The sequence below is a fragment of the Myotis myotis genome, unplaced genomic scaffold (assembly GCF_014108235.1).
Source record: "Myotis myotis isolate mMyoMyo1 unplaced genomic scaffold, mMyoMyo1.p scaffold_m19_p_7, whole genome shotgun sequence".
Classification (NCBI taxonomy): domain Eukaryota; kingdom Metazoa; phylum Chordata; class Mammalia; order Chiroptera; family Vespertilionidae; genus Myotis; species Myotis myotis.
Window position 1 is genome coordinate 22,240,817 of NW_023416379.1, and position 288,358 is coordinate 22,529,174.

General features: G+C 37.1%; 1 protein-coding gene, 1 long non-coding RNA gene and 1 pseudogene across 4 annotated transcripts; 2 read left to right on the forward strand and 1 right to left on the reverse strand.

The window, feature by feature from the left end:
* The first annotated feature begins 13,349 nt into the window (after positions 1-13,349).
* EYA4 (EYA transcriptional coactivator and phosphatase 4) lies at positions 13,350-240,414 on the forward strand. Of its 3 annotated transcripts, none has more exons than XM_036318349.1 (19): positions 13,350-13,710; positions 44,582-44,679; positions 142,273-142,322; positions 183,332-183,456; positions 191,822-191,914; positions 196,310-196,376; positions 197,582-197,724; positions 197,862-198,005; positions 199,697-199,776; positions 202,446-202,629; positions 209,523-209,659; positions 211,897-211,980; positions 222,598-222,687; positions 228,421-228,479; positions 228,587-228,747; positions 231,088-231,202; positions 234,213-234,334; positions 236,306-236,406; positions 239,781-240,414. In XM_036318349.1, exons 2-19 carry the CDS (start codon positions 44,647-44,649, stop codon positions 239,859-239,861), a joined length of 1,869 nt encoding a protein of 622 aa, XP_036174242.1. In that variant the 5' UTR covers positions 13,350-13,710; positions 44,582-44,646; the 3' UTR covers positions 239,862-240,414. The 3 variants fall into 3 exon arrangements, with proteins under 3 accessions (XP_036174242.1, XP_036174244.1, XP_036174243.1); XM_036318351.1 differs by having other exon boundaries at positions 239,966-240,414; XM_036318350.1 differs by having other exon boundaries at positions 202,446-202,611.
* On the reverse strand, positions 226,284-226,596 carry LOC118660680 (annotated as a pseudogene).
* Positions 240,415-252,352: 11,938 nt separating the features above from the next.
* Positions 252,353-268,214, forward strand: LOC118660268. The gene is made up of 2 exons (XR_004968856.1): positions 252,353-252,589; positions 266,722-268,214. It is a non-coding gene; the product is annotated as an uncharacterized LOC118660268 (long non-coding RNA).
* Positions 268,215-288,358: the final 20,144 nt, after the last annotated feature.

Genomic DNA, 288,358 nt, shown 5'->3' on the forward strand with positions numbered 1-288,358 from the left:
ACACATATGTAATATCTTAATCAATAAAAAATATATTTTAAAAAAATGAATTTATTTTATTATTTCACAGACATTTTCATTGACCTTATGAGGGTATTGTTCAAGCAAAGACTGAGCTGAACTTAAAGGGTAAAGAAACAGAACAATTTTCTTGTTCTGTGATGTAGAAGTCTCAAAATTCATGCAGGCATTAGGACTGCCCCATATCTCAGGAAAGGTAGTTTTAGGGAAGTATCATTAATATTAAATCTACTATGTGCCAGGTTCTGAGATGGTGCTAAAAGACCATGGGTTATGAATGATATCAAAGGAATTCTTGCTGAGAGGGGGAAATGGACATCCTTAGCTATGACTGCAACTAGGATCAACATGTAACTAACCTTGCCTCTTTCCCCTTCTACTTCTTACCAGTTAGGCAGCCTCTTCTCCAACTCCTTCTTCCCTTGATGTTCACCCATCACCCCAAACTACCAAGACCACATATAATTGATTAGAGACATTTAAAGAAATTTAATAATGAAATTGTCTAATTATTGAGAACAATTCACGATCTATCAATTTAAACAATTAAAACACTGGATATCTCTGGTTGATTTTCAATAAGATACTCAATTTTTCAAGTTTCCAGAGAGGATGGTCTAATCTGTAATAAACTAATGAATCTCAATTATATAAGCAAAATAACATGTAATTAACATACAAAATTACTGGTAAGATTAATAAATGTTGAAATACAAACTATTTTTACTTGTTTTAGGAATTAAATTTTTTTCTGATAAAAGATTATATCTTAAATAATAGGTTTTGTTTTGGCATAGATAATGGCTGACTTTCAGCAGTAAAATAGAATAGAATAAATGGCACTTTTAAGTTATATCAAAATGGGTACTAAATAGAGACTAGACATATAATATTTATGAAGGTGATCTAGAGGGAGAAATGTTCAGTTAAATATCTAGTCTTTTAGGTGATATTAAGCCATTTCAGTTTGTAAAATGTCAAGTAAATATTCAGAAGGATGTTTTAAGGCTGTGTGTATGAACAGCTTTCTGGAGGTGAATTTCAGGATAAGGATTGCAAGGCAATTGACTTAGCAAAAGTCACACAAACAATACTTTGGGATGATAACTTCTAAATTATAAATAAATTAAAATCCTAAAGAGATGATTATTATAATTAGATTAGTGGCCTGGTGCATAAAATTCATGCATGGGAGTGGGGTGGGGGGGGGGTCCCTCAGCCCAGCCTGCACCCTCTCACAATCTGGGACCCCTGGCTCCTAACTGCTCACCTGCCTGCCTGCCTGATCACCCTTAACTGCCTCTGCCTGCCTGCCTGATTGCCCCTAACCCCTCTGCCTGCCTGCCTGCCTGATCACCCCTAACCTCTCTGCCTGCCTGCCTGATCACCCCTAACTGCCCTCCCCTGCCACCCTGAACTCACCCCTAACTGCTCTCCCTTGCCAGCCTGATCACCCCTAACTGCCTTTGCCTGCCTAATCATCCCTAATTTCCTTCCACTGCTGGCCTGATCTTGCCCCCAACTGCCCTCCCCTGCCGGCCTCGTTGCCCCCAACTGCCCTCCCCTGCAAGCCTGATCTCACCCCCAATGGTCCTCCCCTGCCGGCCTGATCGCCCCTAACTGCCTCTGCCTTGGCCCCCACCACCATGGCTTTATCTGGAAGGAAGTCAACCCGGTCTAATTAGCTATTACCCTTTTATTAGTATAGATTATTTTCTGAAGAAATTGGCCTAATCACTGGTGAGATTATCATAATGTATTTTGTTTCATTCTTGCTATTGTTTAGAAATATATTAGAAACATAAGAGAAATAGTTGTTCTACCTTTGCCCAGAATTATGGTTCATCTGCACCTGGATTGTAGTTTTGGTGACTATATTCCATTCATGAAAATAACAGAGTTTCTGTTCAATGATTTCAGGGATCTAAGTGAAATTCAGATTGAAAGAAATGAAGAGACAAAACATTGCCTCTTATGTTTGATCAAGAATGACACCCAGGTGCAATTTCTAGACTCTATAATAAGCAATAAAGTTAAACTTGGAGTCACTGTAGATAGTTACTCATGACATACAGACCAGTGAGGCCCATACAAAGCTGTTTCATATAAGCACACACTTCAAAGGTACAATAAAATACAAAGGAACTAAAGCAAGGTTGTTTTGTTGTTGTTTTGAAATACAACCCCCCAGGAGGTATTGTTTGCATATTGAAGTAAATGCATAAACAATGCCATTGTGGGTTTAGTTTGTGAAATGAGCGTAAGCCTTGATGAGCTGTGATGTTTGCTCTTTGGAAATAGAAAACTACTTTTAATTTGACTTATTCATCTGAGGATTGCCACAAACATAAAATATGTAGACTCCCCAAATTAACTTAAAGCTTGAAATTTTTCTCAGCAAGAATTTAAATGATGGCATGAAAGTGGTTGTTTTAAAAGTTATGTCATAGGTTATGAAGTTTTATGATAAAATACCCAATAAAAATATTTTAAAATGCTATGATAGTACAAGTGCAAATGAAATACTCACAGTTGTTGGCAATGGTTACTTAAACCCATACACAATTGTGTCCTCAGCCTGAGCGGCCAGTCCTTGTGTGTTGTGTGTGTATCACCCGTTGTTTTTAGTTTGACAGTCTTTTTAAGTATTAAAGTGATGTGCTCAAAATGTACTAGCATTATTTAAAGAAAAGTAACCTAATATTAATATTGATAAAGCACTTAACTTATCAACACAAATATATTTAAATTATGTTTTGATTCTAAAATAAACCTAAATACAGTTGTGGCTGTACTCTAGAAATAGTTCACATACATTTTAAATTAAATAATGCCTACACACACATAATACTTCTGGCTTATTCTTATTTGTCAGTTATAACTTGCCTCTGAATTGATATCCAACTTCTAGATGTAATATTAGTAAAGGGGGTAGGTAACATTCTCCTGATTCCTGAAATTTGATAACCATGGTAAATGGATTTAATTCATTCCATCTTTGTAATAATATTCTGAATTATAAACAACAGGAAACCTACACTAAAGAATTGTTTTATGAGTTTCCGATTTTAACCAGAAAATACAAGGTGCTGCAAAGAATAAACCTGAAAAACAGAAAAAAACGGGGAACATAAAATAAGAGTGAGTTTTGCCAATTATTTTACTGCTCAATTAGTTGCATATTTTTATAAAAATATTATATTTAAGAGAGTAACTGTTAAAAATTTGTCATCCACAGTAACAATATATGCTCAGTAACTTCAACCAGCATGGGAAGAGTTGAGAGAACTGTATTCTACTTCCATTTCTCCAACAACTAATAAACAAATCACTAAAATTCTCTGCAACTAGAGTTTTGTAGCTACAGAATGAGAGTTTCATGCCGAATTAGAACCCAACCATTTTTTCCTATATAATAAAAGGGTAATATGCAAATTGACCCTAATGGTGGAACTACCAGTCGCTATGAAGTGCACTAACCACCAGGGTGCAGACGCTCAATGCAGGAGCTGCCCCCTGGTGGTCAGTGTGCTCCCACAGGGGGAGCTCCACTCAGCCACAAGCCAGGCGGATGGCTGCAAGTGAAGTGGTGGTGGCGGGAGCCTCTCCTGCCTCCTCAAAAGCTCTAAGGATGTGCAACTGCCTGCTTAGGCCTGATCCCCTGGGGAGCAACCTAAGTGGGCAGGTGGACATCCCTCAAGGGGTCCTGGACTGTGAGAGGGTTCAGGCTGGGCTGAGGGACCCCCCTGAGTGGGGGCCTCTAGTAGATTTATAAAATCAGTTATTTTATGACAATTATTATCTTGTTATTAAAAAAGGCAAAAAAGAAATTATCTGAAAGTTATTCGTGAATTGCTGACAAGGGTGGAATAAACAAGTTAGAGAAACTGTGGAAGGAATCACTTCATAAAAACAAATGATATATTTTTTAAAATGCAAGATTCCTAAATTTCTAGCCCTGGATATACTTAGATGGCCTTTGCCCTATTTTTTGTTACATAATCATTCAAAACAGTGTGAACACTTTTAAAAGCTATTTATTTATAGATGGCTTATATGGATAAAATACGATTAGAAAACAAATTAAAAGCATATGAGAAAGAAGCAAGCTAGGATGGAACCTTAAGTGGTATAGGGTTAAGGCTAATACAAGAAGACAAACCACAGCAGCCTTGCTGTGGTTGAGTCTATAATGTGGTTCTAAACTTTTGAGCAGCAAGTCAAAAAAAGAAACTTTATTAGTTACACAATTGTCAGTGCCATCAAGATATAAGCAACCTATTCTGATGACATTAAACTTCTTTGTTATACCATGAATTAATTCTCAACAACAGCCTATGAAGTAGATGCAATAACTCTTTCTACTGACTTATTATCAGTATTAGGATTTGCCGTGTCTTTTTAAAAAAAATTATAGTTACATCAATTAATACAAAGGTATATTTCAATGAGGCAAGGCAAGGCTCAAATAGTATGTATGTAGAGTAATTGGTTTATTCAACACATTTGTATAGAGAGCCTACCACATGAAAGATTCTACATTAAACACTATAGAGGATTAAAAGATGAATAAAATGCAGCACCCACAATGTGCTATCAGTGATCATCATACTCAGTAGATTTTTATCCACACCTAAGACACATACAACTGTAGAGGACATTTGTAAGAAAAACCAAAGATCATTTGGGTGCCTGCCAGTGAAGGAGATAGGATGGAACCATAGATAGGAGGCTCTGCAAGGTTCCTTGCAACTGCTCTGCCCCCCAAATAAAGAAGTGACATGAACAGAGCTGTGTTATAAAGTGAATAATCTAATGGGAGAAGTGGAGAAAGGCATTAGAAATAGGAAAACCAATTATGCAGCCACTTACATAGTCTGTGTGAGAGTAAATGAGACCCAGATTAAATTATCACAAACACACACACACACCACCACCACCACCCCAAAAATACAAAGGAGGGAGAAAGCAAAGCTTATAGCAAAGTGAGAACTATAGGACTCCACAATTTATTGGACGAACAGGACTAAGGAATGGAAGGACTCATTTCCACCTCCTGGGAGGGCATCGGTGCCATCCATAGGTAAGGGAATACAGAGAGAGGAGTATATATAAGGAAGGAGGCTGAAAGGAAGAGACCACGGCTCCTGTTTTGGTTGTCTTCAATTATACCTATTCTTAGGTATAATGCTCCAAGGCCAGGTCCAAATGCTAACTCCTTCATTCTCTTAGCTGGGCGCAAACTCTCTCTGCTCTGATTTAAAATAGCCTGTTTGTCAATGTTTCTTTTAAGGAGCTTGACACTTTCTCTCTCATGTGATAACTATTTTTAAATGCCCTATTTTCTACTCTAGACTGAAATTTTCCGGAGGAAGGGACTGTGCCTAGTTCATCTCTGTACCTCCTTATATTGAATAAGCATGTTTGAATGAGCAGAGCATATGCTAGGAACACCTGCATTTCAGTGGCTGGAAGGGATTCAAGGAAACGATAATGGAGGAGCCTTTATGGAGGTTGAGGTGACAGAGGCTGCATAGACCCACAGAAGCCAAGGGAGAAGAAAGTTCCAGTAAGGAGTTTGTCTGTAGGGCCATTCACCAAAGAACAGGTCTACAAAGCAAAGGACTAGGCAAGGATTTGACACTGAGAGAAGAGGGTTTTAGGAATTTGATGTGAAACCCAGGATGAAAACGAGGCAATGCCACCAGGTCCTTGAGTCGCTCTGGATTGATGTCCTAGGTGGCATCCGTCCTGGCAGTTAACAGTTTTTGGCAACAGGGCCAATTTGGGGGAAAATGAAGTGTTTATAGGTTTCTATTTTTTTCATTCAAATTAAAATAGCTTCTTTATTGGCTCCCTGAGGACAAAGGGTCATTTCTTATAACTGAGGCTGCCTTTGATTTGAAGGGTAATGAAAAGAATGCTGCAGTGTGTTTTAACCACTCAAATATTCAAATGAGGCAGAACTGGGGAGCAAAGGCCTTCCTAAGGTGTCTCACAGGTACACTAACTCATTTCATCTTGAAATAAAGGTTTGTGGGCTCATCCCTTTGCTTCACATAGGGTGTCTATGGCTCACTTTAAGTTAAAATTAAGTGAGTAGGGGAGCAACTAGATCAGTTCATTTAGCTCAGTGCAATAACAGTGCTTATTATATCCCAGCACTACGCGAGGCAGTGCCAATAGAGAGGAGACTAAGAGGCAGCCATCCCAGTCCTTCCCCTCATGCATTTTTCTAACCCAGCCCTTTCTCTCTTGTGGATGTAGTTTCCTGTCTCAACGGGTTGCCCTCAGCCTTCCCTCCTGAGCCACATGCCTCATTCTCTCTGTTTGTTCGTGTGTGTTTTTAAACTCATAGACCACTTTGGAAATTGTTGTGAAGCTGGAATAGTTCAGCATAGGTCCCAATCTGGTAGAATTCGAAGGATGGAAGCTGTTTTGGACTTAGAAGGTAAATCAAATTGTCCAAAAGCGATCCTCTGTGAGTTGGCATGCCCGACTTTAAGCAAATTAAAAACACACGAGGAGGGTCCCCATTAGACTACTGGAGTATTTGTTCATCCTTCATTTGAGCTCCTCTACCTTTTGTAAATGTTTATTAAGTGTTGGATACAAAGTACTGTGCGTGGGAGGGAAAGGAAGATGCCAGGTTCTGGTTTGTCACATCTGCTCTGGGCAGTTATCACTGCTGGGTTAAGGAATTTATACTTGATTAAATAGACATTTGGAACCTATCAGAGATTTTTAACTGAGAGAAGAATGGTACTTTAGAGAAAAAAGACTCTGTCTAATATCTCTGTCTAATGGACTGGCAGAAAAGAGCCTAGGGGAGGGGATGCCAGTTAAGATGTGGAACTGAGTCCTGGGAGGCAGCAATGATTAAAAAAAAAGAAAGACAGATGAGGTGATACTGCCAATGCAAAACAAACTTGTCCTGTTGACTTATCTAAGTCAGGAAGAGGAGCTGGTGGGAGGGCTGAGAGAATGGATGATGCAGTCAGCTTTGAGTATGTTTAGATGCCAACAGGACTAGCCGTTGAGGTTGCCCAGCTAGGAGTTTTATGTCCTTAAATTACCCATTTAGAGGTAACAGAAGAGATTATGGAAATGAATTAAACTGTAAAAGGAGAGCATATAGTGAAGAAAGAGAAGAGAGCCTATGTCTAATTCTCTGTTTGAGGGTAATTAAGAGAAAAAAGGAAGCTCTGTAGGAACTAGAGAAGCCCCAAGGCCGAATCATGGAAATCCAAAGCAGAGTTAGCAGAAGGCTGCTGTCAGTAACACCAAATGCTTCCTGGAAGTCAAGAATGAAGAAGACTAAGAAAGGAGACCATTGATGATCGTAACGAGAGCAGTCTCAGCAAAAGAATGAGAGCAGAAGTTAGATTTCTAGGATTTAGTAGAGTCTGGGAACAGATGCATTGAACACTGATCACTATTCGAGGGGGTTAGTAGTAGAATAAATAAATCAGCTGAACAGGAAAGCCATTGTAATGCATTCTAAAGGGGGTGCTGAGAATACATCTATATACACAAAAGCTTAAGCAACCATTACAACTGGACAACTGGACAGTAGCTATGACGCACACTGACCACCAAGGGGCAGACGCTCAACGCAGGAGCTGCTGAGTGACAGCAACTTTGCAGCGTGCCCTCTCACATTCTGGGACCCCTCAGGGGGATGTTGGACTGCTGGTTTTGACCCAATCCCCGCAGGCCAGGCTGAAGGACCCCACCTGCCGGAGGGAAGGACCCCCGGGTCACTCCGCAGACGCCCTTAGAGCCCTGGCACCACCCCAGGTGCACCCGGCTGGGATGGGCAGGCCAGGGAGGGACTGCAGGAGGTTGGCTTCAGGGTGTGTCCAGCCCATCTCACCCAGCCCCACCCTGCTGGCCACCTTCTAATTAATTTTCTTTCAATGTGCACGAATCTGTGCACCCAGCCTTTAGTACTTTATAATTGAAAAACATTGTATAAAGAAATTGTTTCTAAATGTGCTCTAAAATACAATGGAAGAAATTGCCAAAACAAAGCTTTTGTTCCAGTTTTACATATTATAATATATTCTCTCAAAAATATTCAATCCAAATGGATTGTTGAAATTTAGCAATCTTCATAACTTCGCAATTTTATAAAAATAAATGGATACCGGAATAAATCATGTCATATACACTGCTTTAAAGTTGTCAGATCAATTTACTTTCTGTCCATAAAGTAAAATTCCTCCTTCTACTAATTATGGAATTGTGTATTTGGGGACTTTTGAATTATAATCAGCAGACATTTTTCATAAGCAGATAAACATCACAAGGATATACAATAAAGAGTTGTATAAAAAAGAGATTAATTGGATATTTCCTATGTTGAAATGATTTCTTTGGTAGGCTAAAGAAATCAAAAGAACAACAAAGTGACATTGTGCATATTTTGACTACAATTATCATTTGAAACTGTGCATTTGAAGTACTTGAGAAATCAGGATTGTTGTAGTATGCCAGAAGAAACACTACATGAACTGAAAATAGAGAAAAAAATTACATGTGCGTTTGTTAAAATATGAAAGTAATGTGAGCTAGTGGGAATTTGCAGTGAAGCCAAAACCTAATGCCACAGAAGGAAAAAAGGGACTCATTCTAGCATGCTAATGAGACCACACCTGGAACAATGCATTCAATGTGGGATACCTCTAAACAAAAATGAACATCTAGGAAACTGGAAATAGTTCCGAGACAAGCAATAAGAATGATTAAGGGCTTGGAGAGACTGATCTGAAACAAGATTAAAAGGCCTTACATTTGTTTAACGTGGCTAACAGATGACTAAAAGTGGGCATGATATCTGTTTATAAACATCTGAATGTTGGGTGTAAACATGAAAGCTAGAGTAGAATTGCATAATATGGTAGGAAAAGGATTTAACTTGGGGGGGCGGGGGCGGAATTGAAGAGAGAGAATTTGAAAGTAAATACAATGAAGTTATCTCCCAGAGAGTGTGCATTTCCTTTTCTTTAGAGACTCTGCCAAGAATGAGGAAGTGGAGCAGAGAGCCCAGCAGATGAGAATGACCCAGCAGGTCTCCTGCAGGTGGTCTGATTCCTTCACTTTCAGTAGAAACATTTTTAAGCTTGATCTGTTTGCACAAAATTACTCAGAAAGTGTGTCTATAGGTTTTAGAAAGCCAGAAGCACAGCATTTTAGATTCCTGGGCAATCACATACCCTCATTGTTCTGTCATTGGCAGAATAGGCCAGTAAAACAGTCTTAAATCTAGTTCATGTTAATGCTGACCTCTAAACGTCCATTATCCCGAAGCCCAAGGGTTTGGCTTAGAATTTACTAAGAAACGATTGATTGATTTTATTTTTTAAGAATTGTGTATACTTTCAGCTGGAGGTCAAAGGTACAGCAACTGGGAGCAACTCAAGAGATCTATTTTTGGATAATTTCTACAAGCATTCAGTCCTCTATTTTCTTTTTTTTGGTGAATGTAGTGTCTTATTCCCTTTTCTTAAGCCTAAAGTTTTTTTCTTATTAAAGTGATGGAATCGTTTTCCATTAAGGTTACTTTAAAATGAAATTAATATAAAAATTACGTTTTGGCTTATGAGCTCCTTAGAGGGCTTTGTTTAATTTGACTTATATAAAGCTCAATGCCAAACGGTGCCATGCACACTTGGAAAAAAAAAAAAAGTAGATGATAACTGCAGGAGCATCTGCCCTCGAGAGGTTGGTTAAGGGAATTGCTAATAATGGAATCTTATATTTCTACTGATTTTCACTATAAAATTATATTTTCTCTCTTCCCAGAACAAATGTCTTTTCTCAGATGAAGTTGGACATGTACAGATATTCCGATGGGCTGATTCATGTCATGTAGGACCTGCTAATGTTCCTAAATCACTTGCAGATTTCAGACTTTGGAATTTCCCTACATGTCTTCTCCCATTGATCTCTTTTTGCCTCTCCTCTTAATTGCCTTGTAGAACTTCGTTGCAGTACCAGACTGGGCCAATAGATGCTGCCACTTCATGATGTTAACAGTTGGATCGTTTCTTTTTCAGTGGTTAAGGCCTAGGATAAAGTGTGTGTTGAGGGGAAAGTAGAGGGAGAGGAAAGGTGATGGGTAGCTGATAGAGTCTCTCAGGAGAGTAATTTGGTTTTTAATTATGTGCTTATGAATTATTTGAATTTTGCTACAGGTAAGATAGTAAGCAAAACCATAAAATATAATTAATTTAAAAAGGACACTTCAATGTCACGTGCAGGAAAATTTTAGGCAGGAAAATCAATAATTGAATAATAGAACTTAAAAAGTAGTACCTAAAAGTATCTTAGATTCAACATTTCCCTACAGTAATGGAAAGGGAAAGCTTAAAAATATGATTGGAGAGTGTAAGGGACATAAGAGATGTAATTCTTTAAACTAGTGTTTCTCAAACTGGTGTATAAGATCATTTTAAGTGGCACAGGATAAATGATATTTATTTCCATAATACAGATTCATTTGCAAGGTCATCATGTACTCATGGCTAGTTACATTGGTTTTCCATGTATGGTGATGATAAAAAGTTTCCTTTATCAGACAAATATATTTAATAGCTTATTTAAAGAAAAATATTATTTCAAGTCAATAACATTACAGGTGATATGGCAATAATTATGAAACTGGCATTCAATATAAATATTGTAAATAATGCATTATTTAAATAAGCAATAACCTTATAATTCTTTGTTTACTACATTCAACTTATTTCAATGTGGACTGAAAATGTGACATTTTATATCACTTCTAGTGGTATCCATTTAATATATATATATATATATATATGTATATATATATGAAGACTAGATAGATTAAAAGGTAGTAACAAGAAGTTGAATGACTAATATTGTGCTATAATTCTGTGGTTTCTTTTGGATAACTTCTGTAAACATATTCTTATGTAGATATAGACAAAAATTATGTGGGAGCAAAGTAACTTGAAAATAAAGTCAATATTGCTGAGAATTTGATTGTAGTAGGGAGTAAAGAAACATGCTAAACAACTGTATTTATGTGAACAATATGCTGTACCAAAGTTTGAATTTTTATTTTATCCAAATTATGCATCTCCGCACCTTTATTTAGAGGCCAAATTAACATTTAACATTCTATAACAAAATGAAATTCAAAATTTTGTGGCCTTATGAGAATATTAAATTCAGCATTGTACTTAATTTTCACAGGATATTTGCTATAGCTACAGAGAATTTCTAGACACTGAATGAGTCACAAAACATTTAAATGGAATATTTTGACTGTAGCATATATGCTGTTCTGAAAATAATTACCAATTTTCTGACTACTATTACATCACAGTGGCTAAGGGTGGTCTTTGGGGTTATACACAGATTGGTCTGGATCTTAGGTCTGTCATTTACTAGAAAGTTGCAAAACATTATGAGGCCTTAGTTTTCTCTCCTGTAAAATGGGGGGGGGGAATAATCTGCAAAGTTATTTAAATCTGCCCATCGATATTGCTGTGTTAAGTGTATATTAACTGGCATCTTGTTTAGGCCAGAATGTTCTCTAGTCTAGACCATGCTCCAAATCCTCTTTGCACCAAATCTACCATCAGACCCTTTCTTCCTTGAGAACCAGGAAAGGGAACATTATACTTGGCAAGTGACTAACCCCACCTCCTCGCTCCCCAATTAATCTGCAGGGAAGGACCCCCAGTAAGTCGTGAGATAAGCAATAAATACCTTTATCAGTTTAAATTTACAACCTTACCTTTGGCATCGCCTGTTAATAATTTTAGATAACGCCCCACTAATTAAAAAATAAATTGTAACTACAAAGTACAAATATTGTTTTTGCTTTTGAGTTTGACAGTATCCGTATTAGTTGCATAAAACCAAGCTGAAGTGGAGGGGAAATCTTTTCCTGAACTTTTTACAGAATATAACTTAGTTGACAACGTATTACAACTAAATATTTTTTGAATGGGAGTAATGCATACCAATTAACTTGTAATTTTTCAAGCCACATCTAAGGCAGTGTGTGTGTGTGTGTGTGTGTGTGTGTGTGTGTGTGTGTGTGTGTGTGGTGGGGGAGGCTGCTTGTTGAATTATAGGCTGTGTGGTTAGAGACCACTGGGTTTGTCCTTGGGAAAGTTATTTAGGTTTCTTTGGGCCTCAGTTTACTTAGCTCTTACACCGGTTTAAATAATCATTGTAGAGTTGTGAAATTAAATGAACTCACAGTACAAGTGGCCAGTATAAAGACTGATGGCCACTCAGTAAGTTCTCAATACACAAAAACACATAATTGATGTGACAAAGAAGATGCTCCAGAAATAGACAATAGGTTTTAGGAGGAGGTGATTACATGGACGCAAAAGGTATGTATTGTTTATTGTCCACTTTGCTGCAGGCCCTGGCTGCGATAAACACATGTGCAATCCTATGTGGGTGCATAATACATGCGCAGAGAAGGCTTAGGCATGAAATGTCACTTCAGCAATGTGCCTGGGGCAGCTCTGACGCTGCCTTGGAAGTCAGTCGTCGCTGCCTGACCTTTGGGCGTCTGGGAGGGATGCCTATACCTGCGCCCAGCGCTGGAAAGGGCCCAGGCCCTTCCCAGCACAGCCTATCCCCAGACTGCTCACTGGTTCCTAGCACACATCTTCACGAAAAAGGGTATTTCTCCCCTTCAGTGAAAGCTCCCCAGTCAGGCGTGGGTTCATTTTTATTTCACGTTGTTGCAGGTAGGCGAAGCCCCTCTGTCTCCACCCTTGGGTAAGTGGAAAGGAGTCCATCAGGACGTCCGCAGTGGCCTACACCAGGGACAGGGCATTGGCAGAATTAGAGGCGATTCGGGGACGGCCCCGCAGAAGCAGGTGGGGACAGACAGCAGTTCCCTGGTCCGGGCAGGGGAGTGCGGTGGCGGGTCCCTTCCCTCCACCTGGAGGTCGCAGAGGCCGGTGCCTGGACAGTTGGGGGCGGGGTAGGGACGGCGCTGAGAGCGTGGGGATTACCGCGGCGCCACCGGGGACGCCCAGGGTCCCGAGCGGTTCCCACGCAGGACCGCAAACGATGACAACAGGCAATCGTCACCCGAGATCGAATAAAAAAGAGGCAGTTCTCCTCGCACCGCTGGCCCGCGCAGCCTGCCTCCGGGCCTCCTGCAGCCTCCAGTGGCCGCGGGCGCGGGCGGCGGAGTCCCCCGCCCCCCACCCCGCGCGCAAGTGCGAGGCCGCCAGCGGCACGGCGCACGCTCCGCCGCGCTCGGCTTCCGCGCAAAACTTCGAGTCTGTCCACGTGAAGTCGTCGCTCCCCTTTCAGAGGGGGACAGAGCTTTGGGAAACGCTGGGGAGCGACGGCTGCGGTGGCTGGGCGCGCCTGGTCTCTTTCTTTTCTTCTACTTTTTCCCCTCCTTGTCGTCAGTCCAGAGTTTTGGCTCCTCTCCTTCCCCCCTCCCCCTCAGAGCCGGCTGGTCCCCCGCCCCGTCTCTCCCCCACTTGTGTACGCTATTTGTTGGAGGGGGGTGACCGAAGGGGATGTCCTGTTTTCAGCAGAGGCACAGCGCGAAGGGGAAACTTCGACATTGGAAAGAACGACAATAAATACCTAAATACGGACCGACGGACCCGCCGCTGGGACAGACACTTGAACTTCAGGATCCCGAGGCGATCAGGGCGGCAGGAGGTGAGTGCCCCTTCTTTCGACCCCCGTCCTGGGGCTCGCCCGCTGGGCTTCAGGTTGAAGGGGCCCGTAAACTCTACCGGGGAAAGTGCGCGGGGCGCTGGGGACAGAGAGCGCGGAGCGGGACCGCGCGGGCGCCAGGGTCCCCGCAGGCATCAGGGTCCCTGCGGGCGCTCCGAGGCTGAGTGCCGCACCCCGGAGGGCCCTGGCCGCTCGGGCTTCGGAGTTCCATTCGTGCTGCAGTCAGCCCCGCGCCCCGCAAGGCCAGGCTGAGCCTTCCTGCCGCTGGCGGGCGCGTTGGAGCCCGTGCAGAGCCCAGCGCGCCGCTCCCTACCTGCACCCCGCCCTGCCTCGCAGAGACGCGCTCTGGGTCTCCCCTCCATCCTGGCTGAGACTTTTATTACTTCGCCCTGACCCCCTAGATAAGCGTGGCGCGAGGATGCTGACCCAGGTCCCGGGCAGGCCCCGGGCGCCGGGGGTTTTCTCGATGCTGGGCGCCGGTGTACGCGCCGTGCTTGCGCTCTAATGGCCAGGCGCGAACCGGGCTGGGAAACCGCGGCCATCCCTCCCGAACCGTGTTTGTGCGGCGCGGCCGCCACAGCTCCCGCAGTTCGCCAGGGTCCGTGAAATGAGAGGCGCCCGTCAGAGGAGTCGCGTTCATTGGCTCGGGACGCGGATGCCGTGGAGGGGTTCTACCTTCTCCAAGCGAAGGGACCTGGCTGGGGGAGCAGGTTTTCCTCTCGTTTCCGAGCCTGGTGGTTGGGGGTGACGGTGGGACTGGAACCGGCTCCCCGTTTCGGCATCGTTGAGCGGGATTTGGAAGCGGACCATGTGCGTGATGGTTTTCTTCGGTGCCACGCAGCAGCCAGAACTTTCGTTTAGTAGCGCTTTAAGGATGTTTCTTTCTTTGTACACGTTATTCGTAACAGCTTGGAGCTATTAGGGAATTTTCCGACCCAGTCCCCGGGCAGAGAGAGTGGCGGCGAAATTTTTGTCTCTTCCCTAGTTGGGGTAGCGGCATCTGCCCTCACCACCACCCCTCTGCCCCCTTCCCTCGAAGACTGGGGGGGCTTGTGCTTTGGGTGAGTGTGTGTGTGTGGGGAGGGGGTGCTGTTTGAAGACGGTCTTTCCTCCCCTCTCCCCTGCACTACGGAGCCGCAGTCCTTGCTGAACCCTAACGGGAGGCAGCGGGGGAAGGTGCGGGTCCGCAGGCCCTCTCTGCCCAGGTGCGGAGGAGGAAGGGGCGTGTGTTAGGGTTTCGGAGCGGTTCCACGTGGAGCACCTCCGTGTGCGTGTGTGTTGTGTACTTGATCTGCGAGGAGGTAATAGGAGTCTCGTGTTCAAACCCAGTGGGCTGTTGGCCATTAATTTGCTTTCCTGGCTGTCATTACAGACACTTCCAAAATCTGATACCTAGGAGAACCAACAGGTTGGGTTTCACATTAAGAGCTCATACTTAACAGTTTTCTTTCTCCCTTACCCCTTTTGGCTTGGCACCCTGGGATCAACGTAACTGGCGGAGCGAAACGTATCTTCTCGAACATGGCATTTTGTTCCTCTTCCCATCAGCAGCCACTTCTTGCACCCTCGGGCGCTTGTCGGTTTCAGGGCGGGCTCCTGCGGGATTGAGGTGGGGAGTCTCGGGAGCGTTTTAACAGCCGCGGGCTCCCCGTCAGCAGCTTCTGAAGTTTCCTGTAGGCGTAGGTGACTGACAGTATTGCAAGTTGACGACGGTGTTTTTCTTTGTTGGGTCGTCTTTGTTGGGTTTTTAAAACCGCCTCAGGACCAGGATTGGACCCCTTTCCTTCCGGGTGGAGCTTCCTAAGCAGAAACATTGTTTTGTTTTATTTTATTTTAAAATATTTCGGGACAGTTTCTAATAAGTCCAACAACCAAAAAGTAGGAAGGGGCGTGGAGGGGAAGAATACTTAAACAAAATACTTGATACGTGGTATGGTGCGTTTTAGGACTGCATTCAGAGGCAGTTGTGTATTTTAAAAAAGAACTCTCTCAAGAAATAGGTAGCGGTAGTAACAAGAGACAAATTGTTCTGTGTGGGGCTAGACTGCCAGAGTCTAATTTTTATGGCAACAATACCAAACTCAGATATAACTGCATCCAATTTTATTGTTATTATAAACCATAAAAATAGTTTGTTCCACCTGATTAAAAAGTTGTAAGTCATTCAGAGTTAAACCAACCTTTAGAAATGACTGCACAAGATAGTAAAAATCTTTGACAGTGACAGCTTTCAAAGTAACATAATTAGATTATCTGGAAACTGTTCCCTTTTTATTATTATGAAGGGCTGTAGCCTTGTCTTTCATTACAAGTGAGGGTCTAAAATTAATGTGGTTTTCAAAAAGCCTGTTTTCCTTTATCAAATTCCTGAAAGTAATATGCTTCAGCGTTTTAAGGCCATCATAATTAGAAGTTTTATAAACAAAATAAAAAAACCTTGATTATTTTTATTAGTATTTTATTGCATATTAGAAACTTAATTTCTCCTGTACAAAATGAAAAGTTTTATGTATATATTAATAGTTAATATGTATTTTTAAAAATATGTTCAATTTTAAAAATTAAAAATACGCAAGGTTTGTATAAAAATTGGTTCAAGAACAATTATTATTCTTATTAAAAATACAGATACTGAATTCTAGAGGATTTGTAGAAGGTAGTTGAAAAATTTGTGTGCATAAAAGTTTCTTTTTGAGGGGAGACTGCAAGATGAGTTTTTCATTTTGCTATAATTTTTTTCTTTTAAAAAACCTCTTTGAGTTAAAATAAAAAGAAAAACGAGTTCTCCATATCTAAGAGTTTCCTTTTTTTATTTATATTGTGATTTGGGGTGTAAATAAATTTTACATAGCTACGAGAAGTAGAGTGTCCAGTTTCATGTTTTCAATCTCTGTTGCAAGCTCTAAATGGCTGATGCCATATCTAAAAATATATTTGTGTGGCTTGGTATTTCATTTTTTAAAAATTTATGCATTGGAATTGAATTATTCAAAAGTTTTAGAAAGTTAGGATGGTTAAAAACAAACAAACCCACATAACTATTGTTATGAAAAGTTAGGAGGTTGGAAAGTTCACTAACCCTCAAGTAATAAAATTAAACTTATGTCACCCAATAGAACTTTTTATGCAGAATTCAAGAAGAGGGGAGATAATCCTTTTCAAGACTTAGTGAAGTGCTAAGTAATTCAAGAGTGCAAGTAGTTATTATGTTTTTTCATTATCATTCCCCCCCCCCCCCTTCTCGGAGGTAAATGCAGGAACACTGAACATTCAGTAAAAACAGGCCCCCTTTATAAGGAGTTTATTCACCATAGTTCTGTATTGCAGCTGCTGATCATATTTCATGGAGCTGTTAAAGCACTTAAAACCTAAAATTAGGTACTGTCTGGTTGTAAATATTTCAGATCACTCATTTAAGAAACAAACAGAAAAGCGTGCTATCAAAAGTAGAAGACGTTTCGAATCCTCTCATTGAAGAGCTAAACAAACTACCAAATGCCTTGTTATTTTTTTCACTGAGAATATAATCATGACAGTTTCTTTTACAAATGGATATTATTTTTACATATTCTAAACTCATATAATGTGTCTCCCTGCAGAGTATCTTAAACTAACTGTATTCAGAAATACAGTTGGGGATTTAATTACAATGGTTACTAGGTGAATGAAATCAACACCAAGGAGGAATGGGATGAAGTTGCAGTGTACCTGCTTCTCTTGTGAATTTTCCCCAGTGAACTAAGAAATGACATGCTCTTTCAGGCATTTGTTCTAGAAATGGGTGAGATGCAATGTGTATTTAATTACAGTAATATGTAATACTGCATTTTGCAGTTAGATGTGTTTTAATGTGGAGGGCACTGAATATTCATTAAATTGTACATGGAGCCAAACTTGGTGTCATTGAGCTTGAACTCAAGTGGAAGAATCACATATTCAAAAGCAGAACAAGCAAGTTCGATTGCTTTTGAGTTTGAAGACTTTGTAAACATTACTGTCACCTAGCATTACATGTGGCCCTGCACATTAATGTAATAAGTGTTCCTGATACACCATTTTGCTCTTGAAAGTTTGGTGGTTCTTATCATGACCCCATCCATGTTTTTACTAGGAGAGAGGTACTGAAAATGAATAGCACTTTTCTTATTTCCTCAACTCTTTTCCCTCTTTCAGAAAAAGAGATGAAACAGATTAATTTAAAAATAGAAACCATTTTAAGTTATCAAAACCACATTTATATGGTGTTTAAAACAGTTTTAGAGAGCGAACCTCTGAGTCTCATGGTAACCTTTTCTGTCATTGAAAGGTGCTAATTGATCTTAGGGCACTGACATAATAGTACAGTTTGATATTTGAAACCTTTCAGCATTGGTCTGGCCCTTTCCTCACCCTGAGATTTCAGTGCATGGCTGATGAAGAATAAACACCGTATTAAAATGCCAGAAATTCTAAATTTCCCCCATATGAAACATTTTAATACAAAATAGTCACATTTTAAAGCTTTTATTTATGTGCAGTGGTGAATATATTTTAAGGTATGAGCAAAGGATGTATTATCATGTTAGGATTTTTTAATATTATTTCATCACAGGCACATTTTTTTAGATTGAAATTTTTAGGTAAACTTGAAATTGCTATGATCACTTTGGAATACTTTTAAAGTGAAGTTTTATTAAACCAATATAAAATAGCCATTTTGAAATTTCATATCTGAAGTATATTTTCTTACACATATTTATATCTTAAAGTATATTTTAAAATAAAAATTGCCAGTTTGGTTTTTATATAGTTGCAATTTTTCTGCTTAATCATCATTATCATCACTCATCCTCATCATCAAATCATAGCTGACTTTTACTTAGGATTTACTTCATGCAAAATACTTCTAAGTGTTTATGTGGGTTAGCTAATCTAGTCTACTTAACTATGTCATAAATTAGGTACTTTAATTATTCCTATTTTACAGATGAGAAAACTGAGACCAAGGCATGCAGTGGAATGGAGCCAGGATCCCAATTCTGTAGTCTGACCCCAGATCCCTTATCCGGAAGCAGTGTGCTAGGCAGTTGCTCCTACCAATCATATATGAGTTCATTTTAGGTGGTACTCAAACAAACATTTTATTTTTATATTATTAGTTATGTATTTATGTCTAAGCACATTAGAAAAATGTGTTAAATTTCATTTTAAGTGTATACTTTCATGAAAAATATTAAGACAAGGCCAAAAAAGTATTGAAGTAGAAATAATTTTAAAAAGCACCTATTTAAAGAAACATATTAAATAACAGTGAACAAGTGCTTGGCTGAAATAGCCAAAATCATGAAGATTGGTGGCAAATGACTTTAATTTGGGGAAACTTACTCTGGAATGCTTCCCAAACATCAAGAACTTCTTACTAGATTTTTTAATGTTTAACTCACATGTAGACTTTCCCTTTGCTTTTCAAGCCTTATCCATTGGTTAGAAGTAATCAGTCTTACAGGGTAGTTTTTTTTGTTTGCTTGTTTTAAGACTGAATGCCGGTTATGATTCTCAAATCTACACATTTATGTTGAACCAGTTAATAAGGACTGCATCATGAGTTACTAGAGGCAAGTTTAAATTATATAGGATCATTCATATTTTGGAAATATTTTCAGCTTACACAGATATCAGACTTTGCAGTTTTAAGGTTTTCTTTAGGTAAACACTTTTGTATTGTCATTATTAATCTTGTTTTAAAATGTTAATGTCTTTTTTTTTTCACCGAAGCAGTGGTTTTGATTTTTTTACTTATTTATTCAGCCACAGACCCTTTTATTCAAGTGAAAACTGACTCGCTGCCCACTAGAGAAATATCCACTGTTCTGGATATATTCACTAGAAATATCCACTGCTCAGGATGTGGTGGCCTTCAGATCACTTACCAACTCTGCCTTCTGATCATCGCAGTCTCCCAAAGTCTCTGTGAGGGTTTTTCGGTGTGTGAAATATCACTGGAAAAGTGAACAAGTCTTCTGACGCAAGTGGCCAGATCAGAGTACTTGCTCTAGTATGTTAGTGTGCCATCACTAAAACAAAACAAAACTAAAACAAAACAAAAACAAATAAAACAGAACAAAAGACATCTCTCAAATACCACAAAATATCTTCAGTATAATGACATAGGCAAAAGGTATGGCTGTCCATGCTAGTATAACTTGGATATTCTTATTAACCGGTCTGTAACTTTATTTCAGTTTGGTACTGAGAAAATGAAAATAGTTAAAAGGTTTCCCACATAGAGTAATAGGTCTGACGGAGGCACATAGAATTTGTACACGCAAAGATTTGTGTTATTAGAGCATCTTTTCCTCCTTTAAAGAGTTTATGAAGAAACATCAGCAGTGGCATAAATTGAACTGACCTTAAATTTTAATGTGAATTGTTGCTCCTTTTTCTGTTTTTCTTTCCTCCTTTCTTTTTAAACTGAAAGTGATGTTTCTTGTGAGAGACCACAATGAAATCATAAAAATTTACATTTGTATGCCACAAAATCAATAGCATTGAATTTGAAATTCTATCCCTAATCAAGTAGGTGTACCACATACTGGGAGAGCTTATTCTCTGCAAGGTCATATACACAATTTACGGAACTCTGCATATACCCAGAGGGACTATCTATTCATTACATTTCACCTCTGATTCTGAACTCCCCAGTGTTAAAGGATTTGAAAACACCTGAATGTTCTAAGAGACTGAATGTTTCTACCTCAGTGTGTCCAGTATGTTGAAAGTGATGATGACTTGGGGAGTCAACAGATCTCTGAATTAGCTAATTCTTTTTATTTAAAAATTTTATATTTTAAGGCAAATGCATATTCATGATTATGACTCTAGTGATTCTAGCCAAATTTAATGCAAATGAGTGATTATGACTAGTAATTCTAGCTAAATTTAATTACAAGATTGGTGAGCCATGTTCAAATGTCCTTTTGGAGGTTTTCAGTAATCTCACTCTTACACAGATATCAGACTTTGCTTTGAGTAGGTCACTTAAGAATGCAAATCTCAATAAGTCTGTGAAGAACAGCAGTACTTCCAAAATGTTTCACATGAACTTCCAGGTGTTAAGATGATCCTGTTTTATTTTGCTTAGTTGACCCAAGAAGGTTTTAAAATTTAGGTCTGTTTTGTTTCCTGAATTGTTGACTTTAGTTTTTGGGCTTCACTCAGGAAAATACCTAACAAAGTTCTGGGTACACATAAATGATTTTTAAATGCCTTTTCATTATCAGTGTTGCTGAAAACATGCAACAATTAAAGTGAGATGAATAGTTCCCCCCACCCCCCTGCATAATTTTGAAGACGTTGGGACTTTTAGTTTCTTATTATAATAAGGTTTAGTTTTTCTTGGCATATACCATTTGCAAGGAATGGATAACATAGTGAATTTCTAAGACTCCTCTTCCTATCCCCAGGATGTTCAACCACATTTGTTCACAATTTTTACCTTGGTTTAAAATTCTTTTAAAACTTTCCTCTTGTCTATAGGACAAATTCCAAAATTATTGTCAAAGAAAGTAAAGGGACCTTTAGTGCTCAGGTGGCCATTCTCATCTCTCACCACCCATTCACAAGAAATCTATTCTCTAGCTGTACAGAATATGCATTTCTCAAATACATCCTGGCCACGTCCATTTCTTTCTTTGTGCATGTGATTCTTTCTGTCTGGAAGACAGCTCTTCTCTGCCCCTGAAACTTTCTTTCCTAATTCTTTTTCATGACTCAAGATGCAAAATGTTACCTTCTCTGGTAAGTTCTGAACTCCAGAGGCGGAATTGGATGTTTCTGTTCTCTTTACTGCAAAGCTCGCTATTTCTACCTTTAGCATAGTACTTGCCACATTGAAATGTAACAGGTTACATGAGTTCAAATCTTACTCTAGACTGAGAATTTACTGAAGTGATTACCAATATTGTCATTTCAATATCTCCAGTAAGCAGGGGTAAGTAAATTCCTGTTGAGTGGAAGCCGTTGACCCTGGGAAAAAAGATACCTACAAAAAGGACTCCTGTGGCTAACTGGGATCAAATTTAAGTGCAGAGCCTAGAAGCCCTTTCTAAATAGGGGCCTCTCACATAAGTAGCTCTTCAGGGAGAAGCCTGCACTGGGCTGCCTGACTCTTGCACTGAACTGCCTGCCTGCACTGTGTTCTTGCCTTCCCGAACCCCACAACCCTTACAAAGGTGTTAGTTCTAAGAATTGTATTTCAAGCAACACAACAGAGACTTTCCCTGTCCAACCAGAACTGTACAATTATATCTTCATTAGCTTCTTTACCAACCAATCACAGTGTCTCATTCTAACCAATCAGGACAGTGTTTTTTTTTTTTTTTTTTTTTTTTTTTTTTTTTTTTTTTTTTTTTTTTTTTTTTGACAAATCAGTGAGGATTTGGAGTCCTCATTTGTATGAGGATAGGCCTGTCAGGGACCAGGGGCAGGGACTTCTATATACCTCAGTTCTGCTCTGGCTCTGAGAGCACACTTTCCCTTTCCACCAAAGACTGAAGACTGACTCCCTATCTTCCACCCACTTCCCAGAAACTGAAGATGTCTCACTGGAGTAGAGGGAAGCTGTATGCTTTGGAGAGGGGCCTTGCCCCAGAGCTACCTCTCAGCAATGTGTTCCACAGCCATGCAGTTTTATAACTGAGTTTTAGCACAACAGTTGAACTACTCCACAGCTGTACTATAGCACAATTGAGCCATTTGCACTGAACAAAGTTTCCTTCTTCACTACACCCCAAATTGGGGATTCCTGTTGGCATTGAATTGGCACCAATGACCTTGTTTAACGATGCCTAAAGTAAATGGGGATGAGAGCAGAGATGGTGGCACTGGACATTCTCTGCCATGAGATTGGGAATAGTGGGAATAATTGTGACCATTGGAAGGCAAGCAACCTTAAGAACAACCTCAGGAATTTCTGGCATTAACTCAGTAGAATTGCAGCTCTGAATCCAGGCCCAACTTATACATATGTGTGCATTGATGTAGAAATCCATTTATATCCCACATGAACATTGGGAAGTCACTGATCTAGTAGATAAGCCAAGGATCCTGAAAATCTCCCATATGGAGATATGGGTATTTTATAGCACTTGAAATCTGAATATCCCATTTATTTTTATAGCATAATGGTTAAGGACTAAGAATATGGAGCCATACTGCTTGGTTGGAGCTCCATATCTGACACAACTCTGTAATGATAAGCATGTTACTTAAACTGGTTTTGCTTCAGTTTCTCATGAAAATACACATTGGGTTCTTAGGAGAATTCAAAATGTAAATGTATGTATTTAGAATTGTGTCTGATACAGGTTTTAGCCATTATGATTGTATATCCTCAACTAGATTTACCAAAATATTCTAGAGATTTTTAGAGCTGAAAGTCCTTTTGGAGACTTAGACTGGGGACCATAATTTTAGTCCCCAGTGTTCCAAATACAAATTTGGTATTCAGGGGTGATCCTGGCAAATCTGAAGCTGTATTTGGAGCCCTAAGAGAAGACATTAGACGTATGTAAGACTTAGCTTTGGCCACTTATGTTGCACAATATTTCTTATAACAAATACTTCTGCATATTGTAATCTAGACTTTTTAGGATTTTGATCTATGTGGTTACTTAACTATCTAAACAATTATAAGAACATTCTATAATGGTGCTGTTATTTTATAACCAATATTTGTTTTCTCAATTGCTTTATTTTTAGCCTGAAGTTACCAGTTATAGGAATTTGTATAATTTTCAGTTGACCTGGGATTGATGCACTCAGTATAAACTTTTCAAAAGATAACTTTAAATATTGCTATGATTTTTATGTTTCTAGAGACACTAAGAAGTTATTAGCACCTCTGTTTCTAGAACTTGTCACTGGTCCTTGGATTCAGATGTAATGACTATACAGTAGTGTGGGGCTGAGGGAGAAGGGAAAGTTAAAATGTCAATTATCAAGGTCCCATTTTTTACTCCTTACCTGGAATTGCTGCCAGCTGCATCTGTGAAAAAAATAGGATAATAATATTGATGTTGTGCCTGGATCCTCAATATATTCTGACCAGGATTTCTCAAACTCTGATGATTAACATTTTGAGCTGGATAAATCTTCCTTGGGTGTATATGACTGTCCTGTACATTGTAGGATGTTTAGTAGCATCCCTAATCTCTGCCCACTAGATGCCAGTAGCACCCTCCCCCGAGAAATGACCGTGTCTCCAGACATTGCCAGATGTTCTGTGGAAACAAAATTGCCCACAGTTCAGAACCCATAACCAAAGTAGAGCTTAACATCACTTGATATTGTCAAAAGATTCCCAGAGATCTACATGAGAGGATTGTTCTATTTTCAGTCAAGTGTAGATAATCATATCTTCATCCCAGGGTCAAACAACTCTCATTGGTCTATGTTGATAGATTAACTTTATGCAGAGGGAATTTACAGATAAACTTTACACAGATGGTGATCTTCAGCATATTTTTCTTTTCAGGAAATAATATATAAATGGGGAGAGCAAAGTACCTGGAAGTGTATATAGGAAGTAGATATTTATTGAATCAATTATATGTCTAGTCTTTCTGTTATTTTTACTGTTACTTGTTAATATATACTTTTGGATCATTTTTAATAATGATAATTACTTGGCCTTTTCAGTAGATAAATATTCAATTGTAAGAAACTTGTACTTTATTCAGTCTGTAGTGTCAGAAGGAGTAAAGTTACCTATAATCACAACTGCCTAAGAGTAAAATACTTATGAATGAAGTCATTTGTTCATTTAATATAACAATGAATTTTCAAACAGAGTATTGTTTAGCTTTCAGTTAGTACCATAATTTCAGGATCTTGAGTTTAATAACATTGGTACAATCTGGAGAAAGTAAAAATGAAAATATTGCATGTAAAAGCTTCTTTAGTGAATTACCAAATCCATATGTATGTTCGAAATCTATAGGTTTAATCTTGATATATACATTTATCTATGAGTTGATGTGCAGTTGACTGTAAGTAAATGTGACTCAAGTCTGAGTACTAGCTCTGATATCTGCCTGGTTTACGTGTAAATGAAAGATGTTTCAAAATTACTGAAAGGAGCAAATTGGGAACATATAATGTTAACATAAAATGAGAGGATAACTTTTCCTACAAGAATTTTGGGTTGAATGTGAAAATTACTTTGAAATATGAAACAATATTATAAATATATGATTAGACTAATATCCATACGAGTTCTAAACAGTAGAACATTTTTTTTAAATCCCACTGGTAACTGAAAGATACTTGAAATTCCACACATATGTATTGTGTAATTTAGTGGTTTTACTTTAATTGTATTAAGCAGGTAATCATGTTACTGTGAAGCAGTCAGATTAACTTGGGGATTTCATATCATTTACTAATTGATGCAGGGAAGAGGTACCTCATAACAAACTCTCTCTCTCTCTCACCTCACCTTTGATTTATGCTTTAATTTTTGAAGTGTACTTTTAAGGGGGCAAAGTGGCTGCAAATATAGCACACTGTATGTGACCAAAATGTCTTTCTGTTTTCTAAGAAGAGAAGGACCTGACACAGCTACTTGTTAGCAGAAAGATGAAGTGGGTGCTGGGCAACCCAATGACAGATAGGGGCCATTCCAGGGGACTTGGGAGGGGGTTGTAAGTCAGGAGCTTAAATCATGAGTTTTCAGACAATGGAGGAGAGTTCTGCTCTGTGCACTGACAGGAAGTACAAGAAGGGCTAGCAAACCTCAAGTCCATCCAGGCACTTTATGCCTGACATTGATCGGGAAGCCTGGTAGCCCCATAGTCACTGGAGAATAGGCAGCAAACCAGAGGTTTTGTTTTTCCAAATGAACACTTCTTGGTTTCATAAATCAGAGACCTCCTTTGGCCCCCAGAGAATTCAAGTCACATATCTGCTTTCTCAGGTTGATTCTTTCTACAGTGGACCTAATGTAAGACTTAACTATTTTTTATGAATGCTCTGTGGCATAAAGCACAATTAGATACTTCCTTTCCTCTCCCTGGGAGAGTCTCATGAAGTTCTACACTGCCCCTGCCTTAACCTACTTGCCTTGTATTCGTTCGCTATCTACCTGGATAAAAAAAATCTACTCATCTTTCAAGCCTTAGTTCAAATGTCACCTCTTCTGGGAAGCCTTCCTGAAGGCTCAGGCAGAATTTATTCTTCCCTCTCTGTAATACCATAGCACCTTCTTCGGGCTGTTAATATAACAGCACATTGTTCTTGGGTTAATTATATGTGAGTCTGACTTCTAGAGAGAGTATGAACTCACTGAGGGGAGAGCTCATGTCTTCCCTCGCTAGCCCCAATGCCTGCAGATATTGATGGAAATTCAGTAACTGCAGTAAAATTCAGTAATCCGTGCATGTCTTCAAAGGACATGCATCCACAGACGGATAACTACAAAAAAGGAATCCTGTTTACATTTGGAAACTGAGTCTGTTTGCTAATGTTCATGGAAGCAGATTTATTAGTTCCTATTCCAACTTACTTAAGGCTTCATTTGGATCAATGTTACTGATTTTCTAACAGAAGTAAAGATGTATGGGCATTTTGAATACACTGAAATTAAGACATTCTAATTGAGGTTCCTGCTTCCAGTTTTCTCCAGAAACAGATTTTGACCCCTTCAGTCGCTTTCTGCTGAGATAAAGTTCATGTTATTTTGAAGAATTTTTAACCCTCAGAATGAAAGACGTCATCTGAGAGGAAGCATGTTCTGTATTTTTTTTTTTATCAGTGTTTCAAAATATGGGCACCCAAAATCCCAGATGTGTATGGTAAAATTATATGTGGCTTTTTGGTGAGAGAAATTAGGTCTTTTTTCAGGCACAACTGAGGAAGGAAAAAGTTTAGTTTCTAGTGGTTTGTTTTTAGGCATTTTCCACAAAAAAAGATGAGCAAGACCCTTCAAAACCACAAACTTGCTTATTTAAGGGGAAAGAAATCCCTCCCATGTCCAAAAATAACATTAAATTAAAATTATTGTTTCCAATAGTTTCAAAAATTGTGGTTTTATTTCCTTGTATGAGTCATTTCTGAATGCAGTACATGATTTCATACACCATGATGAAGCATATTTGCTCTGTAGTATAGTAGGTCACATTATTTATCAGAGATTCAGACCAAAAGAGGAACTGAGCCTAACTCTCCCTTTTGCAGGCAGATACTGATGTAGAAACATTAAGTCGAAAGGAAGCCAGAAAGAGAACTGCTGCTGGAGGCACCCTAAGCTCTCTCTCAACTTTACATCTTGCCCTTATTTTCCTTTGTTCATGCCTGGCAAGTAGTTGCAAATACTGGAATCAGACTACCTTTGTGGGTATCCAGGCCCTGCCACCACTCATCACATCAGAGTGCAACCTTGGGGGAAGTTATTTACTGACCTGCTGAAAGCCATGGTTCCAGAGTGAAGTAATGGTAGTACCTGCCTTGCGGAGTTGTTATAAGGAATCCCTGCCTTCCCACAGGAAAGACATTGAAAATGCTCGGTGTATATTTTGAATTGATTTCTTTGAATGAACTACTTAGTGTATTTGATATTCAAAAGAGGGATGTTTATGCTGCTGAAGCAAAGTTTTTTAAAAATCATTTTTCCAAACAAAAGTAATCCAGAAAGTTCATAAAATTCTAAAAAAGGTGTGATAGGGATTACCAGGGGTAGAGATGGGACCAGGAAGAAAGAGGCTTCTGGAATGCTGATAATGCCCTTAATATTGATCTGATTGTGGTGACATATAGGGGTTCATTTAATATAAATTCATCAGATGTCTACTTGTGATTTGCATATTTTACTGTGTGCATGTTATACTTTACTAAAAAAAGTAAAAAAAAAAAAAAAGCAAATATGTGAAGTAAAAAGTGGATGTCCCCACTTTATTCATCTCTTCCACATTCCACAAATCAGGATAAATTGTTGTTTTTCAGTACGTTTCCTCTCAGACATTTTTTTTTTTTGCTACTCAGGTGTAAATGTAAGCACTATAAGAGGGTGTAATTTATCTTTATTTTACATTTTTAACTCCAAATGTTTCATCAGCTGTCTTGAACTTTGCTTTTAGTTTGCTGTATTTTGAACACTTTTTTTCTGTATTAGTACATACAGCTTTGGGTATTTCTATTTAATATGCTTATGTTTTATAATTTAACTGTTCTCACCTTGTTATTTATTGAGGTTGCTTCCAGGTTTTTCTATTACAAAGAGTGGTGCAGAAATGATTTTTATATATCTCTCTGTACATCTGCACAATATTTCTGTAGATAAAACGATGGGGGTAGAATCAATAGGGGAAATAGTACATGCATATTGCAAAGATGGTACCAAAATACTTTCATAAAGGTTATAACACCTTACATCTCTATGATGATATGTGCATCTTTCTTATAAAAGCTAAGGGCAACATTTTCTGCTTAATTGAGCATTGTGAGTATTTGTGCTCTGGTTCATAAGACGGTGCTATAGTGGTAAATTCCTTGAGATGCATACACTAATTAGACTAGTTCACTGATAAGCACTAATAATTCTGTTAACCACATTGATAACAAATCTGTTACATATAGTTAATATCTTACTTAAGAATTATTACTACTCAGTTATATGAGTGATTATATTATATATATTTATACTTTTTAAACTAATTAGTAGGTAGAAAAATCAGTGTGTATCATATTTAAGATGTTTTCACCTAGCCCCACGAAATATTTATAAGAATTATTACGAGACATGCCTCTAACTCTGATGTTGCAGATCAAAATTTATAAGGATTGTTTATTATTATTCTATTAAGAGCTAAATGTGAGCCTGGCACAGTTCTAGCTAAGTACCTTACATATATTACCATCAGTTTTTAACATATAGATGAAAGGTAAAAACTTTATATTATAAATGAGATTATTCCATTCTGAATGTGTTGATAAGCATTACTATATATCAAAATATCACATTGGCTTATGAATGTAATAATTTGTAAATCTGTTAAGTGTTATAGCCTGTTTAATGTGAAAATTAAAGTTGATATATCAAAATCCAGAAAATTACTACTCAAGTCCTGGCTAAGATAACATGATGCATAAAGTTTAAAATGAAGTATATTAATCAGTTGGCTTTATTGTTAGAGTCTTATATGTAGAAAATTCTGTCTTCTGAATATTCAGTTTTTAAAGCTTTTGGTTAATTGAGATTCTGGTTAACTTTAATGGTTATCTAGTGCCTTAAAAGAGTAATCCAACTCAAAATAGCTAACTTATTTCTTCAACATTGGATAAATATGGCTATCAATTTTTGTGGGCTTTTTTTCCCCTGCAGAATTTCCTGTTATTCTAAGGGATTCAATAGGACTTATGCACATAAAACTGAAAATTATATTACTATGGGGAAACGGCTCTGTGCCTTTGAGAAGGAACTCTCTTGCTAACTTAAGTACTGTATGTGTGTAGAATAGCTAACATATTCCTCCCAAGAAATTTCATGTATGCAGTTAAAACACTCTTAAATTGATTAAGGATTTGTTATATATTTCCAGAAGCACTCAAGAGTACTTTTATGGTTATAAGACTAGAGTGCATTAGAATGCCAGAAACCAACGAATACGCTAGAGGCCCTCAAAACCATGGCCAGCATTCCTGACCTCACCATATAAACATGGGGGGCAGCCTGGAAAAACAAAACAAGTCTCCTCCCCCAAACGTAGGTAAGCCTCTGATGATAACACTTCAGCTGGCATGAATATTAATTTACTACTTTTTCTGTTACAAGTAATTTTTATTACTTAGCGAATGGAATGGAGAAGTAATAAATGTGACTGGTATTTATTTTCTCAAGTAAGGTATTATTTTACATCAGATTTGAACAGTTACCTTTATCCTTTTTGGAAAGTGTATTATTCTACAACTACCACAATATTTTGCCTATTAATCGGGGAAGCTAAAAAGCGTTTTATAAATGTTGAATCAAAACTCTTATTGCTGTGAGGGAATTAAGTTTCAAGCCATATACTCCTTTTATAGAGTGAGAAACTGAAGTATGGAGAAATTACAAGGTTTTCCCAAAGCCATACATTAAGCCGTGGCAGACATGGAAACCTACAGTTCTGTTTGCCTGATTCAGTCTGAAAGTTCATGAAAGTAAAGTTATCTATTTCCTGACATGTGTCTTAGTAGTGTTTTCTTATTTACTTATTCCTTCCTTCATTCATTTATTTATGCATGTAAAGGAATCAATGTTTTCATAAGATACAGTCTTCTTGTAGGGACTGGGAATAAATTTTGAATGTATATGTGTGAGATATTTTCCTTAAAGAAGCTCATTGTATTTTTTTTTTTTATGACCATGAAAAAGAAATTAAAGCATTATAAAAGCAAGTTGGATTGGCCAGGTGTGGGGCAAGGCACAGTCTATGAGAAGGATCTGAAGCTTCTTTGGGAGCTGATGAAGTTTGTTCATCTTGAACAAGAACTTGGCTGAAGCCATTGATAGGCCTGGAGGAGAGACTGGTGACCAGGAGAAAACACAGCACTTACCAAGAGTATGGACAGGACTGGTGTCCACATCTCTACAACTAGGTGTCTTTGTATTTGGTTTAATCAAAAAAGAACACATTATTCCATTTCTCTGACACCTCCCTGAGTTTCAATTCTCATATTTTTAACTCCTATTCACTGTGGTCTTTTTGGTACTAGTGTAACCTTTCTTTACCTTCTTTGCCTTTTCCTCCAAGATTTAAGAGTCATATTTAAAGCAAATAGTATTTTTCGAGGTCAGACCTCACTTCTTGAGTGAACAGCTGGTGCCACAAGAACTTCAAATGAGGAAAATACCTATTGCCTTCCCCCAGCACAGCACCCTATAATGGAGAATCCAAAGACTATAGGGATGCCATCTGCCCTCAACGTCTTTGGAGAATTTAGCAAGTAATTATTGTTTGTTTATTTTGTTCTTTTCTTGCAGCCCTGAGACTTAGGACTCAGACTTAGCTCCAGCTCAACTCCCCACCAGCTCTTCCTTTGGAAGGGCTCTTCCCCAGGAAACTCCTCAGGCCCAAGAGCCCTGGGAGCCGTAGGAGCCCAACCCTTAGGTCCTATAAACAAGCCCAGACGCGCCCATGGCCTAGCCAAACCAAACCTTCCTGTAGCTTACATGCTAGCCTTTTCTTCTTCTTAAAGAATTTCTTAAAGAATAATTCAGTCTTCAACAAACCAGGAAACAAACTAAACCCTAGGGTCTTTCTCAAAGGAGTCTTCTTACTCAAAGGAGCATGCTTTGGAAATTTATTGTCATTACTTTCCATTTCAGCTAATTGGATTTCCTTTCTATTTTTTTTTTTTTTTGGTGTGTGTGTGTGGGAGTTTGGGTAGGAATGTGACATTTGCTATATATTAATTCTGAACTATTATAATTTAATGCCTACTTATAATTGAGTGGTTTAAAAATAATGATGCACTATGACCTAGTTCATATCTACCTTCCATTTAATGCTTTTCCTAGCAATTATGCTTTTGTGGCTGACTGTATTTTTCCATAATCATTGTTGGGAAACAAAGACTTTTTTTTTTTATTAAAGATGTGGTATTATTAATCAGGGTTATTTAACTGAAGAAAAAAAAGATTTAGGGGTGACATGAATGATAGCACTCTTTTAATATCTAAAAGCCTGCCTTATATACAAAAACAGGGTTCAGTTTATGTTTTGTGGCTCTTGGGGGGGCAGATCAGAGTGGAAGTTCTGAAAGGTAAATGTTAAAACTAATATGTAAGGAAGAATTGAAAGAAGGAAAAGAGAGGGAGGTGGTTCTAGTCACTGGAGCTAAGAAGCTTCAAGTATTATATTTACAGACTCTTATGATCGGTCTGTAAATAAACCGCACTTATTCCTGTATGCCTCATGATCCCAAGACAAAGAAATAAGACTCTGTGGATCCCATTCATACTCTTTCTGTCTCTTTCTGTTTCTCTCTCTCTCAAGTTTGTCCTTAAAGTGAAAACATACAGCATGAAAGCACAATATGGAATTGAACCACACCACCAAATTTATTTGAGACATTTTCTGAATTCTTACAACTTTAGCACTTAGAAAGTTCTTTGGATTTTAGAAGTTATAATGGTAGTTTTTTGTTTTGTTTTTTTTGTAAATGTGATATTATTTTGAATGTAGTTACAAAATCAGTGGATTCTTTATACTCTAATGCTATAGGGAAATTTTTAGGGAGGAAAAAATGTATTCAAACTTTCCTGCATGCCTCAATTAAAATCTGGACAAATAAAATTCTCATGTTCCCAAATTTTAGGAAGACAAATAGCATTCATATTTAATTATATTTCAGTGCATATATTTAAAAAAATATTTTTATGGTTCTTTTCCAAATGTGTATCTATTTTTCATGGTGTGTTTCCTTCAATTTTGTTTTTATTTCTTTTGTCTCTTTAATTGTTTTAAGCTACTTATTATTTAATATTTTTCAGACTGTCCTGTAATCTCACATTTTTGGATTCCAGTTGTGTTGTTGAAGCTGCTGTCTCTACAGTGTTTTATTTCCTTGTGTAGCTCATTATTGTTGATGAATTTCTCTCGGAATCCTTTGGATCCTATGGAACAATTTTGCATTTGTTTCCCCTTGAGTCTAGGGATTTCAAGCTGAATCAGTCTTGCTTTTAATTTTTCACTGGAGGTTTTTTATTGCCACAGATACAGTAATAATTTAGAATTTACATTTGTGCAAGGCTGAGACTTTGATTTATCTCAAGTAATTATTATTTTTTAAAAAAATGCTTTTCTCCAAAGGCTCCATCAAATGACCAGCTGCTTGTTGAGTCAGATGGTGGGCTGAGCTTTTCTAGCCTTCCTTTGGTTAATGGGATAGATTTTTTAGATTCCCTTCTTTATGCTTTACCTCTTCTCTTTTTTTTCCTGCCCATATTCATAAATAAAGATAATGACAGCAAAAACAATAACACAAACAAATATTTTCCTCTCAACTTTTTTATATCATCAGTTTCTCAAGAATGAAGGTGTGACACCTGCTAATCATATTTACCTTAGCAGTTATATTCATTTATTTTATGTCCTATTGATTTTTCTTTTACATTATCATGCTTACCCACCTATTTTCCATGTTGTTTTTAGCCACCACATCAGCCCAGGTTCTCTTGACTTCTTACCTAGATCATCACAACAGCTTTTAAGTTGCTTCTTAGCTCCAGTTACTATTCATCTTTAAATAAAAAATCTGTAGTATGTGTGTTATTGCAGTTACATCAGATGTGCCATTTTTATTTGCACTTTAAGGCTATCAAAATATTAGTAATAACCAATTCAGAACGCCTCACTTTTTGATTGAACAGCTGGTGCCACAAGTAACTTCAAACGAGGAAAAGTATTTAGCGCTTTCCCCCAGCACGGCATCCTATAAAGCGAATCCAAAGACTATAGGGATGCCATCTGTCCTCAACCTCTTCTCTGGAGAGTTTAGCAAGTAATTGTTGTCCCATGAACTCTGAATACTCATCCTCTCTCATGTTTTATTTTTTCAAAACATGTCCCTTCTCTTTCACATGCCTATCTATAATTGTGTTATTGGCAGCATCAATCTCACAACATTGAGAAACCAATCACAACTTTGATATTATGTAGAATAGCAAACTAAAAAGGGTAAATGCTAATGACTTAAGATTTTGTTCATTGTTACAAACTTATGTGAATTCAGAGAATTGGTAAAAAACTGATGAATTTTGGCTACTATTTAAATATAGTCAGTCAGTGTAGCTCCTGGAAATCACAGGTGAGTGTAATATTCTTAGGTGAGCAGAGTTAAAAATCACTATAGTTTCACAAGAAATTGCATAGGTACTGCTTTACTATACAGTGAAAAATGTTTTAATTCAGATATGAAGAGCCAAATATAAAAGCAGAGAGTTTCTACCTGCTTAAGCAAAAACAAACAAAAAACAAACAAACAAAATTCATAGATTAGACACTGACAACAGTATGTTGATTACCAAATGGTAAAGGGAGTGGGGGATAAATGGTGATGGAAGGAGACTTGACTTGAGGTGGTGAACACACAATATAATATACTAGTACAGACAATGTATTATAGAATTGTACACGCGAAACCTGTATCATTTTATTAACCAATGTCACCCCAATAAATTCAACAAAAATTTTTAAATAAGTGTAGCACAGTGCTGATATACAACTTGAATACTCGAACAAAGATTTGGATACAAAGATGACACCATAATGAAATATAATTAAAATACTGTATTCAAAAGACATGTATTGTCATAACAAAATGTATAATGTTTCGTATAAAGGGAGGGCACATGACTTTATATAGGATCCTTTTTTGGTGAGGGAAAAATACAAAAGGTAATAATGAAAATTTTAAGATTATAAAAAGAAAAAATTCTCAGTATGCATTGTGAAATATAATTGTGAAATAGGCTGGAAGGAGTGATAGGGGCAGCAGATGTGAAGGGAAGTTGGTCTGCAGGGTAGGCCTGAGTACTTGGAGGAATAAGAAAAGTTGCTCAAGCTCGGTATTGTCTCAGAATGTTTCTGAGGGATCTTCTGGTTATAACTGTGTTTATGTTTTCTAGGATAACTAGCCAACCATCAACAATTAGCAAACACGAACACAATAGAAAACATTGGCTTGCCCTTTTTGACAAAAACCAAGAAACATAACTTTTAACTCCAGGAAATTTGTTGCCATCAAATGAAACTATCATTAATGACCAAAATGATTATCACGAAATTGAGCTTGTTATAATTGTTTAGCATGAGAAATTAACCCCATTACTACTAAACATTTTGAACTAAATGTACCATTTTGCAAAAGAACATGCTCTGTCTTTATAAACAGATCAAAAATAGTTCAGCATCTAGTTTGTAGCTTGGCTTCATTTAAGGGAATTGAAGTAAAGCAAAATGCTCATTACTGCTCACCCAGATCTGTTTCTTGGACACCTTTGCTATTTTCCTTTTGTACAAGCAGGGAAGAGAGTCACATGTGTGGTCAAAGAATGCCCATGTCCACCTTTCTGAACAGTTGGCCACAGAATTGGAGCTAGGTGTTCTTTGTGCTTTTGGCTCCCCTCTCTGGCATGCTGCCTGAGCTGTTGGAAGCAGCCAGTGCCTGACCCAGCTTCTCAGACTCATTAATGAAATTTGGAGGGTGGTGTAGATAAGTTGGTGCACCGGACATGAAAGCAATGCCCTTCTTGACAGCTGATCCCAGATATAAAAAGTTCTCAATAATGTAAGGAGAATATAAGTTGTTAGACTTCCTATACAGTTACAGTTTTATGTTAGGCAATATGTTCAATGAAGGAGAGAATTAATTGAAGACTATGAGGATAGTGCATTGAATCCAAGGAGGAATGAAACAACCAACAGCAGGAAGAGCATAGAAACAGTAGAGACTTCAGAAGTAACAAGATCCAGGTCCGTAAATTCTGCCAGAAGTTTGTTGCCATCCTTGCTTTTGCTCTACTTTCTGGGTCAGCTCCCTTCTGTCATCTCTCCCTAGTACACCAGCTATTTCCACATGGCTGTAAAGAGCTCCCAAGTTTTATATCTAGGCATCTTGCCACTGAAGGAGAACTAGCCTGATACTTTCCCGGGCCCATATCTTAAGCAATAAAAAGGGATTGTGATGAGTCATTTGATATAATTAATTTGGTATAATTGGAAAAGATCTGGGGAATCTCATGGGTTGCACACTGGATATGGATCAATGTAATAGATGTCTATTATATGTGTATAATCTACTTCCATGTGAGCAGACCTTAATTTTGTACACAGTATGTTTCTGAAAATTTACTTGGCAGTTTTTAAACCTGAAAGTCAAACAATAGATTAATTATTCTTAATTATAGAGTCCAGGAAACTTTGCATGTGTTTGTAGATTGCTGAAAGCCCTCACCTAAGTTAAAAGGGGGCTGTGCCAGAGGTTAAGTTAGGGTGATCCATTCAGGGTCTGTAGAGGGGCTGGAACAGAAGTTTGGGCAGCCTGCAATCTTTACATCATTTCCTAGGTGGACACTAGACATTTGGAACATGGGTGGGGGAGTGTATTCTCCCCCCTTTTTTCTTTGCACTGCAGCAAGAAGCAAGCATATCCTCTACTATGTGTGCATCTCACAGGAGACTCCTGTGCAGTTCCCAGGCTTTGGCTACAAGGCTCTCGGATGGTGATGATGGGTGGGGAATGGCAAGGACAGTGGAACAGGGACAGGGGGAGGAGGAAGGTGGAGCTCTCTTTCAGAACTCCCACTGCAGACAGCGGCTCCAGGGAGCAAAACACCCCACTGCTGGCTGCCCTTGACAGGACATTTTGCCAGAGGGGGATAGACACTGCCTCAATTGCAAGTCAGATTGATTAAAAATTACTGGTTCAGCCTACCGGTGCGGTTCAGTGATTGAGCATTGTCCAGGAGGTCATGATTCGATTCCCAGTCAGGGCACATGCCTGGGCTCGATCCCCAGTGTGGAGTGTGCAGGAGGCAACCAATCAATAATTCTCTCTCATCATTGATGTTTCTATCTCTCTCTCCCTCTCCTTTCCTCTCTGAATCAATAAAAATATATTTAAAAAAATTACTAGTTTATCTTAAGGATGGGCTAAAGCTCTGAACTGTTTTGAGAGAATACAGTCAATCTTTATTTTTAAACTATCACTCTGGCCTCACTTTGAAAAATGAGGTCCAGGACAGATACATGCAAAAAGTGAAACTAAACCATCAACTTACACCATGCACAAAAATAAACTCAAATGGATAAAGGACTTAAACATAAGATGGGAAACCATAAAAATCTTAGAAGAATCCATAGGCAGCAATATATCAGATATATCTCATAACAATATGTTTACCGACACATCTCCTAAGACAATGGAAACTAAGGAGAAAATAAACAAATGGGAATACATCAAAACAAAAAGCTTCTGCACAGCATAAGAAAACAACAAAATAATAAGAGAGCCAGTGCATGGGAGAACATGTTGGCCAATCTGATGTCTGATAAGGGTTGAATCTCCAAAATTTATAGGGAACTCATACAACAAAAGGAAGATAAACATTCTAGTAAAAAATGAGCAAAGTACCTAAAATAGACATCTCTCAAAAGTGAACATACAGAAGGCCAAGAGGCATATGAAAAAATGCTCAAAGTCACTAATCACCCAAGAGATGCAAATAAAAATGACAATGAGGTACCACCTCACACAAGTTAGAATGGCTATCATCAACAAATCAACTAAGGACAAGTGCTGGCAAGGATGCAGAGAAAAAGGAATCCTTGTACACTGCTGGTGGGAATGCAGACTGGTGCAGCCACTGTGGAAAACAGTATGAGTTTCCTCAGAAAATTAAAAGTGGAACTCCCGTTTAACCCAGTGATCCCATTTCTAGGAATATTTCCCAAGATATCAGAAACACCAATCAGAAAGAACATATGCACCCCTATGTTCATAGCAGCACAATTTATAATAGCTAAGATTTGGAAACAGCCTAAGTGCCCATCAGCAGATGAGTGGATTAAAAACTGGTACATCTACACAATGGAATTACTACACTGTTGTAAAAAAGAAATAATTTACCATTTACAACAGCATGGATGGAACTGGAGAGCATTATGCTAAGCGAATAAGCCAGTCAGAGAAAGATAAATATCACATGATCTTACTCATTTGTGGAATATAATGAACATTATAAACTGATCCAGAGACAGAATCATCTAACAGACCATCAAACCTTAGAGGGAAGGCCTGGGGATGTGGGGTAGTTGTGGGTAAGAGATCAACCAAAAAGAACTTGTATGCATATAAACATAACCAATGGACACAGGCAATGGTTGGGGGGAGGGGAGGGCAGTGAATCCTGGGGGTGCAGGGATAGGCTGGGAGAGGACAATGTGGGGGAAAGGGTATATATATAATACTTTCAACAATAAAGAATTTAAGGAAAAAAGAAAAATCAGGTCCAGGGAACAGGACTGAAGGAAAGGTGACCCTTAGGAGGCTGTCACTCCAGTCCAGTCAGGGGTGATGATGGCTTGAACTACTGCAGTAGCAGTGAGGAGGGGAACATGGAATGATCTGAGGGATCTCTACGAGGTATTGATACAACTTGGTAATTCATCGAATGTGGAGAGGAGTGGGCAAGGAGTCAGTGACAAAGCCCAGATGTCTGGCTTTAATGACCAGCAGAAGGCTGTGCTGTTTGTCTACATAATCCAGAGACAGGTGTAGTGTTCCACGTGTAGCTTCTGTCCTTGTCCCTCACCAGCTCTGGCACAGAGAACTCGCCCTTCACATTCACGTTTCTTCAGCAGAGGAACGCACCCTGGGCAATCTTTTCATGGAAGGTTTGATTAGAAACACAGAGGATCGGGCTACATCACACAAACTCTACAAACGTCCCTTTCTTCAAGGCACAGGGTCCCTTGCTGTCTCCACTACCTGGACCAAGCCCAAGTGCTGCATTCCATTTCTGAGAATTCTTTTTGAATTTTGATGTATAAATCTCATTATATATTTGAATTAGAACAATTCTAATTCCCTAAGGGAGGAGTTTACAGTTCACCTTAAAGTAGGGTTAAAAGAAAGGATTCAGCCAGTTTTTTGTATATTGAAAACCTAACTGTGGAAGAAATAATCAAACATGGAATGGGTGAGAGTGCTATTATTCCTGCTTTAAATTCACCTTTTCCGAAGGAATGGTCTTGAAATAGAGCTGGGAACTAGATTATTGGCCTATAAAACAGCATGAGGTTACTATTATTCCTTAATTTTATATCTTTATTATTAAGTAATACTTCTCTTACTTGATTCTGGGAGTGGTCTTGTCTTTTTCTCATATTTTTGTGAAAACTTAACGTTAAAGGATTTAGCATAACAACCATTGCTAAATTATGATGTAAAATAATACCGTGTCTGCAATTAGCCTAGGTAGTTTTACTTGGTTCAATCATATAAAATCACTGGGCTCATAATATTTTAGTACCTTAGTGTGTTTGGCAAAGAAAGAAATTCATGTTACCATAAAAATGTTAAACTAAGTAACAATTAATCTCAATTTTAAGGAAATATAAAACAAAGTATTATGTTGTAACATGGAACATTGATGCAAATAGCTCCCCAACTAGAACATTAAATAGATTCTCAACTGGTGGTTGACCTAACGAGGCTTATGCTCTTATGCTCCAATATCTTTCCTGAAGACTTAATTTCACTTGAGTGATTACCAGTGTCCTGGTGGCCTTGTAAGAAAATGATGACTTCTTCCCTGCTCAGTATTCTTATTGTAATTCTTGTTCATCCTTTCTGGTAATATTACATTGAAATCTTGATCCCATCCTAAAATGATTTCAGTATGATAACTGCATGTGTTGTGGGTTGAATTGTGTTCCCTAAACAATATGCTCCAGTTTTAACCCTCTCATCTGTGAATGTGACCTTATTTTGAAATAAGGTCTTTGCGGTTATAACCAAGTTGAGATGAGCTGTTACTGGATTAGGTTGGGCCTAAACCAATGGCTGGTTACTTGCAAGGAGAGGGAATTTTGGACACTGAGACACCCACCCATAGAAGAAGGCCCTGTGAAGAGGTGGTCAGGGAGAATACCGTGCAACAATAGAGGCAGAGATTGGAGTGATGCACCCACAAGCCAAGGGATGCATGGATTGTCAGCCAACATCAGATACTAGGAAGAAACGAAGAAGCATTCTTTTCTAGAGCCTCTGTTGTAGGCAGCGGGAATGGCACCAGGTGTCTGACTGGTGGGGTCAGACTAAACCTGGGTTCAGCAACCTGGTACTTGGGTTCTGGCTAAGAAAGAATTCAGAGCCAAGACCCAAAGTTAAGAGAACATTTATTTGGTAAATTACAGAGGTAGAAGAAGTAATTACTAGAAGAAATGGGCTTAGAAAACGAGTCATGGAGGTGACGTAAGGACCCTTGGAGCTTGGGAGTGAGGAAGCTAATGGTAATGTGTCTGGGGCAGGGAGGGCAAGGAGGGGGAGGAGGAAAGGAAGGACAGGCTTGGGAGGAAGAGCACACTGGGTCCTCCATCCTAGGGGTTTTAAGGGTGGAGATTTTAGGGGAGATCCCAGAAGATCTTAATAGAATATTCAGCAGCTTTCCAGGTGTGTCCTTTCAGGATTATGGTCTCCACTGATTTATTGGCCTGCAGGGCAAGGAGTCATTCAATGCAGCTGGTCCTGACATCAGCTATGGCTGGTTTTATTGCTTATCTGTGCCTGGAGCTGAAATACAAAGGCATAAATGTTGTCTCTAGGATGGAAAGGTCAGGGGGTCCAAATTGCTTGACCAGTGATATCCTAGGGGAGGAAAAGTCACCCTGGAGGTGAGGCCCCACCCTACAATTGATTGTCCATTGCTAGGCACCTGGCGCTTTCCACCCTGGTGACCTTCTGTACCTGACACATTGTCCTTGATCTACTTGTGTCTATCTAACTGCCTACAGCACCTCCAGAGGAAGCAAGGACCTGCCAACACTTTAATGTAGGACTTGTTTTCAGAACTGAGAGAATACCTTCTATTGTGCTAAGCCACCCAATTTATTTCTTTTACAGCAGCCCTAGGAAACTAAATCAGCTTGCTATGTTGTTAACAATTGGTTAGAATGGTTTCATTAATAATTTTATTATAAGTATTTTATTATTAGGTCATTTGAGTAGGAAAATATCTGGTGGACTAATTCTCAATATTGAATTTTCTGAAAGTGTAAAGTATTCTCATTTAGCAAATAAAATGTCCCCCAATTTTTTATTCTTACTGCTTTTATACAAAGTGAAAAGTAAAATAAAGTCAGTTATGTACTTGAACAATGTAGGACAAAACAGAATTTTTTAAAAAATAAGTACATATTTAAGACAGAATTTTCAAAAGTTAAATTACCTGGCTGTTAACTTTTTCCTTCACATCATCAGATACATTATGCATGATTTTATCCACCATTAATTGTGTAATTCATTCAATTGCTATTTATTTATTAAACTCCTACTGCTTGCTAGGCACTGAGCTAGGCACTACAGATAACACTAGTAAACATAATCAAGAGTGCCCTTGGGGGGTGGGTGGGTGATGGGAAGGGATTAATCATAGAACTTATATGCATATATGCATAACCCTTGGACATAAGACAATAATTTGGTCAAGGCTTAGGGCAGGGGCAGGCTGGAGGGGGTTATTGGGGAGAATAAGGGGACATCAGTAGTATTTTCAACAATAAAGATTAAAAAAAAAAAAAAAGAGTTCCCACCCTTAAGGAAAGTACTCTAGCTTTGAGATTTAATCCACATAGAACAGTGGTTCTCAACCTATGGGTCGTGACCCCTTTGGGGGTCGAACGACCCTTTCACAGGGGTCGCCTAAGACTATCGGAAAACACATATATAATTGCAATTGTTTTTGTGATTAATCACTGTGCTTTAATTATGTTCAATTTGTAACAATGAAATTGGGGGTCACCACAACATGAGGAACTGTATTAAAGGGTCGCGGCATTAGGAAGGTTGAGAACCACTGACCTAGAAGAAGCCACAGAGACCATTTGGAGGTTCATCTACCTAGAAAATTCATCTTCACTATAATATTTATATTTTTAACTGATCTTGTTAAACCATGTTAGCATTATTTGATTTTACTTACTATATGCTTGCTGTATTTTAGTGAGAAAAATTGTATTTATTGCATAGACAACATAAAGTCAACAATAATCAAAGTACATCAAACCAAATGTAGTATTCTTGGTCATTTTATTTAAAAAAATTGCCTTGCCCTAACTGGTTTGGCTCAGTGGATATAGCGCCAGCCTGCGGACTGAACGGTCCCAGGTTCGATTCCGGTCAAGGGCATGTACCTTGGTTGTAGGCACATTCCCAATCGGGGGTGTACAGAAGGCAGCTGATCGATATTTCTCTCTCATTGATGTTTCTAACTCTCTATCCCTCTCCCTTTCTCTCTGTAAAAAGTAAATAAAAAATATATTTTTAAAAAATTGCCTTTTAAGCAATATTCAAATTCATGTACATTAGTGTTAGCATAGCTAACATTTTGTTCTTAGTTTTCACTTAACACACAATAATTTTCACCCTTCCATTTTTAATAATCATTCTTTTGAGTTATTAAATAACATTATATTAAAATGGTTGACCATAATTTGTTTAATCAATCCAATGTAAAGATGAGGCTGTTTTCAGTTTTTATTATGAATAAAACTAGTGAATACCTGGTGACTTTTTGTAGGGGAATTTTACTTCTTAGGACAGTTAATTTTGGATAAAAGAGTTTAAACATATTTATAGTATTTAAAATGCAGTGACAGATTGCTTTCTAAAAGTGTTAGACAACTTGATATTATTGAAACGTGGGATTCGAGGTGCAGACTTCTCTTCTCATGGGTTCTTGTCCAGTGAAAATGAAGATTAAATTTGTGGACTAACAGATATCTTTTTTTGCTTTCCCCCCCCCCAATAACAGATATCTTTAATAAAAATGTGGAAGTTTATTGGAAGCATATACAAACTCCATCTGGGCAGGGGTGTCCCAAAAGGGGTCCCCTGGAGAGGGGCCCTCAAATGGGAAAAGCCTACTTTCTCTCTCTCTCTAATGGGGCAAAAATCTAAATAATCTGAATCTGTAAAATCTGAAATCCGCCAAGTCTCTTTGTCTCTGGGTTTATAAAGGCTGCAGCTCTTTGTCTGAATATGACCTTTTCTAATTGGACTCTTTCTAAATTTAGGACCCCCTTGCTTTCCTCATTGTTCACTCCGCAAGGCCAAAGCCTACGTGGTGCCCCCCTCTTTCTTTCCCCTTATTTTGCAACATTCCTTTATCCTCTGAAAATATATTTCCTATTTCCCTAACCTGAATCATAATCACCAGCAATTGAATGAGGACACCATTTTTTGCACTGTATCCTTTCTGACAATGGGTACTAATGTTTAAATGCTTTGGTATTGATATGTATACAGTAATCCAAAATGCACATCTGTTGCTTAAGTTTACATATTTTTTGAATTGTGAGAGTGAAGACTTTTCCATATGTTTGTTTACTGTTTCTATTTTCTTATAATGATTTGTGTTTTCATATTCTTGCTTAATTATTTAATAGGCCCTTAAACTTTTTCTTACTGATTTCTTTGTTTCCAGCATCACGTTTATAATATATATTGAAGCTATTTTCTGTTATGTATTGTGTCCTTTTACTTTTTGGGCTGTTTTTATGTATTCAGAAATGCAAAGTTTTTGTGTTGTTTTTATGTAGCTGAATCTATTGTCCCTTCCCTTTGTGTTTTACTATCCATCTTACCCATTTATCTGTTAGAATAAAAAGAAACATCGGAGTCTCCACTTCAGGAGAGTACTTAGCTAATTTGCTGCCCAGGTAGTGGGGAGAAAATGATTTTAAAGATGATTAGCCACAGTTCCACCTGGGAGAACAGAGGGAGGGCATGAGAGTCAGGCCAGTGTGGAGTCTTAGCAGGTCAGCATCAGTTAGACTGGTGACTTACATCACTACCATGTGCTCCATGTCCAAGGTGAGCCTGAGCTGGAGTGGTCCTGGTCACCAGGGATATTTTCATGTACCTTAATTTTGATTATTATTTGTGTATGTGTATTCAAGGACATACTAGTAGTTGTTTTTATTTTTGTGTGTGTTATATTCATTGCTTCTATTTTAAAATCCTCCTCCTCTATCTGAGAATTAAAAAAAATAGATATGCCTATTTTCTAGAGTTTTTTTAAACTTTATGTTACTGGTAAAAATTTCAATGTATAGTATAGAGCAAAGATGAACTTTTTTTGAATAGTAAACTGATTGTATTACCATAGTTAATTGACCAGTGGTCCTTCTCATATACAGGGTGGGACAAATGTAGGTTTATAGTTGTGAGTACATGAAACAGAGTTTTTCTTGTATTATTATTTATTAATTATTGTATTATTTTCCATATGAAAAACTATAAACCAACTTTTGCCAAACCTGTATATTTATGATATTGTCTTTATCATAATAATCTTATTTTATTCTCTTTTTAAAATTGAGAATGTATTTTGTAACATTATATTATTTAGAACGGAATAATGATCATCTGTTAATTCAGATACATTTTCCTCAATTAGAAATCTGTCATATTAAAATATACACTTATTTTCTCAATTTTATATACTTTACAAAATGAATGGCTAATGCAGACTTAATTTTTAATCCATCAGTTGTTCAATGAAAGACTTCTCAGCAAACTAGTGGACTTAGTGTTTATTCATACTGTGTCTCCAAAGTTGTCCTCAGATATTTTTGATTATGTGTAGGAGTCCTGAGTAGCTGTTTACATATCTCAAATTAACCATGATGTGATTTCCAAGATCATTATTTCTTTCAAAACGAGGACAATATTAAAATTTTGTTAAAAATAATTCTACAGATTACCAGCTATCATGTAAATAAATCATAGGTGTTTTTTTAATAATTTCGCAAACAGCCGAAACCGGTTTGGCTCAGTGGATGGAGCGTCGGCCTGCGGACTGAAAGGTCCCAGGTTCGATTCCGGTCAAGGGCATGTACCTGGGTTGCGGCCATATCCCCAGTGGGAGATGTGCAGGAGGCAGCTGATCGATGTTTCTCTCTCATCGATGTTTCTAGCTCTCTATCTCTCTCCCTTCCTCTCTGTAAAAAATCAATAAAAAATATATTTAAAAAAAAAATAATAATTTCGCAAACAAATGGAAAAGGTAACTATTTCATTTTTCTCTTTTGTTTCCATCTTGTTGCTTTAGATAGTCCATTTTTAATCGAAGGAGGCTGCTTCTACTTGGGGTGGCAGGAGACGTGAGAAAACCCCATGGAAGACTCCCAGGACTTAAATGAACAATCAGTAAGTCTTAATTCAATCTCAAGTTTGCTGAAGAAAGTTGAGGTACGACTACTCAAAATCATACTGAAAGGAATATATTGTAAAAAGCAAGTTTTTAAAACATATTTCTAGTTGATTTTTGAATCCTCTTTTAAGATCGTAAAACACACCTTTGGGAATGTATTGTGTTCGTGCTTACGATTGTGGTCTCCCTTGACTGTCTACTTACTTGTTAAGCCACTGCCAGAAAGACCAGGAAATTGAAATCATGCTAAATATTTTAGACAGTATAAAGAATTTCATACATTTCTGTTATTAGTTTTATTCCAAATGTGCTCAGATAGTGCATCTGTTGTTGAATGTTAGACGTATAAAAAGAGAAAGTATTTTACTAGCATGCCTATTGTTCATTTCAAGGGTGGCAACCACAGTCCTCAAGGGTTTCCTATTTTGCTAAGCTCTTTGCAGAGTGAAGAGTGTGCAAGATTGCTGGCAATCATTCTAAGATTATGATTTTTTTTAGAAAAGATATATATGGTATTTTCTCCTAATTCATTAGTAGTGTCTCCATGAGACTAGTTCTTTACTGTGTGGAACTGGAGTCAATGGGAGGTCTTTCCACATACTCCCACACTACTGCCAACTGTGGTCCATGCTGTTCTGTTCACAGACAACTAGTGATGTCACAAGTAAGGAGACAGGTGTACCTACCACGTGTGTGTTACGCTGATTGATGCCTTTTTTTATTGCTTATGTGATCATGATTTGATCTGAGAGTCTAATGTTTCTATCAGGCAACAGAGGGCAGTGTGTTTGTGTGTAATAATGTGGTTTTAGAAAAGATTTCTTTGATGGGTTCAGTTTTAAAATACAGAGGTATATGTGTTCTGAAGTATACATGCCATTCCAAGATAATTTAATTTTTCCATTATTTTATTTAAAAGAAATGATAATTGAGTCCTCACATACACACAGGAGCATTGTTTAATTTCATCATAAATTATTATTAAATTTCACTTAGAATCAAAATGTAAGAAAAATTATAAAACCATAAAACTATAAACAATCTGTCAAGTGGTAGAGATATTATTCTTCCAAATTGCCTGACCTTTTACAAATGGCAATTGGGAGACTGGGGTTTCAAAGTAGTTATTTTTTTTTTTAAATTCTGGTTATTCATCGCATGGATGATAGCAGGATGATATGTCACCCATGCTATTGCATGTTTATGGATCCTATGGTGTCAGAGTCTATGTCACCATGTATGTACCTGAGTGAATAATGATGTCCTCTTAATGGTGATGCTTCATGAGAGGGCTGCTGTTGATTTGTACTTTGTTCTGACAAACTGAGGGTTACCTTAAAGTGTGTGTGTGTGGGGGGGAGGGCTGGTGGTGGTGTTAGATTGACCAATTGTCCCAGGTTTCCAGAGACCCAGGGGTTTCCCAGGTCATGGAACTTTCAGAGCTAAAGCAGGTAGAGTCTGGGATGGTTGATCCAGCTAATCACCCTAGGGTGTGTGTGCACTCAAGAACGAATTTTTGTTTTTAATACAGTGGAGGTTAAAGATAATAAGTTTTATGTTTAACATTGGAGTGAGGTTATTACCCAAAGTGCTTCATACAACCTTTTGCAAAATGAATCCCAGTACTTTAGACCAAATACTGGTTTCCTCTTAGTGATATTTTAGAGTCCTGAGCTCAGTATTTTAAAAAAAATTAAATGCCCGGCCAGTGGTTGAGCATCAGCCTATGAACCAGGAGGTCACGGTCCATTCCCGGTTGGGCCTATGCCCAGGTTGTGGCTTGATCCCTTCTGTGGGACATTCAGGAAGTTGATGATTATTCTCTCACATCATTGATGTTTCTATCTCTCTCTCCCTCTCCCTTTCTCTCTGAAGTTAGTAAAAATATATTTTTTTAAAAAAAATTAAGTTTCTGCTGTTGTTCATGTGCAGCCAGGTTTGAGAACCAGAAATCTAGGGTGACCTTATGGTCTCTCTGCTTGAACCCAGCTGCTGAATTTGTGGTGAGAATGGAAGAGATATTAAAAGAAAAATGATCCTCACTGTCTGTTTCTCTTCCCCTTTCTGACAATGAACTCTTCACTTGAGGGTTATTGAAGCTGCTGATCTGTGCAGTGGTTTGTTAGGCCATCAAGCATCAGTGCTTCTGGTTTAAACCACAGGGAGCTTAACGTTTGTGTCAAGTGTTAATGGATTAATGATTCTAATTTATAAACATCGAAAATCCTTCCTCCTTCAACATCATTAGACATAGAAGACCAAAGGCCAATCTTTTGATCTTACACATGTGCGAAGGGATGCTTGGGACTGTTAAGTGACTTCCCCATGTTGGCATGGCTGGTGAGCATCAGAGTTGGGACTTCACGCAGGTCTTCTGACTCCAAGTCCAAAGCTCTCTTCATAATGTCAACATGACTTATCACTTTTGAGTTTTCTTATCTTGACATTCATCACTATCGAAATGTCAAAGAAGTCAGAATTAATCTCCTTTACATTGAAATGATTTCTATTTGAATGAAATATTTAAATTACTTTAAATCTTGCATTGTATATTACTGTCTCAAGACTTTTTGAAAAAAGATAGTTAGTATTTATTAAGATGTAAAACAAATAGGGTAGAATTAAAAGAAAGTGCATAATAAGATGAAAGGGAATTCACTTAGATTATAGTTATTTTACTTAAAGAAGAATTCTTTCTCTAGGCATTGGCCTAATAATTGGTGTCATTTATTGTGCAAATACACTCCATCCAGCATTTTCCATATATTCTCTCCAGTCCTTACTATGTCTTTGCAATGTAATTGCTATAGTCACCATTTTACAGTAAAAGAAACTGTGCATAGAGAGCAGCCTGGTCAAACAATAGTTAGCTGGCAGAGATTAGAATTGAACCCACTTTTATCTGGTCCTAAAATCTATAATAGATTTTTTATGATACAACATAGTATAGTGGTTTAGGGATTGAACTCTGAAATCAAACATCCCTGAAACTTGGCAATCTTTGGGGAATTAATTAAACTTTTCTTCATCTGTGGAGTGGGGAGGTTAACAGAAAGAAATTATATGGAAAATTTAGCACATGCTTCACTTAGAATAACAACTCAATAAATGTTAGCTATTGTTACAGTTAACCTGACGAATTCAGGCAGTCTTTAATAAGTATGCATTCATTCTTACATATGCAGCTACCTTCTGGCACATCCCTGCCTGCAAGTACGTAAATCTATAAGCTCAGTAGATAAAAACTGAACTCACTAGCTCTCTTCTCTTTCAATTTTTCTCCATTTCTCCTCTGTTTTATTACTTCTGTGGGTGGCATCATCAGCCACTGACTAAGTTAAGTCAGAAAACAAGTAGTCATCCTTTTCTCCTTCATCCCCATCTCAAAGTCCAGCCCATTTTTAATTTTTAATCTTTCAGAGCTATTGTTTTTGCTTCAGCTCCTTATTTTGGATCTTTATTTTACCTCTTGAATATCTTTAAATTAGTTCTAGAGTGGTCTTTCTAAAATACATACCTGATCATATCACTGTTCTACTTAATATTCTGCCCAGGCCCTTTCTCGCCCTCAAGAGAAGGTCCCAAGTGTAGTAAAGCACATAGACTTAATTGCTTACCTGAAACTCACCAGTGTTATTTCTGGCTTCTTTTGGTTCCCTGAATCTCTCAGGGTCTCTGAGGTTTTTATGCCTTTGCTAATGCCTCTTTCCAGATGGGCCCCTTCCCCACCAGGGTAATTTGTAAATCTTGAAGACTCAATATGGGTTTCACTCCCTCTGAGCAAGCCACTCCGACAGCCTCCTTCTTTCCCATGCTCTTAGCCTCTGCAATATACTTCCATATCTTTGGGCATTTACCTCTATCCCAGGACGTACCCACAGAACTAAAGTCTTACCTGTTTATTTGCTTCTGTACTAAATTATAAACTAATTAAGAGTAATAGCAGGTCTTGTTCACCTTGTATACTTATTCAATAAATCTTTTCTTCAAAAGCTTTTATATACTGTTAGTAAGGCATGCTAATGAATAGCCTGACAAATTTTATATAGCCAAAATGTTATTGAGTTATGAATTCACATTTCACTTACATTTTTAAAAATTGCATAAAATATGTAATATTAGTTTAACAGTATGTGATCAAAACAAAGTTGGGTCCTTAAACATTGTATTCTGCATTTTATATGTATCTTATTTTGTAGCCTGGATTAGAGATTCTAGGGAATTTTAAGAGGTGAGCAATTAACTAAGATTTAACTTTTATGTTTGCCTGAAATTTTGTATTGGGACTTCATAATTACTTAGAAGCAGTTTAAGTTATATCTGATTATAGCTTACTACAGTTTTTAACTACAAGTTGCTCATTAATTGAAATAAATATGAATCAAATTATACATAGCAGTATCTATATTAATAACCAGAAGATCCTTTGATACTGTGAAATATTTATTAAAATAAGGACTAAGTAATATTTGTTGTTTTTATAGCTTTTATAAGAATTCTTACACATCAAGATATTTTAAAGTTCTATTTTGGTGGTGTTGAATATGCCCCCAAATTTTTTCAGGTCTGATTCATTCATATCTAAGTGAAAGAGGGAGTCTGGCCTCAAATTATCATCAAGGAGGAAGGTTTGGAAAAAAAAGTATCTTTTGTTAATTTTAGGAACTATGTATTATGCCATAAAACATTTGTTGCTACCAAGTAAAACAAGGTAAAATGAATAAGTTGCAGTTTACAGTAAGTACTTTCCCTAATATTAAATACTAAGAGCCTGATTATTCCTACATAGGTCAATATTGGTACTGATCAGTTAACTTAAATTATTGATGACATGTTTTAGTTAGTGAGGTCTAAATTCATTCACATCTATTGGATCCATGTTATATTTTTTCAGAAATACATTTAGAAATTCATATGTATTTATAGATATTAATAGTATTTATGTTCTTGCATAAAACCTAATAGCAATAATGCATATTAAAATTCTCAAGTTAGTTTAATAAATTAATCTTTCTGCCTCTGTATTTCTCCCTTAGAATTCCAAATGGCTTCAAATTATTACTCTATACCATATATAATACTATATATAGAGAGATTCTATAGTATCATCTTTGACTATAGCCATGAACCCATTTTTAAAATCTATGCTGCTGTCTGAGCCATTTAGGCAGGTTTCTAGCTATTGTATGAATCAAATACATCATCCAACTTATCATTGAGATGTAGAGCTTCAGAATCATCAGTTTCTCTCAGTGTTTCAACACTATGCTAGAAAACATTTTGATTAGTTTGTTTAAATCATTTTTTTCATTTTTGATCAAAATCATGAAATGCTATTCTTCCATTGCTTTTTTCTTAGGTACTCTAAATCAATTTGAGCAGCATGCATACTTTTATTTTTATTTTTTTGTTGTTAAAATATAATCAAAATCAGATATTTTTTTTTGAGGCTTAAAATCTGTTGGAAGAATCTGTCCTTTAAACTAGCCAAAATAATCATGTTTACAACATGTATTTTTTACACCATGCAAATGGACAACATACTTGAGAGTGCAATCGGATTCTGCTTAAAGCTAACATTATTTTCATAACTGTAACTCAATGGCCAATTACAGTTTTACTTTACAGTTGTATAATGGAATACCTACACTGTGAAATTACAAAGTAGATACCTTAAATATATTTTAATTTTTATTAGTCATTAAGATTTATTCTTTCATTTTAAATATTTTTTAATTCTGAATTTTTATATTTTTCATGATTTTGTAAGGATTCATAAGAAAATTCCATTAATTATTATCTCCAATGATTTTCTCAAATTACAATTTAATTTATTACAATGTTTTCAAAAAATTTGGAACACATATATATAGAGAGGGAGAACCCCAGATTGTACAGAATATGGCTTGTTATCACGTACGATTTTCTAGAATGTAAATATTGGCCTTTTCTTCTGTCAGCTCTAATCAGTTGGTAGCAGCTGCCTATGTTGAGAAGGGACCTAAAGCCACCTTGTGGCTCACTGAAAAAGTAACATATCTATTTAGTGCCATGGACTTGGTAAGGAGGAGGGTAGCACCGGAGCCCCATACCTGCTGACCCTGGGCTTTGGCAGCAGCTTGGAGCACTCTGTTTGAATAGTATAGATGTAAATAAGAGCTGTGAAATCTTTGGGTGCCAAAAGTCTTTCATCTAAATTTACAACTTACATGTGGTATATTAATTGTCCAGTAACTCTCCCTTATCCATTAAAATGAAAACAACTGTTTATGATAGAAATGTCATTTGTTTATTTCATGTTTTTATAATCTTTCTTGAATTATAATTCACTTTTTATTTCTTAATTTTTTATTTTCCAATTACAGTTTCCATTCAATATTATTATTATTTTAATTAAATTTTATTGGGGTGACATTAATCAACATGATCATATAGGTTTCATGTATGGATTACTAACACAGAAAATCTGTATATAGGACCATGTACCCACCACCCAAAGTCAAATCTCCTCCTGCCCCTCATATTAGGTGGGGGGGAAAGGGGTCAATATTATTTTGTATTAGTTTCAGGTGCACAGCATATGGTTAGGCATATACTTTACAGTGTTCTCCCTGATATTTCCAGTACTCATCTGGCATCATACATAGTTATTACAATATTGTTGACTAAATTCCCTATGTTGTATTTAACATTCCCGTGACTACTTTGTAACTACCAATCTGTATTTCTCAGTCCCTTCACATTCTTCACCCAGTCTCTCAACCCACCTTATAATCTTTGAGAAATGGGAAAAAATGAAAGTAATATAACTTTGGTATAAGCAGTGATGGGAAATGCCCGGCCTGCGGATCATATAAGGCTCATGAAATCATTTTGTTTGGCCCTGCCAAGGCATTAAGGGTGAGTTAATTAAATGTTTGACCAAATATAGCAGGCTAATTCTTAAGTTGATTATTCTGTATGGCCCGCAAATGATGTTATAAATATCTGAATGGCCCTTCGCAGAAAAAAGGTTCCCCACCACTGCTAAAAGGTATAGAGCAAGTAGAAATGTTCACTGATATAAAGAGTAACATTCATTTGAACTCATTTTACTTATTAGCCACCACCGTTTTATTATATAACGTATACTACTTAAAGTTGCATTCATGGATAGGCACCAGTCACCACCAACTGCTGCTTTATGGGATTCATCTCATGGACCTTTACAGCAGCCCTGTGTGGCAGGCTCTGTCATAAGCCCAGTCCAAAGAGAGCATGCTGAAGCTGAGCTTAGAGATCTTATTCAAGGTTGTGATAGCTAGAAAGCTGGGCTGATGGAATGCAAGCTCACATCGTCTTATTCCAGAATCCATGCTGCTGAACACAGCATTTTACCTGCTTTGATCTACTTATATGGTTTTCAGACCCTTCGGTACATTTGGTGTTTTAAAAGAATCTATTAAAACTCCCCTTGATCTCAACTTATTTAAACAAAGAGCAAAGGTTTTAAATATCATGGGTAAGAAACGTAAGTTATTCCCCCATGAATACAAACCAACTGTACAATCATCATTAGTAAATATTTTGAACAGGCAGTTATAAGATAGCAGAATATGTAAAAGTTGAGTGAAAATTCAACAAATTAATTAAATATTTAAAGCTTCCTCACTCTCTGTCAGGAACTCTGCTAAACTAACAATTAAAATATAAAGTACAATTCCTGTCCTCCCCAAAATTTCAGTTTAGCATAAGATTGTAAAATGTTATGTCAAGTTCTAAAGTTATTTTTAAATGAGATTTGGACAGTGGATATTCAGTGAATAATGGTGGAGAACAGCTATATTTGAAGCATGGTTTTAGGTGTTGGAAATGCTTGATGGACAAAATGGAGACATTGTTATTCTAATGGAGCTTATATGTAGTGGAGAGAACAGTAATAAATACAGTATGCTGGATAGTACTAAGTGCAAGGAGAAAAATGAAACAAGCAGGGAGGAGGATAAGAAGTTCTGGGGTCAAGCTGAGTGGGTGGGGAAAGCTACAGTTTTTGGAGAGTAATCAGGGGGATCTTACTGAGAAGGTGCCATTTGTGCAAAGATTTGAAGATGAAGGAACAAGTCCGTGAATATGGGGGTGGGGGAAATTTGCTTTAGAATGAATAGCAAAAACTGAGGTGGCGGCAAGCCAGTGGCATCTATGTTCAAGGAACAGAAAAGAGGCCAGCGTTGGTGGCGGCAGTGGAGAAAACGAGGCAAGGATAGGAAGTTACCAGGATGTAGAGATGGAGGAGTATGGACTGTGTAGGGTGTTCTAGGCGTTATAAAAGCTTGAGCTTTTCTCTGAGTGGCATGTGAAGCAATGGAAGAGCTTAGGGATGGCATGATGTAACTTAAGTTTTTAAAAGAGCACCCATCTGCAATGAAAATAGTTGGTGTGATGACAGGAGTAGAAACCAGGCTATTGTCAGTATCCAGGTGTGCAAAGGACAAGATAGCAGTGGACATGCTGAGGATTGGATGTGAATTGTGAAACAGGGGAGTCAAAGATGACTTCAAGGTTTGTATCTTGAGCAATGGGAAGAAGGTGATTGACTTTGACTGAGATGGGATGACTTAGAAGGAACAGATTGAGGGTGGAGATAAGGAGTTCAGTTTTAGACACGGTGGCAGAGACGTTCCGCGTTTTCACCAATTCCATCTCATACAACTTTTTTTCTGCTGCACTAAGGAGTACACTCCCTAGCCTCCTTCTTTTAATCAGGACCATTAACTAGTTCTGGCACATAAAATGCAAGGGAGAGGTTGTGCACACCAGTTCCAGGCTGAGGCAGTGGGAAGAAGCCTCTCCATGATCCTTTGGGCTCTGTGTTCTCCTAGTGTGAAGAACGAGGAGGAAGCCTCAGGCTAAGATGGCAGAGAGACTGAAGAAGGCTGGATTTCTGAGGCACTGCATGGAGGATAGAGTCCCAAGAGAGTATTAAGCTACTGAGTTAACAGAGACATATTAAATTTTACCTGATATGAGGCAAATGTGTGGAAACGTTGGGCAGTCAGTTAGATGTAACCATTTGGAACTCAGGAGAGAAGGTTGGACTTGAAATATAAATTTGGGAAACTTCAGGGTATCCATGGTACTTAAAGGAATATTATCGGTTGAGATCACAAAGAGAGGAAGTCTAGAATAGAGATCATAGTCTATGACTTCCCCTTTGATGTGCCTTCTCCCAAATTTTCCAACAATCACATTGTATATGGATTACTGGTTACTGGGCTCACCTCTCTCAGGGCAGCAGGAGCCAGCATACAGCTAATTAAGTACTGAGATGCCATTGATTTCTTTGCCTTTTTCATCAAAAGTAACAAGCCATGGATATTTTGAAGAAAATAGTCAACAAGTATTTATTATTTTCTCATTGTTGTGTTTGTAGATATGATGTTCCTAGCATTCCAACTTAAGAATTGACCTACATCAGGGTTTCTCAGCTTCAGCATTATTGACTTTCAGGACCTGATAATTCTTTATAGTGGGGGGCTGGCCTGTGCATTTTAAGACATTTTAGAAGCATTTCTGGTATCTATCCACTAGATGTCAGTAGCACCTACTTACCTCCCCCACTCTCTTGTTACAATCAAAAATGTCTTCTGGGGGGAGGTGAGAATCACTCATCTATATTATATCTGCTTTCAACACGTTTTTTATTTATATATTTATTCTCAGCAAAATATCTGAGGAGGTTTACCTGAACATTTAATTAAATTATTGAGAAAATTTGGATGAATAGACAAACACATGGTAATACAGAATTTAAGCAAGAAAGCAACATAACATTGCCAGGTTAACCATACAGAATAATAAGCACTATGCTATCAGCCGGGGAAGTCTGTTCAAGAAAGTCAAGAAAGGAATTACTAGATAGGCTAGGTCATTCCTTAACTAGGTCTTGAAAGAGGGGGTGACATTGTATGGACCTGACAGGACCCAACCTGGCCCGGTGAATAGCAGGAATGGAGACTCATAAGTACAAAATATAATGCAGGAAAGCCCACCCAGGAACAGTGGATGGATCAGAAAACTGAATCAGAAGCTCTGAGGGGATGAAGATAGAGCGGTAGGAAATCTCGTTGAAAAGTTCTGAGACCAGACTGGAAAGAGCTTCGAAGTAGAAGGAGGAAGATGGATCAGGAGAGACAGAGAAGAGAGAGTAAGGGAAGCAAAGAGAATATCAGGATAATAATGTTCAGAGCCAATGGCCAAGATAACTTCCAGGAGGCATTAGTCATCACTGTCTGACTTCTCAAGAGGACAAACAGAATGGGAACTGAGCGAAAGGCTGTTTCATTTGTTGATTAGAAGAAGGTCATCAGTGGCACTTCGGTCTACAGCCCCATTGGAGTTGTGGCATGAAGAGGCATCTCAGGGGCTCACTGTAGAAAAGATGATGAGGAAGTGAGAGGCAGCTGGTGCGATTGAAGAAGATAAACAGAACAGTAACTGAAAGGAGCACCTTTTCAAACTAGAGGAGGCTTGAGTGTGGTGGATGACAGCGGAGAAGATTCAGGTGGAGAATAGAGTCAGGTTGTTGCAGAAGGGATGTTGGGGTCCAGTGGAGGTAGGTCCGCATAAAGAAGATAACCCTCTGACACTGAAAATGTTAGAGAATGCATGCATCCTTGCATAGTCCAGGGTGCCCTCCCCTGATGGCATTTGTTTTCTTGGTAACATGGGAAGGAAGGACATTTGTTCACGCAAGGTCAGGAAGCAGGTTGGCACATGGTAGGATTAAGGATCTAAGTAGGATAAAGATTAACAATGGCCATTATTTTTTCAAATGGCAGGTGAGCTCCTAGAACTCAATATAGATTATTAAGAGACATTTTCAGTTTTTCTTTAGCAAAGTGGGTTGCATTGACTAGGACTTAAGTCTCTCTGTTAGCATTGAAAGTTTATTTTATTTTATTTTATTTTATTTTGCATAGAAACCATTAAGAAGAGACAAGAGAAAAATAAACACTTTGTGGTTAATGAAAATGCCTCTCATCTTTGGAAGAAACTGCTTGCTCTGTTTTCTTTGGATATCATTATATCCAACAAAAAGAAGAGCCTTATTTATTTAGACGTGATTGGGTCAAATTTAACAACAGTGTCAGACTGAAAAAGCACTCTCGAAGTATGTGGAATTCTATCATTTCATATCTTCTTGGATTAAGAATGGATTTCTCTGCTCAGATTCCTTTAGGATGCGAATACCCTTGTAAGGGTTAATATGTTAAGGAATTCATGTTAACGCTCTTGGCAGGAATCAGGATGGCAGGGTGAAGAAAGTTTGCAAAAAAGCAAATGAAAGTTTAAAAAGAAAGGCAAACATTGACTGCTTACTTTGCTTAGCTTTCATTATTTTGCCCAAATTGCTGTGGATGACACATGTAAACAGGGAATTATAACTAGATTGTGAGCTCCATCTGCTCACAACTGACACATACCAGTAGTCCTCACTTGGGCTTTCTAAGTGCTTTATGTATGTAACTCATTTAATTCTCACACAGTTTGATGAGGTGGGCACTATTTATTATCCCTTAATTTATCGGCGAGGGGTCACTCAGCTAGTGGTGGTCAAGCAGGATTTATATATGTATATATTGATTTTTAGAGAGAGGAAAGGAGAAGGAGAGAGTGAGAGAAACATCTATGTGAGAGCAAAACATCAATTGGCTGCCTCCTGCATGCTTCCTAACTAGGATGGAGCCTCCAACCTGTGCTTAGGCCCTGACCCATAATCGAACTGGCAACCTTTCGGTGATTGGGACAATGCCCACCCAGCTGAGCCACACAAACCAGGGCAGTGGGTGAGCAGGATTTTAATCCAGGTACTCTGGCTCCTGAGCTGACAATATTAATTGCCAGGGGAATCTGCTGGGAAAATACCCTATTTATTTTTTCATTCCTGACTCATGCCTGCAAACAAAAAATCTTGAAATGTTTTGAATTTTCATATATATGAAGAAAACAAATTGCATCTGTGTCTATTTTTTTCTATGATCATTTTCTTTAATTTGCAGATATATCACATCAGAATGGTGTGAAAGGGGTGGACTGAGGGCTATAAAATAGATGGTTTTCAATTACTGATTGAAAAGGGGGCTTAGGTAGAAATAGGAGCTTGAGCTGGTTTTTCCACCCCAGGATTTTTAGGAAGAGAAGGGCACACTTACATTTCTTTTACCGTAAATGTCTTGCCCACTTTACGCCCTTTTCATGTTGTCATGCTTGATATAAAGGCCTGGAGAACTTTTTTATAGGTGATTGGGACTTTTAGAGATGACCTTATTCAAATTCTTTATTTTAGAGATGCAAAAAATCAAGGCTGAGACAGCTTATGTTCCTTCTCAGGCTAAGTCTAGCACAACACAGGGTGTTTTGAAATGAGACTTTTTGGTTTGTTTCAACCTGCACATTAAAACTTGAATTTTTTTCTATACAGGGTTTTAACATCTGAAAATTAAAATCAGCCCCTGGAAACTTGTGTTAAGTTATTGCTTCGTTTGGGGATTGATGAGACAATTTTATTTGAGCTTCCACTAAAGTTGTTGGTAGATCGGGGTCATTTAAGAAAAGCTAAAACAAAGGTGTGAAACACTTTATTTTACATGTTTGTTTTTCTCTCAGTTATTATTTACTGCTCAATCAGCATTAACAGAAGAAAAATAATTTGGCTGCTAAGTTACTCTGGTATAGGATTTCAAAGGGCCTTATTAGAGAGGGATGTAATTTCATCCTCTGGGCCTTTTATATAACAGAGTGCATATTTGGGTTACCTTATTTTGACCCGGAATTAAACAATAGATTAGAGATGTGCACAGGAAGTTAAAGTATGCAACAAAGATTAAAAAGTATATTATGGTTGTTTTTTCAAACTGCTCAGGCAGTCTTTATACTTAATAACTTTATTTTTGCTAACTCTTATCTGAATAGCCCCTGCCTCGAAGTTTTCTGTTTATTTCACAAATTTTATAAAATCTAGATATTTGATAACTACTATGTGTAATTAGTGGTTTTTAAATGCATAACTTTGACAAATTGATACACATTAATGGTATTGTATACTGTTTAACGATATAATTTAGTTATGAGGTTCAGTAATAAAAAACAGTAGATGTCACAGATCATAACAATACTTCACATATTAAATATTAAGGGAAGTAAGCTTGAAAGTCTGTGAGTTCAAAGTAAAAAGCTTTTATGACTTCAGTTTTGAGAGCATTTTCATAAGGTGAAAGAGACACATAATGTCAGGGTGCTGCTAACTCTAGCTTCTAGCAGTGCGTTGTATCCTTCATGAGACTCTTAAAGGGAGTCACCTCTGCTCCTTCACCCCAGGACTGACTGCTCCCCCTTCTTCAGTACCCTGTGATTTGCATGATCATATCCTCACTGATTCACATTTGGGGTGATTGTTTCCATCCTCACTCTGAGACTGTGGAATTCTTATTTTGTTTCCATGAAGTAAAGTTTGCATTGGCTGGGGTCCCGGTTAGACTGATGCTTTTTCCTCATTTTGTTTGTTTGTTTAATATCTTAGATTTTGAAAGTCATTCAAAATTAAAGGACTTGCATATTATCCTGGGAAGATAATTTGTGATGGAAACCCTTTGTGAATAATCACAAGAGGCATTTAAATGTTTGTTAAGTAACTTGTTATCGACGGTTGGATAAGAGGTTGTTCCGAGTGCTCTTCTGCCGAGCATTTATATGGCGCTTACTGTAATGGTATCTGCTTACTTTTTGGATGATTCAGACACATTCCATTGTGCACTAGTTTCTCCACAGCAGTAAATCAGGAATCATCAATGATAATTTTAGCTTATGCATAATTATATTTTAGAATGCTGAATGAATGTGCTAATGTACAAGTGAATAAATTTTACATTGAATGTTTCTGATTGAATAGTTTTAAGATTTTAATGGTAAACTAATTTCCCCTCTTAGTTTGTCACTATTTCTTATACTAGGAATTGTATGTATAGTATTTTAATATTTGAGCCCTTAATGCCAAGCTTGAGATTTAAGGAAATTAATTGAAGGCCTTCAGGATATTGGTGTTTGTTGCATGAATTGACTGTTGATGTTGAGATCTTAAGGCTCAAAGTTACTTTGTGTTTGATTCTATTCGGTTAAGTACACAAGGAATTGGCAGGGGTGAGGGGATGTGCTCCTAGTGCCTGGCTTTCTCTGTCTTTGGGACAAATAACAGATTTGGGAATTGATAGAAAAGGACAAATTTTGTTTTATTATAATTTTTATCAGACTTTATTAAACAATATCTTTTGACATTTGGATGTATAGGAAAAAGCTCCCAGAAATTTATGTATGTTTATTTACATGGTTTTGCTATTTTTCTAAATGTCCTTTTGGCAAAGTCTTTGCATGTTTAAGCTTGGAGGCTGCAGATACCAGTCAGTCCATCTCTTATCATTTCATAGATGTAATCAGAGTGAACTAAGGACCAGGGAGATTAAAGAGGCTGTTCAGGTGGGCAGTAGAGTCAGGATTCAAGCTTGGATTTTTAAGACTCAAATTGTATCCTTTACAATCTCAGCATGCTTGGTTTTCTGCATGTCCCAGTGCTTTCAACAATTCCATTTGTTGAAGTTTTGAGTCCAGGGGACCTGTCATTGTTGGATTTTTTGAAATCACACAGGGTATAAACCATTACTGAAAATTTCAGAGAGATTTGAATCCCCGCCATATCCAATTGCCAGTATTCCACAGCACAGTGAAAACTCTTAGCCAAGATTTCTCATCCTTGATGAAATAACCCGAAGCTTCATACACTGAACCCAACCTTAGTGCCCTGGGGCACAGAAAGAGTGTCAATTAATTTTAATTGATTGTGAGGAAAATGTCATTAGTAAAAATGATCTAAAGAAATTATATAAGCATTGCAAAGAAAGTTCCTATTTCATATTCTGTATTGTCCACATCAAGAGCTGTTTTATTAGTCATGTTTTCCTTTCCGTTTTTGTATCTTTGAGACTTGGAAGTCATCATGAGCTCAGTGGCAGCCGTGGCTTTCACACCCTGGATTCTGGTACACTTCACAAATGCCCACACCTATGCCATACCCTCTCTCTCTCTCTCCTTTAATGTGACTTAGACTATTTATCCCTTATTTTAAAGCAGATTGTATTATAAGCTACCAGAAATTCTTTTTTTTTCTTTTCTTTTAAAAATGAGGGAGTCTCTATGAAAATTTAATATTAATATTCTGCTTCTTTTCTACAATATGGAAGATTGGAGATTGAGTCCATATAAAACACTGTTCAGGGTTTCTATTTAAATTACTAGCCAACAATTGTAGAAGACATTTTCAGTTGCCTGGTAGTCATCTACCTCTTTTCTTTTTTGTTAATAGAATCCTGATTTTGTTGAGGGCCACCCAACTGTCCTAGATGTTGAATTGGTTGAAGCCAGATTTGTGGTAATTTCAGTATTTTTTGGAAGTGATTGGTCTAGTGTAAGCAAGTGACCCAAGGGGCTTCTGGAAAAGATCTTATTTCATCTAAATATAGTGCTGCAGGAAGGAGGCCTCCTTTCTCTCATCCCTTCATTGCTTGCTGCTGAGAAGGCTATTGCAGGAGCATGTGCTGCGTTAGCCATTCTCTGACAATGAGGTGATAAGCCTAAGAATGAAAAGCCAACATGCGAAGGATGGCCAAGCAGAAGGACAGAGAGAAGAACTTGCATCGTTGATGAAATTATTGAGATGCCAAGCCTGGCACATCTTCCTTTCAGACTTCTTCCTTGTGAGATAATTATGTTTCTGAATTGAGATATTCTGTTACATTTGTTAAGATTTTTGTGTGTGTTTTCACTTCTTGATGGAAATGAAAGAAAACAGAAGTTATTTTTCCTGTTCTTAGGATCACAAAACTGACTTTTAAAAATGAGATTATAATTCTTCTAAAAGTAGGGATTGCCTTATTTAATATGTTTTAATTTTTTAAATTTTTATTGTTGTATTACTTATATACAACGAACTGTAAGTGTGCTTATGTGTGTGCATTCTTGGATACAAATCCTTTATCAAATATATATATTTTGTAGAATGTTTCTCACATACTGTCTTTCTTTTTCATGCTCTTAGTAGTGTGTTAATTACAACAAAAGAAAACAAAAGAAAAAAGTAAAGAAAAACAAACCTACTGGGACGGTGATTGACATGCATTGAATCTGTAGATTAAATGGGGAGAATTGACTTCTTAACAATGAACATTTATTGTCTTCTGGCTCATGTCTTCTTTAATTGCTCTCAGCAATGTTTTGTAATTTTAAGCATACAGATCTTGCACAGCTTGTCAGATTCTTAGTCTTTCATATTTTTTATGCTATTGCAAGTTTTTGTTCTTAATTGTTCTTTGTATATGGAAATAAGTTGATATTGGTATAATGATCTTTAATTATGCAACCTTGCCAAATAATCATTAGCTCTTACTATATTAGGTTTTCTATATAGACAATCATATTGTCTGTAAATAAAGACAGTTTTAGTTTTACATTCCTCCATCTACTTACCTTTTATTTCTCCTTATTGCTCTATCACAATGGCTAGAAATCCCAATTCAATGTTAAATACCAGTTGAGAAAACATCCTCTATACCTCTTGACATCAAGTTTAGGGTAAAATCTGTAGAAGTGCACAGAAAGTCTCAAATGAAACTTCTTTACATTATTTTTTTAGTTTATTTTCCCATCACCATTTACTCCCTCTATGCCCTCTCCCACCTCCACCCACCTCCCACCAGCCGCCCTCCCCTGCAATCACCACACTCTTGAAAAATCATGTAAAGAAAAAAAAATAAGTACAAATTGTAGTTACAGAATAGTCATGGGGATGTAAAATACAGCACAGTGCCGGGGTCCAACCCCAGCAGGTCCAGGGGTCCCCAAAGGTGTGGACGGAGTCGGTGAAGAAGGAAGGACACGGAGACAGTCTTCAGTTGATCAGCAGCCTAGCCAGGATCTCCAGCCAGGATCTCCAGCCAAGTTCTGGTCTGGATCTCCAGAGAGGTTCTGCCTAGGATCTCCTGCCAGGGTCTGTCCAGGTTCTCCAGCCAGGTTCAGTAGCCATGTTCCCTCGCTAGGTTCTCCAGCCAGGTTCTGTCCAAGTTCTCCAGCCAGGTTCAGTCACCAGGTTCTAGTCAGGTTCTCTTGCCCATTTCTGTAGTCAGGTTCAGTCCAGGATCTTTTGCCATGTTCTCTCCAGCGAAGTTCTTCTGTCTCTAGTTCTGTGTAGGTTCTGTGCCTAGGTTCTGTCTCTCTTGGTTCTGTCTTCTTACATCTGTATTTATACCAGTTGATTCCAATCCTATCAATCTCTATTTCAAAGGTTAGGGCGTTTCTTATCTCCATTCCAGGGAGTAAAGATTATGTAGCTTAAGCATGATTTTTCGTAGTTAAAGTGATTAATTACCCACCTGGCACTTAGTTAAGAGGTTTTATTCCCTCCCTAACTTCAGGGGAAAATCCCTACCTGGGGAAACAACCTTTCTCAGAGACCTTGGTTAAAACACATAGTGCCAAGAAGGTGAGCAAACATATTAAGAACAGTATGCCATATATGCCAGGTCCCTTGAAACAGCAAGGATGGATCGGCTCCCGGCAGCACAGGGAATATAGTCAGTAATATTCTAATAACTACATATGGTGTTAGATGTTTACAAAATTTATTGGGTGCTGGGGCTGACCAGCAGCCCCTGAACGACGGATGAACAGATTACTCTGACACAGTTTGACTGTGGGGGAGAGGACTAAGGGACGGCCTGACGACTGCAGGCAGGCAGTCTGGATTGCCTGCCTTGTTAGCCTTTTATTGGAATTTTTATCTTTAGATACAATCAATAGGGTGAGTAATCTTGGGAGGACACATGTGTTTACATTGTCCTCTAGGCAAGGGCATCCAGGGATTAAGCATTAGGATTCCAGTAAACACCCGGAGTCTGCATATGCACAGGCTTGTTTGGAAAGGTCAAGGAATAATTAGGGGCGCCCCCTTTGATACTCCCCTAAGTTTCCCCTAACTCAGAATTCCAATAAACAGGGCAGGCAGCCTACCACACACTTCCCTTTTACCAGAACATCCACCTTACAGACATTCCAACCAAGTGTCTTGTGCTCCCCAACAATTGGCGTGATCACTTAGTAAGCTATATAATGTCTAATCACTGGGGTGTGTACTCCTGAAACTAGTGTAATATTGTATGTCGACTGTAGTGAAAAATAAAAACAATTTAAAAAAAAGACTTCTTAGATGGCTCATTATTGATCTTGAAAACATTCACATTATTCATTCTCCTCTATATCTTTATGTGTTGAAATATAAAATAAAATTTTAAAACTTAATAGTTAAATTACCTTACTCAAACCCCAAACATTGATGGAAGTGATGGTTCAGGAAGATGTGTTATATTTAATCCTGTGTTTTTTATAGCATGTTTCTTAAAATCTAATTTGAGAAGTAAGTTAAATAATAAAATATGGGTCACACAAAATATATCTAAAGAATACAGAGCAATGTAAAAAAAAAAAGTGGATCTTGTAGAACACCACACTGAGTTATGTTGTAGGTCATATTATTAATTTATCTCAGGCCTCTACAACCAGATTCTAAGTGGTATATTTGCTATAATTGTTGAACATATTAACATATCATCCTATATAATAAAAGGCTAATATGCAAATTGACTAAACGTCTGAACGACCAGTTATTATGACGTGCACTGACCACCAGGGGCCAGATGCTCAACACAGGAGCTGCTCCCTGGTGGTCAGTGTGCTCCCACAGGGGGAGTGCTGCTCAGCCAGAATCCCTGAGGCCCTCCCCCCCCACCCCCCCAGTGCACGAATCTCATGTACTGGGCCTCTAGTAGTTACAGAAAGTCCATAGTTTTGGGTCATTACAATTCACCCTTACTGTTGGACATTCTATGAGTTTGGGAAAATGTGTAATGGCATGTATCCATCATTATAATATCAAACAGAGTATTTTTACTGCCCTGGAAATTCTCTGTGCTCCACCAATTTGTCCATTTCCTTCCCTAACCCCTGGTAATCACTGATCTTTCTATTTATTTTTATTTTTTAAGAATATTTTATTGATTTTTAAAGAGAAAGGAAGGGAGAGGGAGAGAGATAGAGAGAAACATCAATATGAGAGCCATGCATTGATTAGCTGGCCCCTGCTCGCTTCCTACCCACAATGGAGCCTGTGCAACCCAAGCATGTGCCCGGGAATTGAACTGGAAACCTCCTGGTTCATGGAAACAATGCCCAACCAATTCAGCCACACTGGCCAGGGCAACCACTGATCTTTTTACTGTTGCCATAGTTTTGCATTTTCCAGAAAGTTATGTAGTTGGAATCATACAGTTTGTAGCCTTTTCAAATTGGCTTATTTCACTGAGTAATATATTTTGAAGGTTCCTCCATATGTTTTCATGGCTTGAAAAAAATTTTTTTTTTTGGCACTGACTAATATTTCATTGTCTGGAGATACATACTTTCATTCACCTACTGATGGACATTGTAGTTGCTTCCAAAATTTGACTGTAAACATCCGTGTGCAGGTTTTTGTGTGGACATAATTTTCAAATCCTTTGGGTAAATGCCAGTGGGTGTGATTGCTGGAATGTATGGTAAGAGTTTAGTTTTTTAAGAAGCTGACAAATGATTTTCCACAGTGGCTGTATCAGTGTGCATTCTTACCAACAATGAATGAAAGAGTTCCTGTTGCTCCACACCCTCCTCAGCATTTGGTGGTGTCAGTGTTTCTGATTTGGGCCATTCGAATAGACATGCAGTGGTATCTCGTTGTTCGAATTACAGTTTCCCGGATGACATATGCGTATCATCTTTGCACCTGTATATCATTTGCCATCTGTGTATCATATGGGATTGAGCTTGATCATTATAGAGACACAGAAGGAAGGCTTCTCCAAAAATAAAAAATAAAAACACCTGTTACTTATCAAACTTGGGCTTGGGTAGTAACTGTAGAAGTGATGAGATGTGAGATGTATTTCAAAGGCAGAGCCAACAGGATAAGTTAATGTATTTGATGTGGGGTGGGAGGAAAAGAGAGGGTCGATAATGACTAAGTTTTTGACCCTAAGTACTACAATGAGAAAATCTTTAGGAGGGAAGATTGGCAAGGAAATCAAGGGTTCAGTGTTTATATAACGTAGGGTAGGCTTTTCCTCCCCTAAAAGGCTTATCATTTCCAGCACCTTTGTTGGTCTTTCTTCTTTTTACTTTACCACTTATTGTTCATTTACCAGATATCCATTTATGTCCATTATGGTATACATAATTATGTTTTTCAAAGCTTCAATTTTACCATTTTTTATTACTTAACCTAGCAAATTTTTGGAGGGACAGGGATCACTGAATCTGTTAATTACCAACATAGGTGTGTTAAAATCTTTCATTGTGATGGTGGATTTATAATTTTATCTTACAATGCTATTTTGGCTTTGTACATATTAAAGTTGTGTTACTGGGTTTATACACATTTAGAATTGTTAATTCTTCCTGGTGAATTAACTTTTATTATGTGTTAATATCTTTGTCAAATGCCCTTTGCCTTCAGATCTATGTGGTTACAACCATTGTTCTTTTGGCTAGTTTTGGGGTTCCTGTTTTTGAGCTTATGTTGTTTTGAACTTTAGCTGTGGGAATCCTTTGGGGTCTGGATTTAAAATATGTTCCTCCACAGAGAACTTGAATTTGCTCCTGCCAGATGCCTGGAAGCCCTATCATCTGGGGTTCATTTAAACTCAAGTTTGATTTAGGTTTTGTTGGCAACCCATGTAGCATGAATGTTGAATACCAAATTGAGTGATTGTGGGCTTGTGGTTAGGAATCCTCAGGAAAGTGTTTTCTGATTTTTTTTTAAATCCAAGCCAAGGTCAGGACAGGCATGTGGCCCCCTCACCATCCTCTGAAAGATGGGGCTTTTTCTACTTTATCATTGAAGGTAAAGCCATTCAGTGATCCCACCTTGATGTGAATGTCCCAGATCTAATATCCATTCTCTCAAAGGAGTTTGGACTCCTGACTTTGCCTCAGTAAAACCCAACTTTGCGTCCACTGGGGATTGACACCAGGCAAAACGCAGTCTGTGCTCACTAACCCTGCAGAATTTTCCAGTCTTCTCATTTCCTCTGAGGAATTTCCTTACTTTCCAACCATCTCAGATATGCTTTCAAAGATATTTAATTTTTATACAGCACGTTTACATCTGCCTGACCAGTTAGGATCTCTCTGAACATCTAGTCCATAATAGTTCCTAGGGACATGAAAGGTTGTAAATACATGAAGAGTTTGAAGCCAAGTCCAGCATTGTGGTTTTTGTCCACCAGTTTTGTGGGTAAATACCTTCTGGCCACATGAAGATCTTCATCTCCAATAACCTTTCACTGAGTGGTTTTAGCATCTATTAACAATTATTGACTGTTTCGCTGAGGGCTGTGAAATGGTGACTTTCAATATCTATTATTTCAAGATGTATTATTTGCCATTTTTCTATAAAGAAGAGCATTCTTTTCTGACCTCTTGACGTGTTTCTCTTATTGTGGTCTCATGGATTATTCTTAATTAAATATGACTAATCCTTTCTGTCATTATTTTTGGTACCTAAACTGTGCTGAATTTAAGTGGGAGGCCCTCAAACCAACTCCTGTGTTCTTTTCACTGCCCCACTTAAAACTTTGAGGTCATCTTTGGTTTTTGGAGCAAGAAGGTATTGTAGGCTTCTTTTGTACTGTCCCTTCACTAGATCTGGAATTAGCCATTTTCCCCAAGGAGCCCTGCTTCTGCTGGTGGAAAAGGACATTTATAAGCCAAGCTCAGAGTTCTAGATGTGCTCATTGCTATTGGAGTGTTATTGCATTTAGGTCCTTTTAGTGGAAATAAATAGAAATCTAATTTTGAAATCATATGTTTAGACTAATATTAGACTTATAGTGTTTATTTGCTCTAAAACAAAATCAGTGTTAGAAATGATTACACAGTGGCTAGTGGTTTGTACTGTTTGTTTGACCTTGGACAGTTTTCTTGACTGCACTGCATCTTTCTTAGCTTCCACATGTACAAAATCAGAATAAGAATGTTACCTACATTAGCAGGTTGTTGTGAGAAGTGAGGATGTTGATATATGTAATTGGTTAGAACTATCTCTGGCTCAGAGTATGCACTTTATAATCATTTGCTAAAAATGTTAGGTTAGAACTTACATAACTACTACTGTTTGACCATTTTGACATACAGAAATGAGAACTTCATGTGGTTCAATCTAATTTATGTGTGAACTTCTTCCTTCACTGAGTGCCTGTTAGGGGCTGGTACCATGCTTTGCAGCAGACACTTCAAGGTAAGTACAGAAGTTCATGACCTGAAGGAATTGAGAGATAAGTGATAGGTCTGTTAGTAAAGTTTCCCAATAGTGCTCTCAATGTAGGGAGAGAGTAAGGTGCGACTCTTCTTAGGCTATCATGAGTCACTTGGGGGAAAGAAACAAAGTCTGGAAGTCTAGAGAATGAGAACGGTGGGATTATAGATTGGAGTTCCCTGACTTAAGGTGGGAACTCCTATGGGATGTCCCTAGGGAGCAAATTAAATAAACAGACCACGTGTGCGCAGTACTGTGTATAATTTTACCAAAGAAGTTCTAATAATCATCAATCTATTTCTATAATGTGCCAAAAATTAACCTATGCATATTAGAATCCTACTTATTCCTTTGTTGACTCTTCTAAATTTATTTCTTTGCATCTTTCATGTGTGTCATAAACTCAATCCCATAGTTGTATTTTTGCCATTGAAATGTTGCCATTAAAATGAAGCTAACAAATGAAGCTATCCTTCCCAGTTGATCAGCAAATAGAAATTATGTGATGAATGTTAATAGTTTATTCTGGGATTCTCTCATCATATTGTATTAAATGTTAGTGAACAAGAATAACACAGGATTAGCACAAATATTTGGCTGAAGATAGCTGATTTTTCTTTAAATCTAGTGTTTTTTATTACCAAATGTTTAGTGAATCTCAATATTAATCACAAATATTTGTACAAAATGTACTGTAACTTTGGTTTCTTTTAAGAGTGATGCGTGCTTATACTGGCTCCTGTTATTTTTAGAGGAGCTTGACTTGCTGGAAGTGTCAGAATGGAGAAGTATTATGAACACCTTCTCACAAAGTTGCCTTTTAAAACTTCTCATAAGCACAATAGCTAGATCGTTACCACATTGCTCTACTGGCCTTCTAAGTGTTCTGTATGTCTGATTATTTTTATAGGGCTTATAAAATTAAAAGCAAAGTTTTTACAAAATTCTAGGAAACTTCATTTTGCTGAAGGCCAACTCTAGCTGGGACTTGAATTTTCATACCATATGTTTTATATTTTCTACACTTTTGACTATAATGAGACTGGCATATCCATGTGAGTCATGCTGGTGAATAGGGTGTGTGTGTGTGTGTGTGTGTGTGTGTGTGTGTGTGTGTGTGTGTTTATGCTCTGTAGCAAGGTCCTAGAACATGTGTAATTATTATAATTATAAAAATCTATTAAATGGCCTCGATAAGAAACCTTAAATATGCAAGATATTCATTAAAAACCCTTTAGAAATAAATTCCTTAAAGAAAACATGATGACTAAATGTTTATCTTTTAAACATTATACTATTGGATTCAAAACACATGATGAAAATGCTAACTAACCACCGTTGTCTTTGGCTGGTGAGTTTTTCCTTTATGCACATTTTGAATTTCCACATTTTCCCTTGGTACACAATAATATCAAGATGTTAATGGATTCCTGGATGCATTTTGGAGTTCTTTTTTTGTGGAAAAAAAAGGCAGTATCCTAATACAGAGTGAATGAAAATAGTTGTGCATACTAGGAACTTTGCTAAATTCTATGTGCATTATTTTATTTAATCTTTATACAGCCATGTAAATCTTTATACAACCTATTTTTATCTCTGTGTTATAAATGAGAAAAACTGAAACTTGGAGATGTTTATTAACTTGTATCATATAAAAGCCAGTAAGTGATGGAGATGGGATTTGGTCCTGCCTGCAAGACTGAAGTTCCTGTCTAGTACGTTATACTCAATTTGTTGTGTGGTTATCATTGGTCCATCCATTCATGCATTGTCACTCTGCACTTTGGATGAGGAAATGTGCTGGACTTCAGGAGCAGAAAGATGATTAGGTTAGGACCGTGGTCAGCAAACTGCGGCTCGCGAGCCACATGCGGCTCTCTGGCCCCTGAGTGTGGCTCTTCCTAAGCCTTAGGAGTACCCTAATTAAGTTAATAACAATGTATCTACCTATATAGTTTAAGTTTAAAAACTTTGGCTCTCAAAAGAAATTTCAATCGTTGTACTGTTGATATTTGGCTCTGTTGACTAATGAGTTTGCCGACCACTGGGTTAGGACATGTGCATTACACGGAAGGAGCGCACATCTGCTGCGTCCCACAGTCATTGAGCTATGAGTACAAGGAACTGTGGAAGTACAGAGGAGCATGACTTAATCAGCCTGAGATGAAGACAGGAAAGAATCAGGTTAAATTCTTGGAGGAGTTAGGTTTAGGCTTAAGTGGAATAGAAGGAGAGGAAGGGACTCAAGGGAGGAAGGACAATGAAATGATGGTTTTGCAGGTGATTGTGACTGGGCTCTCCTTCCTTCCCTTTCTGCCTTTTCCCACTCCGATGTTCAGTTGTAGAGACTTTGAATACTTTACAGCATGCAGTAAAATTTTTGCTTAGAAACACTAAATTATTTGAGTTCATATGATTGGATGGAAATGAAGCTAATTTACTTCATTCCATCTTTTAAGATTAGATTCTTTCCCAATGTAAAATATGAATGTCACAGTGCAACCAGTTCCTTTTGTTTAAACAAAATTTCACTTCCATAATATTATATTTTATTATCAGCCACCATCCTGGAAGTGATATCTCATGCATCACAGACTGACAGTACTTTGTTCATACCGCTCATGTGAAATTTATGTGGCACTAAATTTAATATGAGGTTGTTCCCTCCTAGTCAGAGGTGAGGGTGGAGTGGGTGTAGGGCTCAGGGGGGGAGTGACTTATCTCCTTCATCTTCATAGTGTTCATGGAGTCTAACACAGTAGGGTCATCCCTCGGTATCCACAGGGGATTGGTTCCAGGATCTACTCATATGCCAAAATTCACAGATGCTCTAGTCCCTTATATAAAATAGCATGGCATTTGCATATAACTTATGCACATCCTCCCTATACTTTAAATTATATAACATAAGTAGTCACATAAGATTGCTCCTAATACCCAATACAGTGAAAGTGCTATGTAAATAGTTTTTATGCTATATTGTTTAGGGTATGATGACAAGAAAAGAAAAGTCTGCACATGTTCAGTATAGATGCAACCATGCAGCCATCATAGCCCTCACTACAATATAACATGTTTAACAGAAGGTTCAAATAAATGTGTTGGATGAATGAATGAAGGTACAAGAATTGTTTATATGATACAGTTTGTAACAGTCATTTCCATTCACACCCTAAACACATAAACTTTCTAGTGGGTTTCTGTAGCCATCATTCATTTTAAACTTCATTTGAGCATTAATCCTGTGCTACATCTTATTTTAGATTCTGGGATGCCCATAATGTATTAGCTTATTCAGTGAATTATCTAGTGGAGAAGACAAGCATTGATATATTACTTTAATAAAATGTGAGATGTGCATCTCAGGGAGCATGTGCAGGATTCTCTGATAGTCCAGAGGAGGGCACCCCATTCAAATCTCCTTCTAGAAGAGGGTGGTTCTTTCCTTTCTCTTACATTCCCAGCCAGACCCTGAAATGTGAGTACAGAAAAACTAGGGAATAACAGGAGGAAGAAAAAGAACACTTGGACTGAAGGACTAGCTCAATGAAGGTGGAGGTGGGTGAGGCACTGTGGCATGCCCTGGGAGCCACAAGCAGCTCTGTATTGTTGGAGTGCTGGGAGACGGGTCTGGAGAAATAAGCCAGGCCAGATGACGGAGGGCTTTGTGCATCAAGGTCGGGGTCCATGAACTTTATCTTGGGAAGTGGAGTGGCACACTGATCAAGTATGCATTCTAGATGCATTTAATTCTGCCTCTGCATCTTACTGTAAGATCAGAGACCCTCTCTATTTTTCTTATCTGTAAAGTGGGGTTACAAATGGTATATCTTCTAGGGTTTGTTTATTAATTCAAGAGTTGATGTATGAATACTTATTGTATTCTAGGACTTTCTAGGTACTTGGGAATATATCACTAAGAAAATTAAAACAAACAAACAAACAAACAAAAAACCAGAGCAACCCTATCCCGAGGAACTTATATTCTGGATGTAGTAGGATGGGGAGACGTACAATGCATAATATAAGTAAAATGTATAATGTGCTCAATGGTGGAAGGAGGATAGGGAATCCTGGGAACAGGTTAGGAGTGGGGTAAGGGGCAGGTTACATAAAGTTGTTGGGGAAGCCCTCTCTGAGAAGAACGCATTTGAGTAAAGACCTGAAGGAGGTAGTGGTCCATTCAAAGAATGGATCTGGGGGAAGAGCATTTCTGTCAGGGAACAGCATATGCAATTTGCCTGACATGATTTCAGAACAGAAGGAGTCACTATGGCTGGAGCAGGGCGAGCGAGCCATAGGAGAAGTCAAAGTGGTAAGGGGGCAGAGTTTGCAGGTCTTTCTTTGTTGGTCATTGTTAGGAAGCATTGCAGGGTTTGGGGCAAGCAGTAACATGATCTGACTGTTTTAGCAAGAACACTTTGGCTGCTATTTTGAGAATAGACTAGGTAGGACAAGGTTGGTAAGGAAGACAGTTTAAGAGGCCAGTGTGATAGGAAAGGAGTTGTGAGAAGTGGTCTTTGTAAGGAATAAACAACTTGTAAATCACTCCCAATAGTGCCTGGCACATGGTAAGCAAACCATACATGTTAGCTATGAGTTGCTTGTTAAAATTTCTAATGACATTCAGCAAAGAGGGTTCAACACAGATTCTATTTGAAGTTTTGATTGTGAGTTGATGAGCATAATGAACATGTGTTGTTTTGAGGTTGAGTGAGAAAATGTATAGTCCATTACTCGCTAAGACATGCAACCTTACCTGCAAACAGCTGCTGTGAGGAGTTAAGTATAGGGATCTGGACAACCAAGACGATCATTCCAACCATTCAGTGAGCACTCACAGTGAGCCAGGGTTGTGTGCACAAAGACTCCATAACCGGCTGGGTAATCCAACATGGTAGCTATTGTTGGACCAATATCTGGGCTTCAGATGAGTCCCCTGAGGAAATTGAGCATCCTGTTCACAATCATAGAATTGGTCAATGGCAGACTTGTGTTTGAAAACCACATCTGTCTTTCTCAAGTAGGTTAGGTTGCCTTATGTCTATTCAGAATTTCAAGTAGAGTACACGTAAGAATAAAATATGCAAATAAATAAATATATGGAAGTCCTATCTATGCTATATTTCTGCCATTGTTCATAACACCTGAGTATAGTGATGACATATGTGCTTAACAAACGTTCTTTTGTGTGTGTGTATTTATTCAGATGGCATGTCCAATATAATCACAGTAAAACATTGGGTCAAATATAGCCTCTTCCCTAGAAGTTTCAATGATGTTGCGGAATTCTATGATGCTTCTAGGTCCTTTTCGTGGCCTGGTAGACAGTGCATTTATATTGCACGATTACTATGAATTACAAAAGCGGGAAGACCAGGGCAAGGAGAGGTTCAAAGCTGTGGTGAAGATCCTTGCCTAGGAAAGTGAAAGAATTTAGATTATATCTGAACAGATTGACTCCTGACCCTGTATTTTTATGGAATAGATACCAGAAGGTAGTCATAGGCATATGGTGTGAGAAAGGACCTGATAAGCAGACGTTATTTTGCACTTAAAGAACGTGGGTTCTGGTAGTGGAATGACTTGCTGCAGCCAGTAGCTGGTAGAGCCAGTGCTGGAATCTGTGTCTCTCACTGCCATTACCCTGCACAGCTTGCATTGGATCAGCTGTTTTTTCAGGCGAAAAGTATATTCTCCAATGGGAAAAACAAATACTTCTTTTATTCTTTCAACATTCCTGAACAACTTAGTTTTATTGTGGAGCTGTATTAAAAATGGGATCTGTAATTTGAAAACCAGACTGGTATCCTTCAGTTTTGTTGCATATTAAATAATATTGAAAAATTATTATATCCAGAATCTCTCTTGTCTGTTGAATATTAGTTTATAATACTTAACATTTTAAAAATACTGATACTATAGCCCTGTTTCTAAGTAGTTATTTCTATAAATCATAAAATATGTATCATACATCCTTAGAATCAATACAATACAATATACAAATAGTGATAGTTGCTAAGCTGTTACTATGTACCAAACATAATTCTAAGGATATATAAGGATATCAAATATAAGTATAAAAAATAAGAATCACCGACATAAATTTAAATTGTAAAAGAGCTGAGCTATTCAGAGATCCTCAAGTAGGAACTTTAAAAAAAAAAATCACGTACTTAATCCACATCTCCAGTCACTGCAACAAAGCAGAGAATGATTTATGTACAAGAAAAACATTTTTTATTATTTTTGTAGTGGGGCATTTATTGCACACACAGTAAGTGTTATAACCAAAACAGATATACAATTGGGACATTGTGTTTAAATTATCTTCTGTCATGTACGATATAAACCAACAATAGTTTGAAATGTATTTAAACTACCATCTGGGACAAAGCAAAAGCAGTTCCAGGATCCAGCACGTGATGAATGGGAGCCGAGTTTCATCAGGAGCCTCCCTAGCACGTCTCCGCATCCTGGGTCATTTGTTCCAGGGTTTGAAAGAATTCCAACATCCGTCTTAGCTCCCAGAGTTTTTGAGTGTTTTTAATAGATCATGACATTTTTTTCTGGCTTCGTAAAGAACTAAATCAATGAAGTTAAATGTTATTTGTCTAGATTTCCTTTCAGTCTTGAGAGATAAAGTTCAGGTTTGTGTCTTTTAAAAGCTTCAGCAGAAAGTCCCATCTGATGAGACAAATTCTTTCTGGGATTTGACAGTTTGAAAGGAACAGTCTTCAGTTCAGTTAACTCACCTGAATTGAGGGCCTGCTGACATAATAACAGGCAGGTATTTAATCAAATACCCATTAAGTGCTATGCACTGGAGGCATTTCAGGCCTTAATAATAATCTGGCATTCTAATCCAGCTCCGAGTGCTCTAAAGCTTGTCTGAGTGGTTTCCTTTTGGGAAACTGTGTCAGTTTCATCTTCCCTATGTAATGGCAACAATACAAGTAGTGATAGTTCCCAGGCCCTTACTTCTTACCAAGTATGATTCTAAGCACTTTATACAAAATACCTCATTTATTCATAACAACAATTTTATGAGGTAGATACATTTATAATCACCATTATTTTACCTATTAGGAAACTGAAGATCTGCAAAACTGTGTAACTTGCCCAAGGTTACATGGCCTTAAGTGTTAGTCTTCTAGTTCAGCCCTCATTATCTCAGTTTTTATAGGAGATAAAACTTGGATCAGAGAAGTAGAGTAAATCTCCTAAATCATCCTATCTAATAAAGATGGAATATGCAAATTGACTGTCATACCACCACAAGATGGCGGTGCCCAGTCCCCTCAGCCTTGCTGGAGTCCCCCATCCTTTCAGCCCCACCGGGAGGGTGGCAGGTGCATGGTGTGGCTGGACTCGCCCTCATCCCCCCAGCTGCTCAGGGCCGGCCCGAGGCGCAGGCAAGCCTCGGATGTTGGCTGCCCAGCCTCCCCCACAAAAGTAACTGTAAAAGAAGATTTAAAAAAGATAAGTACCACTGATAGAAGAGAGAAAAGATACTAAATAAATTTTAAGAACAGAAGTGACTTGCGTGACGAAAGCAAATTCATAGAGCCTTTAAATAATAATAAAAATATAAACCATGTCAACACAAACAGAAAGCTTGTAGTATTGAATTATGGTGAGTAATGATCAGCAAATATATTGATTCTTATATTAATTCATTTTAAAAGCATTTTTCAACTGCTAAGATTTGTATTATTGAAAAGATGTTTTGCATCTTCTAATAAAAATTCATATTGGAATATAGTGGCAGCCATAGTGTGATAATTTCTGAAAAGGGGGAGATGCAAAATCAACCAAAACAGAGTATTTGAAGTGTCAGCGGAAAGATCTGGCTAATGAGCAAGCCCTGAGACTGTGCAACACACACTGTAGAAAGCTCTTCTGAGCTCCCATAGGGCATCTGCAAGCCATGCTGGCTCCAGGAGGGCCTTTCCCTGGTCACTGTGCAGGGGGGGCTGGTCACTGTGCAGGGGGGGCTGGTCACTGTGCAGGTGGGGGCTGGGCATTGTGCAGGGGGGGCTGGTCACTGTGCAGGGGGGGATGGTAACTGTGCAGGGGGGGCTGGTCACTGTGTAGGGGGGGCTGGTCACTGTGCAGGTGGGACTGGTCACTGTGCAGGGGGGGCTGGTCACTGTGCAGGTGGGGGCTGGGCACTGTGCAGGGGGGGCTGGGCACTGTGCAGGGGGGATGGTAACTGTGCAGGGGGGCTGGTCACTGTGTAGGGGGGGCTGGTCACTGTGCAGGTGGGACTGGTCACTGTGCAGGGGGGGCTGGTCACTGTGCAGGTGGGGGCTGGGCACTGTGCAGGGGGGGCTGGTCACAGTGCAGGGGGGGATGGTCACTGTGCAGGGGGGGCTGGTCACTGTGTAGGGGGGGCTGGTCACTGTGCAGGGGGGGCTGGTCACTGTGCAGGTGGGACTGGTCACTGTGCAGGGGGGGGCTGGTCACTGTGCAGGGGGGGCTGGTCACTGTGCAGGGGGGGCTGGTCACTGTGCAGGTGGGGGCTGGGCACTGTGCAGGGGAGGGATGGTCACTGTGCAGGGGGGGCTGGTCGCTGTGCAGGGGGGGGCTGGTCACTGTGCAGGGGGGGCTGGTCACTGTGTAGGGGGGGCTGGTCACTGTGCAGGGGGGGATGGTCACTGTGCAGGGGGGGATGGTCACTGTGTAGGGGGGGCTGGTCACTGTGCAGGTGGGACTGGTCACTGTGCAGGGGGGGCTGGTCACTGTGCAGGTGGGGCTGGGCACAGTGCAGGGGGGGCTGGTCACTGTGCAGGGGGGCTGGTCACTGTGTAGGGGGGGCTGGGCACTGTGCAGGGGGGGCTGGTCACTGTGCAGGGGGGGCTGGTCGCTGTGCAGGGGGGGCTGGTCGCTGTGTAGGGGGGGCTGGTCGCTGTGTAGGGGGGGCTGGTCGCTGTGCAGGGGGTTATGTGATCAGTGTTCCTGTTGGGCAGGAATTCTCACTTGAAGAAACTGAAAACTCCTTAATTCTCTCAAAAGCCTGGCAGCTTGACTTTTTTTTCTCTCAGCAAACAGTTAACATCAGAGACTTTTTTCAGTATGATAAGATGTGTAGATGAACATATAAAAATAAATCAGCTGCATTTATTTCTTTCCTTAAATTTTAGGTACAGTGCTTTTACTGTGCATGATAGGTCTCCAGGTAAACATTGTAGAGCCTTAACTACACAACCATAACCAACAGAGTTCTGTGACCAGCTACTTAAATAGGTGTTAGCCTGAGTATTAGTTAGGGTAATGCATGCCAAAGGAGACTTTTCTGGAGAGTGAAGGTTTTTAGTAGGTTTTGGTATATGCTCTTTTTTTTGATAATTTGTTAATTTAGAGAATTAATATAGAATTGAATATTAATTGAAATATACCTGTAGTCTACCAAATTCCCCCACTGTCATCATGTTGTGCTTTTTTTTTTTTTTTTGTACTTTCCATAGATTTTTTTTTTACTCTACCCTTTTTTTTTGGTCCTTCCTTCCTTATGATATGGCTATTCATTGATACTGTGTTTTGTCTCACTCATCCCTTACCAACAGATATATAGAGTGTCTATCTCAATATTTTCTCTCAGATCACTATTTTAATCTGGCTGGCACAACCTTTCTTTGCTGTGTACATATTAGGTACCTGCCAGCAGAGCTGGACTTTCTAACTACCCATGATGACCTTGCTGTCCATGAACCATTCAGGTGCTCTGCTGCCTTCCCTGTGTCTGAGTCGCTCACAGCATTTCCTTCTTTTGGCCTGCCTAGAGGCCTAGACTTATTTTATTCATGTTGGGTCACTGGGGCCTTGTCTAAATTCTTTGTTAATTTTGGAACAAGAAAGAATAACAAAGAGAGGCAGAATGAGGGGTTTGAAAGACTGAGTCTGCATCAAGTGATGTTATCACCGTCAAGCGTGTGCTCAAATCTGTACAGTTCCATTCATTCCCTCTGCATATCAAAAGGTCAAAAGGCTCTGGGACATTAAAAAGGAGATACTTTCAGGCAGCTCATTTCTATAGCTCATAGTACACACCTGTAACTACCAAATAAATAACAAATGTTTGTAGACCTTCATGATGTTCCAAGGAAGCTAACTTCATTTGAGGAAGGCTGTTGTAATCTCCCACACAGGTACAGGGCAGATTAATTTAGCTGCCAGGCAAGCAGTGTCCAAACTGAGTTTGTTGTAAACAATTCAGTCATCAGTTCTCCTGGGAAAACATTAGGACTAAAGTAATTATGATTGTATTATTAACAATTTATAGATGTTCTAATAAGAATATATTTCTGGTCTTCCTCTGACTTTATGTTAAAATTATTCTAATTTAACAGCATTCTGAGTTTATATTTATTACTAGGGGCCCAGTGCACAAAATTCGTGCACCGGACCGGGGGGGGGGGGGCGGGGGCAGGGTGTTCCTCAGCCCGGTGTGCACCCTCTGCAATCTGGGATCCCTCAGGGGATGTCTGACTGCCGGTTTAGGCCAAATCCCTGCCAGCCTGATCTCCCCTAACTGCTCCCCTGCTGGCCTGATTGACACCTAACTGCTCCTCTGCCAGCCAGATCGTCCCCAGCTGTTCAATGTTCTGGAGTAAAACTGCTCTTCAGTATATGAAATGAAAGAGAATAGTATCATTTCATCACATCACTCCTATTCCCTAGGTCAGTGGTCGGCAAACTCATTAGTCAACAGAGCCAAATATCAACAGTACAACGACTGAAATTTCTTTTGAGAGCCAAATTTTTTAAACTTAAACTATATAGGTAGATACATTGTTATTAACTTAATTAGGGTACTCCTAAGCTGGCCTTTGCTAAAAACGTCCTCAATCTGATTGAGGTACGTTCACTGAGGTTGACTCCTTCCAACTCTCCCATCCACACTCGTCTTGTATACTTGTTTCAGATAGACGAGTGTGGATGGGAGAGTTGGAAGGGGTCGACCTCAGCGAACATACCTCAAAACAATGTACCCCCCCCCCGTGTCTCCCGGCCTGACCGACCGACACCCCCCCACTTCTTCTAACGCCACTTCTTCAAAATAGACCCACCCAGGCCGAAAACCGACTTCTGTGCATGGGCCACGAAGTTTCAATCGCACTGTAGGTGCACACCCACATGTGGTATTTTGTGGAAGAGCCACATTCAAGGGGCCAAAGAGCCTCATGTGGCTCGAGAGCCGGGGTTTGCCAACCACTGCCCTAGGTGATAACCACATAATAGTTTGGTGTGTATCCATTTGGATATTTATATAAATATTCTCAATTTTACTCTCATCCATCCATCCATACATCATCTATTTCTTACCAGTGTGACCGTACTATTTACCTTATAATGCAATTTGCTTTTTTCATACAGTTTTGAAGATAAATATGTACTTTGCAGAATGTACTTGTATTTGTTGATTTACTGTTCAGAAGTGATGTGCCAGTGCTTTATTTCTTTGCATGTGGTTATTAAACCAGAATTATTTTCCTGAAACATGACAATGCGTGAGCAATTTCAGTGTCTGATTTGTGGTAGGTGTTTGTCTCTTCCATGGGTAACTGGTTATTGTTTGCTGGCTCCACTGAGGGGAGAACTAAAGGAAAAAAATGTGAGAGGATTTATTACAAATTTAGAATTTTAGAGCTGAATGGGCATTGGTGATTGTTTAGCATGTAATGTAAAGATTTTTCTGAGAGTGGATAAACTAAGGAAAACTGGTTTACCTGTGCAGATAAGCAAAAACTAATGGCTTCACTTTGTCGTCCTGGTTATTTTCACACCCTCGTTGCTGTGAAGCTTATATGTTCATCTTTCTGTCTTCTCTTCTCACCTGATGAGACTTGCACTTGGCTTATTCTGTTTCCAGATGCTCTTTTTATTCTGCTGTCCATATGCTTCTGGTTCAAGTAGTAAACATTTTTTTTTTTTTTTATCACCACACAGAGTCTCTTGAACCAATTCGGTTACTTCAGCTGCTTTAACAGCTCTTTTAAACACACAGCACACCTGAACATCTTTCGTCCCGCGATAGGTACCACTTACAGATGTCCCTGGGATTATTTTTACCTGATACTCTCATGTGTACTTGAGTGTTTCTAATTTTGGGTTTCCCTCTAAGTCCTGGACTATGCTTTCTATTTCTTCTTTCACTTCCTTTGGCACCATTCACTTTTTAAAATGAAATTGACATTGTATTAATGTGATCATTTGAGCATAAAATACTAGATTATGTACTGCCTGTATGAATCTGTGGAATTGTGTCCTGGAAGTGAATCTACTTATTGGAGGCTATCTTTGCAGTGTTTTCACTTACCACAAGCTCAAAGGCTGTGCTTTCTACTCAGTCCTCCTGAAGGGGTGCAATGCTAATAAAACCCTATCTCCTCTTGCCCTCTGCCGCTTTCTCTACCAGATTTTAGACCCCAAGAAGCCTCTCTTCACAGATCCGTGGGGAAGGAGTTTTTTATCCTGGAATTGCTTAAACCTTTGTGGATATCCATGTGGTGATGTCTTTTAAGAAGTTGAGATTTCAGGACTAAACAGAAGCCCCTGTGCTTAGATTCAGCAGTCAGAATTTGGATATAATCAATTGCCATGAAACTAGATGAGTAAAAATCTCCTTGTAAAATTGCTCATTTGTTATTTATTTTACTTTGTATATTTTGCATGTTATGATTTGTGTGTGTAGAAGTTCATAATTTTTATATCTTCTTGGTGGATTTCTTTTTGATACTGGACAACATTCGTTTTTACTCCTACAAAAACTGATTTGACTTAAACTAAACTATATTTGTTTTATATCAACATTGCTGTAATAACTTTTGTTTGGTTAGTATTTGTTGAATATTCCTTTTTCTATCCCAATGATCTCATTTTAAAAGCAGTTGTTTAGCATGGTTTTGTTTTAGGGGTGTCTCATTCCAAGCAGGAGTTTGATTTTGTCATTTTAAAAAATATCTGAATATTCTGAATAGGGAGTTTATTGTTTACATTTATTGTGTTTACAGGTATGTTTATTTTAATTTTATCTTTTTTTTTTAGTTTTCTTTTATCATCCTTTTGTTTTGCTACTTATCCTTTTATTGCTCTTTATTGGATTATTAAAGCTTTTTTATTTTATTTTATTCTATTTATTTGAAAGCTATAAATTGTAGTTCTGTTTATTTAGGGATCACTTTTATTTTTTTATTTAATATATTTTTACTGATTTCAGAGAGGAAGGGAGAGGGAGACAGAGATAGAAACATCAGTGATGAGAGAGAATCATTGATTGGCTTCCTCCTGCAAGCCCCCACTGGGGATGGAGCCAGCAACCCGGCATGTGCCCTTGACCAGAATGGAACCCAGGATCCTTCAGTCCATAGGCTGATGCTCTATCCACTGAGCCAAACTAGCTAGGGCAGGATCACTTTTACTTTTTAAATATATGTCAATTTTATACATTTTAAAGTTTAAAGTTACTCTGTGTTTATATCCTCTTCCCGAACATACCTTAGCATGTTATTATACTCAATGAATAATTCTCGTTGTTAATACTGACTGAAGTTTTGGGTTTATATATTCTTTAATGCAATACTATTATTTTATAGTAAACAGATAGTTTTCAATAATTTATTTTTTTTATCCTGTTGCATCCATATAGATTTATTTGTCTATATGCTGAAGTAGATCCTTAAATACAGGTTGGGGTAAAAGTAGGTTTACAGTTGTTTGTATGGAAAATAATATAATAATTATTAAATAATAATACAAGAATAAATTCTGTATTTTGCATACTTCCTCCCATACCACTTTGCTTAAATACACTCCCCCATTTAAAAAAATATCTCTTATAGCTTTATGATTATATATATATATATATATATGTATATTAAATATATTTTATTGATTTTTCACAGAGAGGAAGGGAGAGGGATAGAGAGTTAGAAACATTGATGAGAGAGAAACATCGATCAGCTGCCTCCTGCACACCTCCTACTGAAGATGTGCCCGCAACCAAGGTACATGCCCTTGGCCGGAATCAAACCTGGGACCTTTCAGTCCACAGGCCGATGCTCTATCCACTGAGCCAAACCGGTTAGGGCTGATTTTATATTTTGTTACTGTTTTTATCATTGCTATAGGTTTTGAGCCTGAGGAGGCATGTCGGTGTTTGAATGTATGGGAATATCTTAACTGGACGTTGAGACTTGACTTAGGAAATAATTACTGAGAAAAAGTAAAAGAGCAGGCTTTGGTTATTTAGATAGAGTGGCTGTATCATTTACTGTCCAAACCGAGACACTTTTGAAATTTAAAGAAGGCACTGTTAGTAGTTTTATGAGACAATGAGGAAACTAAGGCCACTACAGAAAAATTAAGTTGCATAATCATTGTATTATAAAAGACTGCTCTCTTTTAATTTATACACATGAATATTTGTGACTCAGCATCACACTCTTTCCATTAATGTCTGTACTCCACCCAGCTACGTGATAGTTTTTCCTACAAGAAACACATGATTTGTATGTAAATGTAAGAAGCCAGTAGACTTTGAAAACTTGAAATACAAGGTTATTGAGAAGAAAGTGTGGTACATGAATAAATCTGAAGCTACTTTTATTCATTAATTTTTAAGAAAATATTTACAATTCCCTCATCAAAATATTTATAGTATTAAATGTCATGATAGTTGAGTCTAATTTTCCTTGGAATAGACACAGGGATGTCAGTAGAAGGAGATGATGCTGAGGTAAAGTTGGTGTACTCACTTTTGTACATATCTATAATAATAAACGTGTAATATGCTAATTAGACCGGATGTCTGTCAGGGCCAGCCTGACAGGTTGAGCCGGGCTGAGGTAGGGAGGTGGGAAAAGAAAAGAAAGACAGAAAAGAAAGACAGGAAAGCGGGGTCGGGAGGACTCCAGCTCTCGAAGAACTGAAGTAACTTTATTAGCCACACAATCCTATTTGTACATAACACACTGAATAGGAGGTCTGTCAAGAGGAATATATTCTTTGTTCCTCTTAATCTCTAAGGGAGAGACACAGCAGAAGGACAAGTTCTCAGTACAGCATATCTCAGTAAATAGTTACAGACTTCTTGGTAAGCTATGAAAGGCTGTTCTTATTCTACAAAGGTTGTTCTCATTCTACTGATAATCGCCATCCAAACAAGTCTGGGAAAACTGTGTGGGTAAGGGTCCCAGCCTTGCTAGCCCCTTCAGGTACAAGGACCTTGCCAGCTTACATCTGGCCCCCAACAGATGTCCTTCTGGACAACCTTCCGGACGAAGCTGGGGCTGCGAGGGAAGCCCAGGTCCCAGGTGCCTGCTGGAGGCCAGAAGGAAGGCTGGGTCCCTGATCCCAGGTGCTGGAGGGAAGCCGGTGCCAGCAGCCAGGGGAAGGAAGGTTATTCTTGCATGAATTTCATGCATCAGGCCTCTAGTATAAGAATATATCTTGACTATACTAACATTCTATAATAGTGATGAATCTTTTAAGTAGACATATATAAGGTAAATTCAGGAGCAGTATGCTTTGGAAGTACTAAGTAAACCAATATACAGAACTTTAATTAAAGTTAGCAGTATAAAGGATATTTTACAAACACATTTAGACTTTGTATGCATCACAGAATTTAAATGTGTGTACTGCACATGCCTGATACTAGTGAGATATGACAAAATGATGTCTCATTACCCTATCTTTGAGGACCTATGATTCTCGTAATTGTTTCTAAATGTGTAAGCATTATTATCAGTTTCTCAGGAAAAATTCATTTTTATTCTATATATCTATATCTACACAATCAATACAAAATGTGTGTGTGTGTGTGTGCGTGTGTGTGTGTGTGTAAGGATGAGAAACCCGTAATGAATACAGGCTTTACATTTTTATACTCATTTCCATATCTCCCCAAGCCAACATAATTCTTGTTTTTCTCTTTTTCGATTTAGTTCATACCATCATGTTGGTCAGATAGGAAGGCCATCTCATCTTTTGTTCATTAGAGAGTTTCAATTATTTAATAAGTGCAAGTAATTAAGACATTAAGAATTAAAGTGACTCCAAGAAGAGCTCTGAGACTCTGAACCACAGAGTGTTGCCTAGGTTTCTGAGTTTGAATTTCAACAAAAGTGAAAAAGTCCTGCTAAGGTTCTTTCAAAAATTTCATAAGGTGCAATGTGTCGATATTTTAATATGATTTAGAGACTTTAAAATTATGTAAACTTTGTTATAGGAACAGTTATAGAATCCAAATACAATGCTTTCATTCCTTACTAAATTGGAATGATTATATCACCAAAAGGCTCTGTAGAAATGTGTATTGTTTTTGCCTGTACATAATAACTTAGTTGATAATGTGGTTCTAGTGGAAGCAAGGATTATTATGTGCATGAGCACACATGTGTGTGTGTGTGTGTGTGTGTGTGTGTGTGTGTGTGGAGAGCAGAATGAAAGGAATAGGAGTGAGCATACCAAAGGTCAGTACTTTCAAAGACTTGTTTTCCAGTAACTATGTTTTATGTTCTCATGTGGAGAGAAATAATAAAAGCATTAATTACTGCAGCTGTTTCTGTAATCTTACAAAGTCTCTACGGTCTCCCTGAGGCTGTAAGGCACACATCAGGAAGAGGTGGTACAAATGCAAAGTTCTCAGTACAGATCCAGTAGAAGCTGCATACAGTGGTATCTGGATATCTGGCGGCCACTTTGATTTCTAAGATAATAAAAGAACTGTTTGGGCTTAAAACTCATCCTCCATTAATTTTTAAAATTTTTTCCACCTCCATCTGAACAAGTTCAAATATTATTGATTTCTTCTTTTTCTTTTGAAAATCAACCCCTCAAGTTTTCAAAGACAACTTGAATATTGGACACCAGTTCATATATAATGCATATAACCTCTCCACTGCTGTCAAAACAGTCTGCCTGTAGCTTCAGCTTAGAAACATAAAGTTCTTAAACTTGGAAGAGTGCCTTAATTATTATACAGTGCATCTCTTTGTATGACAGAGAATTTATAATGTATTCTGCTCCCCCACCTCAAAAAACAGTGTCTGTAATTAGAAGTTTTTAATAATAACATTTTAGCTTCTGAAATGAAACCTGTAAATTTGAAAGAAACAAAAAGTTTAAAATCTGTTTGGGTGTGTGACTTTATGTATGTGTAAGAGAGAAAGTGTCATATAATACTTGATTCACCAATTTTTTCAAGTATTCAATTTTAAAAGCGATACTATTTTATGGAATATATAATGGTAGTTTGATTTTTTGAATATTTTTATTTTTATGTAAAATAAATGTCTAAAATTATTTCACAGTGTGTCTGAAGTGTTGGAAAAATAGAGGATCCCTCTGAAAATTATAAAATAGAAAACTAATACCAGGTTATTTCTCTGGTCCAAACTGGTTCCCACCTCAGGACACATAATAGGTCTTCAATTAATACTTCTTGCGGGAAAGGTGGCATGAACTTTCTTGACTATAGATCTTAATCCTATATAATAAAAGCCTAATATGCTAAGTGTCTGGTTGTCCGGTTGTCCATTCAACCAATCAAAGTGTAATATGCTAATGATATGCTAAGGCCACTCAACCGCTCACTATGATGTGCACTGACCACCAGGGGGCAGACACTCTGGTAAGTTAGCTTGCTGCTGGGGTCCAGCCGATTGGGACTGAGCAAGAAGGGCCAGACACGCCCTGGGGCCCTCCTGCAGTCCCTCCCCAGCTGGCCAACCTCCTGAGTCCCTCTCCTGCCCTGATAGTGCACCGATGGGGTCCCTTGGCCTGGCCTGAGCCCTCTCCCAATCCAGGATCCCTCAGGGGATGTTAGAAATCTGGTTTTGGCCTGATCCGGCTCAACACAGGAGCTGCCCACTGCTGGTCAGTGTGCTCACAGGGGAGTGCTGCTCCGCCAGAATCCGGACTCACAACTGGTGAGGGCAGCAGTGGTGACGATGGCCTCTCCTGCCTCTGTGGCAGTGCTAAGGGTGTCTGACTGATGACTTAGGCCAGTGATGGTGAACCTTTTGAGCTCAGCGTGTCAGCATTTTGAAAAAACCTAACTTAACTCTGGTGCCGTGCCACATATAGAAATTTTTTGATATTTGCAACCACAGTAAAACAAAGACATATTTTTGATATTTATTTTATATATTTAAATGCCTTTTAACAAAATAAATCAACCAAAAATTGAGTTTGTGTGTCACCTCTGACACGCGTGTCATAGGTTCGCCATCACTGGCTTAGGCCCAGACGCAGGCTGGGCTGAGGGTTCCCCCTCCCTTTCATGCACAAATATTATGCACCGGGCCTCTAGTAATAATAATAATAATAATAACAATTAATAATAATAATAATAGTAATAATAAACTAAAGGAATGTTTTTCATTAGATAATAAGCCAATATTTCAAAATAAGCAAATGAATAAATCTAGTCCCTTCTTTCAACTTTTGTTAGTTTTTTCTAGAAACTTATAGAACTTACTTCAACAATTATTTTGACAGAGACAGTCTTATATCTAAAGCCAGCTAGCATATTTGAAGGATGCCAGATTAGCTCACAGGTAAACTATCCCTGTGGCAACCAAGAATCCAGTCATAAAATGATCAATGCGGCATGTGCATCAGGCAGGTGAGAGCTGGAGTTGTACAGGACTGTGGCTGTGATTCCAAGAAGAAAGGACCCGCATAATGTTATGGAAGGTAAACCTTTTGGTTAGAGTGGGGGAAAAACGTGGGGGAGAGAGAGAGAGAGAGGAGAAGGGGAAGGGGAAGGGGAAGGGGAAGGGGAAGGGGAAGGGGAAGGGGAAGAAAGAAGAAAGAGCTGAAATATATCATATTGATGTGGACATTTTGTTAGTATCAAAATTACTATGGTTTATATCCACATTTCTGTGATCCATCTGATTACTGTGGGTTAGCTGCAGATATTGACTTTATGGTAGTTTTATGATTTGTCCTTTCAATCTTACAGTTTTAAATTTTCAGAGTACTTATTTCCATGTATACATTTGCATCTAGAAAGACTGATACATCTCCAAGGCAGAGGTCAATAGACTTTTTGTAGAAAGGGCAGATAGTAAATGTGTTAGGCTTTGTGGCCCTATGGTCCTGGTTGCAACTACTGAGCTCTGCTATTGTCACAAGAAAGCAGCCATAGACAATGGCTAAACAAATGGCAGTGGCTGCTCACTTTTATAAACTCAGCTGTAGGGAAACAGGCTTTAGTTTGCTGTCCTTAAACCCTGCCTCGTGCCCCCACCCATTAACTTGTCACAGGTGATTGGAGTTTATCATCACCCGCCTGTCTTATGGTTCCTTCCTGTTGGATGGTCTGCCTCTTCATCTCTTATGCTTCATAGACCCTCTCCTAGGAAGACCCTGCGGGGACAGCCATACCTCTTTATAGGTTCATATTTGGGGAGAGGCTGCAGCCTGTGCCCTTCTTTTCTGTTCCCTCACATGTGGAGGCAGTGCTTCCCAGAGCTGCCCAGTTCCAGAGAGAGAGTCTTGACTAGAGCTTCATACATGCTGGGGACCTCATCCCCTTAAGCTAGCAGGGGTGGGGTGAGTACTACTGTGGCTGGTGCCTGGTAGAGCTGGGTAAGCACTGGGCAGGGCTGTGTGGCTGTGGAACTGGACCTCCTCCCCAATGTCCACATGATTCGTTACCCTGCTGGGAAGGGGACCTAGCCCACTTGATTGGAGAGCCTGATTCACTCATCTCCCAGTCTCTGAATTATCTTCTTCATACCTTCCTTGTGGCTGACGTGCTGCTGCTACAATGGGCAGCTGGCCCTCAGATGATTTCCTCTGTCCTTTAAGTACTGGTGGCATCCTAGTCTCCTGGGCTTTTGCCCAGTTCCATCACTTGACCTTTCTTGGCTCTCAATCCCAGCCTGAACCAAGCCTCTTGCTTGTTGGCTCTCATCTTCCCTGTTCCTGCTTCTTGACCTCCTAATGGCACCTGTTGCTGAAGACTCGTGCCTCACAGCTGGCCCAGCATGATGTATGTCAAAGCAGAGATTATCTTGCTTGTTTTCAATGTAATATATCCTATATAATAAAAGGCTAATATACAAATCAACCTAATGGCAGAACGAATGGTCACTATAGCACACACTGACCATCAGGGGGAGCACCGCTCAGCCAGAAGCTGGGTTTACGGCTGGCAATTGCAGCAGCAGTAGTGGTGGGAGCCTCTCCTGCCTCCGTGGAAGTCGGACATCCCCCGAGGGCTCCTGGACTGCGAGAGGCTGCAGGCCAGGTTGAGGGATGCCCCCGAGTGCATGAATTTCAGGCACCAGACCTCTAGTATATATATAATTTGATCTCTTGTTCAAATATGAACATTTTATAGTTATTATTAGTCAAGTACAACTGAAACTTACACTAATATTAATTTAAAGAGCTATTTTTCAAGGAACCTTAAAATTAGTGCTCAAAGATATTAAACATGAATTAAAACTAGAGAAAGGATCTGTGAGATTTCATGTTGGTCATGGTACATAGGAAGCAGCATAGGGAGCAATTTAAGATTCACAGGAGATAAAAAACAAGGCTGAATCTGTTGGTTGTCCTCAGTGATAAGAACCTACTAGAAGATTTTCTGCTTCTAAATTATCTTTTACAATTCTAAAATCAAAATACTTGATATAATTCGGTAAATGGACATATACTAGTACAAGAGACTAGTGATACTTTAGCTTTCATATCAAAACATATTTAGAAATGATATTGAGTAATAGTAATTATTTTATTACAAAATCAGTCTATAGGGACTATTTCATATATATATAGTAGAGAGGGAAAATCAAGATGCTTCAAGTCCACTTAGCCACTGCAATTGCCTAGATGGCAGGTTGGGTGGGGTGGGAAATGGGAAAGTTTCTTAGAGACTGCAAACTGGTTAGGTTACTTTACATATAGGTCAAGATGGTAGACTTTAAAAAACGTCAGAATTATTTATGTAACCAGCATAACCCCGTGGAATAAACGACCAGTAAGTTAGTGGCTTTGGGAAGGTGATATTAGAGCAGAGGTTAAGATCAGTACCAAGGAGTTGCACTGCCTGATGTTATAGCCCCATTCTACAATTTGGTAGTGGGAAGATTATTTTACCTCTCTAAGCCTAGTGTTATTATCCTTAAAAAAAAGTGATATTAAGAATAGCCAATTTCATAGGGTTGACTATGTAATGATTTAATGGGATAATATGTGTAAGACACTTAGAACATTAAAAATATGTTGTTATTATATATGGAGTAAATAGACATGGATTTTAATACTTGCTCTACCATTTACTAGCAGCAAGACTGGGCAAGTTTATTAAATTACCTTGGTTCTTTATTAAAGTGGGAGTATATTACCTTCTTTATAAATTGGTTGTAGGACTTCACCCATAAGTATAGGTAATTACCCGTAAGTATAGGTAATTTTAAATGTATAATACGTGCTCAATAAATGATAGCTTCTCATTAGCATTCTCTAAAGAGATAAAAATACTGGGTTTAAATAATCTGATTGCTTTGGGGAGAAAATGAAATATATATAAAAATAAAATCTACCTCCTCTTTGTCATTTGTTTAAAGTTAGTTTATAGTTTTCCTCCACTGATAAATATTTTCAAAATGTGGTCACAAATTAAATCCAGGTTAGTATTTTGTATGAACAGACAAATATCTAAGAAATGCCAGACAAGTGATATATAGAGAGTTGTCCCTTAAGACCCAATGTTGATGAATTTTAAGTTCTTGAAGATGGATTGTTTTGATCAATTTGACGATTTACAGGAGACACTGGACCATTGCAGGCAAACATTTGGCTTATAAAAATGGTACTGGATGTCTATATAAAAGACTCATATCAACTTTAAAAAGTTGGATATTTAATTCAGTTAAACAAATGCTTGAATACAAGGACATTTCTCAGTCTGCTTTTGAATTATCTTTCATTTACTTGTCTAAATCTTTTAAAAATACTTTTAGTTCTTGGGTGTTGACAATTAATTTTATTATCTTGTGACTTAATGATTAGGTCTGTGTTTATACCATCCAAACTTTTCAAGGTTTTAAAACTTTTTTGAATTTATTTTCCCATGTCTATTTTACCAATATAAATAATATTTACTCTAAGTGTCTATGTGCTAGCAAGTCCATTCCCAGTCTACAGATGACACTTATTGGGTAACTACTACAAAATATTTACAGACACTAAAGAGGAATTTTTAAAAAATGGCTATTTAATCCCTCATGAAAGAGCTAAAATTCTAGCTGGGGTATTTGAAGTCAAATAATAAATTTTTTCCAGATTCACAGAAAAAAAAATTTTTTTTTATAGCTTTGGGAAATCTTAGCCTGTCTACTGTGAAAGAAGAAGTCACAAACTTCAATTAATAGAAAAATCTCAGAAATATCCAGTCATTTAAGTTGTTAATTACTTCTGTGAGAACTGCACATGCTCATGGCTGAATTTACATTGCATATACTGTCATAGCGTCTTTTTGTAATGTCTATTTCTAGTTCATATTGATAGAACTTAATACTTGGTATTTCTTGTAAGACCTGGAGTTTTCCCACAAATTGTGTGTCTTATTTGCTTGAGGCCTGCCATTGTAATACAGACTATGCCTGCATATATATCTGCATGGTACAAAACATGTAAGGGCTAATAAGGTTTCTTTGTGGAAGTGAATGGTGACATGATGTAAAAGGATTCTGAAGTGGTGTTTTGAGATCAACTCTAAAGGAGACATGATTTGGCAGAAAATGAGCCATGAATACAAAGGAATGAGCGAGTGGATCAACTTGGCCAGAGTTGGGAACTTGCCCATTTAATAAAAAATGTACAATGGGCAAGGGGAAGAAAGAGAGTGGAACATCTCAGATGATTCATAAAGGGCCCCTAGAAGAACCTTCTAATCCTATCAGCTTACTGAAAATGAAACAAGCTGTCTAGAAAAGTTATGTTTCCAACTGGTAGAGCTACTGAAATCAAGGGTCTCCTTGTTAGATGTTTAAGGAATTCCTTCATCAACTAGAAGATAGACTAGATGTTGTCCAAGATACATTCCACCTCTCAGTTACTGTGATTTTATGATTTATATTGCTGATTAGCCAATGAATATAGTATGTCAAAGATATGACAATATAGTTGATTGCTCTATAATAATAAATTACCCCCTTAATGAACTACAGTGAGTTTTAAAAAAATAAAACCCTACTGAAGCAATACATTTCTTTATGGAAAGATTATATTATATTTTCTAATTTGATTTTCTAAATCCCATTTCAGAAAAATCTGCCCTCTGCTAGTAGTCAAAAGTACACACTTACACTGAGATTGTAATATATAAATATCCTTTTTGGATCAGAATCCTTAAAACAAACCAAGTAAAATAACTAAAACCTGTATGTTTGGCTGATAATTTTTTGATACACTGTGGCTTTCAAAAAGCTCAGATTTTCCCAAGTAAATGAAGAAATGCCCCCTTAAATTTTTTCACCCCTACAAGTCTGGTATAGTGGGTTTCATTTTTTCTTCTGTCAATTTATCAGTCTATGTATCTTGCGCTAAGTGCAGTGATAGCAGTATGTTCATAGCAGTGAAGTAAGTGGTAACTGGAAGCACTTAAAAATTGTGATTTGTGTTGGTTCATGGCAAATTAAAAAAAAATACACACCTTGACTTTGTAAGATTATTTTCACTGGTTACTTCATATAAGGAAATCAAACACAATTTTGAAGCTTCATTCCTAATGCTGTTATTAGTTGTACCTGAACTTTTTTTTGCACCAGAAGTGTAAAAATTAATGATTAATACATTTCTCTCCATTGTCAACGTTGAAAATTCAGATGTTTAATTGTGAGACTGTGTACTTATCCTATAAAATGTGTGGTTTCTGTGAATTAACATTTTCACCAAATGGACACATTTTTTATGACTGACAAAATGATGGCCCTGAATTCCCAATGGACCTTAACAACTTTTTGAACATATCAGAAATCTTGGGAAAATGTGACTTTGGACAAGGATAATGCATAGGTGTGATCAGTATCATTTATTGTCGGCAGAATGGCAGAACCCTATAAATAATTCACTTTTTTAAGGCCCGACTGATACCTCGTGAATCCCTGTGTCATCAGCAGCATTATTTAAAAGATGGCACAGAAGGTAACATCTGGGAGCCAATTCATCATTTAATTAAATTATCCTGTAATGAAATCTTCAGTAATGAGATTAATTTTAATTATTTATCAGGAGTTGACATGGGCACAAGGCCCCATAAATAATAAATGAAAGGCTTTGTCTGTTCCATTTCTAAGAAAGGACCTACTTTCCTGCAACAGTGCTTTTTTATAGAGCACTGCTGAGTCCTCGCAATGTGATCATCCAAGAGGCCGGCTTGATTTTTACTTCAGAACCTAAAGAGAGGATAATTGCTTAATACTTTCAGATTTGAATTCCAAATCTATGTATTTTTAGTGTGCACATTTTTTTTTTAGTTGATGTAATTTTCGGTTTTTAAAGTATTTGGCAGATGTAAAAGAAAATGCTTTAAAAAAATAACGTGAGTTAAATTTTTAGTTCAGCTATGAAAACGTGACTCTTTTCAGTACTTTATTGAGATATAATTGACATTTTACTTTGTGTAAGGGTAATGTGTACAGTTACAATTTGCTGCATACATATTGCGAAGTGATTACCATAGTAAGGTTAGTTGGCTGCATGCATCACCTCACATAATTACAGTGTTTTAGTTGTAGTGGTGAGAACATTTGAGAGTTACTCTCTGAGAAACTTTTAAGTTCATAATACCTTATGGTTAACTATAGTCATCATGCTGTATATTAGATTCCAGAATGTACTCATCTTATAACTGGAACTTTGTACCCTTTGGTAAAGGTCACCTTTAATGGCTAAAAATAGTGATTATGGTCACACTATGGTATTAACTGTAGGTGTGCAGTTGTGCTCTCCTATGAATGGTCTGCCAGTTCTCGACAAATCTGTCCATAAGGGGTCACTGGCCCCCAACCAGGCTTACACCCATCCTTACAGGATAGTGGATAGATCAGGAGACTGACTACAATTCAGGGGAGACTCAACAGTGCCCAGGAGTACTGGGCATCCCCGTGGTCACCAAGCAGAAGCCTTCCTTGGCCATATTTGATCAGGTCTTACACCTCCCTTTCCCTTGGCTGTCTGAATGGAGGACAGTCATTAAAAAACAAATGAGACACTTTTTTTTTTTTTTGTAGCCATAGAAATCAGGCTGATGGTCAAATTACCAGGAAAGCAGATTGAAAGTCTTTAAAAAGAACGACTAATATTCCGTCTCCCTTGACTAAAGCTAATTTCATTTAGACTAAAATCTAATTTCCTTAAGGCCTACAAGGCTCCTACAACTTCTTTGGCTTTTTTTCTGTCACCTATGCCCACCCGCACACTTACTTTGCTATAGTCTCAGTAATATTGTTTTAGGAACTGGACGGTGCCATGCCTTTTTCTGCTTCAAGGCCTCATCCTTCAATTCCTGTGGCTTCTCTGGTATCTTTTCTAGATGTGCTCCTGGTCATCCTTCAGCTCTTGGCTTAAATGTTACTTCTGAAAATCCTTTTCGCATTTCTCAGTCTGAATAATTGCTCCCCATCTGTTATAGTCATCCCATCTCCATTGATTCATTCATATTGTGTTAAATTATTTTAGACTTGCCATGTACCAGCCAGCTTTCTCGAAAGAGATAACATATCAAAATGCATAATTAATATAGCCATTTTATATGATTATTTATATATATCTCCTACTGGACTGTAAGCCTCAAGAAGGCAGGGAACATGCTGAAACCCTGACCCAAGCCCTGGTACATAGTACCCCTTATTGATACTTGATAAACGAGAACAAAAGAGATGATAACTTAATTTAATAAATCAGACACTAGAATGAGCTTCCTTAAAAGGCAATGCACTTTCCATTAATGGAAATCTTTAAAAAGAGGCTAGACAACTCAAAGTTTGCCTCTAGAAAGAGATTTAGGCATTTGGAAGGAAATTAAAATAGATTACAATAAAATCTTCCTCTAATTCTGTGTGAGGGTAGTATAGGAAATAATCAAATAGTTGCGTATTAATTGACTAAGACATTACTTCTTCTTGGTGATAGTCTCAATATTTTCTTCATAGGAGAAAATTGAACACTTTTCTAATTTATTCTTTAAGCAGTTGTTGAGAAGACTGTGAAAACTGAGACTACAGGCTCAATCAATATTTTACCTTTATCCGTTTCTAACACCAAATAATCCCCTGTGATTCCACTTTCCCTTTATTTCCTACCAGTTGTGCTAGAAATACCTTAATATTCTGTCTTAATATATTAGGACTAGAGGCCGGGTGCCAGGAATCATGCACCGGTGGGGTCCCTCGGCCTGGCCTTTGCCCTCTCACAATCCGGGACACCACCAATGCATGGTCGGGGCCGGGGAGGGACCACAGGAGGTTGGCCGTCTGGGAAGGAACTGTGGGAGGGCTACAGGGCATATCTGGCCTATCTTGCCCAGTCCGGATCTGCTGGACCCCAGCAGTGAGCTAACCTACTGGTTGAAGTGTCTGCCCCCTGATGGTCAGTGCACATAATAGCTACCGGTCATTCAGTTGAACGGTCACTTAAGCTTTTATATATATAGATAGCAATGAATGCATAGAAAGGGCAAATAGCATGATAAGTTTTGTGAGAAATATCACAGTCTATAATCTGATTAGGTTGCACTATACCAGTGGTTCTCAACCTTCTGGCCCTTTAAATACAGTTCCTCATGTTGTGACCCAACCATAAAATTATTTTCGTTGCTACTTCATAACCATAAAATTATTTTCGTTGCTACTTCATAACTGTAATGTTGCTACTGTTATGAATTGTAATGTAAATATCTGATATGCAGGGTGGTCTTAGGCGACCCCTGTGAAAGGGTCGTTCGACCACCAAAGGGGTCGCGACCCACATGTTGAAAACCGCTGCACTATACTTTTTGACTGTTACTGTGTAATGACAAAAGTTTTTTAGGTAATAAAATTATCTTGCCTTCTGAAAAGAATCCCTTCATGGTTAGGAACTTACTGGTGGGCTATATATACACACTGAGGAAATCTTTCTTTTTCTTTGGTAAAATTCCACTACTCTCAGCTATCTCTCAAACTTGGCCACTTAGTATAATTAAAAAGAACAGAGGAAGCGTTGAGCCTCCGTGCAGTTCTTCAGCCCAGTTGGCTGTTTCACTCAATGACAATGAATCAGTCAGTCTTCAGGAAGGATATTCCTACCCACATCATAGCTTTCAACATGTAATATGACAGAAATTTGATTATCAGATGTATGTGTTAAAAATAAAGCATTTTTTTTAAAAAAATCTGTCTTTACAAGCCTAAATTGTCCATGATATGCCTCAAACGCACATAGGCTAGAATTCACGTACCTGGTTCCTCACACTGCTTGTGTAGAACAGACTCAAGCCTTCACTGTTTTGCCACCAGGGCTTTAAAATAATCTAGTACAGACTGGAATGTTTCTTTCAACATTACCTGTTTGTTTACAGGTTGGTAGTAATAGTAAGGCATTCAGAGCAGGCTTTTTAAAGTGGTATCTGGAAATTGTGTTAGTAATTGTGATCAGCAGGCTCTGCCTAAATATATTTTTCTGCTACCATGTGTCTAGTTGGCATGTGTCACTAGGGCTGAACATTTTAGCACCAACTAGAAGTTGTATTGTGTTTCAGTACTTTTCCTACAAGAGTGAGCACTTGCCAATCTATCTATTTGATCACTCTTAGCAAGGAAAAAACACACCCTAGTGACCTCCATCAACTTCTTTATAAAATAAATAGTCTATTTTTATTAAGGTCCATTTTATTAAGCCTCTGTCATATGCTTTGAAGGGTACAAGTATTAACATAAATATTAGAAATAGTACCTACATAAAGAATATTTTAGCATGTATTTTTTGTTGAGAATATTTTTCATTGCTGAAACGTCAAAATCTATCCAGTTACTGAACTACATATATATCTAGCCAATTAATGATCCTCTTCAGCTAATTTTAGCAGTAAGAATATCATCAAAGCTCTAATGGATCATTTTATATCACTTTTGCCATGACACAATATGGTGTTTGTTTGTTTTTTAATATATATAAGAGAGAATTCTTCCACAAAAGAAAAGGAAAGTTATTTTTATACATGACTGATGACCTGGTAGAAGTCTTTCTGCATATCTGATTTTTACAAGGCAGCCAACTGATCCAGATCACTAAAAAAATAAGAATAAAAATAAATGTCAAAAGGAAGAACCACAGCAGTGGTTCAGCAATGTGCTTTTATATGCTTAGGGCTTCGCTTTTTTTGTTTGTTTTAGCTAATTTTGGATAGACTCAATAATAAGTTCTGGAGACTTTGGTTGCTACTTTGTAAATTTTTACAGGCATGTCCATTCTGTCTCTAAATAGTTCTAAAGGTAAATAAAAATGATAACACCATGCATCAGGTTCATTTATTCATTTATTCAAAAGGCATTTACTGAGCTCCTACTGTTTCAGGCACTGCACCTGGTAAAAATAAATTTTATTTTTGCACATTGCTTGCAGTCAAGTCCCAATTGTCTTAAGTACTGCAAAGTTAGGTAAATAGCTGAAAGTTTTCTCTGAGGAAAGGATTTACTGAAGACTAAAACTGATGAATAGGAGTTAAGTAAGAAGAGGTGCTTGTGGAGAACATTCTCCGTGGGGGAATAGCAAGTACAGTCTTAGGGAGGATGGAGTATGATGCTTTGTACATTGAACTCTGGGAGCCAAGCAAGCTTTAAGTGCATGCAGTAAAACTGTCCAGGTGAATAGGGGCAGGACACAGGCACTTGTAGGCCAAGGTAAGGCTGTTCTTTTGTTTTGCTTTTTTTAAAAAATATATTTTATTGATTTTTTACAGAGAGGAAGGGAGATGTATAGAGAGTTAGAAACATCAATGAGAGAGAAACATCGATTAGCTGCCTCCTGCACACCCCCTACTGGGGATGTGCCCGCAACCAAGGTACATGCCTTTGACTGGAATCAAACCTGGGACCCTTGAGTCCACAGGCTGACACTCTATCCACTGAATCAAACTGGTTAGGGCTGTTTTTCTTTTTTGTCTTTATGATAAGAACAATGGAAGCCCTTAAAGTGTTAAAGTGTGTGTGTGTGTGTGTGTGTGTGTGTGTGTGTGTGTGTGAGAGAGAGAGAGAGAGAGAGAGAGAGAGAGAGAGAGAGAGAGAGAGAGAGATTGAGAAAAACATTTGCTTCTAGAAAAGGTGATTTAGGCTGCACTGTAGAGCATGGGTGAGATGCATTAAGAAAGGATACAAAGTAATGATTGTTGTTTATATAACACCAATAAATGAAGTTATAAACTACGAGTCCATAGTTATGCTTGAGAGTAGGAGTGAATTAAGGAAAAAAGCTCTTCTTTTCAGAAAATTGCGAGCTCTTATAAGTAGAAGGAATGATATAAAGTCACCATTTTTGAGTTCCCAATATAGTAACTGATTGGAGTATCATAAACAGAAACTAAAATAATTAGATGAATGTCTGTGTGGGAATGGTATATTCAGATGGTATCAAAATATCACCTTAGAGCAGCGGTTCTCAATCTGTGGGTCACGACCCCTTTGGGGGTCGAACGACCTTTCACAGGGGTCACCTAAGGCCATCGGAAAACACATATATAATTACATATTGTTTTTGTGATTAATCAATATGCTTTAATTATGTTCAATTTGTAACAATGAAAATACATCCTGCATATCAGATATTTATATTACAATTCATAACAGTAGCAAAATTATAGTTATGAAGTAGCAACGAAAATAATTTTATGGTTGGGGGGTCACCACAGCATGAGGAACTGTATTAAAGGGTCATGGCATTAGGAAAGTTGAGAACCTCTGCTTTAGAGAATGAGCACTAATTACAGAAGAAAAATTGTAACTTTCCAGTAGAGGGTCACTACTTTAACCAGTATTTAAACTTAGTTTCACTAACAGTGCAACAGCCTGATATTATAGGCTTTGTGATGTGATATGAAGTTCCCAGCCTCGCATATGAAGTATTTACGCAAAAGGAAAAAAAGGTTTAATCTGACTATAATCAAGCTTCTGGATCTAACTCTGAGTTTGTGGAGAATGTAAGAATGGAGGGTCAATTAATTGGCACCAGGTGGTAGGATATTCTACAAGACTCCTGGCCTAGATTTTTTAGAAACTTGGTATCATGGATTAAAAAATTGGTGAGGCTGTTTAATATTAAAAGAGATTAAAAAGATGTACAGCAAAACAACTTGCAAAGATCTTGACTTTATTTTGGTTTAAAAGTTATAGAAAAGGCTTTCTTGATACAGTTGGGGATATTAGAGTATTTTATGATATTGTTAGTTTTTATAGGTGTGATAGTGAACGTATTTTCAGGATATGACAAGTGTCAACCTACTTCCAAATGATTTAACAGAAATTATAAATGTAATATAGATAGAAATAAAGGTAAGTCAATATGGAAAAATGTTAAGAATTAAGGAATCCAGGAAGAGAATATCCGTGTTCATTGCACTATTTCAATTTTTTTTGTATGTGGAAATTTTATAATAAAGATTTAGAGGGAGAGCATGGAGACTCAGCCTATGCTCCTGGTCACAGGGTCTTTGGTACATGAGGAGCTACAGCCGGGCTGATTTTTTACTTAATTCGGCGTCAACCTAATGTCTACCGTCCCAAAGATGTTAGATCCTCCAGGTCTTGAACACCTGGAATGTAATCACATCAACAATGTAAATACGTGTTTTGTGGTATGAGTCTCAAACCCTACATTCCTTCACTGAGGTCTGGGACGTAGGGTTGATTATTAATGCCTGCAACAAATAGATGGTTTGTGCTTGACTTAACACAGAAGGAATGACTGTGGGATACCAATGGGGAAGCTCTTGCAGTATACCAGATAGATGGTGATATGATAGCTTTGTGCCCGGATGGTAGTGATAAGAGAGAGAAGCATAGATGTGAGAAATAAAGAAATTTTAGGAGGTAAAAAATATATACACTTAATATTATATTGTTAATGGGGGGGGGGGTAAGATAGAGAGAAGTATAATTAATTTTTTTAGCTTTTTTTTAAAATTAAAACTTTGATAAGATTTTGTTACCAAGCAGCATTTGTTAAGAGGTCCACTGGTTTTGGTAAACAATAAGCATTTTTATAACGGTTGTACAGTTGGCTGGTATTCTAAGAACAATACACATATTGACTCTTGATAACTGGGTCTTGGGAGGAGGGAGTCAGAGGTTGGAAAAATGGCCAAAGTGACGTGACCTTTAGGTCACACTATATTTTTGTTAAATGTGTTATTAAGTCAATAAGTGATATTTAGAGGCATGGTGTTTCCTAAAATACACTATGCCAAATTAGTTTCTGCATGCCGTTAGCAGTTATGAAATTTAACTTGCTTTTCTGAAAATCCCAAAATAAGACTTTCTGAATCCATATGGCTGCTCTAGTTTCATGCTTCAAAACAGAGGATCAGCAAACAATGGTCCATTGACCACTTGGTTTTATCAGTAAAAATTTAATCAGCACACATCCATACTGATTTTTTAGGTATTGTCCATGGCTTCTTTCCTGCTACAATGGCAAATTAAGTAGTTGCAACAAATAAGTTATGGTCTGCAAAGCTTAAAATATTTACTATCTGGCTCACTACAGAAAATGTTTGCTGACCCCCAACTTTAAAAGAAATGGGGTGAAGTCTAAAACCTAGTTCCCTTAGCCTTATAAAAATTAACCTCTCAAGTCATTAAAATAGGGATGCATTGCTCAGGGATTCTTGTGCAGTTCAAATGAGTTGTCTGTGAAAGCACCCTATAAACAGCAAAGCACTAGGTAGTTAGTAATGGCTGGAGACAGAACTATCTCGTTTTCCTGTCCCCACATAAGCATTATCCTTTAGGGGTCTAAGATTGTTATCATTGTTTTGAATCCAGAACAACAACTACAAAATGCACATTATACAATAAATGTTCTTGCTTGGGCTTTACTTCACTAGCTAGTCCAACAGTATACATACAGCACAGCTCTGGCATCAAAAGGGCGCCATGCTAGTGGCACAGCATATAAGGCTCACTCAGGAGTCAAGACCTTTCCTTGCTTGTTTAACTGGGAGAATGTTGGTGTCAGACATGGAGGGTCAGAACTCTAAAAGTGGACAAGTTTGGAAAGAAAGATCCAAGGTTTGTTTTCAGACATAACGGGCTTCAAATATTTTGAGAAATTAAAGTGTAAATGCATCATTTGATTATATTGGGGTCATGAAGTATATAGTTTGGCTGGAAAAATATACCTTTAAAAAACACTATAGTACACTTTTGGGTATAGAATAGCACTAATTTGGTATACTTCCCTAATTGCTCTCATTTAAAATAGTTTGTGGACAAGTACATGATGAATTTTTTTCTAATGGGAAAATGTTTTAAAGCACTTTCCTGCACTGTTTATTCTCTATGAAGCTATATTATGGTAGTGCTTAATTTAACTATGCATAGCATAATGATTATGGGAGAGATAACAATTTTAGTTTTTTCTGAAATCATGAAGCATAAATAAATTTAGAAAATGATCAGTTACTTCTTTTTGTCATCTCAGGAATAGGCAGCTGTATTATGTAATAAAAATACACATTCTGAAGAATCATATTTATCCTGTGAAGAAGATGCTGTCTTCTGGGCATCCTTAGTCTGTTTTATAAAGTGATTGCAATAGTCATTTTTATCACCATCAGAAGACCTTATCAGGTGCTGAAATCAGTGATGGAAGTGCAGGGTGTGCTAAGTAAGGCATTGTTCTGGGTGTCAGGAGACCCGGCTTCTATGCAAACTGGTCCAGACATGTCAAATGTCTTTGCACAAGTCATTGCTTATGAAATCATTGGGTGAGTTTGGACAGTCTGCTTAGGGAACTAGCTAAATGGCCTTAAAAAGGGACTGTTTTTGGACTTCTGCTGAAGCAGCACAAGGTAGTGAGGTCCATCCGGATAGATAGACCCACTTCAGTTTTCTTAAATCTCTGCAGTAGATCTGTAGCTTCAGAGTATCTAAGCCAGTGTTTCTCAACCTTCCTAATGCCACGACCCTTTAATACAGTTCCTCATGTTGTGGTGACCCCCAATTTCATTGTTACAAATTGAACATAATTAAAGCATAGTGATTAATCACAAAAACAATACGTAATTATATATGTGTTTCCCAATGGTCTTAGGCGACCCCTGTGAAAGGGTCGTTCGACCCCCAAAGGGGTCGCGACCCACAGGTTGAGAACCGCTGATCTAAGCAGTTGTTCTGAACACCAGTGTGTTCAATGCCTGCAGGTGTATGATGGTTGTAGTTAGGGCAGACTGGTTCGAGTGGCCAGAGGTGGTACAGAGCCATCAGTGGAAGAATAGCAGATTTTTTTTTGTATTTTAGACTTGGGGAAATATTATGTGTGTCTGCAAAGCAGAGGCCATCCCTGGAGAGGAAATGGAGGGGGAAATATGCAGGAGAAATGAGGGGGAAAAGTCATGGGTTCTTAGCTGCCTAATGACACATGACAGCCAGAAGCAGCCTATGGCCTATGGTTAGGGCAGAATGTTCAGTGGACATGTGGTTTTTGAAGTAATAAGAGAAGAGCTCGTATTTAGAGAGGGCCTACTAAGAGCTCACGCTTTGATAGGTTTATTAATGTTATGACAAGGTGCAGGTAGGTGTTTATAGGTAGCTGAAGTGGAGAAGAACTGGGAAGTCACTGACTTTGAGGTAGTGAAGGACTGTGCATCCAGAGGCAGAAAAAGTTAGTAAGTGATGCTGAATCATCAGGAATGATGGCCGAGGATGGATTCCAGAGATGTCTAAAATAATTGCTGAAAACAACTAGCGAGTTTAGAAGATTGATCAAGGGATTGGGATCATATAGCCATAAGTTAGAGGTTAATATTTCCTATATTTTGGGCTCCATGATAAGAAACTTCCATTTAAAATCTATTCTGTTGTCAAATCGTGTTGGTCAAATCTTCAGAATACATCCATACTTTAACCATTCCTCACCACTCCCTCTAATTTCATGCTGACTAGTGACACAGACTTGAAGTTATCTTCCTGTGTGTTCCCACATCTTTACTGGCCTTCAGGGTTGGATGACTGTGTTTTGCCACTCCCTCTGACCTCAACTTCGAGCCCCTTTCCTCTCTCTCACTCCTCTGCAGCCACTTGGCCTCCTTGTTGTTTTCAGACCCGCAAAGCACAGTTCTACCTTGGGACTCAATACACATCCATCCCCTGAATATTTGTCTTCCTTTTACACTTAGAGTTCCTTCTGTCATGTCTGTGAGGTCTCTGTACAAATCTCGCATTGTCATTGGGGCTTGCTCCTCACCCGCTCCTCCCCAATCTCCTTTCTAGCTACATTTTCTCATAGCCCTTATCACCTTCAGGCATGCCATTTATTTTACTTGTTCACTTATTTATTGTCTGTCTGTATCCCCTAGAATGCAAGCATCCCCAAAGCAGAGATTTTTGTTTTGTTCATGCTTTGTCCCTGAGTGCCTACAAATTGCCTAGAACAGTGATGGCGAACCTTTTGAGCTCGGCGGGTCAGCATTTTGAAAAACCCTAACTTAACTCTGGTGCCGTGTCACATATAGAAATTTTTTGATATTCGCAACCATAGTAAAACAAAGATTTATATTTTTGATATTTATTTTACATATTTAAATGCCATTTAACAAAGAAAAATCAACCAAAAAAATGAGTTCGCGTGTCACCTCTGACACGCGTGTCATAGGTTCGCCATCACTGGCCTAGAACATGGTAGATATTTGGTAAATGTTAGTTGAAGGAAAAAGTGATTGGATGGTCACATGGATGAATTTAAATATATAGTAATTTAAATTATAAAGGTAAGTGATAAAGCTAAGATTGACACCCAGGCCACCTCTTGGTCAGAGCCACTCTTTCTTCTACTTTACCATGTGAACTCATCTAGATCCTTTCCTGAGATATGTGATGAAATGTTAGTAGTGGAGTCCTTTGTAGAGTCCACTGTAACATTGAAATTTATATTCAAACTGGATTTAGCTTTATGGACTTCCAAATAAAAACAGTCTTAAATTCTAATTAGGAGTTTAGCATTGAACAGAATTTAGAAAATTCTTTTCTAGCCTTGAAACAAAGAACTTTTGCGATAGTTGAATTAAAAAAAGAGAGAGAGAGAACACATTAACTCACAAATGACTAGCTAAGGGAGAGCAGGATTTCTAGATAAGCAGGACAAAAAATTTCCACTGTTTCTCACCAAGTATGTAGCTAATGGGGATGGTGGCTTTACGCCAACTACCACTTAAGGGAGAAAAAAAAAGCATATCATTCAACAAGTGAAATAGTTAGTGTGGAATGGATAGCGTCTATTGAAATTTGATTTTCAGCAGTCTCCCCAAGTGACTGAATAAATTTTTTAACCTGTTTACTTCTGTAACATTCCTTCTCATAGTGAAATTGCAGATTAATTATATGACAGGATGTGGTCTAATGCAATTGAATTGTCTCCATAATATTTTGAGGGATCATTCGAAACATGCAGGACTCTAAATGAGCTGACTGACATAGGATCATTAACTCACAATTATCAGGGTTTAGGGGACATTTACTATCAGACTGAGCCCCAAATCCAGATAATAAAATCTCAGTAAGTGAGTTGAAATTGAGACTGGTCTAGATTGGAACCAACACCTGTGGGTTTCTTCTGTGGTAGGTGGAGTCAGGTGGGTGGTATCGTGAAGCCATTTTGGATCTGGACTGATATAGATCTAAGGGTGAATTCTAGCCAGTAAGGTAAATAAGGTACAGAGGCAGGTAGAATCCCCAGAAGGGCTCCACAGAGCCTGGACACATTTTCAGGGTCCAGCCAAATGGGCTGAATTCCAAGTCTATTGTTTGGGTCCGTCTGGGGGAAAGCGAGACAGATACAGGTCAGCAGGCAAATCGGGGGGATGAGGAGGCTATTTTATAGTAAGCATCTAAATTTAGGTTCTATATTACCAAAGCCTACCTGATAACAAGGTATATTGCTCCTATCCAATTTAAGGTACCCATTGTAAAATATGTGGTTTCTAATATTTTTATGAACTTAACTGAACTTGGCTGAAGGCATATGTTGAACTTACCCTGTACATGTAAGTTTTTAGCATTTTTTTTTTTATCTGGGCCTGATTGACAAGAAATTTTGGGATTTCTGAAATATTTATTCAGTATATCTATATCAAGTAGGCTTGACATAAACTAAACAGAACTGATTTATTTTAATGGTGAAATCCCCTATATTTTGATGCTAATATTTCTTTGATATAGTACAGACTTGATTTCTAGTTTTACACTCTATTAGTAGTTCTGTATTCTGAACACTATTACCTATTTTAGGCATATTGATCTTTGTGATTTTGATAGAATGAATTTGTGTTTATTTTATAGGTTAAATATAATCACAAAAATATGCTATAAATATGAAAATTTACAGTTTAATGACTATTCTGTGTTATTTGATTTATTAGCTTTACAGGCTTTTGCTCAGGAGGTAGAGAGTAAATTGGTCTTCTTTAAAATATCTTATAGACTGTTTTAGAATATGTGTAGGTATCCTAAAAAATGAAGAAGTAGACTTTTTTAAGAAGAGCTTTACCTTAGGCCAATGTAACAAAAGCTCAATTGTGAAAAGATCCATCAGAACAAAACTGTACACATTAGCAGATATAGTTCCTCCATGTGACTCCTCAACTGAATTTCCCAGGATAGGTTTTAACCTGTTTTTTACTTCAGGTCTAGTATTGGTTTTCATTTCCTACTTACTTATATACTCATTTACTCTCCCTCTAGTGTGCCATCTACACTCTGTTACTCTGTCTCTACTGTGCCATGCTTGGTCTCAGCCCTCTTCTTCCCTTTTGTCTCTCTTGGCATAGACCTTGATCCTATACTCAGATTCAGTTTCAGTGGGTGTCCTAGGACAATAATGGTCTCATTCCCTAGCAACTAGCCTTACTCCCAGGGGCAGGGAACCTTTTTTCTGCCAAGGTCCATTTGTATATTTATAACATCATTCCCAGACCATACAAAATTATCAACTTAAAAATTAGCCTGCTATATTTAGTCAAACATTTAATTAATTCATCCCTAATGCCTTGGCAGGGCCAGACCAAATGATTTTGAGGGCCTTATATGACCTGCGTGCTGGACATTCCCCACCTCTACTAGCCCAAGAACCTCTTCACCTCTTCCACCATCAGCAGCACCACCACCCCTTCCACATATTCTGATTATATTCTGATGCCCTTACTTTAATAGACTTGACAAAGATTAATGATAACAAATAATATACTACTTTACCATCTACAAAGTGTTTACACATTCATTTATCTCATTTGAAATAGTGTTGCTATTTCAAAATAAAAGAAATATTATGAGTTAAAGAAAAACTATTTTTCATAAATATTTATATTCACAATTAAGTATTAAATAGTTCACATATGTTATTTATAAATATTTTCTTGTTATAGGGTGAGAAATAAAGTGTTATGGACTCATGTTCAAGATTTTATTTGCTCATCAGAAAATATTGCCATGGAAGTCTTACAATTTGTTATCCATTAATTATAAGTAAATTCTACTTATTATTTAAGAAATCATTACTTTGACTTTGTTATACTCTGATATAAAAGTATTGTCTTGTTCTTGAAGCGAGAATAGAGAGCAGTAGATTCTTCACTCAGTATGTCTACAGATGAAGGTAGCAAAGCTTTGCATAGATGATAAGCATAGTTATATGCCAAGGGTATTTGAGTGGAAGGAGACCCAGACCCTTGATAACATGATGTATCTGACTTATCTCAGGTCTTCATTTCCACAGATGAAATATACTGGAGTAGGTCAAGGCCCCTGTGATTTCAAGTATTTATAAAAAGTGATGTCCATGCCCCTTTTCCTTTTGAAATGATTTCTGGTGTTTCTGATTTTTCAAAAATACAATTTTGCAAATTGGATAGTTCAAAACTGTATTTTAGTTTTTTGAGAATTTTGCGTTTTCTTATGATTATAAGAATTTATTAAATTATTTCAATATTATCTGATATGTTAGGTTAATATGGTAGGTCAGTTTTACAGTCTGTTTGATTTGGTTCCATTTATACTTTGACTTTATCAATTTTAGGCAATAAACCAATTAGGTAAGAAAACTGCCTATAGACAAAGTTGGTATTTTTAAATGAAATATTTGAAGTGATAACTTTGATGTAAATATATATTTTTATATATTATGCATGTATAGGTTACATAAATGAAACATATCTATACTAATAAAAGGGTAATATGCTAATTAAACGGGACATCTTCTGGACATCCTTCCAGATGTCCTTCCGGACAAATCCACGGTGGCAGGGGCCGAGGCAGAGGTAGTTAAGGGTGACCAGTCTGGCAGGGGAGGGCAGTTAGGGGTGACCAGGCAGGCGGGCAAAGTGGTTATGGGTGATCAGGCAGGCAAACAGGTGAACAGTTAGGAGCCAGTGGTCCCAGATTGCGAGAGGATGTCCTATAGCCCGTTTAGGCCCAATCTCACAAGCCGTTAGACATCCCCCGAGGGGTCCTGGATTGGAGAGGGTGCTGGCTGGGCTGAGGGACCCCCCTCCCCCACCCTCCACCCCCGTGCAAGAATTTTGTGTACTGGGCCTCTAGTTTTAATATAATATTGCATACAATTGTGCATGTATGCATAACCCAAATTGTGATTCTGATATTTCTTTAATCATATCAAAGTTGCATCTCTTCGTTTACTCAGTCCATTTTCAGTTGTTTTATGACAACATGAATTATATAAAATTTTTATGGTGTTTATATAATATTACTTCATATATTAATATTATCAGAACAGAGAAACTTACTAGCTTATCTTCTAAAAATTCCATTTATGCCTTGAGTTTTTTCTCCTTTCTACTTAATCTGTAAATGGGTGGCTTTCAGTTTAGAAAGAAACAGTTTCATTTCTGGTAAGACTGTATAATCCTTCATGTTTCTTTAATTACGGAAAAATGTTAGCCCTTGACATGCTGTTTTTATAACTGTGTGTATATGTATGAAACTATGATCTTATCTAGTTTTTTAAATGAATAATGGAATTAAACAGTTTAAAAGAAAAAATGTGTAAAGCTATTTTATGGAAGAAATGAAATGACTAAGCATGCTCTTCCTTATAGTGCCACAGATCTCACGTGGGAGTGAAGTGGCCAAGGTGGTGAGATGTGGACTCTGCCATCTCTGTCTTATGAAGGGTGCTATTTTGTGGCCTGGATTATTTGGCCAAGCTCTCCTAACAAACTGAACTTTCCCATAATCTAGGACGAATACGGATACTAAATATGACGTATATATCTTTGCATAGACATGCATATCTATAATTAAATATTTACTAAAGTATTTAAAATTAAAAAGGTAAATCCCAAACCTTCATAATCAACTTTTAACTTCTAAAGATATGTTACCAACTTTATTAATTATCAGTTTTATTCTCCAATGATGTCATTTTTAGGAGATAAATCAGTAAATTTCTTTGTTCTGATGATACTGATATAGAGAGAAATTTTGTATAAACACCATAAAAGTTTTACACCATTCATGTTGTTATATGGAATGAGAACAACATATTTAAAGAGATGCTTGGCCAAGCATTTCTCTTCATCATGTTTTAGTAATAAGTGACCATGTGTGGGCATATTTTAAAATATACTGTAGTTGTATATTAAAAACTGAAATTGAGACTAATAGTAACTAAATTATGAATTTGTCTGTGAACTCAGTTAACTATAAGAAAATTGATTCTGTGGAAAGGGTACAAGTAATACAAAGTCTAATCTTTCGATTCTCCCTCAATTTCCTAGACTCATGAAACGTATGTTACTGTTTATTTCTGCACAATGTATAAAGTGTAAGAGAAGTATAAGTGCATCTTTAGAGAAAGAGAGTGTTTCTAATTCAGAATTATTCCAACATTAGTTGCCTGGAATGGAAGACTAGATATGTTAGCATATAGACATGCAATCAGAGAGCATGAAGATGTAGACTGCATGGGTGACATGCCTTGAGGACCAGGTAGATATTGCAGACATGTGAAATCAATCAATACAGAGGTGTGGAGGCTGTGGTCAAACTAGAGTGTTAAGTCCCCATCTGGGTCTATGCCTCATTGCTGTTATGGGCAAATAGTGCACCACTATTTGACTTGGAAGAGCAGCTGGAAATCCAGCTTTTTATGTGAAATTTAACAACTTGTAACTGTTGACTTCAAATTCAAAATTTCATGCATGTGAAACAAACATCTTTTAGCCAGATTCAAATCGCAGGCTGCCAATTTAGGAGCTCTGGTAAGAGAAACATAAATATCAGAGATCTACCTATTTTAGCAAACCATATCTGTATGTAAAATGTTTGTAAAATAACTTGAATGGAAAATATGTAAGAATTAAATACCAATAAAATAAAAAATATTTGGTGAGCCCAGCTGGCTTGGCTCAGTGGTTGAGCATCAGCCTATGAACCAGTAGGTCATGGATGGTCAGGGCACATGCCCGGGTTGAAGGCTTGATCCCCAGTGTGGGGCATGCAGGAGGCAGATGATCAATGATTCTTTCTCATCATTGATGTTTCTATTTCTTTCTTCCTCTACCTTTCTCTCTGAAATTTATAAAAATATATTTTTAAAAAGGAATATTTGATGAAAATAATTTCTAGAATTTTTTGAAGTGTTTCTGATTCCCCTGTTGATTGCTACCCAGGTAACAGAGGCCTGCCTGGTCTATGATGTTGACAGTGTATTTGAACAGAGAAACAAGCAAACAAAAATTTTTGAGACGGCCCTATTATATGCCATATGTTGTTTTAAGTGCTATGCTATAGGGGTGAAGACAAAAAAGGTACAGCTTTGGATAAAACTTCCAATCCATTTGTGGGGAAGAGTGTGACAGACAGTCATAAGATTAACTAATGAAAAAGCTAATTTTACAAAGATATATAACAAAATGTTCTGATAGGCAGTGCTGTGGTTGGGGTGGTGGATAATTTACAGAGTAATTAAGGAAGGTTTCTTTGAGATGATGGCATTTGAGCAGAGAACAAACCCACAAGAAAAGCAGCCATTCAAAGATGTGGGGCAGAACTTCTGGACAATGGGAATATTAAGTGAAAAAAAAAAACAAAAAAAAAACAAAAAACAAAAAAAAACCAGAAAGAAGCTTAGTGTCTTTGGGGAAGAGAAAACAGGCCAGACAGAGGGAATGGAATACAGTGAATGAAGGAAAGAGCTAAGCTAGGTGACGGAGAAGTAGGCAGGCACCATGTTACAACTTAATTGTAAAGATGGCCTTAGGCAGCCGTGGGCAAACTACGGCCCACGGGGCCGGATCCTGCCCGTTTGAAATGAATAAAACTAAAAAAAAAAAAAAAAGACCGTACCCTTTTATGTAATGATGTTTGCTTTGAATTTATATTAGTTCACACAAACACTCCGTCCATGCTTTTGCTCCGGCCCTCCGGTCCAGTTTAAGAACCCATTGTGGCCCTCGAGCCAAAAAGTTTGCCCAGCCCTGCCTTAGAGCCTAGGTGGAGTGTGGATTTTATATGAAGTACAACCAATGGGAAGGCATTGGATAGTTTTTGTTTATTTGTTTGTATTGATTTCAGAAAGGAAGGGAGAGGGAGAGGGAGGGGGGAGGGGGAGGGGAGAAATATAATGTTTGATGCATTTTCTTTAAATGTATGCATCCATGTAATTGTCACCATAATCAAGATGTAGAACATTTCTATTGCTCCCAAAACTTCCTCACTCCTTTTTGCAATCAATAAATCCTGTCCCTCGGTCTGACCGACCATTGATATTTTTGTAACCATAGTTTAGTTGTGCCTTTTCTAGAATTTCATCTGAATGCATTCATGTGGTGTGGTATCTTTTTGTTTGACTTTCGTCTTTTAGCATGATGCATTGGAGCTTCACTGAATCCTTGTGGGCCTCAGTGATAAATACTTTTTATTGCTGCATGTTATGGCTATGTACGCAGTATAGCTGTATTGTGACTATATCACAATTTGTTTAGCCATTCAGCAGTTGATGAACATTTGGGTTGTTTGCAGGTTCAGGAACTATTATGGATGTTATGAACATTTAGATATAAGTCTCTGTATGGAATTTATGGTTTCATTTATTGGATAAATACTTAGGAGTAGAATTGCTGGGCTAAATGATATATGTTTAAATTTATAAAAATGTGCCAAACTATTTTCCTAAATGGTTTTACCATTTTTCATTCACATCAACGATGTCTAAAGATTACAGATATTACACACTCTCACCAGCATTTGACATTATCTTTCAAATTTTAACTTTATGAGAAATGGATATTAAAACCATTATCATAAACATGTTTGATAACTTAAATGAAAGTTTTTTTGTTTGCAATTCCCTATTAATAATGATTTTGAGCATCATTTCATGTGGTATTAACCATTCTATATCTCTTGTGTGTGTGTAAAATGTTTGGTTAGTTCTTTTGCCCATTTAATATTGGATTTATCTTATTATTTGGGGGTAGTAAGAGTTCCTTACACATTCTGAGTGTAAGTCCTACATCAGATTCATATATTGTATTTTTTCTCCCAGATTATTACTAAAGGCACATTTAGACTGGATGCTTCTAAAATTTTATTTTCACTAAATCTGGAAAAACTTTGCATATTATTATGCAAATACTTTTCTGCCCCCATTACACATATGTTTGACTGCTTAATATTATCTCAGAAGTCCCATGGATCTATCAGTTTCCTTTATCTTTTTTCTTTCTGTGCTTTAGTTCACTATGCCCCCAAGTTTGCTGATATTTTCTATATCAGTATTAAAACTTCTGTTAAATTTCGTGAATTTATTTTTATTTCAAATATTTGATTTTTAGCTCAAGAAGTTTAATTTTATTTTTCACACATCTCATTTCTTTCTTATTATGTTCACATTTATATCTGCTATCAAACATGTTTATAATAATGGTTTTAATATTCATATCTCCAAATTATATCTGCTAGCGTTAGGGCAAGTCCAATGTAGCCCGTCATCTAGTGTTAGTTTTGCTTTATCCTTAAGGTGTGAAGTTCCAGAATGTCTCAGCTATTCAGTGAGGTCTTTCCATTCCAGCTGCATAGGACACAACTGTCTTCTAGCTCTTGGTAAACTCTGCACATTAAGATGGGAAGCTCGTCACTTTTTGTTTTTGTTTTTTTGACCAGCCATGTGGGATTTCAACCTTCGTGTGTACAGTTTTTATCAACTATGTAGAGGAACTGCAGGCAGATTTCTGGAGTTCTTTGTCTGTAATGCTCTATTATCCCCGTTACCAAGCCCCATGTATTCTGGGCTTCTTAACCTCTGGATCTCTGACATCTGACTTCTAGTTTAAGGGTATCACAATCTATGAAGCCCGCATCACAATCCAGATAGTGACTCTAGACATAACGTGTTACACTTGTAGTGCTCTTCTTTACTTACCTTCTTTCAGGGGGTACTCTGCTAAAAAAAAGTTCTTAAATATGATCAGGAATGGATGTCCATGAGAGAGATATTTTTTCTATTATATTTGATTATTGAAAATCTCAAACATATACAAAGGGACCATAGTGAGCTCATGGTACATCAGTAATAGTTAACAACAAAATACCAAACTTGTTCACTTATACCTTCTTCCCACTATCTTCAACCATTTTAAATTATTTTTAAACATGTTTTGTGGAAGAATTTAAAGCAAGAAATGGGAAGACACTGCTATGTTAGAGACAAAAATAACATAAGAATTCAATATTGAATTCTTACTTTTTAAATTTAGTACTTATTCTTAAACTATAGATCTAAATTGGTTTTTCTTAATCTCAGAAACCTGAAAGCTTAAATTAATATTTTTGAAGGTTGCCAACAATTTTTTTAAATTAATGAACTTCATTTTTTAGAGTAGTTTATTTTTTAGAGCATGTGTCTGGCAAAATTGAGTGAAAGGTAGAGTTCCCATATTCTCCATGTCACCACACATACACAACCTCCCACATTGTCCACACCACAGTGGTACATTAGCTAAGCATTGATGAACCTGCATTGATTCATCATTATCACTCAAAGCCAGCTTCTTTTAGATATATATTTGATTTTTATCTATATTGTTGCTAAAAATTATTACAGTTAGGCCAATGGTTTCAATCATGTATGTACCTTAAGCATTGTCTTGTGTACAAAGTGAAATCTAATTTGGTTAAAATTGATAAAATACAATAATCTCACAATTTAATGGCTGTCATAGGAATGATTTATCTCTTGTTCAAAAGGAAGCTTGTATTAGAAATTTTTTATTATGGTGAATAGCCTAAAGTTTTAAAAGATAAAGAAACAGCATGGAAATATTTTAATATAATACTTAATATGTGAAGAAAACTATGCAATATGTACATGAACATTATAATTTATAGTATTTATGCCACATCTTTTACATCAGTGGTTTAAAATGGCATATAAAGGTAACATGTATAACATGGTAGATATCTTAAAAGGAATATAGAAAAATAATGTGAAAAAAATTCTGACAGATTAGTGGGATTCTTTTTTTTTTGTAAAATTTCTTTTAGTATAGTTTCATCAGTAAATACAAATTGAAATAAATGGAAAAAAGGAAATAATTGAAGGCTTTCATTAATGAACATAACCAGCTGACTTAATTTTACAAAACATGGTGATAATGAGTCCAGAATTATAGATGCACTGAAAGGAGAAAGAAAGAAACACAGAGATGAAGCCAAGTTTAATCAAAGGAAGAGTCTTGCAAGATAATGAAAGTTGGGAAATAATCACCCACAGCTAAATCAACACATTTAATACCACTAAAATATTACGGTTGGTAATTATGGAAAGTTGATAATCTTGTTTTCCTGGCCCTAAAGATATTTTGGACAAATATGTACAAGTTCAGATGGTTATAAGTTCAAAGCTTTTATCATTGAAAGTAAACTTATATTGAAATAAGTATTTTCTCTACTTTGGTATAAATTACACATGCATTTTAAAAAACCGTGATTGTACATTGTGCTGAGAATGTTTATTTCTCTAATGATGTAGAGAATTTTCCTGAATAATTGTTATTGAATCATTCCTCTATTTCAAGTTCACATAAACTGTTCTCAATAACCTGTTCCATTTTTAATATCTTATCAATGAATGATGCTGATGTGTATGCCTCTGTGTGTGTGTTATGAAATGATAGTTCTTTAATTCTGCTAATTAATGTTGAGATGAGTGAAGGTTAGTCACTTTCCCTTCTAAACCTTGCACTTAGGTAAAAATGAAAGAAGTCTCAATCAAATTCTGCCTTCTATATAAAAATGTATGAAGCATTTATTAGCAAGTAAACACACACACAAAAATGCCCCTATAGTTTGTTCCATAGGCTCAAGGAAGTTCTAGCTCTATGCCCTTTTAGGTACTATGACCACCACTTTGTTTTTTGTTTTAATATATTTTTATTGATTTTAGAGAGGAAGGGAGAGGGAGAGATAGAAACATCAATGATGAGAGAGAATCATTGATCAGTTGCCTCCTGCACACCCCGCACTGGGGATGGAGCCTACAACCTGGGCATGTGCCCTTGACCAGAATCGAACCTGGGACCCTTCAGTCCACAGGACAAGACTCTATCCACTGAGCAACCAGCTAGAGCGTGACCATCACTTTGTATAAAAGCTGCAGTTGATACAAATATCAAAATGCCAAAGGTAAGATTCTCTCATTAGAGTCTTCTATAGTTTACAACTCAGTTTGGGATTACTTAAAGAGTTAGGCAGACTTCTCAAAAGTAAAGGCTTCAGTCGTATCTGATTTTTATACTCATTTTATGCAAACGTGAGAAGTATTGCTAAAATAATTTAGCCATCCTCTTATCTTGAATACTTTAAATTTCATCTGTGCGACCTCATTTCTAACATTCACAATGCTAGTCTAGAAGCCTGTTTTAATCCATTAAACCCCATTTTTTAAACATTAAATATTCTAATTTTCAGAACACTAGTGCTGATGGAAATATAGACACCAGGACATTTGTATTACCCCAGGGAAAGTGAGTTTCCCGAATAAAATGCCATTCCTCTGTTGTTGCATTTTTTAAAAAATAGAATGCTTTCAGCCCCAAAATTATAGCTTAATCTAAGTAACTCACACATAATAATACATTGTATGTGGTACAGTATTTTAAGGAAGATTGAAACAAACATATAATAGCATTTATGTTTGTAATATAAGGGACAATGCATGCTATATATGCTTTAAAAATCCTCGTTTACAGTTTCTGTGACAAAATGTCACCTGAGTTTGTGAATGAACCTTATTAAACTATAAATTCCAGAGAAGAATTGTAATCTTTAACTATCAGGTTGACAACACAGCCAGTGGTAATGATAGTTACTGTTATTGTTATGGGTAGTGGTAGTGATGGATTGAAAAGTCATAGCAATAATAATGGTCAATGGAGAAAGAAGATAGAGGCTTGCTAATATTTCCTGAGTGTTTACTCCATGCTGTCTGCTTTAGGTTCGTCACCTTATTTACCTACCACAATGACTCAGCTACTGCTATTTTATCTTATTTTTTCTGATGAAGAATTTCACATAATTGGAAAGCAGCAGAAATGGAACACAAATCCTCTACTTTCTGATTCTAAAACATGTACTCATTTCCATGGCCTCATGCTGCTTCATTTTCAGTGAAATATTTTATAAGGATTCCTATAAAATTTTGTAGATATATTTCTATTAGGACTTCTGGAACCAGAATAGCTTGTAGGGGAAGAATGATTAATAGGAGGAAAATAGGATTGAGAGTTCTTCAGCTTATTAAAAGTTGTACCAATGGGAAAAAAGTGAAAAACTTCATTTTTATTTATGAAAACATTCAGTGTCTCTATAAAGATATGACTCAGATACATTGAAAATAGGTTGAGATGTAGTTGTTTTTCTTCACATACAGATTTATGGGAAATCACAGAAACAGGGCCTACTCATTAAAACTACTGCCAAAGCTTTTAGACAACCGAGGAACAAATCTACCATTTGGGTCAGTAGACACCATAGTAAAAGTTCAGATAAATGGTTTTGAAAAATAGTTCTTTAATGATTGCAGCTTCCTGGGAATGAACCCTAGTCCTAAGCATACTTTGGATGGCTTTTCCTCAGTGATTGTTTATATCTTTGATAATGTATCTTTATTTATGTTCAAAGATTAAGCTTCTTATATTGAAAACTTTAAAAAAAATTATCTACTTTAAGAATTCAGAATTAGAAAAATAACTATCAATAGGATTACATTATACAGTTGCATATTGTCTTAACTCAAGCTGCTATAACAAAATATCATAGACTGGGTGGCTTAAACAACATACATTTCTTTCTCATAATTCTAGGGGCTAGGAAGTTCAAGATCAAGATGCCAGCATGACTGGTTGCTGGTGAGAGCTGACTTCCTAGCTTATAGACAGCTACCTTTCCCTGTGTCCTCACATGTGGAGAAGTGGAGAGACAGCAAGCCACCTGATTTTTAAAAAAATATAAATTCTTTATTGTTTAAAGTATTACATAAGTCTCCTTTTTTCCCCATTGACCTCTCCCCGGCTGCCCCAACCCCTCAGCACATGCCCTCTCCCTCCCCCGCATCTGTGTCCATTGGTTATGCTCATATGCATGCATACAAGTCCTTTGTTTGATCTCTTACCCCCTCACACCCCCGCCTTCCCTCAGAGGTTGGACAGTCTGTCTAATGCTTCTGTGACTCAAGTTCTATTTGTGTTCATCAGTTCATTCCACAAATGAGTGAGATCATGTGATACTTATCTTTCCCTGACTGGCTTATTTTGCTTAGCATAATGCTCTCCAGTTCCATCCATGCTGTTGTAAATGGTAAGAATTCCTTCTTTTTTACAGCAGTGTAGTTTTCCATTGTGTAGATGTACCACAGTTTTCTAATCCACTCATCTGCTGATGGGCACTTAGGCTGTTTCCAAATATTAGCTATTATAAATTGTGCTGCTATGAACATAGGGGTACATAGTATATACTTTCTGAATGGTGTTTCTGTTTTCTTGGGATATATTGCTAGAAGTGGGATTACTGGGTCAAATGGAAGTTCCATTTTTAATTTTTTGAGGAAACTCCATACTGTTTTCCATAGTGACTACACCAGTCTGCATTCCCACCAGCAGTGCAAGAGGGTTGTTTTTTTTTTTTCTCTGCATCCTCGTCAGCACTTGTCATTTGTTGATTTGTTCATAATAGCCATTCTGACAGGTGTGAGCTGGTATCTCGTTGTTTTGATTTGAATCTCTTGGATGATTAGTGACTTTGAGCATATTTTCATATGTCTCTCGGCCTTCTGTATGTCTTTTGAAAAGTGTCTATTTAGGTCCATTGCCCATTTTTTGATTGGATTGTTTATCTTCCTTTGGTTAAGTTGTATGAGTTTCCTATATATTTTGGAGATTAAACCCTTATCGGAGATAACATTGGCAAATATGTTCTCCATTGTAGTGGGCTTTCTTGTTGTTTTGTTGATGGTGTCTTTAGCTATACAGAAGCTTTTTTATTGAATCGGATCCAGCATTACATATACCATGACCAAGTGAGATTTATTCCAGGGATGCAAGGCTGGTACAATATCTGCAAGTCAATAAATGTGATACATCACATAAACAAATTGAGAGACAAAAATCACATGATCATATCATGATACAGAAAAGGCATTTGACAAAATCCAACACCCTTTCCTGATAAAAACTCTCAGCAAAGTAGGAATAGAGGGATCATACCTCAACATAATAAAAGCCTTATATGACAAACCTACAGTCAACATCATACTCAAACTAAAACCATTTCCCCTAAGAATAGGAACAGGACAGGGACGCCACTTTCACCAATCCTGTTCGACATAGTACTGGAAGTGCTAGCCATAGTGATCAGACAAGAAGAAGAAATAAAAGGCATCCGAATTGGAAAAGAAGAAGTAAAATTGTCATTATTCACAGGTGACATGATATTGTACAGAAAAACCCTAAAGATTCTATCAAAAAACTACTAGAACTAATAAATGAATTTGGCAGTGTAGCAGAATACAAAATTAACACCCAGAAATTTATAGCTTTTTATACACCAATAATGAACTCACAAAAAGAGAAACTAAAAAAAACACACAAACAATCCCATTTACCATTGCAACAACAAAAAAATAAGATACTTAGGAATAATTTTAACCAAGGAGGTAAAGGACGTGTACTCAGAAAATTACAGGACGCTGAAAAAAGAGATAGATAAAGACATAAACAAATAGAAGAATATACCGTGTTCATGGATTGGTAGAATCAACACTATTAAAATGTCCATACTACCCAAAGCAGTCTATAGATTCAATGCAATCCCCATTAAAATACCAAAGGCATACTTCAAAGACCTAGAACAAACTCTACAAAAATTCATCTGCAATAAAAAAAAAAAAACCCAAATAGCTGAAGCAATCTTGAGAAAGAAGAAAAAAGTTGGAGGGATCACAATACCAGATATCAAGCTATACTACAAAGCCACTGTTCTAAAAACTTCCTGGTACTGGCACAAGAACAGACATATAAACCAATGGAATAGAACAGAGAACCCAGAGATGGACCCAAGCCATTTTGCTCAATTAACATTTGACAAAGGAGGTAAGAGTATACAATGGAGTCAAGACAGTCTCTTCAACAAATGATGTTGGGAAAATTGAACAGATACATGCAAAAAAAAAAAAAATGAAACTCGACCACCAACTTATACCATACACAAGAATAAACTCAAAATGGATAAAGGTCTTAAAATGTAAGACAGGAAACCATAAAAATCTTAGAAGAAGCCATAGACAGCAAAAATAGCAGACATTTGTCATAGCAATATCTTTACTGATACAGCTCCTAGGGCAATGGAAATTAAGGAGAAAATAAACAAATGGGACCAGCTGATATTTTTGTAAGGGTGTTAATCCCATCAGGAGGGCCCTACTCTCATCAGACCTCATCTCTAGATACCATCACATTGGAAATTAGGTCTTCAGCATATGAATTTTGGAGGGATACAAACATTTAGTCCGTAACATATATCATCAACTTTAAGGTCAAGAGTTACACCACTTATTTACAGTTTTCACTCAAGTGGAATAACACATGTGAATTATTTAAATTGGCATATTTTACTCACATTGTTTTAATACATATTTCGATGGGTGTGATGATGATGTTAGGGAAATCTGCTTGATCAGAACTCTGTGTGACTTATTCTGAAATTCTTTGATTTCTGAGGTGTTTTTTTTATTGCTTATGGCTGTTACTATGAGAATTATGCAGAAGACAACAGAAGTTGACTGCTGCTGAGGTGATAGTGATGTCTACTCAGTTTCAGATTTGGAAATGATAGCTATTATGAAGGCAGCCACTTTGATATCAGCAGGATCAATGGTATCATGAATGTGAGAGTTTTAAGAATGAGCCTACTAAAGATTAGACTAGTGTCTGTTAGCATTCAGTGTCAAAGTATTATTCAATATGTTTTTAAAAGGGGGTGAAGAAATTGGTTAATCCAGTGAGTTTTTAAATGCAAGAACATTTATTATATCGTGGCATTATAATAAGTAATAGGAAAATATATTCTAAGAATATAGTAAATACTTACATAGTAATGGCCTTAAATATCTATAGAACTAATGTGTAGTGGAGTAGTGTTTAAGAAAAATTAACTCCAAACTTTTCATTAGACTCAAGTAATTCTCCTGTCAGTCAAACTCAGTTGTTTATTTAAACCATGATTAGAGCTCAAATCCCTCTTTTCATTCATGCTAAACTTGGTTAGGAATAGTTGTATATTTAGAGTTAAATTGGTAATTTTTCCTGTGTATTTACAATCAATATATTTCATAGTCTTTGTTTACTAGCTCTTAAGCTGTCTTTTATTCCTCTTTTATTTTTCTTCTTTCTTCTCAGCCTTTCTGAACTGAGGTTCATTTTCTAGCAAAGAAAAGGGAGGACCTTTGTATTCTCACAAAATCTGTCTTACAGAAATATCTGAATGTCATTAAAATAGCAAAATGAATTCTGTAGGAGTCAGTTGTTTTCAATCTAATTCAGTGCTAGAACCAGATGATGTTTGAACTAAAAAAATCATTTGGAAAAATTTCTAAGATATCTTTCCACTCTTGCACCATACATTTCAGAATTGACATAAATCTAAATACTCCCATTTCCAGGTCATGTCAAAAAATCTAAACTGTTTGTTTTGCAGTAGTTTTCAAAGACATGAAGCCTATTATCTAGAGTAGCTCTTTTCTTATGAACACTAAGGATGCATTCACACAAATGAGGCCCTTCATCAATGGGCTGTTTGTTTTGTCATTAAGGGGGAGGATAAAGCTGTCTTTTTAATAGTTTTACCTGGGGGACTGATTTCATATTATGGTAATACTTATTATTTTGGGGACAGTAATATATATATATATATATATATATATATATATTTCTATTTATATGTTTGTTAATATATTTATATATTGTATTTAGGAACATTGGTTCTATATGTGAGATATATATAGCTTACCTGAAGTATTAAGTCTTGTTACTGATATTTTCTTTTTAATGTGGTTTGAATTAAAGCAAATACTAAAGATAAAACAAACCCTTCAGTGAACTCCACTGTTAAATTCATAGTTTTTGTTGACCTACTGTTAATTTTACTGAAGTTCTTGCTTTACCACAGTGAAACTCAATGGTCTGAAACTCATTTTAAAATAATAAACCAAAATGGTCTTAGTCAACCTTTTGATCAGAGACTTCTCTTTAAAGCAGAGGTAGTATAGTATACTGGAGGCCACTGGACTTGCATCAAAGGATGTGAATTTGAATCTTGACGATTGAGTATTATTTTTGTGACAAAAAAGTTGCTAAATATCTAAATCTTCAGTTATTTTCTTTTGTGAAATTGAGATGACAAATCTCTCACAGGATCAAATGAGAAAATGAATAGGTGATTCAAAAACTATTTTTGGACTGAAAATGCATCTATAAAGTCATCTTTCTATATGAAACTCCCATATAAAAGGAGTCATGCATTTTCATTGGGTTTTTCAGATATCCTAGGTTTTGCCCATTTAAAGTAACAAATATTTTCTAGTTGAACATTTTTGACTGAGAATTTTTCAAAAATATTCCACATATAGAGTCACATATGTATAATAAAATGTATAGATAGAATTGTTTATATTTACATATTCAATCATTAATAAAAATTTGTTGAGAGTAGTTGAGCAGTTCTATGCCATGCTCTTTGCTAGAATCTGTATATAAACTCATGAAAACACAGATATTTGTCCAGTTTTCACAAAGTGTGTAAGAACTAGTAGGAAGACAGGCATTAGACAGGTAAGAACAATCCAACAAATAAGTGCATACAAATTGTGATACATGCTATACGGAAAACAAGAGAATACTACAAGAAAGAATAGGGGAGACCAAGAAAGGTCTCTCTGAGAAAGTGAAATTTAAGCTGAGATCTGAAGGATGAGAGATACCTAGTCTTACAGAACGTGAGGGAGAGCATTCCAGGCACTGGAAACATGGATGAGAGGCTTTGTAGAAAAAGGGCTCTTTTTGTTTTCAAGGAAACTGACAAATGCATGGTGGCTGGAACACAGTGACACAGAGAATTATCTGACATAGATTTAGAGTCCTATACAGATTATAAAGCACGTTATCGAAAATAGCATAAGGCAACCAGTTGAGCTACATAAGACGTTGTTGTTTTTTATTTGACAAATATAGAAACGAAGGGCAAAGGTGGATGACTTGACTGAGGTAACCTTATCAGCAGCTTACATTAGAGCTCCAGTGTCTGATACCTAGTCCTGAGCTCTTTCTCCTGTGAAAATCTGACTTTTCTAATGCCCAAGGTCATCATTGTGTAATCAGTTAATGAATTACAACCATAAGGGGGCAGTAGGAGTGTGGAAGGCTAGCCTTTTAGATTCTTGTGTTTGAATCATAGTTTTCTATTTTCTCTGCTGTTGGGAAACTCTGTCATATGATGTCAACTATGTCCTTTTCTTTCATTCTGAGGTGCAACAACATAGTAATTAGCATATTTAGTTTCTTAAGTATGAGTAATCATAAATAGCCTCTGAGTAAGAGTTCATTGGACTGTTGTATTAATATAGTCAATGAACTCAGGTGTGTAGACTTTGATATGTTTTATGACTGTTCAGAATAAAGTTCTTTTGGTCCATATGTAGGTATTTTCCTGATAGATGAAGTTGTGAGGGTCCAGTAGTAGACAGTTGAGGCATTACTGGTGTTTGGGAGGGAAACTGTGTTTTGCCCATTATTTTGTTGTCTCCATAGACCAGGCAGTAATGTTTAATTATTCCTACTTGTAAAGTTGATTTTACATTGGAAATATTTGCATATAAAATACAACACATTCCTCTGTAGCAAAGGGCAGCATGCTTGCCGCCCATTATGAAAGGTTTGGGTTTCCTTATCTCAGGATTGTTTTGCTGTAATGCAACCCATTGCAAGTGCAGATGTCATGTCCCTGTGAAGAATGATGAAGACCTCATGGGTAATTAATGGAATATGAGAGAAATTCATGGGCATCATTAATGAACATGTTGACCAACTTGTTTGTCAATCAGGGAATAAATGGTCAATTTTTTTGCCAGTTAATGGCAATGAATTGTGGAGGTGGTCATAACCCAAGTATTCAGAAATCAGTTCAAATTTCCTCGGGACTTCCTTGCAAATATCTGAGGCAACTTTAGATTTGCCCCATTGTGACAAGTAGTGAATTGTGATAAGACTCATCTGGTCTGAAGGATAGTTCTGACCCTCTTCCAAATATAGTTATAATTTCATGTGCTAAGTATGAAAGGAGAGGATTTGAAACCATTTTAGGGAGGAGCCAATCAAATAGCTAGAATTTTGACTGGTTCACTTGAAATATGAAGGTTTGGTATATACACTGAGTGGCCACCTGATGTTTGTAGGCAAATTAGCTCTAATTTCATGCTGAAGTTGTAGAGGGCCAGACCATTATAAATAGGGAAGCAGATTGTTTACCATGACAGTTACCCAAGCACAGGAACACAAGGATTGGACAGTCGAGCATTGGAAAAACGTCATATGGTCCGATGAATCATGTTTCCAGTTGCATCATGCAGATGGCAGAGTGAGAATTTGGCAGAAACAGCATGAAAGCATGCACCCCATATGCATGAGTACAACCCTTCAAGCTGGTGGGGGCAGTGTTATGGTTTGGGCCATGTTTTCCTGGCATGATTTGGGCCCTTTAATTCATGTGGAACAACATCTGAATAGCACAACATACCAAAGTATCGTTGCTGATCAAGTTCATCCTATCATGTTGATGGCGTATCCCAGTGGAGATGGCTTCTTCCAAGACAATGCGCCATGCCACGGTGCTCGTATTGTGCCAGCAGTGGTTTCAAGAACATGAGGGAGACTTTACCTTGCTTAGGTGGCCCCCATAATCACCAGATCTCAATCCAACTGAGCATTTGTGGGACAAAGTTAAAAGAGCCATCAAGCAGCTGGTTCCACAACCATCAAATCTCACAGAACTGGACAGTGCTATTCATCAGGCATGGTGTCAGATTCATCACATCACCTTTCAATATCTCGTGGAGTCAATGCCAAGAAGAATCGCCGCAGTATTGAAGGCAGAAGGTGGCCCAACAAAGTACTGATGGGGTGGTCATAATAATCTGGCCACTCGGTATATAATAAAAAAGAATGGCAATAATTGGTCCATTTTATAGTTCACTCCTGTAGTCTATGATAGCAACCTTATATCTATTAGTAGACAGTAAAAGAGTTCTTGTGGTGAGTCTGAGATGCTATAAAGGAGCTTTAGCCTTCTTGGGAAAATTTCCCTGAAACAAAAAGCTCCTATGGAAACCATAGATGAGGTGTTGACTTGTATTAGGCTCTGACTGTGTTGGAATGCTGGTGAAGATGATATGTTAGAAAATGAGAAATTGAACCGAACAAGTTCTAGGAGACAAATTATAGAAGTCATCCCATTTGCCTTGGAAAATTCCAATAATTATGTTGAAATAAGGATAGAACTTTAGAGATGTTATCATAATAGTTGGGAAGTAAATACTCTCAATTAAAACAGACTCCTCAAAACAATCACTGCTGTGCAAATCAAGCTTGAGTCATTCAAAAGGAGTGAATACCATAGCCACAGACAAAGTGGTTATGGCTATTAAGTCTAAGGGTCCTTAAGCTGAAATAGATTATATCAGTGACACAGATCTTGCTATCCAATAAAGAACATTCATTGGATGGGCTGAAACTTGAAGAAATTCATATGATTGAGCCCTGAGCAAACTGTCAATCAAAACTGAAAGTAAGTGCACCTTGTTTACTAACAAGGAGCTGTTCTCTCCCTCAGTGATCCTAGATTTTTCCCTCTCTCTCTACCACAACTTCAGTTTCTTTAAGGAAAAAGATATAGGTTAGTAATGAGGCTGAGGTCTCCCTGTCCTGATTGTGGGCCAAAATGCATATGTGCTCATCCAAATGGTATTTAAGAAATGTTATATACTGGGGAGCTCTGGGGAGGGGAGGGACTTCTAAATTCAACAAATCACTATTCTACCCATCTCATAGAGGGAGGGGATGACTAAATTCAGTGAACATGGTTTGCAGGGTTTACAGTGTGTGTGTGTGGGGGGAAGCTAATAGACCTTGTGGGGAGGCACATTGGGCCAATTCAATGTAGCATTGTTGTAGCTTTCACTATTGAGTTGTTTGTGTTTGTACTGTAAATGTTTATAAAATTTAGCAGGGATTCTCCTGATCCAGAAGAGCTCCATATAGATATGTTTGGGGCCCCACAACCCTAGTGACCTCTTTGAGCTTCAAGTCACTATGAGTTTCCTGATTGGAGCCTCTGGCAAAAGTAGGCAGCCTCCACCTAGAGGTAACACTTGGAGTTCTGGACTCATCCCATCCACGACATGGATACCAGGTACAGTCCTTTAGAGCCAACTGAAAATCTGGCCCATGGAAGCCTTGTAACTCCTCAGCCTGATATTCTCATTTTGGAGTGGTTCAGCTCATAGTCAATGCGTGGAAGGTGAGGAGAGCCCAACAAGGCTCGATTGGCAAATGGAAATAATACGGTCAGGGATGCAGTTGGGCTGACACCAGCAACATCTTCACTTCACATGAAAAAGTGGCAGCTCTCCCTTTGGGGAAAGTTTTATCCTCGTGATTCACAGGAGGTTTTGTTAAGTGCCTGGGCCTGATTCAATGATGGATTGGCTAAATTGAAACCTAATGATATCCACTGGGCTGCTGTAGCTGTTCAGCCTGACCATCAGCTATGCAGAATGGATATTGTCTCTGCTCAGTATGCAGAATTCAAGGCAGTTCTCATAGTGCTGGCCAGTATTTCCCCTAATGAATCTTGTTATATATTTATTGTCTCTGGGAATGTTGCCAGTGACCTAGTTGTTTGGTCTGCCACTTGAAAAACTACCAACTGGCAGATTAAAAACATCCCTCTCGGGGGCCGCAAGCTGTGGAAATGGTTAAGCTGTCAGGGTCATTCATGAAGACACTTATGGTGAGCACCTATTCTCTGATGAGAACCAACTGGAATCAAGCTGCTGGTTCAGCTGCACCAACCAGACTACCGCCATTGCTGCCTAGATTCATTATTGTACTGGACTTGTAGCATACCCATAGTCACAGGCACAAAGTAAAGCACTCTGTGTCTCAGATGTAGGGGTGACTGGCATTGAAGATTGGTAACTCCTGCTAACAGTGGACCTGTTTGTGTCAGTGAGGGAAGACGTTTTATGGGTGTTTACCCCTAGCATCCTGGACAGGTCGAAAGCATTAGATTCCCTCTAAGGCAGTGGTTCTCAACCTGTGGGTTGCGACCATCGGAAAACACATATAGCATATCAGATATTTACATTACGATTCATAACAGCAAAATTACAATTATGAAGTAGCAACGAAAATAATTTTATGGTTGGCGGTCACCACAACACGAGGAACTGTATTAAAGGGTCGCAGCATTAGGAAGGTTGAGAACCACTGCAGGACTATTGGTAGTGCCTCACTGCTATTGACACTTTCTCAGGCTATGGTTTTGCTGGCCCATTTCAATCAGCTAACTCCAGCCACACCATTGTGACCCTTGAAATTGATCTATATAAGTCTGACAGTGATGCACCTTCTATCCCAGAAGCCAAGGCTGATAGGCAAGGTATTCAGTGGCCCTTCTCTGCTTCCTATCATCCACAAGCATTTCATGAATACACTTATGGTGAGTACCTATTCTCTGATGAGCATTGGAACAGTTCCTTAAAATCAACTAAATGATTTATAATGCTGCCTCCCTGATCACATTCTAGTCCCTATTCACTAGTAAGACAATTTTTGGTTACTGAATCCAACTGGTCCATTAGGGATAATTTCTTAGCCACTTCCTGGGTTATAATGAGGATGAAAGGGGTGAGAGTTTATATCAAATTTTATGTTTTGAAAATGTGATATGTCATCCTATTTCTAGATATAGATGAGTCTTTCTTTCCCCCTAATAGCTACCCTAGATAAGCCTGTTTGTTACACCTTCTCGGTGGTGGTCTAGTAAAAAAAAGTTGGAGTAGAGGGTTCAAACTTATTCTAATTCAGCCACTTGAATTTTCTTGTGGGATTGAATCATCCTAATACTAATAATATGGATCACTTGATTGAGTAAACTGCTCTCTTGAGTCCCCCCAGAATGGATCTTGTAGGCAAAGTGGAGAACATATGGCCTTGGTCCTCTTGCTCATGACATTTCCGGATGAAAGGTCTATGTGCAAGTAGCAGATGATTGGAAAGTGAAGTTGTAGCTACTGAAACATGACACATGATTTTTTAGTGATGGAGGCAGAGCAACAAGTCTGAATGTGTGGATAGAAAACCGTAGAGTTGTAGTGTTTGGAAAAACATTCAGGGTTTTTATCTTTCAGAGCCACTCTTAGAACCTTCCTCTTGAAGGAAAATGCCCTCCAATACTGTTAGAATACTGTTAAATTTAACTGACTTCTGGTCTGGTACCCCCAACAGCTCCCACATGATTTGAACAACATTTTCTTTAACCTTACCAAGTCTGTAAACCACAGCAGAAGTGACCCGTCTCCTTCATCTCTCATGCAAAGGGCTTGCGAACACTTTTAGATGTCTTCCCCATCTTTCTCAGAGCTGTTATTCATTCATCCCATGGGGCAGATAAGTGCACCTGGTTAATGGTGTGGATAAGCAAAGATTGAAATGACTGGTCACCAACACAAGACTAGACACAGTTATTGAAGCTGTCTGGGAATTTTAAGGCCTATCAACTGACCTAGGAGCCATGTTGGAGGCACCATCCACCCGTGCCTTCCCAACTTATGTCGGTTCTACTTGTAGGGCCCCACAAATTGTTAAAAACACTTTATTTCTGCGGGCTCTGTGCACCTTGGAACTGTATTTGTATAGAACATTTTTATGTTAGGGATATCATAATATGTTTCATGTGTTTAAGGATGATAAATCATATACTTGTCAAATGTGGACCTCTGTCCAAAATAAAGCTACTTTTGGTCACTCAGGGGCATTTTATGGAGGGGTAAACTGACTCATAATTGTGTGCCCTGTGGACCATGATCTCTATCTCCAGTTAGAAAAGATGATAGCAAATTTGTCCCAATTTTAACTGAAGTAACCAATAACAGCACCTTGGCCCTGGAATGCATTCAGCCAAGGCACAACTCACTAGCCACAGTTGTTATGGATGACAGAATTGTCCTAGAGTTCCTCCTATAGGGTACATTGGTATCTGCAGACCAGGTAGAAAGTTAATACAGAAACATAAGGATAAAGCTGTCAGACCCTCTACAGGCTGACTTTGATGGCTTATGAGATTTGTTGAGCTGATTTGGTCTAATACTCTGGAACGCATGGTTGAGGTCAGTTTTTCAGGTTGGTCTAACCCTGCTGCTCACATAAATTTAGATATAGAGTTGGAGGAAATGAAAGACCCAATGACTCTGGTTTCTAGCTTTATTTAGAAGGAAAATATTGGACATTAAAGATAAAATTAGTGGAGAAGTAATAGAGCCTAGCACTAGACATGCTAAAGTTTGATATGGTTGTGAGATATTTATATAGAGATATAAGTTAGGAGTATCTGAGCATTTGGAACTCAGCTGAAAGATCTCAGGAGGTGAAAAAAATAGGAATCTGAAGTATATAGATGTTATTTAAGACATAAGAATACTTGAGTTATCTAGGAAGGAAGTATAGAACTTGAATAGTTTGGGGCAGGTCGTGAATTTTGCCAATAGCCTCACCTCCACCCAATTGGCTTTACTCCTTCAGATTACCCACTTGGCTCTTGATGTACTTGGATTTGACAGCCTTAACAGAAAAAGAAGGAAGACTATTAAACAAATGGCAAATATGATTACTGCATTGATTACTATATGGTGTTTGTTATACAGTGGTATAGACATAATTTGCTAAATGTTTATTGAAAAATAGGCTCTTAGGCTTTGGATTTTATATTCTTTTTTTTTTCCTTTTATTATTATTATTATTAGTTAAGGTATTACAAATGTGGGATTTTATATTCTAATATAGATACCATATCAATAACCTGGCTAAAGAGGCTGTTATAAATCTGTGGTGGCTGTTTAGTTTTGGTTCCATATGGTCTTTTTCAAACCAACAATTTGAAAGCTTAGTATACATAAAAAATTTTAAATTACTTTCCTCTCCATTCTCTACGGTTTTAAGTTGTCAGAATTATATGAGTGTACTTTTGGTTTTCTTTTGTTCTCCCTTGTTGACTCTGTTTTCTCTCTAGATTTCTAATATCTTTCTTTGGCATTTTTCACAAAGCTGTCTTATAGTTACTTAGCCAATAATGAAAAGTAGCAGGGAATGCTATACATAAGAGCCTGGAAGCATTTTATAACTTTGGAGAAGGAAGGTGCTTGATAGATTGCTAGATAATATACAAAAAAAGATGTGGGGGAAAAGTGAAGAAGACTACAAAGCACCAACCTTGTGCTGCTTATGGGAGTGAATAGTCAAGGCGGATATGAAGGATGCACCCCATGGAAGTGCAGTAACTGACTTGTTTTTTCAATTTAAAAAATGTTTATGTGATTTTTACCAAACCTAAAAATTGTCAGGATTGATTAAATTAATCTTGTTTTACATATTACTTTGAAGGATATTCATGCATTCAACGAATACTAGTGCAGCATCGACACCGTGCAAGTTACTGCTGTAATGTATCAGCTGTCAGCAGTTCATAGTAGCTTCGCTTTTATCAGAATGTGGGGCAGGCCTCATTGATTGCACTTAAATCACTGAAAGGTAGACCTAAGGCAACTATATAGAGTTTTTAGAGGTCTAAGTGCCACTTTCAGAATTTTCAAATGCAAGAGAAAACACGCATTTACCCCAAATAAGGCTCTACTAGCTTTTAAAAATGTCCAGTAACTTTGATTTTGGCAATTTTATTAACTCATTTGTACCTACAGGGTAATGTCATAATAATTAGCAGCATTAATGGACAGCTGTATGCCCAATTTTAAGAAGGGGAAATGAAAACAATTAAAGTTAAATGAAATACATTTGGTAGATGGAGCCTTCAAAAATACATAGTTCACATTGAAAAAATAAATACTGTACCATTGACACTCTGAGATGGAAATCTTTATCTCACAGTTGGAGAAATGGATGCTTAGAAAGAATGGTTTATCTGTTTGTTCCAAGTCATTTATTAGTGGTGGTACATTGAGACTTGAAGGGCATCCCAACCATTATCTGTTTATAGATGTTATTAAGAAAACATGGCTGCAATTTCCCCCTTTGTTTAATAGCCTGAAGTAAAGATGTACAATTTGCTTTTATGACTCCAGGAACACTTCGATGCCCTGATGTATGCTGAGATAAACATCATATTTCTCATCAGAAAAATTGTAGATTTTTGTACTCTTTAAAAGTTGAAGCTACAGATATTTATTTTTGATGTTTATATTTCCCTTATTTACAAAGTTTTCACCACATATTGCTCGTTGCCCCTGCTACCAATCCCTGTCCCCACCCCCAAAGATTGGGAAAGAAAATTACCCTCCAGCCAGCCCTCTTTACTTCATGAAGAATTTATTTTGTACTCTTCAGGGTATTAGGTATGGTCCGTTGGGTCTCTATTGTACAGGAACAGACATAGATGCTGCTTCAATGAATGTTTCTTGAGCTCTTGAGTTTAGAAAATATTGAATGACTTCTAATCCCTTAAGAAAGTAGCCATTTCAAAAGCACATTCTGTAGAATTTAAGAATTCAAATTTATAGCACAATACTCAAGAAGCTCTAACTGCTTGAGATTTGACTGCAAAGGAGACATCCCTTTTAGTGATCCTAACCCTACCAGGAAAGAAGAACTGAACTGTCAGAATGGCATCTCTAAAATAATTAATCGACATGTTTTATTAACTCTGATAGAGCCAGGCAGCTGTCAAGTCAGTATTGGCCTCATAACCTGGGCTGAAATGTGCTGCAGGTGGAACGTTTGAGCTAATCCAGTTTCACAGCAGCAGCAGCAGCAGCCGCCTTACTGTGGGGAGACAGCGCCGTCTTCAGTTCCTAAGGGCACTGAGCTTTCTGTAGTCCTGCCCAAACCTGAAATAGGTAATGGCTTTTCACTGAGTCCCTTTCTTGAAAATGAAAACGACTTCAGGAACCACTTGTGCTACAAATGACTCCGAATGAGGTATTTTTACTTCTTGGCTCTGTAGGTCTTTATTTTGAACTCTCTGCCCCACTGTCATTTAGAGCTAGACTGTAAAGATCAAGAAAAGAAAAAAAAAGGGAGGAAAAAGAAATCATCCCAGAATTATGCAGACAGGTTAGAGGCCGTAATTCCCATAATGCCTGTAAATGCTAAGTGGGAATGTTGTAGGAGGAACTTATGAAATGAGTTTAGTCTTTCTGTTGACATCTCTGAGACACATTTTGAAAGGGATGAATTGGAAAAGTTGAATAGTATTGTTTTTCTTTAAAGAAAACAATTCTTTTTTTATAAACCATTAGATAAAAGGGAACCTCAATGCCAGAGAACAGACTTGTTTGCATTATCCCTTTTCTTGAACTTAACAATTACTTCTCATTTCATTAGAACCTAACATATCTCTTCTTCTGTAAAAGGCTTTATGTTAGAAAATATTTTACACAAAATAATAACCTCTTTGTGAGCATTGCTAATTGTGTGTGTCCATCCCTTCACCTACCTGAAATACAAATACACAAAAGTCTAATTAAATAAAAATGCCTATCATTATCTTCCCACTTTGTCGGCATTGGTGTGTGTGTGTGTGTGTGTGTGTATGTGTGTGTGTGTGCACGCGCGCGTGCGCTTAGAGGAGGAAGAAAATTTTGTACTTAATGGAATGATATAATAATGAAAGTGAACTCTTACAGGCCCTCTCCCTCATCCAAAAGAGAGAACCAAAAAACCAAAATGAACAAACAAATAACATGAAATATTTGGTTGGACACTTTAACTGAGTACCAAAGCTTATTTAAACCTTATATTTAAATAAGTCCCATTCCTTAACTTGCCAGGAGGTATTTTTTTCTACAGAAATGTTTTGCTTCAAAAGAAATAAAACTAAAATTTGCTTTTAGGAAACTTGAGGCAGGGATTTAACTCTCTGCGTAACTGCACCAGTGGTTTGTGAGTGTGTCACCATGGCAGCCGGTTGACAGCCTAGCACTCAGGATAAATGCTGTACCTTAGATTCCACGGAAAGACAGGAGCTGCTGATGGGGGCCACCTCTAACAGCAAGTCCTCTCACTGTAACCCGAAGGTCGTGGAAAGCCATTGGTCGGAGCCAAGAGTGTTTACTCCCCAGGTCTCCTCCTCGTTAACCTAAATAACTGCACCACTCGGGAGCCCGCAGGCTCCTGCCAGAGCAAGGTGTTTTCAAGGCTACCTGCATGTTGGTTAGAGACAATAAACCTCTCAGAGTGTTCCGTAATCCTCTAACCGCGTTTCACTCTGCTCACACTGGAGAGTGGAATTTATTGGCTGTTGAACTTCACACACACGCGCACACACACAACTTACTTCCAAATAAAACTGGAATTAGTTTCAGGTTTTTGGACTTTGAATGAGGTAAGTTGTATTTAGCTTTTGATTGAAGCGTTATAATTATTATTAGGTTAGGTGGTAAGTGATACCTTTAAGTATAGGCAGTTCTAGCTCAGACAAAAGTATTAGTGAGACTAAGTCGTATGGATTTTTCTCACTTTGGGCACCAGGACGATAGAAGGAATATGTACATAAAAATTGAGCAAGTAGGTTAATATAGAGAAAATCCCTACTTCTGCCCATGCTGAAACTTGTAAATACATTTGTCTTTAGTTCATAAAATTTAACTGCTAGAATTTCATTATGTTCATGCTCAAAGCAATGCAGGTGATGCAATAATTGATCAATTACACTTTATTAGAAACTGTTAATAGTTGACTTTGAGTAGTTTTCCTTATGGGGTTGTACTGCAGGATTTTAAAAATTAATACCAGCTATTTAAATGAAAGGCTTTTGAAAAATAATTTCTATTTAGAAATCTTGTGCTGATTTTGGATTTTTCATTAGATTGTAAATGTATTCATCTCAATAAGAAGTGTTTTATATTTTAAGAGAGCAGATATTTCTATTTATGAAACTATTATTTTTTCCAAAACTATAAAAGTAAGATCAAGTTGAATTTTAAATTTTTTAAAAACTATTTACTTCTATTTGGTTTTACCTTTGTTTGGATGTGCACTTAAGATGAGCTTTGATTTGAAAGCTTTATATGGAAGACCTTGGTTACGCTGATTGTTTGAACACATTTTTGTACCTTTGAGTCTCATGAAGAAAGAGTGTGAATTGCTGTTTTGCTGCAGCAAAGGGTTAAGATGTGGGTGAATTGTCACAATAATTACGGTATCTTAAAGATTTCTTTTCATCCAAGACAACTGAGGAGAGCTTTGCTCTGTTGGTATTATTACATTATTCTTGTGAGAAAAACACAGTTCAGGAGGAGAAAATATCCTCTAGTTCTAAGTGTCTGTGAAAACTGATTTACTGCCAGAGTTAGATTGTTTAGAGAACCTGTTTGAAGAAAGGGAAGATGAATTATCACAGCCAATAAGTTTTCCAGTTTGGTTTCCAGGGTCTACTGAGCATCAGTCAGCACTATCCAGTTTCCTGCTCCTTTTCTTAGTTGCAGTTACTGTTTTCTGAATCCTGCGTAATTGAATAATGATGTTGCACTACCTTATTTTGCTTATTGAGTGTTCATTTTTTTGGTCAAAAGTTTCCTAAGCTATAAAAAGATTATTTGTCAAAATGGCAACAAAAGCAAATACCAATAACCATATAATGTTTTGTGTTATAACTTCTTAAAGAGAGGAAGGGTAGAAGGGTGGGAGAGAGGCCAATTTTTTTTTTTTTTATTTCTACTTTGATTTTTCTCTTTTGTCCTCCTAGTTCTTTATAAAGTGCTCTTAGACTTTTCAAAATTGTTTGATCTGACTTTTTGAGCTCACAGCCACCCGCAGAAGGAAGGTGGTTGTGTGTGTCCGGGGCAGTCTCACATTTTGCTTTGGGGAAATGGTGCAAGCCAATTTTGAAGGCAATGCAGCTGTGAAAGAAATACAAAAGCCAGATGACTTCATAAGTGTGTATTGAGGAAACCAGGATAAATTGTCCTTAGAACCTGCGCTAGCCATTTTAATTGAGGTCAAAGAGGAAAAAATCGTAAGTATATCTCAATTATTTATTAGGTTTATCTAGAATGAGACCTTCACTGCAGACAGACCTAATCTATAATTTCTTTACTGTTTAACCCTTGCGTTTAACCACTGTGCAGATCCATTTTACATTGAGATTGCAAAGGGTACTTCCTTCTTCGTGATAAACAAGTATTTAGGACCACAAAAATTGTGAAATCATCTGACTAAATGTAACTTGCATCTAATGAATCAATTTTGGCACTTAAAAAGTTTATAATAAATTGCATAATTTTTACTTGAACTTGCACAGTTAATGGGACTATTTCTTCTAACCACATATTTGTTTGTATGAAATATGCCTCCCATGGAGCTGTTTTATCTTATGCTGTTAGCCTTGTGATTCAAAATGTTACTTCGGGTTGATAGAAAATCTACTCAAACAGGAATTCTTTAACTTGTATATTTTAGTGTGTAATTATACTATAATCTGTGTTTTATTAAATCTGCTAATGAAGAATTTCACTTAGGATTAAAACCTAAGAAAGTTAAATTATCAGCTTTTTATAACAATGATTATGCAAGATGGATTTATTATAAAACTACTTTAGAATAAATTTGTAAACTCAAAATGTGGCTAAAATATTGTAAAAATATCAGATGAAAAGGCAGCATGCTACAGATCCATTTTTTCTTATTATATATACTTTAATTTAAAAAACATAAAACTTGCTGCCAACACTCCAGAATTTTCTTCTTATAAAAGTTGCTGTTTTAATGGAATATCAAGAATCTAAAATTTATAAAATTTAAAATATAAATCTTTTTACATACTTCTTTTACCTACATGCTGTGTCAGAAATATTTACATCATATAAAATCATCTTTAGATTAGTTTATAGATTATATACTGATATATACTGTTCAATTTAAAATTGTCTTTAGCATTTTATTGTTTACATTTTATCCATCAATTTGCTTTTAAAGTTAAAGGATTTCTCAGTTTTTCCTTAAGAGTAATTATGATACCAGTGGTCACATGGGAAGTGATTATATATTTGTTGAAATACATTTTAAAGTTTATAGACATGTATTTAAACCCAAGAGAGATTTTAACAGAACTTTTACTAAAACTATTAAATATATATTAAACAATTATATATTAATAAACCAGACTATCTCTATATTAAATATTATTGAAATTGAAACGGTTAGTTATACCTAATAGACAATAATATTAGGTGCACTAGAGTGTATTACATAATGATCGATATTTATGCTTTAAAACAAATGATAGCTAATCTATGCCTGTGGCCAAATTCTTTTGAAGTTTCATGACTAAGATGAGCTGAATTTGCTAAGTGGTTGAGGGCTGTGTTGTCTGGGGGCCTGTTGTGCTTGGCAGGTCATGATAAATGGGGAAGTTGTTCTTAACCTTGTGGTCAAAGCATTCCAATATCGTTTAAAAAAGGAAAGAAAACAACAGAAAGATATAGAAGACATTGCCGAAAAGTTAGCAAGATTATCTATTTAGGGGAATAGGAGCAATTCTGAAGAATATTTTTTAAAGCATTATTTGTATAAATTCATATTTTCACTTGAGTGGAGAGAAATCTAAAGCTAAAGATTTTTATATTGAATACTGCTGGGATTATTCTTTTCTGACTCAGTGAGAAAATGCACTCAGTGAGGTTAGCAATTTGAATTTCATTGCAGTGGATTATACCAAATTAGCATTTGTATTAGATCTTGGTTTAGAAGTAAATATTCCACTTAGCTTTTATTGTTTCAATACTACTGTCTGTCTTGTGGCACCAGGTCTGCAAAGAAACATGTAAACAAAAAGTATAAAGGAGATGAAGTTACATGGGTAAATATCTCTTAGGTGTTTCTAGGACACTTTGCTGAGAAAAAAATTTCTTTTAACCCTCATCTTTCAGATGCAAAGTATTACAGCTGAACAGCCTAGTCCTGTTCCAAACCTGGGGGGAGTGGAGGACTTTCATATGAGCTGTAACATGATATGTTAAGGCATCTTATGGTTCCTTCTGTGGCATTTTAAGTACTGTGTTACCTTTGATATAGTCCCTTTTGGGTAATAATGAAAAACGTACCATTAGAAGGAGTTTGAAAATTTCCGGAATATTTCATACAGTATATGCGGAGTTTATGGCAGGTGACAAAGGACTATGACATAATTAAGGAGAAAATATGCTTCAGAATTTTAAAAGCTTATGTGGTTTGACTTTGATTTACTCGGTATATATTACACATAAATAATTGTGCTTTGTTTCCGAGTCATTGTTATACTTTGCTTTTTAAATATATCCAACCTTGCAATGAACTCTCAAATAATTTGAACACTCTTGTGACAGTTGTAGTTGATAGGAGTTGCAGTCTATAGGATTTTTTTTTTTACATTTAAAAACGTGCTTTCTCCCCAGTGTGTGATTTTGTATAACATCCCTCCCCTAAACCTGGGTCCTGGAAATGAAGGTCTGACCCATGGCAGCCCAATGCTAGAGGAGTAAAATAATTTCTACTTTAGGTTTTTGGTGGCAGATTTTTACTTATTAACCTTCTGCCCTACTGTTCACAGTGTATGTGTTTATTTTATTACTCTTGCAGTTAAACACAGAGTATTCCATTGTATCTTTTTACTTTATCTGTGTATAGCAGTAAAAAAGGGTTATGACAATTTTTCTTTGAACTGATGTAGATGCAGACTTCCAGTTATGCAGTAGCATTCTCTTACTGTTATAATAAATAGGTGGTAGGTTGGGCTTTTGAGAACTGATACTCAGTGTAGGGGATGGGGTTCGGGAAGAAGCCTGGGTGAGCAATGATAAAAAAAAAAAAAAAAGTTGAAAGGGGATATACTAAGAAAAGGGAGCAGTACAGAAACTTTCTTAGCTTCATGAAAAGGATTTTAGAAATGTATGAATTTTAGAGCTGCAAAATTTTTGTTTCTGAGAAGGAATGATAGTTTATAAAATAGTTTTAGATTTATTTAGTAGTTAGACTTTTACAAATTAGTTTTTTTTTTGTTTTTTTTTTTACCACCATTTGGCAAAATGGCATTTCATTTATTTAAAGCCTCTCAAATTTGTATGGGTATATTATTAAAACTCTATCTGACAAACTTTGTGTTCTAGAGCGGTTTTTTTATGCTTTGAGTTTTTAGAAGTCAGTAACTGAATTGAAACATAAAAAGGGTAAAACAGGTCTCGGTGAGTGTTGAGGAGACATTAGTTGAAGCCAGTTTCGACAGTGTCTCCCTTAGTTTATATGTTTGGGACTACAGCACAGTAATTCTGTGCCAATCTCAACATAAATTATATGTTTGTGGCTGCACAAATACTTATAGGCTATCTCATTTAAGTCTGTATGTATTTTATTCTAAGTTGTTAACATGTAAATTTAGAAAAACATATATTTTTGCAGCTGTTCTCAGTGAACAAACATTAGAATAACTTTTGGCAAACGCCTCTATTGTAAAAATTATATATTTGGTTGAGTATTTCAACTAGTATTATTTTGACTCAATTTTTAAATTAATTTGTATATCTACTTTTATATTGTCTTAGTTATCTTACTATATGCATTCTGAAGTAAAACAGAAGTGAGGTTTTTAATGTGTATTTGTTTAATTCTACTGACTAGAGAACAGGATGATCTGGGGAAGCCCAGTAAACTCGGAGTAGCAGTTGGTTCAATTAATCAAAAAAGAGTAAATGTGTTAGAAAGGGTCATCTAATTGAAATGTATTAAATGAGAGCATAATTTACATTACTGGAATAAAACTGGAATAATTATAAGAAAACACTTTTTAATTTCAGTATATAATTAAAAATTCAAATATGAACAATTTCTAAGTAATAGAAAATATGAAAAATGCCGAATAGCAATTGATAATTCAAGAATCTCTTTTTTTCATGAAGTCAGAACATAAAGATAACACATTCTGCTTTATCAGACAATTATTCACAATTATTTTATCTAACTCAGTCATAAATATACTTTATAATATGTACATTAATACAAAAACTAGGCATTGATATGGTATAGTATTTGTATAAATATTGATTCAGTCAGATTCACATTGTAGCATATTCACATCTAGTAAATTTGACAATAATCTGATTCACATTATATTTTCTACACAGTTCAGAAAAGAAAGATTTTCTAAAATATCACCTGTAAAATTATACATGATAAGTCATTCATTATACTAGCAAACTTTCATTTTTAAAAGTCTTATCTTGGATGTATAGTTACAGAATTGATCTTTTATTATCATGGTATAGTATAATTAAGACTTAGTCATTAGTTCATTTCAAAACAAAATGAAATTACAAGAGAGGTCTTTTTAAAATGTCTTCTTCCATTATTTAGTTCTTTAAATTGTTTTATTCTCATTAATACTTCAGGACTTATAAACAGTGAGATTAAGTAGAAAATAATTGGGATAATTGGTTCCAGCTTTTTAAAAAGATGGAATGGTAAGATAAAGAAACATTCTTTTCTGCAGATTTCTTATGAGTTAATCATGTTTTTCATTCTTACAAAAGTTAATTCATGCACAAGATCATAAGCTCAAAGCACCACATGGTTAGAAAATATGAAATATTTTAAGGTGAGTTTTATACTTGAATATCATAGTTATAATGCAAAACATTCTAGAAATTACATTTTTACCCATATTTTTGAGATATTGAAAGTTTTTATTATTCCAAATACCAAATACCACATTCCTTATAATTTATTTTAAAAAGTACGTTTTTTTTTTCTAATTACAGTTTATATTCAATATTATTTTGTATTAGTTTTAGGTAAAAAAAAATATAATTTCAGTTATTCATGCACATACAGACCCTCCAAAAAACTTAAAGAGTAACTGGTATTGTCAAATAAGAACAATTTTTTTTTTACCATTGTCTAACTAATGTAATAACATTGACCAAGCTTCTCTACCCATTCATTCTGATTTATTTTCTCTTGGCACTTACCACTGCTGCCATTATATTCATTTTACCTGTTTACTTATATACTGTATGTTTCCTCCACTAGGATGTATGATCCCTGCAGACAGGTTTTTGTTGGTCTAAGTTAGTGCTATTCAACAGAAATATGGTGCAAGCACATATGTAGTTTAAATTTTTCTACTAACTGCATTAGAAAAGTTGAAAAGAAACAAGGAGATTTCTTTTATTTAACTCAGTAGATCTAAAATACCATTTCATTTCTCAATATAAAAATATTAAGATGTTTTACATTTTTTTCATGCTAAGTCTTTGAAATGCTGTGTGCCTTTTGCACTTATAGCACATCTCAGTTTAGACTAGTCATGTTGCAAGGTCTAATAGCCATGTAGCTAGTGGTGATTCTCCTGGTTTGCCCAAGTCTAGTTCTTCTCTATTTCTAGAATGGTCTCTGATATACCCAATGCATTCAGTAAAGCCTTGTTGAATGAATGGATCTTGCTATTTCAGACATGAAACAAAAAATGGAAGTTGTTTTTCATATTAGATCTTTTTGGCAGTTGTTAGGGTGGTGGATGCTAGAGGTATTTAGATATTTTCTTCAGAACATTGCTGGTGCTTGGTAAAACTGGTTTCTTCGGTAGTCCAATTTAAAAGATTTGTTTCATAGATATATTAATAAGAAGTAACTGGTATGTTCTTCTTTAAAAAGTGTTCCTTAGAACATTAATTTCAACTCTTAGTGCTGGCTATAGAATATTGGACCTTAGGTGGTTTATTTTGTTGTTGTTTTGAGCCTTAGTTTTCTCATTTGTAAATGAAGGATTTCATCCATCATACCTGTCTTCATAGGTTAAATGTGATTACATATAAATAGTCTGGCACAGTGAGTGAAAAAGCATAATTGATGGTACTTATTATTAAAATGTAATAAAAACTGAACTTTTAAATATTGAGACTTTTGCATTTTAATTTTAAACATTTCAGCTTATATGTTTATGAATATTAGGTTCTTAACATGTCCTGGTTATAATGCCTTCATAAGTCTGGATTTGAAATTTATTATAGAAATCACTTGAAGATTAATTTTTCTGGTTCTCAATATTATCATCTGTGAATTGGAGAAAAAATAGATCTACCTACACTGTGCCTGGCATATGACAAACACTCAAAAATGTGAGGTAGTATTCATTTAGGTAATGTTCATTTATTTTTAAAAATTCAGTGTTTTGAAACATTTATATGTTTATTATAATAGTTAAATTTTTAATTCTTTTTCATCTTGCTTTGATGAACTTTAGTAACATTAAGTAGAGTTAAAATTCACGTTAATGCAACCACGTAAATGTATTTAACATTGTCATGTTTTTTGCCCACCTCCTTGCATGTTTTATGAAAACTAGGATTTGTATTTAAATTGTAGGATGAAATTTTGTCTCATTCCTTGGCCTGCTTGTTTTAACTGTATTCAAAACCAAATTGGTAGTCATTGAAGAAAGAAGGTTCTATATATTTTGTAATAATATTCTTTCTTCAATAGCATATATGTTTCAGCAGTCACCATTTAATGAAGTGATGCTGATCTCTCAGATGAGAGGGTGTGTTCAAATTTTAGGTAAAACTTTCCATTTGGCTTCTAATTTCATGTTCAAGACACTTTAAACATATAACTTTCTTAATGATTCATTTAACTTTTCCCCATCGCTTCAGAAATAAGGTATGGTTTTAAAGTATTTTAAAGTCATAAGAACTTTTTTTTTGGTTTTTGGTATTACTAAATTTTTTTTTCAAGGATGGATTAAAAGGTCAGATCATATTATACTTTATACTTAGCCTCAATTGATAACAGTGTTCTGACAATTCTGTGTCAGAAATATCTGTCAAAAACATCCTCTCACCTCCCCATGGTTCTTTACCATCTCTCACCAATGAATTGAATTATTCACTTAGTAAACTAACATTTGGGGATTCTCTTAGCCCATTCGGGTTTCTATAACAAAATACCACAGGCTAGGTAGTTTACAAACAACTGAAATTTATTTCTCATAATTCTAGAATTTAGAAAGTCCAAGATCAAGACACTAGCCTGCTTGTGTCTGATGAGAGTCCGCTTTCTGGTTCATTGCCATCTCCTTCTTGTTGTGTCCTCAATGGTACAAGGTTTAGGGTGTTCTGTGGGGGTCTCTTTTATAAGAGCATTAATTCCATTCAGAAAGGATCCACCTTCATGATCTAAGCACCTCCAAGCATCCACCTTCCTTATCTTTGAAGGTTAGAATTTCAACATCTGAATTCTGGGAGGGCACAAACATTTAGACCACTGCTGGGGGCACCTACTTAAATTTAGGGATGTAGTGACGTACAAGATCAGTGCCATCTATGCTTTCATGGAACTTATACTTTCTCTCCTGTTGCATTTGGCTGTTATCTGTCTTTCAGCCCTCATCTTGTCCTCCTTCCATACTATCTTCTTTTTTTAAAATGTATTTTTATTGATTTCAGAAAGGAAGGGAGAGGGAGAGAAACATCAACTATGAGAGAGAATCATTGATTGGCTGCCTTCTGTACACACCCTACTGGGGTTTGAGCCCCCAACCCTGACCAGGAACTGAACTGTGGCCTCCTGGTTCATAGGTCAACACTCAACCACTGAACTACTGCAGTCAGGCATCCACACTATCTTCTGTACCAGGGATGGGAGCCTTTTTTCTTCCAAGGGCCATTTGGATATTTATAACATCATTCATGGGCCATACAAAATTATCACCTTAAAAATTAGCCTGCTATATTTGGTCAGACATTTACTTACTTCACTCCTAATGCCTTGGCAGCACCAGACCATATGATTTCATGGCCCTTTGCAGCTTGTGGGCTTGACGTTCTCCACCCCTGTCCTATATCATCTCTACTCAGTCTATTTCTTAAAACCCTTAAATGGTCTTCATTGGACCAAAATTATATTCCAGATGCTTTACCATTTATAAGGTCTTCATGATATGGTTCCTCACGCAAACCTCATGATGTTGAAATACTTGCCCTTTTTTTGAGGCCTTATATCCTTTAAAACTTGGTTCAGAAGTTTGTTGCCATCCCCATCTTTCTTTGGCTGGGTTAGATTATCCTTTGAACATCCACAACACTGAATCGACCTCTCCTATAGTAGTCATGGTATCCCAAATAGTATTCTTACCTCATTTGACCATGAGCAAATGAATGAAAACCCTAAAAAGAATCATTTTGAATAATGCACACTTCTTACAATGTCTAAGAGAATATCTATACTTCAATCTTTTATCACATATGTATTAGCTATGGATCTAGGACTCTGTGGGTACTAGATAGTAAGTAATCAGTAGATGTGTCCTCTACCGTTACAGTTACTACTCTGAGAGAAAATTAAAATAATCAGAACTTTCTGGTAATTTTGTGGGCAATGATGTTTTGTGTAGCTATGGGCATTAAAAATTTGTTCTTTGTTTTTTGAACCACAGGAAGCTTGTCTAGGTTCTGACTCTTGCGTGGGTGTATATTTCTAGTGTGCATATGTGCTCTGGAGCTTCTTCAGTCAGTCCCCAAGTCAAGTCATCATAGTCTTGAGGAACATGACATTCACTTTGAGATGATTTCTACATATTTATTGGGCAGTTCCTGTAGAGTCTGGTGATGAATCATAGGAAAGAACCAGTGGGAAAGAAGGGTTTTATTCTGGTATCCTTCCCTTTCAGTTTTTATTTTCCTTGGACAAATTTTAATGAACATAAGACTTTTATGGGTTTTGTAGTGACTTCTATGTTCACATTTTAAGAAAAGTATTTTTTTAAACTAATTACTTTTAGAAACATTTCTTCACCCTTTCATCTCATGGTGCTGAATTCCATGTAGTGGGCATAGAAAATGTTACTAATAGGATCATCTCTTTGCTATTCAGTTTCATTTCATATTGTATAAATGTGCACACAAGATATAAATGAGATAACAGTTAATCAAGCAAATAATTGGTTGCCCACATTATGAAAATGTCTGGGCTTAAAATTTATAGCAAAAGACAGATTTTTTAATGTGTAGGGGTTTTCTGTGTGTTTGCTTATAAGCATTCTTCTAATCAGAGGAGAAAAGAGTCGTGTGCTACAAAGACAATCCTGTATCTTTAAAATTCAAAACATACTTTTAAGTGATGGCACTTGTACTGCAGTTTATACCCATAGTGAACATTCAGTATACTTATGTACACTTCCAAGCTACACATCCGAATTTAAAATGCCTTGGATTTTGTAGTTACATAAATAGACCATGGCAATATAGACACCCAGAATATATGACAGTGGACTTGGAAATGTATGTTGTTAATGCTTCAGATTCACTAAAGGATTTTTGAAATTGAGTTTGTTTTGCATACAATATACCATTGAGACCATAAAAATAATCAAACATACGTAACCGTGATTGCAGTTAAATTGTGAAGGGCAACGGATTTGTGCTTTATTTTATTTGAGAAAATCTATTGCACTCTATTGTATAGAAATGGATAGCAAGTCCTCGAAGTAAAAGTTAATTTTCATTCTTTACCTTTTGTGGGTTAAATACCACAAAGTTGAACTATAGTCTGCAAAAATATCCTGCAAATATATGTGAGAAGCCGGAGAGCAATGTGGAAACTTAATTAATATGCTGAGAACATACAGCCACTGGATTGAGAAAATGAAAATTAATGTATGAGTGTTTTAGCTAACACTGTGCTTTGCCCCCAGAACCTACTGTTTATTATTGTGTGTTTTAGTGGGAGACAGAAGCAGTATCGATTGAAAAACATTTCTTAGTGAATTGGGAACAGTATGGCTTTCTAGTTCCTGGTTCTTTGGTTTCTTTGTTCCTCATTGAACTAGTCCTGGGCTATTTTAGCTGAACATTTTATATACTAATGGAGTCTAGGGAAGTGCCTTTGGCAGCTGTTCATGGGAAAAATAATGAAATACACTATTTAGTACTGCATGCTGCTGCTGTAAAATGTGGGGAGTAGTTTATAGAGATCTTGGTGAGCAGAGCTGTATCCACTTTAAGTTTAACAAGTGTGTGAACCTGAACGAGGAAGTTATATTTTCATATGAGAATAACTAGAGCTCTTTTCTTACAGGTAAAGAAAACCTGCACAGAATCAGATGTTTCAGAACCTCAGAATTCCAGGTACAGTAAAATGGAGGCCAAGACTTTCTAAGAAATATTGCAATTTTCCAGATACAGCTGTGATTTGAAAAACCGAGTTTCTTAAAGAACTTATCTGTCTGGAAATTGACTGGCTAGGGTACCATCTTATATAATGAAAGCCTAATATGCAAATCGACCGAATGACTGAACAACCAGTCGCTATAACGCACACTGACCACTAGGGGCAGACGCTCAACACAGGAGCTTCCCCCAGCCTGCAGGCCCTGACCAGCAGTGGCAGCAGGGGGCGCCAGGCCAGCCAAGGCGGGTGCCAGCGGGGCCCCACCCCTGGTTGCCCCTAGATCAGCCCTGATCACTGGCCAGGCCTAGGGACCCTACCCGTGCACAAATTTCGTGCACTGGGCCTCTAGTTAATCATAATATTAATATAAAAGACAACAATGATTAAAGTCAGCTTTAAAGAATAATAGCAGAAACATCTCTAGAAATACTTGAAAATATCTTCCCTTGGCATTCATTATTTTACATTCATCTTCATTTTTCTTACCAACCTCCTTTCATGTATTCACATCTGAAATTTCACCACAAACTGAATAAATTTCAAGTCTATGTTTATATATATAAAAAAAACACCCACAGTATTTCTTTTTCTTTTCAATCATTGCTAGATTTTGTGGATGCTGTCAAATTGGAAAAATATAATTTAATTCTCTTTTTGGTTATTTGGAGCCTGTTTAAATAATGAATGAAAATGGTCAAGTCACTACATGCCCAACGGATTTTTTCAGACCTACACATTTTCATTTTGAGTTCCAGGGTCTCAATTTTAAATAGATAGGGGAAAGTACTGCAAATACATTGCTATAATAAACACATATCCTTAATATGATATTAATGGTATACCATAACCTATTGCATTAAGAAATTTATATTTAATGGTGAGATGGGTCTGTTTATTTTATCCTACTTGTTCCAACATCTGATGTACACAGAGATTTTCTTGGTATAATAAAACAATATAGCTCTAGGTAATGTGCTAATAACTGCCATATATTCTTTTTGGATGGGAAGTACATATTTGTACAGTCCATTTACTATTTGAGTAACTTTTCCTTTGCTTTATGCAGTATGACATTTCTATAATTAATTCCTATACATTTTATATTAAAATGATTATATATATTCTTTTCTTTTGGATCATTAAGTATATAATCTGCTATAAAATTTATGACATTTGATCTTTTTTTTTTTTTATAATTAGGTATCAAAAGAGAACCAAATAGTTTTAGCTTATTGGAGCAGTAGGAAATGGATTAACTATTACATGGTTTCCTACAAAGCAGTAATTCCAGGATGTGTGGATATTTCCTACTGAAGCATTTCACTGACATCTATGAGTGACCTACCTATGGCTTGTTATTTAAGTAATTCAATAATTTTTGCAAGCAGCTGGTCTTGAGGATTACTAAGAAAAACAGAACAATACCACCATTCTTATTAATATTTCATATCAAATATTTTTACCCTCAAGCCACTCAGGATTTTTGGACAGATAATGTTGTGCTTCAGTAAATGAAGCAAGCCACCAAACTGATTGTATTCACAATTGATGTAAATAAGTCAGAGAAGAAATAGAGTTTAGAGTTCAGTGTATTTAAACCTAGAATTAGATCATTTTCTTTTATCTAGTAAATCTCAGGTCATATGGCCTTAAAAGTACAATTTTATTTTTAAGGCAAATAATTACTATGTTAAAAAGACTACCTAAAATGTATTTTATTGTTTTATAATATATCACATTTAATATTTAATGTATTATATTAACATATTAATGTATAATAAATTATATATTATATATTAATTGAAAAGTAGCTTGACTTCCTGGAAACCAGTAGTCAGTTACCATGGATTAGCTGCTTCTAAAAGTTTCCTCCTATGTTCATAGCAGCACAATTCACCATAGCTAAGATCTGGAAACAGCCTAAGTGCCCATCAGTAGATGAATGGATTAGAAAACTGTGGTACATCTACACGATGGAATACTATGCTGCTCTAAAAAGGAAGGAACTCTTACCATTTGCAACGTCATGGATGGAACTGGAGAGCATTATGCTAAGTGAAATAAGCCAGTCAATGAAGGAAAAATACCACATGATCTCACTCATTCATGGATAATAGAGACCATTATAAACTTTTGAACAATAATAGATACAGAGGCAGAGCTCCCTCAAACAGATTGTCAAACTGCAGCAGGAAGGCCGGGGAGGGTTGCGGGGCAGGAGGTAGGGGGGTAAGAGATCAACTAAAGGACTTGTATGCATGCATAGAAGCATAACCAGTGGACATAAGACATGGGGGGATAGGGGAGGCTAGGGGACTGTCTAGCGCGGGGGGATAAAATGGACACATATGTAATACCCTTTGTAATACTTTAAGCAATAAAAAAAAATAAAAAAAAAATAAAAAAATAAAAAAAAAAAAAAAAAAAAAAAAAAAAAAAAAAAAATAAAAGTTTCCTAATCTGTGATATAAATGGGTAAAATTAGACAAATCAATTTCTAAAGACTCTAATACTTTGTGATATCAAAAAAACAACAACAATCCTTACTTATTAACATCCAAGGTAGAAAGACCTTCAAGATGATCTAGAATCACTTACTGGTTCAAAATTGCCCAGTCATTTTGATAATGGATAGTCTCCTCTCTTAACTTCTGGTGCAGGGAACAGTCTGCAAAGCCTAAAAGTGTCTGTAAAATAAAGATGTGACTATTCTTAGATTCTCTGTTAGTCATAGGTATTAGGTATTGAAGTGCCAAAACTAGCACTTAATTAATGCAATGATGGAATACCAAGAAGAGAACAAAATATGCTAACGAACATTCAGCACAAAAAGCATACAATAACTTACTGAATAGTCAACGAATCAAGAAATGTCCAGCCCAGCCAGTGTGGCCCAGTGGTTGAGCTTCAACCAGAAGGTCATGGTTTGATTCCCGGTCAGGGCACATGCCCAGGTTGCAGGCTTGATCTCCAGTGTGGGGCGTGCAGGAGTCAGCCGATCAATGATTCTCTCTCATCATTAATTTTTCTCTCTCTTCCTCTCTGAAATCAATAAAAATATATACTAGTATAAAAAGAAATGCCCCACACAGTATTTATTATATGCATGTACTAAGGTTCAGTTTTTAATAACCTACCAGAAAACACCCCACACCAAAATGCCTTTATTATAGACAACATTACTTTATTATATACATATATGACTAGATTCTTTTATGGTTATCAAAAACCACAAATATTCAGATATTCTCTCCTTATCCCCCTCTTTCCCTCTCCCTTCCCATGCTATAGGGAAGGATGGAGAGGAGAGAAAAGGAGAGGAGAGGGGAGGGGAGGGGAGGGGAGAGGAGAGAGAGAGAGAGAGAGAGAGAGAGAGAGAGAGAGAGAGAGAGAGAATAATATGAGAGATTCAGATAGAGATTTAAAAGCCTAAGGCTAGATAATTCTATTCTAACAAAATGCAAAGTAAAGAACTGAGCTCCAAATGAAATACTGCATCAGCATAAAATGCATGCCGGCTGCAGACCCGCTGCCTTATAAAGCGCTGCCTCACTTGGAACCTAACGCTCATGTCACTCATTTAGCTCACTTTATAGTATGTTGGTTTTGGATTTGAAAAGATTAGAATGAGTACAGATGGAAAGTGTTTTTACGGTAGGGAAGTAATTAAATTGGGTGTGGAGACTTTGTCAGGAAAATTCTTGGAGTGACATATGTGCATCAGCAAATTCTTTGTCTTGCTTGGCCTTAATTCTTTCTTGGGAAAGTAATGCTTGAGCTGCAGATGTGGCTGGTAGATGGGGAGAAAGAGAATTTACAAACCAATTCAATGTAAATAAGGTAAAAATATCTTCTTAGAAATAACTTGTGTGTACACACTGAAAGTCAGACGATAGGGAGAGTGTTTTCTCAGGTTCCTAAAACTATATTGAACTTGGTGTCATATGAAAAGGCCTATCATGTGCTACATGGAAGAGTGGCATTTCTCAATGTTTCTTCGTTTACTTTTCTCTGTGTCATTTGCCATACCCAGAATATAGTATTGTTGGCCTTTGTTCCTAAAACTGTTAACCATAAAATACTTGACCATACCTTAAAATTGTTTGTTACTAGGTAGACCATCTTACAACATAAACGGAAATATCTTAGGCTGATTTTGTCTATATTCATGGTGAATTTATTGGTGTAGATGTGTGCCTCCTTTGAGTCATCACTGAACATACATTGATCTTATTTAATTTTACTGTAACAGACAGCTCCTGGACAAGTGAAGTTAATAGCAGATGTTTCTTTGAGCCCCACATTTTTTATATTCTTTTGCTTTCAGTCCTTTTTATTTCTGATAGCAAGTGAGAAAATAATTCATTTTATTCTTTAATTGCATTCTTGGCAAATAATCATAGAGTGTTTATTTGTTAAAATAGTCTCCATAATATTAGAGTGATTTCTTTGGTGATCTTATTGGATGAAGTTGCATTATTCTTTACTTCTTTCCTTTTGGGGCCACTAATTAGTGGAGCAATTTCCTCATGATGAGATCAAGAATATAGAAAGAAAATAAAACTCAAGTCAGGCAATTTTTGTTTTAAACTCAATCACACTACCAATAGCAGATTACAATAAGGGAATCTAAGGGAGAGTATTAAAATATAGAAAGTACAATGGTGCGTATGAGCTAAGATGATAGTTTTTCCATCTAGAGTGTAAGATGGTTCTGTAGGTAATGGTGGAGGTGAACTCTTCTCCACTTTATAGGTTAAAGAAATTGGGTTTGCTGAGAACTTAATGATTGCCTGAAATCAGCAAAGCCATGGCCATCCTAACTTTACCCTAGTCTATCCTAACTTTACAATTATCAAGAGAAAGGCAGGAGACTCTCCAGCATTTGGAATGAATCTCTGTTTAACATCCTAGTAGTTCCGTGAGTCTCAGGAAGATTATCTGTTCAGTGTCTATGGGTAAAACTTTAAAAATACAATTTATTCATCTTATGTAAATAATTATGATTTAACAATGTTATAATTCACACGTTAAGTTACACGTGTTTATTTGATAGTAATTATTGCATGCTTCCAGAATTCAGAACTGTTTATCTGCATATAATTTTTGGTTAAAAATTAAATGCCATATTTTTTTATACCAGTAAAAACATATATAGTATTTCACTGTGTCAAATCGGAGGTACATCTAGCCCAATATTCTATTCCTAGAAGCCTGAGAAAGTATTACTACCAGGTTGCATGTTCTCAATCTTGAAAATTTCAGGACATAATACCAATAAAATTAGGTATTCTCAGTAACACTATCTAGCTATACAGTCCATGGGATTATATAGCATTTTGGAGGCTTAGTCATATTACTAGCATAGACTCTCTTTTGGACTAAATAACCCAGAAAATTATTAATCACAATACAAAAAAATAATTCATTCCTTGTAGTTGTTTAAAACCAGCTTTTTCAAGTTATAAGGTAACCTTCCCCTGAACATGATGGATGATTAATAGATAAGTATTCTAAGAATGCAATCGAATTTTTTGTGTTTCAGGATTTGAAGAGAAAGATGCTTGAAAACTCAATTGCTATATAAAATGGTTTAGTTGACCTGCATCTTGTTAGAAGTTTATTTTTCTCTTCCCAATTTTGAGAGCATTTCCAGGGAAGGTTAATGGCATTAGAAAGACAGATTCACAAAACAGAAACATGGCTTTCAGGAACCACCCCTTGGGAGTATATGAAGCAGGGGTGAGAAGAACTTCCAAGATACTGAACAGATAACCCAAAAAATGCCATCTACGTTTTATTTCTGCCCAGAATATATAACTGGTCTGTTATATTCAAAACCCCTTTCCCAAGTCTTTCATTTTATATAATCCAGCATGCATCATTCTCCCACTCCCCAATTAGATATAACTCAGTGGTTATCCATTTCACTAATAGGAAGACTAGGAGCTTGATTTCATACATCAGAAATCTATAAACTAAGACCTGCAAAGTAGAGATAGCTTGAGAGATCTTTAAGTGGAGTGACAGCCAAACTTAAAGGAAGAGAAGCTCCATTCACTTCTGTGAACCTACCAATTTTTTACCTCCCTGTCCCTATCGCCAGGCTGACAAGTTGCTGTTCAGTGGACCCAGTCTTCTCTTCTGCTTCCAGTTACCAACCCAAATGTAAATTGCTTCCTCCATTTCCTGTGATTAATCCAGTTGTTAAATGGTTATCTGATGAATGCACTTCATACTGCAGCTTACGTTATTGACCTTTCTAAAGACAATTTTGCCAAAATAAGCATCTAGGCATGGACTTCCTTTTTAAAAAAAAAACACAAATTCTCAAATATATCAAATAAATACAATAACTTGGAGTCCAAACTCTAAGTTTTGGCAACCTGTCTTTGTAAGCATTGGGAGGTCACCAGTGGATTTCTGATTAAAATTGAACTTGTGATGACAGATTAGCCATGGCCTTGGTGCCTGGAGGCAGAGAAACCAGGTATGAGATGTATTTAAAAGGCCTGAGAGACTGAGCAAATTGTGGTTATTTGGGGAGGCATTAGACACAACTTTTTTCATGCTTTAAATACATTTTCTCAATCTTCTACATCATATATTTTTAATTTTTTTTGTATTGAGAACGAATGTATATAGAGGATGAAACAATAGATTTGACTTGAAATAAGCATGGTGCAGTGGGTGGGACCTGGCCTCTTCCTACTGACAGCTTGCATTATTCTCTAAATAGGAGAAAGTGCTTGATTTCACCACATGTACTGGTGATGAATTCCAGAGAATAGCCATGTTTCTGGTCAGACTCTTATAAACTGAGTTTCTCTGAAGTCTTTATGGGTGATAATATGAAACAGTCTTTCTGGGGACTGTTAGCTGCTTTGAGTTAATTTGGTCATAGTAACACATTACATAAAGTAGCATCTGTTTTGTGACTTTCATTCAGAGGACCCGAGGAGCTAAGACAAGATTCTATTTTGCATCATAGTGCTAAGTAAAATTATTATGAATGGAGGCAGTGAAGGCCTCTGAGTATATCCCTCATTGGTTGATAGTCTGCTTAGGAGTTACTAAGCTGAATAAATCCTTATGGTTTTTCTGGATGTGGGGTATGTTTAGTGAAAAGTTCTAGACTCAGTGTGAATGGAAACAGAGAGGCGCTGGGAGGCCCGCTTCATGTTGTGTCAACTTAAGGTGGGAAGAAACAAGAGGATCTCACAGTTTTCTTTCCAACAGTTTAATTACAGGAACACTATTCTTGCCCTTCAAGTTACTATTTATTGGACATCTATGTCTGAATGCTTAAGATACCTATAGATGTAAAACAGGAGCTTACATGGTGATGGAGTATGTTAGGAGATGGTACGTACTAGGGAATAAAACAAGGATGCAGTGTACTGGGGAGAAGTTGTAATTTTAAATTGGATGATATTAAAGCAAAAACTTGAAGGAAAAAAGGAAATAAGTCAAGAAGTGGGCTGGGGAAGTGCATTCTCTCAGGAATGAGCCAGTGCATAGGCCTTTCAGCGGAAGCCTCCCCGGTGTGTTTGAGCAGGGAGGACAGTGTGGCTAAAAGGAATGAGCCCAGAGTTTCAAATTTGAAATAGGAATATTCTAGAAAAAGCTACTATTTCAGTTGCCAATAATTTTTTGACTTATTGGTAATTCTTTGAAAGGCCCCTCATCCATCACTGCTACAAGATGGGCTTGGTCCAGCCAGAAACACCCCTCTTTGCCACATCACACACATCCTCCAACCAGGGTTCTCTCCTGATCAGAAGGCTTCAGGCTTCTTCACCAGCATAGCTCAAACACCTGAAAGCTGTTTTTTTTCCCCCTTTCTTAATTAATGCTCTTAAGGTTTTAGTTATAAATGTAGATGAGGGCATAGTAGGGATTCCAAAAATTTGATTTGTAAAGGTACAGAGATTCTGCTCATTATCTCACATTTAAATCATCACTTCTCAGTTGTCTTAGCAACCTACAAAATGTTCTCGTTTGCTTTCCAGTAAGCCAATGGGTGAATGAAGTCTTTGTTCATGTGTTTATGAATTTCTATCACCTGATACTTGATGTCTTTCTGGCATGCTTCCTGTGCCAAATAACTGTCTTTATATTTTTAAAATTCATGTAACTAAAATTAAACTTCAATTTTCTTAAAAACTCTAAGTTTTTAATAAGAAAATATCCAACTTAAGAATAGTTGGAATATTCTTGCATTGTAAAAATGCTTTTATTTGAATTATAATTAATTTCTAAGGCTCCGTAAACTTGGCAAACGGAGTTGTCTATCAGTTCGTCCACATAAGCGTATTTGTGAAGTACAGAGAAAGAAAAAGGCCTGATGACAAATCTAGGTGTCATGGAATTCATTGCCTCAAACCCACATGCTTGCCTCTCTGATATTTTCTTTTACCTTACACATAATTGTAAAGGTTCATAGCTCATTAAAGTGGATGTGGGCATGCTATACATAGTGTGCAAACCCGGGAGACTACTGAGTTCAGTTCCCAGCTCTCTGACCCTGAGCAAACCACTCCTCTACGCTTCAGATTTCATTGTCTGTAAAATGGGACTAATACCATATCATCCCATGGAGGTATTTTAAGGACTAAATGGAGAACTAGTTGGAAAATACTTTAGAGAAGTACATGCCACATATTAGGTGAATTACTCTTATTACAAACAGGCATAGCAATAGTATTGAGAAGTGATAGTCTAAGAATAAAAAATGAAAAAGAAAAATAATCAAACAAAAATGTAAGAATACAAATTGCTTAATCCCATGGTTATTCTGGCATTAACACCAGAAGCCCTCTGTGGTTCCGTAATCCCTGAGGGCATTGGTCTGCCTAGTTCACTGTAAAGATTCTCATTATTATTGATCACCTTGATTCTCAAAGTAAAAGTTAAACTATGCTTAGCATCATAACACATTTTGGAATTATTTTTATACAAAATGATTCCATATTAAAGGTGCTATTGCTGATAGTGATGTACATCTCAGCCACCCAGAAAATTTGACTAAACCCTAATGATCATTTCTTGCAGGTTATGGATAACTGAGGCTTTGTAGAATTATTTATTTTTCCCATTAGGAGCAACTGAATGACTGGATCATTTTGGGATTTTTTAAATCTAGTCTAGGTGCCTGGTACAGTACCTGGCACATAGTAGAAAAGCAACAAATAATTTATTATATGAATGAATAAATGAGTCTTTACCTACACTGTTCTTACTGCAGTATGCCATATAATAACTAATAAGGCTTTCATGTCATCTGTAAATGAGGTCAAATCTAAGAGACACCTCTAAGTTCACTGCAGCAAGAAGGTGACTATGCATCCCAGCTTGCCCCAAATACAGTCCCAGCTATACCTGCTGTCCCAGTGTCCTCTCTGCTTACAAACTCTTTACTTTTAACGAAAGCCCAGTAAATTTTATGGTTACTCTAATTATAATTATTATCAAACTTTTTGAGATAGAAATTTAACAATCAGTCTCTATTCTTCCCTCATTCTCTTTTCCCCCTTTCCTTTTGTGTTCCTTTCTACTTTCTTAGGATGGCTTTTACGACAGAGTGTTATACCTTTATCTTTAAGCAACACCATATGTGAAAACGCTGCTTGACACAAAAGTTCATTTAGGGAACAATTGTTCTGTTTTTGTAGGCTTGATTATTATGTTCTGTCATATGATTAATTTGTAGAAATTCCATACCTCTCTAAAATAACAGTATCTTTTCAGGAACACCCACAGTCTTATTACATGAAGTGATGTAATCCTTTATAATTTATATCCCCATGTTACTCGTTCTCTCATTTTTTTTTATTCTTCTTTAGATGGACCATCCAGAGTCTCAACTAACAGGGATGGTAGAGATCATGGTAGTGCCTGGGAAAAAGATGATTAATGTGGCCTGGCAGAACACCAAGGCAGATGCACCACACCCTTCAGGCGGCAGCTGTTGTGTGATGACTGCAGGCTTTAGGAGGGAGGATGGTGCCTGACATCACATGGGAGAGAAAACAGGCTGCTGTAGCTCAGACACGGCCTTTTACATATTCTTTAACATAATGTTTCATATGTGCTCGTGGGGTAGTAATTACCCTAGGGTTTCTTGTTATATTTTGTTGTTTGCTTTAAGGAGAAGCACTGATGATAACTATGTATAGAGATAAAAAGAGGTGTGTGTGTACAACGGGACTAGGAGTGTAGATGACCCACCAGTGTCTCCCAGGGGGGGATTTGGAAGTCAGTTCTTTGTTATACGGGCCCAACACATTGCATGACTGTTCACCCTTGTCTTCTTCCAAATCTCAGTAGTAGCCCCAGTCACAGTGAGAAGCCCAAACTCCCTGGCATGTTTTCAGAAACTCCCCAGGTACCCAGTAGATGCCTGATTACGTACCCTAAAAGTTCATACATGCCTCATGGACTGAAACAACTTTGATATGAGGCTAGTAGAGCCAACCTTCTCAGGGTCCAGAATGAGTCATTCAGCGTTGCTGGAAAAAGCACCAATTAATCCCAGTCATGGCTCTCACAGACACTTGACATTGGAACAAGGGCATCTGCAGGAGAGTATAGACAGCAAAGCACAAGCCATCAGTACCTTAGAAAAACAATTCAGGGTCTGCATCCCAATAACAGACAGAGTCAATAAACTCCACAGCTGGAATTCAAGGCCTTTGCTTGACAGTGCAAGAAGAGCAATGTGTGGATTCAAAATTATTCCCAAGTTCCTATATGTTTAATGCTTTTTAATTCTTTCCATTTCATTTCCAATCCAATGCATTCTGTCTAACAAATTCTTGGTCGTAGGGCATATGAGTTTTTATAAAATTGAATTTCACTTCACAAGGAAGTTTTTTTTTTCTTTATGCAATGGAATTAAGGATCTTTGAAGACTATTAGGAATAGTTGGCTTTTAAATATTGATAAACTCTTCTTGATTTATGGTTTATCAGTACTATAAACAGGGGTTGGAAAGTCTTTGGGACTGATTTCCTATACTTGCATATATGATAGACTCCAAAATTTCTCACATTGAATTCTTTTGTGTGTCCTTTTCCCTATGGTCATTCATTAAGGACCCATTTAATTAAAATAGCTGAGTGGCTGCTAATAAAAAAAAAAAAGAAGAAGAAGAAGAAGGAAAGCAGAGAGTATAGTGCAAAATGTGGGCCTTGTTTTCAGGTTAAGAATCAAATGAATAGCAAAGGCATGCTTGTTTTCCATCTCTGCAATCCTGGGAGTGACCAAACTGGTTTCACAAACCATGTGAATTGATTCTGTGTGTATGGTGAGGCTGAAGGGGTTGCTGAGTCTAGTTTATTTGAAGCATTTTTTTGTGTTTTTTAGTTTTTAAATAACCTTATCCCTTTTCTTATGGGAAAGGAAATTTTATGTAATAGATTTTCATTAAATTGAATTTTCACATCCACATTGAAGCTGCCTCAGTTGGCTGAACTCTCCCTAACTGAGTGACTCTCAGGTCAGGTTTCCATTTCTGCCTATTTAGTGAGTCTGATTGATTCAGTGGCTACTTTTTTCTTCACATTTTCATGTTACTTTTACCCTGCTGGCTCTTCTGTTGATAGTGCCAGTCATAGGAGTTAGAACTTCCCAGTCTGACAAGTGTTTCTCTCCTCAAATTTTAATGGTCTCTCCTAAAATTAACGCCTTTTGCATGCATGCTACGGACGATTTGTTTGAAAACTTGGGAAGATTATAAATTACAGAGTCCAGAATTTCACTAAAAATGTAGACATTTCTTTGATAAATTGTGCACTGTAAAATGGGAAAGGCTAGTTTCCTAAAGAACGTCCTGATAGTCCCGTTTGCAAGCTAAAATTGTATTTAATAAAATCTTGTCCCCCGTTGCAACTGGTGAAATGCGTACATAGACTAGAAACCTGAACAGGGTTGTTATTGCCGATGCAATTGGTATAGGATGTAGGAGATTACATTTGTTTGAAGATTAATCATAAAGCACATAGGTGAAAGGTAATTGAATACTTCTCAGGTATAACATCACTACATGGTATTTCTCTTTGGGCTGCAGTCTTTCCCTGTCCTGGTTAGAGCAGTGCCAGCTCAGGTCAGCTCTGCCCGCACCAGGTCATGCTAAATCCAGGTCAGTGTCCCAGGGAATCAGCTTGCTCTGCTGGTGGATTATCTGGGCATAATTCACACATGCGCAATTGTTTTCAATGTCAAACTAAGCATATTTATGTTATAATTTGTCCTTTATAAAGGACCTTTAATTTGGAGCAAATATAAATTATTCCTAACGAAGCACTAGGGACAGAAGGAAATTACTTTTGTTAAACTAGTACTTTTGTATATTTTTCTCTCTCTTTCAAGTACAGGATTACTATGAGAAACTGATATTCAATATTATTCATTATCTGGGTTAGTTCACTAGATCAAGATGTTGGTACGTAGTGTAGAAAGGTGGGAAAAGTTAGGGAGTTCAAAACAGGTTGATACAAGCTGCTGAGGAAAAAAATCAAATGAGGCCACTTATGTTTTAAATCAAGAATATGTTTTCAGTGAAAATATTTTCTAATGAGTCACAGGAGAATGTTGTCAACTTTGACTACCTCTGCTGAAAATCAAAATGTAAGTAGTTGGATTCTGGCAGGAGCGTGTGCTGGGACATGAAACTAAGTTCCCATTAAATGACGATACTTTTGTATTTTTCTAGCTTTAAAAGTAGTTTCCTGACTTTTAAAAATGTCAACAGTATTTTTTCTCCTCCACATTACATGGATAAATTGGCAACATGCCTATATGATTTCCAGAGTAAGTTTCTTAAATAATTCTGATGGGATGGTAATTGTTTCATGTCAGTATACACAGCCCTGCATAGTTTAGCCAAAATTAAGTAAGAGAAAATACAAAGAAAGGGTTTTGTATAATTACTAGAAAAACATAGATGGAAGGAACAATAAGGTAGTTAGTGCTGAAAAACTTGGGACTAAGGTTTCCAAATTTTATAATATAATCGTACGGATTCCTTGCCTCATTCTCTGATGTTACTTGATTTTTATGTTTCTGAATTTACATATCAGAATAGCAGCATATTTATCTACTTATTTCTACACATTTTTGTGTGCTTATATTTTTCTATTTAAAAGAGATTTTTATAAAAAATGAACCCAATTAATGCATATTATGTGTAAAACAATAACATTACTAAAATATATACTGATCAGATGTAGGTTAGAGCATTTCATGCATGCTCCCTTGCGTGAACAGTCTGCTAGTAAAGGATTTTTATTTAGCAAAATTCATGAAAGTACACTTAGTATATACTTTTACCCTGGATATCATATTGAAGGCTATCATACCTAAGTCAAGGATAATAATATGGTATACAAAGTATTATTGGTTACCTTCTCTTTTAACAGTGTTATTTTTAAAATACCTTAGAGGTGTTCTAAATTGTGATTTTGGTTCAAACATTTCAGTTAGCACCTGCTCCTCTTATGTTCAGTTTTAGACTTTTTTTCTTACTTGATTAGCATGCATTCTAATAAATTCTCACCTCTTTGTGTAAGACTGGAAAGAATTAAAAACGTTCCATGTGGATAACTTTCGTTTTGGAATTAAACTGAGGGATACAGGTAGCATTCTTCTTCCTTGTTCTAGCACTTTCTTCTTAGAAAATAATATCAAAAACAAGCATAGACTTTAGACACAAAAATATATTTGTGTCTATTCAACTATCATTCCCCTATTTACTAACATTGAAGTTTCATGTCCTCTTTTACCCGAGAGAACTGGTGCCTTTCTTTTCTATTTTCATGAAGACTAAATTAGATATTATATTTAACATTTGACACATAGTAAACACCCAAGGATAGGTAGTTATTATTTTCCCAGGTCCACAAAACTGACCCAGGGGACTTATGACTTGACCTAATGGACATGTGGCAGAACCCAGGGCTCTGCTTTCCTAGGAAAAACAGCCCTGCATTGAGGGTCTTTTCCTGCATACCTCTCTCTACCATCAGAAACCCACTGTCTTAGAAAGTACAGGGGAGAGATGACAGGTGGCAACAGTGCCACAGGTGAACTGTACTGCTTTTTTCTATCCTTTGAGCAGTAATCACAATGAACTAAGGGGAAAAGAGAGGAAAGCTGGAGAGTTGTCCACTCTCTATCTCACTGTGGCCAGCAGTCTTCACTGGCTATGGGAAGACTTTCTTCTACCATTTTGTTCCATATTTTCAACCAAAACGTATTAGTTTTCAAAATTATCTATATGTTTCTTGAGAAGGGGAAATATATTCCCGGGAAGGGAATTTACATACACGCATGTGTACACAAACACACATTGTGTTTATACCATTGAAGACTGTGGGCTCAGCAAGCATGCCTGACACAGATTGCATAATACCCCCATAGGCTGTCTAATGGCAATTCTTAAAACTTCTCCTAAATATTGTGTTAGAGAGAAGTATTCCATGTATCTGTTAAATTAAAGAGTGGCAAGCTCTTGTTATCCTACCTATATTATGTAATTATTTGCTCATTATTTGGAAATCAACTCTCCAAATACACCTGCCCTTTTTATTCCCTGTCAGATTCCTAAAAAGGTAGCATTCATAAAATAACACAATAATACGAAAAGCATTCCAAAGTGAGATCTATTTAAGTATTTAGAATCTTAAATTCAAACAAATATTGACATATGTATAATCTAGTCAGTTTTTCTCTGAGCAAATTCATTTTGATGCAGCACCATGGGGATGTTTACTGCAACTGGGAATTGTATGCTTGCCTCTGTCTAGTTCAGTGATTCACGGAGCAGAGCAATGTAAAGCTGTCAGACATGACAAGGAGAGGTTCTTTATTAATCCCTTGTGTAAAAATCCTGAGCCATCACTAAGTATGGTCTTTATATATGAGCTTGGGCACTAGCAATTAGGATTATGTTAGATATGTATTAAGCCAGTAGGATTAGAATTTAAACCCAAAATAATAATAGAATAAATCCTTTTGCAAATATAATAAAATCTCATGTCTACAGGGAAATAAAACAGAGGACAACAAGGAACAGGAAAAGTGAGAATTGCTGAGGAGCATGGGTTATAGAACTGTTAATTTACTTCCATTAATTGTGAAAATAATAGTACTACTAATATACACCTTCTATTGAGCACTAGAGAAGTGGCATTGCACAGTGGTGAAGGAAGGGACCCTTCTAGGGTGGAATCCCAGCTCCTTGGCATTTGCATTACCACCTGGGACCCTTCTCTTCACCTCATAGCGCCTCTGTTTCTGTACTTTTAACCATGGGGATAACAACAGTGCCTGCCTTCTAGAGCAGCGGTTCTCAACCTGTGGGTCGCAACCCCTTTGGGGGTCGAACGACCCTTTCACAGGGGTCGCCTAAGACCATCGGAAAACACATATATAATTACATATTGTTTTTGTGATTAATCACTATGCTTTAATTATGTTCAATTTGTAACAATGAAATTGGGGGTCACCACAACATGAGGGAATGTATTAAAGGGCCGCGGCATTAGGAAGGTTGAGAACCACTGTGCTAGAGTCATTGTGAGGATTAGATTAGGCAAGCTAATTTAGCATTTAGAATAACATCAAATGCTATTTATTTTTATTTCTGTTACTACTGTTGTGTTTATGCAGTTAATGTAAAAAAAAATCTACATTAATATTGTGCAGGTCAAATAGCAAAGAAAAAAAAGTGTTTTGTTAAATATGTGCATGTGGTTTTCATACACCTAAAGGTGAACAGGATTCTGGGATTCTAAAAACAGAACAGCTTAAAAATATCAAGCTTCTTTCAGACCATCTTAATTTGTTTATATAGAAAAAGAGAAATTGACCTGATAGAGAATGAAAACTTTGAAATAACTAGCTACCTTGCTTTATTGATATTTTGATAAGCTTTAACTCCTAGAGGCTTAGTTTAAGCAATAGTGTTTTAGAGGGCATAGCCATATAAAATAAATAATCTTTCTGTTTTCCTTCAAATGGCTTTTTAAAAAATGAATGGGGAAAATAAGACTTTGTTCTGGCATGTTTAAGTCAAGGATAGCACATAGAGTGTACAGTGTTTAGTTCCATATACAATTTGATACAATTGTTTATTAAGGAAGATTATACTTTAAGGATTTTTCTTTGTATCAACCAATATTTATTTTTCATGATTGAGATTATTTAAAAAAAATATTCAAGTTTAAGTGAATTATAGTCCTATATTTTCACATTCACCATTTAGACTATCTTTTATGACAGAAAGGAAGCTACTTCAGAACTGAGAGATATCTTTTTCTATCATATGTATTTTTATTAAAATATCTAGGGAATTTAAACTCTTGTTGTCTTTGGACTGCTTCCTGGGTTCTCTTTATAAAATTCAAAGTGAGTGTTGCCACCAAGAGATAGATTGGATGAAAAATATAAAGCATATAAAGCACAGTGTTTCTTCCCAATTCTGATGTCATTTAGTGATGCAAGGAGAGCAGATAAGATCCCTAGTTACTGAAGCGATGAATAACTTCATTCCATTAATTCATTCACATCCAGTCAGCAGTATTTATTGAAGAGCTTCGTTTCTCCCAGTCACCATGCTCCTTCTGAAAAGACAGCATAGGCATACCTCATTTTGTTGGGCTTAGTTTTATTGCACTTTACAGATATTGTATTTTTTACAAAGTGAAGTTTTGTGGCAACCCTGTCTCTAGCAAGTCTGTGGGCACCATTTTTCTAAAAGCATCTGTTTACTTTGTGTCTGTATAACATGTTTGTACTTCTTGAAATATTTCAAACTTCTTTTTTGTTATTATTAAATTTGTTATGGTGATCTGTAATCAGTGATCTTATGTTACTATTGTAATTGTTTTGGGGTGCCAGGAGCCATACTCATATAGGATAGAGAATTTCATTGATAATGTTGTGTGTGTTCTGGCTGCTCTACCACGGCCCACTGCTCCTCCCTGTTTCTTCCTTTCCTCGGGCCTCCCTATTCCCTGAGACACAACAGTTTTGAAATTAGGCCAATTAATAACCCTATTAGGGCCTGTAAGTTTTCAAGTGAAAGAAAGAGTGGCATATATCTCACTTGAAATCAAAAGCTACAAATGATCAACTTAGTGAGGAAGACAGTCAAAGCTGAGATAAGCTGACAGCTAGGCCACTGCGCCAAATAATTAGCCAAGTCGTGAATGCAAAGGAAATGTTCTCGAAGGAAATTAAAAATGCTACTCAAGTGAACACATGAATGATAACAAAGAGAACTGGCCTTATTGCTGATATGGAAAAAGTTGTAGTGGTCTGGATAGAAGATCGAACCAGTTACAACATTTCCTTTAAGCCAAACCTGAATCCAGAGGAAGGCCCTAACTCTCGTAAGATCCGTGAAGGCTGAACGAGGTGAAGAAGCTGCAGAGGAAAAATTTGAAGCTAACAGAGTTTGGTTCATGAAGTTTAAAGAAAACTTCATGGATGACTTTGAAAAAGGTGTCTCCATAACGTAACAGTACAAGGTAAAGCACAACAGCAAGTTATCCAAAAGATCTAGCTAACATATTTCATGAAGGTGGCAGCATTAAGCAACAGATTAAAAATGTAGATGAAACAGTCTTATATTGGAAGAAGATGCCACCTAGGACCTTCATAGCTAGATAGAAATTAATACCTGGCTTCAGAGCTTCAAAGGACAGGCTCTCTAGTTAGGGCCCAATGCAGCTGGTGACTTTAAGTTGAAGGCAATGCTCATTCTAACAATTCTAGGCCCTTAAGAATTTTTCTGAACCTGTGCTCTGTAAATGAAGCAACAAAGCCCACATGACAGCACATATGTTTACAACATGGTTTACTGAATATTTGAAGCCCACTTTTGAGACCTATTGATCAGAAAAAATATTCCTTTCAAAACATTACTGCTCATTGACAATGGCCACCCAAGGGCTCTGATGGAGATGGAGAATGAGATTAATGTTGTTTTCATGTCTGCTAACACAACACCCATTCTGCAGCCCATGGATCAAGGGTAATTTCAACTGTCAAGACTTAAGAAATGCAACTTGTATGGCTATAGCTGCCATAGTCAGTGATTCCTCTGATGGATCTGGGCAAACCAAGTGGAAAACCTTCTGGAAAGGATTCATCATTTATATGTGATTAAGAACATTTGTGATTCATGGGAAGAGGTTAATATACCAATATTCTAAAATTTGGAAGAACTTGATTCCAACCTTCATGGATGAATTTTACAGACTCAAAACTTCAGTGGGGAAGTAATTAAAAATGTGATGGGAATATCAAGGAACTGGAATTAGAATTGGAACCTGAAAGTGTGACTGAATTGCTGAAATCTTATAAAACTTTAATGGATGAGGAGTTGTTTCTTATGGATGAGCAAAGAAAGTGGTTTATTAAGATGGAATCTTCTCCTGATGAGGATGTTGTGAAAATTGTTGAAATGACAAGACAGGATTTAGAATATTACATAAATTTAGTTGATAAAGCAGCAGCAGAGTTTGAGAGGATTGACTCCAGTTGTGAAAGGAGTTTTATTGTGAGTAAATGCTGTCAAAGACCACTACATGCTACAGAGAAACCTATTGTGAAAGGCTGAGTCCATTCAATACCTGAGAGAAGAATTCCAGGCACAGATAAGTGCATGTGCAAAGGTCCTGAGGTGAGAGTATGTTTGTTTTGTTTTAAGAATATTACAGCCAGCCAAAGAGCAGTGAGAATGGGAGAGACTGGTAGGTGATATGGTGGGGGTTTGGGTGGGGTAGATAGGCAGTTCATTAAAGGTAATTATAAGGGTTTTACTTTTTACTCTTGAGTGAACTGGAAAGTTATTGGAGGCTGTGAGCTGAGGATCAATTTACTTTGTTTTTGATAGGATCATTTTGATTTCTCTGTATAGCAGTGCTATGCAATGTAATTCTCTGTAATGGAAATGTTCTATGATCTGTGCTTTCCAGTGAAATGGCCAATAGTTACGTATGGCTATTGAATGCTTGAACTGTGGAGAGTGCAACTGAACAATTGAATTTCTAATTTTAGTTCATTTATATTTAACTAAAATATAAATTTTAGTTAAATGGTGAGGCTCAGTGGTTGAATGTCAACTCATGAACCAAGAGATCACTGGTTCAATTCCCAGTCAGGACACATGCCCAGGTTGCAGGCTCAATACCCAGGCAGCTGATCGATATTTCTCTCTCAACAATGTTTCTAGCCTTCTCCCTTCCTCTCTCTCTAAAATCAGTAAAAACACATTTAAAAAAATAAATAAACAGCCACATGTGGCTCGTGTTTACTGTATTAAACAGCACAAACCTAATGTTGCTATATCAAATATTACCATATTTATATATTAGACTGTCAAATTTCATTAACATTTCCTTTCATTGCTTTAACGGCAGTTAGTTACTCAGTATTTAGTATAGGCCAGGTTATGTCCTAGGTATCGAAAGGAATTTAAAATCTATTAGATGGAGTTCTTGCCCTAGAGAGGCTTACAGATTAATAGGAGAGAGAACTTATACACAAGTAATGACACAAAATAGATTGTAGACTATCTATAAAAAATGACTGCTAATTGGTCAAATGAGGAGAGAGAGAGAAAGGTCAGGATCTCCTGGAAGAAATGATATCTGGCTGCACTTTGAGAGGCATTCATGCAAACAGAACATCATATGCAGTGGAATAAACGTGGGCATGTCTGCTTTGTAACTCACATACTAAGATCTGTGAAAGCAGGAGTGGAAGGTAAGGCTGGAAAGGAACGCTTTGGTCAGCTTTCTTTTTGGAAAGCCTTTGAACCAGTATATGTTTATTTTATTCTTTTTAATTTTTATTTATTAATTTGAGAAAGAGAGAGGTAGAGAAAAGGAGGGAGGGAGGGAGGGAGGGAGGGAGGGAGAGAGAGAGAGAGAGAGAGAGAGAGAGAGAGAGAGAGAGAAATTGAGATTTGTTGTTCCACATATTTATGCATTCTGGTTGTTTCTTGACTGGGAATCAAACACACTTGGTGTATCGAGATGACACATTAACCAGCTGACTACCTGGCAAGGAATCCTCTTTTTAAAAATGTCTTAAGATTTCTCATGATGTTCATCTTCGAAATCCTCTGTTGTCTTTAATTAAATTCCAATGTATATCATATAGGTTGCATAGCTCATATACATCAGTTAGACTGTATAACCTTTATATATTTTCAAGTTGGAAGCTGCTAACAAATCGTATAAAACCTATTTTTATACTTTAAACTTTTAGTATAAAGTTATACTAAAACATATAACTTCCAGATACACTGCTACGATTTTTTTTAAAATTATAAAGAAGAGCTGACTAGAGAAATAACATTTATAGCATTGCTTTTTCCATAAGTTGGAAGATTAATCACTTTTTTGACTTTTAACTTTCAGATGCATTGTTGGTGTTTCCCTTTAGTGGACTTTGCCTGTAGCCATTGGTATAATCTCAATACAATACACTGTGTCTTTGAATTTAGGAAGAAAGAAAAACAAACTTTTGCTCACTTTATTATTAGGGAAAGGAGTAATTAAAACAGTCAATTGAGCTAAATTAGTTGTTTAAATGCTAATCCAGTTTTATCAACTACATATTCTCACATGGGTTTATCAACCTAGGCTGCTAAGTAACAGTCCCCACATTTTTTCAAGGAAGGAAAGGCATTCCTTACAAGAGGTTTATTTAGATCATTCTATTTATAGTCTCGGGGGTTTGTTAGTGTTTCTTAAATTCGAAAAAGATTGGATTCGATGTTGATTGGGGGCAAGGGGTAGAAGGATACAGACCCCAGGAACCCCAGACTCTTTTTGTTCTTGCTCACTGCCTTCATTGCTCTAAGAGCCTGCATTGCCCCCGCTTCCCCAGGGGCATCGCATTACAGCAGGTTTAACTGAAGCAGCTCACAGGGTGCCAGCTCCCCTGGCTCTGGAATAATCTGAAGACCCCCAATGCCACAGATAAAATGCAATAATAAATCTTCCCAAGATAAGGAGGTGATCTGACCTATATTAAGAACTAAACATGAAAAAGGGGATTAAGAAAAGCTTTAATTTATCTAATTATGCAAATATTCCCAGAACTATAATGCCATGCCTTTATAGAATTTCTTTTATTGTTGGTGCTATAGTTTAGATTTTGCCAAAGAACATTTATTACTAAAAATTCAAGGGTTCTTACTGAAAACGTCATCCATTTTACATTTGGGCCCTTTGCATAATAAGCAGACCATCCCTCCTCCTCCTTATCTTGGTGAATGCCCAGCAGAAGGTTCTGGGGAGGAGTTAGGGAAGATATTCCTCCTCAAAGGCTGCATTCTAGCTCCTTGGAGGTCCCACCAGGCACCTTTGTTAATGGGCTTGAATTTTCGGGAAAACCTTTTATGTGGTTGTATTGAAGATAGACTGTCTGCAAAGTCTTACCCTCCTAACTGATTTGTGCAGAGGTTTTAAAAAAATTCTTTGTCCAGTTTCTAGAATCTACGCGTAAGATTGAATGAAGCTGATCAGAAAATAAATTTTTAAGTTGTTCCTATAAAGGCAACCTAGTATAATGTATGGTAGAGACTGTAGATTCCAGAACCAATCTGACTTAATTTGAAACCTGGAAACGTGCTACTTGTGGGGCACTAGATAAGTTACTTAACCTCTTTGTGCCTCAGTTCACCTACCCAAACATGAGGTGATCATAACAGTACCTACCTCACATATATATGGGAGGGTTAAGTTTATACCCCCAAAGCTTTTAGGATAGTGCCTAGCATAAACTGAGTCCTTAGTGAATGTTAGTCATGATGTATTGTCTACCCACATATTCTTCAGACTAGAGTGTGTTCTCATTTGTATGGGATTTAGGATTAAATTCGGCTTTAACTGTGTAGTAGCTTAAGGCTATTTTTGATGAGGCTTATGGAGATGCATGGTTATTTTGAGTAGAGAGTAATATCAGGTCCTTTTTAAGTAATGAAGAAAGAGTTCACCTTCCACTAACTAGACTCTGATCTTGGATAACCCTTGTTCCAGTGTGGATTTTACTATAAGTGAAAATAAGTCAGTGGTCCTTAGGTTCTGGGTCTATAACTGCCATGTGACATGGAAAAGGCTTGGATCCTGACGGCAAAGAAGATGCTCAGGGCTGGATTGACAGGATCATTTGGAAGCATCTACTGCTCCCAACCAAAATTAAAGCATTGAAATTTATATTTACTTCTTTCACAGTCATTTGAATGGACTGAGAAAAAAAAGTAGGAGGGCTGTTAGGCTTTTAAAACATCTCAAATACAACTATAACCAGCTCATATCTATTAAACGTTTAACATAGCAAATTTGCTAATATTTGTGAAAACAAATTGTATATGGATATAAAGTTAGATCATGATGCTAGCATTCTGTGTACTGCCTACATCTGTTGATTACATATATTTCATTAATTTAATGAGATGATAGTAAAATATCAGTTGGATAGTGGAGTTGCCTAAAAGAATGGATAAGTTAGCATTCTAGAAAGCTTCGTATTGAACATGATATGAGTAAAATGAACTCATGTAAAAAGTACATATTTTTAAAATAGGGATGTGTTGATGATGTTTCTTAAATATGCATTGCATGCTGCTTTTTCTCCAAATTTGATTTAAACTTTAGAATGAAAAACAGTGTATGAAGACTAGGAGAGAGAAAAAAACACATTATTTGAATCAGTATTATTTAACTTAGTGTAAATCCAGTTTAATTAAAGCCTTTGGGCAATTACTATTCAGTCACAAATTTTCCAAAAATTAACACCTAACATTAAAAAAAAAATAGCAATTTTGTTCAAAAGCAAAAGTTACAATTTGGCTATGAAGGAGCTCCTTCTAGGAAAAAAATCATCCATATTTTTTCATTGGACTAAGATCTTCATTTCTTCTATCAGTCATGGTTGGCTCCTTCCCCCTTGAAGGCTCCCTACTCTCTCATGCAGCCACAGTACCTCCTGTTGACCTGGCTTTCCTCCCCTCTGTGGGTCCCTGCTGCCCCCTTCAAACAGGGCTCTGATTCCCCAATGCGTCAGTTAAATGATTACCCCCAAATGTTGATTCATCCTTGGCTTTGTTGGGTTTTACCTCCTTCAGCCTTGCATCATGGGGGAAGGGGAAGGGCGGTGAGAGAAGATCAAAATAGCAGTGCTGTAGTTGGAGTAAAATACACCTGCCTTCAGGCAGGTCAGAGTTAAATAGTTGATATAGTTCTTATGGAGCAGAATGCAGTAGTTGCTTGTGTTGTTATCTAAATATGAAACTCCATGAGAAAAGTCAATAAAAATGCAACACCAGGATGATATTTTTATCTGTAATAACTAAATATCACATACTATTTTTAGAAAATCTAGAAAATACAAAACTTATTTTTTTAAAATGATTCTACCCAGAGATAACCACACTTTGGTATATTTTAAATATATATATATATATATATATATATATATATATATATATATATATATATATTTGGAATAATACTGTACATTCACTTTTTTATCTTTCTGGTTTTTTTAAAATTCTACATTGTATTATGAACCTTTCACCATATGATTAGAAATTATTTGCATAATTATCACATCACAGGATATAACAGTTTATGTAATCATTTCCTCTTTGGGGACATTTCTGTTCCTTTCAAAGTTTCCTCTCTTATAAATAATTCACTGAATATATTTTTGCATAAGTCTCCTTATATTTCTGATATTCTTATAATGAACTTCAAGAAATGGAATTCTAGGTTAAAGACCATGGATATAGTAAAGCTCCTGAAACATTTTGCCAGATAGTTTTCCACTAAGTTTATGCCACATTAAAGTCACACCAGCAGGGCATAGGAGTTTGTGCCTTATACTTGCTAACATTGAGCATTACTGCTTTTGTTTAACTCTAACTTTTGCTATTTTCATAAGTAAAAATGGTGAGTATTTTTTTCAGTTGGGCAGTTTTTAAATTCAGTTTTTGAAGTGTAAAATACATGCAAAAATGTGCGCACACTATAAATGTTCAATTTTGTGAATTTTCACAGAGCTGGACACAGCCATGTTACCAACACCCAGAGAACATAATGAACATTTCCTTGCTTAAACCATTGATGGCTCCTCATTACCTGCAATACTAATCCAGTCTTCTTCACCAGTTATGTGGGTCCTTCATGATCTGGTGCCTACAGACCTCTCCACTACCACCTTCTCTTTCTCTGTCCCGTGTATTCTGCATGCTCTCCAGGCTCACTCCCACTTCTGGACTTTTACATGTGCCCCCAACTCTGCCTGAATGGCCTTACCTTTCTTTGTTTAGCTCCTCTTTAGGTTTTAGAATGTATCTTGCTATTTTCTCTGCTAATTACTGTTAATGGACTAAAAAGGCCAACTTGCCTGTGTATGTCAAAGCCCAATAAGACACAAATGAGCTTGCAGCCTGGAAAGTGAGGTTTTATTAATTGAGGAAGTGGTGCTATGTCTGGAGTCACAAGTGAGCTAGTGCTCAAAGACATGGCTTCCCTGTGGCTTCCAGGGGATGGGTTATATGGGGGAAACATTAGTCATGGTGACTAATATTTAGATTATTTGATGCTGACCAGAGCCTCATTGTACTGAGAGATTAATGATTAAAGGAGTGAAGTGTAAGGGAGAAGGAGACAGGTGAGTCAGTGTGCTGGATGAGCCCAGTTTGAATCAGAAGGAAAGAAAGGAGAAAGCTCGTATTAAAGAAATGAAGTTTCTACAATGTCAAAGAAACTTTCTCAAAACTGTACCTCCAAGAGTTGAATAATCCCTCTGATATATTCCCAAATGGTTGTGTGTTTGCCCTTATTGTGGAGAACTTACAAATCTGTATTGTAATTTCTGTTTATCTCTATATCAACTACTAGACTTTTATTCCTCTTTTCACTTTGCTCTATAAGCTATTTGGTACCTAAACAGGAGAAGGAAAGCCATCTTTTAGGAAGACGGGTCTATTGGTAGGTAGGTAAGAAATGAAAGCGAAAGCAAGAAAGTCTGGACAGTATTTTAGTGATTCAGACTTGAGACAGAGAGAGGGCCTGGATTAGGATATACTTAATGGGAGTAAAAATAAAAGGTGAATATAGGCCTATTCTCAAGATAAACTCAGAGGACTTGTGATGGTTGGTTAATGAATCATATTTGTACATGGTAAACAGAATATATATGTAATAGAATGTTGAATGAATAAGGATTTTATGTACATATGCATGTATATCTATACATGTCACAGATACACACTATATTGGATATTTGTAACCAGGCATATTTACTCATAAAAAGGAAAACAACAACCAAAACATTATTTGTTTTATAAATATCTAATTGTGAGATATTGTTCCTACTGTACAGCCAGAAGTAAGGCTCCAAGAGGTTCAGTGTTTGTCTAAAATCACAAACTAGCGTGAGTAGTTGAAAACTGGGACTTGAAGACAAGTTTCCGGAATTAAAGTCTGGAACTTTCTACAGATTTTAATTACCCAAAACATAGAATAAACATATCTGTTTATTTAGCCATGGTTGCTTTTTAAACCTGATATGTGCTACTATCCCTTTATTGTATGCAATGCATAGTATTCCTGCTCAGAAAACATATACCCCACACCTCTTCTCCAATTTTCCAGATGTGTTTTGGTTTTACTATTTTTCTGGGTGTTTGATGACTATGACGGTGGCGTTAGTTTTGTTTGTGGCCTTTCATTTTCCTACTGTAACTTTGCATCACTTAGCAGTTTAGGAAAGCAACAAGATTCTGAACCTATATACTAACTGGCAAAAATCTGTAAAGTTCATGTCATGATTGACTGCATTCTGGGAGTTTGTTTCCAAGTCTCTGCTTGAGTAATAGCTCACATTTTTCACACAGAAGATGTGACAGCTGTGAGCTTTGTTATGTATGTGCTAGACTCTTAGACGTCTTACAAACCTCTTCTCCCTACAGTGCCCAGCAAACACCTGGCATATGCTAATTGCTTAAGAATATTTGTTAAATGCATGATTAATGAAAGTTATTATTGCCGTAATACTGTGGGCTTTTTTTTCTAACTGTGGAATTTAACATTGAAATATATTCATACATGCATAAGTGCACATGCATTGTATATACACACAGAAATATAAACTACTCATGGTTTTTCTCAGTAAACTTCAAATACACCTTTCAAAATTGATTAGAGTACACAGGTAAGTTGTACGAAGTCTGAAACATGAACTTAAGGTTTTGTTTAATGTAAGTACTTTTTATTTTAGACAGATTAGCTATGTAAAGGGTAATAACTAAGCTCTATAAGTAGATTAACCAATTTTATAATAATCATAGGTCTAATGATAGATTATGATTTGATAAAGTTTATAATTTTGGTATTTCCAGGTTAGAATATTGTATGATTTGTTCTTTGCTATATGAAAATAGAGAAACTATGAGCAATAATTTCTAAACTGGTGAAGACTAACTGTCACAGCATTCTGTTCTTTGTGATGATAAATGTAGATAGAGTGATACAATTCTCTGCTTTTCCCTCTTGTCTCTGGGCCACTGTTAGACTGTCTAATTATATCCACTTATAGGGCATGGGATAAGCTTTCCTTTTTGTTATAAAGGGTATATTTATGTTATAGAGTGTGGAACAGTGGTTGGTAAACTGCAGCTCACGAGCCACATGCGGCTCTTTGGCCCCTTGAGTGTGGCTCTTCCACAAAATACCACGTGCAGGTGCGCATGAACAGTGATTGAAACTTTGTGGCTCATGTGCAGAAGTCAGTATTTTGTGGAAGAGCCACACTCAAGGGACCAAAGAGCCGCATGTGGCTCGTGAGCCTCAGTTTGCCGACCACTGGGGTGGAATTATGCTGTAGTATTTCAGTATTCCTTCCAGCAGTTCCTCAGATTATTTAATTCCTGATGTGCCTTAAGTAGCTGTAGACTTTGCACAGCCTTACAAATGAAGGAGAAGGGATAGAGACTGGGAGAAATAAATGTCAGTAGTACAATTCCATTTACATAAACTCATGAACCAGTATGCCAGCCTGTTTTACACTCTGTGCTTCCTTGAATGTTGTTGGTCCTATATCAAAATGAAAACATTCATTTGCATTTGGTTAATTTCCCATTGCAAGTCCTTTGTGATGTATCAAAGTTTCTCCTTTGTGATATATCCCTAACCTTATGTCTTGGGACCCCCAGGACACACATTATTTGTATGTCATCACTATGCCTTCCTTTATGATACCTTGCTGGTATTGTCTTTTCATGTGTCATTGTTATGCTTTGCCTTCCTAACTAAACTCTGAACTCTTGAAGGAAATGAATTATAGCTCATAACACTTTCTATCCTCTAAATGTGCCTCAGATGAAGATTTCAGTTAATTATTTGTGAGTGAATTAAATAATCTCACCCTATAAGAAAATAATTATGACATGGAAAGCAACACCAAAAATACTGTTTCTTCTAGGAGAACTCCTCCCCATGGGAAGAGAAGACTCAAACATCTTACTGTCCAAAACGAGAGGATTTATGTGCACGAAAAAGGAGCACAGTATATTCCAACAGTGTATGAGCCATGACAGTCTGAGTAGGTGGGATCTCATTAGCAAGACAAATACATCTTCTTCATCTTGTTTTTAGAGTGCCTAGCACACAGTGGGCATCGATAGAAGACTTTGAATGAATGAATGAATGAAATATCTCATATCTGAGAAATCAGAAGGGATGTTTCATGTTATTATTCCCACTTGGGGTCCTGTGTAGTGTGTAAGTGGGAGAAATAGCATAAATATAAACATTGGGAATACATTTCTGAGGGGAGCTGTCAATAGAAGTAAAGCTGTGGGGTTGTATCTGGGCGGGTAACTGTGAAGGAAAGCTACGATAATATCTGTAGTTCTCCCTGGAACTTCACCAAAAAATTGCTCATAGCTTAGTGTGTAGGAATTTTCCATAATTTAAGAGACATTCTTTTGGGGGGAAATCATAAATTCATTCATGCATTCATATTCATTATGAAGTCCATGAACATGTACTCAGCATCCCTCATGGGCACAGCTGATGGTATATTTATGATCGTCCCAGTGTTAGATGAAAACTTTAGGAAGAAGGGGTACTTTGTAAACATAAGGTATCTCTCTTCTGATGATTATTTTTGCCATTTTGACAAATAATATCTTGCATTTGCATAGAACTTACAAATTTAAAAGCATCTTCCCAAACCTATGTTCTATCATCTTTACTCCACCTTCCTTGGTAGGCAGAACGAGGTTACCTTCCTGATTCTACACATGAAGAAATGGAAGTGCAGTTGAGTCTCCATCATGTCACTCCCCTGGGAAAGAGTGGGGCTAGGCCTAGAGCCCAGACCTTCCAGACATGCCATTCTTCCTGCCAGGCCACTTGGACTTTTAAAATAGAACTCTAAAAGCAGGTTCTTGAGTTGACCATTTGTTAAAACAATGTTTGAAGGAGGGGTGACCCCGATGACATTGAGAACTTCAGCACTTGTGTAAGCATGAGAAAAATCAGCTCTGCCAAACTTGTGTCCCCATAGGTGACCATGAGCTGAGAAGCTAACCCTCCTGCGTGCTTGCATTTTGAGTTATGCATAATCTGCTAGGGTTCATGTTAGTGATGGCATGAGCCTGTGGAATCTGACAAGCAGCTCTCTAAACTCTGACACTCAATTCAATGCAAAACGAGTAGGCTCTGCAGTTCATTCAAGAAAGAGCTGCATGCTTGACACAGAATAGGCCACTATTTAATAGCCTTTTTATCTGGCTCACTTTTCTTCTCACTTACTCCTGTGACTACAGCTTGCCCTCCAAGTCAGGTTTCTCTGCAGAAAGGAGATGGAGACGCCTTTAAAAACAAAACCACACACACAACAAAAAAACCCTTGCTTCCTTTCCCCCTCCATTTGGCTCCCTGTTAGACAAACCTCCTCTCCAGAGAGGACAAGGCTAGATACAGCCCAGCCATGGAAGAGGCAGGTCAGAGTGAGCCCCTGCTTTTCCCCCTGGGCAGATGTGCTCAGCAGAAAGAACTACTGCTGTTCCTACCACATGCTGATTACATATAATTGCACCTGGAGTCTATTCCAATATAAATGTCATTCAAATTAGCTTAGCTCTTCCATCCAAGAACTCTCAGGAAGAAGAGCTGTTCACACTGCCAACACATGAATCCAAACATGCCAAGGAATCTAAATAAATCAAGTAACAACTCATTTAGGATAAGGTTTAATACAATGAGCTTGCGACAAGCCATAATGTTTTGAATTTATTCCTCATGCCTAACATTTATTTGGTTACTATAGGTTTTATTTTGCAAGGGTCCTCAAGAGTGGCCTAGAGGTTCTTTAGTGTCATTGTATTTAGGCAATCTTTCTTTGGGCATCCCAAATCTCTACCTCACTTGGAGGTGACGCTGAGAGGAATTGAATTGCAGAGTCCAGAGCTTATTGAATTTGGACATCCAATTATGGGAAGGAATTGAAACCATGTTTATTGTTTTGCTTAAAGCTGAATTCAAATAAGAGCAGCTCAGCTTTATATATTTTCCTATAAGGACATTCACATTACTGAGAGCCAAACTCTTTACATGGTCAGCTTAACCGGAATACGTTCCCAGTGTTCATAAAGTCAGAGAAGGGCTGTGAATTTGGAAGGGAACTTTGTCAGCCTAATTACCTCTGTTGAAACTGAACAGCTCACTATTTTTCATTATAGTGGCTTTTTAGAGGTGTCCAATCTCTACGTGGCTTTTGGTACTTCTCCTTCTAGTTTGAAAGGAAACAAAACTATTTTATTTTTTATTCACTTGTAAACATTAGGACCCACCTTCTATGTAGATGAGGTCTTAACATCAGTTCATTTCACTTTGGATCATAAAATAAATACTACAGACACTTCTGAAGAGCCTGTGTACTCCTCTGAGATACCTGTCTCCTCTCTACTTCAGAAAACTACTATCTTTTGAATTTAGAAATTACCATTCCCATGAATGCACAATACTTATTTATAAGCTCAGAAAACTACATATAATATCTGTTAGCCTATTTTTAAACTCCATGTGAATATAAAACAATATGCATAGTTCTGTGGCTTGTTTTTTTTTTTCTCTAAGGTTATATTCTTTATATTTATCTGTATTAATACATGTAGTTATATTCTTTATATTTATCTGTATTAATACATGTAGTTATATTCTTTATATTTATCTGTATTAATACATGTTGTTCTAGCTCATTGATTATGAAATTTATAGTATTCTATTATATTTATATATAGCGAACAATCTGCATTTTTTTCTAGATGGACATTTGCATGTGTCTAATTGATTCCTCCTACAAACAATGCTATGGAAAACTTTTTTTTGTAGAGTTGAAATGGAAAAGAGGGATGTGGGGGTGAATGCATGGCGTTTGCTGGACCAGAACAAATGACAACATCAGCACGCCAGCATTTACCCTGTAACGCAGATGTTTTAAAATAGCAGGATGTACACACTCAATAAAACATGTTATGACACTAAATATCTAAAACATCTCAATTAAAAAATTAATAGCTTCAAATCATAACATTATAAACTATTTCCCTTACTACTATTGGCTTTGCAGTTTTCTGGGTGCTGAGTTACCTCCAGCAAGAATGCCCTTTGGATTGCCACCTCCACCCTGGCGGGCCCTGTAAGGGCTTCAGTACCTTCCTGCTGTGTTTACTTGACGCCATGGCCTCTCCCTACCCACCTTAATACTCTTCTCCCCTGCTCCTTAGCTCCTCCAGTGCCACCTTGCCCACTGGCAGTTCCCACTCAGAGGAGAGATGTGTGTTTTTCGAATGGCACTTCTGATCCTTGCTCAGCCTTTTTTTTTTTTTTTTTTTTTTTCAGGGGAGGGGTGGGGCATAGATATGCATGGGGTGGGGAGGTTGGAATGGGGAAGAGAAAGTGAGATGCTAAGAGGCAAGGGTTTCCAAGAGTGGTGAAGTGACGGGAGGGTTTGTCAGAGAGGAGGAGGAGGGAAAGCAGAGAGGGATGGGGAGAAATCTAGGAGAGTCTGACATAACAATATTTACACAAAATATACACAAATCTATGCCAGTGCTTTAAAATGGCACCGATTACTGGGATAATGGAAAATTGAAAACTGGTTCTGCAATCAGTAGTAATATAAACACTTTTTCAACTTTACTAGATATTGCCGTATTGCTTTCCTAATTAGCTATACCAATTTACATTCCCAGTGGAAGTGTGGGAATTACCCATCTTACCACATTTAGCTAGTACTTGACTTTATATGATTGTATAACATTTGCTAAATGGGTTTGATACAATATTTCATTGTCCTTTAAAGTTGCAGCTCCCTGATTATTAGAAGAGTAGTTGAGTACCTGGCCAGTACACTTTTTATAATTTTTACAATTTTTAAAATGCATTTTATTATAAAGGCAAAATGGTTTTATAACATCATATTTAAAATGTAAAAAAAAAATCCAAGTAAATTAAAATTCATAACCTACCACATAAAGCTGCTTATGAGTTTTATTTTTGAAAATAGCTCTATAGAGAGGTTTAAGGCATTCAATTTGATGTTTTGACATATGTCTACACCATGGAAGCATCACCATAATCAATAGAGACATTTCCATCACGCCCAAAGTTTCTTTCTGCCTCTTAATAATTTCTGTCTTCTCTCCACTCTCCTTATCCTGGCAACCATGGGTCTCCCTTTCTGAATCCTCTGTGTCATAAGCATCTTTCAATGGGTCATTCCTTTACATTGCTGAGCAGTGTTCTACTGGGTGGCAGTACCACAGTTTGACCATTTACCTCTTGATGGACATGTTTATTCCAGTTACTGAATTGATTGACCATTTAAACTTTTTTAGGGTAAAATATATATACAGAGTGGGGCACAAGTAGGTTTATAGTTACTCATGTGGTAAATTATATGATAATTCATAAATAATAATACAAGAATAAACTGTTTTGCATACTCACAACTGTAAGTCTACTTTTGCCCAACCTGTATATCCATAAATCTTCTCATTTGCAAAACATTGAACATGAAATAATCCCTGCTATAAATCGGAACCTAGGACAGTGCCTGGCATGTATAGATGTTCAGTGATAATTATGTGATGAAAGACTAGGTATCTGCTGGCAGATCTGAGAGCTAATTCGGAATACACAGCAAGTGAACCTAAGAAGTTGAAGAGCATGAAGCAGTTGAACTGAACTGAAGTCAGTTATAGTCTTTTACCCACATGTCAGGGCATCCGGCACTGCTTCCTTGGAAGTCTTTCCTTCAAAAGCAGCCCATCACTTGTCTTTCACTGAAAACAGTCTCTCCCTTTGTTTCTCTTTTGTTCCATCCTTCACCCAAGCGCTGAGTTCCAAACCTTAACTATCGCTGAATCTCCCTCTGTTCATGTCTAATCAGTTTTCAGGTTTTGGTACTTCAGCTTCCTGCATGTGTTGGTCCATTGCCCCTATCATGCGTTAGTACGGTCTCTGCCCATCTCCTTCCTCAAATGTCTGTTTCTTCCACCCTGTCTCCCAGGCTCTTGTTTTCCCCTCTCTAATTCACACAGTCATCATATATTTTTCTAAAATGTAATTTTGACCATGCTGCCTCATTGCTTCCAGCTCTCCATTAGTTCCTCCTGCCTGCAGGTTACAATTCTGGGTCCTCAGCACAAATCAAGAAGCTCTAGACTTTATACCACCTGCCTCCTGACCTCACTGATGCAAAAATATTTAACTTCTTGCAGGTTCCTGAACACAATGTTCTGTGTCCCACTTCTGTGCCTTTGAATACACCTGTCCTTCCATCTTATGGAATCTGTCACCAACTCTGACCAGGCACAATGACTCAACTCAGTTTGGAAGCCTTCTTTGTCCATGTGCACACATGCACACACACTCAGACAAAACCCAGCAAAGTTAATCACTTCTCATCTGTGCCACCAATGTCTATGTCACAGAGTGTGCAGGCCATGACACTTTTACCTTTGAATCTAGTAACTGGTACCATGGCAATTACCAAGGAGGTGCTCAATAAATATGTTGGATGCTCAATAAGTATGAGTAACTCAAATTTTGGTGCTCAATGCATAGGCATAGATGAATGTATGACTTAAATATCTGATCAAGTTATAATTTTTCAGCTAAAATATGTTTGATGTTTTTCACTTGTTTTCAATCCTCTTATCACCACCTTAGTCAAAAACTATTCAATCTCCTGTCTGAACTGTTGCTTTAGCTTCCTAACCAGCCTATGTCACTAAATTCTCCCTCTTTTCTAAACCATGCTGATGCAGATTAGCTAATCTCCTACAAGGATACTTTAATTGCATTACTCCCCTTTCAGATTCTACTGCCTGGCTTCCAAAAAGCTCTAGCTACTTTAGCAATCCAACTTTTTTTCTATTCCTCAACACACATTCTCCATTCTTGCCAGCCTGTCTTCCCACTTCCCCATGCCAAGCTGTGTTCATTCCAGCTTGTGTTCCAGGGCTCAAGTTTATCCTCTCACCAGAATACCCTGTCCTCTCACCTCCATCTGTCTGAATTCTGCTAATAATTTATGTCTGGCTAAAGTTGCACCAGTTTGACCGCGCCACCTCTCCTATGGACTTTGTTGGTGTTTCTCATCTCTTAGCACCCAGATTCTAACTGCATTGTAGACAGTCTTATAAATAGGTGAGATAACTCATTGCAAAATATTTCAAAGTGAGTAGTAGTTAAAATACAAGGGACTGTATATTCTTTTCCCCTACTTCACACAAGAATATAAGCTCCACAAAAGCAGAGAATTTTTGTCCATCTATAATAATAAAAGCATAATATGCTAATTAGACCGGGCAGCCAAACGACCTTCTGTATGACCTTCTGAAAGAAGCCAGAGCTGCAAGGGCTGAGGCAAGCCTCTGCGGCTGTGAGGGCTGAGCCCCTTGTACAAATTTGGTGCATCGGGCCTCAAGTTTTGTTCATAAAGGAAAACTAAGGGCTTAGTAAACACCCAAATATTTGTCAAATAAATAAATAAATACATAAACAAATAAAGGAATGAAAAAATCTACTACATGATGGAGTTTCAAATATTATTTTCTTCAGAAAAGAACTTTGAGCGGCCGAGTAGTTCTGTTGGTTAGAGCATGGTCCTGATACAGCAAAGTTGCAGGTTTGATCCCCGGTCAGGGCACATACAAGAAGCAAACAATGAATGTATGGATGAGTGGCATAGCAAATTGATCTCTCTCTCTCTCTCTCTCTCTCTCTCTCTCTCTCTCTTTCTCTCTCAAAATCAATAAATAATTTTTTTAAAAAAACTGAGGGAAATATGAAATATGAACAAGTTTGTGTGATTTCTGAATTTTAAACAGTGTGATATTTTAAAGGCAATTTCTTTTTTTAATATATTTTTATTAATTTCAGAGAGAGGAAGGGAGAGAGAGAGAGATTGAAACATCAATGATGAGAGAGAATCATTGATTGGCTGCCTCCCACATGCCCCTACTGGGGATCGAGCCCGCAACCTGGGTAGGAATCCAACTGTAACCTCCTTGTTCATAGGTCAACACTCAACCACTGAGCCACACCAGCCGGGCTAGAGGGATTTTCTTAAATGGAATAACAAGACTAGAAAATCACTGTGTTCATTTATCTAAATGTGGTATTTAAATTTTGAACTTAAAGATTTAAGAAGGGAGTGACAAAGTCCCAGTTACATTTGAGAAATGTAATTCTTATTATTCTCTGCAGGAGGATTTGCAGAAAAAAAGAAAAGAAAAAACAACAACCAGAAAGCTATTTGTTCATTTATTGAGATACAGTTATAGAGCATTTTCTTGTTGGTGTGCACTTAAAAGAGAATAGGCTGCTAAGAGTCTGAGTGATCAGCATAGCAGGTAGGAAAAGCTTAGATGATGAATTATGAAGACTTAATTTAAGTAGTGATGAGGATGAGAAGGAGTGAATATTTTGGAATTTATTTAGGCAGAAGCACTGAAAGTATTTGATGAACTCTGTTAAGATTGAGAGCTTGAGTCCTGATTTGCTTGACCAGTTTAATAGTATAGTTAGAGATAAGAGTATGAGTGGGCATGAAAGGAATGATGATGAGCTTAGCTGTGGATTTACAATGTTAGAAGAGTCTGTGAAAAAAAATTGTGGGTCTGAACAATAAAGAATTGTATATAAGACCTACTGCTTAAAGATATATGAGGATTGAGGATGGATTTTGAATTTATCAACAAGAAACAGTTGTTGATGACATAAGCTTGTGTAGAAATTCCCCAAAAGGGTGCTTACCTGAGTGAAATGAGATGAGGGCTGAGGCTGCAGATTACAGGCATCAAAAGGTTAAGAGGACAAGAATGACACAGGAAAAAGACTGAAATTTAAGGGCCAGATGTGACGTCAAGAAACCAGGAAAGAGTTGTTGTATCAGTTAAAATGGTTTCAAGTGCAAGTAATAGAGAAGCTGACTCACTTAGCTTTAAACAATAAAGTAATTTATTGGTCCACATAACTGGAATTCCAGAGGTAGAATGGTCTGGGGTGGGTTGATCCAGGAGCTCAATAGCTTCATCAAGAAACCAGTTTCCTTTGTCTTCTTTTGCTCTGCCATCCACAGTTTGGATTTGTCCTAATTCTGTTTCTTTGGGAATAGAATAACTGGTTGTAGAAATCAGGACTACATATTCTCTCATTCACAACTGGCTGAAGAAACAGTTTGGCTCTGGAAGCTCTCCTAAAAGAGTGGAGAAGAACTTGCCACTAGTCTCCAACAAAGTCCTTCTTGTGTTCCACTGGCACAAATATGCTACCCAATGATTCCTGAAATAGTCACTAACTTGGGGAGAGGAACTAGGCCTCCATCTCCCAGAGCTGAAGGTGGATTTAGCTTTTCCTGAGATGCTGAACTTTGTTGGCAAGAGATGAATACCTGAACAAAAATCAAGATTCTTTAGGTAGAAGGAAATGGAAAATGGGGAATGCATAACCAGGCAGCTAGGACCACTACAGAAATATTAAGTAAGTCTAGGAGGAAGAAAGTTTGAGAAGTCACTAACATCATCAGAGGCTAAAGAGAGTCAAAGTAAGAGTTAAAGAAATAAAAAACAAAAGGAGCCAAGTAAATTAGTTAACTAGAAGGTGACTCTAGATAGACTTCATGGATACTAATTGAAGTGGAGATAGGGCCTTGGTAAGAAAGAAGATATGAAGCTTTAATATAAATTTAAAGATTCTGGCTTTTGAAAGGAAGAATAATGATAATATAGCAGCTAGGAGGGAAAAGTAGTAAGAAGAAGGGTTGTTTTGCAATCAGCAATTAGATGTTTTAAAGTCTAGTCAGTGTCTCCTAATCAAGTTCTGATGAAAGCTCTCCTGGTGACCAGTTCTATGAACTTAGTCAACATGTCAAGCTCCCTTTGAGAGCTCATCACTTAAAGGGGAAAAAACATAGCATATATATATTGAAAGCAGAGAATAATCTTACCTGTATTTTAGTTGTTTGTGTTTAGGGGAGATCTTCAATATTATAGTCCACTGAGGCATCAAAAATCATTTATTTGGGGACTGAAAATAGAATATTTTTGTAATTTCTAGCACAGTAACTATTTGTGAGAGATAATCCAGTTAATGCTAGTTGACTATTCTGCATGCAGCCTCACTTTTGTATTGAGTGAATCTTGCTTTGTAGCAGGTAGAATATGAAGCCCACCATCCCCCTTCAGCAACAACAAATTACAACAGATTGAGATTAGTGTCTTTAAAATTAATGACAGTAGACCATTTTATTGTAAAGAAAGAATTACACTGTAGGTATTTTAGGAAGTTACTGTTCAAGTGCTTTAAATTCAGAACATTATGTGTTCCCCTTAAATGGTAATGGTTGGAACACTTCTAAGTTTTTGTCACTTGTAAATCAATGAGATTCATGTGACAGAAATCTCAAAACTTTCATCCTACATCGTATAGGCTAAATGACCACTTATTTGAGAACTTATGGGAAGCCGTTCATATTTTGCAGGCAGAAGTTACAGAATGATTTTACTTGGGAAAACAAGAGAAAACTAAAGATTGCATGTAGACCTAACAAATTATTCAGTTTGCTTGATACTTTTTGCCAAGAGTTTTGTCATGAGGGCAGACCATAGTGCTTTATTCCACATTCCCAGCCAGCATTTGCAAACCACCAATCATTTCCTAAGGGACCTTAACAGACGGAAGCATTGAATTCTCTACAGTCAGTGTTGCCTCCCACCTGGGAAAAAGACAGTCCTGTAATTGAATCTGAGCATATGCATTGTCATCCCTCCTGCCTGCCTCTCTGATGTGACAGCAAATTAAAAGACTTAAGGCTCAGCCTGTCTTCCAGCTGCCAGCCCCTGGTAGACATGAGGGAGCCAGAAGGGACCAGGTGGAGCAGTTTTGAGTTGCACTAAACACACAGCGCAAGGAGGTTGGCCGTAACTTCCCAATGAATATTTATACCAGCCCCAATTCTCATGTTGCACTTTGGCAGGGACCAGAGTGCTGAGCTCCTGCTGATTTCAGGGGCCCTGCATTGTTTGGACCTGCTCCGTGAAGTATTACGCCAGATGAGAAGTGGGGCCCAGGTTCCTATCACTAAGATGGGTGGTTGACTTTTTTTAAATGGAGACTATCATGTTATAGTGTCATAAGGATGGGGCAAGGGGGAGTTCCCTGACGTCTTCTGGCATTGCTGTTCATGAATTGCATGCAGCCTCAGCCTCAGCTTCCCGTGGAGTGGAACTTTAATTGTTTATATTAAGAGCCACACAATACTGTATGTTGTATATCATGGCATTTTCTTCATCTTTTTCTTGGAGGGTTTATTTTTGTTTGCTAAGGTCGGGCACTTATCACAGGGCTCTCTCATCACATTTCACATTCTGATCCCTCGTGGCAGGTGCTAACTTCCTTGCGCTCAAAGTGAATGGGTTGAGTAACCTCATAAAGATACAGAATGTCTTGGCATAGAAAAGAAGGGAGTAAAGAATGCCTGTCTATGGAAGACTCTTAGTGTTATTTAGTGAGCCCTGTAAACTGAGAAGATATTTGGAAAACCATCTACACACAAACCCATTAACTTTTTCTAGGTAGTAGATCATAGACTTATATTTATGTTCGTGATTCCCAATCCATATAGTTACCTAATAAAGCACACAACTTATCATTTTTGTTTTTTAAGAAATTTTTATTGTTTTTTTTTTAAATTTTTAAAATTAAAACATAATTGGCACACAATATTGTATTAGTTTCGGGTGTGCAACATAGTGATTGGACATTTATATACCTTATGATGTGAACACCACAATAAGTCTATTTATTGATCATTCATTACAGTGCAAAGTTACTATTGTATTATTGACTATATTCTCTCTGTTGTACACCACACCCCTGTGGCTTATTTATTTTATAACTAGAATTTTGTCTCTCTTATTCAACCCTCTACATTTTTTACTGCTCTTCCCCCACCCTGCATCCCTATGGCAAACATCAGTTCATTTTCTGCATCACTGAGACTGTTTCTGTTTTGTTTTCTTTTTTAGATTACATATATACTAGTAAGTGAAAGTGTATGGTATTTGTCTCTTTCTGTCTGACTTATTCCACTCAGGACAATACCTTCTAGGCCCATCTATGTTGTTGTTGCAGATGATAAAATTTCATACATTTTTATGGCTGCGTCATATTCCATTGTGTACTAGTATTTGTACCATTTCTTTATCCATTAGTCTATGGTTGGACTCTAGCTTGCTTTCATTTCTTGCCTATTGTAAGTAATGCTTCAGTGAACTAGGGGTACATTTATACGTTTGAATTCGTGTGGGGTTTTGTGTGTGTTTTTTGGTGTGTCTTTTTTTTTTTTTTTTTAATCCTCATCCAAGGATATTTTTCCATTGATTTTAGAGAAAATAGAAGAGAGAGGGAAAGACAGAGAGAAACATCGATGTGAAAGAAAGACATAGATCGGTTGCCTCCTGCATGAGCCCGAACCAGGGCCCGGGCCAGGGAGGAGCCTGCAACCCAGTACATGCCCTTGACCAGAATCCAACCTGGGACCCTTTGGTCCGCAGGCCGACCTTTGTCCATTGAGCCAAACCGGCTAGGGCTGAATTAGTGTTTTTGTTTTCTTCTGGTAAAAAGTCAGAAGTGGAATTTCTGGATTGTACAGTAATCCTATTTTTAATTGCTTGATGAACCTTTCTACTGCCTTCCATTGTGGCTGCAGCAATTTTATGATCACACTAGCAGTTCACAAGGGTTCCCTTTTCTCCACATTCTCACAAACACTTGTTATTTGTTGACTTTTTGATGATAGCCATTCTGACATATCTCATTGTACTTTTGATTTGTATTTTCCTGATGATTAATAATGTTGAGCATTTTCTCATATGATGTTTAAGGCCATTGTTTCCATTTTGAATTTTTGTCTGGATTTTCTATTTATTATTGTATGTGAGTGTTAAAGTCTCCTACTGTTATTGTAAAAATGTCAATTTCTCTCTTTATGTCTGTTAATATTTGTCTTGTTTATTTAGTCGTCCTATATTGGGTGCATAGATATTTATGAATATAATGTCTTTTGACCCTTTGATTATTATGTAATGGTCTTCTTTTTGTCTCTTTTTACAGTCTTTGTTTTAACATCCAACTAGTCTGATATGAGTATTGCTATCCCAGCTTTCTTTTTATTATTTTTTTCATTTGTTTTTATGTGGAATATATTTTCTATACCTTCATTTTCAGTATGTGTCTATCTTTTGATCTGAAGTGAGTCTTGTGTATGCAGCATATGGGTGGGTCTTGCTTGCTTTTTTTTGTTTTGTTTTTATCTTGTTTTGTTTTTATCCATTAATTTACCATATGTCTTTTGGTTGGAGCATTTTAGTCCATTTGTTTTTAAACTAATTACAGATAGGTATGGTCTTTTTGCCATTTTGTTAATTCTTTTTTATTGTTATATAGTTTTCTTTGAATTCCTTTCTTGTTAATTTTTGTGTATCTTTTGTAGGTTTTGGTTTATAGTTACTATTTGGTATATTGATCTATATATTTTGCTGTATATTTTAAGCTGATCGATATTTTAAGTTCAAACACATTCTAAAGCGCTACAGTTTGGCTCATTGTGTTTTAAAAATTTTTGTTTGTGAATTCCCTAACTACTTCTTGTAGTTATAGTTGGTTTTGCTACTTTTGTCTTTTAACCTTCATATCAGCTTTTTTTAAAAAAACAATGTTTTTATTGATTTTTAGAGAGAAAGGAAGTGAGAGGAATAGAGAGATAGAAACATCAGTGAGAAAGAAACATCATCAATCAGCTGCCTCCTGCACGCCCCTTACTGGGGTTGAGCCCACAACCCAGGCACGTGCCCTGACTGGGAATCGAACTAGTGACCTCTTGGTTCCTGGGTCAATTCTCAACCACTGAGCCACACCAGCCAGACCATATTATCTTTTTAAGTGTCTGATTCACTGTCTATTATATGTTTGCCTTTTTTAGTGAGATTTTTTTCTTTCATAGATTTTATTATTTCTGCTTATGGCCTTTTATTTTCTGCCTGAAGAAGATACTTCAATATTTCTTGTAAAGTCAGTTTAATAGTGATAAACTCCTTCAGTGTTCACTTGTCTGGGTAGAGTATTCTAGGTTGTAGGTTTCTTTTTTTAGCACTTGAAATATACCCTGCCACTCCTAGGGCCTGTAAAGTTCCTGCTGAGAAATCTGCTGATCTATGATTAGCTCTCATCATTGATGTTTCTCTCTCTCTCTCCCTCCCTCTCCCTTCTTTTCTGAAATCAATAGAAACATATTTTTTAAAAGTAAATAATTGCTGAGATTTCAACTTTTGCTCTCTTGCTTCCTGCTCTAATAGGTCTATGGAAATGCAGGACCTAGCAAGTCCTCATCCTCTTGTCGGAGGTGGTGATGCCCCTGGTAGCTCCAAACTGGAGAAAGCGAATCTCAGTAGCACATCCGTCACCACAAATGGGACAGGAGGTAAGTGTACAACCTTAAAGACACCCAAAAGCACATTTTCACATTTTAATGTTTGCTGCAATTTCATATGTTAGGGTCTGCTATTAAAGAAATATCTCATTAGCAAGAACACAATCAGCATAATATGCAAGGAATATATAGCTAATGGATTATTTATTGTTCATTTACTTGAAATTTTTGTTTCTCCTCTAAAACTGGAAACATTCAGAAACATCCAGACAGCCCTGGGCAACATTGAAGGCTTTAGTGAAGCTTCTTTTTTGCATTTGCCCTTGTAAATATTTTCTAAAATGTGGAAAATGTGGCCAAAAGGTTCTTACGAAAAAAGAAGATGAAGAAGAAAAGAAATTGTACTATTTTATAATTTTATTTTGAATTATAAGAGAGAGAAGATCTACCAAAATTTTTTTCTTAAAATGTTGTTTTCCTTAAAAGTAAATTTGGAAATAGAAAAAGTATATCTGCTGCAATTTTCTTTACAAAGAGAACAATACCTAACATGTATTTAAAAATATGAATTTAATATTTTTTTCCAGGTATCTTCTCATTTGATTAACCCATAATTAACACACAGCATATGGCAACAATAACAGTTATTTCATATATCCTGCCATATTGTTTTTATAAAATGCATTCAACTTTCCAGAAAATATAATCTTATTTTTGCATCACAATATATAGACTACATCTCTATACATATGTTTCATTTTAAATCAATTATTTTCAAGTTTTATAGATCTAGTTATTTTATTCAGTAAGTGAGAAATTACATGAAATTTGTTTTAACTTATAAACTTCATATTATTAGATATCAGCATTTGCCACATCATATTTTCTTTAAAATTTTCAATAAATATTTATGAAATTGATACACCTCTTTTCACTTATTTGAGAAGAACTGCGCAACCTAAAATCTTCTTTGTAAAGTTATGTGCATTGCAATTTGCCTGTATTTAATAATGTTTTATACCAAACCCTTTGTAAATTAACATTTTTCTTGTTTATAATGTTTATTTGTCTCTAAACATGCATCTGTAGTTTTGGCTAATTAATTATAGGATTGCAAATTTATGAGATTCTTTAGTGATGACTTCTGAAGTAAAAACATTAATATTTAAACCTTACCTTGGTCCAAATAATAATATTTTTTAAAAACTATGCATTCTGGAAGCAGACCTTGGAGTTCACTAATCATCATGTGTATATATTTAACGGAACTAAAACAGACCTGATCAACTAAAATGTAAAAGTCATACCATGGCAGTTATAATTTTTGGCGAAAAGGTCAGAAACCAGTGCAAGCATTGGAAACTATTCGTGTACACTGAGCAGGCACTCAGACAATGAACCCTTATACTGTTCCTGTTCTCAGGGGACAACATGACTGTTTTAAACACTGCGGACTGGTTGCTGAGTTGCAACACCCCCTCTTCCGCAACAAGTATGAGAGATGATGGTACACTGCATGTGCTTGGGTGTGTGGATTTGCCCTTCTGGTTTGCTTTCTGTTGCTATTTCTGTGTTTGCACCTTTTTTTCTGTGTCCAGTACTTGTAAAGGAAAAGGGAAATGATCATGCCTTTTAGTTGTTTATTGGTAACAGTTGGCTATATTTTTCATATCAACTAGTATTCTCATCTCAAATTCTTATTACCAGCAGTATTCTTAGATTTTTTTCATAATTTTACAAAAATGGTGCATCAGTTGTTTTTCTAACTACATGTCAATTTATTAAATGGATAATTGAGCACCACATTCATGTCAATCAGAGAATTTGAAACAGATTGAGTGTACATACAAACTTGTTTATCTTTATAACCTATACATTTTTATAATTTATGTTGACTTTTTAGCATGGCAGAAGATATTTGCTATTTTAGAGACTTTATTAAATATTCCAATTAAAGTAACATTAACAATCAGTTAAAATTCCATTATTTAAAAAACCATCAGTGATAAAAGCTATATATTTAAAATTGTAAACTAATATTGTCTTTGAAAATATTTTGAACTATAGACATTTACTACATTCATATATGTAATATATATTAAAGTATAAACAAACCTTTATCCTAAATCAAAAGTTAATATACTATCAAAATTTAAAAATAAATATAATTCCATAGCACTATGTTAGAACCACCCAACACAAGATTAAACAGAACTCACTACCTATCACAAATGTGCATTACAAGCAAGCAGTTAGACTAGGCACAGACTTGCCATATTTCGATTATATTATATTATGAAGAATACTCCATTATGCCCATTACTTATATATTTATAATTTTCATTTCAATTTTTTCTTTCAATTTCATACTTAAAATATACTTTTCATAGTTAAAAATATATTGCCAGAATTAGTTTCTCTTCATGGGTCTTTATTCATAAAGAATAAGATAGTAAATATTTCAGGCTTTGTAGGTCATACTGCCTCTGTCTCCACTACTTAGTAATGCCATCATAGCCCCAGAACAGCCATGGACAATATATAGATGAATTAGTGTGACTAGGTTCCAATGAAACTTTATTTATGGATTCTGAAATTTAATTTTATATTAATTTCATGTTACAAAATATTCCAAATTTGATCACTTTTAAAACATTTAAGATTTAAAATATTTCTAGATCATTGGCTGATGTTCTGTTCTAAAGTAGTATTAATATAACACAGGCAACTTTACAATAGTATATATATATGTGTATATATATATATATACATATATATTATATAATATTTAGTAATTCATGGCTGATCTTAACTGGAAACATTTTTCTGAGTGTTACACTTCAAGTTTTCTTGTTCTTATTGTTAATATTAAGTGTCATGTGGCCATTTGGGAAGAACAAGGTCTTGTGTGTCAGAAGGATATGATTTGAATCTTGTCACTATACTTATGAGTGTGTCACCTTGGACAAGTTACTGAACATTTCTGAGCTTTAATTCTTTTCTATAAAAGAAAGTTAATAACACTTCCCTGGCAAGACTTTTTGTCCTAAATGAGATATGTATGTAAGTTGCTTGGTAATAAATGCCAGAATATGTCCTTCTTTCATTAATAATTTAATAATAATTGGCCAGAAAATTCTTTTTTTTAATATATTTGTATTGACTTCAAAGAGGAAGGGAGAGGAAGAGGGAAAGAGAGATAGAAGCATCAATGATGAGGGAGAATCATTGATTGGCTGCCTCCTGCACTCCCCACACTGGGATCAAGCCTGCAACTGGGGCATATGCTCTGACTGGGAATTGAACCAAGACCTTCTGGTTTATAGGTCGATGTTCAACCACTGAGCCATGCCAGCTGGGCTGGCAACAAATTCTTAAGGAAAATAAAACATGCATTATGTTAAAATATCCTCCAATGTTTGGTCAGCTAAGAAATTCTTCTGAATTTACAATATGTAAATTGACCACAGAAGGCAAATCTTTAGTGAGATTATACTTTGATTATTAATGACATAGTCTTGGTGGCATATTGATACGAAATTTTTAATGACATTTAATGACTTTTTATGTTGGGTGTTTATAATACAAACTAAGCATTTGGTGCATAGTCTCTCTCATTGACAGTAAATTATTTTATTTTTAATCCTGGGTTTTATTGTTGGTATTGTATCATTGCATAAAATTATTATAATAAAAAAGGAAAAAGCTAATTTTGGGTGTTTTCAAGAACTTTCCATTCATTTTGAGATTTTCAAAAAGATAAATTTAATTATATATTTTATATTAATATGAATGAGTTGACAGTATTACCTTAACCTACCATATTACATTGGTGCTGTTTCAATATATTACACTATTACTTTAATTTAAAATGTTTTATCACCTTAATCCTAATTACATCTGCAGATTTATATTGGTACTTAGATTTTCCTTTCAAATGTCACTTATAAAATTGTTAAAATATAGAACTAGTAATAAAAATAGAATAAATGCAATCATACTTTAGCATATAGATCAGGGATCAGCAAACTTTCTGTAAAGGGTCAGATAGTAAATATTTTAGGCTTTTCAGGCCATATGGTCTCTGTTGTAATTACTCAACTTAACTTTTGTTACACAAAAGCAGCCATAGATAATATGTAAGTGATTGAGCTTGGCTGTGTTCAAATAAAACTTGATAAATTTGAATTTCTTAAAATTTTCACATCACAAAATATTATTCTTTTGATATTTTCAACTATTTAAAAATTTAAAAGTCATTCTTAGCTCATAGACCATTTAAAAATAGGCCACAGAGCAGATTTGTAACATGTGTTATAGTTTGCCCATCCCTGATATAGATATATATGCTATAGGTGTAGTCTACATACTTCATGTACATACACATTCATGAATGTAAATGCATGCCAAGTATATGAAAGTTACTTCCAGATACAGGAAAGATCCTAATTTACAAGATTCAGATTTATGATAAGCCATACATTGTATACAAAAATACTTAGATCTATTGGGAGTACTTAGGATAGGGTCTAAAAGTGAATTTTTACTTTCTCAATTACTAGTAAAATGTGGCAAGTTTCTATTATATGCCAGGCTCTGTGCTAGAAAATGGAAACCCAATGGGGCCTATAGAACACAATACTGGCCATCAAGGGACCAAAATCTAACAGAGGAAAAGAGACAAGAAAATAATGAATGAATAATGTGTTCAAGGTGGGTGCACAGTAGAGGAAGGGAATATTTTATTCTACATGGAGATTAAGAAAATACTTCAAAGCAATTTGGGGGAACCAAAATCAGACATTGAGATCAGATTTATGGTATTTTCTATAAAGGGTTGAGCAAAAGTGGGTTTACAGTTGTGAGTTCGTGAAAGAGTTTATTTTTGTATTATAATTAATTAATTAATTAATGTATTATTTATTATTATTATTATCATCAACCTACTTTTGCTCACCCGGGTATTTAGAATCTGCATAACATGGAAAAGAATCTTCCAAAATATTTAATATATCAATGAGTGAATCACATGTAAATAATTTATTTCTGAATGTTATATACATGTGCAGTCGAGCCCTTTTTACATTTGCTTTTTGGAATGAGAGCCATTTGCTTCATCAAATTATTTTACAAAATTTAATACTTTAAGGATACTTAGGAACGAAAGCTATTTGGAACTCATAGGTTTTTGAATGACTATATTGGCTTAGACAAACATAAACCATAGGCTGTAGCAATTATTAAAACTGGCAGGCAATACTTATTGTTACCCTGCAGTGGTATGAATTGTATCCCTCCTGATCTAAATCCTCCTGAAATTCTTTGTAGAACCTAAAAGGTCAAAAGTTGCTATGTTTAATTTTGTGATTCAGCAAGAAGTGTATTTGGAATTATATATATAGATATACACTCTTTTATGTGGACACTTAAATGCATATTTCTGAAGATGAAATATAAAATGTAAATTGCTGGGTCGGCTTTTGTAAGGATTAAGTGTGCTACTGCAACAAATGAACGTGAATGATGTTATGATAATAAACCAGACTTTCTCCAAAAAATATACACATCAATGCTGTACTTGAGTTCTAAGATAAACTGCAGGAACAAGATTTAATTTGAAAATACTAGTATGTGTATGAGAATATGGATGTAGATTGGGATGTGAAGAGAGGAAATCAATGGTTTAGTAGACATAGCTAACACCTACAATCTTAATTGTAGGTAATAATCTTAATAATCTTAATAATCACATACAATCTTAATTAAATCTGTAGATTATTTTAAAGGTGAAAATTCAGTCATTTCAATACATTAAAATTAATTTGACCCTTTTAAAAAACTATTTGGTTCTATTAAAAACAAATCGCAAGTGGATAATTCATGGTCAGGAGGACCAGACAATTCAAGTATTTCTTCTGTGCAAAGTACCATATATAGTTTTTTTCATTTTACTTTTATGGAAACAGACCCTTATTTTGAGCATGTAGAAAACTGCAGAACTCATTAATTAACCTATGACATCAAAATATAATTGCTGCTTTTGAAATCAAAATAATGACTTACTGTTAAACATTAATAAGTATACTTTACAAATAGTGTTCATAGACTTAGATATGTTTAAGTAGGAATTTGGCCACACTTTGAATTTGTAAGTTCCAAGAAATTTTCTCTTGTCTTAGTTTTTAAGGCTTTGGACTGTGTTTTTATCATAAATATGGACATTGCATCACAAAGGGCCATCTAGATCACATTCTGAAACATCTTTATATGGATACAGATTAAAGGAATTCTTGGTTAATTAGTGCAGCCTGCAAAGGCAGTATGGTTGAGAGTTTGGATTCTGAAACTGTACTACCCTGGTCTCAAATTCTAGCACTCACTAGCTCTGTGACTATAGACAAGCTATTTAACCTCTTTGTTCCCTCATCTGAGAAATGAAGATGATAGTATCACCTACCTTTTATGATTGTCATGGGGAGTAAAGGAGTTAATATCTATAAAGCACAGCAAGAGCACCTGGAATGTACTAAGTACCTTTTAAGTGTGTGTTGTTATCGGCCTTCAAACTTGCTACTTCTTGTTGTTGTTTAAAATATTTCATGAGGAAGAAATGGAAAGCATACTGTATTAGCCTATTCCCACACTTTGGAGCTTTCATTTTTATTACCAAAGTGTGCCTAATTGCTCCATCTAAAAAATAGCCCACTCTTACTACTTTCTGAGCCACCACGAAGAGTCACTGTCATGAATGTAAACCATTTTCATACCTGAAGCTAGCCTGTTATGGTGGAAAGATCACGGATTTGGCGCTAAAGACCTGCGTTTGGATCTTAGCTTGATATCACCTGCGATGGACTAGGCCCCTCAGCCCACCCAAACATTAGTTTCCTCCTGTATACATTTGATATAGTGGTTTGCATTGATCAAGGTTGTTTTAAGGAATAGCTAAATATAAATAATCTAGCACATAATAAGCTCTCAATAAACAATTATGTAGTAGCAAATAATTTTGTGGTGGTAAATTTAATTAGTGATCAGCTATAAGCATAATAGGGACTACCATCCAAGTTACTACTAAAAAGTAGTAACCACCATATATTACTTATCATTATACAAATAATGAGATACTACTCCTCAGATTATTGTTGCTATTGAAAAAGAGGTGGACCTTAAATTTCCCTTTTGCTAGGAGAAGTAGGCCAACTTTCTTTACTCCCTCTTTCCAACCTCTTAGAATCTTCCAGCAAATCTTCAGGACATTATTGAAACATGGATAGTAAATTTACCTCAGAGCTCGCTAAGGGAGGGTCCAGTTAGTTCTGTTCCTGTGGAAAGAGAGCATCATCATGACTGCATGTTTCTCCACTAATTAATTGCTTTTCTAACAGCATAACCTAACTGACTTCTTTGGTTGGTGGGTATTTTCTGACCCACTATACTTTTTGTCATATTTGTTCATGGTTGGCTAGTCTTCAGCTTTCTTCTTCAGCTTGCTTCTAAGTTATTTAACCGTATCATTCCAGGAAACATAAGAGGTGTTAAGTAGAAAATAATTTAGTTTATTCCCTTGCTGCTGTGATATATGTAACAGAGCTCTGCCCACAAAGGGAAAATATGGTGTGACAAAATAAGTAGAGGCTTTTCCACTGCCTCCCTCCCCCGACTCACATCTAATAATGACAATTATGTGTGCCAGGCTACATCATTGCCAAGTGAGGATTTTGCCAAAATATACCACCTCAAAGAAGAAATAACATATTAAAGACTTTTCAAAAGATACACTTATTGCTGTAGAAATCATCTTATTCTATGCTTCTCTCTATAATTCATTAAAAAATCATTATGTCATTAAAATAAAAAGCTCAACATCTTATGTATAACTCTTTAGTTTTTTCTAAGAGCAAAAATTTTATTGAGTGCCTCATTTTTCACCCATCACCTGAATATGCTCATGGTTTCTGTATTTCAGTATGCCTCCATTGTACTCTTATGCAATCATTTTTTTAAATCTTCTTGAGGAGAATAAAATATAAGCTAGTACATCTCATTGTTATGTTTTATATTAAATGTTCTGAAGACTGACCAATGGTTCCTTTTTTATGTCTTTTGACTATAATATCAGAGTGTGCTTTAGGTGAGTTAAAAATGCAAATATGTATACTGCTGTTTCAACTTCATAAGGTGGACTGCCCTGAAAAGCCAGATTCAAGATAACTGGCTTGGCCAGAGGAATTTTCGATTAAGTTCTCTCCAAATGCATGTCCATTTAGAAGCTAAATTAACAAAACTCTCCTCATCGACTTCTCAAGTTCTCTCTTGCATGCTCATGGTAGCTAGAAAAACCACTAGTAGAACAGTCAGCATCTTTGATACCAATTTAGAAATAAAACTCACATGTACTTATTCTTCTACATAGTGTCTCTCCTTGCAGTCAAAACAGAGCCTTTGAACAGCAGTGAAACCACAACCACGACTGGAGATGGAGCGCTTGACACTTTTACTGGGTCAGGTAAAGCCTTAAGCTCGTGTGTTGTTACGTACACATCGGGGTACACACAGTTCTCCTAGTGAATGAGCAGCATAAACAGCAAAGCTGTTAGAACATAGGTTTCTATACATTTAGCAATAAATTAACTTTTTTGAGAACTGATTGTCATAAAACTATGCATTTTTAGAAATTATATTTGGAATCATCTTGCTAGATTTTTTTTTAGTTGGCACCAAAACAATCCCCCTTGACTTTCTTATCAGAAATAAGCAGAGCTGGCTTCCTTCATAATTATTTTATACAGTGTTTAATTTAATAATTAGGTTGTAATAGTTGGCTTTATCCCGTCAACTTGCCCATTCAAATGACATAAAAACTGCCTTTTCTCCAACATTTGAGATGTAAAACTATCCATTTGATTCCTTCTAAATAACCTTGTTTCCTCTCTGTGTTTAAAAAAAATCCTCCCATGCAAGCAGCTGAGTGACAAGTATTAAAGGTTAATGGGCTGCAGGAGAGCACATGCGGGTTGCATTAGAACCAGCCTCTGAGAGCACTACTTTCACTCAAATGCTTCAAAGAGAACAATGGCGTGTCTTTAAACATCAATCCTTTTAAATACCAATACCTGATAACTCCCAGGTGGGCACAGAGGACACGCATTAAGTTGACTTAAAGTTACAATATTTTGTTTGGTTTATTATCTGGTGAAAGGATTCTTTTTTTTTTTTTTTTTTTTTTTAATGTGAGGAGGAATGTGTATAGCAGAAAGATGAACATTAAACCTGGAAAAGTATTTGTGGTAATTAAATCTTAGTTCTGTTATTCTATTTTATTTTACATTTTTCCATGTTCTCATGGACAAGGGTTTCATGTGGGTAAGCTTCATGTAAAGAGTTGAGGTATATCCTTGAGGATAATGTCATTATAGCATATATTTGATTTTTAAAGATAAAGATGATCCCATTTCCTGAGTTCACACTATTGGGAGTGCTTATCATGTATTCACATAAATAGTAGTGCTCCAAACAGAAAGAAATAATACATAAAGATTCATATGTATTAATCTATATTTTTTTCTAGCAATTCACTTGCCTCCCAGGAGCTAAATAGATATCAACTAACTCTAGCATTCTTTATTACTCATTATAACCCTTGTAAACTTTCTACAAAGTAAATGCATATGAACATATTTTTAAGGAAAATAATGGAATTATAAGTAACTGATGACATACTTAAATAGCATATCACAAGCTAACTGAAAGCTAAATGACAAAATTACAGAATGTTAGCTCCAGAAGGAATTTTAGAGATCTATGGTAAGAATACTAAGGCACTGAGAAGTTAACGGTGGTTAAGGCCAGACTATCAAAACTGCACAGATAGTCTCTGCTATAAATAGTCTAGAACAGTATTCTGAGCTATTCAGGAGTCTTTGTGTGATACTGATAGGAAAATATAAACATGAGGAAAAAAATAACTGGGAAGAGTCATCCTATCTGAAATTCACACATACACACACACACACACACACACACACACACACACACACATTATTTTTTACAAAGTTTCTTCATTTTCTTTTAAGAATTATCTAGGATTGTGCTGTCCAATAAAGTGGCCACTAACCATATGTGGCTATTTAAGTCTAAATTGACTAATATTTGGTACAAAATTTAAAAATCCATGTAGTTACACTAGTCACATTTCAAGTGTTTAATAGATGTATGTGGTTTTTCTAGTGGCTTTCATACTGGATAACTCAGGTATAGAACAATTCTAACACCATGGACCAAGTTCTTTAGGACAACAATGACTTAGGTCAGCAATCCTCAAAAGCAGCACTATCATAGGACTTATTTACCATTGTGAGGTAGTTGTCCTCTGCATTGCAAGATGTTTAGCAGCATCTCTATCATCTATACAAAATAACAGTAGCACCCTGCACTTATGGCAACCCAAAATGGCTCCAGACATTTTTAATGTCCCCTAGCAAGCAAAATTTCTACTCCACCCCCAACCTCATCCCCTACCTCTCACCCTGTTGACAGTCACTGAGCTAAGGTTCCATGATCATAAGAATAAAACATTAAAATTGCTTGACATCATACTCTGAGAACCTGATAATATTCTTTATAATTTTTTTAAATTAGTTTTAAGGAAACTTTTAAGGCAAGCAGTTTTCCTTACTGTTATAGGCAGAAATGATGGAGTATAATGAGTATAGAGCTTTGGGTAATATCTCTAGATTAATTGAATGGCAATGGGGAAGGTCTCCATGGTTCTCCAGAAATCATACTGAAGATTAGGCTGCCTGGGTAGCAACTGTCTTTACTTTGTTCAACATAAGCTCAACTTCACTTTAGTTAAATTTTATTGTTGTTATCAGTTACGTGGAGACTTATGTTAGAATGAAATGTAGACATTTTAGTTAAGAAGCATAAACTCTCCACATTTTTTGCGAACATCCTAGTTTACTGAAACAAAGATCTTATGTTATATTTAGAAAATGAACATATAGACATTAATATGAAATTTTAATTGACCCTTTATACTGTTTTGAGTGCATAATGCTAATGATTTCTAGATTCATTCGTTAGAGGGAGAAAGGAACATATATATTCAGACTTGTATTCACTCATATGGATTTTTCTGAAATAATTCTGCTCCTTGGCTTATTTAATAAAAGCTTCTTCAGAGAATGTTTCTTTTCAGTATTTGATGTCTCTTTGGAAAAGCTTTGTGTTTCACAATCATGAAATCAACTGATTAGTATTGTCTAAGTTTGGAGTGTGCCCAAGTAAAATTTTATAAATAAGAAACAAAAATCCTGGAATTAAGCCTCATTCAACTATATTTTTGATAAACAGTATTCACTATTAATGAATCAGACTGAATTTCCTGTGGAATAACACTATTAATATTATGTAATGAACGGTTAGTGCCCATAGTGTAGTAAAAAAACGTCTGTTCTCATTTGAAAGTTTTAAACATTCTTTAAGTTTTTAGTAAATAAGTAAAAAATTAATGGTTCATTAGTCAATGTATTTTTAAGTATATATAGTAAGTACACTTAAATAATGGTTGCTGAAAATATTTACAACATAACACCCCAGTCATAATGAATGATTTTCAAAATTGATTCATAATATTCTTGAAAACATACTTTCTGTACTGTTGCTATGAAAACTATAATAGACTTTCATCCTCAGAGTTCACAGGCCAAATAGCATTTTAAATACATTAAATTTTACCTGTTTATGAAGTAGCAGATCACAAGGGCACTTACTAGCATTTTGATATAGAAAAATCTCATGTTTCATGAAATAGTTAGCAACCTAAACCTATTTGTCACTTTTACAATTCTAAAAGTTTAGCTCTAGAATTATTATGAACAACTTAGGAAGGACATAGTACTTTGAAGTATAACTATGATTGATTAGACTAAACTGATTCCAGTGCTGCGTTGTGTACAACTTTAATCTTTTTGAAAGGTGAATGAACAGCAGATGGCCTAATAAAGACACTCTGTGTGCTTGCCCAGTATGGATTGGCTCTGAAGGGACTTCCTCAACACGGTAGAGCCCATATATTTGCAATACATCCGTCTTAGTCAAGCAGATGGTTAAAGGAAAGAGAAACTTCCAAACTTTTGGACATATTCCAGTTTGAGGCTGCATGTTTAGGTGAAATATTAACAGGACCTGGCTTTCACCTTTATGTTCTTCTCAAAAAAGTTCTATCTCTGATAGGTCAAAATATTTTTGTAAATAAGGTTGCTACTGCGTTTTGCAATTATGGTGTGTGTGTTTTTTTGTGTTGCATCATCACCCAGGCGTTCTGTGTATAGTGCAATTATTACTAGAATAGTTTGGACTGTATTTTTAAATTACTCATCTGATTGGTAAAAGAAAGAAAATAGAATATGGTATCATTTGACAATTTGAAAATCAAGGGTGGACTGTCACATTTTTCTTAATTTTTATTATAATTATATTAAAATAAATATGGAGGAAGGGTAATGTATTGGCATCATATTTGGAATTTAAAACATAAAGTTTGCAAATGAAAAAAAATTTACCTTTATATCACGAAAGAATAATCACCTGTAATTGAATATATTTATCCATAGCATATTAATACATAAAAGCATGCTACTGATTTGAGAAACTGAAAGAATGATGGAGGTGAATGATTTTTAAGAATTCATTTCATGCTCTTAGAACAAAGTTGAAGCAGTTCAGTTAGAATAAAATAGGTATCTGTTTCTGTTTAGAAAATGAATTCATATTTTTGAAAGTCATGAATTTTTAGATACATATCTTTAATGTGATAATGTCTTTAAATTGGTTTTGTATACTCTAGTGAAATATACTTATGAAGCAACCTTTTTGCACTTTTGTGTGTGTCTTACAGTAATAACAAGTAGTGGCTACAGTCCCAGATCAGCACATCAATATTCCCCACAGCTCTATCCTTCCAAGTAAGTGGTCAGTAGATTCTTTCAGATTTGTTAGAATAATTTTTCAGGATTACCTTTATTAATCTGTAGTCACACAATATAACTTTAAATTGGGATACATTTCTGTATTTAAATGTGTTATAGATAGATACTCTGGTAGATTAGTTGGACAGATACATATCCTGTATAAATCTAGAAATAGAGATATACTCATTTTTATTTGGACAGTTCCCTTAATCCTGGATATTGATATACCTTGAGGAAAGCATCAAGATCAAAACAGAGCACACTGATTTTTTAAATGAAAACCCTAAAATGCTAATGAGTTTAAAGCAAATCTAAAACATTACATTTTATTCAAACATCACTTTATAATTTGTTCCATCATTACAATATTTTTATTGGATTTCAAGTCTTAATAAATATATTTTTGAAGAAAATGCTGTACTGTTTTTATAAATAATGTAGTCAACTTATTGAGGGCAGTGGTAGAAATTTCAAGTTTAACTGTATTGATTGTATATGTAAATTTGGTTGCAGTCAGCCAGATGTGTCAAGATTTACGATCCCTGATTCATACACATTTAAGCGTTCTTTTCTGTAGCAGCTAGAGTGTCTGTCTTTAACAATAGGTAGGGGGTTGGGTATCCAGTTGGGAACATTTTGTAGAATGTGGCATGATGAGGGGAATGGCATTCTTTTTATTTTCAAGAAACTAGCTGCCTACTTTTTTTTTTTTTAGATTTTAGTTCTTGGTAGAGAGTTCTTAGTAGCACTTTTAATGAGTTTTGTAGTCATTGCATTGCATTAGGTCACTCACAGTAACTGGAAATACATTCACAAGCATATTAATTAACTTGCCTGTGCTCCATTTTATATATATATATATACATATATATATTATAATTAGATTGCTTTTTTTGATATAAATAAGAATTACAGGCCTGAAAGACTTTAGATTTAATATCTAAACCAAAATTTCTCATTTTCCAGGAAGGTATAGACTTAGAGAGTTTAAAGTATTTGTCCAAGGTCACTAGCCTGGTTTGTAGCAGAGCCTGAGCTCCTGACATTCAGACTCATGTCCTTTCCTATATTGTGAAAATTATACTATGGATAAAGAAAAGGATTACTTCCTGGCTATTATGAGGTTTCACTGAATCTAAGCTGTCTGAATTAATATGCAGTCTTTGTTGCCACAGTAATGCTATTTTTCTGATATTTAGGCCCTATCCACACATTCTTTCTACACCAGCAGCTCAAACAATGTCTGCCTATGCAGGCCAGACTCAGTATTCGGGAATGCAGCAGCCAGCGGTCTACACAGCCTACTCACAGACAGGACAGCCCTACAGCCTGCCCACTTACGGTATTTCACATCTTCTCTCTTCTCCTTTGGTTATAAGCTGGTAATCCTGCTAGTGGTTGTCTATTCTAATATAAGATATCACTTGGAAGTAAGATCATTTAGTAATTAAATGGTTTGCACATGCATTTTCCAAACAGATTTGGGTGTGATGTTGCCAGGCATCAAGACAGAGAGTGGACTTCCACAAACTCAGTCTCCGTTACAGAGTGGGTGCCTCAGTTACAGCCCAGGGTTCTCCACCCCACAGCCAGGCCAGACACCTTATTCTTACCAGATGCCAGGTAAGTAGACACATGGGAGATATGTTATGTGAGAACAAATTCTTTGAATGAGACTCCTTGGCTTCAGACTAGAATTATATAGTCATGAAGATGGTTTTAAACATTTTACCTCTACTCACACGATTTCATCAGAAAAGAAACATGATGAAAAAAGTTGAATATACATCAAGATATATGACCCATATTCAATTTAAATACTTAAATTTAAGTTGCGCCAAATTGGCAGTAAACTTGGTCCAAGCAAAGCAACCTCTGAGCAAGTCACCATGCCAGCAGTCACATGTTTAGCATCTATTTAAGTGATTTCAAAGATTCATGACAAAAACCACCATTTTCTTGTTAGTATTTTTAAGGGTATAATGCTGTTTTTTGTCTATTTAAAATTAAGTTAGTACTTTCTAAGTCCCATTTATCATTGAATGAGGATTTTTTTGTTCATTCCTAAAATACCTCTCCCCTATTAATACTACATTTCTTAATAGGAATATTTATATAATTTAAATATACCACCACCACCCAAAATCCTCCCTATATGTTTATTGTTTAATTTTTCCCCTTGTTTTTTACTCCAATTAAAAATTCTTTTTAATCACTGTGTGGTTATTGCAGAAAAAATTTAGTCACATAATAAAAACATTAAAAGCTTATTCCTAGCTGTCATTTTGTCTATATTATTAAAGTAAAAAATTTGGGGTTATATTAACATATTTGAAACAACTAGAATAGACATTTGAGTCAGCTGACTAAAATGAAATGATTACTTAGACTTTTTTAGCTGAAATGGCAGGTCTCTCTTTACCTAGAATGTAGGGAGAAATACCTTTGTTCACATGCTACAGACTCAGTAAATATGTGGCAGAAACCATAGAGACATTTTCATTTATTTCCCCAAGTACGTTCATATTGGGCATTCCAGGTCAGGACAATTTGTGTTAATTACATATTATTCAAACCCATTGGTAAAATAATAAGCTACCTCAGTAGTCTTTCCCTTTGCATCTTAGCAAGTACATTCCAAAAGAACATATTTAAAAAATAAATCTGCAAATTGATAGTTCACCTGTTTGCCTTAATTTTAAAAATCATTGAATAAATTTCTGACCTAATAGTAAATTTTAGAAGACCCTCAAACCTTAGATTATTACAGTACAAGTCCTATTGAGTCTGAGCCCTAGTTCCTAGCTCTTTTTGTTCTAAGGAAAGAACGCAAGAATGAAAATACAGGGGTGGCAAGCATCAATTAAGTCTAAGTGGGTTCTATTGTTAATCTCTTAAGCTAACACTATCCAGATAGTTAACTTGGGTGATTTTTGTATGCAAATGCAAGTTTATATGACCATTTGAAAATTCAGTAGAATGGAGTTCCACTCATCTGGAAGTAGTCTCAGCGTGTAATATATTTTATTCTTTGAATATTCTGTACTTCTAGATACTTAACCCTTGAAGGTTAGCTGCAGTCCTTGTTAAGACTGTTGTAGATGATACCTGTTATCACAAGAGGTATAGAGTCAAGCACATTTTCCTTATAAACCTCTCAACTTCAAATTTCACTGTCTTAATAACAAAATTAAATATATATGTATATATATAAATATATATATAAATATATATATATATCATTGAATCTGAAAGTGAAATATTTTTTATTTTACAGTAAATACTTAAGGAATTCATTTTTTATTTACTTGTAGGTTCTGGATTTGCACCATCATCTACTATTTATGCAAATAATTCAGTTTCCAATTCAACAAATTTCAGTGGATCACAACAGGTATAGTAGTTTTGTATTCTTGCTTCTTTATGTCTATTTCAGATTTGGGAAGAATAGTTTCAGGTTGCCACATAAGTGCAAATTCTCCCAGAATAAGTTTTTTAAATTTAAAATTAAGATAACATTTTGAGGAAATAAAAATTAGCTATCCAGAATTTTTGGGATATGGGTAATTCTGTATATTTTAGATTTCCTGTTCACTAAAGGTTTGCCCTTTACACTTTAAGCTGTGATTGTCTTAATTATTTGGCATGGAACTACAAAATGTATTGCAAACTTTGCTATCATCATAAACTAAACATAATTTAGTTTAAGACTAAACAAAATTATACTAAATATAACTTTATTTTTTTTGATAAAACAGTTTATTAATATTAATTGATTGAACTGTAATCAATAATTGGATTGTGCTGTCATTTTTAGACCAAAGTGACATTTGTTACTAAACAAAGTTCCCTTTGGACTACTTTTGGCTTTTATGTTTTACTTATTTATTTTTAACATATTTTTATTAATTTCAGAGAGTAAGGAAGAGGGTGAGAGAGAAGGGAACATCAATGATGAGAGTAAATCATTGATCAGCTGCCTCCTGCATGCCCCCTACTTGGGATTGAGCCCACAACCTGAGCACATGCCCTAATGGGGAATTAAACCTGGGACCCTTCAGTCCACAGGCTGATACTCTATCAACTGAGCCAGATCAGCTAGGGCAACTTTTGACTTTTATTTTTACTTTTTAGTTTACTAGGTAGCGTGATAACATAAGGGAAAGAAATAGTCTGTTCTACTTAAGAGGATTAAAGATTCATAAAGGAGAGGAAAGATTTATATCATAAAACAGATCCAATGCTACCTGAATATTTAAATACAGTGGCTCCAATATAAAGTGTAGCCTGTATTTTGGACCATGGACTGAGTACAAATTTAATTTTTAAGCAAATACTTATTGAGTACTTATTCTGTATTAGGAATGGGAGGTATTCTAGGGAAAGGAAGGTGGGGATGGGTTGGATTGGACCTGATCCTATCTCATGGAGCTTACAGCCTACTGAGAGAAGTTGACAATAAACCAGTGAACAGACAGGTAAATATACAATTAGCATGAGGGGAGAGAACAGGGTCCTATTAAAAAAATTATTAGAAATCTAAGTGGAGTAGGGGAGATTTTGTGGAAGGCCTATCTATGGAACTGACATTTAGGCCAAGTCTTCTAAGGGCTGGGTGAAGAATGAGGGCAGGGGTGTTTCAGGCATAGAAAGCAGATGTACTAGCTCACCCAGGGCTGATAAACTTGCTGTGTCAGTCTGGAGTTTAGTTTGTACCTGAGGGTCCGGTGGGTAAACACATCTGCACAGATGGACAGGGGCCTGCGCAAGTAGGGCCTTGTGCTGTATAGGAAGACATTTAGGTTGTATTCCAATCCCAATGGGAAGCTATTAAAGGATTTTGAACAGGAGAAGAGCATCACGTAATTTATGTTTTGAAAAGATTACTCTGGCTTCAGGGACTTTGGAGAAAGTCAAAAATAGAAAGGAGACAAATTAGAAAACCTGTCCATTGGCTCCAACAGCAAGTAAAGGTGGCTTGGACCAGGGTGGCAGTAGAGGAAATAAAGAGAAGCAGAGATCTTGGAGATATGTTTGAGTACAAAAAGACATTGTCTTCCCCGGAAGCTAGTAGTCTGGACCTTTCCAATAAGTAAATTCATCTTCCTTTAAGGCACAGGTGCAGGTCAGGCTCTCTGGCCTCCAATTGCAGCTCTGAAACTTGCTAGCTGTCTGACCTCGGGCAAAACCTTAAGCATTCTGTGTCTCTGTCCCCTTCACAGTAAAATGTGAATAATGATAATACTGCATAGGGGGTTGTGAGGGTTAAATGACTAAGTCCATTTAAGGCTTCAGAACAGTACCTGACAAATCCTTGTTCATGATCTTAATATGTAAAAGAATTTTGAAGGATTATTAAGATTACTTTAAGGTTCTTAAAATTTTTAAATAGAAAGTAGGTCAGAGGATTTGATCCAATGTTTTCTTTTTTTTTTTCCTGTAACAAATGAGGCAAATAAATGTTTGAAAACCTCACTAAAATCTTCAAGTCAAGGCCTCAGGTGACATGTGTCCTGTGAGAGAAAGAAAATATTTTATTCATCTTCTTTTATTTACTGTTTATCTCCTGACAAGAAATCAAAATTATACAGGGTAGCCAAGAAGGGGAATAAAAATCACAATAATGCAGACTGAGGTGTGCATGGAAGCTGGGAGGAGCAGCCACACCTCCCCCTTGCAGGTGATGTTCAATATATGAGAACGGATGCTATGAACATAAACTGACTCCATCTCCTTCTTGCCTCTTCAGTTGCATAAGACATGTTGATATATATCCTTGGATAAGTAATTTTGGGGCTAAAATGAAGCATATGTACCCTTTAGTCAGATTAAAATGTGTGTATTGGATCTGGTTTGCAAAACCAGCAAAGTAATTCATGACAATGTGTATACAGAAGGTGCCCACAAGATTGTCTCTGCCCATTGGAATCAACTCAAAGCTGTGGACTCTAAAACAAATGGAGCCAAATACTAATCTTACAGTTTACCATAGTGATTGCTTCCTTTTCAAACCAGCCAGAGTAATTTCTATTTCAAACACACACATCTCAATTACTGTTTCAGGATTATCCATCCTACACAGCCTTTGGCCAAAACCAGTATGCACAGTATTACTCCGCATCAACGTATGGAGCATATATGACATCAAATAACACAGCTGATGGCACATCATCCTCAACCTCAACCTATCAGTTGCAGGAATCTCTCCCAGGACTGACTAGCCAACCAGGTACAGATCTTCATCCAGGTGAAATACTTTCATATGTTTTGCTGTGTCTAATAATGTGGAGAAAATGGACATTTCAGAAATAAGGCTGAAAGCTCCCAGATGATTATGCTGATGTTTAATCTGTGCTAGTACCACTGCGTAAGATGACATTCTGGCATTTGGAAAACACTTCTTTTACATGTGGAGCAGTTAGGAGATTTATATTTTAATCTTAAATGGCAGTGTGTATGTGAATATAAGTGGATATAAAAAGGTCAGTGGGCCTTTTGCCAGACTATTTTGTGACGGTCTTGACAACATAGAAAAGTTGTAGTATTATCTTCTTTGGATATAACTGACCATATTTCCTTTATGCTTGAGAGACTGCATAGTTCCTTCACCTTCGTGAGGCATCAGTGCCTCCAATCAGTGAATGTTCCCTACCTTCCTAAGGTTTTTAGGATCATTGCTAAGTTGTCTAATATCTTTGCCTAGTCAGCACATATTTAAAATCCATTGTATTTTTTGTTGTCTGAAGCTTATCTGTTTTCTTATTGGAATTATATTTGCTGACACATATTTAACCCAGCTGAAACATTTAAAGTTAAATGTTAAAAGTTTAACATTTAATTAAAAGTTAAAAGTTTAAATTTAATAGAAATTCATCATAATCCCAATAAAAATTCCAGCAGGAATTTTTACAGAAGGTGCCCACAAAACTGTCTCTGCCCATTGGAATCAACTCAAAGCTATGGACTCTAAAACAAATGGAGCCAAATACTAATCTTACAGTTTACCAGTTGATCATTTTTGGAGAAATGATCAAGGTGACTCTAAAATTACAAGGAAAGACAAAGAAACTAGAATAGCCAAAATAATTTTGCAAAGTTTGAGGGCTCACATTGCCTGATTTCAAGACTTATTATAAAGAATAGTCATCAAGAATTGGCAAAAGGACACATACTTGGAGCAATGGAATAGAACAGAGAGTCCAGATATAGACTGACTTACGTACACTGGAAAATGGGTTTTGACAAAAGTGCAAAGGCAATTGGAGAATGAATAGGTATTTTTTTTGTTTGTTTGTTTGAGGCTTTTTAATTTTTTATTTTATTTTTTCCATCACAATTAATCCCCTCTATGCACTCTTCCACCACCACCTATCCCCTGCTTCTGCAATCATGACACTGTTGTCCATGAATTATCTTTTTTTTTCATTTTTGCTCAATCTCTCACTCCTCCCCACCCCATTCTTCTTGGACATGCATAAGCAAAATTTTAAAAAACACACAAAAATGACAAACAATAAAATTCGCCAGAATCTTGACTCTTAATTCATACCATATACAATAAGTACATGTCAAAACTAAAACTATAAAACTTCTAGAAGACTTGGGGGAAATTTTGTGGCCTTGGGTTATGTAAAGATTTTAGATTTGATAGATAATATTCAGATCTTATCAGATTTTCTGTTTAATTTAAAGAAGAAATTATTTCTACTTGTAACTATATTATTATCTCAACCAAAACCATAACAATACACAAGTCTGGATTTTTAAGGTATTCTGTGATCTCAGAACTTTAGTCAAGATCTTTAAGTTTGATTTTGTCTTTCAGATCTTGCATGCATACAAAAAGTAAACTAGTTTGTAACTATGAGATTTTTCTTTATTATTATTGATGAACTTTGAGCTATTTAGTTTAACGGTATGAAAATTATTTCCTATTAACCAACTCTGCATTTTGGAATTAAATCAGAGACCTAGCAATTAAACCCACAATTTTTCATAAATCATTTTCTGTTGACTTCTCTCATTTTTAAAAGAGAAACATACTTCATGTTCTATAAGAGACAGCTGGTTGTTTTGATTTAGCGATAAACCCTAATGAAATAAAGTTGGATTTAAAAACCTAAAGCATGGAAGGTACAGTTATTCATTACTGTACTGATTAAAGGATAATTATTCAATCATGTATGGTGTTGGCCCAAGAAAATGCCTAAGGTAGTTGGTAATGACTGATGTTATTTGGAAATTGCAAATAGCATTCAGTTATTACTTTACCTTATTAGGTAGTTTGACAGTGTATTTAAAAGAAACATTACTATGCTGATTAAGAACAGATATTTTAGTTCATTATCTTTAGAAAGACCTCTCTTTGCTTTTAACATAAAGATTATCAGGTATATTATAATTTTGATTTGCATTCAGAAAGTGATGACTGATTAGTACATGAAAATTTGAGATATTTTTATAGCTCCTTTTAAAAATATTTTAATCATCTTTAACATTATATATAATTAGTCATTTGTAACAATATTATCCTTTACTCTGAGCCCTTGGCAGGCATTACAATACATTTAGCTGATTAAATTTTACAAGTGCTTCAGAAAAGTAAGGGATATAGTAAGATCACTTCGCTCTTTGAAAAGAAGCCAGTTTCTTAGGCAGAACTTAGTAGACTTTCCATAGCTTCATGGCATTTCACTTAAGGACAGGAAGGAAACAAAGTGCTAATTCAATTCGTGGAAGCTAACCAGAGGATTTAGGTAGAAAGAACTGACCACATTTAACTCCTCTGCCAATCTGCATTTCCCATACCTGCAGCATTAATGTACCCCAGTGCAATTACCTGAGTGAAATTATTTGGCAGAGGCCCTGGAATTGACAGCTTTCTCCTTAAAAAAAAAAAAAGTGTCAATAAATGTTTAATGACCAGCTGAGCTCAAGTTCCTGGTTTTACCCTTTATCAGAAAAAAGGATAGCATCTTCAAAAGCTATAGAGGTCAGAATAGTTCCACCTGGATGGTTGCTATAGGAGTCCAGATACTGCTGTGGCCTCTTCAGGACCTGCTCTTTTACTGTAAACTTCTTTTTTAAAAATTTCTTTATTGATTAAGGTATTGCATATGTGTCCTTATCCCCCCATAGCCCCCCTCCCACACCCCTACTCATGCCCTCACCCTCCTGGTGTCTGTGTCCATTGGTTAGGCTTATATGCATGCATACAAATCCTTTGGTTGATCTCTCCTCCTTAACCCCACCCTCCCCTACCTTCCCTCTGAGGTTTGACAGTCTGATCAATGCTTCTCTGTCTCTGGATCTGTTTTTGTTCATCAGTTTAGTTCTTTTGATGAATTTCTTGGCTTTCACTTTCACAAATTGTATAAAGTCTGTATAATTCTTGATTAGTAAAAACAGATATAGGTTTGTAATCAAGAGTGTCCATTGTGGTTTGGAGGAGGAAGTATAAGCCTAGTGGTTAAGGCAGCAGTTCTGGAATCATATCACAATTCCTCACACAAACTATTTCATCTTGGTAAGTTAAATCCCACATGTCTCCAGTTTTCCCAAGATTAAAAGAGGATAATGAAAGACCAGATTCACGGAGTCAAAGTGAGGTTTATATCATATAGCTATAGACATAGATGCAGATATAGATAAAGAATGTTTCACAATAAAGAGTGCTGACAAATCAATAAGGAAAAGAGAACCCAATTTTAAAAATGGGCAAAAGATGTAAACAGTTATATCAAAAAAGAAGATACCAAATGGGAAATTAGCATACAAAAAAGTGTTTCACATCATTTCTCATCAAGAAAATGCTAATTAAATCTACAATAAGATACCACCATACCCCCACAATGACTAATGTAACAAAAGACTAGCAATATCAAGTATTGGCAAGAATGTCAAGCAACTGGAATTCTCATTGCTAGTAGGAGAGTGAATTAATACAACCACTTTGGAAAAAGGTGATCAGAGCTTGTTAAACATGGACATATGCCTTTCCTCTGACCCAGCAGTCCCACTGCTAGGTATATATACCTTAGAGAAATGGGAGCTAAGTCCACAAAGACAAGAACAAGAAAGTTTATAGCAGCTTTATTCATAGTTGCCTAAAATTATGAATAATCCAAATGTATATCAACAGAATGATAAATAAAGCATATATACTAGTACATATATATTGAAGTTCTAGCCACATTAAGGAAAGAACAGATGACTGCCCCAAGCTACAAATGTGAATCAGTCACAGACATAATTAGCAGTGAATAAAGTCAAACATATTTTAATAAACATTTTAAAAGGAAAGACAGCACATGAAAAAAATACTTAAGGTTGAATAAATATGGAGCTGCTCCTCTTAGTTCTTTAAAGAAGCAAGCTATCAGAACACTTCTGTCCATATTGTGTCCAAATTTTTAGAGCCCCTTTAAGATCTTGCAGTAACTTGGAAGGAATCAGTGGTATCAAGTCCCATTTTTATTGAAACCCAAACACTTCTTATAAATACTCCTTTCCCTGCCCCTCCTGCTCCTTTCATTCCCATGCTGTTGGCTCCCAATTTATTGGAATAGCTGAGTTGTTTCTGCCAAACTCCTTCTTTATGGATCCAGTCAACCATCAACCACCCATAACATCACAGTGACTTGGGGATTTTGCAAGTTTTTGTCCTTTCAGCCCTTGTACTGTTGCAAGAACAAAGCTGCCTTGTGATATTTAACACCTGAAAAATGATCTAGAATGAAGAGAAAGACAGGTTGTATGGAACGTCATCCCAAAAATATTATTATAAGCTTATTTAATAAATTAAGGTTAATTATAACCTACAATTTATTTGAAAGAGAACATTTGACTTGCAGGACATAGTAGCCTTAGGAAAGTTCTGTTAAAAAACAACAACTAAACATAGAAAAAAAAATGTTGTGATATATTTTGGAAGTTGGTGTGTGTTTAAATACCTAAAGCCTAATTAATGCCTATGCAAATAAACTAAAACATTATTTACTGTAAGATAGGGCTATATTTAACCTCATTACTAAAACTTTTTATTATGCTGTCTACTCTCACACAGTTGATAGCAGAGGTCCACACAATGAACTGTGCTAGCAATGTTTTAAGAGCAAATGGTATTTGGAGCACAGACATACTTTTCGATGCTGTCCTGACATGCACAATGTTTCCCAAAGATGTTATAACTGTTACAAATGACTACAAGCTAGCTATGCAGAATTTACTATTATTTAGAACATCTCAGAAAAAAATAATACCTACGTGTTATGTAGTTTGTTCAGATTTGATTATTTATATTAAAAACTGTTCAGCTGTCCTCAAAATTATTTTACTTTAATTTCATGGTAAAGCATGCTAGTTATAGCATCTTTATGTTTAAAATTGCATAACCTAAATTTAATATAGTTTGCCATCAGACTCTCCTAGAAGTTTTTACTTTGTGCATATTAATGAAATCCAATTAAATGTAAACCAGCTCTATCTCAATAATTCAAAAAAAGTATTATGCTTTAATATAACACACACACACACACACACACACACACAACCTGAGAGTCAGAGAGATTGTGTAAAATGCTTGCAGTCGTAGCATTTTAAACCTGACTCTTGTTACTTGTGAGGTTTTGCTGCGCCTCACTGTTGCCTCCATTTGTTTATCTTAACACACCTCAACCCCCCATATACACACAGATTTGCCACTGCTCAGTACTTCCTACCTCATAAGATGCTCCACCATTAGCTTTAGACATGCCAGATTTTAAGGTATCTGTGGGACATGAAGAAATCAGTCAGATACAAAGTCTGAAACTTAGGATGTAGCCTGGTTGGGGGTATAGATTTTTTTAACAGTCATCACACAGAGGGTGACTAACATCATGGATCACCCAGATGATGTGGCATGAGAAGGACAGTGATCAAAGCATGGAACTTGTAAATACCAACATACAAGGAATGAGAGAGAAAAAAGGAGTCCAGGTGTCTTAGGAAGAGAAGGTGAGAGATATTCTAGACTTAGGAGAGGGCATGGTGTCAGCTGCCAAATAATGGTCTGAGGGGTGCTGTGTAAGAGGACCAAACCCAGCATGGAGATCCAAGAGTGTAAGATCTGAGTCTCTCTAGTGCATTTGTCAATGAGGTAATTACTGGGACTCTGCATCAGAGTAGTTTTACAGTTTTGGTGAACTGAAGCTAATTGATGACAAATCGGCTGTCAGGAAGTGGAGAGAGATGTGCTGTCCAGCACTTTAGTTGCTGGCCACATGCGGCTATTGAGCACATGCCCTCTGGCCAGTACAGATTGAGGTCCGCTGTAAGTGTAAACTATACACAGGACTTTAATACAAAAAAAAAAGAAATTATGTAAAGCATGTCATTGATAATTTTATATGGGTTACATGTTGAAATGGATATTTTAGATAAATTAGGTCAATTACCATACATAAATAAAGTTAATTTTACATGTTTCTTTTTATGTTTTTTAATGAGGCTTCCAGAAAATTTTAAATTATATATGTGGTTACATTTGTTGTTCGCATTATATTTCTGTCAGACAGCACTGGTATGCACTTTTCTTTTAAGAAGTGTCATTTTAAAAAATAAGATAGCAAACAGATAGCTTCTAGATGGAAATGTAAGGTCAAAGGAAAGGACTTTTAAACTTGCCTATGACCCCAGAAGAGGAAAAGGTTGGACGGAAGATGAGAGAGGGTTTGACTAATGGAGCGAGATTCCTTAAGAGGTGGGGTAGAAGAGTCAAGTTTGCATGGAATTGATCCACAAGACATTTCATCCTCTGAACTCTGATGTAAGGAGGTGAGAACAGATTTAAATTTAGATAAATATATAGGAGGGGGTAGAAATTGGAAGTTGAAGGCATATGGAGTATAAAAGGTGTTCAGGTCTAATAGATCACAGAGCCTGAAACTTGGGAGGGATTTGCCTGACCTACAGACAGATTTTTTTGTCCCTTTAGAATTTTGGGTTTGGGAGTATAAATCAATCAGTCTCTTTCTCTCTTTCTCTCTCTCTCTTGTCCTAAGATTTCTGTTCAATAAGAGTTTAAGATGATTAATAATGAAGACTCATACCTAATCTAAAAATGAAGTGCTATTTTTGATGTAACTTATGTATTTTTAGGAGAGTTTGATACCGTGCAGAGCCCCTCCACACCCATTAAAGATCTCGATGAGAGAACATGTAGGAGTTCTGGGTCAAAGTCCCGAGGAAGAGGCCGGAAAAATAACCCTTCACCACCTCCCGACAGTGACTTGGAGGTATGCTGACTCATCCTAAAAGAGTGTAATATGATGTTTTATTTTTATTGAATACATATTCTATACTTACAGTTTCATAACGCTTCAAACTTTAAATACATATGATATATATCATGATGAAGGGAGTGGATCTATTTTGTAGTGGGCATTTCACAGCTGAAAGTTTGAGATTTCATCCATTGTAATGGCCAAATTATAAAATCAACAACTTAAAAGTGATAATGAGTTACAAATTCTAGGTATGAGATAATTGTATCTTTTGGTCCACGTTGGTACAAATTTTTTTTTTTAAATATATTTTATTGATTTTTTACAGAGAAGAAGGGAGAGAGAGAGAGAGTTAGAAACATCGATGAGCTGCCTCCTGCACACCTCCCACTGGGGATGTGCCCGCAACCCAGGTACATGCCCTTGACCGGAATCAAACCTGGGACCCTTGAGTCCGCAGGCCGACGCTCTATCCACTGAGCCAAACAGGTTTCGGCGGTACAAACAAATTTTAAAAATAACTGTTTCTGGTGTAATTTTCTGAGAAACACTTCATTTGGTGGTACTAATGTAATGAAAGATACTTATATGGGTCAATTAATTGTAAAAGGTAAAATTAATCTGTATGAAAATGAAAAGTTATCTTCTGAAAAGAGAAAAAAAATTTCCAGTCATCTGATACAGGTTAAAATTTTTAGGTCTGTAAAAATTTTCATGAGCCTTTTTTTTTTTTTTTTTTTTCTGGTTGAAAGCTCCTTTGAGATATATCCATAAGAAACAGGTTGACTTTTATTATAAAACATCAGGAGACACTATTCTTAACCTTAATCTGTTACTTCTTAAATAACTGCCTACTTCTGATACCGAATTTTTGGACTGGAACCCAGATTCTTTGTCCGCCAGAATTGAAGAATGAATCCAAGGACAGAAAGTGGTATAGCAAAGGTGGAAATTTATTGAAGAATAGATACAGACTCCCGCGTGGAGTGAGGGAGGAGTCCCACAGAATGAACACCCACGAACTCCCACGTAGGGAGGGGGAAAGGGTCCCGCTGGGTTCCTTTTCCCTGTGGTTTATAAAGGCTGCAGTTCCTGTGTTCTGATACCCCTCTGATTGGTCAATGTTCCCCTTCAAATTGGTTACTATAGTGATTCCTAAGCCCCTCCTTCCTCATGGTCCTTCCATTCCTCTGGGCTTTCTTCTTTTCCATCTGAATGAAGGGCTTCCTTCTCTTTAGTTTGTAAACATAGACCTTTCTTGGCTACTTCCAGTTCCCTTGTCTTATGTAAATACAACTGTTGCTGCTCCCTTGTCTTATGGAGATGTAACTGCACCTGGCTTCCTTGTGTTATGGAAATGCACCTTCTCCCAGTATGGACCCCAATTCCAAAAAATCCCTAATCCTGCCTATGTTCCCCCTAAAATTCCTGCTTCACTTCAATTAAGAAAAAACATTAAATTTCCAGATTTGGTCAAGTTAAGTAATAGTCATTACACCTTTTTCATGAGAGATCATTTCCTTTACCTGAACAACAGTAGCAGATTCAAATGCATCAGGGACTTGGCTGGTGACAATCCATGGGTGGACTGGGCTAGGAAGCCAGCCTACTGTGAGAGCAGAGAGCATTGGCCCAATCAAAAGGGGTCCACCCCTCCCTATGGCACCTCAGCCAGCATTGCTACAGCTTTCAGTGTCTCTGCTACAATGAGAAGCCTGAAGTTTGTTTGAAATTTCCTAATCTTAAAAAGTTGATCAATAATTTGAAATATTTCACTGTGCAGACCAAACAACCCACCTGATGGTCTAAGCTGACTCAAGAGCTCACACTTGGTAATATCTATTTAGGGATTATTATTGAGTCTTTTAAATATTTTTAAATGTTTAAATGTATTGTAAAATATCACAAATCTATGAGGTATAAAACTTTAAGATAGAGTTTCAAGTTCACTTCCATCACAAAGTCCAAATGTGTCTTTTGGGGTATTAACTGCAAATAAATATTTGGGTGAATTTCTTCAAATTAGGATATCTGATTTTTAAGCTTATTGTTTGTATAACTCTTGCTTCTCAGGTTTTACAGGAGTTAGATCTGGAAAATTTTGGGGGAAAAATTAATGGCATAGCATAGGTTTCTCTAAAATGGTATCAAGAGTATATCCAACAACAAAATGAGATGTTTTTTACTTATAAAGAGATTTTTGCTTCCTTATGATTTAATAATTCTTTGATATTTATCTTTTTCTTCAGCGTGTGTTTGTCTGGGACTTGGATGAAACCATCATTGTTTTTCATTCACTGCTCACAGGTTCCTATGCCCAGAAGTACGGCAAGGTAAGTAATCAAGACATTTTACCCCAAGAAACCTTGCTAGAATTTTATTTTGCTGAAAAATCAAGAGCCATTTAAAAATATATTTAGTCATCTGGGTGGCTCTATTGATAGAGCATTTTCTGTGCATTAAAGGTTGTGGCTCAATTCCTGATCTGGGCACATACCTGATCCCCAATTGGAGCACGAGCCAAAGGCAGCCAGTGTTTCTGTTTCACATATATGTCTCTCTCTCTCCCTCTCTTTCTCTCTCCCTCTCTCTCTCTCTCCCTTCCTCTCTAAAAAATCTATCAAAAAACATATTTTGGGGTGAGAATTAAAAGGATAATTAGAAAAAAACACATTTAAGTGGTTTCATTGCAGTCGATCAAATCTGCTCTTAATTATTTCTTTCTACTAGCCCATCATTTCTTTATGTGAATTGGGAAATTTCACAGAACTAATAAAAAAAATTGCATTCTTGTTTCTTCTTCATTATTGAGTTTTCTACATCGAAATCAAGCTTATTACTTTCCTATAATTATTTTATAAAATTTTTGTAAATCGAAATAGACTTTAAGCATATAAAATTACCATATATATATATATATATATATATATATATATGCTACCATTAAGACCAAAGGACCAAACGACCAGTGCACCAGTCACTATGATGCTCACTGACCACCAGGGGCAGACGCTCAATGCAGGAGCTGCCCCCTGATGGTCAGTGCACTCCCACAGTCAACCTCCTGTGGTGAGCCAACCTCCTGTGATCCCTCCCCCCATCCCCCTAGCTGTCCAGCCCCAATCTCCCTGATAGGGACTGGGTGAGATGGCCCCTGATTGGCCCTGATCACCAGCCAGGCAGAGGGACCCCACCTGTGCATGAATTTGCGCACCAGCCCTCTAGGCCTTTAATAAGGGAACTAAAAAAATTGCTTGATTTGTTGCCCCAAATGTTGCTATAAAATGCTATTTGGAATAAGGAAGTAATCTTTTGTCACTCAACCACTGAGCCACGCTGGCTGGGTGCTGTCATTGTCATAGTGGGCTAGCTTCTTAAAACCGTGTTGTTACACACCTGTGAGTGCTTTTTCAAAGACTGATGAAACTGCAACAGACTTTTCATCTGGAAACATAATTGTTTATGTCATTACTATTTGTGTCTTTGACTCTATAGGATTCATGATTTAACAAGAGTCAATTCAAAGCATAGTGGCCCTTCTTCAGTTACCGGTTTCAAAGTTGTATCTGACTTTGGTTCACACATACAGAATTGTCTTCCTATTTCTTTGTAGTGTCACATTATTTAATAGGGTCTCATGTCAGCTCAATGTGCAGTTTTTAGCAAGTTTGTTAAACTTTGTCTTCTAGATTAGTAATGATGAATTGCACTCATGTTCTTCCTCCTAAAATGCAACCTTGGTGAATCTGCAGGGCATTTGATGTTTAGTGTAGCTAATGAATGCTGCTAAACTGATATGAAAGGTAACAATTTTGTTTAATGACCATTTAGAAGAAGGAGTCTTAGTCCCTTCATCCCAATCATTGTCATCTAAAACATTGAGCAAGATGCAAGCATATGCACCAGAAACACACAAGATGCTCAGCTGAAATAAGGAAAGAAAATGTTAGTGCATGAGTACACACACACACACACACACACACACATACACACACACTTGTATCTTGAAGTTTCTATTGTTGTATGTTTCATAAAGCACATACTTTGTAAACACATGCATATGATTATAATTTAAAGAATAGGTATATAATTAATAAGTAAATTATACTACACATAAATTTGGTGTGCCTACCAAAATTATATTACTGATAGAGTATACCATCTAAAAAGTTTCCAGACAATAATCTAAAGCATTTCTTATGGAATAATTTTGACTTGTAAGTAGTACACAGTAAATTCTGTTGAACTGATTACAATATTTTTGTGCAGATAGTTTCATATTAGATAAACGTTTAAAATAAACACTCTAACTTGAACACATGAATTCAAATAAAGTTCCCTTCAAAATGTCACCATCAGTGTCTGTATCTAAATATCTGTGTTGCTTCCATTTATGCCATATCAGTGGTAGAAGTAATCTTTTTTGCAATTATCTTTAGCTTTTTAAAAATATTTCCTGACTTCAGACCTTCATTCTTCCATGGTAATTTTGATCTTTAGAAATAAGATCATTTGACCCCAAGGCAATGAATAAGGAGCGTAGTCAGAATACCATTATTTTTCTTTTTGTCAAAAATACCATAAAGTTGCTTCCATCCCAGGACTGAGCATGGACTTCCATTTGGGATAAGGAGGGGGGTGCCAATAAAGAGCTGAGGAGGGTGAACCATCAAAAAGAAATAAAGCTGCTTTTCTTGAGTGATGCGTAAACTGGCTCTAAGAATACTTTCAAAAGCAAAGTTCTCACACTTCCCTCCGCAGTGGTGCATCACTGCGATTAACCTGTCCACCCCCCCCCGCCACATGGCAGCCTGGACACACAGCCTTCATTTCACATACAAGGTCCACTATTTTAAAGTATTGTCAGAAGCTTTGTTTGAATACAAAATGGACACATTTTCTATGCTTATAGTTGCTTAAAATAGCAGAGTTTTCCAGAAGGGTGGCACAAAGCTAGGGGAAGAAGGAAACCAATGTTTTATGTAATGCCCACGATGTTCCAGGCAATAAGTGTCACAATTTTAAGGGGTAGGTTATTCGCCCCAATCTGTAGATGAGGAAACATGCTCAGAAAGGAAGTGAAATGTGTGAAAGTCACACAGCTAGTTGGTGGCAGAGATGAACCCTGGGTCCTTAGACTATTTGTCCCCAAAGCTTGTCGTGTTTCTGCTGCAGCACATCACACAGTATAGACATGCAATCTACTATGGACACATATGTAAGTGACTTTTCCTGAAAGGAGTAAGGACAATTAGTGAGGTTCTGTGTAGACAATTATGTGAGTTCTCCTTTAAGTTGGAATAATTCTAATTCTCTTCTGTCAGGTGATTGGGATATTTTTCCATCAACAAGGAAAACTTAAATGTTCAGTGAAATAAAGTGGGGCAGACAGTTATCAGTGCCTCATGGTGGTATGGAATAGGCAAAGGATCAGGGTCACTACTGGAAGGCGTGGGAAAATGAACATACATGTACAGAACACCTGGCATGTGGTAGAGCCTGTGTTTGGCATTTCATGAGCAATAAGGATGGTGGTTAAGGACAAGAGCCTTTGAGTCAGATAAACCTAACTTTGAGAACCCAATGCTCATGTGTGCAGCTTTCTGACATAGAGCAAATTTCTTAATCCCTCAGCTTCAATTTCTTTAAACTTGAATAATATTGTTTATAATGAATAAGAATTAGACAGAAAACATGTTTAAAGGGCTTAGCAGAACTCTTAGTATGAATTAATTCTCAAAAAAATTCTGTTATTAGTCACTTTCACAAATGTTAACCCACTTAATTCTTGTAATTACTGTGCTGTAATTTATAGGGATCTAAATTCTATGGACGAGGAAGTGTAGATTATGAGGATTTAAGAAACTTGACCAAGGTTACAAAATGATAAATGCTGGTATATATGTTGGAAACCATGTCAGTTCATAACAAGTCCTTGTCCTTTATATTTTTCTCTGCTACTCCAAGGAGGCCTGTTGAAATAAGGAATGTCCAAACCTGTAGAGAATTTTTATAGGACTTTATTTGAGCCAAACTGATGATAGTTGCCAGGAGGAGCAAGATCTCAAATGATCCAGCGAACAATAGTGTGCAGTTTCTTTTATGCGTTTGAGATTAAGGATGGAATTTAAGGAAGGTTACAGAAAGGTAGGAGAGAGCAAGGCAGGGATTGGATTATAGAATAGTTAAGATTATGTGCTCTCCTGAGGGTGGTCTGCTTTCGAAGGAGGGATCTGCAAGGGGATATTTCAAAAGTGTGAAAACCCAGGTGCACAGAAACAATGAAGCTAAATAAACTGTGCTTTAAGGATTTGACTTCTTCTGTAGCATTAATACATCATGTGCTATGAAGCCATGATTCTCCAAAGTTATTTCACAGTAAGGATGCAAAGGAAGCAGCCTAAGTCGATGAAAAGACTGAAGGAGAAGCGAATCGTTACCTTATAGCAGGAGTGGGGAACCTTTTTCCTGCCAAGGATCATTCAGATGGTTACAACATTATTCACAAGCCATACAGAATTCTCAACGTAAAAACCAGCCTGCCATATTTGGTCAAACATTTAATCAGCTCACCCCGAATGCCTTGGCAGGGCCAGAACAAGTGATTTCATGGGTCTTGGAAGGCTCTCGGGCTGGACGTTCCCCATCCCTGCCTTACAGTGTCAAATTAAAATTCAAGCTCCCAACACGACTTGCTCATTTTAGACAACATCCTATATAAAAGCAGCACTGGGGAAATATGTTCCTAAGGATAAATCAATTGGTTCCTGTTATATTAAACAATCTGTACACAGTTTTATAGCAAGAATTCTTCATTTAATGGGGAGTGATTAGAATTAATCAAGTGTTTGGAGCCATGGATTGGAGGTCTCCCTAATGGCTAACAGCATGCAGGTTACCATCTCGCTGGGCATGATGGTTAAGCCTTCTGGCGTGGAGGAGGAATGGAGCTGAGTTCAAAATTTAGTGCCACCTCTTCCTACACTTGTGCCTTTGCATAGTTTCTTTGGTGTTTGTGCGACTTCACAGTCTTTTTTCTAAAGTGAGAAGAAGAATGAAAAGACTAATTTGATTAGCTGGGTTAAATGAGTTAATGCACTAAAACTCAAAACACGGCCTACCACATAATAAACATTCAAAAGTGTAACCTATCTTACTTGGTTTCAAGGGAATCTGAATGTTGGGGAACTGGGTGTTTTCCGAGGATATTTGCATGGATTTGTATCTGTTGTTTTATCCCATAATGTAAGGTATTCACTGAGCTCAGTGTTTAGAGAAGCAGAGGGTGACCAGAGAGTGAGTGTGGTACGTATGGAATGATGAATGCAGAGTTTGAAAGCATCTAACGTTTTGACAGTGTGTTTCACGGTTGTCCTTTCTGCCTACTCCCTGACAGCTAAGTGTGACCACAAATTTCAAGTGGGTCTCAGCACCCCCGGGTGAATCAGCTCTTCCAGCTGACTTTTCAAACCTCTTCCCTCACACCTTCAGCTCCCCTCTCAATTCTTCATTAAACTCCTCCTCCATCACTAAAAATAGCAACTGAAATAATTACTTTATCTTCTCACCAAACCACATGCTCTGCCTTTTCTTTACACCTTTATTCGTATCCTGGATCCAGACCCTCTCACTGACTCATGGAATCTACTCCTGAAATGATATCTTTCACTCCTGAGTCCCCAGTTTCCCACTCTTGAATTATTCTTATCACCATAGACTGTGCTGTAATAGTCCCATCACCAGAAAATCCTCTTGAGCCCATTTTCCAGTTGCTGCCCCTTCTCTCTGCTCTTCCCTAGCCTTCCAGTCATACGACTCTCTTCAAGTCCGAGGAATGACCTTCTCTTGCCAAATTCATGGTTTTTCTTGCTGGGGCTCTCAGCATTTGGCCCAGTTGAGCACTCTCTTCTTTTGCATATTTGCTTTGCTTTACTTCCCTGACCTGGGTCTCTGCCTTACACTCTTCCACATACACTAGACTCATTCTCGCTTCTGCATATGTTCCCTGCCACCACTGGCGTCTGTGCATGGCTACTTCCCTCACCGTTTTTAGGTCTGTTCTCTCCAGCTGCCATCTCCTAAGAAAGGCCTTCCCTGTGCTTTCTTTGACTGAGCCATCACCATCTATCCCTATCGACTTTTGTATCTGCTAACTCTGGTTTTGTTTTTTGTTTTTCACCAGCTGAAATATTATATATTTCTTTGGGGGTTTTTTCTTTGTTTATATATCTGGTAGGTCATCCAGTGACAATATGAACCCCTTAAGGACAGGGACTTTGTCTATTGGTTTCTGTTAAGAATTTGAATATTCTTACCACATAGTAGACACTCAGTAAATGTGTGCTAAGTAAATGAATGTTCCTGAGACCATTCCCCAATTCCCCCTGAGAACTCCAGTCCACTGCCTATCCATCGTAGACAAACATCTCAATGGTTAAATTTTCCTTCTGATTCATGACTGAACTGCATCTCTTGTCACTGATTAAAAGAGTTTATTTCCTAACAGACCCACTCACTACTTCCACTCTAGTTAGTGAGCAAGCTTGTCTTCCTTCTTCTGTAATGAACTAACACATCTCTGCCTTTGTCACTATCTACATGTGCTTCAGGTCCCAAATGAATAACTGTTGCAAGGACTTCAATTCTTTAAAAAGAAAAGTCCCCTATTAAAACAACAACAACACATAATTGCTTTTTCTCCTGAGATATTTTTATACTGTGTCCCTAGGGAAGTGTTCCAGCTGATGGCCCAGTACAGGGCAGAGGCCCATAGACAGACAGTCTGGCTCCAAATTTTGCTCTGTGTTAACATAGTATTTAGATATAGAGAGCTGCTGTACTTGAACCTGACTTAGTCATATGATGGTAACATCCGGTTTAGAATCACACATTTAAGGGGCAAAAGTTATTCATTATTTTCAATTCGTTCTCTTTCTCTCTCTCTCTCTCTCTCTCTCTCTCTCTCTCTCTCTCTCTCTCTCCCTCTCCCTCTCTCTCTCTTTCTCTCTCTCTCTCAAAACAAATGTCTTGGGAGTAGTTTCAGTATTTTAATAGAGCAGAGCACAGAGAAAGTTGGCAGAAGTTCAGTTTGCCCCATATTAAACTCTGCTGTAGACACTTTGAACCTATTAGAACTGTTATATATGTAAAATATGCATCAGAGCTTCCTGTTGGTGCCTTTATTATCCCACTTTTTTCCTCTGTCCAAGTTTTCACTATCACTTAATTTCAGACCCTAAACTCAACACTCCCTACAGGTAAACTGAAAAAGGCAGTAACTCTTGATTCATAAGGTGCCCATATTTCTACAAACATCTAATGAAAATGAGCAAACATCTCTGTATAAAACTTGGGTTCAGTCCAGAAGTATATTTAACTCTCAAATGCCTGATAAAACCATGGAATTGCAGGCGCCGGCAGCTCTTTCACAGTAGTCTGGCAAGGCCCAGCGAGCCCAACACTTCAGAGACCTTTCTAAGGCGACCCCCACCAAATCCCTGCTCATCTTTCTTGGATTCTTACATCTGTGGGTCCTTTAGCTAGAAAAATGTGATACTGTAATCCACTCACTTAGAATCAACTCTCCCAAGGACTTAGTAAGATGGGGGAAAAGAAAGTAAAATTAGATGTTTGAAAGTCAGCCCTCACTAGACATTCTCTTAGAAACTAGATTATCACCTCTTACAGGCATGGTTTTCCTTGGCTTGTGGCATAACTATCCTTAGCCTGTCTGTGCCAAGCCTTTGACATGGCAGATGAAACCCCTCCCTTTAGATAAGCCTTACTCTTTGGAAACCTTGGTAAAACACAGCTAGTTTACACTACGGCAAACCGCAAACCTAAACTTTCCTTGTTCACAAATAATATTTTGCCAAAGTGCTTACGAAGTCCTAGCTCTCCCAGAGTGTGTGTTGTGGGATTGCCATAGCTTGATAAACAAATGAGCAACCCCTTCAAGTGCCATGGAGTTGTATTCCCACTGGAGTAGGAATGCTCAAACACAGTTTTCATCATACCATACGCTGTGCTTACTTGTTAGAGAATTATTGTTGGTTTTCTAAAAGTTATATTTGTTTGCATGCTTATCAGATGCACAAAATGCATTTTTCGTGGACTTTCCTATCACTACTGGGGTAGCATAGAGAGTTATGTACTTCAGAAGTGTGGAATTGATGAAAGTAACAATCAAAGGAGAACAGTATATTTTCTTCCATCCCCATAAATCTGATTTGTCAATGCAAAGAATGTGAGGTCTAAACATAAGAAAGTCAATAGTTTTATTTAAAACTTAAAGAAGAAAAACTGGCAAATTGTAGGATAAGAATTTAAGCAACCTAATCTTGAGAAGGAAAACCTTTTAAAGAAGACATTCTGAACCCCCATGTGAAATATATATCTTTAGGGCAGTAATCATCAGAAACATACGGAGGAGTGTGGAGCTCAGTTTTATTGTCCTGCATCAGTGAACATTCCTCAAAAGCACAGAGCGTCACTAATGGAATTACATGTTTTCATGCTATAATTACATTTGATTTTTCCTGATATTTTTGTAGACATATTGTTCATGGTCCCATGACTATACAGAATATTTACAAGTTTTCTATGTTTTCAGCCTATGCAACCCCCAACCCAAAGAGAAAGGAATTTTTTTACACAAAAAAGACAAATGTATATTTTTACAACTTTTATTCAACCTTTAGAGATTTTCTTTCAAAGATAACAAAAACATGAACAACATAAAGAAATAAGAAAAATAAGAATTCTATACTTGAAGGAAGCAGAGCAAGAGAGATCCCTCTGAATTCTGAAAGACTTTGAGACCAAAAAAATAAAAATAAAATAAAATAAATAAAAAAGCTTCATATTTTTGTTCTTGTTCTTGAATGACTCTTTTTGAATAAAATGGAATTGATTTGATCTTTGGATATGTTTCTCCAAATGATCCTGACACTGGAAGACAGATGAACCTAGCAGTAGAGTCCTCCTTACTAAAGGACACAAGACCAGGATACCATCAGGGATGTGAACAATGGATATCTGTTTTCAAGAAGAGAGAATCTTGAGCTATGAATTCCACAGAAGTCTCTGAGGAAGAGATGTAGACAATTAGAAAATTATGCTGACATTTAACATATTCTTACTGTCCTTTCTTTCCCTTCTCCAATATCAAGTCTTGGCTTTACTCAACACACCTCAGTGACCTTTTTCTTTTCTTAGCTTAGCACTCAATTCCTATTCTCTAGCTCTTAATCACTACAAAATATGAGGTGACACTCACTTCAAATATATTTACACTCTAGGGCAGTGATAGCGAATCTATGACACGCGTGTCAGAGGTAACACGAGAACTCATTTTTTTGGTTGATTTTTCTTTGTTAAATGGCATTTAAATATGTAAAATAAATATCAAAAATATAAGTCTTTGTTTTACTATGGTTGCAAATATCAAAAAATTTCTATATGTGACACGGCACCAGAGTTAAGTTAGGGTTTTTCAAAATGCTGACATGCCGAGCTCAAGAGGTTCACCATCACTGCTCTAGAGTGTTCCCCTCAAAGCATTATGGAAATAGGAAGAAAATTGGTTGTTGCAGCATAGGTGTAGAATGAGGAGGGGCTTCTATTTGCTAAGTGAGATAAGTTCAGGGGTGTATATGAATACTACTGGGCCCGACCTGGATTGTGTATTTTATCATAAATTAATATCAAGTTAGCATTACATTTTCCCAAGTTAAAATACATTTCTTGAAATGTCATTTATTAGACCATTGAAAACACAAGTTTGGTACTCTCTCCTTAAATTCTTACAATCTGGCTCCTGGCCCAGCCACTTAACCTAAATCATCCTCTGAGGTCTTCCAAAAAGACTTCTCAGCCAAACAAATAGTATTCTTCTAGATTTGTCAGCTTTATTCAAAACCATATTCTCCCTACTAACAGGCTCATTCTGGTCTCAAATTCTGAGGGTTTGTTCCATCTAGGTTTTCTATTTTCTGTATCTTCAGGGTCATCACTGTTGTAGTTCTCTTTAGAGATCATTCCAACTTTGATCTTTTAAACACCATGTTTGAACATGAATTACTTCCCTAGCCCAATCCCTACACCCTCCTTACTTTTTAGTCTTTCGCTTCTTGATGCCAGGCTTTCAACTGTAGTTGGTCATGGTAAAGTACGAACTCTGGTCTTATTTCTCAACCCCTTGCTGCTGTGTAACATCTTGGTTTCTATAAACAAAAAATAAGTCACTTGACTCCTTACTAATCCCCATACTTTCATTAAACTTCTAAGTGTATATATTTTCTACATAGATTACATCTACTGAATTAATAATTCCTTTCGTTATCCTCAACCCTTCTCTCTTTATTCCTAGTCAAATGCAGGTTAGACCAATCTATACACTCATTGCAGATAAATATTGCCTGTTGACCAAAATGAAGTTCATAATTAAGTGGTGGTTTCACCGTGCTCCACCAGCTCTTCGTATCCTGCCTCCAGGTGACATTGTCTGCTCAAGTCCTGCAAACATCCAGTAGACCTACTTTTCTCCCAGTCCTAATTCTTATGTATCATTCTTTAAAGGAAATCCTTTCTTATTTTTAACGTCTGTAGCATTGTTCAGTATTCCATCCAAATACATTTCTCCAAAGGACTGTCCATGGAGTATATGTAGACCGGATCCTCTCATAAACATACAGATTTATGTCAAAACTTTCCCTAAATCATTTTTATGTGCACATAAATTCCTATAAATTCACAGATGCATCTGTATACTTATTATGTCTTAAATGAACCCTTGGAAAGGTACCTTTTCAGATAGTTGGGAAATCTTTTGAATCTTAAGTAAAAATCTGTCGTCATCCCATCCCCACAACAATATGCACTTAAAATATGTTTAATAATAACTGTAGTTACTGAAATTTTACCTCACTGTGTGTGTATTTTCTTCTCAGGATCCTCCCATGGCTGTAACCCTTGGACTCCGAATGGAGGAAATGATTTTTAATCTTGCTGATACACATTTATTTTTTAATGATTTAGAGGTAAGAATTTTAAAAGTTAAGAAAAGTTGTATCCAACTATTAAAATGTTTGGATGGTTTCTATAACACCAGATAACCTCAAGAAAACTTAAAGATAGAAATTTAGCATAAGAGAAGAGTAAAGTTCCTGTCAAGGGGAAATTTGTATATATAAATGCAAACAAAAGCTAAATTTAGTTAACGAATTGTACATATATCCTGGCACAGAATTAGAACAGAAATATCTCAGATCTGTGTGCGTTCAAATACACTGCTCTTCATCCTGTTAGTGTCTCAAATACAATCCATGTGCACTTTTGGAATTAGCATTAGCTTTTTCGGGATATAAACCAGGATACTCTTTAGGTTAATCACTGGACAGTAGTCTGAGATGCTATTCATGGTGCTAACATGGATCATTACATTTTGTAGATAACTTGACACCTAATTTTAGACAACATCATCATTCTTCATTTCCTCCCCATTCAGATGAAACACTGCTAGAGCTGATTATATCACACATCTGACTGGTTTGATTCCATTTATTTGATTTCACTGGGTTTTTTTCTAATTTATTTTTCCATTTCCAACCTCAAATGAAGAGAAAGTGAAACAACAACAAAATGAAAGGACCCAAGGAAAAAATAGCCTCAGAATAGCTGAATAGGTCCTGTAATAGGTATATAATCTGGGTGTTAATGATCTGAGTCATTAGGCATTCAGACAATAAAATTTGAAATAACTGAGTAGCTTGGGCACTGGACCAGGAATACTTCCCAGTCAAGCACCACAATGCTGGAAGAGATTTCTCTTTCTTTTTTTAAAATGTCATATTTAAATTTAGTTTTTTATCTCATGGTTTCACAGTAGAGTAAAAATGTTTGTCTATATTATGAATAAAGAGGGATATTTTAAATTACTGAATCCTTCCCACTTTGTGTTCAACATTATTTTACTGGACTTTCCATTAAATAATTAACAACCTCTAGAAATTAATATGTTTATCACATTATTTTTCTAGGGGTGGAATTGTAGGGTTACAAGCATAAAAATTATGTCTAAGGTAACTGCTAGCTGAGTGGTAGAACTGGGATTTGAAACTCTGGAGTCTGGCTCCAGAGCACATACTTCTGCCCCGCACCCTGCTGAATTCACAGAGGCGTGTGAGAAAGAAAAGCCAGGTTAGTCAGTGTCTTCAGTGAGATGTTTTTTAATTACAGGTTCTTAAAATCCAGTTTTACTCACAGTTAAGACACAAGAGCAAAAATTGTGTTGTTCAGTATATCTGATAAATGTATGTTCTGGAAACCTGTGTAATAGTATTTTGTTGTTTTCTCTTCAGTGAGTCGCTGTTTTTACTGGATAATAAAATTATTGTCTGTTTAAAGCAGTTTCTTTTTTTTCTTTAATGGACATAGGAATGATTAGTATTTCTAGGCATGTGTTTCAGTTTTATTATAAGAAATAATAATCACCTCTCTAAAACCTGATTTAAAGTAATCTTACTACTGATCCCTGTCTAGTATACAGAATGATTTTATATATACATGATAATAGGAAACACATTTGAACCTTTTTGGAACTTGAATTTTTATATAGACTTATAACTTCTTAGGTTGGTTTTTCTGTTGGTTGAAATAGGTTGGCCTCATTATAAAGAGAATTTTAAGATTATTAGTCCTTCAAAACCTATAAAAAACAACAACAAAAAAAGGAAGTTTTGTGTGGTTTTATCCAAATTTCATAGTTTTTATTTTATTTTATTAATTATTTTTTTACTAGAAATAAATGGACTAAATGACCCATTAGCTATTTTACTGGCACATTAGAAGACAGATGGAATAAATTTGCCACCCAACTTTTAACAGAACACAAAAGAAAGTGAAAGTAGCATATAATGAATTTGCAAATGCTTTTGACATGAATATTTGCATATCACAAACATATGCTCAGCTATGATGCTTTAAGCATTTTTTATTTTGGATTAGGTACTATATAAAATATTTTTTTAAATGCCTGGAAAAATCTCTGGTAGAAAAATTAACTGAGAAAACATTGGTATTGACTTTCTTCCTATGATTACAGCTTGTTAGTTGTGTTTAGAATGTGATAAAAATTTTATTTGACTCAAACACTAAAACTTAGTATCCAACAATCCTGTACTTAATTTTTGTAAAAAAAGTGATTGGGCCTCTTGCATATGAATTGATTGAATTCTCATACATGCACACACACACACACACACACACACACATACACACCACACACATGCCACATGCACACATGCACAGTCAAAGTGCCCAAGGAAACTCAAAAGCTTTTCCTGACTTAAGTGAGATAAATACTAAAACTAACAAAATCTAAACAATGGGTTTCAAGATCATTCAGTAGCGTTACATACATTTCCACTATCCTTCTGCATCTGATTTTGAAAGTCAACTTTACTTTCACCCAATTTTTTATTTCAGTAAACCTCTTTTAAGCAAAGATTGTTATGGGCTTCATAACTGATATTACACTATTTTTTTTTTTTTGTTTCTGACAAACAGGAGAATTCCTCAAGAGAGGAACTCTATCATTAGCCTGTTATGGTCCCTCCCTCCACTCTTGTGTATTTAATCTCTCAAGGTTTCTTTTCTTAACCTAAAAATCTAATTTGAGACTGAAATCCTTCAATAGATACTGTACCATATGTAGTAAGTAGCAGCTGCTTTCACATAATTCTTTAGAAGACACAAATTTAAATCCCCCTAATAGACACTTCAAGACATCCTGCCCAACTGCAGAGAAGGCAAATGTTCACACTACTCCCCCGAAGAAGAGAATGTTCTGTTTAAACACAGTGTTATTTCAGTTAGAATAACTTCCAGAAAAAAGGCACCAGGGAGTTCTGGCTCACAAAAGTGAGAGAAGACTGCTGTGGATTACAACTGATAAAGATCAGCGACAACATTGCGGTCACCTTATAAAACAAAATTAAAGAATTTAAGATTAGTTCCAGAATTACCCCAAATGTTTGAGTTCTTATACTGAAATTTGTTAAAGCCAAAGCATTACATTGTTTTTAGTATTTCATGTTTTGGCCAAGATGATTCCTGCAAAGTTCCTCTGAGTGAAAACTAATTGAAGAACAATTATTTTGATTTTTCTGAAAATGTATGTGATTGAAATTCAGGTTGCTTTCACTGGAGTGTAATTCTCGGGCAAGAGTCCAGAGTCAACAAGCATAGCTAACTAGGCATAAATTTAAAGAGAAGTTCCATTTGGAAAAATCTCAAACATAACTTCAAATATGGAGCTCATGGTCCAATAAGTTTGATATACTGATGTCCTCAGGAGTAAAAAAAAATGAGTTTTGATGCAAAATGTATAAATTAATCATGTGAGTTAATACTTTAAATGTCAGAGGAATTTCTCTAAAAATTAGGATAAGAGGATATTAAATATAGAAATAACATCTAATTGCCAGGGTAATTAAAAAATGTCCTCCAAGTTTCTTTTGGATATTATTAGTTTTTTGTAAAAGAGAGACATGGAAATTATTTACCTGTTGAAAGATTTTAGAACTTAGGTGGAAATGAGCAGCTTCACGTGATGCCATATCAATGGTGTTTTAATTCAGTCTTCATACTTACCAGGAAGGTTACCATCTCTAAATAAGAAGTAATCCTTGTCATCTAGAATTACTTTGCTGCCTTCATATTCTGGGGGATGAAATTTATTTCCAACTTTCATGCTAACAGCTAACCTGTTAAATCTTTCCACTCTTTCTTTTAGAATCCAAAAGAGCTACTACTATTGCTTGAAGTACTTTTCCCTGAGATTTTTCTGGAAGCAAAATGCCCCTTTTGGTTAAAGTTTGGGCTGTACTCATTGCAAAGAATACTCAGTCAAAATGAGGAAGAACCGTTCTAAGTGCCTGTCCTGTCATGCCTCTCATGACCAGAGTTCTTAGCTCATTCTCTCTCCCTCCCCTCTACTCTTGATATAACTATCTTCTTACAATTCTCACCATCTAGAATATTATCTCATATCACCATAACTTTATGTTCAAAAATTTAAATAACTGCCTGGCCAGGGTGGCTAAGTGGTTGAGCATCGACCTATGAACCAGGAGGTCAGGGTTTGATTCCAGGTCAGGGTTTGATTCCCGGTCAGGAATGCCCAGGTGGCGGGCTCAAACACCAGGTTGGGGTGTGCAGGAGGCAGTGGGTCAATGATTCTCTTTTATCATGGATGTTTCTATCTCTCTCCCTCTCCCTTCCCTGAAATCAATAAAGTTATATTTTTAAAAAAAAGTAAATAACTGTGGTACTTCTGTCAATAATGATAATATGTCCAGACTTCTGCCATTTATTCAACAAAGAATCATTGAGTGATTACTCTGTACCGGATTGTGCCTATAGTGGGGGTATATCCAAGTGACCCAAACATCCCCTGTGGGAGCTTCCAGTCAGATTAGCTTTACTGAGCCTTCTCTTACCTGTGACAATAGGTAGAGATTTATTCAAAATTTACTAAACCCATAATTTACGTAAATCCTATGAACCTTTAAAATTAATTCACATGTATTTTCAGCTTATGTACTAAAATTGTATTGATTGGGCTAGTCATTCAGGTTTTGTATATTTTTTAAAAGCCAGTGTGGAAAGCTAGAGATGAAAATAGCAAACTTTCACTACCAGATATGTTCAGGTCCTATAATGAATAAGAATAATAGCTGGAAAGTTTTTTCTTTTTACTATGGCATCCTATTTTCAAATATTATAATTTTTAAATTCTTTTGAATAGTAAGCATTATGTATACAGTCAGAATCTGTGAGTATGACAAGCAGTTGAGGGGGAAAGAAGCCCAAAGAGGCCAAAGCATATTTATTCTGAGATTAGTATCCTGGCCAAATTTCACCCTTTGGTCAGGTACTATTTCACTGAAACTTTGCAGATTATTTGAAGATAGACTAGTAAAGAACAGTAAAGAAGAACTGAATTCTTATGCAGAAAAGTTACCATTTGTTCTGAGCACACTACAATTTAAATCAGGTCAATTGTTGGGTGTACATACCTACACTTTATTTTCCTCTGAGTTTGTAGCGCATTGGATGTGGTAATTCTTCATTATTTCCCTTTTACTTTTTAAGTATTTTTTTTATTTTAAAACTTAAGCAAAAGAAAAAAAGAAAATGTCACCTTCCATGGTTCTTAGCTTTTTTTTCCTGTGTTAAAAGACCAGGCCTTTTACAATAACACCAGCATGAATTCTTTCATGGTATCCCAGGCCTAGCACAATGCAGGAAGTCATAGAAATCTCACAGGAAGTCATAGAAATCTCCTTAATCAGTGAGCCCCTCTGTTTCTGCTCAACAAATAATAGTAACCACCCGAGGTGCTCAGACCAAAGAATTTTGTGTATCTTCAGGTTTAGCTTAGCTTCACAGCAGAAATGGAGAAATGGCTGAAAGGAAACACCAGTGATTATTGTGAAGACTCAAAAGCGAGTTTCTTATCAATAATATTAACACTAAAATTATTTTTTAAGTTGCCCACATGCCATATGTTCTCGGACACCTTTTTATGGCATTCTTCTGGATTTAGATTTTAGAGAGTAGAAATGGTGCCATTTTTCAGCAGGAGAGAATGGGCAAATGCTGCCATCTTCTGGCCATAGCCTGATTGAAATGGGAAGATGGAAAAAACATTTAAGTATGGTGAAAAGCATCATTTGAAAAACAAATCACTCTTCCAATGTTTTTAACAGGAGTGTGATCAAGTTCATATAGATGATGTCTCCTCTGATGATAATGGGCAGGACCTAAGGTAAGCCGTGGCTTTTAGTACGCTATTTCCTACAGAAATTTAGCTATGGAGTTTTGCACATGTAATTATTTCTTTTATCTCTTTTTAATATATTTTGGGTGTTGCAGTACCTACAGTTTTGCAACTGATGGCTTCCATGCAGCTGCAAGTAGTGCAAACCTTTGTTTGCCAACAGGTGTAAGAGGAGGGGTTGACTGGATGAGGAAGTTGGCTTTTCGTTACAGAAGAGTAAAAGAATTATACAACACCTACAAGAACAATGTCGGAGGTATGTGTGGCTTTTTAATTCTAATAAAGGCACTCTAGATAGAGGTAGAATTTGAACTGTAGTTCCATGTTCCATATTAGAGATTGGCCTACTATGAAATAAGTTATCAAGCGCTCATGTGACCTACATTGAGCCAAAATATTAAGTTTCTGAGAGTGGGTAGAGGGGGTGGAGACCTGACAGCAAAATAAAACGTGCAGCTCTGTCAAGGGCATTGGGAATTCATTATTCCCAGGCGCTTGGTCAAGACTGACAGCAGGACATTTAGTTTACCTTCTTCAGCTATGATGGTGCCAGTGAAAACCAGGCAGAGGGACTTATGGAAGCAGAGGGAAGACCTGTTTAAAGACGAGAGCTCCAGTCATGGAAACAGAGTTGTTAGCAAGCATTCCCTTGCTGGAATCCTACCAGAAATAAATATAAACAAGTGCTTTTTTTTCATTTTGAAAACTTTAAGAAGTCTCCCTTCCTTTCTGAGATCAATTTTAAAAATATATTTTAAAACCTGTGACTTTAAAACTAAGATCTTGAATGCGCTTCTCGATATCATACACCTTGATGATCTCTACTATTAGAATCAATTTTAGGTCAGGATCCTAAGATTAGCCATGAGGTCACATAAAAGGTTTCTCTCTGGGCTTTGTTTTTCTTTTTAAAAAATGAAAAAAAGAATGATGAATAAGGGACATAAGCCAGAATTAAAATGGGATGATACAACTAAATATACTTGTGCATACTATACATATGTATATGTACATCCACATACATGTCATTGAATACAATATAGTAAATAAAATGTTTACCCATATTAAACACACCTATACTCATCATGAGGGTGGAACTGTGGGTCCATTCACCTATATCCCAGTGCCTTGCTAGCCTTAAGACACATAACAGATGCTCAGTAGATACTCAGTAACTATAAAAGAAGAAGAAAAATACAGACCCTAAATAATAATGTTAGACACCATAAGGAAGGTTACATATGGACAACCTTCATTTCCAAATGAGCAATAGGCCCTTGCAGGCTACTGGCTTGCCCGGAATTTTAGGAGTGCAACTCAGGTTTCCTAATTCATTCTAATGCTCTATATAAGACACTTCGTGAAATCAAGTAAATAGGTATCCTATTTAAAATCAATTGTGGGTGATATGTTTAACTTTAAAATAAATATCCTTTTGGAAAAATCTGAATTTTTATCACCCAGGTATGTTATTATTTCCTTCTTGAAGAGTATTATTAAAATTATTTCAAAGTTAACAAGATTACTAATAAATAATCATATATCTTAAAAAGTTTAAACAATGGCATGAAAGTCCATTTCTTTCTTTTTTTCTTTTTTTTTACAATTTGAAATCTTGCCTTTATTTTTCATGGTTGTAAACACTTTGCCAACATCACAGCTTCCTGTAAATATCATAGTTAGTGGCTGCATATTGTTCCATCATAAAGCCATGACACAACATATTAATTTTTTTCTTCCTTTATTGATTAAGGTATTACATATGTGTCCTTATCCCCCCATTGCTAGCATCTCTAGATTGGGATAAGGACTATATATGTGTTCCCAGTATTCTGAAATACAATTAAAATAAGAATTTTTCTTTGTAATAGATTTACATGATCTTGTTTTGCCATAAAAGGAAGGACTTAAGCAAAAAAAAAAGGCTTTTTTTTTTTTTTATCATAACATCAACATAGTTTCAACCATTGCCTGTAACTATGTCATAGATTCAGGATTTTCAACACAATTTTTAACTTGTCATAAAACAAAATATTTCTGACAGCTTTAGTACAAATATTAGAAACATTCTATAAGCTACATGTGATAATGCCATCATTACTGTTTCAGAGTGGTAATGGTTGTGGTTATTTAGAAGCTAAACATTTTCAGACAGCCAAAGCATTTGAGGTATGGTAACCCTTACAGGAAGCTGGTAGATCCTGACCTCTCCTCCAGACCTCTTGCATCACAGCCTTGGAATGGGACCCAGGCAGGGGAGTGGTCAAAGCTCCTCAGGTGATTAGCATCTTCTGTGCCAGATTCTAGGTTCAGTGAGGGCAGAAACTGTGACCCATGGCCCACCGTTGCACTGTTACATCCCAGTTTTCAGCCCAGTACCTGATATCTAGAAGTTGTTCAATAAATACTTATGGAAGGAATGAATGAATAGATAATCAATTCTGAAATGAAGGATAATACTACTATAAATCAGTCTCTCTCTCAATTTCTGATATCGGCTGGAATAAAAATTATCTAACCTAGACAGAAGGGAAACCAAACAAGGTGTTCCTGGATAAGGTTCATCTCCTGACCCTGCTTGCTTTCGGTGTTGCAGGACTGCTTGGCCCTGCCAAGAGAGACGCGTGGCTGCAGCTGAGGGCCGAGATTGAAGGTTTGACAGACTCCTGGCTAACAAATGCACTTAAGTCTTTATCAATTATTAGTACTAGGTAAGTGGTATTGTTGTAGCTTCTATATATATTGTATTGTTTCTATATATATTGTCTTACTAGCACAACATACATAAATATGTTTTACTTTCTAGACTATTGTAGTATTTGAAGGGACTGAACAATTCACTGTGTCCAATGATTTTCAGTGTGTATGTGTTTGGGGCTAAAGGATGAGGGTTGCTGCCTCTCAGAATAACCAGGAGATCCCATCTCTCTACCCTTCTCTCCTCATAACCACTAATCCCCACAGAAGAGCATGTGATTTCTAATTAAAAAAAAAAAAAAAGATATCACTGTTGGTGACGAAGTATAGAAGATGATGGCAAAAATAAAACCACTGTCTATGCAAAGGGTGGATGTTTTAAGTCTTTGTGTCATTGTAGATAAAATGCATGACTTAAATGCATCAAAAAAATGAAGACAAAAACCCAGCCGGCCTAGCTCAGTAGTTGAGTGTCAACCTATGAACCAGGAAGTCATGGTTTGATTCCCGGTCAAGGCATATGCCCAGGTTGCAGACTCAATTCCCAGTGTGGGATGTGCAGGAAGCAGTCGATCAATGATTCTCTCTCATCATTGATGATTCTATCTCTCTCTCCCTCTCCTTTCCTCTCTGAAATTAATAAAAATATTTTTTTTAAAAAAAGGAAGAGAAAACTCTTTTAAAAAATTGTAACCTTTGTGTTGTTTGAACTACACAGTGAAGTAATGACTTGTTAGTCTCAATAATAGTATTGAATAGACTTATAACTAGTTGAACAGCATGTGCCATAAATGCTAATGAATAAAATAATGTAAATCTGGAAGTCTTAGCTAGCAAGGTGAGGGATGAGTCTTTGTACTATCCTGTTCCTTAGTTTTGTTTCTGAGTAAGAGGAGTAAATAAATGCATGCTTAACAAATTGTGGATAACACAAAATTCAGGGGGGAAAGAGGATGTTTGGGCTGGTTGAGTCAGCATACAGGAAAACCGTGGCAGGGTAGAAGGAGAGTCCAATATTTGGAACATGGAAGTAAAGGAGTGTGTCAAATCCTGCGCCAGGTTTCTAGCCATGGGCCATGACCAGCAACTGCACTGATAACAGAAAGGCTAAGTGGGGAGGGGAAGGGCAGTGGCCCCCTGGGTTAGGCTGGGGAAGCCAGGACAGAGTACTCTGCCCAGATGTGGGCACCACATTCCAATGGGCTGTGACATATTTGAAGCCTCTTGTTTCCAATGGCCAGAGGCTTTAGGCTGTGGAAAGCACATGAAAGGAACAGTTGGAGGGAGGAACCACAGAGTTTAGTCTGAAGAAGAGTCATGTGTGGAACAATAATACCAATTCAACTACTTGAGATGTTAGGCTGAAAAGAAATCACATTTCTCTGTGTCTGTGAAGGAGACAATTAGGACTGCTGAGGAGGAATCCTAAGAAAGGGTGTTCTTGCTCCATGAGAGGAAGAATTGTCACAATTAGAGGTTGCTTTTATGATGATACTTGCTGCCCTGAGATCTCCATAACTGGTGGTACAGAGACCAAAGGTTAAGAAAGCTGGGGGGGGTGGGGGGAGGTTTCCTGAAATTCCATATAAAACAGAGTGGAATGTGTATGTCTCTGGGGAGGAGTTCAACAGCTTTTATTATTTTTAAAAAGAGGTCTCATAGATAGTTAAAAACCAAAGGTTATGACATTATTATATAGATTCTATGTGTGTTATACATAATATAATTATACTAGAGACCCAGTGCACGAATTCGTGCACAGGTGGGGTCCAGCCAGCCTGCCCCAATGGGGGCCGATCGGGCCGGGCTGGTGATGGGGAGGAGCCACAGGTGGTTGGCTGGCCAGCCTGGCCCCTATTGAGGTGCTGGGGGCCGATTGGGGCCTGCATCAGGCTGGTTGGCTGCCGGTCATTCAAGTTGTTCCACCATTCTGGTCATTGGGCTTTTATATATATATATAGAGAGAGAGAGAGAGATTATTATTGAGGTCAGGTTTCTGAAAATTAATATAGAGAATGTTTTACAGCCCTCACCAATATGTATTAAAAACTCATGATACAGACGAACAGAGAAAGGTCCGTAGCTATGTGCCTTCTGATTCCCAATTTCACAGATGTGGCTGTGAGCCCCTCCAAGTAGGATGGCTCAATTTCCCATAGTCAAGAAGGAGGACCACTGTCCCTTCTTCCTGGGTCTCTGCCTCACAGCAGTCTCCACTCTCTTGGCATTTCCTTTTTCTCCCCACCCCAGTGCTACCATGAAAGAAATAGCTATAAATTGCAGAATGAGAGATTCTCACTCTCAAAGGGAGGATCTTTGAAGAGGACTAAAACTTCGGTCGTTAATGCAGTTGCCCTTTATTGTCACTGAAGAGGAGATTTAGGGATTCAGCCCCTTCTGTACTAAATAAGGATCCTCTCCAGGTTTCCTTCTTCAGGATCCATCATCTGTGCTATTTCTTGTACAAAATCCCAAAACTCCTGTCACCCATCCTATCACCCTTTTTCTGCCTATGTCCTCTACTTTCCCAGGGTCTGAACACACAGGGACTCAGAGTCTTGTCACCCTAACCAATACCTGCTCTGGATACATTTAAAACTTAGAGTTAGGCCATTCTCCCTCTCCTAACCTTGTCATGGCTGCTAAAGGTTGAGGTAGGTATTCTCTGAGGTTCCAAAGGGACCTGACGAGACAGTTATTACAGAACACATTTAATATTGGAAGGTGTCTTATTTACTTGTCTCTGTATCTATCTTCTGATCCAGAAGGGGAGAAAAACACTCCGTACATCTATGACTTCTTTTTGCCCATTTTCTTCTATTTCCCCATTTGGGGATATATTTCTACCACCTGCCATGGTGCCTGCCAGGTAGTAGGCACTCCATAAATAACTGTTGAATAAATGGTTAGATTATCAGGTGCTTTTTACCATGGAACTGAGACGACAGTGATAGTTTAAAATCTGTACTCATAGAGACTATTTAGTATTAGAAAACAAATATGTGTATTTCCTCCCTGTCTTAGGAGTAACTGCGTAAATGTCTTGGTAACGACAACCCAACTGATCCCAGCACTTGCGAAGGTTCTACTCTATAGTTTAGGAGGTGCTTTCCCCATTGAGAATATTTACAGTGCAACTAAAATAGGTAAGAAAATTATTTCTAAATCGGTATGAAATGTGTTCACTTCTGTGTTTGGGAGGATTTCCTTAATTCGAATCTCTGCATGATTCTCCATGTCATCAATTTTGCTGTTAGAATATCAAGCACATTTGGATAGTACTCAAATAACAAGTCCCCTCCATCTTACAAATGCAAATTTTATAAAACCTGTTATCTGAACCCAGCAACTGGGTAGTACTGACTCATTTTATTATATACATATATATTTCATCATGACACATGTTTTCCGAATAATGCACAGTATCTCTAGTCATGGCATATAATATTTTATTTAGCATGGTACATAGTATTTTATCCTTGTATATGTAATCTAAATCTAACATAAAAATACTGTTTTGGCAGGGGAGTGTCAGATGGCTTGAACTAGTGCCCTTAATTCCAGAAAAAAATAATTTCATGAATTAGAAAACATAATTGGAACATTCATAACACATGAATGGCAAGAAATCCACATTTCCAAAAATGTTCAGTAGCAATCAAAGGATGACAACCTTGCTTATTTGTTAATATCGATTTGTGGAGTCATCTTTTACTTGAAGTGCCTTTCACAGACTAAGACTTCTAGTTAACTTTCAAAAACAAAACTTTATCAACTTCTGCCATCCTGAAAGAGTTAAATAAAACAGGTCATGTATTCTCTGTCTGTCAAGGAAATGCCTGGGGAAATAGATGGGTTGGGTAATGTGCCCTGAAGGTCAACAAACTTAGGCTCTGGCACCTCGACAAGAGAAGTTCAAAATCCTAAAATCCCTTCCCAAAAATAACCCACCCTGGGCCTTGCAGAGTTTTGATACTGACACAGGCAAAAGGAGCCGTAGTTGCAGCTGTTTGGGGAATGCAGTTAAAGAGAGCCCCAGGCTTTGAAAAAGTAAATTCTACGTTGTCTTAAGCACTGCAGTTCAGAGCCCTGATTTCAACCCCATTCATTTTTGTATAAATGTATGTATTTATGCTAGTAGGATTAATATATAGAATTTTGTGTTATGAAATATCAAATAATTTTATACCAGGAAAACATTTCTTCTAGTAAGGATAATATTTATTTTTTGGCCAAATTATTTCTAATTTTTTATCTGAAAAAAAATATTTTTATATTTTCCTTTAAGTTAGTATTTTTTTTGGAACTATCAGATTAAGAACAAGTATAGAAGTAACCATGACTATATGAACATTCTGGGAATGAAAATCAGAGAATAATGCCAGTGTTATAAAACTGAAGAACGTGTAGAGATCCTGCGAGTTGCCCCCATAGTGCAGTCAGAGGATACAGTGTCACCCGTGCTGTGGGCCACACAGCATTTTTAGTACACTTAATCTGAGCAGACTAGCTCCCAGCCACTTGAAGAAAAAGTTATATGTTAAGGTAAATCCACATCTTAGTATTCCCTCTTTCCTAATAGGTGAACCTTCAGTAATTCACAATAATATTTTCAGCTGACCTGTCTATACTATTTAAAATTAACTGGCAAAAAATGCTACATCTAATGAAAAGATAAATGTTAAAACTTACAGTTGTTTGCAAGGGTGTTCGATATGAGTGAATGATACTAACATTTTCTCTGGGTCAAATGCTTGACCCTACAGCTTTTTTTGAAGCATGGAACGTATTTGTTTGATCGTCTGTCCCCAAGTAAAGACTTAAACTGTTCAAACGTATTTGTTGATTTCATTAACCCAGAGGCTGCAAGCTAGTTTTAAGTGATTGATGTTCAAGAGAAATTAACTTGCCACTTTATATGAATCTTTAGGTTAATGAATGCAATGGCTGGAAGAATAAGCAGTGCATTGTTTTTCAGGCAAGGAAAGCTGTTTTGAGCGTATAGTGTCCAGATTTGGCACTAACATAACTTATGTTGTGATTGGAGATGGCCGAGATGAGGAGCATGCCGCTAACCAGGTAACTTCACTCTGAACTTTATCTCATTTATCTTCCAGGAAAAGAAAGTTGCTTTGAACGAATAATGCAAAGGTTTGGCAGAAAAGTAGTATATGTTGTAATTGGGGATGGTGTAGAAGAAGAACAGGCAGCAAAAAAGGTAACCTGTCTCAAACAATGTTGGTGTGATACTTCTAATGCAAGCTTTTTCGTTTGCATTCCTGTAGTTTGGCCCAATGGCAGCTTGATAAGTGATTTAAATTTATAGATGCAAAGCAGTAAGAGCATGAGAAGGTCAATACTTACATTCAAATAAACCATTTGGAGTCTAGCATTTTTTGCCTGAAATTTTACAGGAAATGCAGGAAAATTTAGTTATATTTATTTGTGTGTGTGTGTGTGTGTGTGTGTGTGTGAGAGAGAGAGAGAGAGAGAGAGAGAGAGAGAGAGAGAGAGAGAGAGAGGAATGAGAGAATGATCTATAAGAAAGAGGGGGGGAAATAACCATTTTAAGCACATGATATTTCACAATATAAAGAAGTTTAATGAGCTTCATACAAAATCATGGGATTCAGTTCTTACCCTTTGCCCCATCCATCCTCTATGCCATTTGTTCCCTGTGAGTGCCTGGTAGCAAGTATGCTCCCTGATGACAAATGCTGAGGGTAGATTTAATAACCGAAGGAGAAACTGTTATGAGAAAATTTAATAAACACTACTGGAAAGGGATGTACTATTCAGATCCTTTTGTGCCAACTTGCAGAGACTTAGAGGCAACATGCCTCACATCTTCTAGAAGCGTGTTGTCTATTTTGGTGAGCCACTGGCACGTGATTGGAGCCAAGCAGCTGGCTTTGAACATATTCAGAAGTTCTCCTGGGCCCTAGGTATTTAAATAAGCCTTTTCATCTGGCCCATATTTCTGAAGAAGATATCAAGGCAGTTAAAAACCATTAAATGGTTGGTCCAAGATCAAAAGAGGAATGATATCAGGATTGGCCCAGACACCAGACTGTCGGTCAACACAACAGAGACATACTGCTTCCTTTTCTGAATGATAGCAAAGCTATCATCTAGCCAGGACAACAGTGATATCATTTATAAACAAAGCAAAATGATGAATTAATATTTGGAAACAATGACACATCAGCTTATATTGTTTCAATAGAAAGAATGCTGTCCTTTTTATCCTGAGGAGATTTCAAATCATCATCTAATAAAGCCTTCACTAAACACTCGCATGTGCTGAAGTGTTTACCTGATCCCCCCAAATCAACATAAACAATTTCCTAGAAAAGTTTAGAGCTTTCACAAAAAGAGAAAGGAAATGATTTGTGTGTGTAGTCAATTCAAATCAAGCAAAATGGAGAAAGAGAACGAGTTCCCACTTTAAAAAGGTGTGCTGACGTGTTTGGCAGCCATTAACACTCAGAGAGCCTGTGCAGGCTTAGCCTCCCACAGAGGGCCTGGGTCTTAATTGGCAGTCAGTGGCCCTAGACAGCAACTGACCCTTTGGACATTCTGTATGATGCGTCAGGGATGCAGTCTCCAGAAATGCAACTTTCATTGCTGACTACTATTTGAAATCCTTCCAGCTGCACACAAAAGAAATATCTTCTGGAGTTTGTCAATGTCCGAGTCCATGTTGTTTTGATCTTCATGTTGATACCATAGTAACTCACAACAAATAGCAGTCAGTGCAAGCCACTACAAGTGAACATTTTCATGTCTTTTAGCCTATGCGACATTCACTTATATTTGGGTCAGGGCAATAAAATTCACTTTTCCAAACCAAAGACAGTATATGCCTTTGAAAATGAAAACTTATACCCTAGTTGTTTATGGCATGAAAAGTAGATTTGGTGTACCCGTTTCTTGTAACCTCTGCTTTACACCTAAAACTTCAAGAGAAAAAGGATGATCCAGGAGGATGAGAACCTCGGTCAGAATGCTATTTCCAAATGGTTGTTTATGTAGGTACAGTGTTGGTGATGGTGAAGGCTTATAATTCTATTTTGAAACACAGGTGGTTGGTTCCTCTAGTGACCATAATGCATGCTTTTCTTTGAATGTAGCTGTAATCGCATGTGCAGAAATATTAAGTACATTTTTATTATTACAAATAGATCTGAGCTGAATGAAAAAAATGTAATTCTAGTGAATTTCTGTGTTTAATTTGATCTAAAAATATAGGGTGTGTTTTTTTTGTAAAATGAAAAAGAAAATTTAAAGTTTAGGAATAGTAATGTAGTTGCATTCCCCCATAGAAATATATAATACAAACGATATTTGTAATTTTAAATTTTCTAGAAGCCATGTTTTTTAAAAAAAGTAAAAACAGACAAAATTAATTTTAGTAATATATTTTAATCCAATGTACCTAAAACATTATGTCTCAACACCTAACAAATATGAAAATTATTAATAAGATGTTTACATTCTCTTTTTTTACATTCAATATATATTTTGAACTGAACAAGCCACATTTCACGTGCTCAATAACCACATGGGACTACTGACTATCCTTTTAGACAGCAAAGAATTATGTAACAATAGTGATTATTATTTTAATGATTGATTTTATAATAAAATGTATTCTTCACTTTTTATACAACTGTATTTTCATTATACAAAATATGTTATATAAATATATATTCTATAAGATGCCATCATCCAAAAATTACAAGTAATGCTTTGATTTTAATTGCTCTAGTACAGTGTTCCTTTTTTTCATTATCCACAATGGAGTTGTTTTATACATGTTTTTTTCTGAGCACATCCCACTATGAAATTTTAAGCCACACAGACACCAGATACTGGTATATTTTTGTAGGGCCACAAACCATTGTAATGCCTAAGAATGTTTGCCCCAGAAGAACCCTTTTTTGTCCCTTTGCCTGTTTCTCCCCCCGTAAGAATGATTGCAAGAGTGCTTTCTCTCAGTCCCATACCAGTGAAATAAATTGGTCAACTCTTACTGACTTAAACCAGTTACTCCAGAAAAGTAAGAGAGTTGATCAACTCCACATTATTTTCAAACTTATATAGATCAACTTCAAATTATTTTTTACGTAGAACGGGACTCACTCTTTTCCTCTCAGAAAGACAAAAGACCTTAGGCTTAGGAAGTTTATCATGTTTAAATTTTGTTTTTAACTGAGAGATGGAACTTTAGGAGTGATTAAAACTTGCTTTCCATCAGCCACATAAGATTTTGATGCCCAAATTGCTTTCCCAGTTGCTGCTGTTGGTAATGATACTTCCTACAATAAATAGTAAACTACCTAAGAAACCTCTATATGTACTTTTCCTATCATCAATATCCAGTTCAGATCTATTTCTCTATTATTTTGACAATGCCATATTGATACTACCAAGCCTTAGAATATGATCATCCCTCTCCTAGACTCCCTTCCTTGAACCTGGGTGGACTACACATCCTTGTGTGTACGGCTGCTTCATTGAGACCATAGTCATGATCTCTCTCCATCCCCTCCCCTTCTCTTTCCCATCCCCCCTCTCTTAACCACACAGCACAACATGCCCTTTTGGAGGATATCAAGTCACTCAGACCTCTTGGCTCTACATCAAGCACTGGAATTAGAGTATTTGTAACTGTGTTCTCTAGCTGGAGATCCATTTTTTTATATATTTCAAGTACACTGAATTTTATGTGTGATTCAATGCCTCTGGCTTTACACATATAAATTGTCTTAAAGGATGAAATCATATTTGGAATGAAAATTCCAGAATGAAGAATTCAGATTGCTGAACGGGATTAAACTTTAGTGCTACAGAAAGGAAGCTCTATGGTCTTATATTTACAACACGTTAATGGTTTAACACAACAAAACAAAAAATATCTGTGGAGGTTGCTGGTACACCGAATGAGTCCTAACTGGAATTAACAGTTTTAGCAAAGAACTTTTACCCTGGCAAAGCACCGACACGTGCTCCGTCTGACAAGGTGGTGTTCAACAACATTCCTCACAACTGGAGATCTTCTCAGCCCTGAGGTTTGAATCTGACTTTAGCCTACCTAGCCCAGAAAATCTGAATTGGAATGCACTCAGACTGTATAAGGACAATCCTATCTAGACCTGTAATTTGTGTAAATTATTGATGAAGATAATTTACTGTGACTTTATTAGCAGCTGACTTTGAAAGTGGATGCAATTTTTCTTTCATTTGTTCGGGAGGGAAGCGGGAGGGGAAATGGGAACCTAATATTGTCTCTTTTTTTAAGTTTGGCAAACAGAATGTTCATACTGATGTGTTGTGCCTTAAAGATAAGACAGCATTTGTGTGTTACAATGTAACTTTGGTTAAAAAAATCTCTGTAGATACTGACAAAACAAACCTTTGTGATCATTCTTAACATGACCAAATTTAAAATTCAAGCTATCAAAGCTTAATACTGCATCAGCGAGAAACTGAATATCTGTTGCAATAAGAAAACAATACTAATAAAACAAAGCTTGTGTTTTATTTGGGTTCTTAGTAATTCCAGTAATTGTATGAGGCAACTATTTGTGCATCCAACCATAAGCAAAAGGTTTGGGAAAGACTGTGGGACCTTTACTTAGGAAGTGAAGTGTACGTTGAAGTCCTGAGTATCCTTTCTACAGTTTTATTGGGGAAAATTAAGAGCCATATTCATGATGACTTGCACTGTTTTGATTGTGACTTTTTTATAAGTGTAAGTTGTGTAGAGGAAAATATTCTCGTAAAAATTATAAGCAAGTATCACATAAACTTTCTTAGAATATATGCCACGAACATGGCTTAAAATTTACATTGAGTAAACAAGGCTTAAAATAAAGCTAAGTGTATTTATTCCCAATGCCATTGCAAAAATGAAATGTCACCAGTAGTGGGAGGCGGATGCCCCAGATGGTTTCTAAGGGAAAAAGTGAATCAATGAAAATTTTACCTAGAATATCATCATAAAATAAATTAGCAAGTGAGCCGGACCTTGGCAGCATTACTAAAATTACAACAGTGAAATAGTACCTGGTTCTCTGTCTTTACACATCAATCAAGTTTTTCTCCATTACAGACCTACATACCTTAGTTTCTGCCTGCACTGTTACTGCAAAATGGACTGCATTCATTGCACAGAGAACCTGCCATTGTTGTGTTTGCATGTTTTGTGTTTGTTTTTTTTTCTTGGTGCGTAGCCCATGTTAGAAACACGGTACAGGTTCTCTTATCATTTTGTGTGACATGATTTCCCTTGTGGAAATTTAAGACTTCAGGATCTAGGTGTGTTTTCATGACGTCTGCACCTGCCGTTCTGTGTTTAAGTGTCATACTGTGGAACTGGGGTCAGCTACCAGGCAGCGCCCTAGCCAGACGCTGATTGGGATAGTTCACCGTCAGAGGCTCCAGTGGCTCCCATAAGGTCAGTGCTCTGCACGCTGATCACAACATTCACTGTGCAAATGTGATTTTCTTTTCCAGGCTACGAACCTGCATTTCTTTACTGAATGCAAAGACTATGTTTATGTTGGGCAGAAAGAAATTGAGTTCCAATTTTATATAAGCTTGTGATTTCATCACTCAGAACTTATACTTACTCTTTAAATTGTGTAGCTTTTGGCTACCTCTGCCCTAAGTACAGTTGCAGACAAATTAAGGTTGGAATGCTTTTAATAATGATAATAATAATAATAATTCTTAATTTTTGTTAGCCTGTAGCTTGAAAATAACAGTTTAACAAATTAAAGAGCTGCATTGATTATCAATAATTATATTTTGTGCACTAAAACCATAAATATTTATTACAGTGAATAAAACGAAAGTATCTTAATGGTATAGCCAGTTTCTTTAAATGACAGAATGGTGGCATTACATCTAAATTTTTAATTCTTTCTCATATCAAACAAGCAAGGCTTCTTATGCTGCTAAACCTGCAGGTGCAGAGAGGGCAAAGAGAGGGGTCGCTGGTTGCACCACCCAGTGCTATTTCCCACACAAATCTTCTCTGATTATGTGTTCAGAGAGGCTGCCAGCATAAAACCTAAATGCTGGGTTAAAGAGAAGAGCTTGTCTGGCACCATGGAGCAGGCCAGTGAGCCGACGTCACAACTTGTCATGCGACTTTGAGCATGCTCAGATTAGAACCCTTCCCTTCCCGCTTTAGTAACAGAAGATCCTCATCCTTTCTAATCCGAAAAAAAAAAATAATAATCAACCAACAAAAAACCAGCCCCTTTGGCAATATCCACACTCTATTTACCTATAGAATATTGTGCCTTTTTGTAAGCCAGTTTGAAAAATATTCTTCCACACACAAAAAAAATTGGGCTACATTATATACAAATGTGGCATATGACTAGGAAAGGTAACCATCTTGTGTTACACCTGAAATATCAAGATAGATGGCCTGGGTATAATATTACAGCATACAAATTAAGTCACTATACCCCTCAAAGGTTTGTAAATCAAAATCAGAGGCAAAAAAAAAAAAAAAATAGAATCATGCAGTTTGTGCACAGTAGATAATAACTTTCTAAAGTTTTTTTCTTCATTTTGATGAGCTAAAATGCAAAATAGTGTCAACAGCATGCTCCAGTATGAATTATTTTAAAGCTCATTTGTTTTTGACAAGCCTATATTCTCAGTGAATATGGCATTTAGCATTTCTTTTAAAAACACACTTAAGCATCATGAGCCAAAGTTGCATTTTGACTCCCTACTATGGTAGCATTATGGAGATCTCACAGTCAAAGGCAAGGGTTTCTGTTATGTATTAGTAATGTATTGATTATGGGGGCCTACATAATTTAAAGAAATGTAAATTAATATTGAAAGCTTGTAAAAATATGTACATCTTTACTATTTCTCAATAAATACCTTTGGAAATGTTTTCATTTTCTTCACCCTCCCATGTTGTAGAGTTTTTGTTGTGTGTATTTAGCTCGATTCTAAATAATGTGAAATTTGTATTTAGGTTTCTTGATGTATTATTACTTTCCCTTTTTTTGTGTGTGCCTAAATTGTATAAATTTGCAGTTAAGACAAGCTAGGATATGATACAGTAAAGTGTAACTAAATGTGGGCTGGTGTACTAAAAAGATGTGAGTTGAATAGTTTTTTGCACAGAGGTACTACATTCAGGTATAATGCATAATGTAGTCATAGTTTATTCATGATAAAGTAATACCTTTTAAAATATTTAAAGCAAGTTCCATTGAGATGAATATGGACATAGTTTATAAGTAGCTTTCAAGAGTGATAAGGAGCATTTTTCTGAAAGAAATTCGACAGCTTCTTTATTATCCTGTGTGTAGTACTCGCAAATCTGTTGCATATGTAAACCAACAGCAAATTTCAGACTGACCTCCTTCACAACTTTTAAAATGTTAGTCTCTGAATTGAATAGGTCCTTCTCTCTAAAATTGTACCCTAATACTTCTACCATTTCCCTGCTTTACTGTTAAATAATACTTAATCCTTAGATTTATAAGTATCCAACGTGACACATATTTTAACTTTTGTATTGGATGACTTACCCACTAGGATGTATGCTCTGTGAAGGCAAGAATATCTGTTTTGTTTTGTTCACTTCTGTATAACCAATTTCTAGAAAAGTGTCTGGCATATGGTATGTACTCAGAAAATATTTGTTTTATGAGTGCATAAACCATAGAATACATATATAGGCATCGTCTGGAATTAAAGAGATTTACAATGGTAGAGCTAGATTTAAAAAATGAATAAAAGGGGAGAACACACAGGTAAGTTTGGATGGGACTAATGTAAATGCTTACAAATTGGCTGGAGTGTTTGCTGGTCTAATAATTTACAAAAATAAAGAGCAAGGATGACTATAAGCAAATATGTATTTGGAAAAAAAGTTATACATGAACTAAGAATGATCTGCTGGGAAAAAAATAAGTTTACAATTAATGAATGATTGCTGCCTCTGCCCCTCTTTTATTTTTTATGTAAAAAAAAAAAAAAGCATGGAACAGACTGAGGAATCTCAGAGGGAAAGAGAAGAGGGGTTGGGAAGAGATTAACCAAAGAATTTATATGCATATATGCATGATCCATGAACCCAGATAATAGTGCTGTGAAGGCCTGGGGGAGAAGGGGGCGGGAAGAAGGGAAATCTGTATTACTTTCAACAATAAGGATAAATGGAAAAAGTAGTATGCAACATCAGTAGTTGCTTTAAATTACTTAAAGCCACAAAATATCACAAAAATCAGATTTGCTTGCCAACTGTGGTTCACGATTCTGAGTCTTAGAAACAAAACAAAAAAAGAAGGAAGAGAGGTGTATGATTTCCCTTAGCTAGCCAAAGCTAACCCATCTATGCATGATTTGTAGTTTTTAAAACTCAGTTACAGGATGTAATGGTATAAAAGTGCATATATTCTCATTCACAGATCACTACTTAAAGCAGTCTCAACTGTGCCTGGGCCAAAGTCAATTCCAGGGATGTATTGTGGTGCACAAAGATGTTCGTTCCCTCAGAGCATCAAGGGGGAAAATGTTCCAACTTCTGACTTTCAATGCCTCTCCCTCATCCAGAGAAACTTCCAGGACTGTCAGCACACCATTTGAAAAATATCCAAACATAATATGATAGGGGACCTCTGATATAGCAGATGCCTCCATACAAGCCAGATGATTATTTTCCCTCCCCATGAAATATTTCATTCGGGGCTTGGGGGGGACACTCTCTCTGTGGCTAAAGGGCACTTGGTAATAGTTACCCTGGTAGAGATTGAGGAATCTAAGAGGTTGGCGCAGGATCCCAGAGAGTTAGTGATTGATTCCTGATGGGATGGCCATAAGCCTGGAGAGAAGTGTACAAAGAGATGAAGATGCTGATAATTACGATGTAATATATGCTGCTGCGTCTCATGTCCTCAGGCAAAGCCAGCCTGACCTCTAGGTTTCTGGTTTGGAAAATTTGGTACATGAAGTGCAGTTCACAGAGGTCAGCTAAATAAGAAAAAACTGATTCTAGTTGTTATTTTTATTGCTGTTGGTGGTGTTTGTTATTGGGAGGAGGCATGGAGTCCAGTGTTTGAAAGTGTTCCTTTGCAGGTGGTGGACGGCCTCAGAATTGTCCAGTGGGAAGATGAATTTGTACGACTCCTTCATTCTTTGTTAAACACCTTGCCATGTCATAACTGAATTCTTCTAAGAAGAGTCAATAAAAATTTGAAATAAATGTCTCAAAAAATATCAGTCATCTAAAAAGCATTTACCATTTGTGCAGCCTTATGACAGTATGGGTGGAAGCAAAGAATGGTGGCAGTACTGTAGAGTGTGTATATACAATGAGCACCACAGAAAATTATTTGGGGTTACCAGTTGATTTAACATCTTGCTTTCCCATCTCCTGCTAACCCCAATTTCCAGTAAAAATAATGTAGCTGGATTTACATCCCTAAAGAAATTCAAATGCTTCTAAGAACATCTTGTTGGTGACTTGTGTACAAGACACCGCCAGCTTATGTCTTCTTGGAAACAAATATGACATTTCAAATTTATTTGCCCAAAAAAAAGCAATTAGAGAAAGAGTTTTACAACAGAATGACAGGTGAATTATGCATTTATTCTTAGATTAATGTCTTCCAAAAAATATGACCTTCATTAAAATAGATGTTTTGGTGGAATAACCTTTCAGGAGAGTGGGTCGTAACAAGTTGTACATGAATAGAAATTAAAATTAATGCTAAACACACACCTATGAGACAGTCCTATTTGGCTCGTAAATTAAATTACTTTACATTAGTTATGGGAACAGTGGGGGGATATGAAGTGGGAGAGACCCTAGGGAGGGCTCTGAAAAATAAAAGTGGTATAACACATCATTTTTAAACTTTCATTTACAGTTTTACAAATGGCAAGTACATTTTCTAAACGTTGAGGACCCACTGCTTTCCTAAATAAAACCTAATACCGTAAACAGGTACCACTTTTGACAATATATATTATTACCATGCTCAGTTCAGGAACTGGTTTTAAAGAAAGGAGCTATTCCTGTACCTCCTTCCATATCTATGAAGCCTTTATTATTGTTGTCATTTACTCATCCGACTGAAGCAGTATCTACTAGGCAGAAACAGATAGTACCTTTGAAGCAAGGTGGGGAATGGGGAAGTGTAGTAAGTGATTCATCAGTAGCTTTGGAGCCAGCTCTAGCGTGAGCATGCCGGAAAGAGGAAGAGGAAGGAAACTAACATCTGAAGACACTCATAATGAGCCAAGAGCTGACATATGTTACCTCCTTTAATGATCACATCCCTGAGAGTTGGTATTATTTGTTCTATTGTACAGTTTAAGTGACCTCCCAAGAAGAGTTGGAACTTAGGTCTATTAGGTGGACTCTCTAGAATGCAAAGTTATGCTTCTTGCACTGTACATGGCTGTCCAATTATTGCAATGGAGTTGCTTGGAACTTGTAGAGATGATCTAAGGCAGCAGTTCTCAACCTGTGGGTCGCGACCCCTTTGACGGTGGAAAGACCCTTTCACAGGGGTCGCCTAAGACCATCCTGCATATCAGATATTTACATTATGATTCATAACAGTAGCAACATTACAGTTATGAAGTAGCAACAAAGATAATTTGATGGTTGGGTCACAACATGAGGAACTGTATTTAAAGGGCCAGAAGGTTGAGAACCACTGAAGGAGAAGTGAAACCAGGAGCATGTGAGATTGTAAGCAATGGAGTTAACTGTAACTCTTTTCTTGCCCCGTGGACATAAATACTATCCAAATAACATACTGTGTTGTCTATTTGACAAATGATCCTTTTGCAGAAGAAATGTCACTTTTGCAGATAAATAGTAAAAGGGCCCTGAGTTGAGAACTGGCTTAGCAATCACAATCGCATGCAGTTATCTACCTGTATGGAAGCCTAAGAGATAACTAGCAAGTAAAATCTACTGAGCTCATTTACAATTAGGTAAGACAGATTTTCTAGGTGCCCCCTTTTCAAAACATATCTCAGTAGCTCTTGGCACATCTGACTTATAGGCTCCCTGGTCCTGAGGAGGGCTCTGGACACACATCTGACCACAGGGAGGAATTGAGAAGTTTCTATAGCTACCTAATATGGGGACAACAAACAATTCAGGGTAAAAAATTGAGGAATCTGCATGATTTCAGGAGTACCTGGATGGAAGATGTTCAGAAGAAAGATCCTAAAGGGTAAGTGGAGAAAGTTTTTGGAAACAACTTGGCCAGCATTATATATTTTCCAAAATTCTATAGTGGACATGACTTTTTAAAAATCGTGCTAAAGTACACATAAAATGTACTATTTTAACCATTTTTAAGTGTACAGTCTATTGTATTTAGTACATCCACATTGTTGTGCAGCTATTAACCACCATCCATCCACAAATTCTTTACACTCTTGCAAAACTGAAAGTTGTTACTTTCCAATATAGTACAACTCTCCATCCCCCTCTCCCCAGCCCCTGGCCACCACTATTCCACTTTCTGTCCCTATGAATGTGACTATCTTATATAATTGTACAGTAGTCATCCTTTTGTAACTGGCTTATTTCACTTAGCAGAATGTCTTCAAGTTTCATCCACATCATAGTGTGTGTAAGAATTTTGTTTCTTTTTAAGGCAAATAATATTCCATTGTATGTACATACCACATTTTGTTTATTCATTCATCCATTGATGAACACTGGGGTTGCTTCCATCTTTTAGCTACTGCAAACAATGGTGCTATAAACATGGACTACAAATATCTAAGTCCGTACTTTTAATTATTATGTGTATTCATCCAGAAGTGGGTCATATGATAATTCTATTTTTCAGATTTTGAGGAATCACACACTTTTCCATAGTAGCTGCACCATTTTACTTTGCACAAAGATTTAAATATTTCCCCATCCTCATCATGGTTATTTTATGTTTTTTTTTATTGTAGCCATTCTAAGGTGTGTGGTATGTCTCACTGTGGTTTTGATTTGCATGTTCTTAATGATTAGTGTTGTTGAACATTTTTTTCATGTGCTCATTGGCCATTCATGTATCTTCTGTGCAGAAATGTCTATTTGCTCATTTGCTCATTTTTTTAAATTTGGTGTTTGCTTTCTATCTTGTTGAATTATAGGAATTCTTTATACAGTGTGGGACAAAAGGAGGTTTACAGTTGTGTCATTTATTCTTGTACTATTTTTTATTATTTTCCATATGAACAACTGTAAATCTACTTTTGCCCCACCCTGTGTAATCTGAATATTAACCTCTCATCAGATAAATAATTTGCACATGTTTTCTGCAATGCCATGGATTGCCTTTCCTATAGTAAACATACCATTTTCTCTGTACTCAGTATCCTCCTTAACCTCCCCCTTTGGAAATATGGCACAGCCTGAGCCAATTAGCATATTCCAATCTAATTGCTAGAATAATTTATTTGCCCAAGGATGGGTATAGGAACCTGTGGGCCTGCGAAGTTTCACCCCAAGACTTTTCTTCAAAGCTGTTGTGAGAGATGCAGTGTCTTTCTGGGATCATGAGCTCTTCTGGCTATGTCAGCCCAACACACCAGAACCGTCATTCCTGTCACACGGAGAGAGAACCTGACTATGAAGCCAGCACAGGGGAAACAGAGCTGAGAGATCAAGAGCTGGTGATATTGTTGGAGCATTTCATTTCAGCATGTCAGAAGCCAGAGCTTCAACTCAACAACCACGTCTGGATGTTTAGTCTCGTCAGGCAAAAGATTATTTTTCTGTTTGTTTTTTTTCTTAAATTTGACTTCGGTTTTTATCATTTGCAGTCAAGAGAGTGTGCACTATTAACCGATTGGAAGTGGTGATTCCTGGAGCAAACAGTTCAAAGCATGCCCTCCAATCAATGCTTGGGAGAATAAAGGAGGTTAGAATTGGTCACTCATGTTGAGTTGTTTGGGGACTCCTGATTCTCTCTCTAGGTCTTCTGCTCTTTCCAGCTACACAGGCCAAGAGATCTAGGGACCTCAGGAGGATGGAAGGTAAGAAAGGAGACTTATAACAGTTTTATCTTAGGATAGTTTAAAGTTGTTACTTTCCAATATAGTCGGCTCGCCATATCCACTGGTTCTACATCAACAGATTCAACTAATGGCAGATCAAAAATATTCAGTGGGGAAATGTTAAATTGTTGCTGACATGTACTATGTAGTCACGCCTACTATGTGTCTACACTGAAATGTATTTTTTTCTTGTCACTATTCCCTAAACAATACAGTAAAACAATGATTTGCATAGCTTTTACATTGCATTAGGTATTATAAGTAAGCTAGAGATTATTTAAAGTCTATAGGAAGATGTTCAGGTTATATGCAAATATTATGCCATTTTTTATAAGGGACTTGCGCATCTGCGGATTTGGGTATCCGTGAGGGGTCCTCGAACCAATCACCTACAGATACCGAAGGACAGCTGTATTAGCCCCTGTAAATTACAGTGCTCTGGATAAATCCTGGCACCTCAGTTCATTCACTCTACAAGTTGGTTACTCATCCTGAGAACACAGCTCTCCAGGACTGGCATCTTGGGGCTAGAGAGCCTGCTCCAGCCCATCCCCACTTCCTGACCACATCACCTAATCATGAAATGCAGTTTAGAACTAAGTCAATTAGATGTCAGATCCTGTGACCACTCAATTTATTTTTTCCTTGGGAAAAATTATTGGCCTATCACCCTGATTCATTTCAGTCCCACCTTTAGGCATGCAAAGTATTCAGAAAAGAAGACACTGCTAAATCACATACAATCTCCAACATTCTGTGTGATTGGAATTAGCCTGGTAGCTAGGAGCAGATAGGTTTTCTCCTTTTTCCCTTTCCTCAAAACACCCACATGCAGAGCTTATTTACTTTGCTTTTGGATGACCAGAACTTTTTTTTTTTAACAGCTGAATAGTAAGCCCTAAAAATAGGAGTTTCTGTTATAACAACTGATAGAACTTTAGTGCTATAAAAGACATTATGCTAATGAAACCACAAATCATGAGCTTGGCAGTAGTGAGGATGCTGCTAAGGCATTTGCCTGTCTTTTTGCAGGCCAGTAACTAAAGTTATTTATTTCTTTAACGTTATGTTTAGGAATAAGTTACCTTCCCTGAAATTCCCCTCTTGAATGACATAATTTTACATAATGCATATTTGTGTGTTTGGTTAAAAACAAAATGGACTATCAGAGTTTCCTTCTGAACACAGTTTTAATCATGTTTATTAACTACAAAACATCAGATGTTTGCAAACTGTGACCATAAAGTGTTGTATCCTGAGGCTGCCTCTGTTCTCAGGAGAATAAGTGTAATGTTTTTTAAATAACCAATCCCATCTTCAGCAAACTTTCCAGTTGCTTTCTCTTCTTGGGATTTTTTTTAAAACTTAGACCAAAACAAAAATAAGATTATCTGTATTAGTGTAGGCAAGTGGAGTTAAAGTACATTTTCCATTCAAAACAATGTCTAAATGAACGTCTAAATTCATCAGCCTTTCACTGCCTAATAATGTGACATGTTTACAGTGTTGAAGGAAATCAGGTGTTTTCATGCTAAATGAAAATAAAATTTATGTACTGTTATTACCATATTCTTTGCCTGGTGTTTCTCACTCTATTCATCATTAAAGGCTGCTCAATAAATACTGTGCAAGCTGCATGTGGGAATGTTATGCAGTAATAACTCAGAATCAGCTATAAATAACCACCTACCAGAGCTTTGGGAAGACTCAAGGGCTTAAGAGGGAATGTTTGCTCCCCAATTGCTAAGTTGAGAAAAAGAGAAATATTGGCCTGTTTTTTCTTTATATCTGAGACACTAGAAACAGGGCTTGAACATTAACAGTCTGCCTAATAAAGGTCTTTATCCATCATCATGTGCACTGAGGCAGGCAGTAGGCTAAATGGTATAATTTCAGAGACTAAAGTTCCCTCTACCCAACTACGTTAGAAAAGCTAATGGAGAAAAACTTACTTGTGTACCCTATGTATTAGTTATCTATTGCTGTATAACAAATTATTCTGAAACTTAGCATCTTAAAACATCAACCATTTATTACCTCACATAGTGTCTGAGGGTCAGGAATCTGGGAGCAACTTAACTGGCTGGATCTGGTTTGGGGTCTCACAAGATCATAGTCAAGCTGTAAGCCAGGACTATCATCATCTGAAGGCTGGACCAACCGGAGCATTTTCTTTCAAGCTCACTTAAATGATCATTGACAAGAATCAGCTCTTCCTTGGCTCTTGGCTGCGCTTAAGTTCTTTGCCACGTGGACCTCAGCATAAGCCCAGTCACAATACAGCAGTTTGCTTGCCTCATAATGAAAAACCAAGATAAAAAGACAGAGTGAGCTAACAGAGAGTGCCCCAAATGGAAACCGCAGTGTTTTATAGCTAGTCTTAGAAGTAGCATACCTTTTGCCAGGTCACACGTATTAACCTTGAGACAATATGGGAGAGGACCACACAGGGTCTCAATACCTGGAAGTGGGAGTCAGTTGAGTCCAGCTTGGGGGCTGGCTACCTTCCTCTTAGGTGATGCTTTAGAACAGATTAAAACGTGAAATGAATCAGCAGAGTCCATTTGAAAGAACACGGTTTAGAGTTAGACATGGGCCTAAATCCTAGAGTGATTCTTGATATCTTCTGATAATTACTTACACCCCTGAGCCTTCAACGTCCCATCTCTAGCCTTTAACAATGCTTCTCATGGGGTTGTTGTGAGTGTTAAGTGAATCATTATTTATAAAGCTTTCCTGCTGTGGAGGTTCTTTTAAAGGAAGTTAGCAACAAAAATAAAAACGTGGGTTTTTTTTGGTAAGGTAGCAAAAGAAATCCAAAAATAGTATGCCATACTATACTTTGGAAGGTACAGTGCCCTCAAGCATGGACTGCCACAGGTGATTTGAGGGTGTTGATAATGTTCCAGAAAGAGTAATGCTTCTATTAGTGAGAACTAAGGTAATGCTCCTACATCGCTATATTGGCCAGAGTTTCCTGGGAGTGCTGTTGAGTCACTTCCCAAGCATTTATTAAGCACCCCGGTGCCAGACACTGGAAGGACTAGGGTTACAAAACCAAGGAAAACTCAGTTCCTGAAGTCACATTGCTCCTAGTCTCACCTGAGGGTGGAGAGCAGAGTGAGGAGACAGGCACAAGACAAGTCTAACCTGAGGTGGGAGTTTGAAGAGGAAGTGTGCTTGCTCAGAGGAAGGAGGGCCCGACTGCCTGGAAGAGCAGAGAAGGATCCTCACCCAGCTCCTGGCATTCAAGCAAAGAAGTGCCAACTAGAGGGGGCAAGAGCAGTGTGTGCAGCATGGGCAGAGAAGGGGGATTCTAATGTCTGCAAGTAAGTACCACTGCCTATTTTCAATTATTTAGGTTGTTTAGGCAATGCAGAAAGGATGTGCTTTAGATCTTTCAAGTCAAGTTGGTGATCCATTTTAACGCAAAAAATGGAGCCCATGAATCTATTACTGTTGGTTTCCTATCAATAGCCAAGTGTCCATTTTAGACAGAGAGAGCGGTGTTATGGACATTTTTATATTTGTATGTTATTTCCTTTGTTTTTTTCACTTACACAATATTTATCCCAAAATTCTTTAGCAGCAGAAATTCAATTTCTATAAAGTATGATTCCTTTCACACCTTGTAAAATGCCAAAAATATATACTCCATTATATTTTAGCTTATTTCCTTCATACTAAAGGCATTCTCCTTTTTTCTGCATCTCTGAGGTCCAGGGTTGTAAAGTTTGCTCCTGACTGAAAAGGGAAGGAATTAATTGAGTATGTGATATTGTTAACTAGTCAAGGAAAACCAAGAGATTACTTGTTTAGTATATCTGACCATGGGTTAACAAGATATTTTGAGATTTGATCAAGCCTAAAATCTACTTTACATATTTAACTTTCACCCCCTTTTTATCATTAGAGTTCCTTTTTTAAGAGACATTGTTTTGTGTGCTATCTACAAGGAAAGAAGCTGAGAGTAGTAGCTGGAAGTAGAAATCGTTAGGAAAATATCTTAGTGGTTTAGTATCAGCAAAACCTAATCATAGAGCTCTGTTCTCCAAATCTGATTTTAATGAAAATATGGAGATTAAATTTTAAATAGTCCAATAAAGTTGATACAAAAGTGAAGTTTAGAAACTCTTTTGGACTGATCAAAAAAATAAAAATAAATATAAAAAGACCAACATGGGCCCTAACCAGTTTGGCTCAGTGGATAGAGCATTGGCCTGTGGACTGAAGAGTTCCAGGTTCGATTCTGATCAAGGGCATGTACCTTGGTTGCAGGCACATCCCCAGTAGGTAGTGTGCGGGAGGCAGCTGATTGATGTTTCTCTCTCATCGATGTTTCTGGCTCTATCCCTCTCCCTTCCTCTCTGTAAAAAAATCAATAAAATATATTTAAAAAAAAAAAAAGACCAACATGGGATGATAGGAAAAGCACTGGATTAGGAATGAAGAGAACTATTTCCTAATTTAAGTTTCAACATGTTTGTTTGTTTTTTAATCAAAATATGATTGACATATGACATTATGTTAGTTTCAGGTGAGCAATATAACAATTTGATATATCTTGTGAAATGATCATCAAAATGAGTCCAATTGACATCCATCACCACATGTAGTTACAAATTTTTTTCTCTGATGAGGACTTTTAAGATCTACTCTCTTAGCAACTTTCTAATATACAGTACTGTATTAACTATAGTCACTATGCTGTACATTACATCTCCATGACTTATTTATTTTATAACTGAAGTTTGTACCTTTAACCACCTTTACCAATTTCACCCACTTGCACCCCCCACCTTTCACAACCACCAGTCTGTTCACTATGTATGAGTTCAATTTGTGTTTGTTTTGTTTTATTTAGCTTCCACATGTCAGTGAGATCATACAGTATTTGTCTTTCTTTGTCTGACTTATTTTAGTTGGCACAATACCCTCAAGTCCATGAAAATTATTTTTCTCCCCACTCTGTTTTTTAGGAACCCCTATAAAGTAAAATAAGGGGATTTCAATTGAATCAAAAACAAAATGAACAAACAGAACAGAAACAGACTCACAAATAGAGAACTTTTTGTTGGTTGCCAGATGGGAGGGGGGTTGGGAGGGAGGTATTAAGAAGTACAAATTAGTTGTTACAGAATAGTCATGGGGATGTAAAGTACAGCATAGGGAATACAGTTAGTATCTAATAACTAGGCATGATGTTGGATGGGTGAGAAATTTATTGGGGTGATCACTTATTAAGTTATGTAATGTCTGGTCACTGGGGGTATACCTGAAACTAATATAATGATATATGGCAACTGTTATTTAAAATAAAAAAAAGATTAAATAATTTTTTTAAAAAATGATTTTTCCAATGTTTCTTCCTGTTTGGAAGTATTTATAGTTTACTGGAACTTGGAAATGAGCATAATAAAAGGAATATGTGAGTTCTGTTTGCATTTGAGAAACATTTTGGCATATAGCATTAAAAATCTACCAATTCATTTATTTAACAAAAATCACTGAGCACCTATGACCAGTCAAGCCCTCTACCAGGCCATGGACCAAAGCAAAAGAAGGAGGCCTGGTCCCCTAGGGTGTTTGGGGTGGGGAGATAGTTAGAAGCACAGACAAATACAATGCCTGGGAGAAGGGCTGTGAAAGAGCTATATGGCATGGTACCGGGAATTGAATGCTATTTCCCGTTTAATAATTTTTGAAGTGGAATCCCTTTCAGCCACATTAAAATAATAACTAAAACAGCTTCCAAATCTTACATCACAATATAAACGGTGTGGTAGACTCCAAAAACTTCAGGCCTTCTGTTAATCCGGTGCAGAGAAGGCATATGTGCTCAGACATCTGTTTAGACATCCACTTAGCAAGCATTCGGTCAGCCTGGCGGGGCCAGAACCACAGCTGAAACACATATAGCTCCAGACATCAGCTGCATGGGAACCAAATGGTGTCTTACCAAAAATTACCTGAGAATTCAAAGTATCCAAATAGTTTGACAGGCACAACCAATAATTTACAAAGGAAAACCCACAACACAGAGACATGCACAGCCCCTAAATTTAGTGAGGAACCATTCTGATTTTTAGTTGTCTCCCTTTACTACTGAAATTGAAATCCTCTCCATAGAGCCTGACAATGCATAGCACCACGAAAATAAGCCAAATACAAAGATATGTTAGGTGCTGGCCAGAGGATGGTAGAGTAATTGGTAAGATCACACCCATTCAAAACACTTGGCAATATTGGAAATCGTTGCTTGTCTGATATTCTGTTATTGTTATGAGAAGTCAAAAATGGAAATGCTTTCTATTTTGCGATTTTTCAGAGTAGTAATGCAATCAAATGGACTATTTGGTCATTACTCATTAAGAACAATTAAAGAAAAACCTAAACTCCCCATGCTCCAAGAAAAAGGGAGTTCTAGAGCTTTGCTAACCACTAAAGAGAGAAACTAGTTTCAAACATATTTAATCAGTAAACTTAAGTTAAAGGGCTGTGGTAACAAGCAAACACCAGAGCTGATTTGATACTTGCCTCATCAATCAATGAGGACTTGCTGCAGAGAACGCAGCTCTGAAGCCAACCCATCAGTGGCAGCCTTGCATTCTCAAAGCCAGCCATTGGGTGGCACAAACACTAGTGAACGTGCTTCTAGAACAGTGATGGCTAACCTATGACACGCGTGTCAGAGGTCACACGCGAACTCATTTTTTGGGTTGATTTTTCTTTGTTAAATGGCATTTAAATATATAAAATAAATATCAAAAATATAAGTCTTTGTTTTACTATGGTTGCAAATATCAAAAAATTTCTATATGTGACATGGCACCAGAGTTAAGTTAGGGTTTTTCAAAATGCTGACACGCTGAGCTCAAAAGGTTCGCCATCACTGCTCTAGAATCAACCCACTCTTGTCTCTGTCACTGACGCAAAACCCTGCTTCCAAGACTATAGCAACCTTCTCTTGCCTCAGAACCAACCCCACCCAAAACAGTTCTTCCCCAAGCCCTTTGTAGGGCCTTTCTTTGCTCAGTTCTCTCTTACTTAAGCAATAAATTCAACTTCGTATTTTGGAGATCAACAAATTATTTGAAATTATAAGATGAATCATTAATTTTGTATTCCTCATGCAGACTTGTTTTTCTACATAATGACCCATTCTATTAAAGTATTTTATTTACGAAACATTCTTTATTAAGTATAGATTCAGACTCCTATGTAAAATCACTCGTTTTTTACAAGTTTATTTTTATAAATTCTGAACTTAATTTGTCCAAAATTCAGCTGGGATTCCCCATTTTTGTTTATGCCATAACCATCCATCTTGTTCTCCAAACTGCAAACCTTGGACTCAGTATTGACCCTTCCTCCTCTCTTTCTTCTCCAGGCTTATCAATGCTATTTCTGAAATGTTCTTTAAATCTCTGTCCTCACATCATGCCTTTGGCACTATTCATGATTAAATATTTCAACTCCTTTGTGCCAAGATGATTAACAGTATTAAATTGTTACCTGAAGTTCCTCTCACCCTCTGATGCATACCATGTGAGCCAGCCCATTGAAAATCTGTTTACAAGTCCCCAGAATCTCTTAGGAGACCAGTAGAAACTCCTTAGTATGACAATGTGGCACCAATGATATTGAATTCACTCTCCTCTTCCTCATTTGGACGCTGGCTTTCACATGGACCTCATTTGGACTTCCATAAAACCTTATACTCCCCCCTGTTCTTCCTAAAACTTTCTTTTGTTCTGAACATGATTATATCCCTATCACAGGCTGGAAAAATCCCACTCATACTGAAACCATCTCCCTACACTTTGCAATCCATTCTACTAGCAAAGCATAGAATTCCATGGATTAATGCTGATTGTACAGTGTTTTACTCCCCTACTGGAAGCAACTTAGGCATGGGCAAATCTTATTCCTCTTTGGGCTCTATTGGTCAAACAAAAGGTAATATAGAGTAAGATTCCAGCAAATGTTAGATTAAAAGTATTTCATTGGTATAGGGACTAGTTTCCACAGCTGACTTTAATGTATTCATGGGACTTGTAGAAGTTCTTTACTGATAACTCTTCATCCTATTAATCCCCCTGACCTTGAACTCTCATCACTGCCTATATTAAGGCCTGTAAGTTTCTATGAGCAAATGTTAGTCTCTGGTTTCATATTCCTTCTGCTGGGCTCTCTCTGAGCTATTCTTATGAGAGAATGCCAAGGCATTCCGGAATGAATGTTTGCATGTGTTTCTGGAGGAATGTTTCTTGGGCTTTCCTGTCTTCACTGGCATTTTAAAGGAATGACTTCTTAGATGGCAGCAGAACTGCACGGCTGCATTATGTTTGCCTTGGCAGTTGTTAGCAGTGCTTTGGCAGAGAGATTACAAAACTCTTGGTTTGAGAGGTGAGAGTTTAAAGAAACAGTGATTGAACATATTATATGGCAGGTACTAGGTGAGAAGATAAGGATATAAGACAATTAATGCACAAATTCATGCTTAGTCGGCATGGCTGAGTGGTTGAGTATGGACCTATGAACCAGGAGGCCATGGTTCAATTCCTGGTCAGGCACATCCCAAGTTGAATTGTGGGCTCTATCCCCAGTGTGGGGCATATGGTAGGCAGCCGGTGGGTGGTTATCTCTTATCACTGATGTTTCTAGCTCTCTCTCTCTGAAATATATATATATATATATATATATATATATATATATATATATATTTCTTTAAAAACAAACACATGCACACATTCACCCTCAGAAAGTCTGCACTCTGATAATGAATGAGCCAGATATACAAGCAAATAATAAAGGCACTCCAAGAAGAGCTGGTGTGCAGCAGGAAGAAAGTACTCTTGAAGCACAGAGAAGGAGTGAGCAGGGAGGGTTCCCTGGAGGTGACGCCTGAGCATAAATGAGGCTGCACATGAGCAGACATCTGCATGCATGCTGCCTAGGAAGCACAGCATAGACGAGTCCTGGGGCCTCTCACAGGGCTCCCAGGCTCTGCAGCTAAAAAATCTTAGTAAGCAAGTTAATAATTTTCATTTCTTTTTAAACTTTCTGTCTCCACAGGCCCTTCAAATGCGTAGATTTTTGTGTTTGTTTTGCTTTGCCAATTCCATTCCCATAGTGCACTATAGGACCATCTTTTTGTTTTGTTTTGGTCTCTTCAAATTAGGCTTATGTACTATAAGTCAGTTTACAAAAGCAACCGTCACTAACCATTTTGAGGCCACACTTCTAAGAACCTCCAGGTTCTCAGCCTGGATGAGGGGTGGGGTCCTGACAACAGGCCAGTAAAAACAGCAAGATTGAATGACTCCCAGAGCATGCTGCTCATGTTCTGTCGTGTGGCAACACTTCCAAGTGATGCACAGACAGTGCCTTTGCGTCTGCTTAACTTTCACATGCTCGGCCCCCAGTATCAGTGCAGGGCCCTCTAATCCCTCCTGCTGAGCTCAGGTCATTAAATAATCGCCCTACATTTTACAGCGTCAACCCTGTGACAGGGGAGCTGACCCCAGCTCGGTGCCAGGCACCCAGCAAAACAGGGATTAATAAACCCCGCCTCCATGTAGCCAAGGGCTCTACAGCTGCTTCTTGCAATTAGACTTGTCATCATTCTCTCAAGAAGCCCCTGTTGATTTTTAAATCCTAATTGGCAGGAGGCACCTGTTTCCCATGGGAAGGATGGGAAGGGGTCATTCACTTGCAGCGGGCACAGGAGAAACGGAGGAGCTGGTTGAATGTATGCAATCACCTTTGCCTCAAATCCATTTGCTTCCATTTGGAGTTTCTGGGGTTTTTTCTGTTTAGTTTTTTTTTCTTTCCAAATACACCATGTCCAAAGTCAGCCTAGTCCTTAGAAGTAAGACTTTGCCTCTGGATTTTTTTTTTTTTTTTTTTTGAGCAATAACGTAACGTACCACTGATTCCTCCCTAAGGTGTCCACCTAATCATCCAGGATCCCCTCTTGGTATGAGTACTTTGTCCTGGCTACATTTTTCCCCCCAAGATCAAGGCTGTCATTCATTTCAGTATTTAGTGATTATTAACTGTCTGTGAGCTGCTTACACTCTATAACCTATTTGTGCCTATGAAGAGTATTAAGTATATTTTTAGTTCCTGTCTTCACCGAGCTTGCATTCTACATAGAGGGAGGCATTAGAAACTGCATGTAATAATATGTGCGAAATATTTTTTCAACAAACAGACTCGAGGCAGTGTCCATAAGTAAAAAGAAGAAATTGTAAAGGCCCTCAGACAGTGGTCCTAGAGGTTTGGGTGTTTGATTTTCTCTAAAACTTAACCACCCTTGAGATTTCTGCTTAGAGCTAATGCTTGAAGTTGTCTAAATGGTAGCAAGTAATTCTTGATAGAATTCACTGTGACTGTATCTCTTAATTAATACCACTGGACATGTTCCACAAGTCTTACTATGATTTCTTGGGCTCTTATCATTAGGGCAAATAGGTAGGGTAGTAAGACTAAAATAACTGGATAGAGATGAGGAGGAAGCTATGAATCAGTGAAAAGGGAAACGCACTGAAATTCTCAGTTCTACACAAGCATTTCTTGGACACGTACACACCAAGATCTTTTCTAGCATTTGTACCTCTTTTGGATCACCCCAAGTTTCAGCTCAGTGTGTAAGCACCGTCCTCTTACCAGAACTTGCCAATAGCCAGTTAAACCTGCTTATCAACCTTGCCATGTCCTTGGGCTTCAGCAAAGTTAGGCAATCAGGGAGACTTATTCTGGAGCCCAGCTGAATACCAGTGAGACAGACCTTCAAATATAATACAATAAATTCAAATAATTTGTTCTGCCTTATTATACTTACTCTATGCCTTGTTTTATGTCTACTTGACAAGACTACATGCCCTGTTTGTTTACCGTAGCATTGTTACTGTCATTGCTGAAAATGGAAAGTGAGTAGAAGACCTGATTATTGCCCTTGAGAGATTTGTATGTTGGTAAACGATATACACATAAGATCGACCACCTGCATTTGTGCAATTCTGTATGAGGATTTGATTGAAGGCGTTGGCTCCCACTGCACTCCATGACAACTCTTCAGGGAATCCCATTGTTCTCAGTAATCTGAAAGTCTCCTAGAGAAACAGTTTGCAAAACGTAGTGTCCAAAAAAATTACCCAAGAATCTCCTAAAAATGCAGATTCTGGGGTCCCAAACTCTAGTGATTCTGACTCGGTAGATCTGTGGTAGGGGCTAAGAAGAAACCTTTAAAAAGACTCTAATGGAGAAAGTCTGCACCCTATACTTTAAGAAAGTAGGAGACCCCCTCCTTGCTCTCTAAGAGTGATTGCCAATGGAAGGATAAAATTACAAAAGAACCATTCCTGGCTCCTTGATTGTTCACTTCGGACCAAGTGAATCTCAATCATGAATGTTGAAGTGCTCCTGGCGGTCCCATACACATAACTCCGTTTGAAAAGTGGTTGACGGTATACGTGCCTTAAATATATTTTTATCGGCTACATAAAAAAGTTTCTCTAGGTCTTTGACTAGTGATATTTCCTTTGGATCCATGTTCCTTTCAAACATAGGGCTCTATACAGGTTCAGAGCTCTGTTATTACCATATAAGGAGGGAGACACTTAAGCTAAAAGCTCCTTTGAGAAGTTTGGAACAAAGTGTACAGGCTTTACAGCCTCTGTGTGTTTATGATGTCAGCAACAGTGAGCAGCACAAAGAACTCAGAGGAGCATCAAACCGGTGATTCATTCAGGAAGAAATAGCTTGCACCTGTGAGAAGGCCGAAGGCGCCACTTGGCATTATTGGGGTGCTGCCTCAGCTGGGAGGCAGCCTCTGTCCCCGAACGAACTGACAGCTTGTAGATCTTGAGCAGAACTGGGCCTCTCTCACTGTTGTGTTTTGCTTTTGGAGTGAAAGCAAACTTGTGACTCACATGGGAGCGGAGGGGAGGTATGCGCTTAGTAGCACTCGGTCTTGGCAGGAGGCGGCCGCAGCAGACATGGGATGCAATCGAATAAGCACATGTGTTCTTACAGTACGCCTCATGGCCAGGCCACTTTATCTCCTGTAATCCCAATCCATGTACCAGAATCACATTATTTGGCCGTGGATCAGACCCCATGCACTCTTGGCTTGGGGAATAATGAAATGTGATCTCGAGACAAGATAGAATCCTAATCTGAAGAGGCACTGATGTATTACTCCCCCCCCCCCCCGCCCCCGCCCCCCACAGCAGCTCAACATTGTATGTAACCGGCATCAGGAAAAATATATTTCACATGCTGCCAGGGGAGACGCTAAACATTGCCACCCGCACATGGGATGTGCCCCCATCGCTTCTGATGGTTGACAGGAACAAATTGATGTTAACGATAAAAGAACATCAGAAAACAGAGCTTCAGTAATGGGCCGCAGTAACCCTGACTGTCTTTGCTGTCACTGGCAGTAGTCATTCGTCTTTGAGAAGGCACTGCATGCCATTATACATGCCAGCCAAAGGGCTATTTATCAGGAAAAGCCCTTCAGGGTACAATAATAAAAGAAAACAAATCCTTTGTGCTTAAAGAGTGTGGTGAAGGGAACGGGGACACGGCCAGCGTGCAGTATGGTCTCTCTTGCTGCTCCTCTGAGCAAGTGCAGTGCGGTGGCCGAAGTCTGTGATCAGGAAGGGTCTGAGAAGGCTCGCGGCTGAATCTGTAGCCACTGATGATCAGGAAGCAGCTGGGGGTGGAGTCCGTGGTGGGAAAAGGCATCATTGGCTCTGGAAAGCCTGACTGTCTTACTGTGAACTCATAGAAATGTCATGAGATCTCTTAGAGCGGTGACAGTTCTTTTCCAACTCCATCCCATTTGCTATGATTACAACTCTGGCTTGTGCCATGGTGAGCCCTTTTCAAGGTTTAAACTCTTCTTAAGCTCACAGTATGCCCATTGGTCAGGTCAAAGTCAAGGCTGCATTGAATAGAAAAAGAAAAAGTACAGGGTGGCCTGGGGGTGGGGAGGAGGAATGAAAACTCTCTTGAGTCTATGTGAGTATATTTAAGAGGATCCAGGACAGGCATTAGTATTATTTCAATGTAATGCAACTTAAAAAATACCTCCAAGTTAAATGTCCCAAAAGTTTATTTAAAAAAAAAAGTATATTTTATTCTTTAGACTTGGTTCTATCTTTTCAGAGAGAAAAAAGTTTTGTTGTCCTCTTTGGAAACAAACAATTAAAAAAAAAGCAATGAAGTGTAGTTTTTACTAAATAACCTGGGATAAATGATCAGTGTGGCAATTCAATCTGCTCTATGGGGAAGACAGAAGTAGTCCAACACTGCCACCTGCTGTCACTCTCTCCACATCTACTTTTAAAATAGGATCTGTTTGGACTTTGTCCCCTAGGGGTAAAGGATGTAGATCAGTGGCTCCCAAATTTCATCTGGCCACAGAATCACCTGGAGAGTTGTGGAAATACACATCCCTGGGCCCCTTCTGGGCTTCTGATTCCTTAGGTCTGGGGGTGGGGCTGAATAATTTGCATTTTTAACAAGTTCCCAGGTCCTGCTGCCGCTACTGGTGCAGCCTTGTTCTATGTTAAAATGACAAGGATGTCTTTGGTTCCTGGCCGAAAGGCTTCTTGACAAAAGTACTCAACTTCTGTGGTTCCAAAAAGATTTACATTTTATTGCTTTTTCTAATCTACTCTATACCTCACAGAGGAAGAATGAGGTGGGCATGAAAGCCAAATCTGAAAGCAGTGTGATCCGAGGTAGTCAAAGAAGCATGCAGGTTGCTGTGCTTGAGGCTGAATGATTATACCAGAGGAACATGGGGTGAATCGGACTCCAGGAGACTGTTTATATAAAGAAATAGCTTGGCCTGGAATGTGATGGACCTGCCCGTATGTAAGAAAACTGCTTTCAAATGGAGTGGATAGTGCTAGTCTTTGAAGGTCTGGGCAGAGTCCCAATTTCTCTGCCTTTCTTTCATATGCCACATGTTAATTTGTCTTCAAGATTCACTTACTCTGAAAAGCAGATGGCCAGAAGTGTGAAGTTTTGGTGGTATTAAGTGCTATCATTTTTGTCATCACCAATGTTTTCAGTAAAACTGGAGACTTCATTGATTAAATAACTCACTGTGCTAGGCTGTGCTTTTGAACTTTGGAGACTAATGAGAAGAGAAGGAATGTGCTTCAACCACCTTTTTTTTTTTTCCCATGGTAAAAATAAAAAGCCACCACATACCATGAAATTTACCAACTTAATCATTTTTTAGTGTATGGTTCAGTAATGTTAAGTATATTCACATTGTTGTGCAACAGATCTTTAGAGCTTGCTCATCTTGTAAATCTGAAACTAACCCATTAAACACCAATTCTACATCCTCCTTCCCTCTAACCCTTGGTAACTGCTTTTCTTTCTGCTTTCTATTTCTATGGTTTTGACTATTTCAGATATTTCATGTGAGTGAAATCAAACACGATTTGTCCTTATGTTCCAGGATTCTTTTTTTCATTTAGCATAATGTCTTTGAGGTTCATCCATGTTGTAGCATGCGACAAATTTCCCTTTGTAAGGCTGCACGATAGTCCATTGTATGTAGAAGCCACATTGTCTTTATCTATTCGTTGGATGATGGGTGGATTGCTTGCTATTGTGAATAATGCTGCTGGATGTGCAAGTGCCTCTTCAAGACTCTGCTTTGAATTCTTTTGGAAATATGCCTAAAAGTAGGATTGGCTGGATCATAGGGTGATTCTATTTTTAACTTTTTGAGGAACCTCCATTCTCTTTTTCCATAATGGCTGCACCATTTTGCATTCCCACTAACAATCTACAAGGATTACTATTTCTCCACATCTCCATCAATACATTTTTTTAAAAAAATATATTTTATTGATTTTTTACAGAGAGGAAGGGAGAGAGATAGAGAGTTAGAAACATCGATGAGAGAGAAACATCGATCAGCTGCCTCCTGCACATCCCCCACTGGGGATATGCCCGCAACCCAGGTACATGCCCTTGACCGGAATCGAACCTGGGACCCTTCAGTCCGCAGGCCGACGCTCTATCCACTGAGCCAAACCGGTTTCGGCTCCATCAATACTTTTTTAAAAATACATATTTTTATTGATTTCAGAGAGGAAAGGAGAGAGAGAAAAACATCACTTGATGAAACAATTGTTGATCAGCTGCCTCCTGCACACCTCCTGCATTCCCCCTACTGGAGATCAAACCCGAAACCTGAGCATGTTCCCCCACCAGGAATCAAATCATCATCTCCTGGTTCAACAACTTAGCCACACTGGCCAGGCCCCATCAACACTTTTTTTTTATTTGCCAATTGTTATTTTATTGTTTATTTGATAATAGCCATGCTAATGGGCCTGCTTAGACAACTCATTGTGGTTTTGGCTTGTATTCCTCAAATGATAAAGTGATGATGAGCATCTTTTCATCTGCTTGTTGGCCATTTGTATATTTGTATCTCTGGAGAAATGTTTATTCAAGTGCTTTCCCATTTTTAAATTGGGTTACAGTCATGTGCCACACAACAACGTTCTTCTAAATGATGGGCTGTATAATAACATGGTCCCATAAGATTATAATGGAGGTGAGAAATTTCTATCACCTAGTGACACCATAGCCTGCATAAAGTCTAGTGCACATGACTGTTTTGCCCCTGTTTCAGCCTGTGGATAGTAATGCTGTTGGTTAGAAATGCCTAGAGGCAACTCACCTGGCCCTCAGACATCTCCCCTTTCTAAGTCAGTGTTATGACTGGACCAACCCCTGTGGTTCTCCTTATTTATGATTTCAAGGCTCCCTTGAGCAATAACCATTAAGGAGCTTTGGGAAAAAACAAAGTTTATTGCTTATAAGCCCTGGATCACACAATGCATGCCAGGGGCCACACAGCGAGATTGAGTGCAGGGGAGGGAGGGGGATAGAGAAGGGGCCTGGGGTCTTGCTTTTATTGGGATGGAGCATGGGACCTGTGGTTTCCTTATTGCTAAATTTAAAACATAAGAGTGGGAATTTAAAGTGTAGGAAGGGGAAAAAACAAGTGTTCAGTTATTAAAATCAAGATCTCCAAAACAAAGAAGCCTCAGTGGGGGTGTTAGTGCAGGTAGCTAGCCAGTTATTAATAAAGGAAGGGAGCAAATGGAATCAAACATTAAGCCTAATGAACTAGAGAGCTGAATCAGACATCGGGCCTGATTTGCTAGAAAGTTATAGCATCCCAGGCTTCCCAGAGGAATGCCACATCCTCCATCGCAGGGTCTTAATCCCTGAGCAACCCCCAAGCAGAGAGGAAGAATCGCCACTGGGGACCACCTGCCTGGTAGCAAGATTATCAGGGGGAGGAAGACAACAGTGGGGAAAATTTCTTTTCTAGGCGCTTGTGAAGTAGAAACAAAGATGGCACAGGGGGCGGTAAGCGCATGTGCAGTAAGAAACCAGACGATAAAGCAGAACTTTGAGTCATGTACAGAGGGAACCAAAATGGCCACATAAAGTGGCGGAGTCTAACCTGGAAAACCTGGGGGGAGTCCGCATTGGATAGGGTAGGACCCCGCACAAGCCGGTAGAGGATTAGGAAATAGCTGGTTAGTTTGAAAGAAAGCCTCTCTCTCCCAAACCTAAAATACTCTAATTAAAGCTTACCAAAGGCCCTTCTGGGTAGCAAGCATTTGCCCATTCGTTTGCAGGCATTCTTTCTCTGTAGCAGCTGCACAGCTCCAAGCACTTCTCCAAGTAAAACGTGAGGTTCGGGGTACAGACTTCTTCTCGTAGGTTCTTGTCCAACAAAGATGAAGAATAAGTTCATGGACTAACAGATTTCTTTAATAAAAAAGGGGAAGTTTATTGGAAGCATATACAAACTCCATCTGGGCAAGGGTGTCTCCAAAGGGGATCCGCTGGGGGGGACCCCCAAGTGGGAAAAGCCTTCTCTCTCTCTCTTTCTCTCTCTCTCTCAATAAAAATATCCTGCCTCGTGTCCCTTTGTCTCAGGTCTATATATGCTACAGTTCTTTGTTTGAACCTGACCCTTTCTAATTGGACCTTTCATCAATTTAGGACCCCCCTGCTTTCCTCATTGGTTATTTTGTTACATAGTATCTGTTTCAAAGGCCCACGTGGTGCCCCTGTCTCCTTCCCCACCCCCACCCCCCATCTTGTAACATTCCTCTATTCTCTGTGAAAATATGTTTCCTTCTTTCCATTATCCTGTGACTTTTCTTTGTCCTCTATGAATGTATGTCTCCCCCCTTATCCTGTGGCCTTTTTCTATCCTCTGTACAAGTAAGATAAGCATTTTGGCATCTCCAAGCTGCTCAGGTCAGGGTTGCTTTTGATCTACCTTATAATCGCTCAGGCCAGAGATACCTCTGTCCTTCACATATGCATTCCTCCCCCAAGGACCCTCTTTATTCCCTAAACCTGCCTACTTTGTCTCTACAAGTCCTTTCGCAAGTGTGGTCCCAAGAGCGGGCTAAGTGTGGACCTGGGTGAGGCAGTGCAGCGCCAGCCTGAGTGCAGCCAAGAGCAGAGACCATGCTGGACTACAGGAGCCCAGGATGATGGCATTACAGTTCTGGATCCTGACCCTCCCTGTGGGCACGTATGCTCACCAGGCCCAGGACTTATTCCACAGCAAGATGGAACTAAGCCACCTGGTCGTGGATGAGACACTGGGCACCTGGGGACAGTCCTTGGTTTCTACTCCAACAAATCTTATGGTTACACATTCTCCTATGTGTGGGTCCCTGAAATGCTTTTCTCTTGACTCCGTGAAACAGCCTTATTTCCACAGCAAGTGGCCTGGCTCTTTATCTAGTCTGTGCTTGGCAATGTATTTATTGCCTTCCATGAAGTGGATGCCTCTTTGAAATCAATGCCTAAACAAGCAAGCTTAAGTCAGGCACTTGCATTACAAAAAGAAAAGCCACTGTCAGGATTTATAGTACAATGACTCATATGTTTGTGATGATGCTGGTGTAAATCTGTGCTGCCAGTCCTATAAAAATATAGCACACACAATTATAGTAGTGGGCTATACCATCTGGGTGTATAAGTGCATTCTATGATGTTCACACAAGGAGAAGTCCCCTAACAATGCATTTCTCAGAATGTAACCTTGTCTTGTTGTTAAGTGGCATATGACTGTATTTGATTTTTGTTGTTGAGTTGTAGTTCTTTATACAATCTGGATATGAACCTATATCAGGACATGATTTACAAATATTTTCTCCCATTTCATAGGTTGCCTTTTGACTCTGTTGGTTGTGTTCTTCGATGCAGAAAGTATTAAAGTCTGATATAATCTCATTTGTATTTTTGTTGTTTGTGCTTTTGGTGTCGTATCCAAGAAATCACTGCCAGATCCAATATCATGAAGCTTTCCCCTATGTTTTTTTCTAAGAGTTTTATCATTTAAGTCTTTAATCCATTGCAATTTATTTTTTGTACAAAGTGTAAGATAAGAGTTGGAGGGAACCAAAGTTTTGCCACTCTGAAGCTGCCTTTTTGGGATATTGATCAGGAAGAATGCTTGACTCTCCTGCTTTTCCAGCCCAAGAGGTTCAGACAAAAAGAAAAAAAAAAAAACTATTCAGGAAGGATAACTACAATTTTCGTCTTAGCCTGAATAGCCTAATTTGAATTATATATGGTAAATAAGAAGGCTTCATGCTGGGGTCTGTTAGTTAGAAACCTCTTCTATCCCATTGTTTCCGAGTTGCTTAGCAAGAATGTTCTTGTCATATATGTTCTGCTCTTCCTCATCTACCTGTAAATTGCCCATTCTCACTTCTGAAATCTAATACTCTGTCACCTCACCCTTTCTCCATTGTCCAAAAATATCATATATACAACGTTGCCTCACTATCTTTGGAATTTTCATGCCTTTGTGAATTCCCTATGCACATGTATTAAAATTTTATTTTCTTCTGTCAACCTGCCTCTGTTCATTTGATTACTAGCCCAACTAGAATTTAGAAGGTGGAAGGAAAAATCAATTTTTTTTAGCCTACACAGGGTCCAATTTCTTCCTTTCATATGTGGATATCCAATTTCCCCAACACCATTTGTCAAAGAGACTGTCACTTTTCTATTGAATGGACTTGGCTCTCTTGTAAAAAATCACTTGAGATGTCATATGAATTTTATTTCTGAAAAAAAATACCATTGGGATTTTGATAGGGACTACATTAAATCTATGTATTACTTTGGGTAGTATTGACATCTTAATAATAATAAGTCTTCCAATCCATTAATATGATATATGTTTCTACTCTTTGATGTCTTTTAAATTTTCTTTCAGCAATGTTTTATAATCCTCAATGTACAATCTTTCACCTCCTTTGTTAGGTTAGTATCCTACAACTTATCTGAATTTGCTTATTAGTTTTTAACCAGATTTTTATGATGTGAAATCTTTAAGGTTTTCTACAAATAAGATCATGTCATCTGCAAAAAGAGATGATTTTACTTCCCCCTTTCCAATTTGGATACCTTTTATTTCTTTTTCTTGCCTACTTTCCATGGCTGGGATTTACATTACTATTTTGAATGGAGACTGGGCATCCTCTTCTTGTTCTTGAACTTAGATAAAAAGCTTTTAGTCTTTCACCATTGCATTTGATGTTAGCTCTGGTCTTTTTATATACAGTCTTTATTATGTTGAAGTTCATGTCTTCTATTCCTAATATATTATGTTGAACTCCATGCCTTCTATTCCGAGAGAGTACATGGTGCTCCTATAGTTTGTGTACAGTGATTATCCAGTGTCAAGCATTTCAAAATAGCAATAAAAGAAGCAATTTTGAGTGGTTTCTCATTTCCCCCCAAAATTAGAGATGATGAAATGAGAATCTATTTTATTCCTCAGGTAAAATATTTAGTCCCAGAAGCCCAGGTTTACAAATTTTTTCAAGAAAGAAACCAATTTAATAAGAAATCACAAAAAAACAAATGGTTTATAATTTTTGGAGGTAAAACATTGCCCATTTAAAAAACTGTCATTGGTTCTTTTCAAATAACCTTAGCCATCGGGTCAGCAGTGTCAACAAGTTTACCAGGTCAGAGGTCATCACTCAGACAAGCAATGAGAACAGTTATCCTGGAGGAAAAAGAGAAGAAAAAACAACAACCACGGGTTTCTTTTTTTAAAATATGAGTTTTACTAGATTACAATTTATACTTGTGCCCAATCAGAAAGGTATCCTGAGAATGACAAATTTCAGAGCAATTATGACTTTTTGAAATAAAGAGGAGAAATATAGGTCTCTTAAAAAGACATCAAGTAGGATCTATTATTCTCAATTTCACTCGCCTTATTAATAACCTAGGTAACCAACCATCAGAAATTGGTCATATTCTGATTTGGCTGACCCCCAAACCTACATCCTCCTCAAAATATGTTTATACTTGAGATTTAAAGAGAAAATAGATTCATAGTCTGTTTTAAATTTTATGAGATGCCAGGGGGCCTCTTTTGAATTCTATTTTATATGCTAAACTCAACAGTATGGAACATTTTATTATGCTTACTTGGTTTTTATTTTTTTATTTGTTCAAGCTCCTGACAGACAGCCCACATCAAACAGAATCTAAAGGCCGGGCATGTGGTTACCCAAATGTAAATGGTTGACCTGGCCTCAGTTTACCCACACGCCGTTCATTAGAATGTGCCTCTATAACTTACTTATTCATTTCCTCAGCAAAATATTTGTCACCTTTTTAAACAAGGACATCCTGTGCTAGGTGCTAAGAATACAAAATGAATCAGCATAGCCTTTGCTTTTAAGGGACTCTATTACAAATGGGAAAGCTCCAACAGCTAAGTGCTACAGTAGAGATAGGAAAAGATATTGTTTCAGAGCACATGAGAATGCATTGTGACCCACTTCATCTTAAACTTTTGAAATCATAAATCCAGAATTCTGAAATTGTACAGGTACTGCTTATCAACAAAGAGGAAGAGGACATGTAGGTGGAATAAAACAAACTAATTTTCAAAAGACTTGACTTCTTCATTCAACCCAAAGTTCTGGGAATTTCTGGGGACATGATTTCTCTCTGCAGCATGTCTGTCCTTTATATTGCAGCATACGCCATAAGGATTCCAAAGGAGACAAAAGAAAAATGACATGAAACACAAGGGATGTGGAACCCTGGACCCACAGATTCTTCTATAGTTTCTCAGACATTTCTCAGCAGCTTCTCTTTCAGCACCTGACCTGCTTTGTTTCAGATTTCAACCCCTTTTTTCTTTCTTCTATTTGAATTTTATAAACCAGTCCTAGACATTTCTCTTGAATACTAGCTAACCACCACCACCCAGCCCCCCAGGGTTTTATCTCTGGTAATTACTTCTAGAATCACAGATTCCAACCATACCCTCGCCTGGGGATACTGCTGGTCAACCTCCCTGGCCTCTCATCCTTTGGGAAGGGTCAGGGGAGACGCTTCCTTGTGGAAGTAGCACCACCTTCTATGTCTAGATCCACCTCTAGATGGAATATAATGTGCACAGAGCTCACCTTTGGCCTTATTGCACCTTTTCCTTTGCATCTCTCCTACATTTATATGTTCTCATTCCTATTGCAAGTGCCCAGTGTTGTCATGCCTCTTTGCTCCCTACGTCCCACACGATCATTCCCCCCAAACAACAGTGCCCAAGATCCAGACTTTTCCAGCCTTCTTTTCCAGTTTTTGATCCCCATATAAATGAATGCTGCATCCTTCCAGGATTCAATTTCTGCTGAGAAAGGTTGGCTAATCTATGAGTATAAGAGAATAATTAATTCTCAAGCACATATGATACAACTTTTAGGATTCCAAAAAAATCTGGGGGAAGAATTTAAGGGTGGACAGAATTCCCAAAGAGCAGGAGGAAGCTAATCTGTTTACCTGCAAGTTGGCATTGCTGGTGAAAACTGAGTTTCAGTAAACAATCAGCAAAACCTGGATAGTCAGAAAAGATTGAAGAACAAATAAAAAAAATTAAAGTATCTCCTTCATCTTTTTGTTTTTAGCAATTAACACAGTTACCTGACACTTGGAACTAAATAACTATTTGTTCACTGACTAACTGCTTAGAGTTACTGCTCTCAGAGGCCAAAAGATATAGGGTCAAAGTTTTGAGGGGCGAATAACTGGCTATAGGCTGAGGAAAAACAAGTCACATAAACTCTACAAAGCCTAAGGAGTGAGGTCAGAATGAAGAGGTTCCTTTAGTGGGTTCTCAATAATAACTCATGAGGTATTCCCTTAGAAGTGCCTCAATTATTGTTAAAATTTACTTAGTTTAAGCAAAAAAATAAATTAAAAAATCCATAAACCCTTTATTCCCTCTTTTCCTTCAAAACTACTCGTTTGTCTTCTTAGTGGCAATACTACAAAGAAACACCAGAGGGCGTGCCATTGTAACTGTTTGGAATCCCTTTCAAATCCAGTCTCTGATTTTACCAAATCTCAACAAACTGGCTGAAATCATCTAAGAATTATTTCACGAAATAAAGTTAAAAGTAGCATGCGATTGCCGAAACCGGTTTGGCTCAGTGGATAGAGCATAGGCCTGCGGACTGAAGGGTCCCGGGTTCGATTCCGGTCAAGGGCATGTACCTGGGTTGCGGGCACATCCCCAGTAGGAGATGTGCAGGAGGCAGCTGATCGATGTTTCTCTCTCATCGATGTTTCTGACTCTCTATCTCTCTCCCTTCCTCTCTGTAAAAAATCAATAAAATATATTTTTTAAAAAAGTAGCATGCGATGTAATTTATTATCCTTCATTGTGAATATTTTATTTTTCGCAGAATTTGTGCAGATTTCATATATGCTGAGGATTACTCTAAGGCTAAAGGGGGCCAATACAAATCACAAGATCCTGAGAGTGTTTAAAGCTTTAGAAAACTGCACTTGCTTTGTAACGTGGCAACTTTCCTGCTAGAAATAGGCTTCTCTGCTGCAACTATCTACTAGATAAGTGTGATGTTGTTACAAAGATCTAGGAGGAGCAATAGTTGTCAGAAAAAGAATTACAAGAAACATGTACTAGTACATTGCTATGTAAAGCAAGTATATATATGTACATGCATGTGTATGCATATTCTGTATATATTTATATGTGTATGCATGTGTAGATTTGAATAAATTATGTGCTCTGCAAACAAGGATGACCATTCTCTCAAACATTAAAGTTACATATATTATTTCATCATTCTCTGACTACTGACTGACCGTAGTTTCACTGGGAAGTGGGGATGAGAGCTTTGGTGACTAACAGCTTAGCTCCCTTTAGCTGCACCTGTAGGGTGTGTCACACATGGGGTGTGGGTCACTAGTTGTCCTGAAGAAGGTATTTCAAGCCAGCTCCCATCCAGTGGCCATCTCAGCTCTCCCTCCAGCCAAGCCTGGCAGTACAGCCCTTACCCTAGCACACTTGATTTAATTATGCTTCACATTAAAAAAACTTTGTCCAAAAGTACCAGAAATTAAGCATTAAAATAAATCGTCCGGTTACTTCAAGTATAATTTTCTCCCGATAACAACGATAAAGAAAACTGACTGGAATAGCAAAGTATTATTTTCTTCCTCTTTTTTTTTTTGTTTTCTTTTTCCAACTGTGAGACTCTTGTAACCTCCTTACAGAAGGGAATGGCCATGATATCCTTAAAAACCTCTCTGAAAGATAAGCTAAGATGTTTTGTTCTTTCCCAGACCCTGAAGTTTTATTTTCTGTGAAGCTACATTTAATATTCAGAAATTATCCTATGACTTGTCATGTTATGGCAGCTCAGAGAATGTGCAAAATACAATTAACTTGAAACATACAAGTAGTGGAGGAATTTTAATCTATAAAGTCCTCTCAAAACCCCAAAATTTTAAGTAATGTTAAGACAATTAAAACTTCAGAAAATAACTTATTGAATTCAAATAGTCAGTGATCACTAGTTATTACTAATATTAGCAAAGTTGTAGGATGTCCAGTAAATTAGATCTATAACATTCTAGGATTTGAGAACAATATATTCATTATTTCTATGGATGCCAAAGAACAAATATCATACCTATGGAGTCTTACATCAACATATAAAATCCTACAAGATGAATTAATAAAAAATGCTGCTTCAGTGTGGTGTCTTTGACAGACCACATTTTAATGTATCAGAAGGTGAGTAATTTGTTACTTATCTAATCTCTACTCAAGTGCACAATCCTTACTTTTTAAGGACAAAAAATTATTTTTGTCACAGTAGTAATTTGAAAGTACTAATAACAGAAAAATAACATTTTTCATAATTGACAGCGTAGAACTGGCATTCCTTTCTCACATGATTCTTCTAAAAATCTTCTGAAACAAAGTTTCATGAGAAGTCTGTATATATTTTTTAAATTTGAATTTTGATTATTTTCTGGAAATAATTTTATGTATGAAATCATTTTTTCCTACTTATGTTAATCTAAGCACACTTTATATCTCATATTTTTCCACTATACTTCTATTTAATATTATTAATATTCTGAGGTCAAATAAATGTGGAAATGCCAAGCTAATAGATGTGAAAAGTACTTTAAAATATGTAAAATGCCTTGTAAATATAATATTTTATTACTATAATGAATGGTTTCTTGAATCATTTTTGTTGTTGTTGTTGTTTATACCAAGAGGATTGGTTTAATAAGATTTTTAACTTGGAAAATCTTTCTTCTGACTTTTAATTTCTTTATTGAATAAGGTATTACATATGTGTCCTTATCCTCCCATTACCGCCCCCCCCCCCCCCCCCGCCCCGCACTCATGCCCTCACCACCCTGTTGTCTGTCTATATCCATTGGTTAGGCTTATATGCATGCATACAAGTCCTTTGGTTGATCTCTCCCCCTTACCCCCAGCCTACCCTACCTTCCCTCTGAGGTTTGACGTTCTGATCAATGATTCTCTGTCTCTGGATCTGTGTGGTTTTTTTTGTTTCTGTTTTTTTTCTTTTTATATTGATTAAGGTATTACAAATGTGTCTTTATCCTACCCATTGTCCCCTCATCCCCCCAGTCTTGCCCTCACCCTCACCCCATATTGTCTGCGTCCATTGCTTATGCTTATATGCATGCATACAAGTCCTTACCCCTACCCTCCCCTACCTTCCCTCTGAGGTTTGAGCATCTGATCGATGCTTCTCTGTTTCTAGATCTATTTTTGTTCATCGGTTTATGTTGTTCATTATAGTCCACAAATGAGTGAGATCATGTGATATTTATCTTTCTCTGACTGACTTATTTCACTTAGCATAATGCTCTTCAGTTCCATCCATGCTGTTGCAAATGGTAAGAACTCCTTTTTTACTGCAGCATAGTATTCCATTGTGTAGATGTACCACAGTTTTTTAATCCATTCATCTGTTGATGGGCACTTAGGCTATTTCCAAATCTTAGTGATTGTAAATTGGGCTGTTATGAACATAGGGATGCATATATCCTTTCTGATTGGTGTTTCTGATTTCTTGGGATATAGTCCTAGAAGTGGGATTACTGGGTCAAATGGGAGTTCCGTTTTTAACTTTTTGAGGAAACTCCATACTGTCTTCCACAGTGGCTACACCAATCTGCATTTCCACCAGCAGTGCAGGAGGGTTCCTTTTCTCCACATCCTCACCAGCACTTGTCGTTTGTTGATTTGTTGCTGATAAACATTCTGACTAGTGTGAAATGGTACTACATTGTTGTTTTGATTTGCATCTCTCAAATGATTAGTGACTTTGAGCATGTTTTCATGTCCCTTGGCCTTCCTAATGTCTTCTTTCAAAAAGTATCGATTTAGGTCCGTTGCCCATTTTTTGATTGGGTGATCTTCCTTTTGTTAAGTTGTATGAGTTCCCTGTAAATGTTGGAGATTAAACCTTTATCAGTGATAACATTGGCAAATATGTTCTCCCATGCAGTGGGCTTTCTTGTTATTTTGTTGATGGTTTCTTTTGCTGTGCAAAAGATTTTATTTTGAAGTAGTCCCATTTGTTTGTTTTCTCTTTAGTTTCCATTTCCCTAGGAGCAGTATCAGGCTCATTCTATGAAGCCAGCATCACCCTAATACCAAAACTAGATGAAGACAACACAATGAAAGAGAATTACAGGCCAATATCCCTCATGAACATAGATGCCAAAATACTCAACAAAACTCTAGCAAATTGGATCCAGCAGTACATCAGAAAGATCACATGCCATGACTAAGTAGGATTTATCCCAGGGATGCAAGGATGGTACAATATCTGCAAATCAATAAATATGATACATCACATAAACAAATTGAGAGATAAAAATCACATAGTCATTTCAATTGACACAGAAAAAGCATTTGACAAAATCCAACACCCTTTCTTGATAAAAACTCTCAGCAAGGTGGGAATAGAAGAATCATACCTCAACATAATAAAAGCCATATATGACAAACCCACAGCCAACATCACACTCAATGGGCAAAAACTAAAACCATTTCCCCTAAGAACAGGTACAAGACAGGGATGCCCACTCTCACCACTCCTGTTTGACCTAGTACTAGCCATAGCGATCAGACAAGAAGAAGAAATAAAAGGCATCCAAATTGGAAAAGAAGTAAAATTGTCCTTATTCACAGGTGACATGATACTTCACATAGAAAACTCTAAAGACTCCATCAAAAAATTATTAGACTTAATAAATGAATTCAGCAATGTAGCAGGATACAAAATTAATGCCAAGAAATGTATGGCATTTCTATACACCAATAATAAACTTACAGAAAGAGAGACTAAAAAAGCAATCCCATTTACCATCGCACCAAAAAAAATTAAGACACCTAGGAATAAACTTAACTAAAGAGGTAAAAGACCTCTACTCAGAAAACTACAGGACGTTGAAAAAAGAGATAGAGGAAGACATAAACAGATGGAAGAACATACCGTGTTCATGGATTGGTAGAATCAACATCATCAAAATGTCCAAAGCAATCTATAGATTCAATGCACTCCCCATTAAAATACCAACGGCATATTTCACAGACCTAGAATGAACTTTACAAAAATTCATCTGGAATAAAAAAAGACCCCAAGTAGCTGCAGCAATCCTGAGAAAGAGCAAAGTAGATGGGATCTCAATACCAGATATCAAGCTGTATTACAAAGCCACTATTCTCAAAACAGCCTGGTACTGGCACAAGAACAGACATATAGACCAATGGAACAGAATAGAGAACCCAGAAATCAACCCAAACCACTATGCTCAATTAATATTTGACAAAGGAGGCAAGAACATACAATGGAGTCAAGACAGTGTCTTTAATAAATGGTGTTGGAAATATTGGACAGATACATGCAAAAAAAGGAAACTAGACCACCAACTTACACCATACACAAAAATAAACTCAAAATGGATAAAGGACTTAAACATAAGACGGGAAACCATAAAAATACTAGAGGAATCCACAGGCTGCAAAATCTCAGACATATGCCGAAGCAATTTTTTCACTGATACTGTTCCTTTTCTTTATGAGTAAGAGAGATTGACACCTCCAAAGGGATGTGAGGACACAGTTGGTTTATTGTGTTTAAAACAGATTTGGGGAATAACTGATAAAGCAAGCCCTTATGTCATGAGAACTATAAGCAGTGGGAAATCGTGACCAGGATGGTCAACACTCATCACGCAGTGTGACATTGCCTGAATCTAGACACACAGGAAGAGCCATTTTGATACAATTCTGCAAAGGGAGAACATCAGAAATTAGAAAGAAGATGTGTGCAAGGAGGGCAGTCCCTATTATCCGGGTTTGAGAAAGGGAGATAGGAATTTTAGTTTAAGGTTTGCTAAAATTTTCCTGACCAGGAATTGAACTATGATCTCCTGGTTCATAGGTTGATACTTAACCACTGAGCCACACCAGCTGGGCTGCTTTTATGCTTTATAGCAGCAGTGTCATGCTGTATGGATTCCTCTGCAACTTTCTAGTTTCACTCAACATTATATTTACAAAGTTTATTTATTCATTTTTTACTGCTATATAGTAAGCCAATAAGTACATATATTATTACAATTTTTATTCATTCTTATGCTGTTCAACATTAAGGTGTTCCCTGTGTTCCTTTACCACAAACATCGCTGTTTCAAACAAGTTTGTATATTTTCTTTATATACATGACTCAGGGTTTCTCTAGGTAATATGGAATTTCTACGTCCTAATGTATATATCTTTTACCAAATCTCTCCAAGATTGTTTTAACAAGTCACACTTCAACTGGAAGCATATATGTTGTTCTACATATTCCATGGCAATAAGTATGTTAACCAAAGAAGAGGTTCAGGCTGTAATAGAGAACAAAAGTCATTAAATTGAGCAAAAGGATTGCAATATGGTAGACATAGATTCAGGTAGCAATTCAAGAGGGGAGAGACCAAATAAAAGCAGGGCTTATAAAGGCACACCCACAAAATGTAATTCTTTATACAAATGAAAGATTGATGGCTAGGTTTACAGGGATTGGTTAGTTCCAAGTATGCAAATGAGGGAGATGGAAACTACAAGGAAGGAAGTAAAGTTCTTATTTGTCCCTGTAACATTTGTCCCATGGCTCAGCCTTGAGCTGCGTTTAGCAACAGCTTAGCAACGTTAATAGCAGCTCTGAGAACTGAGGCACAGGATGTGCACAGGCCCCCCTTTCGCAGTAACTTCCTGACTCTATTTTAAGTAACTCCTTTAGCAATGCTTATTCTATTTTATCTCCTCCATTGTCAAGTATCCAAGTTTCCCCCACCCCAACCAGGTGACTAAGCAATTGCATATCTTTTTTATTTTCCTTTGCATATCTCAGCTTTCCAGCAAATGTCTTTTCATTTGTATTTTAGTCATTTAATAAACCCTCTTCTTTTAATTGACCTGTTCATATTTATGTTCATTTGTCTATCAATTGTTTGCCCTTGATTGGTTAATGTTTAAGAATTATTTATGTCTTCTGTATACAAATCTTTGTTATATATGTATGCATTAAAAATATTTCATGTATTTTTTTAAAGTTTCAGTGTTTTCTTTTTACATTAGACCTTCAATAAACCTTCGATTTTGTGTTTGTGTGTGTGTGTGTGTGTGTGTGTGTGTGTGTGTGTGTGAAAGAGAGAGACAGAGAGAGAGATCCAGTTTTAATTTCTTTCCTTCTGCAACAATTATGTCAGTACCATTTCCTGAATAGTTATTCTTTTTTCTACTCAGCTGCAAACCTTTCCACAAAGATAACTCTACAATCAGGTGGATTCTTTGGTTAATTCAATGAAGCATTTGAGGAATAATACTAATGTTATACAAAAATTTTCAGAAAATAGCGTAGGTAGAAACCCTTTCTAACTCAGTTTATAACGTCAGCATAATTATGGAATCAAAACCAAATAAAAACATGATAAGACACAAAATATTAGCAAATTAAATCCAATAACATCTGAAAGAATAATGCATACTGACCAAGTGGAATTTATCCTAGGAGTGTAAGATTGTTATACTAGTAATGCCCCCCTGCCCCAGAACTTAAACTCAGACACCTCTGTGGCTGCAGCCTCATTCTGTGTATGCCTCCAGGGAGGCTGGAAAGTGGGACTGAAGATTTACTAGATCAGGATTTGCATCCAGATGTCTTTGAAGCAGGGATGGGAGGAAGCTAGAGTCCTTTTAAGGGAAGACAAATGCTCGGCGGCAGCTGTGGGGGGAAAAAAATCAGTTTGTGGAGTCATTTACCCTGATTTTTGAGAGTGCTAAAATGAAGTTTTCAAATATATAACGTTCTGAATGTTGGCAACTTCTACTCTTTGTAGATATAGGTTAGTCTAGTTCACTATTTATAGCAATGTGACCATTCCATTTATCAAATTGTTTCTAGTTCCTTCCAGTGGTGATTTCTCCCATCACCTTGACCTGTGCTCCACTTTCCCAGGGGCTGAAGCCAACTGCTGCATACCCTGCTACAAATAGCAGGGAGGCCAGCCTTTTACAAGAATTGCTAAGGCTTTATGGTTGCAATTCAGCTTCCCTGCCTCTGCTGTTTTACCCCAGGATTCAGATATATCTGGGGGAGTTTGGAGTCTGAGGAATGAAGAAACCGTATGGAAAATAACCAATTTCAAGGAAAGAAAAGTTGAAAAGAGTGAGGGGGGAGTGTTTTTCATATTAGTCCCTAAGATGGTCCTTCTGTGTAGTTTCCATGATCTAGTACTAGAATTAAACACACACACACACACACACACACACACACACACACACACACACACAGAAATCTACTTTCCATTCCATTCAAATTAGACCACCTATGAGATCCCATAGCAGCTCTATTTTGTAATCTGTGCAGGGGAAGTCTAGTGAAGAGGGCCTGTGGGAGCCTGGTGACGTGTAGATGAACACACTGTCCTGGGAATGGATGCTGACCAACCTATACTTGGAGCAGAGGAGGAGAAGGCATCCGCTTACTGCATGGGTGCCAGGCATCACTCAGCAACCAGGCTGTGGAACTGGGGACTAGAGATGCTTGCAGAACAGGAAGGGGAACATAGTACTCAGAAGCACCAGCAAGAGACATGCATGAGCCTCCTTCTAGGAGGCCCAGGCTATTCCAGAACAATTTTAAATGGGCCAGAGCTCCTGGAACTTTCTTGCTAGAGAGAATCTGGAGGGGGGAGGGGAAGGGAAATCTTTTAAAAAACACGTCTGAAACTAAGGTTCACAAGTCAGTGAACAGGGGTTCCATTTGTATTCCAAATTGTGCCTAGCCCACCTCCTTGTTCTGGACAGTAAGATAGTAACTATTTATTGATTAACTATATACTTTTCTGCTCTACAAACTAGGGGAGTAGATTGTGATTCTGGCATTGGGGAGAAACTACAAGGATGTCTTATAAGCCACTAAGCCTCTAGTCTGGGAATGAAAATAGCAACAAAACTAGAAGGGCTATTTGGAAACAATAAATTATTTCAGCTAAACATCAGCTCAGCCAGTGCCAAATGGACTGCAGTGCTAGTTATCATGGAGAGAACTATGGGCTGGATTGCAGCATGAGAAGAAATGAGGTTGTTTTAAAAAAAAACATGAAAAACTAAGCAACTTGATAGCTAAAAAAAAATGCTGTTTTTGCTACATAAGAGGTCTTGCCGAGAATTCTTGTTTTGTTTTTAATTCCTATTTACCTAATAAGCATTGATATTTATTTTGAATGTATGGATAGCATGATGAGTGTTCATTTAGTAGTCAATTTGTGTAGCTAATACAAGATGTCTCAATAAAATTCAAATGCCTTGATTAGCAGTTTCCATAGACAGTTGAATTTTTAATTGTGAAATATTTAAGTTCACAAGAGCCCAAATTTTAAGTCTTCTTACGGGTAGGTAAACCCAATTGCATAGTGGGCATTCTGGATCTCTGATGGGCAATTTTTTTTCTCTCTTTGAGATTTCCAAAAATTCCTTCATCAATGGGTGTGAATTCCATGTACTTGCCTATAAGACTTTCTCAGTAGTGGGATTGTCTTCAGAACACAAAATGCCAAAACAAAAGCTGCAGGATGAGCATGCCAAAAATAAAACGGAAAAATAGAGATAAGAAAAATGTTATAACTTGTACTTTAAAAGCAAAAAAATGATTGTACTTAATTGGAATGCTATAACTTTCAAGTCATTATTTTTTTTCTGTACAAATGCAATAGTCTTTTTTACTGTTCCCTCTGTTCCCAGTTTTCACTCACTCCAATCCCTCATACATTCTACCCACCAATTATCTTTCTGAAGTTCAACTCTAATTGTGTCATTCCTCAGCTCATAAAGCCTCAATGACTCCTCATTATCTGAACAATGAAGTCCAAACTTGAGTCAGGCATTCAATCTCCCGACTAGCTTTCCAATTCCGTCTTCCATTTTATGGTTCTTATAGTTCAATTCCCTTTATGGCCCTTAGAGTCCGATAAACTGGAACTGATCTTGTCTTACATGTACACCCTGGATAACCCTATCTCTGATTATTTGGTTCCCTTGTTTCCAACACTGGCAATTTTCATGTATGTAATTTCTACTCAACTTTATAAGCCTAGTTCACATAGTGTTTTATAAATGGCCCCACATGTATATGGACTGGATTGTGTCCCATCCAAAATGGATACTTGAAGACCTAACCCATAATGTGACTATATTTGGAAATAGGGCCTTTAGGGAGGTATTTAAGGTTAAATGAAGTTACAAGGGTTGGGCCCTAATCCTGCAGGACTGGTGGCCTTATAAGAAGAAGAGGAAGGGACACCAGAGATCTCTCTCCCTCACACACACAGAGGAAAGGCTATGTGAGGACAGGGCAAGAAGACAATCCTCTACAAGCCAGGAAGACAGCTTCCCCAAAAAAACACTCTAACAGCACCTTGATCTTGGACTTGTACCCTCCAGAACTGTGAGAAAATAAATTTCTGTTGTTTAAGCCACCAGCCTATGCTATTTGGTCATGGCAGCTCTAGCTGGCTTATCCACCACCTCCTCAGCAAATCCTCTCTGGTCATCACCATTTCCCTGCCTCTATTCTCATGGCATTGTATTTGTCTCTATATAATATTATGTATAACTTCCCAGCATTGACAGTAGTAATTTAATGTATCAGTTAATACTAGGCCTGACCTGAATAAGACAGAGCTGTCTCCCTGAAGGCCCTATTTCATCATTCTCTAATGTAATAGCCATGGGAAGTATGCTATTTAGGTCTGGTAGGTAGACTCCTTGCTCTTAAGGACTTAGTCTTGCTCTATTTTTTTTATTTGTCCAGTCTGACATTTCCATCCAGAAGGTCACCTGATTGTTCAAGATAGTGGCTAAAGCTCAAATCATATGTGTCCCAGGAAATAGGGAGGAGGAAGGAAGAAGAGAAGAGGCAAAGGGCCCACCTCTCAATTGACTCAGTTCCCTTTAGAAAACCTTCCCAGAAATCTCCAGCAGCACTCTGCTTACATTTCATTAACCAAGACCTAAAAATTGTATGCAACACCTAACAGCAAGGGGTGTGGAGCCATCGAGTTGAATGCTAAAAATAGGTACTAATGGTAAATAGCAGTCTCTGCCTCTTTAAATTTATGTTTATCACTGCTAGAAGACTATAAGTTTCTTAAGAGCATGTTGATTATATCTGTTCATCTCAAACATTTGACAGCACTAGGATTTTCATATATACTAGTAGAACACTCAAAAGTATTTGTTGGATGGATGAACTAATTGATAATTAATTTACTTAAACTGTTCATAAAGGTGTAGATAGAGCTTAACCTTGTCGTTCTACCTGCTCAGGCTACCTACTACCTGCTCAGACTTACGGGGCATCCTATGCGTTTTGTATGGTAACACTGTCATTATGCATGTTGTATTTTATGCTGAATTTTCTTAAGATCAAGGTTTTTCACTCACTTTTTATAAAGGTCAGGTGGTATATTTGTCTAAACTTCTCCACAGGCAGCAAATTTTTGGTGTGATAATACTTCCATTTTCTTTTACCTCCTTAAAGATTATAAGGACAAAATTTTTCTTTTAAAAAAAGGAAATAGTTTTCATACAGTTCCAAGGAGGAAAATGTGTCTCCATATCTTCTAAATGTTGATGATTTTAGTACCATCATACAATCAGCCTTCATTTTTTTTCCCATGGATGGTGGTAAAATGGAGTGTATAAAATGCTACATTAGCTTTTGCTTTGTTTAAAAAAACCTACCCTCTTTTGGGATGATTCCAAGTGCAAAGTACTTACACTGCTCTTTAAATTTTCTATCTCTTACTTTTTCTTTTTGTTTTTCTTCATCCTATTCTTTCATACTCTAACCCAGAATTAAAAATCACCAAGGATGTGAAAGATATATGAGATTAACATAGGTGAGGGGATAAAGATATGGAGAGGTAAATTCCCACTCTCTCTATTCTTACTTGTATGTCCTAACTTGTGGAGGTACAAGGGACATCCAACAGAGGCAATTTCAGAAATGGAATTAGGTGGCAATGGCTTGCTACTCCTTTTCATCAATTTCACAGTTGTACTGAACCAGTGAAAGTTCGGTTAAATTGTTACCCCAATGGCAAACAATAGGCTTCTTTTAGATTCTTCAAACCCACAATTCTGCTCACAAGGGTCCAAGTTTCTATTGAATGTTTCTCTACTAAAGGCATTCCTGAAACAGAACACAATCTCTGGCCTTACTCCACTGTGCTATTCCCCTGTGAGCACAATTAGCACAGTAATATTCATACCTAGCAAGGGATCTTTGCCAGATCTAGCAAAAGCACCTACAGAAAGAGAAGCATCTCGGTTTGTTTATCTTAATTCCTCCTTTCTCCACTGGATCCAATCAGATCTATGGTAAATAACAGATGTTGTTAATAACATAGTAAGAGCCAGTAATATGCCCATTTTTCCAGGAGTGCAACTGAAGGATCTTCTGTGAATGTGGTAACAAGTGACAAATTGTTCACGTGTATTTTCATGAAATGTTTTGACTGCCGAAGTTGTTCTATAGCAGTTCATTAAAAGACCCATAAAATATGTAAGTTTACATTCTATAAAAAGATCATCAAGAATTTCTTGGCTGATAGTATTCCTTCTATTAAGCATCTGTTTTCTATTTTCTAAAGCACTGTGGCAGTGGTTGTCCAATTGTATATTAAAAATAGTTGATTTAAACTGGATGAATATGTTGTAATTTCTTATTAAAGATTAGTAACCCACCAATGAAGCTTCCTTAGAAGGCAACCAGCAATGTGTATGTAACACATCTGGTTTCAAAATACTAAAAATTGATAAACACTCAAAGATCCAATCCATCTGTTCTCTCCATCTGCATAATTGTCGTATTTTTAAACTAGGACATGCACTGAGTTTGATATAACACAAAGCTGAAGAATTTTGCTCCTTGATTTCTAGGCGGTAATGAATGGTTGAGGTCAATTTTAGATAAATGTCATGTTTATTAATACACCAGAGGCCCAGTGCATGAAATTCGTGCACCAGTGGCTTATCCTCAGCCCAGCCTGTACCTTCTCCAATCCGGGACCACTGGCTCCTAACTGCTCGCCCACCTGCCTACCTGCCTGCCTGATTGCCCCTAACCGTCTCTGCCTGTCTGCCTGATAGCCCCCTCACTGCTTCCCTGCTGGCCTGATCACCCCTAACCACCTCTGCCTTGGCCCCTGCCACCGTGGCTTTGTCTGGAAGTACATCTGGAAGATGTCCAGTCTAATTAGCATATTACCCTTTTATTAGTACAGATATGTAGGCATTCTGGAAAACTGGTTAAAACTCAATTCCAATATAAGTAGACTGTCCTTGACTGGAAGTTATGAGTGACATCAACTGGGTAGAAAGTTAAAAATCACAGGCTAATGATTTTGATTAACGAGTGTCAAGAGCCCAATAAACCCCTGGCTGGTTTTGCTCAGTGGATGGAGCATCAGCCTGCAGAATGAAGGATCCTGGGTTCAATTCCAGTCAAGGCCTGTACCTAGGTTGCAGGCTCAATCCCTGGCCCTGGTCAGGGCATGTGCAGACGGCAACACAACGATGTGTCTCTCTCACATCAATGTTTCTTCCTCTGGCTCTCCTCCTCCCTTCCACTCTGTCTAAAAATAAATTGAAAAATATCCTTGGTTGAGGATTAACAACAACAGCAACAAAGAACCCAATAAAGACTATCTAGTTTATTACTATTACCAGTAGCTAACTTATTGAGTGCTTAATTTGTCCCAGGCTATAGTAAGTACTTTATAGGGATTATTTCTTATAGTTCTCATCACAACCCCTACTAACCCCATTTTAGAAAAGAAAATTGAGGCTCAGACAAGTTAGTTTAGCCAAGGCCACACAGCTCATCCACGGAGAAGCCATGATTCATCTTTGGGCAATACAACTTTAGTGTCCATTTGCTTGCACTCTCTGTGATATGGCACACAAAATATATTTTTAAATAATATCAGTCTTCTTAGCCTTAACAGTTCTTTCCTAAAAGCTGTATCTCTCAAATGTTAAGAACTCCTTCCCCAACCTGCACCTCATCCATAAATTCATTAAATGATAACATAGATAATAATGATAATAATTAACACTTGTTAGTGTTACTGTGGTTCAGGTATGGTTCTAAGCTCCTTATAAATTAAATCACTAATCCTCATAATAACTGTACAAGATAGGTAAAATTACTACTCCCACTTTTCAAATCAGAAAAATAGGGCATAAGAGGTTAAATAACTCACCCAGGTCAAACAAATAGGAAATAGAGGTTCCAAAATTTTAACTCAGGAATTCTGGCTCTAAGCATATACTTATATACTATGCTAGGCATGTGCTAGGTGCCATGTTCAGTGATGCATGTATAAAGATAAATAAAAGATGGTTAGCTTATTTTAGTTAGGATTATATTTCTAAGTTTCATTCATGTTGTAGCATGGATGTATCAGAACTTCAGCTGCTTTTATGACTGAATAATATGCCATTGTATCAATATACCACATTTTGTTAATCCATTTATCTTTTGATAAGCACTTGGGTTCTTTTCACCTTTAGGCTATTGTGAATAATGCTGCCGTGAACCTTGGTACATGAGGATCTGTGTAGATCATGTTTTTCATTATTTGGGGTATATACCTAGGAGAATTGCTACACCATATAGTTAAAATGGCAAATTTTTATGCTTACAGATATTTTTAACACAAGAAAATAATAGGGGAAAAAAAAAAACATGATCTGTGTCTTTGGGGGAACTCATGTTAATATGACAGAAATTTGAGCTAATAATTCAATTATATGATATGTGCCCTATTGGTAGCATTGCAAAGGGCTATATGAACTAGAGCATATTGATTAGTGTGGGGTATAGGGCTTCAGGGAAGACCTCAATAATAACATTTGGAAAAATATTAAAGGATGAGAAAATATTCTCCAGGATGATGGTGATGGCTAATAGGAGTGGGGGTGAAGTGGGTCAGGAGAGAGGAGAAAGTATTTCAAACAGAGGAATTCTTTTGAACAAAGGCTCAGAAATGTGCCAAGTCCAACTGTCATGCTTAATTTTATGTGTCAATTTGAATGGACCATGAGGTGCCCAGAAATTAGGTCAAGCATTATCTTATATGTGCCTGTGAGGTTTTAGGTACGGATAACATTTGATCTGTAGACTGAGTAAGGCAAATTCCTTTTTCTAAAGGGTGGACATCATGCAATCAGTTGAAGATCTGTATAGAACAAAAAGACTGACCTTCCCGCCTGACTGCTGAGCAGCAGCAATGGTGTTTTCCTACCTTCAGGCACAAACTGAGACATAGGATCTTCCTGGGCCTTGAGCCTGAACACCTACCAACTGGAATTTATACATTTGGCTCTCCTGGGTGTCTAGATTGCTGACTACAGATCTTGGGACTTCATAGCCTCCATAATCCCATAAGCTAATTCCTTATACTAAATCTCTTTTTATAGGAATACTAGAGGCCCAGTGTATGAATTCATGCACCTTGAACGGAACTGTGGGCCACGAGGCGGTGGGCACAAGGGCAGGTCTCAGTCCGTCCTTCACACCCAAACCTGGCCCCTCCGCCACAGCCCCTGGTCCCCTGTCTGCCAGCAGCCCCCACTGCTGCTGCTCCCATGTGCTGACAGCACTGGCCCCGCTCACACCTGCTGATGGCACCAGCAGCAAGTGCATGCAGGGCCGGTGCCACCAATTGGTGCGAGCAGGAGCTGCTGCCCTGATCGCTCCTCAGGAGCAGGGGGAGGTGGAAAAGCCCTCAGGGGCAATCAGGGCCAGCAGTCACCACTTGTACCCACTGACAGTGCCAAGCAATCGGGACCAGGCTAGGCGCCAGCAGCGGGTGCGAGTGGTGTCTCCAGCACCGGCGGTGGGTGTGAGTGGGGATGGCACTGACAGCAAGTGCCAGCACCAGGTAGGACCGCGGCACATGGGAGCAAAGAATTTTCAGTAACCACCAGAGGCTCACCCTGATGACAGCAACCGGCACCCTGCCTTGGTCTGGTGCCCCTGCTCCACCATCCTGCCATGGCCAATGCTTACCATGTTCCACACATGCCTCCTGGTGGTCAGCACACATCATAGCGACCGGTTGTTCGGTTGTTCCGCTGTTCGATCTATTTGCATATTAGCCCTTTATTATATAGGATACATCTTGTTGGTTCAGTTTCTCTGGATTACCCTGACCAATACACCAACACATTTAAGTCACTTCAACTGAAAAACACCTGGCCAATCAAATATCTGTAGAGGTTTAGTCATTAAAAGTATGGAAAGATATTTCTTGCAAAAAAATTGGTCACAAGGGTGAGGGTGTAGCATTCTCTACTGCCTCATGCTCTTCTCATCCTTTAAGATGAGTACAACTTTGAACCATGAAGAATATCTTATTTCCAGATAATTAAAAAATAAAAGGAATACTCACCAAAAGCCAAAATGAACACCTTGTAACTTATGAACTAACTATTCAGAAGATGGCTACTCAACGACTCTTTCCTGTTCCTATTGTGTCTAAAATAATATGTTTCATTATTAGCTTAATAATAATGACATGTTTACCATTACTTTAATCCAGGTCTCATTTTTGCACTGCTTATTAATTTTATTATAATTGATTCCTTTGTACTATTAAGAAGAAATAATAATTAGTCTTATTGCTTAGGACTTTTGCAATTATTTTTTTCCTTTACAGAGTGTACTGAAAAATGTTCACGTATTTTACATACTTTAAGTGGCAAGTATCCTTATGAAGTGAGAGAAGCACTTAAGTCTTCAAAGAGAAGAACAAAAGTAGAAAGAATAAGTCACCCCTAGACGTTGACCAGGCTGAGGCCTTGAACATAGGCAGCCTGGTTTTCAGCTTTTATTTCCTGGTAGTTTTTATTCCCTTCTGTACTATTGCCTTCCTCCTTTTAAATAACACTTTCACATAATACAGAAAGCTCCCCAAAGTTTGTTTCAAAGCATATCCCTTCAGCCCTAGCTGGTTTGGCTCAGTAGATAGAGCTTTGGCCTGCAGACCGAAGGGTCCCAGGTTTGACTCAGGTCAAGAGCCAGTACCTTGGTTGAGGC

What these genes read in the sequence shown, in the direction of transcription:
- EYA4 (XM_036318349.1), top strand. Translation starts at nt 44,647, where the DNA reads ATGGAAGACTCCCAGGACTTAAATGAACAATCA. An exon ending in ATTTCAGTGGATCACAACAG is followed by an intron (nt 199,777 to 202,445) that starts GTATAGTAGTTT and finishes TTACTGTTTCAG; the next exon opens with GATTATCCATCCTACACAGC. An exon ending in TTATCAATTATTAGTACTAG is followed by an intron (nt 231,203 to 234,212) that starts GTAAGTGGTATT and finishes TCCCTGTCTTAG; the next exon opens with GAGTAACTGCGTAAATGTCT.